This window comes from Homo sapiens, chromosome 11, assembly GCF_000001405.40.
Source record: "Homo sapiens chromosome 11, GRCh38.p14 Primary Assembly".
Lineage (NCBI taxonomy): Eukaryota > Metazoa > Chordata > Mammalia > Primates > Hominidae > Homo > Homo sapiens.
In genome coordinates this window covers 59,465,282-59,727,939 of record NC_000011.10, presented here as the reverse complement: position 1 = coordinate 59,727,939, position 262,658 = coordinate 59,465,282, and the positions used below count along the sequence as shown (strand labels likewise).

The 262,658-nt window shown below is 41.5% G+C and overlaps 6 protein-coding genes, 4 long non-coding RNA genes, 10 other non-coding genes and 4 pseudogenes across 29 annotated transcripts, besides 22 other annotated features; 11 read left to right on the top strand and 13 right to left on the bottom strand.

Moving 5' to 3' along the window:
- The first annotated feature begins 14,094 nt into the window (after positions 1-14,094).
- OR10V1 (olfactory receptor family 10 subfamily V member 1) lies at positions 14,095-15,024 on the top strand. The gene has a single exon (NM_001005324.1). The coding sequence runs from the start codon at positions 14,095-14,097 to the stop codon at positions 15,022-15,024; it is 930 nt and encodes a 309-aa protein (NP_001005324.1).
- RN7SKP192 (RN7SK pseudogene 192) lies at positions 21,557-21,883 on the top strand (annotated as a pseudogene).
- Positions 47,062-47,562: an enhancer, noted in NCBI's record as "H3K4me1 hESC enhancer chr11:59447851-59448351 (GRCh37/hg19 assembly coordinates)". NCBI's record gives its function as "activates a minimal SCP1, AML or CMV promoter by ChIP-STARR-seq in primed H9 embryonic stem cells {active_cell/tissue: H9 hESC(primed)}" and the evidence as "EXISTENCE:reporter gene assay evidence [ECO:0000049][PMID:30033119]".
- PATL1-DT (PATL1 divergent transcript) lies at positions 51,899-58,630 on the bottom strand. Of its 2 annotated transcripts, NR_187296.1 has the most exons (4): positions 58,398-58,630; positions 54,253-54,364; positions 52,967-53,013; positions 51,899-52,543 (listed from the first exon to the last, which is right to left on the bottom strand). It is a non-coding gene; the product is annotated as a PATL1 divergent transcript (long non-coding RNA). The 2 variants fall into 2 exon arrangements; NR_187295.1 differs by lacking the exons at positions 52,967-53,013; positions 54,253-54,364.
- Positions 58,354-58,643: an enhancer, noted in NCBI's record as "active region_4759". NCBI's record gives its function as "activates an Ori minimal core promoter by ATAC-STARR-seq in GM12878 lymphoblastoid cells {active_cell/tissue: GM12878}" and the evidence as "EXISTENCE:reporter gene assay evidence [ECO:0000049][PMID:35858748]".
- Positions 58,354-58,864: a biological region, named in NCBI's record as "Sharpr-MPRA regulatory region 11887".
- Positions 58,570-58,864: an enhancer, noted in NCBI's record as "tiled region #11887; HepG2 Activating non-DNase unmatched - State 1:Tss, and K562 Activating DNase matched - State 1:Tss". NCBI's record gives its function as "activates a minimal TATA promoter and a strong SV40 promoter by Sharpr-MPRA in HepG2 and K562 cells {active_cell/tissue: HepG2 | K562}" and the evidence as "EXISTENCE:reporter gene assay evidence [ECO:0000049][PMID:27701403]".
- Positions 58,824-59,173: a silencer, noted in NCBI's record as "silent region_3368". NCBI's record gives its function as "represses an Ori minimal core promoter by ATAC-STARR-seq in GM12878 lymphoblastoid cells {active_cell/tissue: GM12878}" and the evidence as "EXISTENCE:reporter gene assay evidence [ECO:0000049][PMID:35858748]".
- On the top strand, positions 58,903-91,224 carry PATL1 (PAT1 homolog 1, processing body mRNA decay factor). The gene is made up of 19 exons (NM_152716.3): positions 58,903-59,059; positions 60,976-61,087; positions 68,471-68,688; positions 68,994-69,074; positions 70,216-70,410; positions 71,340-71,441; positions 71,895-71,984; positions 72,200-72,417; positions 73,868-73,957; positions 74,922-75,102; positions 75,353-75,476; positions 76,299-76,396; positions 77,127-77,186; positions 78,330-78,478; positions 80,027-80,186; positions 84,905-85,060; positions 88,557-88,648; positions 88,743-88,892; positions 89,529-91,224. Exons 1-19 carry the CDS (start codon positions 59,045-59,047, stop codon positions 89,548-89,550), a joined length of 2,313 nt encoding a protein of 770 aa, NP_689929.2. The 5' UTR covers positions 58,903-59,044; the 3' UTR covers positions 89,551-91,224.
- Positions 91,225-92,403: 1,179 nt separating this feature from the next.
- On the bottom strand, positions 92,404-111,986 carry LOC101927226 (uncharacterized). 2 transcript variants are annotated; one of them, XR_001748236.2, is made up of 3 exons: positions 111,466-111,986; positions 107,468-107,525; positions 92,404-92,520 (listed from the first exon to the last, which is right to left on the bottom strand). It is a non-coding gene; the product is annotated as an uncharacterized LOC101927226 (long non-coding RNA). The 2 variants fall into 2 exon arrangements; XR_001748237.2 differs by having other exon boundaries at positions 111,765-111,986.
- Positions 111,704-111,793: an enhancer, noted in NCBI's record as "active region_4758". NCBI's record gives its function as "activates an Ori minimal core promoter by ATAC-STARR-seq in GM12878 lymphoblastoid cells {active_cell/tissue: GM12878}" and the evidence as "EXISTENCE:reporter gene assay evidence [ECO:0000049][PMID:35858748]".
- Positions 111,994-112,293: a silencer, noted in NCBI's record as "silent region_3367". NCBI's record gives its function as "represses an Ori minimal core promoter by ATAC-STARR-seq in GM12878 lymphoblastoid cells {active_cell/tissue: GM12878}" and the evidence as "EXISTENCE:reporter gene assay evidence [ECO:0000049][PMID:35858748]".
- Positions 112,166-153,542, top strand: OSBP (oxysterol binding protein). Its single transcript, NM_002556.3, has 14 exons — positions 112,166-112,637; positions 117,351-117,559; positions 119,206-119,456; positions 126,102-126,300; positions 126,555-126,657; positions 127,067-127,121; positions 127,313-127,444; positions 133,685-133,930; positions 134,216-134,336; positions 146,386-146,489; positions 147,671-147,766; positions 149,610-149,791; positions 150,915-151,135; positions 151,221-153,542. Exons 1-14 carry the CDS (start codon positions 112,276-112,278, stop codon positions 151,361-151,363), a joined length of 2,424 nt encoding a protein of 807 aa, NP_002547.1. The 5' UTR covers positions 112,166-112,275; the 3' UTR covers positions 151,364-153,542.
- Positions 112,314-112,533: a silencer, noted in NCBI's record as "silent region_3366". NCBI's record gives its function as "represses an Ori minimal core promoter by ATAC-STARR-seq in GM12878 lymphoblastoid cells {active_cell/tissue: GM12878}" and the evidence as "EXISTENCE:reporter gene assay evidence [ECO:0000049][PMID:35858748]".
- On the top strand, positions 132,782-132,863 carry MIR3162 (microRNA 3162). Its single transcript, NR_036120.1, has one exon. It is a non-coding gene; the product is annotated as a microRNA 3162 (primary transcript).
- Positions 150,691-151,890: an enhancer, noted in NCBI's record as "BRD4-independent group 4 enhancer chr11:59343523-59344722 (GRCh37/hg19 assembly coordinates)". NCBI's record gives its function as "activates an origin of replication core promoter dependent on BRD2, P300/CBP, MED14 and CDK7 cofactors, and independent of BRD4, by STARR-seq in HCT116 cells {active_cell/tissue: HCT116}" and the evidence as "EXISTENCE:reporter gene assay evidence [ECO:0000049][PMID:35650434]".
- TRF-GAA2-1 (tRNA-Phe (anticodon GAA) 2-1) lies at positions 161,488-161,560 on the top strand. The gene has a single exon. It is a non-coding gene; the product is annotated as a tRNA-Phe (tRNA).
- Positions 161,515-162,014: an enhancer, noted in NCBI's record as "H3K27ac hESC enhancer chr11:59333399-59333898 (GRCh37/hg19 assembly coordinates)". NCBI's record gives its function as "activates a minimal SCP1, AML or CMV promoter by ChIP-STARR-seq in naive and primed H9 embryonic stem cells {active_cell/tissue: H9 hESC(naive and primed)}" and the evidence as "EXISTENCE:reporter gene assay evidence [ECO:0000049][PMID:30033119]".
- LINC02739 (long intergenic non-protein coding RNA 2739) lies at positions 161,810-167,642 on the top strand. 4 transcript variants are annotated; one of them, NR_187290.1, is made up of 8 exons: positions 161,810-162,175; positions 162,372-162,487; positions 162,840-162,925; positions 164,034-164,126; positions 165,356-165,421; positions 166,697-166,804; positions 167,063-167,287; positions 167,374-167,642. It is a non-coding gene; the product is annotated as a long intergenic non-protein coding RNA 2739 (long non-coding RNA). The 4 variants fall into 4 exon arrangements; NR_187289.1 differs by lacking the exons at positions 162,372-162,487; positions 164,034-164,126 and having other exon boundaries at positions 167,035-167,287; NR_187291.1 differs by lacking the exons at positions 162,372-162,487; positions 164,034-164,126; positions 165,356-165,421.
- Positions 161,990-162,169: an enhancer, noted in NCBI's record as "active region_4757". NCBI's record gives its function as "activates an Ori minimal core promoter by ATAC-STARR-seq in GM12878 lymphoblastoid cells {active_cell/tissue: GM12878}" and the evidence as "EXISTENCE:reporter gene assay evidence [ECO:0000049][PMID:35858748]".
- Positions 161,990-162,516: a biological region, named in NCBI's record as "H3K27ac hESC enhancer GRCh37_chr11:59332897-59333398".
- Positions 162,015-162,516: an enhancer, noted in NCBI's record as "H3K27ac hESC enhancer chr11:59332897-59333398 (GRCh37/hg19 assembly coordinates)". NCBI's record gives its function as "activates a minimal SCP1, AML or CMV promoter by ChIP-STARR-seq in naive H9 embryonic stem cells {active_cell/tissue: H9 hESC(naive)}" and the evidence as "EXISTENCE:reporter gene assay evidence [ECO:0000049][PMID:30033119]".
- LOC102723575 (uncharacterized) lies at positions 167,194-190,538 on the bottom strand. Of its 5 annotated transcripts, none has more exons than XR_950136.2 (4): positions 190,369-190,523; positions 190,122-190,195; positions 181,965-182,143; positions 167,194-167,281 (listed from the first exon to the last, which is right to left on the bottom strand). It is a non-coding gene; the product is annotated as an uncharacterized LOC102723575 (long non-coding RNA). The 5 variants fall into 5 exon arrangements; XR_950137.4 differs by lacking the exon at positions 167,194-167,281 and adding an exon at positions 169,061-169,500 and having other exon boundaries at positions 190,369-190,538; XR_950135.4 differs by lacking the exon at positions 167,194-167,281 and adding an exon at positions 169,061-169,820.
- Positions 167,533-167,605, top strand: TRK-TTT3-4 (tRNA-Lys (anticodon TTT) 3-4). The gene has a single exon. It is a non-coding gene; the product is annotated as a tRNA-Lys (tRNA).
- RNU7-58P (RNA, U7 small nuclear 58 pseudogene) lies at positions 169,085-169,140 on the bottom strand (annotated as a pseudogene).
- TRF-GAA1-3 (tRNA-Phe (anticodon GAA) 1-3) lies at positions 170,371-170,443 on the top strand. The gene has a single exon. It is a non-coding gene; the product is annotated as a tRNA-Phe (tRNA).
- Positions 170,395-170,524: a silencer, noted in NCBI's record as "silent region_3365". NCBI's record gives its function as "represses an Ori minimal core promoter by ATAC-STARR-seq in GM12878 lymphoblastoid cells {active_cell/tissue: GM12878}" and the evidence as "EXISTENCE:reporter gene assay evidence [ECO:0000049][PMID:35858748]".
- Positions 171,361-171,551: a silencer, noted in NCBI's record as "fragment chr11:59323862-59324052 (GRCh37/hg19 assembly coordinates)". NCBI's record gives its function as "represses an EF-1alpha promoter that drives an FKBP-Casp9 reporter gene in an ReSE screen in K562 erythroleukemia cells {active_cell/tissue: K562}" and the evidence as "EXISTENCE:reporter gene assay evidence [ECO:0000049][PMID:32094911]".
- On the bottom strand, positions 171,439-171,511 carry TRK-TTT5-1 (tRNA-Lys (anticodon TTT) 5-1). The gene has a single exon. It is a non-coding gene; the product is annotated as a tRNA-Lys (tRNA).
- Positions 171,535-171,584: a silencer, noted in NCBI's record as "silent region_3364". NCBI's record gives its function as "represses an Ori minimal core promoter by ATAC-STARR-seq in GM12878 lymphoblastoid cells {active_cell/tissue: GM12878}" and the evidence as "EXISTENCE:reporter gene assay evidence [ECO:0000049][PMID:35858748]".
- Positions 176,103-176,185, bottom strand: TRL-TAA3-1 (tRNA-Leu (anticodon TAA) 3-1). Its single transcript has one exon. It is a non-coding gene; the product is annotated as a tRNA-Leu (tRNA).
- TRR-TCT3-2 (tRNA-Arg (anticodon TCT) 3-2) lies at positions 176,561-176,646 on the bottom strand. The gene is given in 2 exon segments: positions 176,561-176,596; positions 176,610-176,646. It is a non-coding gene; the product is annotated as a tRNA-Arg (tRNA).
- Positions 176,766-177,267: an enhancer, noted in NCBI's record as "H3K27ac hESC enhancer chr11:59318146-59318647 (GRCh37/hg19 assembly coordinates)". NCBI's record gives its function as "activates a minimal SCP1, AML or CMV promoter by ChIP-STARR-seq in naive H9 embryonic stem cells {active_cell/tissue: H9 hESC(naive)}" and the evidence as "EXISTENCE:reporter gene assay evidence [ECO:0000049][PMID:30033119]".
- Positions 176,881-176,953, top strand: TRV-TAC2-1 (tRNA-Val (anticodon TAC) 2-1). The gene has a single exon. It is a non-coding gene; the product is annotated as a tRNA-Val (tRNA).
- On the top strand, positions 177,239-177,311 carry TRV-TAC1-1 (tRNA-Val (anticodon TAC) 1-1). The gene has a single exon. It is a non-coding gene; the product is annotated as a tRNA-Val (tRNA).
- Positions 177,423-177,642: an enhancer, noted in NCBI's record as "active region_4756". NCBI's record gives its function as "activates an Ori minimal core promoter by ATAC-STARR-seq in GM12878 lymphoblastoid cells {active_cell/tissue: GM12878}" and the evidence as "EXISTENCE:reporter gene assay evidence [ECO:0000049][PMID:35858748]".
- Positions 181,703-182,902: an enhancer, noted in NCBI's record as "P300/CBP strongly-dependent group 1 enhancer chr11:59312511-59313710 (GRCh37/hg19 assembly coordinates)". NCBI's record gives its function as "activates an origin of replication core promoter dependent on BRD2, BRD4, P300/CBP, MED14 and CDK7 cofactors, with strong dependence on P300/CBP, by STARR-seq in HCT116 cells {active_cell/tissue: HCT116}" and the evidence as "EXISTENCE:reporter gene assay evidence [ECO:0000049][PMID:35650434]".
- Positions 189,982-190,041: an enhancer, noted in NCBI's record as "active region_4755". NCBI's record gives its function as "activates an Ori minimal core promoter by ATAC-STARR-seq in GM12878 lymphoblastoid cells {active_cell/tissue: GM12878}" and the evidence as "EXISTENCE:reporter gene assay evidence [ECO:0000049][PMID:35858748]".
- OR4D7P (olfactory receptor family 4 subfamily D member 7 pseudogene) lies at positions 195,229-196,242 on the bottom strand (annotated as a pseudogene).
- Positions 199,045-199,546: an enhancer, noted in NCBI's record as "OCT4-NANOG-H3K4me1 hESC enhancer chr11:59295867-59296368 (GRCh37/hg19 assembly coordinates)". NCBI's record gives its function as "activates a minimal SCP1, AML or CMV promoter by ChIP-STARR-seq in naive H9 embryonic stem cells {active_cell/tissue: H9 hESC(naive)}" and the evidence as "EXISTENCE:reporter gene assay evidence [ECO:0000049][PMID:30033119]".
- Positions 201,526-201,807: a silencer, noted in NCBI's record as "fragment chr11:59293606-59293887 (GRCh37/hg19 assembly coordinates)". NCBI's record gives its function as "represses an EF-1alpha promoter that drives an FKBP-Casp9 reporter gene in an ReSE screen in HepG2 liver carcinoma cells {active_cell/tissue: HepG2}" and the evidence as "EXISTENCE:reporter gene assay evidence [ECO:0000049][PMID:32094911]".
- On the bottom strand, positions 207,237-216,401 carry OR4D9 (olfactory receptor family 4 subfamily D member 9). Its single transcript, NM_001004711.2, has 3 exons — positions 216,194-216,401; positions 213,174-213,267; positions 207,237-213,057 (listed from the first exon to the last, which is right to left on the bottom strand). Exon 3 carries the CDS (start codon positions 213,025-213,027, stop codon positions 212,083-212,085), a length of 945 nt encoding a protein of 314 aa, NP_001004711.1. The 5' UTR covers positions 213,028-213,057; positions 213,174-213,267; positions 216,194-216,401; the 3' UTR covers positions 207,237-212,082.
- OR4D11 (olfactory receptor family 4 subfamily D member 11) lies at positions 223,429-224,364 on the bottom strand. Its single transcript, NM_001004706.1, has one exon. The coding sequence runs from the start codon at positions 224,362-224,364 to the stop codon at positions 223,429-223,431; it is 936 nt and encodes a 311-aa protein (NP_001004706.1).
- LOC124902818 (U6 spliceosomal RNA) lies at positions 228,874-228,984 on the bottom strand. Its single transcript, XR_007062997.1, has one exon. It is a non-coding gene; the product is annotated as a U6 spliceosomal RNA (small nuclear RNA).
- OR4D8P (olfactory receptor family 4 subfamily D member 8 pseudogene) lies at positions 235,329-236,287 on the bottom strand (annotated as a pseudogene).
- On the bottom strand, positions 248,579-254,625 carry OR4D10 (olfactory receptor family 4 subfamily D member 10). Its single transcript, NM_001004705.2, has 3 exons — positions 254,299-254,625; positions 254,147-254,201; positions 248,579-250,678 (listed from the first exon to the last, which is right to left on the bottom strand). Exon 3 carries the CDS (start codon positions 250,508-250,510, stop codon positions 249,575-249,577), a length of 936 nt encoding a protein of 311 aa, NP_001004705.1. The 5' UTR covers positions 250,511-250,678; positions 254,147-254,201; positions 254,299-254,625; the 3' UTR covers positions 248,579-249,574.
- Between the last annotated feature and the right edge of the window lie 8,033 nt (positions 254,626-262,658).

Sequence of the window (262,658 nt, the reverse complement as noted above, 5' to 3'; positions counted from 1 at the left end):
CCTAAAATACAAAAATACAAAAATTACTACTAAAATTACTACTAAATCTACTAAAAATACAAACATTAGCTGGGTGTGGTGGTGCATGCCTATAATCCTAGCTACTCTGGAAGCTGAGACAAGAAAATCTCTTGAACCCAAGAGGCGGAGGTTGCAGTGAGCCAAGACCACACCACTGCACTCCAGCCTGGGAGACAGAGCAAGACTCTGTCTCAAAAAAAAAAATTATAGATTTCTACAAACAGCAGATGATTCTCATATCAAGCCCAGAGGACAGAAAGCACAGATGTTTCCTCTATCCATTTTACAAATGTGGAAACCAGAAGCCCAGTGAAATTAAATAGCCCATACTGTTATCCTTCCTATTCTTCAAACCCAGAATTTTGGCACCATATTTTTTTTCCTTGAAACTTCAACAATCCTGTTTTGTTTTGTGCTGTGTACCAGATATTAACCCTACTCTTATTTCACTTTATATGTTGACCTTCATTTCTATGATGGTGTCTGGCCTAGATAGGCTTTTCATCCCCTCATGTGCAGCTCACCCTCTCAAAAACCCAACTTATCATACTCTTTTTTTTTTTTTAAAACGGAGTCTCACTCTGTCGCCCAGGCTGGAGTGCAGTGGCGTGATCTCAGCTCACTGCAAGCTCCGCCTCCCGGGTTCGAGCCATTATCCTGCCTCAGCCTCCCAAGTAGCTGGGACTACAGGCGCCCGCCACCATGCCCGGCTAATTTTTTCTGTATTTTTAGTAGAGACGGGTTTTCCCGTGTTAGCCAGGATGGTCTTGATCTCCTGACTTCGTGATCCACCTGCCTTAGCCTCCCAAAGTGCTCAGATTACAGGCGTGAGCCACCGTACCCGGCCCATACTCTTAGATTAATCTCTCTTAAACACTTTTTAATTTGTATTACTCCACTCTAACCATAAGTTTAAAAACTAAAGGAACTTCTTATTCTTACAGTATCATATTCGAATATTACAGGCTGATTCACAAAACATTTTTACAAATGAAAGTAGCACAACTTCCTGGGAGTATAATTTCAGGAAATAGCTCAGTAAACATGCTTCACTGCCCCATCTCACCCATCACACATTTGTTGATTTTTTTTTTTTTTTTTTTGAGACAAGGGTCTCACTCTGTCACTGCAACCTCCGCCTCCCAGGTTCAAGTGATTGTCCCACCTCAGCCTCCCGAGTAGCTGGGACTACACTAGCACGTGCCACCATGCCCAGCTAATTGTATTTTTTGGTGGAGATGGAGTTTCGCCATGTTGGCCAGGCTGATCTCAAACTCCTGACCTCAAGTGATACGCCTGCCTCAGCCTCCTAAAGTGCTGGGATTACAGGCATGAGCCACTGTCAATTTTTTTTAAATGTTACTGAGTTTTAATTTGCTGCAAGGTAGACCTTTCATGTGCATACAAGCATTTCTCTATGTTATGGTTGACCTTTCCAAGTTGGTTCAAATGGCCAAGGGTAGCAGCCTACAGAGTGATGTTTGCATTGATATTTTCAGGGGATACTCAGAGAGGCCACGCCATGCCAAAAAACACTATTCTGCTAAAATTGAAGGATGGGGTCAAAAAAATGCAAATTAAAACACTCAATCTGCATTTTGTTTGTTTGTTTCAGCGAGCCAAGTTTTAATATTGTGTTTTGTTTTGGTTTGTTTTTTAATAATGATCCTCAGTGCTGGTGAAGTAGTGGGGAAAGGAGTAGTTGCAAGGTCCCTGGTGAGGAGATGAAAGGTTGATTTTCTTCAAAAGTTGTCTAACAAAAATTTTCTGAAGTTTTTTTGCTTGTTTTTCTTTTTTTTTTTTTTTGGAGATGGAGTTTCACTCTTGTTGCCCAGGCTGGAGTGCAATGGCACGATCTTGGCTCACTGCAACCTCCACCTCCTGAGTTCAAGCGATTCTCTTGCCTCAGCCTCCTGAGTAGCTGGGATTACAGGCGCCCACTACCACGCCTGGCTAATTTTTTTTTTTTTGTATTTTTAGTAGAGACAGGGTTTTACCATGTTGGCCAGGCTGTGGCAAGGCTGCTTGCGAACTCCTGACCTCGAGTGATCCACCCACCTCAGCCTCCCAAAGTGCTGGGATTACAGGCATGAGCCACAGTGCCAGCCAAAGTTTTTGATATGGGGCACATAATCATATTTACAACTACCACTTAGAATCTTTCCTTTCCCCCAATTTAATTCCTCATAGTAAATGATCCAATGTAGTTTATATCTATCTGTCAAAAAATACGGGGCATGGATAGCTATGTTGAAAGTGAGGTTGAATTGCATCAGTAGCTCTCGACATCCTCTGCAACATAGGACTTGTGCAGTGTTTTTCCTATGATCCGCACTGTAGTAGTGATAGAACTAATAAACGGTTAGCTAATATGATACACGCTGCACATTCATATTTCATTCAATGCCCACAACTACTCTATGTAGGAAGAACAGTATTATTACCCCCATTTTACAGGTCAGGAAACCGAGGCTTTAAAGGGTTTATTTTCTTACTCAAACACACACATCCTGTGAGTGGCTCAGCCAAGGTGGAATCCATGTCTGTCTGAATACAGACCTGCTCTTTAAAAAAAAAAAAAAAAAGAAAGCTATTTTTTTTTACTTTTTTAAAAATTTCAAATACTTTTGGAGTACAGGTGGTTTTTGGTTACATGCATGAGTTCTTTAGCAGTGAATTCTGAGATTTTAGTGAAGCCACATCACTCAAGCAGTGTGCACTGTGCGAAATATGTGTGGTCTTTTATCCTTCACTTCCCCTCCCAACCTCCACCCCACCCCAGGTCTCCAAAGTCCATTATTCCACTCTGTATGTCTTTGAGTCCTCATAGCTCAGCTCCCACTTACAAGTGAAAACATATGGTATTTGATTTTCCATTCCTGGGTTACTTCGCTGATGATAATGGCCTCTAGTTCCATCCGAGTTGCTGCAAAAGACATTATTTCATTCCTTTTTATGGCTGAGTAGTATTCCATGGTGCATGTGTACCATATTTTATTCATCCACTGGCTGGTCGATGGGCACTTTGCTTGGTTCCATACCTTTGCAATTGCAAATTGGGCTGCTAAAAACATGCGTGTGCATGTGCCTTTTTCATATAATTACTTCTTTTCCTTTGGGTAGTTACCCAGTAGTGAGATTGCATTAATCAATGATAGATCTACTTTTAGTTTTACAAGGAATCGCCATACTGTTTCCCACAGTGGTTGTACTAATTTACATTCCCACCAGCAGTGTAAAAGTGTTCCCTTTTCACATCTATGCCAACATCTATTGGGATTTTGCTTTTTGGTTTTGGGGTTTTTGTTTGTTTGTTTTTGAGACAGTCTCCCTCTGTGGCACAATCTTGGCTCACTGACACCTCTGACTCTCGGGCTCAAACAATTCTCCCACCTCAGCCTCCCAAGTAGCTGGGACCACAGCTGCATGCCACCACACCTAGCTAATTTTTTATATTTTTGGTAGAGACAGAGACAGGTTTACCATGTTGCCCATGCTGGTCTCAAACTCCTGGGCTCAAGTGATTTGCCTGCCTTGGCCTCCCAAAGTCCTGGGATTACAAATGGGAGCCACTGCACCCCACCTACATCTATTGCTTTTTGCCTTTTAATTATGGCCATTCTTGCAGGAGTAAGGTGGTGTCTCATCATGGTTTTAATTTGCATTTTCCTGATGACTCGTGATGTTGAGCATTTTTTCATATGTTTTTTGGCTGATCGTACATCTTCTTTTGCGAAATGTCTATTCATGTCCTTTGCCCACTTTTTGATGGGCTTATTTGTTTTTTTCTTGCTGATTTGTTTGAGTTCCTTATAGATTCTGGGTACTAGTCCTTTGTCAGATGCATAGTTTGCAAATATTTTTACCCACTCTGTGGGTTGTCTGTTTACTCTGCTGATTATTTCTTTTGCTATGAAGAAGCTTTTTAGTTTAATTATAGAACTGCTCTTTTACTTATGTTTCTCTATTGCCTCAAACTCCATGTCTTGAAAATTAGCCTGCCTAATCATTTATTTTAAACAAACAAAATAAGTAAGTAATAATAATAAATAATGCATGTGTAGTATACCCTTATCTCAGGAAAATGTATGACTAATGTTAGGGCTTTTGAAATATTGAAATTACCTTGAAAAACCCTTAATAATCTTGAAGGCCCTTTGAGATTTGGGATTCCAAAGTGGCAACCACTAAATGACCTCTAAAATTCCTCCTAATTCTGTGATTTCATGAGTGACTTTGAAGAAGAAGATGATGAAGAAGCAGCTCTAGATGATCTCTCATTTCTCCAAGGAATTTTGGAAGAAAAACCATCTCCCCAGATCTTTTTTTTTTTCTCTTGAGACAGTCTCACTCTGTTGCCCAGGCTGGAGTGCAATGGTGTGATCTCGGCTCACTACAACCTCCCCCTGCCAGGTTCAAGCTATTCTTGTGTCTGAGCCTCCCAAGTAGCTGGGATTACAGGTGTGTACCACCACGCCCAGCTAATTTTTTTGTATTTTTTAGTAGAGATGGGGTTTTGCTGTTGGCCAGGCTGGTCTCAAACTTCTGTCCTCAAGTGATCTGCCCACATCGGACTCCCAAAGTGCTGGGATTACAGGTGTGAGCCACCATGCCCAACCCTCCCCAGATGTTTTACTTGAAGCATTAGTATTCACTAATTTTTAATAAATATTTATTGAGAGACTACTGTCGGGATCTGAATGATTCAATACATAATACCCAAGTGACTAATGGATTAAAAGTCCTATTTTAAATGTGTTAAATGTGAGACACTTAATTCGTGACCCAATAGAGATATCAGGTAGATAAGTGCCTGAATAAGTTTGGAGTTCAGGGGCAAGGTTACCCTGGCTTGAGATACACCATTTGAGAGTTATCAGCATACTTAAAGTCAAACAACTAAATACTAACACTACAAAAATATGTCAATAGAAAACAGGACCTAGAACCAAAACTCAGCTTGTGTGGAAGTTAGGGAAATAGAAGTTGGCAAAGCAATTAAGGACAGTCAGACAGGATTAAAATTAGGAGGACAATATGCTAATAATTCTGATCTGATCACTATATATTATATGTATTGAAGCATCACTATGTACCTTATGAATGGGTACAATTATTATTTGTCAATTAAAAAAGAAAAGAAAAATTTGAAGGAAATTGTTTCCCAGAAACAAAGACAGTAGAAAATATTGTGGAATAGGGCAAAAAAGAATAATGTGCATGTGGAAATCTTTTTAATGATTTCTAGATAAGTGAAGTGAAAACAGTAATTTTTCTTTCCCCCAACTGACCTCATCATTGAACTCATGAAGAAGTCATTAAAAGACCATCCCTAGGGAAGATGTACCCATAGAATAATCCTGATGCAATGTTAACTTTTAGACTACATTTAATCGTGTTGATTTTTGCTTTCCAAGCGACCTCAGTCATCTCAGGGGACGAGCAATGACTTGTTAGGCAGGTTAGTTATGAATGTCATTATTTGATGATAATTTCAAGTCTGAATACCAGTACAACTTTAAAGGTAAGTTCCAGGCTACAGAGATGTCATAAGTAAAGCCCAGATGTTATCTTGTACAAAGAGGAAAGAAGCAAGATGGAGTATAACCCAAGGGTTAATCTGAAAGGATTCCGGTCTGGTTTAAGAGGCATCTTAACATAGTGCCCTGAATCAGTGAGATATGTGATCTAGCAGTGGTCAGCATGCCAGCCCAGGGATCCTCTGAGGACAGGTAAGACCTTGAGGCAGGCCCTTGGGGTCCTCAGTGTTTAGCAAAGGATCCCAGTAAATCTGCAATGGGTTGTAGTCCACTTGAGCTCAGCAAATGCTCAGAATCCCCTCCCCCAGACTCCAGATTTTAGAATGTTAGAAAAATCGCTTGTCGGCCAGGCATGGTGGCTCACGCCTGTAATCCCAGCACTTTGGAAGGTCAAGGCGGGTGGATCATGAGGTCAGGAGTTCAAGACTAGCCTGGCCAACATGGTGAAACCCCGTCTCTACTAAAAATACAAAAACTAGCCAGGTGTGGTGGTGCACGCCTATAGTCCCAGCTACTCAGGAGGCTGGGGCAGGAGAATCACTTGAACCTGGGAGGCGGAGGTTGCAGTGAGCCAAGATCGTGCCATTGCACTCCAGCCTGGGTGAGAGAGCGAGACTCCACCTCAAAACAAAAAAAAAAAAGAAAAATTGCTTGTCAATTACTAAGCTAGGAACAAAAGCTAAGCGTGGAGCTTTACACAGAAAGAGTCAAAGTCTAGTTCCTACTGAGAACTGGTATTTTATACAGATGACTTATGGGAAATTCAAGAATACATACTGTGAAATCCATGCTCCTCAAACTGATGAAAGGCAAAGAGAAAGATCTGTTCACAATGATCAAGGGATCATACTCTAGACCAGATTAAATGAGCTCAACACTAACCATTCCTGAAATGCAGAGATGTATGTACGGTCAAGGAGTTTTCCACTTTTTAAAAAATATCCATCATTTCAATTTCAAATTTAAAGATGTTGAAAATGTAGAAAATACTTCTGTTATAAAAGGAATTACTAGTAGTTTCCTTCACATAGGAGGCCCCTTATGCATTAAAAAGTAATTGTAATTACATGCCATTCTTCAAATGGCATTATTGCAAAAAGAGAGATGTCTGTGTTCCCCTAGCATGTTGTCATTTTATGACAGCAGTTCCCTGAATTTGACTTGTATTATATTTGTATTATATATACACACACACGTACACACATGTATACGTATATCTTTTCTTTTCTTTTCTTTTCTTTTTTGAGAAGGAGTCTCACTCTGTCACTCAGGCTGAAGTGCAGTGGCACAGTCTCAGCTCACTGCAACCTCCAACTCCTAGGTTCAAGAATTCTGCCTCAGCCTCCCACGTAGCTAGGATTACAGGTGTGCACCACCATTCCTGGCTAATTTTTTTGTATTTTTAGTAGAGACGGGGTTTTACCATGTTGGCCAGACTGGTCTCCAACTCCTGACCTCAGGTGATCTGCCTGCCTCAGCCTCCCAAAGTGCTGGGATTACAGGTGTGAGTCACTGCGCCCAGCCCTATGTTTTGTTTTTTGGAGACAAGGTCTTGCTCTGTCATCCAGGCTGCAGTTCAGTGACACAAACACAGCTCACTGCAGATCTTCTGGGTTCAAGAGATCCTCCTGCCTCAACCTCCAGAGTAGTTGGGACCACAGGCACATGCCATCACACCTGGCTGATTTTTTTAATTTTATGTAGAGATGAGGTCTCACTATGTTGCCCAGGCAAGTCTCAAACTCCTGGCCTCATGTAATCTCAGCCTCCCAAAATGCTGAGATTACAGGTATGAGCCATCATACCTGGCCTGACTTGCGTTATTTTTATTACTATCTCTTTCATTCAATTTTGAGCATTAACATCTTCACTCATTTTATACACTTCTTTCTCTTTTCCCAGAAAACAGAGCTATGCCTTATATAGAGCAGGGCCTTAATAATGTTTGTAAAAGGGATTTCTTTAAAACAATATTGTTGATTAAATGAGTAGGTAGTGAAAGAGGAAGAAAATCAGGAGCAAAAAGGAAAGAAAGAGACTATAAATTAAAGTGCTGAGCACTGCCTCTGCAATGATCTGAGGAATGCCTGTGGCACATCACTTTACAGCAATAGAGTTTGTTGAAAATGGACAATTAGAATTAAATAATTTTGTCCCTCTAAGGCACCTATCATTCAGCCTTGCACATACTGCATTGCTCAGTGATGTACAGTTTGTTTTAATGATAGAAACAGACCTGCTTTCAGATCGACCTAGGAATTAAGTCCTACTCTGCCATTTACTAGCTGGGCAAGTTAATTAAACCCTTAAGCCTCAATTTCTGCATCTGAAAAAAAATGTAAACAATAAAGATACCTATTTCACAGGAATAGGTATCTTTTTTTGAGAACTTGTCTCAAAAAAAAAAGAGTGTCTTCTAAGGACAAAATATGTCTTTTGTTTGAGTACATCTGATGTTGGAACATTTTATTTGAATAGGTACCAATATATCTGAAGGTCCACTTTAAAGGAACTGATGCCTGTAAAATAATTAGCACAGTGCACAGATCCTGGAGTACTGAGCCTGCTTTCGCAGTGCACAGCACCCAATAAATGTTAGCCATTATTATTGCAGTAGGAGTACAATAGCCTTTGTTGAATGTCTGGATGTTTCATACAATATACTCCCAGTTCCCTTACAAAAGTATCACATTGGACCATGTAAAATTGCCTATATGCTGCCATTGGTGTTTTCTCTCTTTCTTTTCCCCCAAATCATATGCGACCATTGCTGACCTTCAAAAACAAATTTCATTTGATCCAACATATTAAACTATTTTGGCTCTCTTTCTTTCGAGATGCTGCTGCCAAAAAAATGCTTATATGAATTTCTTCCAGAAAGTACTCATGAGAATATCATCAGACATATAGAAAATGTTATTCAAGGATGTCTTCTGGCTGGGCACAGTGGCTCGCGCCTGTAATCCAAGTACTTTGGGAGGCCGAGACAGGAGGATTGCCTGAGTCCAGGAGTTTGAGACCAGCCTGGACCACATGGCAAGGCCCCTATCTCTAGAAAAATTTTAAAAATTAGCCAAGCATGGTGGCATGCACCTGTGGTCCCACGTACTTGGGAGGCTGAGGCAGGAGAACTGCTTAAGCCTAGGAGGTAGAGGCTGCAGTGAGCCATATTTGCACCACTGCATTCCAGCTTGAGTGACAGAGAGAGAACTTGTCTCAAAAAAAAAAAAAAAAAAAAAAAGAGTGTCTTCCAAGGACAAAATATGTCTTTTGTTTCAGTACATCTGATGTTGGAACATTTTATTTGAATAGGTACCAATATATCTTCCCTGACTCTGCTACAGCCATATAAGTATCTTTAGAAGCCACAAATACCTATGTTCCGAGCTGGGCTTTTGCCCTGTGAATTATGGTTATAACTTTGTTCTTCCTTCTCTGCTCATCCCACAATCAAAATCTCCAAGTTAAGATTTTATTTTCCTCTCAGTTGAGTCCAAATTTGTGCTAATAGCTATATCATGTAGGTCAATTCAGCCATAAAGATATACCTAAAGTCAATACATTTTTATAAACTATCTTTTCTTTCTTTCTTTCTTTCTTTGTCTTTCTTTCTTTCTTTTGTGTTTCCTTATTTATATAAAGTACCTTTTAACAATAACTAGTTTATAAGTAGATTAAAGGGTTGTCATTCTTCACCCTACTAAAAGAGAGATTCTGAAGAATAAGGTAACATAGGAGACTAGGAGTTGAGCGAGATGTAATATGAAATCTCTTCCAGAAAATATTAGATAGACCTGCCAGGTATTCTACCCACTCAACATTTTTTTTCAATCTTAGGATAGATAATGAATAAAGGAATCAAATAATCTGTATACTTCATTGAGCAGGTAATACATGCAGGCATTCTACTAGGTTCTTTCACGGACATCGTTTCATGGACGTGCACCTCACAACAACACTGTAAAGTAGTGAGGTGCTATTCTGAGCAAATGGGATCTTAGAGAGAGCAAGTGACCTAGCAAGATCACAAAACTAATAAGTGACAAAGCTGAAATTTGAATACACATCATTTAATTTCAACATAGCCTACTTTCCCGGAGACATCATTTCCCCCAAATTATATGCTTTTTAAAATATATTCATTCCCCTAAAATTTGGTTGTATGACCAGAGGCAATTATATAGACTTAATTAAACAGCCACTCAAACTGAAGTTCCCAGCAACCTACATTTTCTCCCTGTGATTAAATATCATCTGCACATCTAAATTGAGAGAAACTGACAAGGAGTGGCAGAGGCACAAAGGTGTTGCAAACCAAGCCAGAATAAGCAAAAATCTGGCTGACAGTCTTGACCCCTGACTCCATAAAGTAGATGGCATTTCATTTATCTTTGGGTCCCCTAGAGTACTTTGTACATTTAAATGATGAATTAAAAATTGACCCCCTTGTGCAATCTCGGACAAGTCAAGCAGTCTCTTTGGAAAAGATGGACCCAGGTGACCTGGCAGAGCTCTGACTCTGTGAGCATCTGTGACCTTCCAGGGCCACTAGTCAACTTGTATAGGGATTACATGAAGGACAAAGAACTTGTGGAGCCATGTTCTTAGCTGCATGATGGTAAGACGATAAGCTATTTTTCCGAAGACTAGCTGTCTTCTGAGAGTTTTTCTCTGGGCCTTACCTGTTTAGAAGAAGTTGGCTAGTACTTCAGTTGTTTTCTTTGCCGTAATAAGAGAGGAGCTATTCCAAGTCAAGATTTGAGACTTGGGGACTTTGGGAAATTGTATTTTCAATTGAGTAATAGCCAATCTATGGTCTAAATTAACATCTAAGGCTTTTTAACCTAAGTACTCTAATTAGCATGAGAGACAATTTACTTTTTTAAGAACTTTGTGATCAGCCACAGGAAAGAAATTTCTTCAAAATCTTATGTTTTTACTCCCCTAAATTCATGCAAATCTTCCCACTACCCTATATTATCTCCATGTTTGTTTTGATATGAAATCATTCTCCGAAATTTTTCAAGTTAAAATAGACCTTTTAAAAAAACTGCCATATTGATCCTGGAACTTCGCTTTCTCTCAAAACACAGCTTTGTACCCTCTAGATACTAGAATGTCCACAGTCTAGTTTAAAAAGCAAGCATGGATCCAAATAGCTGCTACCACCTGTCCAGATTTATGTAAAGAATGAAGTCAGCAAAGCATGCAGCTATTTGTTTCCATGATGCCCAACATTTAATTCAATATTTTAGCATCACATGGATGAATAGTGAGCATGCTGGGCCATCTTTTGAAAGTTGTGTCTAGTTGTCTTCTTTGCAATAAAAAAAAAATGCACTTCATATTATTCTAAGGTTGATATCACTTCTAAATAGAGCCTAACTTACATCTATACCTTCTCACAATGGCAACAGCAACAATAACAAGCATCTCTTGTTTTTCCAATAAATTTTACCATAGACCAAGAAAACAAGATGCTTTTTTTTTTTTTTTTTAATGGAGAGGAGGTTCTTAAAAACTACCTGGGGTAGGGTAGAAGGGAAGGCCATAATATGATGAGTAGAAAACTTTTTAATAAAGAAATTAAGGGCTGAGCGCAGTGGCTCACGCCTGTAATCCCAGCACTTTGGGAGGCCGAGGCGGGTGGATCACTTGAGGTCAGGAGTTCAAGACCAGCCTGGTCAACATGGTGAAACCCCATCTCTACTAAAAATACACAAATTAGCTGGGTGTGGTGGCGAACACCTGTAATCCCAGCTACTTGGGAGGCTGAGGCAGGAGAACCGCTTGAGCCTAGGAGGCAGAGGTTGCAGTGAGCAGAGATTGTGCCTCTGCAATCCAGCCTGGGTGACAGAGTGAGACTCCAAAAAAAAAAAAAGAAGGAAAGAAAGAAAGGAAAGGAAAGGGAATGAAAAAGAAAAAAAAAAAGAAAAAAGAAAAGAAAAGAAATGAAATTAAGAGATTGGCTAGACCAATATTATAATGGATATTTTAGTGCTTAAATTTCTTATACAGCATTCTGGATTTCACAGTATTTCTCCAGATTCGATTTTCCCTTCTCTTTTCTAAACCTCATGATACAATAATGCCAACGCAGACCCTGCGCTGCATTGAGACACAAGTGCTTTGAGGAGATTAGGTTGATTTATGCCCAGTAGATAGGATGGACTTCCTGAGTCTAAGGAGATTAAGAAGAACAAGAACAGAAGGCACCTCTGGAACTTTTTATTTCTAGTGTCCTAATGAATTGAGTAATTCATTTTGTTTTGACTGTATAGGTTTGGTTCAGCCCTACATAGGTACTGTCCTGGTCTGGGGACTAGACTCTTAGCCCCCAGAAGACAGTCGCTTAAAACTGCAGGCAGGCACCTATGAAAACTCTTAGGACAGCACACAGGACTTCAGATCATGGGTCACAGAGGATTCTACCCTCTCTTTGTCTCCATTCCCTCTCTTGTGAAGAAATGAATCAAACCACCCTCCCTCTATCTCCACCCAAAACATCACAGTTTTTAGCCAAATATTTTTCCTCTGCTCCTTAGAAGAGAAAAAAGGGAAGTTCTTTTTGCTGCATTGCCCGGAGCAGCATTTACTAGATAGCCATAGTAATCATGTATTGTAATTATTATTGTAATTATGTCTCTCAAGTGTGGAAATACTATAATCCAACATTTTCAGTCCTAGATCTTAGGTACTCTTTTTCCAATAGACCATCTAGAGTTCTGAATTGTAATCAATTAATAGCAAAGCTACTTAGGAGATAAAAAGTATGGAGGGAGAAAGTAGGGTATAAACTAAGGTTAAGCAAACAAGCTCTATAATCAAACAAACTGTTCAAACCGTGACTTTTCCATTTTCTAGCTATGTGAATTCAGAAAATGTTAAAATTTCTTTAAGCCTATGTGTCTTCATCTGTTAAAAAGGGATGATGATAGTACACCCCTACTAACATGGTTTTATAGATTAAGTGGGCAAATGCATAATAGAGCACTTTTCACCATGCCTTGCGCTTATTATGAAAGAAATGATAATTTTTCATAAGACAGAGGTCCAGCCCCCATCCTTGGGGAACATAAAATGTAATTGGGTCAGGACATATAGATACAGTAAAATACAGTTTGGTAGCACTAAACTCATAATACTGAGCAACGTAAAACGTCAGAGAAAGGAAAGAGAGTGACCTAGGGAGATTTCATAAAAGAACAACATATCCTAGAATTTGAAAATTGGGTATGATTTGGATTAAGCAAAAGAGAGGAGAAAGTATTTCTAGTTGGAAGGAGAATGGAAGTATATGAAGCAGCAGGGAGAATATGAATAAGAGGCCAATGAGTAGACCATGTGGTCTGTAACAGGGATATTTAAGCGCCATAGCAGGATTAGTCTAAAAAAGTCAGCTCCAAGAGAGACTGGAATAATTGGCAGAAGACTGTGAAGGTCAACATTTAAGCAATAGGAAGGCACTGAAAATTTCTAAGCATATAAGCAACATGATAATAGAGAGCAGGATGGATTACAGAGGGAGGAGAAGGGAGATGGGAGAATAGATAGCTATCACAGGAATCCTCATGGAAGATAACAATGGAGAAAGCTGATTAAGGAAATGGGAAAGGACCAAAGCAACAGATAGGAGAGACTCTTTGAAAGATGAACTATCAGTGTGTAGGGACATATAGGATAAAGGAAAAATGTAAATCAAAGTCTCTAGGTTTTGAGATATATTACAGAGTTTATGATTCAATTTCATAATATGCCAGCAACACAATTCTCTTTAAATTATGGCATACATCTGCCTATACAATCCTAAAATTTTTTATTTATTGTCTTATATAATTAATCAATACCCTATTTTACCCATTTTGTAACTTTGAACTTTAAATTTGCTTTATTCATTAATTTGTTCAGCAAATGCTTCTTGGCAACCCTATACAGTAGGCACTGTGCTAGGCACTGGAATTAAAATAAAGATCACCAGGCCAGGCGTGATGGCTTACACCTGTAATCCCAGCACTTTGGGAAGCAGAGGCTGGCGGATCACCTGAGGTCAGGAGTTCGAAACCAGCCTGGTCAACACAGTGAAACCCCATCTTTACTAAAAATTCAAAAATTAGCCAGGCATGGTGGCGGGCACCTGTAATCCCAGCTACTCAGGAGGCTGAGGCATGAGAATCACTTGAATCCAGGAGGCAGAGGTTGCAGTGATCCAAGATTGCACCACTGCACTCCAGCCTGTGTGACAGAGCGAGACTCCATCTCAAAAAATAAAATAAAATAAAAAAGATAAAGTCCCTGCCACTGAGGATTTTTCAGTCTTTGGTACTTGGGAGGTGGGAGAGGAAAGATGAGGAGGTGGCAAATGTATAAATTATAATGCTATATAATCTGCTATAAAATGAAAACATGCACATCATCCCTGAGGTTTCTCAGCAAGTGCCTGAATACTGAATGGAGAAGTTGGGAAAGCATCATATGAAACCAGAGATGCCTTGAGGCCCATGTCATCTTTCCTCTTAGGTCCAATACTCTACTCATGGAAGGAATAAATAAAACTGCAAAGATGCAGTTTTTCTTTCGTCCATTCTCACCTGACCCTGAGGTCCAGATGCTGATTTTTGTGGTCTTCCTGATGATGTATCTGACCAGCCTCGGTGGAAATGCTACAATTGCAGTCATTGTTCAGATCAATCATTCCCTCCACACCCCCATGTACTTTTTCCTGGCTAATCTGGCAGTTCTAGAAATCTTCTATACATCTTCCATCACCCCATTGGCCTTGGCAAACCTCCTTTCAATGGGCAAAACTCCTGTTTCCATCACGGGATGTGGCACCCAGATGTTTTTCTTTGTCTTCTTGGGTGGGGCTGATTGTGTCCTGCTGGTAGTCATGGCTTATGACCAGTTTATAGCGATCTGTCACCCTCTGCGATACAGGCTCATCATGAGCTGGTCCTTGTGTGTGGAGCTGCTGGTAGGCTCCTTGGTGCTGGGGTTCCTGTTGTCACTGCCACTCACCATTTTAATCTTCCATCTCCCATTCTGCCACAATGATGAGATCTACCACTTCTACTGTGACATGCCTGCAGTCATGCGCCTGGCTTGTGCAGACACACGCGTTCACAAGACTGCTCTGTATATCATCAGCTTCATCGTCCTTAGCATCCCCCTCTCATTGATCTCCATCTCCTATGTCTTCATCGTGGTAGCCATTTTACGGATCCGGTCAGCAGAAGGGCGCCAGCAAGCCTACTCTACCTGCTCTTCTCACATCTTAGTGGTCCTCCTGCAGTATGGCTGCACCAGCTTTATATACTTGTCCCCCAGTTCCAGCTACTCTCCTGAGATGGGCCGGGTGGTATCTGTGGCCTACACATTTATCACTCCCATTTTAAACCCCTTGATCTATAGTTTGAGGAACAAGGAACTGAAAGATGCCCTAAGGAAAGCATTGAGAAAATTCTAGGTAGGATGATCCTATGATTTACTTAAATTGGGACACTTCTGAGAGTGAAATGGGATGCTACTAATAATTTTGCTGAAAGGACATGCATAGGTGGGTGTGTGGCTCACGCCTATAATCCCAGCACTTTGGGAGGCCAAGGCAGGCAGATCACTTGAGGTTGGGAGTTTGAGACCAGCCTCACCAACATGGAGAAACCCATCTCTACTAAAAATACAAAGTTAGCTGGCTGTGGTGGTGCATGCCTGTAACCCCAGCTATTTGGGAAGCTGAGGCAGGAGAATCACTTGAACCAGGGAGGCAGAGGTTTCGGTGAGCTGAGATTGTGCCATTGCATCAGCCTGGGTAACAAGAGCAAAACTCTGTCTCACAAAAAAAAAAAAAAAAAAAAAAAAATTGCCAGAAAAAAAACTTTACATTTTTTGTTTTATTTACCAAAATGAAAACTCATGTCAGTGTTCATAACTTTGAAAGAGTACCCCAGTAATAAAAAGGATACTAATAATGGAGGAAAATATTATTTAACAAGTAAAACACAGGAGAAGAAGAAAATGAGCATCATTGCATCTTATGTTCTTTAAGAATCTCTTCTTCAGCATCTTGGAGAGTCATTGACCCTGCTTGAGCTTCCAAGGAGAGAGAGCATTAACTCATAAGATGCTTCATTCCTTACTGGACAACTGTAGTCATTAAGTACTATAACTTACCTTGAGCTAAGGTCTCTATCTACAAACAACTTTCTCCCCCTGGTCTTGTTTTTACTCTAGAGCTCTCTTATATTAATACATAACAGCTCCTCACATGTATTAGGACAGGTTTTGTATCTTCTGTAAATCTTCAGTGCTCTTTTCTCTAAAACAAGTACCCCAACTCTTCCTCCAGGAGGTTATATTTGAACCTTCTCATTATACCAGTCACCTTCTAGATTTTCTCCAGCTCCATATCATTGTGCAAATTTCACCCCCAAATAACCACATTACACTGGAAATATTTTGTTCTGAGGGACTGTTATTTTTCATGACCTGTAAGCTATATTTTCTTCTTCTTTTTTTTTTTTTTTTTTTTTTTGAGACGGAGTCTTGCTCTGTCGCCTAGGCTGGAGTGCAGTGGCTCAATCCTGGCTCACTGCAATCTCTGCCTCCCAGGCTCAAGCAATTCCCCCACTTCAGCCTCCTGAGTAACTGGGATTACAGGTGCACACCACCACGCCCAGCGAATTTTTGTATTTTTAGTAGAGAAGGGGTTTCACCATGTTGGCCAGGTGGGTCTCGAACTCCTCACCTCAAGTGATCTGCCTGCCTTGGCCTCCCAAAGTGCTGGGATTACAGGTGTGAACCACCACACCTGGACACTATGTTTTCATTAAATAATTTTGATCACTTTAGCCACAAAATTTGATATCACATAAAACCTTCATATAGCTTTAAAATAGTTTTCAATTCTGCCTGACCATAATTTATTTTAGTAGCATACATTTAGGACTTTTCATTTAACACGGATAATTTGTATTTTATTGGTTTTCACCAAGTGATGAAAACTGCCAAAATCATCTTCAGGCTTTATCTTATTCTTCATACTTTTGTGTCATGGGCAAAACTGCAAAAACTGCCAAAATGATCTTCAGGCTTTATTTTATTCACCATAGTTTTGTGTCATGGGCAAAACTGCAATCATATTTTATTGCTTTTGTCTAAATTATTGACAAAAATATCAAGCAGAACATGAAGAGGGCAGAGTCTGGTATCATCTTCAGGAATTGTTCAATTAGGTAGACATCTGCTCAGTTAAACTACCTGTTGGGTACTGTGCTAACTACTTGGGCAATGGGATCATTCGTACCCTAAACCTCAGCATCACACAATATACCCACGTAACAAACCTATACATGTACCCTCTGAACCTGAAAGTTGAAAATTTTTCTAAAAAAAGAAAGAAATCTGCTCAATGAATAACATCTGGGGTACATTGTTGCAATTATGGCCCCCCTTGAACTCCACCTGCCTATATCCATGCCTTTAGGCAGTCTCCCACCCCACCCCACCCCCACCCCCACTGCCATCACTCCCGGAGGGCTATGTGACTTGCTTTGGCCAATGAGACATTAGCAAATGCATTGCAAGCATAGGCTTACACTTATATTTTGGGGCCTGCCTTCTCTTGCTGTCCTAAGGCCTCCACATAGCCTGGGCTAGGATGACATCGTGTAGAACAAAGATAAGCTGTCCAAGTTGAAACTACCTAAGCCAATCAGCCCTAATCTACCAGCTGACTTTAGCCACATTAGTAACTCCGGTAAGACTAACAGAGTCCAGCCCAGATTGTTGACCCATAGAATCAGGGCAAATAAATGATTGATATTTTAAGTCATTATGTTTGGAACAGTTCATTTTGCAGCAAAATGTAACTGCTTTGCCAACAAATCTATAATTAGCCATCTCACAGAGGGATATGATGAGAAACCTCAAATCCTTTCATACAATCAAAATACACTGCAGCACTTGTATAAATCTAATCATTTAAAGCTCTTGTTTTTAAAATGAGGTGCATTTGGCATGATTTATCATGAATCACTTTATATGGGCTCATAGTAATCACCAGTCTTTTCAAAATTCTTACAACTTATCTGTTCGATCATTTCCAGAATTCTACTAGGGGTTGGCATTGAGATATCTATCTTACACATATTTTGTATCTGTAGCTTCAGCTAAATGGGAAAAAAATTCAAGAGTTCTGAGTGCCTTGGAAATGGAGAATGTAGCATTAATCTTTGGATACCCATAATAGTGGGTAATACTTATTAAACTCAGTTGATTCACTATCAAAAGACAGATAAAATTTTAGGATGGTGTACTAGTCTTGTCTCTCTTAAAAATTATATGGTCCTTATATAAAGCAACTGTGTCTTATTTATACTTCTTTATCTTTTTTCTATTTTTTAACTTTCTCTACTCCTTGAAAACTTTTTTCTATCATTTACATTCTTCATTGCCTTTTACAGTGAAGCTACTTCATAATTATTGGAATTAAGCAAGACTTTCTTTGGAGATAACTTCTTTCTGGTTCTCAGATTTTTAAAATGTCACTAATAAGGGTACATACTCATTTAAAATATTTTTGAAACCTTTATTGCTAATACTAATTTTTTATTGTTGTATTTGATTCTAGTATCTGTGACTTCAGTGTTCCCTAAGATTACAAATAGTGAAAAATACAAATGGGAAACTATAAAATATCCATTGGAAGGGAGCAGGTAGGTATCATTATTGCATATTAAAGGAAGATCATATACTTTACTGTCTTTTTTTGAGACAAGGTCTTGTTCTGTTGCCCAGGCTGGAGTGCAATGGCACAATCAGAGTTCACTGTAGCCTCAATCTCCCGGGCTCAAGCACCCAAGTAACTGGGACTAAAGTTGCACACCACCATGCCCAGAAAAAAAAAATTTTTTTTTTTTTTAGATGGAGTCTCACTCTGTCACCCAGGCTGGAGTGCAGTGGCACGATCTCGGCTCACTGCAACCTCTGCCTCCCAGGTTCAGGCAATTATCTTGCCTCTGCCTCCTGAGTAGCTGGGATTACAGGTGTGTACCACCATGCCCAGCTAGTTTTTGTATTTTTAGTAGAGATGGAGTTTCACCATGTTGGTCAGGCTGGTCTCAAACTCCTGACCTCATGATCTGCCCGCCTCAGCATCCCAGAATGCTGGGATTACAGGCGTGAGCCACTGCGCCCGGCCAGAAAAATTTATTATTTTTTTTTGTAAAGATGGGCGTCTCACCTTGTTGGCTAGGCTGGTCTCAAACCCTTAAGTTCAAACGATCTTCCCATCTTGGCCTCCCAAAGTGCTGAGATTACAGGCGTGAGCTGCTGCATCCAACCATACTTTACTATCTTTAACTCAATTTTAGCAAGGATTTTTAAAATTTCAGTTACAGAAAATTTTGAGAATTTGAAAATTTCACTTGCCTTATTGATGTTTTTCCACTTTTTTCCAGTGATTCTAGAGAGCTGGGTGCAAAAGCATATTCTGCAGTCATGCCCAGTAAAAAATTCCCAAACTCCCATTTCTCTCATCATCTATTTTGTAGCACTGTGGTATTCAGAAGAAAATGAAAGAGAAATTCTTCTAACCAGGGTAGAAAAGGAATAATGAGAAAGAGATGAGTCAGAAGATACTGGAAAGAACAAATTAGAAAGAGAGATGGAGATAGGGTCAACAGGGGAAAGCAGATATTTGAGGAATCTCTGGGATGTGACTGCTATGGCTTGAATGTGTGTCTCCTCCAAAATTCATGTTGAAACTTAATCCCCATTAGAGTGGCATTAAGAGGTATGGCCAGGTCGGGCACAGTGGCTCACACCTGTAATCCCAGCACTTTGGGAGGCTGAGACAGCCAGATCACTTGAGGCCAGGTGTTCAAGACCTGCCTGGCCAATATGGCAAAACCCCATCTCTACTAAAAATAAAAATAAAAAAATTATCTGGAGCATGGTGGTACAAGCCTGTAATCCCAGCTACTCAGGAGGCTGAGGCATAAGAATCATTTGAACCCAGCAGTTGGAGGTTGCAGTGAGCTGAGATTATACCACTGCATTCCAGCCTAAGCAACAGAGCCAGACCCTGTCTCAAAAAACAAACAAACAAACAAACAAAAAGAGGTAGGGCCTTTGCAGGGAGTGAGTAACTCAGGAGCGCTCCTCATGAATGGGTTAGTGCCTTATAAAAGGGCTGGAGGGAACTGGCTTAGGCCCTTTTTGCCCTTCGGTTCCTTCTTTCATGTGAGGAAATAGCTTTCAAGGCACCATCTTGGAAGCAGAGACCAAGCCGTCACCAGACACCAAATCTGCAGGTGTCTTGATCTTGGGCTTCCCAGCCTCCAGAACTAAGAGGAAATAAATTGTCATTCTTTATAAGTCATCCAGTCTCAGGTATTTATTATAGCAGTGCAAATGGATGAAGATGTAACGAAATTTAGAGAGTTATGAGTTATTGCAATAGGCATCAAGGAGTTGGCTGAGTATTGAAGCATCTTCCATTGCTTCTCTGGAAGGGACAATGGGACTGAGAGCCAGGAGAAATGGCTTCTAGGAGCTGTGTAATGTTGGAAAAGCTGCTTTCATTCTTGAAGACTGCTAATGCTTCTATAACAAAGTATAGCAAATGGGGCAGCAACATAAATTTATTTTCTCACAATTCTGGAGACTAGAAGCCTGAGATCAAGGTATTGGCAGGGTTGATTTATTCTGAGGCCTCTGTCCTTGACTTGCAGAGAGCCGTCTTCTCCCCCTGTCTTTATGTGGTCTTTCTCCTGTTTGTGTCTGTGTACTACTGCCCTGTTTTTATAAGACCAGTCATATTGTATTAGGGCTCACCCTAATGATTTCACTTACTCTTTATTACCTCTTTAAAGGCTTTATCTCCAAATACATTCTGAAGTATTGAGGGCTAGGGCCTCAACATATAAATTTGGGTTGGAGGGAAGACATAATGTAGCCCAAAACAAAGGCTCAATCTCAGTATCTAGAAAACTAGAGGATTATACTTGTTAATATTTAAGCTATGTTCAGGCACTGACTTGCCGTGGCCCCAATCCCTGTTGGACTGAACAAAGGAGGACAAACGCGGGAATAAAGATAAAGAAAAAAGAGTATATTTGGAAGAAGGGGTCAGAGGGCTCCTTGCTTCTAGTGAACAAGGGCCCTGAGTTTTACAGCCCTTTGTATTTATTGGGTAAAGGAGATTGGGAGAAGGGGGGTGGTTGTCGGTCAGCAGCTTGACTCAGTGCAGGCTTGCAAGGCTGCATTCTCTGAACAGTAGTCTCCAGATGTTCCAGTAGATAACCTCAAGGAGCACAGTGCCAGGGAGTGATTGCACTCAGCATATCTTCTGGCAGCAGGCACAGTCATGAGTTTGCCCACATCCTGCATTCATGATAAATAGTTTGCTGTTTGATCATATAGCCTCCAGTGGAATGCTGAGTTAGTCACGACCCACAGGACTTCGGCTCTCTTTTTTCTTTATCTTTATTCTTTTTTTCTTTATCTTTATTACCTATAAAAGAGTATCTTTATCTATCTATAAAAGAGTAAAAATACTCTTTTCTTTATCTTTATTCCCACATTTGTCCTCCTTTGTTCAGTCCAACAGGGATTGGGGCCGCAGCAAGTCAGTGCCTGAATATATCTTAAATATTAACAAGTACAATCCTCTTGTTTTCTAGATACTGAGATTGAGGCTTTGTTTTGGGCTACATTATGTCTTCCCTCCAAACCAAATTTATATGTTGAGGCCCTAGCCCTCAATGCTTCAGAATGTATTTGGAGATAAAGCGTTTAAAGAGGTAATGAATCAAATGACTTTGATTCAGTAATTTAACTCCCACTTTCTATTTACATCTGTCAATATGCTGGCCATTTCTCCTCACATTGGAGAGGCTTCTATGGTACTTTCTACCATACTCTGCTAATAATGGTTTCTTGTCTGCTTCTTAATCAGAAAGCAAAATAGAACAACTTGGGCATGAACAAATGGGGTAGGATGTGAGGGCAATCTGGCTGTGACATCTGTCATCCCATTGATCACCAGAGTTGATTCAGCTGATCTGCCTGGCTAGGTGGGTGTCCTCTTCCTCCTTCACTGCCCCATGTGCGACCCTCTCAAAGCTGCAAGCTTAGTCAAAATGGACGACCTTCCCAGATAGAGGAGGACCATTCTTTGGTCAAGGGTATACAAGTAGCTGCACTCCTCTGCTAGAACCTCTAAACAAGCTCTCCAATGTGGTGGTCATTACCCTTTGTATTTGTTTATTTTCATACTGCCATGTAGAGTTTGAGACCAGCCTGAGCAACATGGCAGAAACCTGTCCCTACCAAAAATACAAAAAATTAGCTGGGCGTGGTGGTACACGCCTGTAGTCCTAGCTACTTGGGAGGCTGAGGTGGGAGGATTGCTTGAACCTGGCAGGTGGAGGTTGCAGTGAGCCAAGATCGCAACCTGGGTGACAGAGTGAGACCCTGTCTCAAAAAAAAAAAAAAAGACTGACATAGAGCATATAAAATACTTTGACTGGGCGCAGTGGCTCACACCTGTAATCCCAGCACTTTGGGAGGCTGAGGCGGGCGGATCACAACGTCAGGAGTTCAAGACCAGCCTGGCCAATATGGTGAAACCCCATCTCTACCAGAAATACAAAAATTAGTTGGGCATTGTGGCGCGTGCCTGTAGTCCCGCTACTTGGGAGGCCTGAGACAGAAGAATCGCTTGAACCTGGGAGGCTGAGATTGCAGTGAGCCGAGATTGTGCCACTGCACTCCAGCCTGGGTGACAGAGAGAGACTCCGTCTCAAAAAAAAAAAAACAAAAAAACTTTCTTAGTTGTGAGTCACTGCTCTTCATTAAACATGTAGGAATATGTACTATGCACAGAGCCTAACATTCAACTATATTTTGTGTGCGTGACTGTCTTCAGGTTTCCAGCCTCTTTGTCACATTCTTGTTTTCAGTGATCCCCGATGGGGGTAGCTTTTAGCTCTACACAAATTCTTTCTTTATCCTTAGTAGCTAGGTGCTTCTGGATAAATGACTCTCAACAGGAAAAGCCTGAGTCTTCTATAGTGTATATCTGTGATAATATGTATTTCTTTCTGTTGACTTAACTAAGGAACTGAGAGAAGTGAGAAACTTCCTAACATGTGTAAGGAAATGTACAAATGTACATTGGCACCCTTATTTACACATCCTTCAAGAAGTAACTCTTAACAATAAAAAAATCAATAAATAAAAGAAGAAGTAAGTTCAGGCAACACCATGATATTCCTACTTTACAGGACGCTTGGAGATTTTACTCCTTTCACTGTGGAAAAAAAATGAAAGGAAAAGGAAGGAAAGAAGGAAGGAAGGAAGGAAGGAGAGAGAGACAAAGAGAGAAAGAGGGAAGAAAGAGAAATAAATGGAAACCCGATTAAAGGTATTTTCTCTCTAGAGAAAGCATGAAGTACATCCTATTTATAATAAAATATCATAAATTTGTTCTGCTCCAGTTGCAATGATCCTACAAGTCTTGGTTACAATCACCAGTCATTCCTTCATTCATTCATTTAACAATTCAGTGGTTATTATTGAGTATTTACTATGTGTGGAAACCTGGAATATAGTGGGAATGCAGCAATAAATGAAACAATTGTTTCCTGTTATCGCAGTGTTAAAAAAAAGAAGAAGAAAGAATAAAAAAGAAACAGAGAAGATCCTTGTCCTCATGAAGCTTACAATCTAATGGAAGAGACACATAATAAATTAAAAAATATAATTACGGACTTTGGTAATTGCAGTGAAGAAAACAAACATAGCAACTCAACAGAAAATAACTGAGTGAGGAACACCTACGTTAGACAAGATTGTATACGCAATGCTTTCAATTTCCTTTATTGTTAACACTCCCATTGTATGTCTGTCACAACTAATTGACCAATATTGACGTATTATTATTAACTAAACTTCACACTTTATTTGGAGTTCCTTATTTTTTACCTAATGTCCTTTTTCTGTTCCAAGAATTCATCTAGGACACCACATTACATTTAGTCATCATGTCTCTTTAGGTTCTTCTTGGCTGGAAGAGTTTATTAGACTTTCCTTGTTTTTGGTGACCTTGACAGTTTTGAGGAATCCTGGTCAGATATTTTGTAGAATGTTCTTCAGAACTGACCTTCTCTGATGCTTAGACAAGGGGTTGTGAGTTTTTGGAAGAAAGAACACAGAGGTAAAGTGACATTCTCATCACATCATATCAAGGGTACATAATGTAAACATAGCTTTTCACTACTGATGTTGACCTTGATCACCTGACAGAGGTAGTGTTTCTCAGATTTCTCCACTGTCAACAAACTCTTTTCCCACTTGTGCATTATACTCTTTGGAAGGAAGTCACTATATTCAGTCCACCTGTAAGGAACGGGTAGGTAGTTTTGCTGCCCCAAATTGAGAAGGGAGGAGTTACATAAATTATTTGGAATTCTACTGCATAGGAGATTTGTCTATTCTTCCTCATTTAAATTTTTATCCAAGCATTTTTTTCTTTTTTCTTTTGTATCAGTTAAAGAATCAATTATGTTTTTATACCAGCATGTGAATATTTATTTTATACTTTAGGTTATAAAGTGTATTGCTTTCTTTACATTGTGAATATATTTATTTATTTATTTATTTATTTATTTATTTATTTATTTATTTTGAGATGGAGTCTCACTCTTTCGTCCAGGCTGGAATGAAGTGGTACAATATCAGTTCACTGCAACCTCCACCTCCCAGGTTCAAGTGATTCTCCTGCCTCAGCCTCCTGAGTAGCTGGTATTACAGGTGCCTGCCACCATGCCTGGCTAATTTTTTTTTTGTTTTGTTTTGTTTTGTATTTTTAGTAGAGACGGGGTTTTGCCATGTTAGCCAGGCCGGTCTCGAACTCCTGACCTCAGGTGATACACCTGCCTCGGCCTCCCAAAGTGCTAGGATTACAGGCATGAGCCACCGTGCCTGGCGAATATTTTTATTTATTACAGATAAGAAGAGAGGGAAGATAAAAGAAATGGAGAAATGGAGCAGTGGAGGAAAGTGGGAAACAAGCAAACAAAAAAGAAAGAAATATAAGAAATCAAAGTTAGGCCTAGGATAAAAGGTTCCACTGAACAAAAGGACCCCTCTGACTCACTCCTCAGGGCTAAGCCTCTGTCTATTAGCCCTAGCTAATATTCAACAGAATTCTTATTCTTGACTCTTTTTTTCAGAAAAACATTTCTGTCTGAGAAGAGGAGCAGGTCAAAAACAATAAAATATTCAAGCACTGAATTTCTCCCAACTGTCTTCTAATTTCATCCTTTTTTAATTTTTATTTTTATTTTATTTTATTTATTTTTGAGACCGAGTCTCGCTCTATCACCCAGGCTGGAGTGCAGTGGCGCAATCTCAGCTCACTGCAGCAACCTCCACCTCCCAGGTTCAAGCAATCCTGCTGCCTCAGCCTCTCAAGTAGGTGGGACTACAGGCACATGCCACTACATCTGGCTAATTTTTTTTTTTTCTGTATTTTTAGTAGAGACAGGGTTTCACCATGTTGGCCAGGCTGGTCTTGAACGCCCGACCTCAAGTGATCCGTCCGCCTCGGCCTCCCAAAGTGCTAGGATTACAGGTGTGAGCCACCACGCCCAGCCAACAATTGGACTATTATTTGGAGTTATTAGAATTGCTTATTATTAGGAAAAAGCTACACACCAATCAGAATGGTGATTATTAAAAAGCCAAGAAACAACAGATGCTGGCAAGGCTGTGGAGAAGTAGGGACACTTTCACACTGTTGATGGGAGTGTAAATTAGTTCAACCATGGTGGAAGACATTGTGGCAATTCCTCAAGGATCTAGAACCAGAAATACCATCTGACCCAGCAATCCCATGACTAGGTATATACCCAAAGGAATATAAATCATTCTATTATAAAGATACATGCACATGTATGTTTATTGCAGAATTATTTACAATAGCAAAGACATGGAGCCAACCCAAATGCCCATCAATGATAGACTAGATAAAGAAAATGTGGTACATATACACCATGGAATGCTATGCAGCCATAAAAAGGAATGATATCATATCCTTTGCAGGGACATGGATGAAGCTGGAAGCCATCATCCTCAGCAAACTAACACAGGAACAGAAAACCAAACACCGCATGTTCTCACTCATAAGGGAGAGCTGAACAATGAGAACACATGTACACAGGGAGGGGAACAACACACACCAGGGCCTGTCCGAGGGGGAAGGGGAGGGACAGCATCTGGACAGATAGCTAAAGCATGCTGGGCTTAATACCTAGGTGACGGATTGATAGGTCTAGCAAACCACTATGGCAAACTTTTACCTATGTAACAAACCTACGCGTTCTGCACATGTATCCTGAAACTTAAAGTAAAATAAAGAAAATAAAGAAAAAAGGTATATTTATTTTTTCAAGGCATCAAGAATCAGAAGAATAAAATAACCAAGATACTATGGCTTTGTATAACATGAGAAAGAGGAAAAGATATATGAAATGATGCAGTCTTAAAATGAGTTGTGGCCGGGTGCGGTAGCTCACGCCTGTAATCCCAGCACTTTGGGAGGCTGAGGCAGTTGGATCATCTGAGGTCAGGAGTTCGAGACCAGTCTGGCCAACATGGTGAGACCCCCCATATCTACTAAAAATACAAAAATTAGCCAGGCGCAGTGGCTCGTGCCTGTAATCCCAGCTACTCAGGAGGTTAAGGCAGGAGAATTGCTTGAACCTGGGAGGCGGAGGTTGCAGTGAGCTGAGATGGCCCCACTCCATTCCAGCCTGGGCGACAGAGCAAGACTCTGTCTCAAAAAAAAAAATGAGCTGTGGAGCCAGGCGCAGTGGCTCACGTCTGTAATCTCAACATTTTGGGAGGCCGAGGTGGGCGGATCACTTGGGGTCAGCAGTTCAAGACCAGCCTGGCCAACCAACATGGTGAAACCCTGTCTCTACTAAAATACAAAACTTTGCCAGGCCTGGTGGCAGGTGCCTGTAATCCCACCACTTTGGGAGATCAGGAGTTCGAGACTAGCTTGTTCAACATGGCGAAACCCCGTCTCTACTAAAAATACAAAAATTAGCCAGGTGTGGTGGTGCATGGCTGTAGTCCCAGCTACTCAGGAGGCTGAGGCAGGAGAATCACTTGAACCCGGGAGATGGAGGCTGCAGTGAGCCAAGATCATGCCACTGCACTCCAGCCTGGGCAACAGAGCAAGACTTCATCTCAAAACAAAACAAAACAAAACAAAAAGATCCAACTATATATCATCTACAAGACACTTAATTTACATTTAAGAACACACGGCCATGTAAGACATGTCTACTTACCCTTCCGCCATGATTGAAAGTTTCCTGACGCCTCCCCAGCCATGCTTCCTGCACAGCCTGCAGAACCGTGAGTCAATTAAACCTCTTTTATTTATAAAAACAAAAAGAAAAGAACACACATAGACTGAAAGTGAAGGATGAAAAAAGATATTCCACGATGATAGTAACCAAAAGTAAGTAGGAGTAGATACACTTATATCAGATAAAATAGACTATAAGTCAAAAATTATCACCAGAGACAAAGACATTACATAATGGTAAGTGTCCATTCAGCAGAAAGATATAATAATTATAAATTTATATGCACCCAACATCAGAACACCTAAATATCTAAATAGATAAAGCAAATAGTAACAGAACTGAAGGGAGAAATAGCAATACAATAGCAGTCAGAGACATCAAGACCCCTCTTTCTTTTTTTTTTTTTTAGATTTATTTTATTTTATTTTATTTTTTTTATTTATTTATTTTTTTAATTGATTATTCTTGGGTGTTTCTCGCAGAGGGGGATTTGGCAGGGTCATAGGACAATAGTGGAGGGAAGGTCAGCAGATAAACAAGTGAACAAAGGTCTCTGGTTTTCCTAGGCAGAGTACCCTGCCGCCTTCCGCAGTGTTTGTGTCCCTGGGTACTTGAGATTAGGGAGTGGTGATGACTCTTAACGAGCATGCTGCCTTCAAGCATCTGTTTAACAAAGCACATCTTGCACCGCCCTTAATCCATTTAACCCTGAGTGGACACAGCACATGTTTCAGAGAGCACAGGGTTGGGGGTAAGGTCACAGATCAACAGGATCCCAAGGCAGAAGAATTTTTCTTAGTACAGAACAAAATGAAAAGTCTCCCCTGTCTACTTCTTTCTACACAGACAGGGCAACCATCCGATTTCTCAATCTTTTCCCCACCTTTCCCCCCTTTCTATTCCACAAAACCGCCATTGTCATCATGGCCAGTTCTCAATGAGCTGTTGGGTACACCTCCCAGACAGGGTGGTGGCCGAGCAGAGGGTCTCCTCACTTCCCAGTAGGGGTGGCCGGGCAGAGGCGCCCCTCACCTCCCGGATGGGGCGGCTGGCCGGGCGGGGGGCTGACCCCCCCACCTCCCTCCCGGACGGGGCGGCTGGCCTGGCGGGGGCTGACTCCCACCTCCCTCCCGGACGGGGTGGCTGCCGGGCGGAGACGCTCCTCACTTCCCAGACGGGGCGGCTGCCGGGCAGAGGGGCTCCTCACTTCTCAGACGGGCGGCTGGGCAGAGACGCTCCTCACCTCCCAGACGGGGTCGCGGCTGGGCAGAGGCGCTCCTCACATCCCAGACGGGGCGGCGGGGCAGAGGCGCTCCCCACATCTCAGACGATGGGCGGCAGGGCAGAGACGCTCCTCACTTCCTAGATGGGATGGCGGCCGGGAAGAGGCACTCCTCACTTCCTAGATGGGATGGCGGCCGGGCAGAGACGCTCCTCACTTTCCAGACTGGGCAGCCAGGCAGAGGGGCTCCTCACGTCCCAGACGATGGGCGGCCAGGCAGAGACGCTCCTCACTTCCCAGACGGGGTGGCGGCCGGGCAGAGGCTGCACTCTCGGCACTTTGGGAGGCCAAGGCAGGCGGCTGGGAGGTGGAGGTTGTAGGGAGCCGAGATCACGCCACTGCACTCCAGCCTGGGCACCACTGAGCACTGAGTGAACCAGACTCCGTCTGCAATCCCGGCACCTCGGGAGGCCGAGGCTGGCGGATCACTGGTGGTTAGGAGCTGGAGACCAGCCCGGCCAACACAGCGAAACCCCGTCTCCACCAAAAAAATACGAAAACCAGTCAGGCGTGGCGGCGCGCGCCTGCAATCGCAGGCACTGGGCAGGCTGAGGCAGGAGAATCAGGCAGGGAGGTTGCAGTGAGCAGAGATGGCAGCAGTACAGTCCAGCTTCAGCTCGGCATCAGAGGGAGACCGTGGAAAGAGAGGGAGAGGGAGACCGTGGGGAGAGGGAGGGGGAGGGGGAGGGGGAGAGAAGACCCCTCTTTCAATAAAGAATAAAACATCCAGACATAAAATTAATAAGGAAACAGGAAACCTGAACAACATTATATATGAATGGGCCTAACAGGCCTGTATAAAATATCCCATCCAACAGCAACAGAATACTCATTCTTCTCAAGTGCATATGAAACATTTTCCAGGATAAATTAACTTGTTAGGTGCTAAAACAAGTTTTAACAAATTCAGGAATACCAAAATCATACCAAGTATCTTTTCTGACCACAATGAAATCAAACTAGAAATCAGTAGCAGAAGGAAAACAGGAAAATTCACAAATATGTGGAAATTAAGCAACACACTTGAGCAATCAGTGGTTTAAAGAAGAAATCAAAAAGGAGATTATGAAGTACTCAGACAAATAAAATTAAAACACAATGTACCAAAACTTACAGAATGTCACAAATGCAGTACAAGAGGGAAATTTATAGCAATAAACACCTACATGAAGAAAGAAAAAGGATAACAAATAAACAAGCTACCTCTAAACCTCAAAGAACTGGAAAATGAGAAAAAACACAAAAGCCGAAGTTCGCCTAAGGAAAGAAATAATAAAGATTGGAGCAGAAATAAATGAGGCAGAGAATAGAAAAACAATAGGAAAAAATCAACAAAACTAAGACTTGGTTTTCTGAAAAGACAAACAAAATTGACAACTCTTTAGCTAGACTAAGAAAAAAAGAAAGAAAACTCAAATAAATAAAATCAGAAATGAAAGAGGAGACATTACAACTGATGCCACAGAGAATAAAAAGGAACAAAAGAGACTACTATCCACAATTATATGCCAATAATTTGGACAACCTCAAAGAATAGATAAATTCCCAAAAACATACAACCTGCCATGACTAAATCATGAAGTAATACACTGAACAGAACTAAAAACCAGTAGGGAGATTGAATCAATAACCAAAAACTTCCCAACAAAGAAGCCCAGGAATAGATAGCTTCACTGGCCAATTCTATCAAACATTAAAAAAAAATTATGCCATTTCTTCGCAATCTTTTCCAAATAATTTAAGATAATGGAACACTCCAAACTCATTTTATAAGGCCAGCATTACCTTCATACCAAAGCCAGAGAAAGACACCACCAAAAAAGAAAACTACAGGCCAGTATCTTGGGTGAATATAGATGCAAAAATCCTTAACAAAATACAAGCAAACCAAATTCAACAGCATATTAAAAGGGGCATATCTTATGACCAAGTGAGATTTATTCTTGTGATGCTATGATAGTTAAATATACAAAAGTTAATTAATATGATATACAGCATTAACAGAATGAAGAACAAAAACCATATTATCTTCTCAATAGATACAGTAAAAGCATTTGACAAAATTCAACGTGTCATGATTTTTAAAAACTCTCAACAAGCTAGAATAGAGGGAAATCATCTCAATATATTAAAGTTCAATGTAACAGAATAGAGAGCCCAGAAATAAACCCAAGCATATGCAGCCAACTAATTTTATTTTTCTTTTCTTTCTTCTTCTTCTTTTGAGACAGAGTCTGGCTCTGTCGCCTAGGCTGGAGTAAAGTGGCACAATCTCAGCTCACAGGAACCTCTGCCTCCCAGGGCTCAAGCTATCCTCCCACCTCAGCCTTCTGAGTAGGTGGGACTACAGGTGCACGCCACCACACCCAGCATATTTTTTGTATTTTTTCTTCAATACAGGGTTTCAGCATGTTGCCCAGGCTGGTCTTGAATTCCTGGGCTCAAGTGATCCTTCTGCCTAGGCCTCCCAAAGTACTGGAATTACAGGCAAGAGCCACCATGCCCAGCCTCAGTCAACTAATTGTCAACAAGATTATACAATGGGGAAAGGATAGTCTCTTCAACAAATGGTGCTGGGAAAACTGGATATCCACATGCAAAAGAATGGAATTAGATCCTTATTTTATACCACATACAAAAGTCAACTCAAAATGGCTTAAAGTTTTAAACATAAGACCCCAAACTGTAAAATACCTAAAAGAAAGCATAAAGGGAAAGCTTCATGGCATTGGTCTTGGCAATTATTTCAATAGTATAACACCAAAAGCACAGGCAACAAAGCAAAAATAAACAAGTTGGGCTGTGTCAAAATAAAAAGCTTCTGCACAGCAAAGGAAACTGTCAACAGTGAAGACACAAGCTATGGAATGGGAGAAAATGTTTGCAAACCATATATCAGATAAGGGGTTAATTTCCAAAATATACATGGAATTCATACAACTCTATAGCTGTAAAAACAAACAAAAAAAAAACTTGATTTTTTTTAACAGGCTAAGGATTTGAATAGACATCTCTCCGTAAAAGACATACAAATGGCCAACAGGTATATGAAAAGATGCTCAATGTCACTAATTATCAGGGAAATGCAAATTAAAACCACAATGATATATCTCCTCACACCTGTTAGGATGACTATTATCAAAAAAAAAAAAGACAAGTGTTTCGAGGATATGGAGAAGAGGGGACCCTTGTACACTGTAGGTAGGAATGCAAAATGGTAGAGCTATTATAGAAAAGAGTATGGAGGATTCTCAGAAAATTAAGAATAAAACTACCACATGATCCAGCAATCCTATTTCTGGGCATTTACCCAAAAGAATTGAAATCAGGATTTAGAAGAGATATCTGCCCTCCCATGTTCCTCGTAACAAGATTCATGATAGCCAAGGGGTAGAAACAATCCGAATGTCCAAAGACAGATGGTTGTATGAAGAAAATGTGGTATATGCATGCAATGGAATATTATTCAGCCTTTAAAAAGAAGAAAATCCTGCAATAAGCAACAACATGGATGAATCTTGAGGACATTTTGCTAAATGAAACTGCATGATTCCACTTATATGAGATACCAAAATAGTCAAACCCATAGAAGCAAAGAACAGACCCATGGATGCCAGGAGAGGGGAGAGAAGGAAATGGGGAGTTGCTAGTCAACAGGTATAAGGTTTCAATAATAAAAGATGAATACAATCCAGAGATCTTCTGTGCAACATTTTGCCTTAAGGAACACTACTGTATTTACACATACATATCTGTTAGCAGGGTAAATCTCATATTAGGTGTATTTACTACAACTAAATTAAATTTTAAAAAAAGATATAATTTGACCCAAAATTTTTAAAGAAATACAGAGTTGTGCCTATGAACAATTCACTACAATATCTAGAAACTGGCATCTTTTATTTAGATATGTTCAGAGTCTTGTTTTTAGCTATTACCTGAGTTATCCTTGTTAGAGTTAATTTAGTACAAATTCAACTTTATTCTTGAGTCTAATGATTATACCTTAAGGTCACAGAGTGTCATTTGAGAATTATTATATTATGACTTCATATCTATCCCTAAAGATCTAAACTTCATTTAATAAGGCCCAGGGTAGTGAATCTGGTGACTGGATAAATATTGAGCAGAAGCCTTGGTCTCCTGACACACCTCGTTCCAATATCAACATTCAAAACACCAGCTTCCATTTCTGGTTCTTGTCCAAGTTTTGAAAGTAATTATTTCTTTTGTTTCCTCTTTTCATAATATCCATGGACTTGGCCTTTGATTATTCCCTCTCCCAGCTCCATTCATTAAGACGCGTGGACCAGGCAATGCTGTAATTCCAGGTGACACACTCCTTTGAACGTGAAAGTAATGACAATTCACATGTGTACATTACTTTGCATATACAAAGCTCTTCCAAGAATACTATGATTTTTAATCCTTTTAACAGCGCCCCTGTGAAACTGACATTATAATACACATTTGATACAGACTGGAAAATGGGGCATCAAGATAGTAAAGGGATTTGCCCAAGGTCATCCAGCTAATAAAAGGAGGAAGTAGCACTTCAACTTAAATATTCTGATTAATTTCAGCTCACATTCAAAACAGCATACAAGTTCCCAAAGTGATCTTGTGTGTATTACATGGTTCTTGTGTGTATTTTTGTGTATTACATGGTTCTAAATATGAAACTCCACAATCTACTTTGCCATATGCCTTATGGCAACCAAATCCCACATTTCATTGGTTGATTTCCTCTCAGTAGATTTGAACACACAGAAAAACAGTAAACCAATCAACCTAATGACTGTAAGCAAATGCTGGGATTATGGCTTCCGTGAAAAATTCACTATTAGTTTCAAAGGTTTGGATCAGTCATTTTGCCCTTAATTGTTTGTCATAGATAGTGTACCCTTAAAGATCAGAAAAGTAGGAAAGACCTTATGTAACATTTCTCCACTATTTCTGGTTATTAAATTCATATACAATGTTAGGATGCTTTTTATATAGGAAAGCTAGGAAAGTTGTGGTGTGTGGATATCTTTCTAAGAATAAAATAGTGACTCTTATTCTTCATTTAATTTCATTCCTTTCTTTCTTTTTTTTTTTTTTTTTTTTTGAGATGGTCTTACTCTATTGCCCAGGCTGGAGTGCAGTGGCACAATCTCGGCTCACTGCAATCTCCACCTACCAGTTTCAAGCGACTCTCCTGCCTCAACCTCTCAAGTACCTGGGATTACAGGTGCATGAAACCACACCTGACTAATTTTTGTATTTTAGTAGAGATGGGGTTTCACCATGTTTGCCAGGCTGGTCTCGAACACCTGACCTCATGATCCACTCCCCTTGGCCTCCCAAAGTGCTGGGATTACAGGCATGAGCCACCATGCCCAGCCCTCTTTTGGGTTTTTACAAAGGCTTCATTATGTATGGCTGGCTGATCAAAATCACTGGTCATTGATGGTCATCAACTCAAGCTTCAGCCTTCTACTCTCCCCAAAGGGTATTACCTTCTATACCGATTTTGTTGAGATTTTTCTACCAAAGTCATCCATTTCAGTTTTCCTTATTATTTTGTATTCTCCTTTTTATCTCAGTCTAGCTAAGGGTTTGTCAGTTTAGAAAAATTTTTTTAATCAACACTTAGTTTTGTTGATATTTTTATACAGATTTTGTGTTCTCTATATGAGTTACTCCTACCCTGCCCTGATCTTTATTTTTTCCTTCCTTCTATTAACTTTGGGCTTAACTTGTTCTTCTCTTTCTCATTCCTCAGGGTAATGTTAGGCCATTCATTTGATATTTTTCTTTTTTCTTCATATAGATGTTTATCAGTATAAACTTCCCTCTTACTACTGCTTTTGCTGCATCCCATAAGTTTTGGTACATCTTGTTTTCATGTTGTCTCAGGATACTTTTTGCTAAGTTGTATTTTAATTTTCATTGGTCTCAATATATTATTTAATTCCCTTTTGATTTCCTATTTGACCCCGTATTTGTTCAAGAGTATGTTACTTAGTTTCCACATATTTGTGAATTTTCACATTTTATTGCTGTTACTGATTTCTAGTCTGATTCCATTGTTGTCACAAAAGATACTTAGTGTAATTTGTTACCTTCTTCAATATGTTAAGGCTTGTTTTGGGACCTAACATATAATCTATCCTGCAAAGGGTTCAATGTGTGCTTGAGAAGAATGTGTGTTACATCTTAATGAATATACATTCATACAAAAATACATACTTTTTTAGGTTTTTTGTCCTTTAACATTTATAGTAGAATTAAAAAAGATTTGCCATCATCATTATAGTGGTAAAATATACCGTTTTTTCCAATATTTACCTTTACCAATGAGTTTCATCCTTTTATTTCAACTTGAAAAATTCCCAATAGCATTTTTTGTAAGGCAGATATGGTGATAAACTCCCTCAGCTTTTGATTGTCTGAGGAAGTCTTTATCTCTCTTTCATTTTTGAGAGGCATGTTTGCCAGATATGGTATAGTTGGTTGGTGTTTTGGTTTTTTTCTTTCACACTGTGTATGTCATCCCATACTCTTCTGTCTTGCAAGGTTTTTGCTAAAAAAAATCTGCTAATAGTCTTATGGAATTCCTTTGTACATAACAAGCCACTGTTTTCTCAGTGCTTCAAGATTCTCTTTGTTTTTAACTTTTGGCAATTTGATTATAATATATCTCAATGTAAGCCTTTTTTAATTCATTATATTTGTTGTCCACTGGGCTTCCTGGATCTGAATGTCTATTTTATTCCCCAGGCTTAGGAAATTTTTAGCCATTATTACTTTGAATAAGCTTACTATTTGTTTCTCTCTCACTCATCCTTTAGGAACTTCCATAATGCATATATTGGATTGCTTGATGGTGTCCCATCAGTCCCTTAAGCTATCATCACTCTTTTTAATTCTTTTTTCTTTTTGCATGTCTGATTGGATGATTTCCAACTATCTGTCCTTGAATTTGGTAGTCTTTTCTTGCACATAACCTAGTCTTCCATTGAAACCCTCTACTAAAATTTTCAGTTCAGTTATTATAGTCTTCAGCTCTATGACTTCTGTTAGATATTTTTTGTATTTCCTATCACTTTGTTGAAGTTCTTACTTTGTTCATACATAGCTCTCCTGACCTTGATACCATCTTTATGACCATTATTTTGAATTATCTGTGAGGTACATCATATATCCTTTATTTCTGGAGACTTATTTTGGTCTTTTGTTTGGAACATATTTCCCTGTTTCTTCATTTTCCTTGACTCTCTGTGTTGGTTTCTGTGCATTAGATAAAACAGCCACCTCTCCCAGTCTTAACAGCCTGGGAAAGTCACAACTTATGGGTGCAGTCAAGACTTTTCCAGGGAGAAATTGTAAGCTGGGTGTTTTTGCCTGCTCACTCTGCACTGAGCCAGGAAGATTAGCTGCTGAAAGTACTCACACACTCTTTTAAAACCACCTCTTTTTCTCTGGCTATGAAGGATGCATAAATGCTAAGCCCCATTAGCTCCCGGAGTTAGGGGATATAAGAGCCAGTTCTTTGGGTGAGAGCTGTAAAAGCTGTGCTCAATGTGTAGAAGAACTCCTTCCAGGGATAGACTGGACACTTAATTTTAATCCTGCAGTGAGCTGAGGAAAGAAGACTTGAAAGTGCCCTTAGCCTGAACAACATGGTGAAACCCCATCTTCACAAAAAATACAAAAATTAGCCAGGTGTGGTGGCGTGCACCTGTAGCCCCAGCTACTCAGGATGGGGAGGCTGAGGTGGGAGGATTGCTTCAGCCCAGGAGGTCAAGGCTGCAGTGAGCCAAGATTGTGCCACTGTACTCCACCCTGGGCAACAGAGAGAGACCCTGTCTCAAAAAGAAAGAAAGAAAGAAAGAAAAGAAAAAAGAAAGTGCCCTTGTGACCTTTTGGGCTCCCAGAGGATAATTAATTACCTGCACTATTGGCTTTCAGGTGCATGCTAGTTAGAAACCCAACTCTCAGGCAGAAGCTAGGGAAGTGTACAGTCAAAACTCTTCCAGGAACCTGAGTAACATAGTGAGACTTCATCCCCACAAAAAAAGTAAATAAAAATTGCCTGGGCATGGTGACCCATGCCTATAGTCCCAGCTACTTGGGAGGCTGAGGCAGAAGGATCACTTGAGCCAGGAAGATTGAGGCTGCAGTGACCCTGGGCAACAGAGCAAGACCCTGTCTCAAAAATAAAAAAATAAAAAAATAAAGCCTCTTCCAGGGAGAAACTGGAGCTACACATTTTTGCCTACTTGTTCTGTGCTGCTATTACAGGAAGTGCTCACGTGCTCATTTATAACTATTTTTTCTGTTCTCTCTAGTCCTCAATGACTTGCAAATGTTGAGTTCCATCTGCTTCCAGAGCCAGATGATTTAATAGCCAATCCCTTGGATGGCAACCATAAAAGTTGAGATGAGGCCAGATGAAGCGACTCACACCCATAATCCCAGCACTTTGGGAGGCTGAGGTGGAAGGATCACTTGAGCCCAGGAGTTTGAGACTAGCCTGGGCAATTAGTGAGACCCTTTCTCTACAAAAAAAAAAAAAAAAAGTTTTTTTTTTTGTTTAATTAGCTGGGTATGGTAGCACACATCTGTGGTCCTAACTACTGAGGAGGCTGAGATGATAGGATTACTTGGGCCCAGGAAGTCAAGGCTGCAGTGAGCCATGATTGTGCTACTGCATTCTAGCTTGCGTGACAGAATGAGACTCTATCTCAGAAATTAAGGAAGGAGGGAAGGAGAGAAAGAGAGAGAGAAAAGGAGAAAGGGAGAAAGAGAAGGAAGGAAGGGGGGGAGAGAGAGAGAGAGAAAGAAGAAAGAAAGAAAGAAAGAAAGAAAGAAAGAAAGAAAGAAAGAAAGAAAGAAAGAAAGAAAGAAAGGAAGGAAGGAAGGAAGGAAGGAAGGAAGGAAGGAAGGAGGGAAGGAAGAAAGACAAGACAAGAAAAGAAGGAAAAGAAAGGAAAGAAAAGAAAGAGAGAGAAAGAAAGAGAGGAAGGGAGGAAGGGAAGGAAGGAAGGAAGGGAAAGGAAGGAAGGAAGGAAGGAAGGGAAAGGAAGGAAGGAAGGAAAGAAGGAAGGAAGGAAGGAAGGAAACGAGTTGAGATATTATATATCCTCCAGACCATTTATTCCTCAGAGAGAATCTAGGAGCTTAGGATTCATTCATAATTGCAAGGTATTGTGCCCAGGGTGAGGTTTGTGTCACAAGTGAGTTTCAACTTTTCCCACCCATTTTGATATTGCAGTTTCTCAGTGTGTAGGAGTCTCTCAACTACTTTTTTGATTTCTCTCAGAAGAAATTGATCTAGTATAGCTGTTTACTCAATGTGTCTGTGGAAAAAAGGGAAAGTCAGAAGCCCCTTATTCCACGATCTCATTGACATCATGCCTATGGATTTTGATTTTGAATAACATAAGAATGACACAGAGCAAAGAAATAACATGATTAGTAATTAATATTTTAATATAGGATGAATTAAAATATGGAGAGACTTTATGATTGTATAATTATTTTTGAGGAGCTACAATATAAATAGACATTGTGCTGGATGCATTAAGTGAACATTAGCATTTTTGTCCACCCAAAAGAGCTTAACTCATGTAGAAACAATTTGAGTACATCTGATATATGAGAATGGTACAAATTTGTGTGGAATACATAATAGATTAAAACAGAATATCCTCTATAATATTCTAGATCTTCTTCTTTTTTTTTTTTTTTTTTTTGAGACAGAGTCTCACTCTGTCCCTCTGGCTGGAGTGCCGTGGCTCGATCTTGGCTCATTGCAAACCCTGCTGCCTGGATTCAAGAGATTCTCATGCCTCAGAGTCCCAAGTAGCTGGGATTACAGGCATGCGCCACCACACCTGACTAATTTTTTATTTTTAGTAGAGACCAGTTTCACCACATTGGCCAGGCTGGTCTCGAACTCCTGGCCTCAAATAACCCACCCGCCTAGGCCTCCCAAAGTGTCAGGATTATAGGCATGAGCCACCGTGCCCAGCCTCTAGACCATTCAATAGTAAATGATGTAGTAAAATTCTCTTTTGATGATACTGAATTTTTATATCATTCAAGAGATATACAACTATTTTAAAATTTCAACAAACTCTTATAATATTGAAGACACATTTACCAAATGTAAATATCAAGATATCATCAAAAACTTGAGTGGCTGCCATGTCTCTAAAAACACAGTAGAGGCCATATGCAATGTTCTTCATGAAACTCCTGATGAGCTGAGTGATGTCAGCAAGAGGACAGAATAAAAAATACCAGACTTCGTCCCCCAACAAAAAACAATTTGAAGCTACCAATAAATTAAAATAGCCCTGGGAGGGCTTAAGAGCCCCATTAAGAACCAGACACAACACAGTGATGCTAGAAAAGAGAAAAAAAATGTTTCAGTTGGTAACTAGTCAGACATGAACAGGGCAGGAAAGGGCTGCCCCGCTCCCTACCAGGAATGTCAGGCGACCATCAGGTGATGGTCAGGTGGTTGTTAACTGTCTCTCTAAAATAATGATTGATGCAGCTGGCACCAGAAAAAGGCAGTCTTCCAGTAGATAGGAAAAACATGAAAATGATGATCAGTAGCTTCCCAGTGAGATCTCAGGAGTTGGGTAAGTGGGCTAACACATGCTCATAAGAGGCAAAATGGTGAAATTTAACTGCTCTATCACCTTCTAGGGACGTTCAGCTGGTAAGAGAAGAATGCTTCAAGTGAGCATGCATACAACTCCAGTAAACACACTGGGTGCTCCCCTCCCAAGTGCTAGCAGGCCACTGCACATGTGGACAGCCCACCCCAAGGGAAGAATCAGGGGAGAAGGAAGGCAAGACCCCAGAAGTAAGCCAACATATAAAACCCCAAGTCCAAAGGTCAAACCACACACTTGTCTTTCAAGTTGCCTGCTTGGCCCTCTTCCAAGTGTAATTTCCTTCCTTTTATTCCTGCTTTAAAGCTTTTTTTTTTTTTTTTTTTTGAGATGGAGTTTTGCTCCTGTTGCCCAGGCTGGAGTGCAATGGCGCAATCTCAGCTCACTGCAACTTCCACCTCCCGGGTTCAAGCAATTCTCCTGCCTCAGCCTCCCGAGTAGCTGGGATTACAGGTGCCCACCACCACGCCAAGCTAATTTTTTATATTTTTAATAGAAACGGAGTTTCACCATGTTGGCCAGGTTGGTCTTGAACTCCTGACCTCAGGTGATACACCTGCCTTGGCCTCGCAAAGTGCTGGGATTGCAGGCATGAGCCACCACGCCCGACCCTAAAGCTTTTTAATAAACTTTCACTCCTGCTCTAAAACTTGCCTCAATCTCTCCTTCTGCCTTGTACCCCTCAGTTGAATTCTTTCTTCTGAGGAAAGAATTGAGGTTGCTGCAGACCCATACAGATTCGCCACTGTTAACAAAGGCCCAGAAATGATTGCTGATGGTATTGGCTTAGCAGAGACATCTGGAGATGGCTAGAATCAAAAAGGAAGGGTAGGAGATATCTGTATCAGCCATGCAGTGGGTGCCATTGTGGTCCCCTGTGGCCTGCTCTCTGGGGGACCCAAGTACACTTTGCCATCTAGGAACTCAACAGTCTCTGTGACAGCCATAGACTATACACAACTTTCATAGTTGAGGACCCTGTAGCTATAGCCGTGTGTGTGTGTGTATGTATGTGTGTGTGTGTGTGTGTGTGTGTGTGTAGTTATTGCCACCACAGATTCCCTGCACCCCACACAGAAGGAGGTGCTGTTGTATCATTCCAGGAACAAGACTCCCACCTTCCCTCCAACCCCACGTATGTCCCAGACCTCAGAGCTACAGCTACTCTGTGTGCCCCATACTTCAGACCCCAGCTCCATGGCCACTCTACATATACTCATGTTCTAGACGCTGACTGCAGCTGTTTTATGCATACCCATGCTTCAGACCAAGCTCCATGGATTATATCTATTTCTCTTTATTGGCATTTAGATGGCTACCAATTTTTTGCTATTGTAAGTATCACTGTGATAAGCATGGTTATATATAATTCACTGTATGTAACTCATATTCTTCTTTAGGATTAAAATATTTTCAACCTGTAGATACACATTGGCAAATTGCATTTAAAAAACTTACTAATTTCTATTCCCGCAAGCTATTTACAGTGTTCACCTTATCATGGTCAACACTGAGCTGACTAGCTTGCTTTGTCTCTTTTTCTTTCCCTTTTCCTTTCTTCCTCTCTTCCCTCCCTCCTTCCTACTCTTTTTCTCCCTTCCTTCCTTCTTCCTTTCCTCCCTTCCTTCCCTCATTTCCTTCCCCTCTTTCCTTTCTTTCTTTCATTTGTCAATCTGATGGTTTACAATGTCAACTATCTTGTTTACATTTATTTATTAATTAAATTGATCTAATCACATACATTATAGCCATTCACAATTTTTGTATATTTTTCTAAAGTGCTTAAAGAATTTTGAGACTGATTTTGAAGTCTGTATTTTATGTTAACACTCTAAAGTGTGTGTAAAAATCATTTTGAAACTTTGTTATTTTTATGTATGTTTTATTATTATGGAATTCAGTAATCAAAATTTTGCTCTGTGACTTTTCCACTCATCATAAATTTTAAAATTTTATCCTGAAGTCATACAAATATCCATTCATATTTTGTCCCTGCTGCTTTATGATTTAAAATTTTACATGAAACCTATTTATTATTCTGGAATTATTTTGTTGTCTGCTATGCTACAAATCTTGAACTTTTCTACCAGTTATTTTAGCACAATTTTTTAAATTATGTTTCCTTTTTCCATTGAATTGAGGTATCATCTTTATCACATACTAAACACACATTTACCCTAAGGTTTGGTTATTGTTGGCTGCCTTTTGTGTTCCATAAATTAGTCTGCATATTCCTACAATTGTTCCTACAATTCCACATTGTTTGCATCACTGGTATTTTATAACATTTGTATCATAATGTCATAATCTACTTTTTAGTTTTATTGTATTTTCGATTGACACATTATAATTGTATGCATTTATGGAGTTCAATGTCATGTTTTGATACATGTATACAGAGTGTAATGAGCAAATCAAAGTAATTAACATATCTATTACCTTAAACAATTATTATTTGTGGTGGAAACCTTCAAAATCCTCTCTACTAGCTATTTTGAAATATACAATACATTATTGTTAACTATAGTCACCCTACTGTGCAAAAGAACACCAGAACTTATTCCTCCTATCTAACTGAAACCTTGCACCAATTGACCAATCTCTCCTCATCTTCCCCCACCCTCCCCAGCCTCTGATAATCACTATTCTACTCACTTTCTATGATATCAACTTTTTAAAATCACTATTCTACTCTATTTCTATGAGATCAACTTTTTTAGAGTCCATACATGAGTAAGATAACGTAGTATTTGTCTTTCTGTGCCTGGCTTATTTCCCTTAACATAATGTCCCCAGGTTCACATGTGTTGTCACAAATGACTGGATTTTGTTCTTTTTATGACTGAATAATATTCCATTTTGTATATATATCATATACTCTTTATCCATTCATCCACTGATGGATACTTAGATTGATTCCATATCTTGGCTTTTGTGAGTAGTGCTGTAATAATCACGAGAGTACAGGTACCTCCTCAACATACTGATTTCATTTCCTTTGGAAATATAGCCAGCAGTGAAACTGCTGGATCATATGACAGTTCTATTTTTAATTGTTTGAGGAACCTCTATTCTGTTTTCCATAATGGCTATAATAATTTATATTCCCATTATGAGTGTGTAAAGGTGCCTTTTTCTCCACATCTTTTGTTTTTTTTAATAATAGCCACTCTAACGAGTGAGGTGATACCTCATAGTAGTTCTGATTTGCATTTCCCTGATGACTAGCGATGTCGAGCATTTTTTTCATATATCTGTTGGCCATTTGTATGTCTTCTTTTGAGAAATGTCTATGCGTCTCTTTTGCCCATTTTTAAACTGGTTTTTTTTTCTGTTGAGTTATTTAAGTTCCTTATATATCAGATGTATACTTTGGAAACATATTCTCCCATTCTGTAGGTTGTCTCTTCACTCTTGATCATTTCATTTGCTGTTTAGATGATTTTTTCATTTGCTGTGATCCCATTTGTAAATATGTTTTGCCTTTGTTGCCTGTGCTTTTGAGGTTTTCTTTAAAAAAAATTATTGCCCAGACAAAGGTCATGAAGCTTTTCCCCCAGGCCTTCTTCTAATAATGTTATATTCTCAAGGCTGACGTGGAACTCTTTAATCCATCTTAAGTTGATTTTTTTATATGGTAAGAGATAAGGGTCTAATTTCATTCTTCTACATGTAGATACTGAATTTTCCCAGCACCATTTATTGAAGAGATTATCCTTTTCCCAAGTGTGTTCTTGGCACCTTTGTTGAAAATCAGTTGGCTGCAAATGTGTGGATTTATTTCTGGGTCTCATTCTGTTCCATTGGTCTATATTTCTGTTTATGCCAATACCATGCCATTTTGGTTACTACAGTTTTGTAATATATTTTAAAGTCAAGCAATATGATGCCTTCAAAACTTTGTCCTTTCTGCTCAGGGTTGCTTTGGGTATTTGGAGCCTTTTGTGGTTCCATAAAAATTTTAGAATTTTTTTTTTCTATTTCCATGAAGAATATCATTGGTATTTTGATAGGAATTGCACTGAATTGGTAGATTGCTTTGGGTAGTAGAAACATTTTAACAATATTAATTCTTCTAGTCCATAAAAAAATGGAATATCTTTCCATTCATTTGTGTATTCTTCAATTTCTTTCATCAGTGTTTCACAGTTTTCATTGTAGAGATATTTCACCTCTTTGGTTAAATTTATTCCTAAGCATTTTATTTTGTGCAGCTATTATAATAGGATTGTTTTCTAGATTTCTATTTCAGATAGTTTTCCATCACCATACAGAAATGCTACTAATTTTTATATGTTGATTTTGTATCCCACAACTTTACTGAGTTTGTTTATTAGTTCTAGTAGTTTTTTGGTGGAGCCTCTAGGATTTTGTATATACAAGATCACGTCATCTGTAAACACGTAAAATCTAACTTCTTTATTCCCACTTTGGATGACTTTTATTTCTTTCTCTTGCCAAACTCTTCTGGCTACAATTTCCAGTACTATGTTGAATAGAAGTGGTGAAAGTGGGCATCCTTGTCTTGTTCCACATCTTGAACGCTTTCAGCTTTTCCCCATTCAGTATGATGCTAGCTGTGGGTTTGTCAAATATGCCCTTTATTGTGTTGAGTTATATTTTTTCTATACCTAATTTGTTGAGAGTTTTTATCAGTAAGAGATGTTGGATTTTGTTGAATCTTTTCCTGCATCTGTTGAATTGGCCATATGGATTTTATTGTTCGTTTTGTTAATGTAATATTTTACATTTATTGATTTTATACACTGAACCATCCTTGCACTCCTGGGATGTATCCCATTTGATCATAATGAATATTTTTAATGTGCTAGTGAATTTGTTTACTAGTATTTTGTTGAGGATTTTTGTATCTATTTTCATCCAGGTTATTGGCCTGTAGTTTTTTATTGTTGTGTCCTTGTCTGTTTTTGTAATTAGAGTAATGTTGGCTTCATAGAACAAATTTGAAAGAATTCCCTCCTCTTCAATTTTTTGAAATGGTTTCAGAAGAATTTTATTAATTCTTCTTTAAATGTTGGGAATTCAGCAGTAAGGCCATCAGGTCATGGACTTGTCTTTGATAGGAGACTTTTTATGACTGATTGAGTCTCCTTATTCAATATTGTTCTATTCAGATTTTCTATTTTTTTAATAGTTTAATCTTGGTAAGCTATATGTGCCCAGGAATGTATCCATTTTTCTAGGTTATCTAATTTATTAGCATATAATTGTTGATAATATTCTCTTATGATTCTTTGTATTCTCTGGTATCAGTTATAATTTCTCCTTTTTCACTTTTGATTTCATTTATTTGAATCTTTTCTTTTTCTTAGTCTATATAAAGGTTTGTCAATTTGTTCATCTTTTCAAAAAACTTTTGTTGATCTTTTGTATTTTTTTAGTCTCTATTTCATTATTTCTGCTCTGATGTTTATTATATCCTTCCTTCTATTCATTTTTTTTCCTTCTACTCATTTTTGGTTTAGTTTGTTCTCTTCTAGTTCCTTGAGGTGCAACATTAGGGTTAGGCAGCATGTAGTTGGGTTTTAGATAGATAGATAGATAGATAGATAGATAGATAGATAGATAGATAGATATAGATATATAGATGTATATATAGATTCAGCCATTTTATGTGTTTTAATTGGAGAGTTTAATTCTTTTACATTCAGGTAATTATTGATAGGTAAGAACTTATTACTGTCATTTTGTTAATTGTTTTCTAGTTTGTATTGCATATCTTTTCTTTATTCCTCTCTTACTGTCTTCCTTTGTGGTTAAGTGTTTCTCCCTGGCAGTCTGTTTTGATTCCTTTTTATTTTTAGTATATTGATCATAGGTTTTTGTTTTGTGGTTACCATAAGGTTTACAAAAACATATTCATAACATGTTATACTAAACAGATAACAACTTTGATTACTGATGTCACAATTTACATAATTTTATATTGGAAATCCCTTAAAAAGTATTTTAGTTGTTATTATTTTGAGACAAGGTCTCACTCTGTTGCCCAGGCTAGAGTATAGTGGCATAATCTCGGCTCACTACAACCTCTGCCTCCCAGGCTCAAGTGATCCTGCCACCTCTGCCTCCTGAGTAGCTGGGACTACAGGCATGTGCCACCATGTCCAGCTAATTTTTACATTTATTATTTTTTAAAGTCTTATTTTTTACCCGTAATACTAAGGATATAAGTGGTCCCCCTGCCATTACAGTATCAGAATGTTCTGAATTTTACTATATACTTACTTTTACCAGTGAGTTTTGTACTTTTAGATGTTTTCATGTTACTCATTAGCATCCTTTCATTTCAGCTTGAAGAACTCTCTTTAACATTTTTTGTAAGGCAGGCCTAGTAGTGATGAACTTCCTCAACTTTTGTTTGTTTGGGTAAGTTTTTATTTTTCCTTCATTTCTGAAGGACAGCTTTGCTCGGTACACTATTGTCAGTTGACAGGGTGTTTTTTTCCTTTAGTACTTTGAATATATCATCCTACTCTCTCCTGGCCTACCAGGTTTCTGCTGAGAAGTCCGCTGCTAAGTGTATTGCAAAAGTCCCTTTTATGTTGTTACTTTCTCTTGCTGATTTCAGCATCCTGTCTTTGACATTTACCTTTGACAATTTTATCATAATATGTCTTAGGGTGGTCTTATTAGGATTAAATTTGATTGGTGGCCTATGACTTTCTCGTACCTGGATAATTGTATCTTTCTCTAGGTTTGGAAAGTTTTCTGCTATTATTTCTTTAAATAAGCTTTTTACTCCTTTATCTTTCTCTACTTCCCCTTGAATTCCAATGACCCATACATTAGCTCTTTTGATGTTATCCTATAAATCCCATAAGCTTTCTTCATTCCTTTTCATTATTTTTTCTTGTTTCTCCTATGACAGTATATTTTCTGAAGTGGTGGCCTGCCCCTCCACAACCTGTGGGTGTTTCTCCTCAAGTGGGACGAGAGACTGAGAAAAGAAATACGACACAGAGACAAAGTATAGAGAAAGAAAAGTGGGCCCAGGGGACCGGCGCTCAGCATACGGAGGACCTGCACCGGCACTGGTCTCTGAGTTCCCTCAGTATTTATTGATTACTATCTCTGCCATCTCAGAGATGGGGATATGGCAGGATATAGGGTAATGGTGGGGAGAGGGTCAGCAGGAAAACATGTGAGCAAAGATCTCTGTGTCATAAATAAGTTTAAGGAAAGGTGCTGTGCCTTGATGTTCACATAGGCCAGATTTCTGTTTGACTTTACACAAACATCTTGGTGCATTAAAGAGCAGTATTGCCGCCAGCATGTCTCACCTCCAGCCAGAAGACAGTTTTCTCCTATCTCAGTAAATCGGGTTTTACACCAAGATATTCCATTCCCAGGGAGGAGCAGGAGACAGATGCCTTCCTCTTATCTCAACTGCAAAGAGGCCTTCCTCTTTTACTAATCCTCCTCAGCACAGACCCTTTATGGGTGGCGGGCTGGGGGACATTCAGGTCTTTCCCTTCCCACGAGGCCATATCTCAGGCTATCACATGGGGAGAAACCCTGGACAATACCTGGCTTTCCTAGGCAGAGGTCCCTGCGGCCTTCCGCAGTGTATTGTGTCCCTGGGTACTCGAGATTAGAGAACGGTAATTACTTTTACCAAGCATACTGCCTTTAAGCACTTTTTTAACAAAGCATATCCTGCACAGCCCTAAATCCATTACACCTTGAGTCAACACAGCACAATTATCTGCAAGCACAGGGTTGGGGCTAGGGTTACAGATTAACAGCATCTCAAGGCAGAAGAATTTCTCCTAGTACAGAACAAAATAGAGTCTCTTAAGTTTACTTTTTTCTACATAGACACAGTAACAGTCTGATCTCTCTTTTCCCATTTTCAAATAACCTATCTTCAAGTTCACAGATTCTTTCCTCTGCTTAATTCTGCTATTGATGCTCTCTACTAATATTTTTTAATACTCATTGTATTTTTTAGCTCCTAGATTTCTGGGTTTTTTTTAATTGCAATATCTCTGTTAAATTTCTCTGGTAAATTTTTGAATTGTTTCTCTGTGTTTTCTTGAAGTTCCCTTTAGGGTCAGTCACTGGCATCTTATTTTGTTTGGTGAGGTCAAATTTCCCTGCTTATTCTGGATGCTTGCAGATGTGCGTCAATGTCTGTGTATTAGGTATTTATTCTAGTCTTTGCATTCTGGCTTTGTTTGTGCCTGTTTTACTTCAATAGGCCTGTCTAGAAGTTCTAAGCAGCCTGACTTGTGATTCCTAAGCCTGTGGCTGTTGCAGCCACTTCAGCACTAGAGGGGGCCCTAAGCCCAGGTTCATCACAAGTTTTGCAAGGGCTTTGAGGCTGACACAGCACCCAAGCCAGGATGGACCTGAGGAAGATTGAAGGAAGGTACCTAGGCTGTATAGATAAGCTAGCCAGGGACCCAAGCCCAGAAGACTGTCCCAGTGGCCTGGACAGACACCCCTCCCAGCAGTTCCCTGCACAGGCAGGACAATCCCCACATGTGGAAAGAGGGGCTGGAGCTGAGACTGGGCCCCCTCAAGGGCCCCCATGGAACAGAGGTCAGCAAACCCATCCCATTGGCTTAGGTGGGTGTGGGGCCAGACTTGAGACTGGGTCTCAGAATCTGCTGTTGGACAGAGACTGGAAAGCCCATTGCAGAGGCTCAGATGAATGGGTAACTCCTGTGAGATATGGGCAACTTTCCCTTTGGGAAGCAATTTCCCAGCAAGTAGTACTAAGCTGGGACCACAGCTGAGGAGGGGTGGAGACGAGCCACAAGGCAACTTTCAGGTCCAAGCTGCGAAGACCAACGTCAGCAGGCAGATGAGCCTTCCCTGCTGAGGCACTGGTGTGCATGATTCTTCCTGAACCCCCTGGCAGATGGTTTTGGTGGTAGCCTCAAGGCCAGTAGGGGCTGTTGCCAAGCCCCTTGGGGAATGAGGCCATTTCCCCAGGCTTGAATCTGGGAGCACAGTTGATGGGTCTGCCAACAGGGTATGGGTCTGCACTCTCAAAATCACCCTCCTAGGTCTTAGGCTCCATTGGGCTTCCACAACTTTCTACCTGAATCGTGAGGCTTCCACAAAGAGACTTTTTTGTCTGGATGGGTGAAGAATTCTTATTGTTGGGGGATAAAAGCAGGTGACCTCCTATACCACCATCTTGCTGACATCATTCCAACCCTAGAATCTATTTATCTGTCCAGAAAATTTGCCATGATTAAAAGGTCTGTTGTTCTTCTTCAAGTAGGCTGTGGTGGTTCTATAAAATATGTCCACAAATTCTTTGAAACTCCTCCCTTTACACAGTGGAGCCTAATTCCTCTCCCTTTGAATATGGGTTGTACCTAGTAACTTATTTCTAGTACATAGAATGTGGCAGAAGTGACAGTGTGTGACTTCTGAGGGTGGGTCATAAAAGATATTGTGGCTTTAGCTTCTACCTCAGATTACTCACTGTAAAAGAAGCTACCATGTCCTGAGGACAATCAAGAAGCCCTATGGAGATGCTAATGTAGTAAGGAACTGAGATCTCCTATGAACAGCCAGAGAGGAACTGACACCTCTTGCTAACAGCCATGTAAGTGAACCATCTTGAGGACAGATTCTCCACTGCTAGTCAAGACTTCAGGTGTCTGGAGCCCCAGCCAACATTCAGACTGCAATCTCCTGAAACACTCTGAGCCAGAACCACCTAGCTAAGCTGCTCCCAGTTCCTGACCCCCAAAATCTTTGTGAGATAATAACTTATTTTTGTTTTAAGTGCTTGTATTAGTCCATTTTCACACTCCTATAAAGAACTGCCCGGGACTGGGTAATTTACAAAGGAAAGAGGTTCAATTGACTCACAGTTCTGCATGGCTGGGGAGGCCTCAGGAAACTTACAATCATGGCGGAAGGTGAAGGGGAAGCAACGCACCTCCTTCACAAGGTGGTGGGACGCAGAATGAATGCAGGAGGAACTACCAAACACATAAAACCATCAGATCTTGTGAGAACTCACTTATTATGATGAGAACAGCATGAGGGAAACCACCCCCATTATTCAATTACCTCCAGCTGTTCTCTCCCTTGACATATGGGGATTATGGGGATTAAAATTCAAGATGAGATTTTGGGTGGGGATACAACCAAACCATATCACTGCTAAATTTTAGGGTAGTTTTGTATGCAGCAATATATAACTAACAGCATGTTAGTGAACATAGCCCCAGTTGTCTTGGGAGTTACTGAAATGAACACAGAAACCATTGACATAGTTCACCTAGTGACATCTTCATTATTCATCTCTAAGCAGCACATAAAACACAAACTTAAACCTTAAAATTTTTTCTCATTATACTACCAGAAATCATTTTTTATACCCCAATGACTCATACATACCACATACATACCATAGGCTAAAAAATGGCTCCCCAAATATTTCCATGTCCTAATTCCAAGAACCTGTGAATATATTATTTTACATGGTAAAAGGGATTTGGTAGATATGATTAAATTAAGAATCCTGAGATGGGGAGATTATCCTGTATTATCTGGGTGCACACAATGTTATCACAGGATCTTTATAACAAAGGAGCAGGAGAATTGAAGAGAAAAGTATGATAACAAAAGCAGAGAGAGAAAGAGTTTGGAAGATTTATGCTGCTGACTTTGAAAATGGAGGATAGGGCTACAAGCCAAGAAATGCAAGTAACCTCTGGAAGCTAAAAACAAACAACAAAAAACAAATTCTCCCCTAGTGGCCTCAAGGAAGAAATGTAGTTCTGTAACCCATTTTAAAATTCCGACCTATAGAAATATAATTTTGTTACAGAAACAACAACAACCTAACACCTCATTTTATTATACTTCACAGATAATTGTGTTTTTTACAAATCGAAAAATTTTGGCAACCTTACATTGAGCAGGTCTATCAGCACCATTTTCCCAACAGCATGTGTTCACTTCACGTCTCTGTCTCACATTTTGGTAATTCTCACAATATTTCAAACTTTTTATTACATCTATTATAGTGATATGTGTTCAGTCATCTTTAATGTTACTATTTTAATTGTTTTGGGGCACCAGGAACTGCACCCTTATAAGACGGTGAACTTACTAAGTGTTGTGTGTGTTCCACTGACTAGCTGTTCCCTCATCTTTCTCCCTCTCTTTGGGCCTCCCTATTCCCTGCGACACAACTATATTGAAATTAGGCCAATTAATAACCTCACAATCACCTTTAAGTGTTCAAGTGAAAGAAAGAGTCACACATCTCTCACTTTAAATCAAAAGCTAGAAATGATTAAGCTTAGTGAGGAAGGCATGTCAAAAGCAAGATGGGCCAAAAACTAGGCCTTTGGGCCAAGAAGCTAGCCAAGTTGTGAATGCAAAGGAAAAGCTCTTGAAAGGATTTAAAAATGCTACTCCAGTGAACATACAAATGGTAGGAAAGTAAAACAGCATTATTGCTGTTATGGAGAAACTTTCAGTGGTCTGGATAAAAGATCAAACTAGCCACAACATTCCCTTAAGCCAGATCCTAATCCAGACACCCTAACTCTCTCAATTCTATGAAGGTGGAGAGAGGTGAGGAAGCTGCAGAAGAAAAGTTTGGAGCTAGCAGAGCTTGGTTCATGAGGTTTAAGGAAAGAAGCCACCTCCATAACATAAAAGTACACAGTAAAGCAGCAAGTGCTTGATGTAGAAGCTCCAGCAAGTCATCCAGAAGATCTAGCTTCATCATTGATGAAGGTGGCTACATCAACAGATTTTCAATGCAGACAAAATGGCCTTATATTATTGGAAGAAGATACCATCTAGGACTTTCAATGCCTAGGTTCAAAGCTTCAAAGGGCAGGCTGACTCCCTTGTCAGGGGCTAGTGCAGCTGGTGACTTTAAGTTGAAGTCAATGCTTATTTGTCCTTCTAAAAAATCTTAGGTTCCTTAAGAATTATGCTAAATCTACCCGGCCTCTGCTCTGTAAATGAAACAATAAAGCCTGGATAGCAACAGCACATCCATTTACAGCGTGATTTACTGAATATTTAAAGCCCACTGCTGAAACCTACTACTCAAAAAAAAAAAAAAAAAAAAAAACTGGTTTATTTTAAAATACTACTGCTCATTGACAATGCAGCTGGTCACCCAAGAACTCTGATGGAGATGTACAAGATTAATCGTTTTCAGGCCTGCTAACACAACATCCATTCTGCAGCCCACACAGCAATTTCAACTTTCAAGTCTTATTATTTCAGAAATACATTTTGTAAGGCTATAGCTGTCATAGATAATGATTCCTTTGATGGATCTGGGCAAAAGAAATTGAAAACCTTCTGGATACTTCTGGATGACTAGATAAAGGAAAACAAAACAAAACAAAAAAACCTGGAAAGGATTTACCATCCTAAATGCCATTAAGAACATTTGTGAAGCCAGGTACAGGCAGCGTGGCGAAGCCCTGTCCCTACAAAAAATACAAAAATTAGCCGGGCATGATGGTGCCCGCCTATAGCCCCAGCTACTTGGGAGGCTGAGATGGGAGAATGGCTTGAGCCCAGGAGGTGGAGGTTGCAGTGAGTCGAGATCGTGCCACTGCACTTGTTTGCCCCCTGCCCGCAAAAAGAACATTTGTGAGTCATAGGAAGGGGTCAAAGTATCAACATTGTCATGGAAAAACTTAAACTGCATTTGTCCTCTGCTCTCACACCACAACAATCAACACAGAAGACTTCTGTGACCAAATATATGGGGGATTTTCCCCACCAACAAGCAGTGGAGACCAGCTGGGTATCCTCCAATTCGATTCTGACACTACCTGGAGATATGTCAGTTCCCACAGGTAAAGGGCTCAGTCCCCAAGATTACTCCCTCCTCCCCCCAGACACCAGTTGCAAGTCCAGGTCTCTGGAACTTCTGATCAATCAGCTTCAAGTTGAGGTTCCCATGACCCCCTCTTTGGGTTCAATAATTTGCTGGAGTGGCTCACAGAACTAAGGAAACACTTATATTTACCAGTTTATTATAAAGGATATCACGAAGGATCCAGATGAAGAGATGCACAGGGAGAGGTATGGAGGAAGGGACACGGAGCTCCCATGCCCTCCCCAGGTAGCCATTCCCCAGAAACCTCCACTTGTTCAGCTATCAGGAAGCTGTCCTCTTGGATTTTTATGGAAGCTTCATTATATCAGCATTCCTTCCCCCAGGCCATGGGTTGGGACCCTCTCTGAAATGAGTCTTATGATCCACAATTATAAAAGCAGAAGATTAGAGTCCTGCTTTGGGGTAGGTGAAAGGAAGGCAGGTAAAAGGAAGGCAAGAGAAGGTCAAAGAGATTCTGTTTCCTGTGTATGAAAACCTATATGTATATATATTTCATAACACTACAAACATTAACAGGACTTTGGAAGAAGTTGATTCCAACCCTCATGGATGACTTTGAGAGGTTCAAGACTTCGGTGGAGGAAGTCACTGCAGGTGCGGTGGAATACCAAGAGAACTAGAATTAGAAGTGGAGCCTGAAGATGTGACTGAATTCCTGCAATCTCATGATTAAACTTTTAACAGGTAAGGAGGTGCTTCTTATGCATGAGAAAAGAGTTTCCTTAAGATAGAATCTTCTCCCGGTGAAGATGCTGTGAACATTGCTGAAATGATAATAAAGGATTTAGAGTATTACACAAGCTTAGTTGATAAAGCAGTGTTTGAGAGAATTGCCTCCAATTTTGAAAGTTCTAATTCATGGGTAAAATGCCAAACAGCGCTGCATGCTACAGAGAAACTTTTCCGTCATGAAAGGAAAAGTCAATCGAGGTGGCTTACTTCCTTGTCTTATTTTAAGAAATTACCATAGCCACCCCAACCTTCAGCAACCACTGCCTTTATCAGTAAGCAGCTATCAACATCGAGGCAAGACCCTCCATCAGGAAAAAGATTAAAATTCGCTAAAGGCTTAGATGATCATTAGCATTTTTAGCAATAAAGCATTTTTTAATTAAGGTATGTACATTGCGTTTTTAAAGACATAATGCTATTGCACAGTAGGCTATAATATAGATATCACTTCTCACCATTTTACATAATAGATTCTCGATAAATACGTATTGAGTTGAATCCCCTGCAAAAAAAAAAGTTTAATAGTTTGCCAAAGTATAACTTTCAAAAAGCTAAATAAAAATTATTCTCTTTCAATTACATTATGAGCATGTGTCAAAATATTTATTTATCTTATTAATGAAAAGAAACAGCAAGGTGGTGAAGCTGATTCAAAGGAGGACACAAGAAACTATGAACTATATAGTGGGGGAAATGGCTGAATTAAGACTCAAAAGTTAAATATATTATTGGTTAATGTCCTGTGTGGCAATAAAACTGTCTCCTTTGAGATGATCTTTCCCACCAAAATGAAATTATCTCCACTGGACAAAAATAATTTGCAACTTGTTAATCTTCTATAAACTAATATCTAACTTTACTGAGTCTGGGATCTCATTAATTAATAATAAACACTAAGTCAAACAAGGTTACCTCTCTGTAGAACTTTAAATGACCTTTAGGCAGGCTTGTTAGATAATGTTCTTATTACAACATTGCAAGGCACACAACAATCCTTTTTCCTTATTTCCAAGTTTTGTATAATTTTTCTAAACGGACACATTCCCACTATCTATTAGTGAGCAATAAACTACTCTAAAACTTTGTGGTTGAAATGTACATATATATATATAGCCACATGTGGTGGCACGTGCCTGAAGGCTTGGCTACTGGGGAGGCTGAGGTGGGGGAATGGTTTAAGCCCAGGAGTTTGAGGTAGCAGTGGGCTATGATTGCACCATTGCACTGCAGCCCTCTCAAAAAACAACAAACAAACAAAACAAACAATACAATTTGTGGCTTAAAACTACAACCATTTTATTTTATATATATATATATAATATATATAATAAAGTATTTTATATTTTATATATATATATAAAATACTTCTATGGGCCAGGAATTTTGGAGCAGCTTTGCTGAGTGATTCTTCCGCTCTTTATGGCATGGAATGGAGTCACAGTGTTTGGCTGGTAGCTGAACAGGTGTGAAGAGTCCAAGACAGCTTCATTCACATACCTGGTGTCTTGACTGGGATGGTTAATAAGCTAAATAGAGCTGGACCCACCTTCCTCTTTATGTAATTTCAGGGTCCTTCCATGTGATCTCTTCAGCAAAGCAGCCGGGTATTTTACATGGACTTACACTGCCAATCTTCTTAAAGGTGACCCAGAACTGGCAGAGCATCTCCACTTCCATATTCCATTAGTCAAAGCAGTCATAGCTCAGTCCAGATTCAAGGAAAAGGGAACATAGATCTTACCTCCTAATGGGAGAAGTAGCAGGGTGTGCTGGTTTGCGCCTGTAATCCCAGCTATGCAGGAGGCTGAGGCCAGGAGTTTGAGACCAGCCTGGGCAACATAGTGAGACCCTGTCTTTATAAAAATAAAAAATAAATAAGCTGGGTATAGTGGTGTGTGCCTGTAGCCCCAGCTATTCAGAAGGATGAGGCAGGAAAATCACTCGAACCCAGGGGTTTGAGGCTGCTGTGAACTATAATCACACCATTGCACTACAGCCTGGGCAACAGAGTGAGACCCCATCTCTGAAAAGTAAATAATAAAAACTAATCAGTTAATTATTAAATGGGAGAACTGTCAAAGAATTTGTGGCCATGTTTAGTCCATCACAAATTTTGCCTTGTAACAGTTATTTTTATTATATGGGTAATTCTTTTCCCCTAAGATTTGTTGCACTAAGGGGTCCCATTACTTTCTGGGAGGTTTGTCATAACTTTTTTCACTACATGAGAAATGACCCTGGGTGCAGCACCCTACTCTTTTCTCCCTCTATAACCCTGCAAGTACTAATGGACAATGTGGGGTTTCAAAGTGTAGTCACAGAACTAGTAGCGTCGGAATAATCTGGCAACTTGTTACAAATGCAAATTCTCAGGCCTGACTTCCCTCCTACTGAATGTGAAACTCTGGGGATGGGGCCCAGTAGTCTATGTTTCAACAAGCCATCTTGGCAATTCTAAATGCATGTTAAAGTTTGGAATCAGTGTTTTAGAGATGTAAGTTACTTGATGAAAATATCTGAAACCAGTCTCACAAGAAAGTAAATTGTACGTCATGTTTTTTTACATTTAGAAAAGAAACAGGCCAGGTGTGGTGGCTCACGCCTGTAAGCCCAGCACTTTGGGAGGCTGAGACAAGAGGATCGCATGAGACCAGGAGGTCGAAGCTCAGTGAGCTGTGATCATGCAACCGCACTCTAGCCCAAGTAACTTGTCAGGTTTAAAAAAAAAAAAAAAAAAAAGTAAAAAAGAAACATGTATACTCTGTAAATACTATAATGGCTTACAGAGCCTCCAGAAAGCATAGATAATGCCAAAGAAAGCTGGTGTGGTGGCTTTCTCTAATTGATGGCCTTCCTCAGCTGTCAATAACCTTTCCCATGTACTTGGCATGCAGGAGACACCTCCCTTCTCCCACCCACTCAAGGGACAGTTCCCAGAAACATCATACTTTATGTCTAAAGAATCACTTGTGAAAAGAACTTGTACCTTTTCCATCTTAATAATGGGCCTATTAGCAGCTCAAAAAAAACTATATATATATATATATATATATATATATATACAAAAAAAACCATATATATATATATATATATATATATATATATATATATATATATAGTTTTTTTTGAGATGGAGTCTCCCTCTGTTGCCCAGGCTGGAGTGCAGTGGTGTGATCTCAGCTCACCACAACCTCCACCTCCCAGGTTCAAGCAATTCTCCTGCCTCAGCCTCCCGAGTAGCTGGGACTACAGGTGGGTGCCACCATGCCTGGCTAATTTTTGTACTTTTAGTAGAGACGGGGTTCCACCGTGTTAACCAGGATGGTCTCGATCTCCTGACCTCGTGATCCGCCCGCCTCGGCCTCCCAAAGTGCTAGGATTACAGGCGTGAACCACCAGCACCCGCCTAAAAATACATTATTCTTTTAAAGGGACTTTCAATCTCCCTCACAGACAGGTGTTGTATAAGAGGAAATGGGAAATTTTGTTGATCCTGTCTATGACACTTTGTTTTCTGCTCCTTTAATTCCTGCTCTACAGCATTTCTTTCCTTGTACTTTCTTTGGGTTTATTTTATAGCTAATTTATATTCAGGCTTCCCTATTTTCGTCCTCAGTCTCCCGAGTAGCTGCTGGGACTACAGGCACAGGTGCACACCACCACGACCAGAAATAATGCAGAGCAGCTAATAAAACAACTAACCCAGCTAATTTTTGTGCTTTTTGTAGAGTCGCGGTTTCGCCATGTTGCGTAGGCTGGTCTCCAACTCCTGAGCTCATGCAATCCACCCACCACATCAGTTGTAACTATTTTCTGCTTTCCATTATTTAGTCATTGAATTGGAGGGGTTTTTTGGTTTTTGTTGTTGTTGTTGTTGTTGTTGTTGTTGTTTTTTGAGACAGAGTCTCGCTCTGTCACCCAGGCTAGAGTGCAGTGGCGCGAACTCGGCTCACCTCAAGCTCTGCCTCCTGGGTTCACCCCATTCTCCTGCCTCAGCCTCCCGAGTAGCTGGGACTACAGGCGCCCGCCACCACGCCCGGCTAATTTTTTTGTATTTTTAGTATTTTTAGTAGAGACAGGGTTTCGCCATGTTAGCCAGGATGGTCTCCATCTCCTGACCTCGTGATCTGCCCGCCTCGGGCTCCCAAAGTGCTGGGATTACAGGCGTGAGGCACCGCGCCAGGACTTTTTTTTTTCTTTTTTAATTTCTGAAAACTTAAGACTTTTTTCCTAATCTGTTTTTACTATTGATATCTTACATAATGATCAGAAAACATGATCTGCAAGATCAGGGATCAGCAAACTCTGTAAAGCGCCAAATAGTAAATATGTTACACTTTACAGGCCACACTGTATCCATTGTAACCACTCAACTCTGACTTTATAACATTAAAGCAATCAAAGACAATATGTAAATAAATAAGGTTGGCTGTATTCCAATAAAGCTTGCTTTACAAAAACGGGTGGCTGGCCAGATTGGACTGTGGGCCATAGTCTGCTAACCCTTGATCTACATGGCACCAATTCTTTGGTAATTATTAAGATGTACTGCTACTTAGTTTTTTTTGTTTGTTTGTTTGTTTTTTGTGAGACGTAGTCTTTGCTCTGTCACCCAGGCTAGAGTGCAGTGGTGCGATCTCGGCTCACTGCAAGCTCCGCCTCCCGGGTTCACGCAATTCTCCTGCCTCAGCCCCTCGAGTAGCTGGGACTACAGGCGCCCGCCACCACGCCCGGCTAATTTTTTGTATTTTTAGTAGAGACGGGGTGTCACTCTGTTAGCCAGGATGGTCTAGATCTCCTTGACCTTGTGATCCGCCCACCTCGGCCTCCCAAAGTGCTGGGATTACAGGCGTGAGCCACCGCGCCTGGCCTGTTACTTAGTATTTGATGTTTTATAATGTTCCATGCATGCTTGAAAACCAATAAATCATCTTGTCCCGACGCTCCACTTCTTTAAAGTTCAGGCCTGGCCCATGTCAACATTTGCTTTTGTTATTCTGGCACAGTGATTAAGACACTCGGTTTTTAATAATCAGACAAATCTCAGCTGCTAGCTTTACCACTTGCCATTGGGTGGTTGGAGGCAAACAATGTCGCTAATCCTCAGGTTCCTCAACTGTAAACTGAGAAAATAACAGTACCTACCTCATGGGGGGCACATAAGGAAGGATTCAATGAGATAATCCATTTTATAAAGCGCCTAGCAGAGTCCCAGGCAGCCTTCAATCGTTAGTAGTGTTACCATCATGAGGCAGGTGTAATTATACCCATTTTACAAGAAACTAAGGCTCAGAGAGGTTTAGGTAAGTTGCCCAAAGTTTCCTAGCCAGTGGCAAAGCACAAGCTCCCACCCAGAACTTTTCTTCACAAATTCAGCGTTTCCGATACTCAAACTGATCCAGACACACTAACATTTAGGGGATTTACTGTATGCCATTCCGAGACGAGGCTGCATTTTAAGACGCCCAGGGAAGAAACGGATTGCGAAACCCAAAAGAATTCATTCTTTGTGCTGCAAGTTTTGTCTGAAAGGAAAGGGGCAAGAAGGGCATGGAGCGTGCTAGAGGTAACAAACCACCCAACAGAATTCTGGAACCAGGGGGCCGAAGCTTCTAAGCTGGACACATTCCTCTGTGGGTTCGATCCTCTAAGGAAGTGGAGTCACCCAGCGGCGCACCACGGCCCGAAGACCCTGCTGCTGCGTGGCCAGCGGCCCACGGCCGTGCGGCCCTTCGAGGCTCTGCAGCTCCTCGCGCCTAATGAGCCTGGCGCTTAAAAATACCACCCTAGTTAAACCTCCCGGAACCTGTCTTCAGCATTTCAAAAAAAAAAAAAAAAAAAACGGGCGCCGTCATCACTTTGAGCCACATAAATCACAGCCCTGACCTGCTGTGGATTCAGCAGGCGACGAGCCGCTGAAAGTGGCGACGAAGTCCGCCCCTTTCGAAGACCAGCAACTTTCCATTCTTTTTTCCCTGCGCAAGGCGCAGATTGCAACGGGGAGACCCCCGAGCAGCCTGAGGAGTGAGTCGGACGTTGGAAAAACTGCCCGGGAATCTCATCTTTCCCAGCCCAGGCTAAGCGCAGGATTCTTCAAAGCTATATCCTGTGACAATCACAAGGGTTTTCTCCGCCCCACGGGTGACGGAGAACTCGTGACCGGCCCCTGAGCTCCAAGCCGAGCGCCTAGAGGGCGCGGAGAAAGAGGGGGCGGAGCTACAAGCCCAGATCACCAGGCAGCCGAAGACGGGCAGCGCGTGCGCAGTCTCTCGCCACGGGACCTCCTTCCCGCCGCTGAGACTAGGAAGCGGGACGCCAAATCTGTCCCTGCGCAGCCGCCGCCGCCGGGCGCCGAGCGGGGTGGCCGCCCTGCCTGAGGCGCGCCTGCGCACGTCCCCACGCACGCTCCGGCGTACGGCGGCGGCCAGGGGTCGCGAGCCGGTGGAGGACCCGCGCGCGGAGGAGCCGGGGAGTCAGCGCTTCTTCCCTCCCTCCCCCTCTCCCCTCCCCGCTCCCTGCCCCCCTCCCCAAGAATGTTCCGCTACGAGGTGAGCTGTTGCGACCGGAAGTGACCCCTCCCTCCCTCCCGCGCCCCTCTCCCTCACTCTCTCTCCGCGCGCCGGTCCTGTGTTCCTGCGGGGCAGGGGGCGGGCTGGGGGAGTCGCAGGACTTAGCTGGACGCGACTGGTCTGGGGTCGCGGGTCTAATCCTAGGGCTGGGAGCTGGCTTCATGGGTCGAGACAGTCCCATTAGTTGCCGCTGGGGAAAGTTGGCCTCCGTTTTGGGGTGGGGAGGGCCCGTTAAGTGCTGTAACCAGACCACACCCCCGCCCCCACCCCTAGAGGAGCCACGGAGGGTAGAGCACTGCATCTCCCCGGGTGCTTTTCTTAAGTAGGTGTCACCCGGGAATTCCCAGAGCCGCGTTTCCCGCCCTGGACCCGGAACCACCCCCCACCCACCTCCACTCGAATTACACTGACACACATCCCATTCACACAGGCTACCTTCAGGTGAAGGGGGCCTGGGCTTGCCGTTGGATTAGGGCCCCAGCCCGTTTACTAAAGAGGGCTCCGAGTTGGGAGGGGGGCGTGTCCTGCAGAAGTTCCTTCTGGGCTAGTGCTGGGAGACGCGGGTTTGGAGAAGGTGCCGGGAATGTAGCAATAGCAGCAGACAGTACTGACCCTGTCACCAACTCACTGTGTGACCTTGAGTGACTCCTAATCTCTGGACGTAAACTTTCTGAATTTGTAGCATGAAAGAACTGATGTAAATGATCCTTAAGAATTTTTAATTTAAAAAAGCAGCGATTTGGTAAAGTAGATATTTGTGATTTGGAAGGGAGTACTGCTGGAAGTTGCCTCTGATAAGGAGGCAGTGGCATGCCTATTGGCATGAGTTTGGAAGGGCTCTGGGGTAAGAAGAACGCCCTTTGACCTAATCTTTCCATTGTAAACAGGGTAGCTAAGAGGTAGCCAGGCAAGGTGTATCACAAACGTACCTACTGATAGAATATGGAATTCTGATTCTGAATTTTTGAAAATTGAGGACAGGTATACTTGATAGGAATGATCTAAGACCAAACCAAAAGGAAAACTTGGAGAATAAATCAGTTGAGTAAGATTGAAGTAAAGGGGGAAAATAGAACACACCTAGGATGTGGTGGCCTCTAGCCTTTGTTCGATAATCTGTAATCTTTGCCCACTTTGATCATCACAACTCTCTGCCATAGTTGGTATTGTCCCTGCATTACAATGTAAGACATTGAGCCTTACAGCCTAGCACAGAACCTTAGACGCAATAGGTCCTTAAAAGGTATTTGATGAATTAATTAGAAATTTTCTGAGTTGCCCATGTTCACACTGATTGTAGGAATGGAGCCAGAACTTGAACTTGTCATACCACAGCTTTTCCAGAGTTCATTTTATTGTGGTTGAAGACCTAATTTTCTGTTTCATCACTAGAGTTTAGGCCTATAGGGAAGATAAGAAAGATGGAAAATGAAGACAAAGCTTTAAAACGGAATAATAGTTGAAAAGATGACATGAATATAATGAGAAAGATGAGAATTTTGCTGGAAAAGATACATAAAGATACAAGAAAATAAAGGGTTCATTATTAATTGTCATCAGTATTCCAACCAGTGATGTAAGGAAAGTTGTGGGCTTAATTTCTTGGTTGCATGAGGAACTGCTGTTCGTGGATTCTTGATAAAATAGAGAAATGGAATGCTGTGAGGTGGGGCAAGAATTAAATGAAATAAGGATTAGGAAATAGAAAGTGAAAGAAAGATGATGAAATCTTCCAGTGTCAGGGAAATTGGGAAGTAGAAAAAAAATGCCATCTTTACAAAAAGTCATAATGAAGCAATTATGTTCATTGAGAAGGTAAGATGAACATTTTTAGAACATTTTTAAAATGAGGGTGTGAATTTCATGAATAACTAATGTCTTTTCTTTTTTTTTAGTCTTTGGAGGATTGTCCTCTGGATGAAGATGAAGATGCATTTCAGGGACTGGGAGAAGAAGATGAAGAGATTGATCAATTCAATGATGATACATTTGGGTCAGGTGCAGTTGGTAAGTGACATCTTTCGCTTATAATATCATCTTAGCCTCCTGCTCTTTTCAAGTGCTGTCTTTTAGAAGTGCTTTATCTTATTAGGGGTAACCTTATTCACTAACTTGGCAAGATATTCTTCTATTCCTCATCTTAGAATAGTTCATTCTTCACTGGAAACAGCACCTATCCTGCTCCTCTGGGTCTCTTTTTGCCTTACCTATAAAATCAGGTATTCTGTAAGCCTTGCCCCTTCCAGCTATATGATCGATGACTACAGGTTGCCCCTATGAGGGATTCAAATGTTTAGAGAAGTAAACATTTAAGAGAGATTTAAATTAATCCTAGATGAGAGGAATTTTTATTTGTATAACATATAACTTATGGAAAACTAGTGTACTAGTAGAAAATTCAGATTCTAGGATGTGGGTATATGTGTTTCAAAATTTAGTCTATCACTAGTATATAACTTTGCAACTTATAGTATCTTCAAAATATAAAGCTTTTTATAGCAAGAATTTTGGGGGTCAAGAAAGGACTCATAAGTTAGAAAAGTATGCACAGATGAAATTTTGTCCATCCCTGGGTATAGATACATATTATTTATTTATTTATTTATTCTTTTTCGAGATGAAGTCTTGCTCTGTCACCCAGGCTGGAGTGCAGTGGCACGATCTTGGCTCACTGCAACCTCCGCCTCCTGAGTTCAAACAGTTCTCCTGCCTCAGGCTCCCGAGTAGCCGGGATTACAGGTGCCCGCCACCACACCGAGCTAACCAGGCTGGTCTCAAACTCCTGACCTCGTGATCCGCCCATCTCGGCCTCCCAAAGTGCTGGGATTACAGGCCTGAGCCACCGCGCCCAGCCTATAGATACATATTTTAAGAGTTGGAAAAAGTTTAAAAACTGAAGAGCCAAACTAAGGTTACAGGCCACGGGGTTATAAATGCCAAGATGGAAAATTTAGGAAGTAAGCTTATATGATAAAGTTTGAGAACACATGTTACTTAGAACAGGTGTAGAACAAGTGGAGTAATAAATTGAAATTTAAATTTTTAAACTGTATACATACACATATATTTGTTTTGAGACAGAGTCTTGCTCTGTCACCTAGACTGGAGTGCAGTAGCATGATCTCGGCTCACTGCAGCTTCTGCCTCCCCAGTTCAAGCAGTTCTCCTGTCTCAGCCTCCCAAGTAGCTGAGAACACAAGCGCCCGGCTAATTTTTGTATTTTTAGTAGAGACAGGGTTTCTCCATGTTGGCCAGGGTGGTCATGAACTCCTGACCTCAAGTGATCCCTCCTCAGCCTCCCAAAGTGCTGGGATTACAGGTGCAAGCCACCACGCCTGGCCAAAACTGTATATTTTTAAGCAAATGAATAGGTAAGAGTCAATGCAGATATGTTTGCTTAGACTTGGTGCTGGAAAGCAGCAATAACAGCGTTTATGTTCAAATGTATAAATGTGTGTGATTCTTTTGTAGTCGCAACACTTCTGTCTGTGCAACAAATACTCCAAGTTAAGTCATAAGGAAAAAGAGAAAATTTAGCAATAGTCAGTAATCCCAAGATGTTGAATATCAAAAACAAATAAGAGGCCTTAAAGTATTATAATGGTCACTGGTTTTGCAGTGACCTAATACATTTATTAAAGCTTAGACTGACTTGAATAAACTGGCAAAAATGAAGGTGTTTTAATATTGTCAGTCATTTGTAAAATTCATTAGAGAACTAAAACTTTGTTATGATTAGAAGCAGCAAGAAAAGTGTTGAAAGTAGAAGCTAGACTCATGATGGAAAGGAATCAAAGACCTTTTGGATTATAGGCATGGGTTAGGAGATGAGATTGTCCAGGAGGATAACATGATCCAAGATGCTATTATCTCTCTCCATGGAGATCACAGGCAAAGAGATGTAGAGTGGAATTACAAAAGCAGGAAACTGATGTGAATTGCAAATTATATTTGGAAGATAGTTTAGTGATAATCAGTAGGACACAATAAGCTATTTGTGGTGGTTCAAGCCCACAGCTCTCAGCACTTTGGGAGGTCAAGGCAGGAGGATCACTTGAGGCCAGGAGTTCAAGACCATCCTCGGCAACATAGTGAGACTCTTTCTCCACAAAATTTTTTTTGAAAAATAGCCAGGCATGATGGTATGTACCACTTAGGAGGTTGAGGCTGAGGCTGGAGGATCCCTTGAGCCCAGGAGTTCAGGGCTGCATCAGCTATGATGGTGCCACTGCATTCCAGCCTGGGTAACAGAGCGAGACCTTGTCTCTAAAAAGTTAATTAAATACTTTAAAAATAGAATACCATAGAAGCTACCAACATGTGCTTGTTTCTAGAACTCTTTTTCTATTAAAATACTGTACTGAATGTTAACCATTTTTTCAACAAATTCTTCAGTATTAAAATGAATTAGCTAGAATTGATTTATAGACATTAAAATGAGGCAGCATTGTACCATGTTCTCAGTTTTCAACCTGGACAGAAGAGGAAGAGTCATACCTTCTCATTGACTTCCAGAGTGCTATGGACAGTCTTTTTTTCCTGAGTTTCTATTTTTTCTCATAAGATGGGAATAATATTGCCTTAAAAGGATGTTAGAGTGTCCGGAACGGTATTTTATATGATGGGAAAGAAGAAAAGTGTACACGTGCTGAAAAAGCCATTAGGTTTACACAGTAAAAGAACAGGTAGTACAAAGTTAAGGCAATTAAATAGCATATGATTAGCCCACTTTGTACCTTAGGGCCAAAGGGTGATTAGAAAGGATTTTTTGGCCAAGAAAGTTTATAATAATATAGAGAAAAGATTTCCAAAGGTGAGCCCTTTCCCTTGAGAGTGTAATGTACTGGAATTGTAAAGTGAAGATCTTAATTCCTCATAACAGCTTGGTGTAAATACTATAAAAAGAAAATTGTTTTCCAAGTCAACCTGTGACTTCTTTGATACTCCTCTGCAGGTTGATATAAAGCTGGTATAGAGAGTTTAAATCAAGAGGTGAAATGTCAGACCTTTGACATTTGTTTTGATTTTATGATTTTTAATTCATATAGCGGGCATCTGGAATAATACCTGCTATTACAGTAGACATTTTAGGTCACTGGCTACAAATGGTCACCTTTCCTTAAGAAACTAGTCTTCTGCATGAAAAAATGTTTGCATCATCTTAGAGCAATAAATAGTGTTGCAGTAATCCCAACTCCTTCTCTAAAAATAAAAGCTTACACTTAACATGGTGCTTATTATGTGCTAGGCACCATTCTAAATATTTTACATATATTGTTAATCCTCATAGCAGCCTTGTGAGATAGGTACTATTATTATCCTCATTTTAACAAATGAGGAAGAGTGACGGGTTAAGTAACTATAGACACAATTACTGTAAACTACTAGTTATGTTTAATAGTTTTGGGGGAGTCTTTGGAAATCTCCTGCCTCCACTTGGAAGGAATCACCCTCCTTCCTACCTCCCTTTTATTGATAGCTACTATAGTCTTTAGAGATTGAGATTGCCTTAAAATTAAATCACTTCTTCCTTTTTATTTTGTTTTCATTCAAAACTCCCTGAGACAGGCTTCAGGGGTTATTACAAGTATAAGTTTATAGAAGCAGCCAGGAATTCAGTAACCCGTATCAGAGTATAGGTTAGTTCGTTATTACGGATAATCTCTTTCCCTTCATTTGTCTGTTATTCTTTTGCCTACCTTTTATCATTTTGACCAATAATGGACTCAGGTCAAGCACTGGCATATCTAAGTAACTATATTTTTAGGTCATTTGAAAAAGATACAGGGTGAAATATTGTTTTATAGTAAGGGCACAATATCTCTAAAATACTACTTCAGATAATTTTTTACAAGAGTAAGAAAAATCTAAAATGATGATGATGGTATTTTATGGCATAGATTCCTCTGGTTACATGTTTGAAAATGTAACAATCAATTCACCAGAGATCTATTCTCACAGAATATGGCGACTTAACCAATATTTTTAAAATATTATTATTAAGGGGAAATAGATTATCCATATTTGATAGGATTTGGTAAAGTTAGCAAGCATGAATACTGGAAGTAGTGATAGAAAAGCATGCAAATTAGAACTCTACTGCATTAGAACAAATCCACTAACAAATTAACTTCTTAAATTTGGGAAGTAAATGTTTTTACAAATCCCTCAATTCAGGATGATAGATTCCCACTCTTGTGGCATTGCTAAGTTAGTAAAGTTGCAAAAAACAATTTATCCTGTCCCAGCTTACTGTTCCTTACCAAGGATGACACAAATATGAATGTCACATTTGGTTTTTAATTACATTATTCTTTAAATATTTTCTTTCATATGACTAGTCATTTAAATTAACACTGTAATTTTCATTTAAAGTGGATTTTTCCATTTTTTGGAGCACATCAGGATAGGCTTATCAGAGACCATCATCATAAAATGGCTACCTTAAATTCTTTTCTGTAAGATGACAGTTTAGAGGAAGAGTGCCACCTGACTAGTCACTCAGGTAAGAGGAAACTATTGGGTGGGAAAGAAAATACCACATAATTATAAAGAAGACCCATGTCCCGGAGGCTTAAGTAAGGATATTTTTATAGCTTTTGCCCACAGTCTTTATCCCAGTGATGGCACAGTGATCCACAACTTAAGGAATCCCTTACCACAACTAATACATAAATCAACCAAACTAGGCAGTGGGTCCTATGATACCAAAATTATATATTTGAAAGTCCCACTTCCCTCACTCTTTGGATCACTAGTATTATGTGATACATCGTTGTATGATTAAAAATTACATATATATAGCAAATTTTAACTGTTAATGTAATCTGATTCTAAAAGGAAATTAGTTTATTTAAATAGTCACATAAAATGCTAAGATATGTATGATGTTATTACAGTATTAATTATTATATTGGAAAATTGTAAATAATCCAAATGTTTACCAGTAGGGGATAAATTACATTATAGTTTAGCAATAAAATGCAATCTTATGTAGGTATTAAAAAGAATGAGTTACTATCAGTAGTTATGCCTGTGTGCATGCATGAAAAGATGTCCAAGACATATTGCTTAAATAAAAAGAAACAAGTTAACTTTATAAACTTAACACAGCTTAAAACTGTTTAAAACTTAACACAGCTGTGGAATTGTGGGGAACTTTCACTTAAGTTACATGTGTTTATGGTGTTTGAATTTTTTAAACATGTATTTTCTCTGAAAGCAGAAAAAAGAAAGTCTCTGTTTCTGTGTTGGTTATAACCTGTTATCCCTGTCTGTTGAATTTTATAAAACATATAAAGGATGTAACTAAAAAAAGAATACCATATAACATATACAAAATAATACTTTTTGTGGGTTAGAAAGTAATGCATATAGAGATGAGGTAAAGGAAGAAATAAAATGAAAGGATTATTTAGGAGTAGCTCCATTGAGGAGGAGGAAGAAGTTTCACATTTGAATACCTGAAAAGAAAGGCCAGAGGCAGTGGCTCAAGCCTGTGATCCCAGCTCTTTGGAAGGCTGTTGCAGGTGGATTGCTTGAGCCCAGGAGCTTAAGACCAGTCTGGGCAACATGGGGAAACCCCGACTCTACAAAAAATATAAAAATTAGCCTGGTGTGGTGGTACAAACCTGTAGTTCCAGTTACTTGGGAGGCTGAGGTTGGGGGAATCACCTGAGCCCGGGAGGTTGAGACTGCAGTGAGCCAGATCACGCCATTGCACTCCAACCTGGACGACAGTGAGACCCTGTCTCAAAAAATAAAAATAAAAATACTGAATGGAGCAAAACTGTGAGTACAGCTTTCATGATGGAAGCAGAATGGAATAAGATTGGAGAGAACTGGAGTGAGATGCGTTGGAAGTAAGGTCTAGCTCCAGAGCAGCTGATAGAGGGTTCTGAAGATTGTAATCTGTGCTGTAATGGGATTCCAAAACAGAAAAAATGATGCCAACATACCAAATGCAGAAACAACCTTAATGTCAGTGCTACAGACTTTATAGTAGTGTGCAGTAATAGCAGACATAGTTAAGATAAAAGAGGAAATGCCCCTTCCTCTTCCCTAGCCTGTTTTCAGCACAGCAGCCAGAGTGATTCTTTTAAAAGTTAAGCCAAATGAAAATTTCCATTGGCTTCCCATTTCAATCATAGTGGCCCAGAATGAGCTCCCTCCTCATGACTTCTTGACCTCATTTTCTTCTACTCTCCCCACCCTGCTCATTCCATTCCAGACACAGTCCTCCTTGCCGTTTCTCAAAACCATCAATCTCTCACCTTAAGGCCTTTCTTTATACTGACTGTCCCTCTGCCTGGAACCCTCTTCTCCCAGATATCCAAATTGCTAACCCTCTTACTCTTTAGAATCTTTGCTCAAATGTCATCTTCTCAATGAGGCCTACCTCTGACCATCTATTTAAATTTTCAATCTGCCTTTCTTCCTTTATATTCCTACAGCAATTTCATCTTCTGGTATAGTATCTAATCATTATGCTTATTGTCTATCATCTCTCTCTTTCCTGCTTGCATGAAAGTGTTATGAAGGCAGAATCTCTGTGTCTTTTTGTACACCAATGTATCCCATGCGTCTAAAACAGGGCTTGTCACATAATAGATGCTTACCAAATATTAATTGAATGGAACGAATGGATTCAAAAGCATGTAAAGAATGTGGCACTTAAAATCTAAGAGGAAGTTGTATGCTAATGCTATGAGTTTTAACTTCCCTTTAAAGTTTTTGCTTGAAATGTCATAGAATCTCAAAACCAACTAGTAGTACTATACATATCTATCACCAATTTGGGAAACAGTTTCAGAATATAGTTTGGACATTATTGATAATGTTTTAAGCTATTAATTCACATGTTTGAATTTTATTCCTGGTATAATGTTATTTGCTTTTACTTATAAAAAGCATGCTTTACGTGTCCCTTAGTTTAAACCTTATTTCCTGTTTCTAAGTGTAAACTTAACTTTCTACCTATCTTCTGGAATTATTCATTTGCTTAGCAGAAGAATTGTGTAGGCCGGGCGTGGTGGCTCATGCTTGTAATCCCAGCACTTTGGGAGGCCGAGATGGGTGGATCATTTGAGGTCGGGAGTTTGAGACCAGCCTGGCCAGCATGGTGAAACCCCACCTCTACTAAAAATACAAAAATTAGCCAGGTGTGGTGGTGGGCGCCTGTAGTCCCAGCTACTCCAGCTACTTGGGAGGCTGACGCAGAGAATTGCTTGAACCCGGGAGGTGGAGGTTGCGGTGAGCCGAGATCACGCCACTGCACTGCAGCCTGGGCGACAGAGTGAGACTCTGTCTAAAAAAAAAAAAACAATAATTGTGTAAAACTTTTTTGTACCACTATGAACTATTTCTTACATGAACTGTGTCATCTTATAGATGATGATTGGCAGGAAGCACATGAGCGCCTGGCTGAATTGGAAGAAAAGCTACCAGTGGCAGTTAATGAACAAACAGGCAATGGAGAGAGAGATGAAATGGACTTGTTGGGTGACCATGAGGAGAATCTGGCAGAAAGGCTCAGTAAGATGGTGATTGAAAATGAACTAGAAGATCCAGCTATTATGAGGGCAGTGCAGACCAGGCCAGTTTTACAAGTAAGTAAGTTACTGTGATTTGAGAACTATAGCAGACTAAAAATTAAAGTGAAGTATTGAACTTTGCCATTTTATTTTATCTATTATAATGAGAGATTTACATATACCATAGAAAATTGATAATATATTTCCTGATGATAGAAGTTCTAGAGATAAACTTGGGGAATAATGTATATTCTGGAGCCCTATAATTTCGTATTCTAAAGCAGCTTGAGGCTCTTTTGGAACCTTGTTCCCCAGCAGCAGATAAGTCACCCAGAGAGTATACAACATTTCAGACTCTGTATGTTTTCCTTTTTTGTTAGCCCCAACCAGGAAGTCTGAATTCCAGTATCTGGGATGGATCTGAAGTTCTGAGGCGAATCCGAGGACCACTGCTTGCTCAGGTATTAAATATTTTCTCTTTACATAAAATTTATAATATCCAAAAATTTTAAGTTCCTGTCGTCATCCTTTCCTTACTGAAGGGGTTTATAGGTCTTTCATTTGCTAGAATTATGTCGACTACTGCATCCAGCACTTAGCTATGCCTTTCTTTAGCCTCCAGGGTAAAGGTTGCAAGGGAGCCATTGGAATTTAAATTTGTTAGTGTATGATTGTGATTTGAATCACTTAAAAAGTCATATCTGAGCCAGGCGTGGTGGCTCACGCGTGTAATCCCAGCACTTTGAGAGGCTGAGACAGGTGGATCACTTGAGGTGAGGAGTTCAAGACCAGCCTGGCCAACATGGTGAAACCCCATCCTTACTAAAAATACAAAAATTAACCAGGCGTGGTGGTGGGCACCTGTAATCCCAGCTACTCAGGAGGCTGAGGCAGGAGAATCACTTGAACCTGGGAGGCAGGGCGGAAGTTGTAGTAAGGCAAGATTGCGCCACTGCACTCCAGCCTGGGCAACAGAGTGAGACTCTGTCTCAAAAAAAAAAAAAACTCATTTCTATGCAAAACTATAGGGACAGAGAGGTCATCAGTGTTTACTAGTGGTTGGACATGGCAGGAGGCGTTAACTACAAAGGAACAATACAATGGAATTTCTGGGGAGTGATGCAACTGTTCTTGCTCTCTCTTTCTTTCTTTTTTTTTTTTTTGAGACCAGGTCTTGCTGTGTCAACCAGGCTAGAGTGCACTGGTACAGTCATAGCTCTCTGTAACCTTGAACTTCCGGGCTCAAGTGATCCTCCCACCTCGGCCTCTTGAGTAGCTGAGACTACAGGTGCATGCCACCATGCCTGGCTTAGTTTTTTTATTTTTGTATAGATGAAGTCTCGCTGTGTTGCCCAGGCTAGTCTCAAACTCCTGGCTTCAAGTGATCCTCCCACCTCACCCTCCCAAGGCGCTGGGATTTCAGGCATGAGCCGCTTACCAAACTCAGAGAACCATATACCAAAAAGTGAATTTTACTATATGTGAATTAAAAATAAATAAAAAGTTAAAAAAATTTCTTAAGGTATTTTTGGCATCTGTAGAGATTACTAAAACATACCAAGTTAGTTAATTTCTATTTTATTTTACCACTTCCTCAATTAGGAAATGCCTACAGTGTCTGTATTAGAATATGCTTTGCCTCAGAGGCCCCCCCAGGGTCCAGAAGATGATCGGGACCTTTCTGAACGAGCATTACCAAGGCGGTCAACTTCACCTATCATTGGCAGTCCTCCTGTTAGAGCTGTCCCCATAGGCACCCCACCTAAACAGATGGCTGTACCCAGCTTCACCCAACAGGTACCTCTCATTAACAAGCACACAGCCCAGGATATTGGGAATCTGGGCAAAATTATTTGGAAAATTGGTGATGTTGGGTGGAGGGTGGAAATTTTGGGTAGGCATTAGATTAGAAAGAAAAATAGCTAGTTAGAGGAGAAATTAGTACAAATAAGAGACACATTCCCTGATACCCTTTGCTGCTGCTATTGCTGCTGCCTTTTAATTGGGGGAGAAAAAAGGGTAGTTAGCCACATTTAGCACATATATCCTTTTTGAAGTGTTTTGCTGGCTGCCCAAAACATTGTCAGAGAGATAACTGAAAGCCGGGGGGAGTGGGAACACACAGCATTGTCCACATCCCTTTTTACCTTTAAGATATCCCTGCTTTCCCTAGAGCCTGTGCAGTCCTGTTCCATAGACTTTCCTCCACCTGAAACCAGCAGCTGAAAAGGAAGGCCAATTTGGAAGGTATGGGGGGAGGGTGGTGTTGGTATGGCCTAGTTAGGCTCAAATCCTATGAAATGGTGGAGTCACAATGTATCACAAAAGTGCTGAGCATGGCGGCCATATCACAGGGGCTTCAGAATAGGACTTAGTTAATCCTCCAGCTTTCTTATCATTCCTTCTCCCTCAGTGCTACCAAAATATATCCTCTTGGAGAGAATTTGCAAGTCAGAATATCTGCTGGTATCTCCCTCAGACAGCATGGAAGGGTGGGGATAACTGGAGAATTAGCTAAATCTTCCTCAGTTAATGCTGACACTTTACTTGATTTGTGAGAGAAAGTGGCCCAAGGTTCTGTATTTGAACCTGTAGCCATAGCAATTTGCTTAGAAGTAGGGCTTTGCATTGAGTTCGTGTCTCTACCAGTACTTGAGGGGAGGGAGTGTAGGTGGAAGAAAAACTGATTTCATTGAGTGTAGTTGTATATATGTTTGTCCTGATAGATTCTGTGTCCGAAGCCTGTCCATGTTCGGCCCCCAATGCCACCTCGTTATCCTGCTCCCTATGGTGAGAGGATGTCTCCAAACCAGCTCTGCAGTGTCCCGGTATGTCACTTTAAGCCTAACAAAAATGTGCAGTATGTATTTTCTGATCACTATTTGTAAGATCACTGCCAGTATTTAGATTTGCTGACATCTCCTAAATTATACCTATTTTTTATAATCTCCTTACTTAAATTGCTGGATCTAATTGTCCCCAGGTCAGAGGACAGTTGTTTCTTACATCAGCTCTTTTCTTACCTTTAAAAATCTAAACTCATTGTGATCATCTGGTTCCTACCATTTCAGTCCCATGTTCTACTGCTTCTTTTTCATGTCACATGGTCATGGTGTTTTTATAATTTCTAGCATTACTCTTTTTTTCTATTCCAGAGCTTGACTCTGTAATTTGAGAGTTTTTATATCCAAGTTTATACTGCATTTCTGCTGAGTTTCCTTATTATGATGTACCCCCTGTTTTATAGCATATTCTTTTTTTTTTTTTTTTTTTTACCTTAGAACTCTTCCCTCCTGGGTCACCCTTTTCCTCCTAGTGTTCCTCCTGTTCTCAGCCCCCTCCAGAGAGCACAGCTTCTTGGAGGAGCACAGGTAAGCCTGTGATTAGCCCTACCCATAAAGAACTCTCCTACTTTCCTAAAGTTCATTAGATAATAGCCCCTTTTTTTGCTGTTAATCACTACTTTTATTTTTGCCTTTACTTTTTCAAACAAAGTTATTGATGGAAAACCGTATTCACTTTTCTGTAGACAAAAGCAAGGGGACTTGCTGATTGTCTAAATCTAAGATCTTCTTCCTCTTTGTAGCTACAGCCTGGACGGATGTCTCCCAGCCAGTTTGCACGGGTCCCTGGATTTGTTGGTAGTCCACTTGCTGCCATGAATCCCAAGTTGCTACAAGGGCGAGTTGGGCAGATGCTTCCCCCAGCACCAGGCTTCCGTGCCTTCTTTAGTGCTCCACCCTCCGCTACACCACCTCCACAGCAGCACCCTCCTGGCCCAGGACCCCACCTGCAAAACCTAAGGTATACAAAATCAACGCCACTGTTTATCAGTTATCAGCCAAGTCTCTTGATTGTGGATGTGTAGTTTTATAAGTCTCTTGATATTTGCTAACTATAAATTTTAAGATGTTATTGGATCCTCAAGTTGGCAAACATGGAAATGTTTGACAATCTCCAGGCTTTCTTGTGAATCACATTTTTCTCACATTACCAGAGGGTATGGAATACAGTGACAGATGCCGAAAAGTCAGCTAATCGTCACACTAGCTAAGCTGTTTGCTTTTATCCTCTGGTTTTATGACAAAAGGGGTTCAAGTTCCTGTTTCAGTGAAGTTGTGTTTTATTACATATCATATTGTGGCAGTCAGGATTTTCAAGAGACACACGAGAACCAGTAGAGGAAAGAGAGCAAGAATGTTCATGTGAGCAGGTTTTATTTTAAGAAATTGGCTCGTGATTATAGAGGCTGACAAGTTCGAAATCTGTAAGACAGACCAGCAGGCAAGAAACAGGTAAAAGCTCAAGTTGCAGTCTTGAGTTTGAAATAAGTATAGCAGGTCAGCAGTCAAGACACTCAAGCAGGATTTCTGTGTTCCAGTTTTGAGGCAGAATTCCTTCTTCTGGGAAACTTTAGTTTTGTTCTTAAGGCCTTCAACTGGCTGGATGAGCTCCACCCACATTATTGAGGGTAATCTCTTTTGTAAGGTCAACTGATTATAAATGTTAATCACATCTTTACAAAATACCCTCACAGCAACATCTAAACAGTGTTTGACCAAATAACTGGGTACTAAGGCCTAGCCATATTAACTGTCACACATATATCTTTAATGACATTCCCACATAGTTGAAGCTGAGTACGTTAAACCTACTTAGAGACTTCTGTTAAACAGAAGCAAAAAGAAAAAGAATTATACTGCTTTACTCCTAATTCACTCAGATTTCATGATCACCCTTTTAGAACTTGGTCTTTGTAGAAGATATGTAAAAATATGACTATCTTTTGCTTCTAAAAGGTCTCCTTAGAATAGACTCTTTTTTTTTTTTTTTTTTTAATGTTTTTGAGACAGAGTCTCACTCTGTCTCGCAGGCTGGAGTGCAGTGACCCACACGATCTCGGCTCACTGCAACCTCTGCCTCCCAGGCTCAAGCGATTCCACTGCCTCAGCCTCCCAAGTAGCTGGGACTACAGGCGCCTGCTACCATGCCCAGCTAATTTTTGTATTTTTAGGAGAGACAGGGTTTCACCATGTTGGCCAGGCTGGTCTCGAACTCCTGACCTCAAGTGTTCCACCTGCCTTGGCCTCCCAAAGTGCTAGGATTACAGGCGTGAGTCACCGCACCCATCCCGAATAGACTTTTGTAGTCCCTTAAGTTAACCTGTATGAAGTTATCCTCTACTGACAACATTCTTTAAAATTTCAAGTCATCAGGATGACCAAACTGAGAACCTCTTTTCCGTTTTTCTTAGATCTCAGGCCCCAATGTTTAGACCGGACACAACTCACCTCCATCCACAGCACCGTCGACTCTTGCATCAGAGACAGCAACAGAATAGAAGGTAAGTACTCATCCGATTCCTTTATGGCTTCTTAATTCAGCTTTTAATTTTAACAGTGTAACAACATGCTATTTAGTTGTTTTGTTTTTTTTAGTAAGTTTACTTCATATCCATAAACCTGGATGTATTATCAACATGTAAATATGAAAAGCATAATATTGAGTAAAGAAGCAAGGAACAGAATTATATGTACCATTTATGTAAAACTAAAAGGCACACGGAATAATACTGTGTAATATTTAAAGACAGACACACAAGTAATAAACGTAGAAAAACATTTCAGGGAGGATACATCCATACCAAGGGCATAATAGTGGTTCCTCTATGAAGGAAGAGAAGCTGGAAACTGGGTCTAGAGGGGTACAACAGGGCCTCTGTCAGTGTAGCACTGTGTTATTTTAATATTACTTTAAAATATTTGAAGCAAATTCAACCAAATACATTTTTTTCTATTGGGTCTTGGTGATGGGTAAATGGATATTTATGATAGTATTTGCTGGGCTTTTTCTCTGCATTTGAAATATTTCGTGATTTTTAATGAGTTAAAACAATTTATGTAGACTTCAGAGCTAAATCGCCTGTGTTAAAATCCCTTAGTCCACCACTAGATGTATGGCTTTGGACAAATTACTTGATCTCTCTTGGCATCGATTTGTTGTCTTAAGTGGGGAAGAGAAAACTACCTACCTCACAGAGTTATTCTAGAGCTTATACAAAAGTCCATAGGTGAATATGCTTAGCATATGGTAAGGTACTCAGGTCTTAGTTTTATTTCTTCATTATTTATTACATAGCTCTTTCCTCTTAAATTCTATTAAGACTTAGTTCTTTTTCACTCCCCTTTTAAGAAAAGCAAACGGGAATCTTTAAAAAAAAAAAAAAAAACTGGCCTGGTTTATTCCTCTGTTGTTAAAAAGCGTAATTAATTTGCCCACATGGAATGAATGTGGTGTATGTTTTTCAGTCAGCATCGGAATCTCAATGGTGCGGGAGATAGAGGAAGTCACCGGAGCAGTCATCAAGATCATCTCCGAAAGGATCCATATGCCAATCTCATGTTGCAGCGGGAAAAGGATTGGGTCTCTAAAATCCAGATGATGCAACTGCAAAGCACTGATCCCTACCTGGATGATTTTTATTACCAGGTAAATACTCTGTGCTAGTTTTGAGGATAATAGTTTGGTCCCCTACACTGGTGAGGGTATTCATTTAAATATTGGTACAATTAAATATTTGTAAAATTTTCTTTTGAGGTACTTAGCATCTTGCACTATTCACTATCAGTATATTTCTAGAGCTGAACTTGTGTTACTGTCACTGGCATAAATTATTTGATGGTAAACAACAGTCGTGTTCTGTGCTTGTGTTACAACTGAAATCATCTTCTCGTGGTAGAATTACTTTGAAAAACTGGAGAAACTGTCAGCTGCTGAAGAAATACAAGGTGATGGCCCTAAGAAGGAGCGCACCAAGCTTATCACCCCTCAGGTGGCCAAACTGGAGCACGCCTATAAGCCAGGTAAGGTCCTCATAAGAAAAATGCCCATAATAAAAGAAATTTGAGAAGCTGCTGATGTGATTAAATATAGACAAGTGTATATGTGGAAGGATATGCAAAGATGTTTCAAAGTGATTTTAAAAGTACCATTGTTCTTAATAAATGCAAAAATCAGCCTTTATTCACGTCTGGACTGAACGCTTTGACATGTGCCTTTTTAGGTCCTTTTCTACTTGAGATTTCATGATTTTTTAAATGTGTTATAATTTTCAGTACCCCTAAAATAAATAAGGGGGAAATACTTCAGATTTTTATTGTGATAATTATTGTAACAGAGAGAAAGGATAGATTTTGATAAGGGGTTGCTTTAAATAATACATTGATTTTTTGTCTTTTTTTTTTTTTTTTTTTTTTTTTTTTGAGAAAGAGCCTTACTCTGTTGTCCAGGCTGGAGTGCATTGGTGCCATCTCAGCTCGCTGCAACCTCCACCTCCTGGGCTCAAGCGATTCTCATGTCTCACCCTCCTGAGTAGCTGGGATTACAGGCGTGTGCCACCACATCCAGCTAATTTTTGTATTTTTAGTAGAGACGGGGTTTCGCTATGTTGGCCAGGCTGGTCTCGGACTCCTGGCCTCAAGTGATCTACCCCCCTCGGCCTCCCAAAGTGCTGAGATAACAGGTGTGAGTTACCACACCCGGCCTAAATGATACATTGAGTTTTGCAGTAAGTTATTAGACTATGAGTAAGGGACAGAGGAAAGTAAAAATCTTCTTTGAACACTGCCTGCCTGCATTGCTGACTTTTTATTTTGTTGGAATTTTTTTTTTTTTTGTCTTTGCAGTGCAATTTGAGGGCTCTTTGGGAAAGCTTACCGTTTCTAGTGTGAATAATCCCCGAAAAATGATTGATGCTGTTGTGACATCTCGGAGTGAGGATGATGTAAGTGTCAACACAATTGTCTGTTTAAGAACGTCTGATTTGTGACCACTTCTTTTGGGGTCACCATGGAATGAGATCAGGCATGGTAGAGTTGTTTGTAGTCTAACCCGGGGCCTCCCACCTCGTCATGCATTCTAGTTTTCCACAGATGTGCTGCAGTATTAACACCTTCATTTCTAAGGCAGCCAGGCAGGGACTAGGGTGGCAGGAGTCTTTGGATTGGGTAGCTCTGGCTGCAAACAGCATGTATTTACTCCAGTTTGATGTTAAAAAAATTATCATTTTCTATGTGTTTTAAGATTTTCAGGAAGAGGATCAGAAAGAATAATTATGGGGCACTAGGCTTAGTACCTGGGTGATGAAAGAATTTGTACAACCCCCATGACATAAGTTTACCTATGTAACAAACACATGTACCCTATAACCTGCACGTGTACCATTGAACCTAAAATTAACGTTTAAGAAAAAAAAAAGATTTTCATATTTCATATGATTTCCTTATCCTCTACTAAGGTTGCCCTTTGCCTATCTGTGAATGGAATTTAATAGTTTGTGGATTGATTCAGTCAACTTTGACCTTTGTTCATACTAGGGTTGTTTTAGATTATTAACTTTCAGAGAATCAATTATCTTCTCAAAGTATTGTCACAAATGAACCTACAAATGCGCACTTGGTAAATTATTTTAACAGAGATAAAGAATTTGCATTGAATAGTCTTCTCTTTTTTAGGAGACAAAAGAAAAACAAGTTCGAGACAAGAGGAGAAAAACCCTTGTTATAATTGAGAAAGTAAGTTTAGAATTTGTTGCTGTAGTTAGTTTCAAATACGGAACTGTCAAATGTATGTATATACTAGAACTGAAACAGTGAGCAATCAGTCAATGTTCTTTGGTTTTAATTCATGAATATATTGCTGGTAAGTGACTATTGTGTACCACATAACTTTGGAAAGGATTATGGTATGTTTCACCTATTGGCATCATGGAAAGAACACTGCAGTTAAAGTTGGAAGTGTATTGGGTTTTTGTCCAAGCTTATTCAGTTAACAGCTGAGTGTCTGGGCAAGTCACCTTTCTAAGCCTGATAAAATGGGAATGAAAATTACATTGTCCTACCTGTGGATTAATTTAGTTCACAGATATTTACTGGGCACTATTCTGGGTGCTGAGGAAAATAATGGATATTAATAGTTGATTTGTAAAATGTAAATACCACATTGTAAGGCCATACACCATAGTGGTTGAAAGTATGGACTCTAGAACCAAGCTGCAAATCATGTCTTTTTCCATTTCTGAGTCTGTAACTTAAGGCAAGTTATTTAACCTTTCTATGCTGTCCTCAGTTTCTTTATCTGTAAAAATGGAGATGATAGTAGTAGTTTTCTCTTTGGATTGCTTTTTTTTTTTTTTTTTTTTCCTTTTGAGATGGAGTTTCACTCTTGTTCCCCAGGCTGGAGTGCAATGGCGAGATCTTGGCTCACTGCAACCTCCGCCTACCGGGTTCAAGTAATTCTCCTGCCTCAGCCACCTGCGTAGCTGGGATTATAGGCATGTGCCACTATGCCTGGCTAATTTTGTATTTTTAGTAGAGATGGGATTTCTCCATGTTGTTCAGGCTGGTCTTGGACTCCCAACCTCACGTGATCCGCCCATCTCAGCCTCCCAAAGTGCTGGGATTACAGGCGTGAGCCACCGCGTCTAGACTATTTTACTGTCTTTGCCTGCTAGAATAGAAGTCAGAGAGAGACAAAGAATGGTGGTTTGAGGAATTTTTTAAGTTATTTCATATGGTTTTCTACATTAAAAAAAAAAAAATCTCAGTCTTTCTATAATGAGTTTGTCTTTAGCTAGTAGTCCTAAACTGTGAAATTGTTTAACTAATACTGTGGTTCTGACCTAGCATGCTGTGGCCTGCTTTTGTCTCCCTTCTTAGACCTACAGCTTACTCCTTGATGTGGAGGACTATGAAAGACGTTATCTCCTAAGTCTGGAAGAAGAGCGACCTGCCCTAATGGATGACAGAAAGCACAAAATTTGTAGCATGTATGACAACTTAAGGGGGAAATTGCCTGGACAAGAGAGGTAAGCATCGTGCAGTTTGAGGAAAACATTAACTGGACTCCTTCCTCTGTCATAACTGGATTTCATACATTTTTGCCTTTTAGGTACACTTCCCTACCATCTCTGTAAGCTCAGAATCTATCCTTTTAGCCTAACTCAAATGCCACTTCATTTAAAATACGAATTATCTTTTCCAGTGAGGAAAGAAAAAAAAAGTCTTTATCCTGAATTTATTCATTCAACAAATACATAGTATCTGCTGGGGACAGTGCTAGGCACTAGAGATATAGTGGGTAACGTTATTGGGTTTTTGTGCTTACAGATTGCACCTGATTTATGATTACTAGCATGTTTAACCTTGTAATCTTTATATATTTCCTTTATTACTAAGATCAGATGTACAAACATTTATACTTCCTGGGATTTCCACAAAATATTTATATCCTATCGAAACCCTTCAGTCTTCCAATGGGGAATCCCTCACCTACCCCATTATCTGCAAAAGAATCTTGCTGATGTTAAATGTTCTGTAAATCCTGAATACTTATTCGATGTATTCAAGAGAACTACAACTTCTAACAACTCCCTTTCTTTTTACCCGTTCAAGAGAATTACTTATCCTTCTAAGCCAGGACATACACAAAACCAAACATAAGAATAAGCACTTTGTTTTCAACACACCGTGTCTGGAGTTAGGCTGACAGGGAACTGGTTAAATAAATGGTTTATCCATAGATTGGATGTTATGCAGCCATTAAAATGTATGTAGTTGAAATATATTTATTGACATGGAAATAAGTTGTTGAGTGAAAAAAGTCAAGGTACAAAACCATATGAATTATATGGGCCCATTTTTTTATGAAAGAAAAAATATATAATACAAAGCAAAATGTTGTTTAAAATGGTAACACTAATTAACTCTGAGTTGACGAATGTTTTTATTTTCTTTTTTCTTTTTTTTTTTTTTAAGCTGTTGCTGTTAACCATATGGTATTTGTGTGGTTACTTAAAAGTTAAGAGAGGAGGCCAAGCACTTTGGGAGGCTGAGGTGGGCAGATCACTTGAGGTCAAGAGTTCAGAGACCAACCTGGCCAACATGGTGAAACCCTGTCTCTAGAAAAATATAAAAATCAGCTGGTCATGGTGGCGGGCATCTATAATCCCGGCTGCTCAGGAGACTGAGGCAGGAGAATCACTTGAACCCAGGAGGTGGAGGCTGCAATGAACCAAGATAGCGCCACTGCACTCCAGCCTGGGTAACAAAGCGGGACTTCGTCTCAAAAAAAAAAAAAAAAAAGAAAAAAAGTTAAGGAAATTAGTGCATACAGTTGGCCAAGTTTTTTTTAACCATATAATTTGTGAAATGATTATTTTCTACATTTGTAAGACCTGAAAATTTACTTTTTATTTGGTTGAGATTTGGAGAAGTGATTCCTACTGTTTTATAGTACAGGTTATTAGAGAATGAAAATGAATGCAGTATATTCATTCAGTAACATCTAAGAGGAAAAAAATGAGGGTTTCTTAATTGTTCTTGCTGACCTAAGCTGGCATTTTTCTTCCTTGCAGGCCTAGTGATGACCACTTTGTACAGATCATGTGTATCCGAAAAGGGAAGAGAATGGTTGCCCGTATTCTTCCTTTCCTCTCCACAGAGCAAGCAGCTGACATTCTCATGACAACAGCCAGGAACCTCCCTTTCCTTATCAAGAAGGATGCACAAGATGAGGTGACTATGCAAGATGGGACATCTTTCTTTTGAGTCTTTATAAGTGATAAGATTTCTAGAATGCAAACTTATTTTCCTCTCCTCTTCCCTTTTGTATTTTTGTCTAATCTTTGGCTGTGTGATTTGATTATTTAAAACAAAACCTTTAGTATTTCAGGCCTATATTTTTAATCCCATATTTGATGGAACAGACTATGTTTCTAAACATGAGAAAAACAACAATTCCCTCTTACTTGACATAGTTGTAAAGATGTGGTCTGTATCAGAATTACTTGCGTAGATAATTCAACTCCACCCCAAACTGCTGAATCAGAATTTACAGAAGGATTAGGGTTTTTGTATCTTAGTCTCCAGCTGAATCTGATGTTCACTGAAGTTTGAAAACTTATAGTCTTGGTTATTTTGCTAGATATGAAGTATCATTCATTGTTCTGTTATCAGTAGCTTAACATTAGCCTGTAGACTTAGTTAAATGGTATCCCACAGCAACTGAGCTAGTCCCCTTTTGGTTTTTTTTTTTTTTTTTTTTTTGAGACAGAGTTTTGCTCTGTCACACAGGCAGTAGGGCAATGGTGTGATCTCGGCTCACTGCAGCCTCCACATCCCAGGCTCAGGTGATTCTGCCACCTCAGCCTCCTGAGTAGCTGGGACTACAGGCATGCGACACCATGCTCGGCTAATTTTTTTTTTACCTTTTGTAGAGACAGGGTTTTGCCACATTGCCCAGGCTGGTCTCAAACTCCTAGACTCGTGCAGTCCTCTTGCCTTGGCCTCCCAAAGTGCTGGGATTACAGGCTTGAGCTACTGTGTCCAGCCCGAGCCAGCCCTTTAAATAATTTTTATCATGATCTAGACTAGGCTGGAATTTTAACATGGTTATCACATGTACAAGTTAATTCTTGGTTAGAGTTTTTCTCTCCTTATCCTTGTCATAGCACACCTGAAAGATGAGCAAAATTTAGAATAGTCTTAAGAAGTTCAAAATAAGAAACTGATAAAAGTGGGACAAAGGATGAATATTAGTACAAGATTCAGAATAGTAGAATATATGGGAGTGAACCTGTTATAGACTACAAGTTGAGTAATAACGATCTAAGTAATGAGTCCCCAGAAAACACAGAATACCTTATAAATGGTATGCTATGAAAGGGAAATTATTCTTTCATAGATCCTTGAAATGTTAGCATCTGCAGAAGAAATGAATGAGAAGTTTAGGTCTCATTGAAAAAAGTGAAGTGGGTTGGGACAAGTATATATTTAAAAGATTTGGCTGGGCACAGTGGCTTACGCCTATAATCCCAACACTTTGGGAGGCTGAGGCAAGTGGATCGCTTGAGGCCAAGAGTTCAAGACCATCCTGGGCAACATGGTGAAAAACTGTCCCTACTAAAAATAGAGAAAAAAAAGAAAAAAATGAGCTGGACACAGTAGTATATGCCTGTGGTCCCAGCTACTCAAAAAAAAAAAAAAAAAAATTCCACAAATGAAAAATGAGTTAGGGAAAAGTTCCAGTATTTGAGGTTTATCCTAGAAAATAGAAGACCAGACTAAAAAAGTAACAGCTACCTTAGAGCATATAATTTGTAAGCAGTGTAATGGGCACTCATAATCCCACCAGAGCTCTTGTGTGGAAACAAGTTTGGGAGATAATTTGCTGAATACTTCTATGTGCCAGGCATTATTTTACCTCCTAGAAATACAACACCTAGTTCTAGGTGCTAAAAGATAAGAATGCAAAAATGCCTGCTTTCATGGAGCTTACCTGCTAGGAGGAAAGCTTGGCTAAATACCTAGGCTGATTTTTACCTGTATGTTTTAAGGAGTAATAAACCACATCTCTAAATACCATTTTCTTGAAGTAATAGCTGGTTCTAGGTCTGAATCATGAAATGTACAAGATATCCTGGAATATCTAGTGCCAGAAAGCAAGGAAGTTAATAGATTACTAGAGTCCTGTCTAAAGGATACACAAACCAACTTCAAGAGACTCATACTGGCCAAAAGTGGAATAATTTTCATCAGAAAGAACAGTTACAGCAGTAGATTGAAATATATCAAATATATTTAATGAGGTAATAGTGTTAAACATATATTGATCACCTTTGGAGACTACTAGGCCATCAACCCACTATTCAGAAAATTGGTAAATAAAGGAAAAGCATTTATCCTACCTTTCCATTACAACCAAATGTCATGGTAATCAGAGAGTTGATAATACAAAGTTCTTTGTAGAAGAATTTTAGCTAATAAATACAAAAGAAATGATAAAATTAGAAAATAACTGTTTTTGCAAGCCTCAACAGAGAAGCAGTCAATCTAGACAGCACTCATTACTGGCTGCTAAAAGCAGTAGGTAAAAAGTGGATGGGGGGGGAAGTGAGGGGCACCTCTGCCTGGCCGCCCCTACTGGGAAGTGAGGAGCCCCTCTGCCCTGCCACCACCCCGTCTGGGAGGTGTACCCAACAGCTCATTGAGAACGGGCCATGATGACAATGGCGGTTTTGTGGAATAGAAAGGGGGGAAAGGTGGGGAAAAGATTGAGAAATCGGATGGTTGCCGTGTCTGTGTAGAAAGAGGTAGACATGGGAGACTTTTCATTTTGTTCTGTACTAAGAAAAATTCTTCTGCCTTGGGATCCTGTTGATCTGTGACCTTACCCCCAACCCTGTGCTCTCTGAAACATGTGCTGTATCCACTCAGGGTTGAATGGATTAAAAAAAAAAAAAAAAGTGGATGGGGAACTTTACAGTGGTTGGAGCAGCCTGGCAACACCTGAACCCATTAATGAACTCTTAACACCTCTAAGAGTGGGACAACCAAGCACTGTGCTTTTTTTTTTTTTTTAAAAAAAAAAAAAAAAAAAGGAAACGAAGTCTCCCTATGTTGTCCAGGCTTGTCTCGAGCTCCTGGGCTCAAGCAGTTTTCCCATCTCTGCTTCCTAAAATGCAGGGATTACAGGCATGAGCCACCATACCTAGCTCTTCTTGGCATAATGCAATGGAAAATACACAGTTCTATCCATGACGTTTTCTCACATGTCCCTCCCACATCCTACTGAACCTGAATCAAATAAACCTGTTATTCTAACTATCTGTTTAGGAGGGAAACAGAGGATAGCAGAACCTGCTAAGTGACACTGCCAACATGCAGTTTGCCAAATTCAAACTATAGAACAAATGACCCAGTTTCTTTAACAGATAAATAACAAGAGAAAAGGGCCAGTGGCAGAAGACCTGTTAGAGAGATTTTAAAAACCTTACCAGGCAAATGCAATGTGTGGATCTTGTTTGAACCATAATTAGCACAATAATGGTTCTAATACAAAGTTCAGCTGCTAAAAGATATTTTTAAAGGCATTTGAGGGAATTTGAATTTGAAACAGATACTAGATGATATTTTAAAATTCTTTCCTGAGAAATGGTCTATGAAGAAAAATTATTGTTTATTTTGTTAGGTATGATATTGTGAGAGATTTTGTTAGAAATACAAACTGATGTATTTTGGGATGAAATGATATGATACAGAAGGAACATAGATTTAATAAGATTGGCAAAATGTTGATAATTTGGTTGATGTTGAAATTGGGTGGTGAGTACATGAATGTCATTATGCTGTTGTTTGTATTTTCATGTATGTTCTAAAATGACCATAATAAAAGCTTTTTTAATTTATAGTAGACCACAAAAAATATTTTATTCCCCATTTGCAGTTGCCATTTAAAGTAAAACCAGCCATCACTTTATACCATGTGCATTGATTGTCTGGAAGCACTCTTGATTTCCTTTGTTGTGTTATAACCTAGTTATTTATATTAATAGTTCTTTATTTTAACTTTCCAGTTGGCTACATGACAAAAAGAAATAAATGACTAGAAGGCTGGAATTCAACAGCCTTGGGTTCTGGCTCTAGCTGTGGCTATGTAACTCCAAACACTGAGTTTCTGATCACTTTATAGATTCTCTAAAAATCTATAAAAATTGGCTAATTATTTCTTTTCTTCCTCATTGAGCTTTTATAAAAATAAAAGAAAATACATTAAATCTGAAAACACTTCTTTTGAGACAGGGTGGGTCTCACCCTGTCACCCAAGCCGGAATGTGGTTGTGCAATCATAGTTCAATGTAACCTTGAACTCTTAGACTCAAGCAAACCTACCACCTCAGCCTATTGAGTAGCTGGGGACTACAGGTGAAACTTTTTTATTTGTTGTAGAGATGAGGTCTCACTACGTTGTCCAGACTAGTCTTGAACTCCTGGCCTGAAGTGATCTTCTGCTTGGCCTTTAACCTATCTTGGAGTGCTTCTCACAGTATATTGAAATGGCCAATTAACCCATATCTTCTCCGCTATACTTTAGATCCCTGAGGTTCTGTGTCCTTTTGCCATTTGTTTTTAGCCCATGGTGTAGTGTAAGCATTTAAATATTTATGGAATTAGTTAAAATATTGATGTTTTAGCATAACTCTTGGTATGTATTTGGGAGTGATTTTTTTTTACACCTTTGGTTCACACAAGTCATGGTGTTTCCAATGCAAATTGAGATGAAAAAGTTCTCAGTAGATAGCTTAGAATTCATTATTAAGACTCTAGTCATATCTGCCAGACTTGTGCCTTAAGTGGTTGAATATACAAATGAACATCCTTCCATCCATGCCCCTGGTGGGGGGTAACTGAAGTAACACGTGCCAGGATATAATGCTTTTATTTGTTTTTTGTAGGTGCTGCCATGCTTACTGAGTCCCTTCTCTCTCCTTCTCTATCATCTTCCATCAGTGAGTATCACCAGCCTTTTGCGACAGCTAATGAACCTACCTCAAAGTGCAGCTACACCAGCACTCTCCAATCCTCACCTCACTGCTGTGCTCCAGAACAAGGTGATCTTGCCCTTTTAACTCCTTGAACTTTGTGAAATGTCTTAATTTGCGTTATAGATTAAAATAATGGCTGCTGTATCTCTAGCAACTTGGGAAAAAGGCTTCTTTCAGTCAAGAGTTACATTAAGCTCCTAGTAACCGGCTAGAAATAACAGTGTTTTCAACAAAATGGGATTTTATGTGTCTAGTGTGAAATAAATTTGATTTAGTAGCTCGACAGAGTCATCAGGGATCCAGGCTTTTTCACTTTTTTTCCTCTGCCATTCTTACCAGTGGCTTCCATGTTCATTATTCCTCATGGTCCAAGATGGCTGTGGAATTCATGATTCAGCTTTACATCAAGAAGGACAGGTGGATGTGGAGGGCAAAAAGATGTGGACCAGCTGTCCATCTTCCTTATTGAGACCTTTTCCAGGAGTTCTAACCAGAAACTTCTACTTACTGTTAATAGCCAGGACATTGTCACATGGCCACACCTAAGTGCAGGGAAGGCTGGAAAATATCTTTTAGTTTATGCCATTGTCATGACACATAAGAGTTCTGATAATGGGTAGGAAGGCATATTAGGCAATTAGCAGTCTCTGTCATAACACTATGAATAGTAGAATCATCCATTTCATATTTTATTTGCATCAAGTTTAAAGATTCAGAGATTCCTAGGGGAAACATAATATGAAATAAAGAATATGAATTTTTAGTCCTTCCCTGCTACTGTCTAGCTTTGTGACCTTGGACAGATGATATCACATTGCTGAATCAGTTTCCTGGTCTATAAGATGGAGGTGATGATGTAGACTTCATAGAGTTGTCCTGGTACTTAAATGAGATAACAGTTGTAAGTGGTTCGATATAATGCCTGGTACATAGTAGTTACTCATTAAGGGCCATTCTATGTACAGTAGAGATGAAAAAGTGGTCTCAAGGCCTCTTGCTCCTTTGCACCAGAAAACCTACCAAAGCATGACTCTAAAGGTCAGTGTATCAGAGGAAGAAGAGGTGACAGTGCCTCTGGGGTTCTGGAGTGATCCGGAATGTGCCTTTCTGTTATTTGGTCTCTTAGTTTTAATTTTAGTAAAGGCAGTAGTATTTTTTTTCTGAGAATAACATGAAAAGGGATTTTTTTTTTTTAAATCAGGGTCTTCTCTGTCACCCAGGCCAGAGTGCAGTGGCAAGATCTCGGCTCACTGCAACCTCTGCCTCCTGGGCTCAAGCCATCCTCCCACCTCAGCCTCCCAAGTAGATGGGACTACAGGCACATGCCACCACGCACAACTAATTTGTGTATTTTTTGTAGAGGTGGGGTTTCGCCATGTTGTCCAGGCTGGTCTCAAACTCCTGAGCTCAAGCTATCAGCCTGCCTCGACCTCCCAAAGTGTTGGGATTACAGGTGTGAGCTACTGCAACCGGCCATGAAGGGAAATTTTGTGGAAAAGTGAGTGAGTCTAGAAAGTTGGAATGGAATCCCAAAGTACTGCCAGCCTTCCTTTTATGATCCATTTATAGGTATGAGTCATACATTTAACCTAAACCTTCTTGTCCCTATTTGTATTTTCTTTTTTGAGACAGGATCTCACTCTGTCACCCAGGCTTCAGTGCAGTGGCACAGTCACAGCTCATTGCAGCCTCAACTTTCTGTACTCAAAGCGATCCTCCCACCTCAGCCTCTTGAGTAGCATGTGCCACCATGCCTGATTGACTTTTTTTTTTTTGAGACAGAGCCTTGCTCTGTCACTCATGCTGCAGTGCAATGGCGATATCTTGTCTCACTGCAACCCCTGCCTCCCAGGTTCAAGCAGTTCTCCTGCGTCAGCCCCCAAGTAGCTGGGATTACAGGTGCCCGCCACCATACCAGGCTAATGTTTGTGTTTTTAGCAGAGACAGGGTTTTGCCATGTTGGCCAGGCTGGTCCGGGGCTCCTGACCTCACGTGATCCACCTGCCTCAGCCTCCCAAAGTGCTGGGATTACAGGTGTGAGCCACCACACCCAGCCTCCGATTGATTTTTATATTTTTTGCAGAAACAGGGTCTCACTATGTTGCTCTGGCTGGTCTCGAACTCCTGGACTCAAGCAGTACTGCCTCCACCTCCCAAAGTGCTGGAATTACAGGCATGAGCCACCATGCCCATCCCCAGCCCCCTGTTCATTTTTTTTTTTCTTTTGAGATAGAGTCTTGCTCTGTCACCCAGGCTGGAGTGCAGTGGCGCGATCGCAGCTCACTGCAAGCTCCGCCTCCTGGGTTCAAGCCATTCTCCTGCCTCAGCCTCCCGAGTAGCTGGGACTACAGGCACCCGCCACCACGCCTGGCTAATTTTTTGTATTTTTTAGTAGAGGCAGGGTTTCACCGTGTTAGCCAGGATGATCTCGATCTCCTGACCTCTTGATCCACCCGCCTTGGCCTCCCAAAGTGCTGGGATTACATGCATGAGCCACCACGCCCGTCCCATATTTTAATCCTATGCCCCAAAGACTACATTTCCTGATTTTACTGTCCACTAAATAAAACACATTTTTATATGTTACTTTTTTTTTTTTTTTTGGAGATGGAGTTTCACTCGTGTTGCCCAGGCTGGAGCGCAATGGTGCGATCTTGGCTCACTGCAACCTCCAGCTCCCGGGTTCCAACAATTCTCCTGCCTCAGCCTCCCAAGTAGCTGGGATTACAGGCATGTGCCACCGTGCCTGGCTAATTTTCTATTTTTAGTAGAGACGGAGTTTCACCATTTTGATCAGGCTGGTCTCAAACTCCTGACCTCAGGTCATCCACCCACCTTGGCCTCCCATAGTGCTGGGATTACAGGCATGAGCCACCACACCTGACCATTTTTATATATTGCATACTCTAAAGCATGTTGCTGAATTTTAATTATAGATACGGTGTATACATCTGTTTACCCTTTCTCTCTTTTTATTTTTTAGATTTTTATTAACATTCTGTCTAAGACTTTGTATTTCCAGATAGAGATGTGCTTTTTAATGGAAAGTTTCTCTTTATACCATGTTTATTTCAGTTGTGTTTATTTGTATATTTTCCTACAGTTTACACCTTGTTTCTTAATTCAAAATATCTTACTGTAATGCTTTTTTCTTATTTTTTCCTGATTTTTAATTTCTGTACCAAAATTGGTCTTCATTTACTTTCTTTTTTAGCCTATTTCTGTTCTCATAAATAGGAGAAAAGTCAAATTCTACATTATCCATGGCAAGGAAAAACCATCTTTTAACCTCAGCATGGGGAACAGAGAGGCGTGTTGGACACCATGACTTTCCGTTTCTGTTGGCTGCGCCTGGTCACTGCTATGGCAGAATAAAGCCTGGAGAGAGACATAGCCTTTCAACTCATGCTTGTCTGATCTTTACCTGGTTTTACAGAAAAGCACAGTAGTGAGGTTATTTTGATTTAGAGCTGTTCCCCATCTGATGCCAGGATCCCTTCAACAGTGGTGGAGGAGGTTTAGACACAGTGTTGAGTTTGATTCCCTCTGTCTTTTCTCGTAGTTTGGCCTGTCACTGCTCCTCATCCTCCTGAGCCGTGGTGAAGACCTACAGAGTTCAGACCCTGCTACAGAATCAACACAAAATAATCAGTGGTCAGTGTGGACTGTTTCTTCTCTTATTTTAAGTTCTTTGAGGTAATCTTTTAAATTTTTTTCTCCTGATATTATTATGGGTCTTCCCTGTCAGGACGGAGGTGATGTTCATGGCAACACGAGAACTTCTGCGGATTCCCCAAGCAGCCCTGGCCAAGCCAATCTCTATACCTACAAACCTAGTGTCCCTCTTTTCTCGCTATGTTGACCGGCAGAAACTGAACTTGCTGGAGACAAAACTGCAGTAAGTTTGAAACAGGAGAGTTTCACATCTCACTAAAGTTGGGACTTTAGAAGTTATGGTTGGGAGGCTGGGTACGGTGGCTCACACCTGTAATCCCAGCATTTTAGGACACCCAGGAGGGTGGATCACTTGAGGCCAGGAGTTCCAGACCAGCCTGACCAAAATGGTGAAACCCTGTCTCTACTAAAAAAATACGAAAATTAGCCAAGTGCGGTGGTGCATGCCTGTAATCCCAGCTATTCGGTAGGCTGAGGTATGAAAATCATTTAAACCCGGGAGACAGAGATTGCAGTGAGCTGAGATCACGCCACTGCACTCCAGCCTGGGTGACAGAGCAAGACCCTGTCTCAAAAAAAATAAATAAAAAGAAGTTATGATTGGGGTGGAGGGGGGAATAAAACTGAATTTGGTGGAAGAGATTGACTTTTTATTAACTATTTGTGTATCTGTTAGATATAAAACACTGAACTGGGTACAACAGGGCCTTCATAAAAGATGACCAAATGCTAAGGGTAGAGAAATAATCTCGGGTATTTTGTTATGAGAAGTCTTACAAAGATGTAACTGTAATATGAAAGATTGCCTTCTGTTTTAACTCATTTATACAATTTTCCTTTCTCTCCTTTGTACTCCTAGGCTAGTTCAGGGGATACGATAAAAGATCTCCAAATGTGTCCTGTACCTCCTTTTGGCTGCCACCTGCACTGCTGCCATCACCAATGGAGTGTTTTTAATGAGGGAAGGAAGGTAGCTTTTTCCCCAAAGCAAAGTCTTGTGGGATCGATTCCTGTTTACAGGGGTTGTCTCTCTAAATGTCAGATATTTCCCCACTGCTCTATGAAATTTGGCTGGGTGATACTTCTGCTGGTTTCTTTACCTTCTGTGTTACAGTTCTGCATGTCCTACTTTTACTCAGTTCTGTTTTGCATTTTCTTTGCCCTAGAGACACAAGTGTAATCTCTCCCTTTATCCCTCCACTACTCCACCTCAGAGTAGATTGTAGCCTGCCAAAGGATTCCTTCCCTCATCCTATTGAAGTTGTTTTTTCATTGCCCCATATTAATATGACTATAGAAGAGCCAATTAAGTAGAAATCAAGATATACACACACACATAGATACACACACACACACCCCATACATGTATTTATGTGGTCTTCAGAGGGTCCTTAAAGAATGAATTTTAGATTGAAAAATATTTAGTTGTCTCATTACCTCTTCTAAACACAAACCAGCTGATGTATTTTAATCTGTTTCTGTTCTATCTTGTAATTAATTTGGTGGGTTCTACTTGTTTTAACATAAATAAAGAGTATGCAGCACGTTTAATAAAATCAGAACTCTTAATTGGCTTATGCCCAGGTCTAGGCTGAGAAGTCCTTTTTCTTCTTCCCACCTTTATTTCCTTAGTTTCTGTCCACCTTAATCGAAACAACACATGGTTATGTCTTTTTCCTGCTACAACTACAGGGTACTTGAGCCTTTCCCCTCAAGTGCATTCGAAGTCACCCAGGATGATCCTCACTAGTAGCCTGCTTTGGCAGTGTGGCTTTTTGCACACTTGCCCTGTCTTCCTGAGACTACTTCAGTAAGCCATGCTTCCTTCTTCCCCACTTTTATTTGGTGTCATGAATAGAAACTTCCAAATGTAACCATGGAAGCTAAGTTTGGCCTGCTTTGCTTTTTAGTCTCCACACCATGGGCAGAACTGCTGTCTTTACTACTTCATCTCACCCAAGTCCCGTTCCCAGGCAGCCAGGGGCCTGGGTTTGAATAATTGCAGGGCCAGCCTGCCATGATCTTTCTCACTTACTCCTCTCCCATTCAGCAATCAACCAGACTAAGGAGTTTTGATCCCTAGTGATTACAGCCCTGAAGAAAATTAAATCTGAATTAATTTTACATGGCCTTCGTGATCTTTCTGCTGTTCTTACTTTTTCGAATGTAGTTGGGGGGTGGGAGGGACAGGTTATGGTATTTAAAGAGAATAAACATTTTGCACATACATGTATTGTACAACAGTAAGATCCTCTGTTAAAACCAGCTGTCCTGTTCTCCATCTCCATTTCTTCCCATGCTGTAACCCCAGGCTCCACCAGCTGTTCCCCAGTGATGTTACCTAGCTTCCCTCTACCGTTGTCTACTGACCATTTCCACTACATGCCTTTCCTACCTTCCCTTCACAACCAATCAAGTGAATACTTGATTATTATCTCTTCCTTACTGTGCTTTATCTTTTTTGTTTGGATTGGTTCTAATTAATGAAAATAAAAGTTTCTAAATTTACATTTTTATAGGGTATTGTAAATAAAAACAAATTGTATACTTAAAAATGAGTGCCTGCATTTCTACTTTGTTACCTCTGAATATGATTTTTATGTTTCTAGCATATTTAGATAGACTGTCAACTTCTTGATGTAGGGGATTAAAGATATTATTACCTATATTTTTACCTTTTTAATTTTGTTGCAAAGAAGACAAATATTTTTATATAATAACTTGTCTTTAAAAATCTAAGATGCTTTCAGTTTCTCCTCCCCCCATTTTAACTGTACGACAAAATTATAAATTGTAGTAGATAAACTGTAGTTTGTCTTCTCCATCCTGCCCATCTCTAGGCATTGAGGAATCTGTCCCCCTTTAAGAGACTCATGTAGCCCAATGAGGCATTCAGCTGCCTTCATGGATAGTATTTACTTAGTTCTGAGCATATTGTATTTCAAAACTCATCTCTTCAAAGGAGATGGGAAAAGGTTGGTCATTCTTTATAGTGAATTTATTTTTATTATTTCAGACTTGAGTATCATTTTTACTCTAAAATGCTCAAGATAAAAGATTCAGCAAACACATAGAAAGGGGCAAAAAAAAGTGGGGTTTTGTTTTCAAGACAGGGCCTGTGTCACTCAGGCTGGAGTGTAGTGGCACAGTAGCACAATCACCACTCACTGCAGCCTCGATCTCCCAGGCTCAAGTGATCCACCTCAGCCTCCCGAGTAACTGGGACTACAGGTGTGCACCACCACACCTGGGTAATTTTTATACTTTTTGTAGAGTCGGGATCTCCCTATGTTGCCCAGGCTGGTCTTGAACTCCCAGGCTCAAGTGATCTTCCCACCTTGGCCCCCCAAAATGCTGGGAGTACAGGTGTGAATCACTGCACTCAGCCTGAAGGTTTTCTTCTTTTTCTGAGATGAGTTTCTCTGTCACCCAGGTTACAGTGCAGTGACACAATCATGGCTCACTGCAGCCTCTACCTCCCAGGCTCAAGCAGTTCTCCCACCTCAGCCTCCCAAGTAGCTGGGAATACTACAGGCGGGTGCCATCATGCCCAGCTAAATTTTTTGATTTTTAGTAGAGATGAGGTCTCGCTACATTGCCCAGGCTGGGCTCAAACCCCTGGCTCAAGGGATTCTTCTGCCTTGGCCTCCCAAAGTGCTGGATTACAGGAGTGAGCCTCCAAAGTTTTAAATGATAAAGAGACAGGAGATAATTTAACATTATTAGGTGCCTACCTACATAAAGCTTATTTTTTTTCCTGATGAGGAGATGGGTTCCTTGAGGTTCAGTAGCTTGTGGAGGTGACGCAGGTAATGGGCAGCAGAGCAGGAGGCTCATACAGCATATTATCGCTGTAAGGAAATAAAATTATCTTCCAGTAAAAGATTTATTCACACCTCTTAACATGAAACACTACAGGTGTTATTAGATAGCCCTGCTTTGTTAGAGTGGACTGGCCCAAGGATGCCCCTACTTTTCACGGAAGACAAGATTCTAAATGTCAGACATGAAGAAATCCCTAGAGATCATGTAGTCCAGTCCTCACAATTTGAGGAAGCCAAATCTCTGAGAGTGCAGTGACTTGCCCGAGGTGCCACAGCTGGCTAGTAGTAAAGCCAAGAAAAAAACTCATATGTGAGGCCAGGTGCGGTGGCTCATGCCTGTAATCCCAGCACTTTGGGAGGCTGAGGCAGGCAGATCACCTGAAGTCAGGAGTTTGAGACCACCCTGGGCAACATGGTGAAAACCCATCTCTACTAAAAGTACAAAATTAGCCGGGCATAGTAGCACATGCCTGTAATCCTAGCTACTTGGGAGGCTGAGGCAGGAGAATCACTTGAACCCGGGAGGTAGAGGTTGCAATGAGCTGAGATTGCGCCACTGCACTCCAGCCTGGGGAACAAGAGCAAAACTCCGTCTCAGTCTCAAAAAAAAGAAAAGAAAAATTTGTACATGGGATTTTACTATGTTGCCCAGGCTGGTCTTGAACTACTACTGGGTTCAAGTGATTCTCCCGACTTGGCTTCCCAAAGTGTTGGGATTACAGGCATGAGCCACTGTGCCTGGTCACAAATGACTTAAAAGTCATCAGCCACTATACCTGGCCCTGGGCAACATAATAAAATCCCATGTACAATTTTTTTATTATTATTTCTTAAAAAGTAATTTGTAAACCTCAGAGTAACTAATGAGGACAATGTTAACTTCAAAAAAAATTAAGTGATGCACTAAAATAATTTACAAGAATATGGCACAGAGTTGAAAACTGATACTAATGCATGTAATGTCCTATGTAAGAAAAAGAAGAACCTGATAAATAATACATAGGTAATAAACTCTAATGGGTAATAGGTACAGCCTTGTGAATAAACGTTCACAAAATAAAGTGCAAGTGAATAATATTAAGAACCTCACCCCGACTGGTAATCAGAGAAGTAAAAAGTAAATGTTTTTATCCTACCAAATTAATAAAAACTTTAAAAATAATGTTAGTGAGAATTTGGGGCTGCCACTCACTGGTGGGGGTAAATGTCTACGTTTCTGGAAAGTGCTTTCACAGTGTGGAGCACTTCAAAGTATTCTTAGCCTTTGAACAATTACTTTGGCTTTAGAAATCTAAGAAAATATAACAAAGCAATGGTACTTACCACAGCTTTCCTTATTTTTATTTTTTGAAGACAAGATCTTGCTCTGTTGCCCAGGCTTTAGTGCAGTGGTGCAATCATAGCTCACTGCAGCCTTGAACTCCTGGCCTCAAGCAATCCTCCCACCTCAGCCTCACGAGTAGCTGGGACTACAGACACATGCCACCTTGCCCAGCTAATTATTTTATTTTTTGTAGAGATAGGGTCTTGCTCTGTTACCCAGGCTGGTCTCAAACTTGCCTTGGCCTCCCAAATGATTCATTAGAGGCATGAGCCATTTCACCCAGTCAGCTTTACTTAATAGAAAAATTAGAAATAATCTAAATGTTCAATATTACAATAATGGCTAAGTAAACAATGATCCATGTGTTGTGGATAATTAGGCAGAATATTGCGCTAGGTGCAGTTGCTCATGCTTGTAATCCCAGCACTTTGGGAGGGAAGACTTTGTAAGACTTTGTCTCTGCAAAAAAATTTAAAAATAAGCCAGGCATGGTGGCATGTGCCTGTACTCTCAGCTAACTCAGGAGGCTGAGGCAGGATTGCCTGAGCCTAGGAGTTCGAGGCTATAATGAGATTCAGCCTGGGAGACAGAGCAAGACCCTGTCTAGAAAAATTTAAAAAGGCAGAATATTTAATCATGGAAAATATTTTATATAGTATGGGGAAAAAACATACATGCTTTGAATCCAATTTTTAAGAAAATGCATGTATGAAGAAAATATTGGAAAGATATGTTTCTAAAGATTACTGGTATCTGTAGGTGATGGGATTATGGAGAACTTTCTTTTCCTTTTGGCTTTTCAATAATTTTCAAATTTTCTATAGAGAAAATGTATTGCTTATGTTCTTAGAAGAAAAAATATTTTTCAAGAAAAAGTTGTTTTTGAAGAATTTAGTTACATAGGAAAATGTAAGAATATAATGCTAAGTAAAAAATAGGTTCTGTATATGTACATGACAATCTGTGGAGTAAAAAATATATGGGAGGCTAGGCATGGTGGCTCACGCCTGCAATCCTAGCACTTTGGGAAGCCAAGGCAGGCAGATCACATGAGATCAGGAGTTCGAGACCAGCCTAGCCAATATGGCAAAACCTCGCCTCTACTAAAAATACAAAAATTAGCTGGGCGTGGTGGTGCGCACCTTTAATCTCAGCTACTAGGGAGGCTGAGGCTGGATAATTGCTTGAACCCAGGAGGTGGAGGTTGCAGTGAGCCAAGATTGTGCCACTGACCTCCAGCTTGGGCAACAGAGTGATACCCCGTCTCAAAATACATATATAGACAGATACAGATATAGATATTTTACATATATATGTCTAGATATATATATAGATATATATATAGATATATATAGATATATATATAGATATATATCTATATATATGATATATAGATATATATAGATATATATAGATATATATATATAGATATATATATAGATATATATAGATATATATATATAGATATATATAGATATATATAGATATATATATAGATATATATAGATATATATATAGATATATATATATAGATATATATGTAGGCAAGAAGAGTGAAATCAAAAATGACCAAATAGTGGTTGCCTTTAAGGGAAAGGGCTGTGGAGGATTTTGTGTTTAGGTGATTGTTCCTGCTTTTTCATATTTTCCCAATTTGTCTTCAATCAGCGTGTATTATAACCTTAAAAGGGGGATATTATCTTAAAGCTGCTAAACATAGTAGTTATTTCTAGTGAAAAAATAAGTCCTAACTTTTTAATGATCACCATTCTGACTGGCGTGAGATGGTATCTCATTGTAATTTTGATTCGCATTTATCTAATGACCAGTGATGAGCAGTTTTTGTTTTTTGTTTTTGTTTTTTTTAGACAGAGTTTCACTCTTGTTGCCTAGGCTGGAGTGCGATGCATAATCTCAGCTCACCACAACCTCCACCCCCTGGGTTCAAGCGATTCTCCTGCCCCAGCCTCCTGAGGCATGCGCCACCATGCCCAACTAATTTTGTATTTTTAGTATAGACGGGGTTTCGCCATGTTGGCCAGGATGTTCTCGATTTCCTGACCTTGTGATCTGCCCGCCTCAGCCTCCCAAAGTGCTGGGATTACAGGCCTGAGCCACCGCACCTGACCTCTGCTATGAACATTTAAGGTGATATACCAAGTGTGGGATCAAAGAACCACTTTAACAAATCCCAAATACAGCTTCCACATTTACACTAAATTGCATTTTTTCCAAACTGTGGCTGTTAAATTGCCCAAGTTGCCCTGCTAAACATTAGGAAGGACAAGACATGACTTTCTGAACTTTTTATTTTTTTTAAGACAGAATCTCACCCTGTCGCTCAAGCTGGAGTGCAGTGGCACGATCTTGGCTCACTGCAACCTCTGCCTCCTGGGCTCCAGCGATTCTCCTGCCTCAGCTTCTCGAGTAGCTGGGATTACAGCTACTGAGATTACGCCCAGCTAATTTTTGCATTTTTTTTTTTTTTTTTTTTTTTTTTTGAGACGGAGTCTCGCTCTGTCGCCCAGGCTGGACTGCGGACTGCAGTGGCGCAATCTCGGCTCACTGCAAGCTCTGCTTCCCGGGTTCAACGCCATTCTCCTGCCTCAGCCTCCCCAGTAGCTGGGACTACAGGCGCCCGCCACCGCGCCCGGCTAATTTTTTGTATTTTTAGTAGAGACGGGGTTTCACCTTGTTAGCCAGGATGGTCTCGATCTCCTGACCTCATGATCCACCCGCCTCGGCCTCCCAAAGTGCTGGGACTACAGGCGCCCGCCACCGCGCCCGGCTAATTTTTTGCATTTTTAATAGAGACAGGGTTTCACCATGTTGGACAGGCTGGCTTCGAACTCCTGACCTCAAGTGATCTGCCTGCCTTGGCCTCCCAAAATGCTGGGATTACAGGCATGAGCCACTGCGCCTGGCCAGCTTTCTGAATTTGACAGCCATCTACTTTTGGGGGGCTGTGAAGTTCATTGTGTGAGAAGCAGAACTGGGAAGACTGAAGGGGTCTTATATTTTTCCTCCCCTCCCAGCTGTGCTTAAATACATTTAATATTGTGGTCCCTGAGAACTTAGTATTTGGGTTTTTAGGAAATAAGTCTTAGTCTGGGAAATCAGTATCCTAAAATCACCTAATAGCATTTTTACCTTCTTCCTTCTTGCATCAGAAGCACAGTTGTGAATAGATTGCAGGTCTCATGACAGCCTCTGCTTTGCTTCTTATTTTGCAAATGTTGCATGTAAGGCTGTTCTGAGGAGCTTGTTTATTATTCAGCATGACTCTCCAAGCTCCCAGTTCAGCCAAGTTCGTTCCCCAAAGCAATATTAACCAAAATCAGACTTGAGATCTGTGAAATATCTAGCAGGGAGCTAGGTAATCAGTGACACGAGTACTTTGCCAGTTGTGAATATAAAATTTCTTAAATTGCTTAGATTGCACTAATCTAGCAAATGAGAAACAAATCTGCATATAACTAACAAAAGGAAGTTTTCTCAGATTTGAACCCCCAGAAAAAACACTGCTAACAGTTTAGTGTATTGTTCCCCAAGTGATGTCTGCATGCACATGCATACATAGATAGAATTATAGTTTTACTGTTTTCTCTCTTAATAGATCATGGGCATCTTTCTGTGTTGGTATATAGAGAGCTACCCTGTTCTTTTCTTTTTGATACAGGGTCTTGCTCCGTTGTCCAATCTGGAGTGCAGTGGTGTGATCATGTCTCACTAGACCCCCAACCTCCATCTCAGCCTCCTGAATAGCTGGGAAAAAAGGTGTGCACCACCATGCCTGACTAATTATTTTATTTTTTGCAGAGACAAGGTCTTGCTTGTTGCCCAGGCTGGTCTCAAACTCCTGGGCTCATTCAGTCCTCCCAACCTGGCCTCTCAAAGTGCTGGGATTACAGGCATGAGACATTGTACCTGGTCCCCTGTTCTTTTTCATAGTTGTATAGTATTCCACTGTGTGCCATTATGCCATCATTTATCTGATTGTTCTCCTGTTAATAGGATTCAATCTTCAAATACTTTTTTTCAGTTACTGTTGTTCATCTAACAGTAACAAAGGTAAACCCACAATGTCACATTTCCATAGTTATTTTATAGTGTACAAAGAACACATTCGTGTTCCAATTCAGTCTTCTCTATAACCTTTTGAAGTAGGATGGGCAACTATAATTGTACAGTACCAAAACTAGATCAGCAAGACCTTCCAGCTGGTAAGGTCTAAAACTGGGATTTAAACCTTAAGTTTTGAGCTCCATTTCTAGTGTCTTGGCTGCAAGAAGGCTCCTATTCCTGGACCCAAGCTTCAGAGGAGCAGCTGAAAAGCTGTGAGGCTTTAACATTGCATCTGCAAACTCTTCTGATTGGATTTTAATGCCTTCATTTGCAGTAAGCAGATTAGACAATTGCCTCTCAGTAATGTCAAAAAGGGAGCAATTCAGGTTGTAATTATCAGAACCAATTGCAATATATAAGGATCAGAGTCACAGCAATGCAACTGTCAGGCATCTCTATGGTCTTTTTTATTTAAACATCATCTAGGGAGGGAAAAAAAAGAGCTCCTTGCTTCCACTCTTCCTCATTCCCAGTATTTTGAAAGGTATTTTTTACATTAGATATATTGTCACAGCAATTGTTTTTTTCATAAATTCACTGCATTAATATGGGAGCTTCACAAATACAGAAATAGTCTGTCTTGTTCATGGCTGTACCACAAAGCCCAGCACAGAGTCAACACCTAGCAGACATCCAACAAATACCTGGTCATGAAATAGTTTTGTTATTGAGAAACAAAGCTGGCCAGGCACAGTGGCTCACACCAGTAATCCCAGCACCTGTAATCCCAACTTAAAATTCAAGGCTGGGCACAGTGTCTCATATGGGTAACCCAGCACTTTGGGAGACTGAGGTGGGCAGATCACTTGAGGTCAGGAGTTTGAGACCACCCTGGCCAATATGGTGAAACCCTATCTCTACTAAAAATACGAAAATCAGCCAGGTATGGTGGCTTGCGCCTGTAGTCCCAGCTACTTAAGAGACTGAGGTAGGAGAATCGCTTGAACCCGGGAGGCAGAGGTTGCAGTGAGCTGACATTGCGCCACTGCACTCCAGCCTGGGCAACAGAGCAAGACTCCATCTAAAAAAAAAAAAAAAGAAAGAAAAGAAAACGAAACAAAGCTTAGCTGGGTGCAGTGGCTTACCCTTGTAATCCCAGCACTTTGGGAGGTTGAGGCAGGAGGACCACTTGAGCCTAGGAGTTCAAGACCAGCCTGGGCAACATAGTGAGACCCCCATCTCTACAAAAAATTTTTAAAAATTAACCAGGCATGGTGGCACATGCCTATAGTCCCAGCTACTTGGGAGGCTGAGGTGGGAGGATCACTTGAGCCCAGGAAGTTGAGGCTGCAGTGAGCTGTGATTGCTCCACTGCACTCCAGCTGACAAATGAGACCCTATCTCACAAAAACGAAGGAAGGAAGGATGGAAGGAAGGAAGGAAGGAAGGAAGGAAGGAAGGAAGGAAGGAAGGAAGGAAGGAAGGCAGGCAGGCAGGCAGGCAGGCAGGCAGGCGGGTGGGCAGGAGGGAGGGAGGGAAGGAGGGGAGGGGAGGGGAGGGGAGAGGAGAAGGCTGGGCATGATGGCTCACACCTGTAATCCCAGCACTTTGGGAGGCCAAAGCGGGTGGATCATATGAGGTCAGGAGTTTGAGACCAGCCTGCCAACATGGTGAAAACCCGCCTCTACTAAAAAGATAAAAAATTAGCCGGGCATGGTGGTGGCACCTGTAATCCCAGCTACTTGGGAGGCTGAGGCAGGAGAATCGCTTGAGCCTGGAAGGTGGAGGTTGCAGTGAGCCGAGATCGCGCCACTGCACTCCAGCCTGGGTGACAGAGTGAGACCCTGTCTCAAAAAAAAAAAAAAAGAAAAGAAAAGAAAAGAAAAAGAAGCAAACAGAGCCTAAACAGATTATTCAGAGAATAGAGCTTGATGTAATAAATTAGTCTGTGTTTACAAGACTCATTTCAAAATACATTGTCACTCATTTTATCACAACAACCCCTAGGTCAGGAACAATTTGATAATATAAATCAGTTAAGGTCTTGTATGTCCCACATTACTCCAGATACAGTGGTGACAAAGACAAACTAAACCCGTATTCTGATGCAGTTTGCATTCTGAGGGGGATACTTACAATGATAAGTGCTAAGAAAAGAACAAAGTGATTTGAGTGGGGGAGATGTACTTGTACTGTAGACAGAGTAGCAAGGAAGTCCTTGATAAGCAGGTGACATTCAAGCAGACATCTGAATAATGAGAAGAGACAGATGTGCAAAGGTCTAGGAAGAGCATCCTAAGCAAAATAAAGAAGGTAGCCAAGCCCCTGAGATGAAAATGAGTTTGAGTTCAAGGAACCACAGAAAGTCAATGTTGTTAGAGTTAATGGAGTGGGGCAGAGAGTAACCACACATGGTCTTGAAGGGATTTATTCTTATTGCAATGGGAAATCTTTGCAGAGTTTTAAGTAAAAAACACAAAACGTCATATGACTTATACTTTTAAAAATCACTCTGCTGTATGGAGATGGAAATAAAAAAAGGGAGCACTTATCAGAGAGCCTCATATTATCACTGGTCTACAGGATGAATCTGGGCCTTTAAAAGGCAAATCGACTGAGGGAACAATTTTTTTAAACATAGATTTAGCAACAAGCAAAAAACAAATATTCCAATTTAAAAATGGGCAAAGGACATGAACAGATACTTCTCAAAACAAGACAGAAAAATGGCCAACAAACATGAAAAAATGCTCATCATCACTAATCATCAGAGAAATGCAAATCAAAACCACAATGAGGTACCATCTCACACCAGTCACAATAACTATTATTAAAAAGTGAAAAAAAATATCAGATGCTGGCGAGGCTGTGGAATGCTTGTACCCTGCTGGTGGGAATGCAAATTAGTTCAGCCACTGTGGAATGCAGTTTGGAGATTTCTCAAAGAACTTAAAACAGAACTACCATCTGACCCAGCAATTCCATTACTGGGTATATACCCAAAGGAATATAAATCATTCTACCAAAATGATACATGCAAAAAAGGGCTTCTGTCGTGAGTGGCACACGTAGGGCAACTCGACTGCTCTGCATGCGGAATCGACATCAAAATGATACATGCACACATATGTTCATCTCAGCACTATTCACAATAGCAAAGGCATAGAATCAACCTAGGTGCCCATCAACAATGGTAGACTGGATAAATAAAATGTGGTACATATACATCATAGAATACTACACAGCCATAAAAAAGAGCAATATGATATCCTTTGCAGGAACATGGATGCATCTAGAGGCCATTGTCCTAAGTGAGTTAATGCAGAAACAGAAAACCAAATACTGCATGTTCTCACTTATAAGTAGGAGCTAAACAATGAGTACACATGGGCATAAAATTGGAACAATAGACACTGGGGACTTCCAAAAGTTGGGGGAGGGGTGGACATGGGTTGAAAAACCATTGGATACTATGCTCACTACCTGGGTGACAGGATCATCTATACCTCAGACCTCAACATCACACAATACACTTGTAACAAACCTGCACATGTACCCTCTGAATCCAAAATGAAAGTTGGGAAAAAATACATTTAAGACGAGTTACTTTTGGAAGTGTTTAGGGGCATGGTATTGGGATAGGATGTAGAAAACTGGTCATTTTGTATTTCTTATGTTGAGTGGTGCCTTGAGCAGTATTGGTTTGACTATTGTGCTTTGTAACTTTCACATATCATATGTATCCTCTGTATGTTATGGGCTAAATTGTGTCCACCCCCAAAACTCTTATACTGAAGTCCTAACCCCTGTACCTCAGAATGTCACTCTATTTGAAAATAGGTTCTTTAAAGAGTTAATTCAGTTAAAATGTAATAGGTTTGTGTTTGAAGGAAGGAAGAAAATAAGAGAGAGAGAACATGTACATGTGTCCAAGATTGCAGTGAGTGAGCGGTAGACAAAGAAAGCCTGATTACAATCATTTTCCATCATTTCTCTATCCCACAGAGAATAAGTAGACATGTCGTGTGTGACTTCCAAAAATTCTCCCTAAGGGGAAGGCACTACACTTTTGTCCTCCTTACTTCCCTCTTCTTGCTGCTTCAAATGCAGATGTAATGACTGAAGCTCTAGCAGCCACCCTGGGGCAAAAGGTAATAACAGAAACAACATACAATGGAGAGAAAGAAGTCTGTGTCTGGCGGGGCAAGGTGGCTCAGGCCGATAGTCCCAGCACTTTGGGAGGCCAAAGCAGGTGGATCACTGGAGTCCAGGAGTTCAGGACAAGCCTGGGAAACATAGCAAGACCCCATCTCTACTAAAAATACCAAAAAAAAAAAAAAAGAATAGCCATGAGGCTGAGGTGGAGGATCCCTTGAGACTGGGAGGTCGAGGCTGCAGTGAGCCAAGATTGAACCACTGCACTCCAGCCTGAGCAACAGAGTGAGACCCTGGCTCAAAAAAAAAAAAAAAAAGTCTATGTCTCTGAAGACTTCATTGAGCCACCATTCCAACCTTGAGCTTCCTATCCTGGGATTTCTTTCCTGTGTGAGAATAAACTATTATGGGTTTAAACCAATGTAAATTGGGCCTCTGTTACTTCCAAATAAACCTAATCCCAATTATTATGAAGGACTTTTTCAATCATTTGGTACAGGTTGAGCATCTCTAATCTGAAAATCTGAAATCCAAAATACTCCAAAATCTGAAAATTTTTGAGTGCTGACATGATGCTCAAAAGAAATGCTCATTGGAGCATTTCAGGTTTAGAATTTTCAGATTAGGGATGCTGAACCAGTAAGCACTCTATATATAATGGAAATATTCCAAAATCCAAAAAATAAAAATCAGAAATCTGAAACTCTTCTGGTCCCAAGCATTTCGGATAAGGGCTATTCAACCTGTATTAGAGTTCATTAAGTGTAATTAGACAAATTTTTTTAAATTTAATTTAATTTTATTTTATTTTACTTTATTTTGAGACAGGATCTCACCCTGTCGCCCAGGCTGGAGTGCAGTAGCGCGATCTCAGCTCATTGCAACCTCCACTTCCCGGGTTCAAGCCATCCTCTCACCTCAACCTCCCAAGTAGCTGAGACGATAGGCACATGCCACCATGCCCGGCTAATTGTTTTTTTTTTTTTTTTTGAGATGGAGTCTCGCTCTGTTGCCCAGGCTGGAGTGCAATGGGGCGATCTCAGCTCACTGCAACCTCCGCCTCCCGGGTTCAAGCAATTCTCCTGCCTCAGCCTCCTGAGAAGCTGGGATTACAGGTGCCCGCCACTGCACCCAGCTAATTTTTGTATTTTTAGTAGAGACAGGGTTTCACCTTGTTGGCCAGACTGGTCTTGAACTCCTGACCTCAGGTGATCCGCCCTCCTCCATCTCCCAAAGTGATGGGATTACAGGCCTGAGCCACCGCGCCTGGCCTAAGTTTTGTATTTTTAGTAGAGACAGGGTTTCACCATGTTGGCCAGGCTGGTCTCGAACTCCCGACCTCAAGTGATCCACCCACCTCAGTCTCCCAAAGTGCTGGGATTACAAACATGAGACACTGTGCCCACCCTTGAATTTTAAGTTATTACAAATTCTAGGGAATTCTAGAAGCTCTAGCAGCCACCTTAGGGCAAAAGGTAATAACAGAAACAATATACAAAGGAGGAGAAAGAAGTCTGTGTCTGGCCAGGCATGGTGGCTCAGGCCTGTGGTCCCAGCACTTTGGGAGCCTGCATTTTCTCTGTGAAGTGCAAAGCATGATAATCAGTTGTGAAACAGAAGGGTTTGTGTGACATTTGGTTTAATTTTGATGACAGAAAATATAATACATCTCGACTCCTAACTTAACTATTTGAATTGTTTTGCTTGTTTTGAGACGAGGTCTCACTCTGTTGCCCAGGCTGGAGTGCAGTGGCATGAGCTCGGCTCACTGCTGCCTCCAGCTCCCAGGCTCAAGAGAGCCTCCCCCAGCCTCCTGAGTAGCTGGGACTACAGGCGTGAGCTACCACACCCGGCTAATGATTTGTATTTTTGGTATAGATGGGGTTTCACCATGTTGCCCAGGCTGAGCTTGAGTGATCTGCCCACCTCAGCCTCCCAAAATTCTGGGATTACAGGCGTGAGACATTGCACCCAGCACCTCGAATTGTTTGTTGTTGTTTTAAAAATGGCTCCAAGGCACAAGTAATATCGGACTATAGCCCTATTCATATCTGTGTTTGAGTGTTAGCTTCACCTTTGCAAGTTACTTTATTCATGAATCTCAGTTTCTCTACCTGTAAAAGGGGTGGTAGAACAAGTGGGATTATGACAAAAAATCAATATTTGTGAAAGTGCTTAACACTCAATAAAAGCTGGCATCCATTCATTATATTATTTTTACCTCATATAAAGTCCCAGTATTTCCAGGTTTTTCTACGGTACGTCTAATGCCCTCAAGAAAGACATGTCGGTCCTCTTAGGGTTAGTTATGTTGTGCTACAAAGATAGTCTTGCATAATTAGTAATTACAGTCAGCATTTATGATTTACCATATGCCAGACACATTTCATGTATTTTTATTTAATCCTTCCCCAAAACCTTGAGAAAAAGATGCTGTTAGTATGGTCATAAGGAAACTGGTGAGAGGTTAAGTAAACAGCACAAGATTGCATCACTTAGCCAAAACAGGATTTGAAGCGAGGTGGTCAAGATCTGTGGTACATCTGTATAAGGCAATACATAAAGGAAACTTAAATGCATACTACTAAGTGAAAGAAGCCAATTTTATTTTATTTTATTTTATTTTTTAAATGGAGTCTCTCTCTGTCGCCCAGGCTGGAGTGCAGTGGCACGATCTTGGCTCACTGCAACCTCCCCTTCCTGGGTTCAAGCGATTCTCCTGCCTCAGCCTTCTGAGTAGCTGGGACTACAGGCACGTGCCGCCACGCCCAGCTAATTTTTGTATTTTCAGTAGAGACGGGGTTTCACCACGTTGGCCAGGATGGTCTCAATCTCTTAACCTTGTGATCCACCCGCTTCAGCCTCCCAAAGTGCTGGGATTACAGGCATGAGCCACCACGCCCGGAAAGAAGCCAGTTTTTAAAAGGCTTCTTTTCAAACTACAGTCAGCCCTCCATATCTGTGGGTTCTGCATCCACGATTTCAACCAAGTATCAAAAATATTCTCCCAAAAAGAGATGCTTGTGCCTGTACTGAATATGTACAGACTTTTTTCCTGTCATTATTCCCTAAACAATATAGGATAACAACTATTTACATAGCATTTACATTGTATTGGGTATTAGAAATAATCTAGAGATAATTTAAAGTATAAGAGAAGATGTGTATAGGTTATATGCAAATACTATACCATTTTGTATAACAGACTTGACCATCTGTGGATTTTGGTATTTGCAGAGAATCTGGGAACCAATTCCCCATGGATACTGAAGGACAAATGTATGTGTGTGATTCAAACTATAAGACATTCTGGAAAAGGCGTAACTGTGAAGACAGTAGAAAGATCACTGGTTGCCAAGAGTTAAGGAAAAAGGAGGAATGAATAGGTGGAGCAGAGAGGTTTTTTCGGACAATAAAACTAATCTGTATGATATTTAATCCTGGATAAATGTCATTATACATTGTTAAAACCCATAGAATGTACAATGCCAAATAAACACTAATGTAAACTATGGGTTTTGGGTGGATAATGATGTGTCAGTGTAGATTCATCAATTTTAACAGTTACACCACTCTGGATGTTGATAGTAGGAGAGGCTGTGCATGGAACTCTCTGTAATTTCAGCTCAATTTTGCTGTGAATCTAAAACTGCTCTAAAAAAATATAGTTTATGTAAAAAAAAATCATGAAAGCAAAAATATCCAATATATTGGAGTCTGGCAGGTAAACCAGTATGGACTGAAAAGAGTTGTAAAAAGTGGGACAGGAAAGCAAGATTAGGACCTGGTAGGGTAGGGCCTTAGATGGCAAAGTGAGCTATCAGGACTTTATCCTGTAGACCAGAGGGGGGTCATTTGAGGATTACGGAGCAAGAAACTCAGGTAAGGAACAGACTATTTTAAGAAAATCCTGGCCGAGCATGGTGGCTCACGCCTGTAACGCCAGCACTTTGGGAGGCTGAGGCAGGCAGATCTCTTGAGCTCAGGAATTCAAGACCAGCCTGGGCAACATGGCAAAAACCTGTCTCTACAAAAAATACAAAAATTAGCAGAGCATGGTGGCATGCACTTGTGGTCCCAGCTACTTGGAAAGCTGAGGCACGAGAATCACTAGAACCAAGGAGGCAGAGGTTGCAGCGAGCCAAGATTGTGCCACTGCACTTCAGCCTGGGTGACAGAGAGAGACTCTGTCTCAAAAAAAAAAAAAAAAAAAAAGAAGATCCCTTTGGCAGTTGTGAGGAGAATTCTGGAAGATAGACTAGGGGCAAATAGACGAGTTTAAAAGTGAGAAGAAAGCACAAGAATCTAGGCCAGTAAAGAAAGGGGTGCATAAAAGATCATCAGTTTTTTGTTACTGACTGGATATTGGGATGAGGACAATGACTTCATGAGAAAAATAAAACACCAATTTTTTAAAGTTGTAATTATTTCACACATTAAACATTAACTGAATCATTATCATGTGCCCGGTCCTATCAGGTATATCTCCAAATATATGTGGAATGTATCCACTTCTCTCCATCCCTGTTTCCACCACATTCAACCAAGTCATCAATATTTCTCTTCTAAAAGATGGTAGAAGGCTGGGTGTGGTGGCTCACGTCTGTAATCTCAGCACTTTGGGAGGCTGAGGCGGGTGGATCACATGAGGTCAGGAGTTCCAGACCAGCCTGGCCAACATAGTGAAACCCCATCTCTACTAAAAATACAAAAAAATTAGCCTGGCGTGGTGGCAGGTGCCGGTAATCCCAGCTACTCTGGAGGCTCAGGCAGAAGAATCTCTTGAACCTGGTTGCAGTGAGCCGAGATGGCACCACTGCACTCCAGCCCAGGTGACAATTTGAGACTCCATCTCAAAAAAAAAAAAAAAAAAATGATGGTAGAAGTTTCCTAATTGCTGTCCCTCTCCACTCTTGTGACTCCACACATCAGCCAGTGATAATTTTAAACAAGAATTGAGGCCAGGCACGGTGGCTCCACTCCCAACATTTTGCGAGGCTGAGGCGGGAGGATAACTTGAGGCCAGGAGTTTGAGACCACAGCAAGACCCTGTCTCTACAAAAAATAAAAAGTATCTAGGCATAGTGGTGCATGCCTGTAGCCCTAGCTATTTGGGAGGCTGAGGCAGGAGGATTGCTTAAGCCCAGGAGTTCAAGGTTGCAGCGAACCATAATTAATTACATCATTGTACTCTAGCCTAGATGACAGAGCAAGGCCCTGTCAAGAAAAAAGACAGAGAGAAAGAAAGAAACATAGAAAGAAAAGAAAAGAAAGAGAGATACAGAAAGAAACAAAGAAAGAATGAATGAACTGGGGTCACTTGCTCTAATCCCTTTGATTGCTTCCTGTTGCAATGAGAATAAAACTTGGACTCCTTATGAGGTCTTACAGCCCTTTGGGGTCTTCACTCTCCATGCCTTATGTACCCACCTCAGTTACTTCCTCTCTTTTCCTCCTCATGCCTTCGCAGGAAGATGACTGATTTTAGCTATGGAGGAAAAAAAGAGAAAGGAAAAAGAATGACTGATTTATTTCCTTTGCTTACTCCTCCCCAGTCCCCAGGTGGCAACTTAAACAGTTTATCCCTCTTTGAAACAGGTTAGGGCCGGGCACAGTGGCTCAAGCCTGTAATCCCAGCACTTTGGGAGGCCGAGGCGGGTGGATCATGAGGTCAGGAGATCGAGCCCATCCTGGCTAACACGGTGAAACCCCATCTCTACTAAAAATACAAAAACAAAAAATTAGCCGGGCGTGGTGGCGGGCGCCTGTAGTCCCCGCTACTCGGGAGGCTGAGGCAGGAGAATGGCGTGAACCCGGGAGGTGGAGCTTGCAGTGAGCCGTGATCGTGCCACTGCACTCCAGCCTGGGCAACAGAACAAGACTCTGTCTCAAACAAACAAACAAACAAACAAACAAAAAATAAACAGGTTACACCTGTTGTCCTCCATATTACTGTGCATATGTGTATAATTACTCTACATATTTTTTCACTACGAATACTGTGTATATCCCTAAGATCCTTTACATTTCATGAGGAGCCAGAGCCTATTTGTACATTCACTACTTTGTCCCTAAGACTTGGCTCAGGCCTGAAGATATATAATAGATAATTGATAAATATTTATTAAATAGATGAATATGCTAGGTTGCGTGCTGTCATGGGGGAAACAAAGATGAAATAGATACAGGTTATACATTAGAGAAATTGACCCTCTAGTAGGGGAGATATGATTGAAACATAGATAATTATAAGGCAAGACAATTAACCTCACAGGAAACTCTGCAAGTCCTGAGGAAGGGGCATTACGTCTAGCCAGGAAAATTCGAGGAAATTCTGTGGAGGGAGTTCACTGGGCATTTAATGGAGGGAAAGCATACACAAAGGCATCAGTTTGAGAAAGTGTAGGGTGAATGTGGAAAAAAATGTGTGGATCAATTTAATTGGAACACAGAGTACACCAATACAAAAGAGAGAGGCCAGGTGTGAGCCTATATACTTACCACATAGATTTAACAATTAACATTTTGCCATATTTGCTTGATAGGTAGGTAGGGAGGGAGACAGACAGACAGATAGATGTGTGTGTATGCATTTCAAAGCCACCACTTGGTGGCTCACATCTGTCATCCCAGCACTTTGGGAGGCCAAGGCAGGCAGATCACCTGAGGTCAGGAGTTTGAGACCAGCCTGGCCAACATGGTGAAACCCTGTCTCTACTAAAAATATAAAAATTAGCTGGGTGTGGTGGTGCATGCCTGTAATCCCAGCTACTCCAGAGGCTGACACAGGACAATCACTTGAGATTGTGCCACTGTACTCCAGCCTAGGTGAGTGAGATTCTGTCTTAAAAAAAAAAAAGGACTGGAAAGGAGAGGTGACATCAGATTGTCATGGGTCTCATTTGCCAGGCCAAGAATTCTGTTCTGTATTCCGGAGGCAGTGTTAGGTAACAACAGTAGGTCAAACTAGCCTCTCAAAACCTTTTTTAAAATTATTATTCCAAATATACAATAAAAGTAGAAATAATAGTACAGTAAACACCTATATACTTACCACATAGATTTAACAATTAAGATTTTGCCATATTTGCTTGATAGGTAGGTAGGTAGGGAGGTAGACAGACAGACAGATGTGTATGTATGCATTTCAAAGTATTTATCTTTCCTTGGCTCTGTGTGTGTGTGTGTGTGTGTGTGTGTGTGTGTGTGTGTGTGAGAGAGAGATAGGGCCTCACTCTGTCAGGCTGGAGTGCAGTGGCACAATCACAGCTCACTGTAGCCTCGACCTCCTGGGCTCAATCAGTCCTCCCACCTCAGTCTCCCAAGTAGCTGGAACTACAGGCACAGGCCTCCATGCCCAGCTAATTTTTTTGTTTTGTTTTGTTTTGCTTTTGTTTTTAGTAGAGACAGGTTTATTTATGTTGCCCAGACTGGTCTCTTATCTTTCTTTTTTGCTGAACCATTTCAAAGAGAGTTACGGATATCATAACTCTTCACTCCTACGTTTCTCCAAGTTGTAAAGATGTTTTCCCCCATGTCCAGCATACCATTATTACAATGAACAAATGTAATAACTAACAACATCTGATACCAGTCCATTTTCAAATTTCCCCAATTGTCTCAAAAATGTCTAAAAGCCTGCTTTTTCAGAACCAGAATCCAATTAAGCATTTGATTGTATCTCTTTAAGTTTTTTTTCAAATTTAGAACAATCACCCCTGACCATTTTTATGACATTGATTTTCCTTGATCTTTATGTCTTATCTTCTATAAAATAGTTGTCTTATAGAATGCTTCACGTTCTTGATTTATCTGATTATCTCCTTGGGGTTATGGTTCAACTGGTTCCTCCAGCCCAGTAAACTGGAGTTTAGATCCAAAGCCTTGATTAGATTAACTTTCAGTATTTTGGCAAGAAAACACCATTAAGTGATGCTGTATACTTTATGCTGCAGCACACTGGGAACTTCATAAAAATGTTGGTTGTCCAAGGGTTACTGATACACATTGGATAACTGGGTTAAGGTGGGGACTGCCAGATCTCCCCATTGTAAAAGTATGTTTCTCCTTTGTGATGGCAAGTAACCTGTGAGATGTGTTTGGCAACACAACTCACATGTTTGTAGCTATCTACAGTTTATCAAACACATTCAAACGCACTTAATCACAACAGCATCCCTGTGAGGTTTTATTCCTGTTTAACATAAGTGAAAACTGAGACTTGGAGTGCTTAAATAATTTTCTCAAAGTAATAGACCCAGTAAGTAGCAAAAGCAGGACTCAAGCCTAAATGGATTAACTCTAGCTCAGTTAAAAAAAAAATTAATCCCAAATAGCCTACATCTAATAGCAGATTTTATTTTGCTCTACACATTCAGAGAAATTCACTAGTAATGAGCTATACAAATGATCCCTGATAGTAAAAATTGCAGATTTTTAAAGAGTATTCTCTCTCCAGAATTCAATAAATACTTCGCTTCTTTTGAAACGATTTTCTTAAAAAGGATACTTTAATTTATTGACACTGGGAAGCACATTGGCAAAGAAAGTCAATTTCTTTTACAGTATCTAATAGCTATTTCTATTGCCTGTTCAAACTAGCAAAATGTAACAGATGCTAGATTCCCTAAAGTACGGCGCTTTAGGTTACATTTGCAACAATAGCTTACATCTAAATGTTACATTAGTTACTGAATTTGTAATCTTCACAAATGTGTGAATAGTCAGTTGATCAAAAATAACGATTTCCTGCTACAAGAGAACGCATAGCAGAAAATGTTCCCAACACAAAGATAATGTTTGAGATGATGGATATCCCAATTACACTGATTTGATAATTATACATTGAATACATGTATCACAATATCAGATGTATCCCTGAAAATATGTACAACTATATCAGTTTAAAGATATAAAAAAAATTTTCTGTCCAAAGTTAAATATGTACAACTACGATATATCAGTTTAAAGATACAAAAAATAATAATTTTCTGTTCAAAGTTAAGCATATACATGGCACCTATGATGCTAAAACCAAGGGCCTTTAGGTCTGGAAGAGACACATAAAGTCAGGTCCTCGCGAATCTACTTCTGAAGGGGACAGAATCGGTATAGGCATATGACAGTCTAGAATCAAGACACAAGGGGTGTGGAGCGATAAAGAGCAAACAGGGAAGGGAACTAGGGGGACCATGGATCCAGGAAGGGGCTGGAAAAGCTACTTCTGGGCACCCCTGGAATCTGGGTATCCAGCTTCGAGTTAGAAGGGGGTCCTTCAAGAGAGCCTCAGGCGGGGGCTGACTGCCGAGAGTTACTCTGTCCTCCAGGTTCTTCCTAACAAGAAGCTACGAAGTTCTTATTCAGAAAAACGGAACACGACATCACACCCACGTGAAAAAAACGCTTTTAAGAGGCCAAGTCACTTTCACCTCCCACCAACTTGCCAAAGGCTGAAAGCAGGCGGACACGCCCCCAAGCGCTCTTCTCCGATTTCATTGGTTGCCCCGGCCTGCTCCTCATTAGGTCTCTCTCACTGGTCAGCAATGCCGCTTTCACAGCCAATTCTCAGAACCAATCATCTCCAACTATTGCCCCGCCTCTCCACCACGTGAGTGGCATAGGTGCCAACCAATAAAAAAAGAAAATAAGGATGTAAAGACGAGACTCCTTCCCTTTTTCCTCAACTCGTTCAGTAAATGGTAGAAAAGGTGGAGCAGCTGATACCAACCACCAATCCATGAGGGCGGAAAAGGATGATGAGAAGAGCGATGGGAGGGGGTGACGTGGCAGTGACAGGCGCATAAACTGAAATGAATGGCGGAAACAGCAGCCAATCGGCGATCAGATTGGCCGGGCATTCCGCATTCTCCCGTCCTCCCTGAGCGCTGGAAACTTCAGGAAAGCACCAATGAGCTTCCCCAAAAGTCTGATTGGCCTTTATCTGAACCAATCAAAGGTGGGTCTGGCGGACGCGTCCCACCCCAGGCTCTCACTGGGCGCTGTAGAATGACAGGCCCGAGAGAAATGCCAATATCCGCGGGGTCTTCCTCAAGTGACACTCAGCGGCACCAATCGACGTCCTTCTTCCCGGCGGCCGAGCCCTCCTCCCCGCGGCTGGCCGGGCGGGGCGGGGACGCTGCGCGGCGGTGGCTGATGCGGTAGCCGTGTGGGGCGCTCCGGGCGGCGACGGCGGCTCTCGTAGGCGGTTCCGGTCTTGTATCTCCAGGCGGCGGCGGCTCATGGCGGCGACGGAGCTGAGAGGAGTGGTGGGGCCAGGCCCGGCAGCCATTGCAGCACTTGGCGGCGGCGGCGCCGGTCCCCCAGTGGTGGGAGGAGGCGGCGGCCGCGGAGATGCGGGGCCAGGCTCCGGGGCCGCGTCAGGGACGGTGGTCGCGGCGGCGGCGGGAGGCCCGGGCCCGGGGGCCGGGGGAGTGGCGGCGGCTGGCCCGGCCCCTGCGCCGCCGACTGGGGGCTCGGGCGGCTCGGGCGCTGGGGGTTCGGGCTCGGCTCGAGAGGGCTGGCTCTTCAAATGGACCAATTATATCAAAGGCTACCAGCGGCGATGGTTCGTGCTGAGCAACGGGCTCCTGAGCTACTACAGGTAACTGCTTCCGGGGCGCTGTCGCTCACCTTGCCTCCCCCATATCTGCCAACAGTCCCAGCTCCGGCATTACCGCCAGCCGGCACCGCAGCCAGGGTTGCCCCAGGCCCCTTTTCGTCATCTGTGCGGATTGACAGCCCAGGGGTCGGAGCCCACTGTCACGAAAGTGAAAAGCCCCTGGACGTACACCTCCCCTCCCCTCGGGTTACCCACTCTTGGTGCCTTATCTTCCCTTCGCTCCCGGCCTTTCCAGTCATTAGTCGTTTGGAGAGCGTCTGTGCTTCCATTGTATTTCCACCAGCACATGGGTGCAATTATTAATTCTGCAAGCAAGGCACTGGTGTAGGTACTAAGGGAACACATGCAGCAGAACAAACCCGAGGCACTCCTCCCAAGGAACTTACAGTGGAAGTCCCAAGTTGTAGCTGTCAGTGCCCAGTCTCCAAAACTCAAGGTTATTCGTAGCTCTGGATGTACCCGTCCTTGCTCCCTTCACATTCAGACATAAGGGCATCACACACACAGGGTGGCTTCGGTATTCCGTCCCCTTTCTGCCTTATCTCTCCAAGACTTTGCATGTGCTTTGGCCTCTGGACAGCCCAGAATGGAGATGTGCACCCCAGTGCTGCTTTTATTTTTGCTTGCCCCACCTCCTCCCGTGGAAATGATTAAGTGTTTTATCTGGCATTTCTGTGATTTTTTGGTTAGTTAGGATTAACTTTTATTAAAAGAAGAATCCATGTCTTTGGTGTGATTACTTCTGTTCAACAAGGTTTATTTTGGACTGTTTAATATATATTTATGGTGACTCATAACCTGGCCATCACATGGCACGCTTTTGGGCTAAAAAGGATAGAGGAGTTAAGATAGGTGATTTGGGGACAGGGCGTAAACATTTCCTGAGGGCTGGACAATGTGTCTAGGTGTTTTATATACAGTATTTCATTATAGTATTTTGTTGACTCCCAACAACAACCCTAGGAGTTGGGAAATATTCCCATCTTACTGATGAGGAAAACAGACTTAGCATGGGCAACTTTCCCAAGGTTTTTGAGCAGCTGGGATTTGAAACTACTTCTGTTCACACTAATCTAACCTAAAACTCAGGTTAGTGTGAAATGAATCGGTCAGTTACAGAGATAATTGCTTATCAATAGCAAGTAATTTTATGGATCATGCTTACTATGTGTATTTTATGCAAAAAGTATAAAAGTCTCCTTTAAGGGATATTTTGCTTAATGACATTCCAATTGAAATATTTTTTTCCAGAGACCATCCTCTTTGAGACCCAAAACACTGATGTTGAAGAGCAGCTCACTCTATATTTCTTTTCCTTCACCAGGAATCATTCTGCTACCCAGAGAGTTAGGCTGAACAAGTCTCTTTTCCATCAACTCCACTGTATTGGCTCTTAGAGAATTTTGAGGAGAAATTGAAGGTGGGAGTTGGAGGTTGTTGGCAGGAACACATTTTTACCTGTCCTCTTACAGGGCAAAATGCCTTAGATAGCTCATCCTCACTGCTTAATCAACAGTTGTGAATAATTGTATATTTCATTTGCATTACTGTATTCAGAATTGATTTTAATTATGACCCTTTCGAACTACTTATCCAGGACCATCCATTTAAACTTAGATTACAAATCTAAAATTTTAATTTCCCCAGATTTTTCTCTCATTCAAGTTCATGTTTTCCTGTTATTATTGACCATCATTTTAATGTTTAATTGATTTATATCCTGACTTGTGTCGCAAGTCAATATTAATACTGTTTTTGCATTTTCAAAAATTGTATATCACCTCAGGGCCTTCGTATGTGGTCATTTCTCATCCAAGTTCTTACCGGATCCACTTTCCAGGCCAGTTGATTCTTTGATCAGTACTAGTGTTGATCAATAGTGATCTTAGACACTAATAACTTACATGTTGCTGTCTCTTTAAGTATTTGTTACCACTTTTAACTTCTCCCTTACAAGAGCTAGTGGTACCTGTCTGACTACATATAAAACTCCTTCCAAAACATACCAAACCACATATTGGGAAATATGCCATAGGCCTGCCCTAGTCAACTTAGGTGGTCCCACCCATAAACAAACCAGCGGGATCCAGAGTTATCAATCTGTGCACTACCCTCAAAATTGCACTGAAATACCTCCTATCAAGTATACTGGCAGTTTATTTTTTCCTGCAGGATTCTTCTGGTCCTCATCTTCCTCCAAGAATTATTTAGACAAGTTGTCATTCCTCCTGCTTTTCATACCTCCAAAACCTGCAGTTTCTTATATATGCTGTTTCCAAAATACTGTTTTCCTTTTAAGTGGGATTGTGTACTTCCTAGACCCATCCTCGGATGAGCTGTCCTAATAGGCCTTGGCAAACCACTTCCTTTACCTATCCTGGGCTTCCTTACGTACCCAGTTACTTAGATGTCCCATTACTTAAAACCTTATATGGAATCCCAACTCTCCCAGAAACATTGTGACAGGCCATAGTATTAGTTCTCCTGGCTAGCTTCTAGAGATTGAATTACTATTTCAGCTAGCCTTTTCAGGGAAGAACTTTCTGGCCAGAAAATACCACCTAATATTGTAGTGCCTGAAGAACCTATCTTGTACCCTGAGATTCATGTCTTTCCAGCTTCTGCACTAATCATTTATAATCATAAGTGTATCTGCCCAGACTCAAGAGCTCCGAGATCAAGTCTGCCTTACTCCCAGAGTTCCTTGGTATTTTTTAAACTGCTACAGACTTTTTGTAATTTGAGAAACTTCTTTAGTTTACAATGATGACCCAGGCAGAAGAGATTCCTACAATGATGACCCAGGCAGAAGAGATTCCTAAGAAGTGGTTTCCAAAAAGCTCCAATAAGGAGGAATGTGGAGGAAGGTCCAAGTAGTATACTTGGAGTAGAAAACATGAGCGAGCTGGCCTGTCAGCTGTGCATCTGTAATTCAGCCTGCATTATTCATAATGTAACTGAAGCTTGGGGGTGGGGAGGTAAGAATAGAAAAAACGGATTCATGTTACAGTGTGGCAGGTGCAGGAGATGGAAAATGGCCCAGTTCATTGAGACCCTTCTGGCCTTCCCATACTATTTGAGGAAGGAAGAGCAGTTCATGTGAAAAATTGAACAACAAACCTGTCTTCCAGACTTTCTCAAACATACCAAATCTTATGGGGTGTGTGCCATTTCTGGCATGCAGGAATTCTGGATATGCCAGGTGTGTTTGGCTGCTTGACTCCACTGAAAGGGAAATGGCTCTGCTTTGTACTGTGGCAGTTGGCAAAGGACTTTGACCTCTGTGTTCCAATTTGGACAGGGAAAAGTGCAGTCTCAACATGCAGGTTCCTGGGCATAACCAGCGGGTGGTAGGGAAATGACACAGTTTGTGTTAGACACTCGATTGTGCTAGAAGCTTGATATTTTATGTGAAGCTTGGTATTCTATGTGAAGTGTCTTATAGCTTGTTGTCACCAAGTAATGCTGTAAAGTTCAAAAGTTAGTCTATTAATAGAACTGTCAGTCACTAGAGATCGGGAAAATTTTTACACCCAGTTCTCTGAGAGCAGATCTGCTGAATCTTTCCTAGCTATTAATAGACGGCTTAGGAGTTCCCACCAGTAGAGTATGGTGGACCTTAGGAATGAACATATTCCAGAAAGATTAAAACACTTGGTGATTCCTTTTTACTTCCCCAGAAAGCTAGTTATTCTTATTTCATATCATTTGAACCATAGCCAATATTTAATACTCTAAACATTTAAGGGTGCTTTTTTTACACTTCTGCGATATAACTCTAAGCATGATGTAACATTGGGCTGAGTTCTCATTTGGGCTGAGTTACAGTCGGGAGCGAGATGGTTTGGTATATATAAAATAGAGCTATTCTTAGGAAATGAGATTGTTGCATGAGGTTATAGGGCAATTTATAATTACAACTTGCTAAGTAAAAGATAATTCCTGACTGCAAAAGGGCATGAAGGAACTTACTGAGATGATAGAAATGTTCTACATCTTGATTGTGGTGGTGGTTATGCACTTGTGTACATTTGTCAAAACTCATTCAGTTGTACCTTTAAAATTGCTAAATTAACATTGCATGTAGTTATACCTCAGTATAGCCTATTTCTTTCTTTCTTTCTTTCTTTCTTTTTTTTTTTTTTTTTTGAGACGGAGTTTCGCTCTTGTTGCCCAAGCTGGAGTGCAATAGTGGGATCTCAGCTCACTGCAAACTCCGCCTCTCAAGTTCAAGCGATTCTCCTGCCTCAGCCTCCTGAGTAGCTGGAATTACAGGCACACACCCGCACGCCTGGCTAATTTTTTTGATTTTTAGTAGAAACAGGGTTTCACCATGTTAGCCAGGCCGGTCTGGAACTCCTGACCTCAGGTGATCTGCCCACCTTGGCCTCCCAAAGTGCTGGGATTACGGGTGCCCGGCCTGTAAAGCCTATTTCTAAAAGGAAAATGGTAAGAGGGACAGCAAAGCAAAAAAAAAAAAAAAAAATCTGACTCAGAAACAACACTTATAGGCTCTGAAGGGAAATCCCCACTAATTGTTTCGTGAATTTTAGGGACCCGTTTGAGGGACTAGAACTTGCTGATTCCTAAGACTGTCATATTTTCAGGGAGCTCAGAGTTATGAAAAGAAATGGAATGTGATAAAGGATAAACCGTCAACTTTCTGTTTAAATTGTCTTTGTCTTGTTATTACAGATCAAAGGCAGAAATGAGACATACCTGCCGTGGTACCATCAACCTCGCCACAGCCAACATCACCGTGGAGGACTCCTGCAACTTCATCATTTCCAATGGGGGTGCTCAGACCTACCATCTGAAAGCTAGTTCAGAAGTTGAGCGGCAGCGCTGGGTGACGGCCCTGGAACTGGCCAAGGCCAAAGCTGTGAAGATGCTGGCAGAGTCAGGTCAGGAACAAAGAACACCTGCCTGGGGAACTTTCTTTTTGCCCCTTTTATGCACAGATTTTGTTTGTCATCATTATGCTGTGTCATTTGATTATCACCTATTTCCTAGAGGTCTCAAGCTTCTCGTCTTCATGCAGTATTTCTGCTGGAGTGATGGTTCTCAACCAGGGTTGATTCTCCTCCCCAGGGGACATTTGGCAATGTCTGGAGACATTTTTGGTTGTCACAGCTGAAGGGAGGGAGGTGCTATGGCATCTAGAGAGTAGAGGCCTGGGATGCTGCTGAACCTCCTATAATATACCAAACAGCCGCCAAAACAAAGAATTATCTGGCCAAGGTTGAAAAATTCTGTCCTAGAGGCGTAACAGTTGTTCTTTTGCCTTTTAATTGGCTACCTTAAAATTTTGAGAAATAATTATTTTATTGGTGGGCCAGTCTTGGGAATATTATTCCTCAGAATTTGGATCTATTCGTGCTTTTTCTCCTGATACCTTCTTACTTAACTCTTTGTTAGTTAAGTTGAAACAATTTTAGTAGACTGCCAAAAACTGTATATGTGATATTTTCTATGAAAAATCTTCATTTTGCTGCATTGGTTAACTAAAAGGAGCAATCAAGTTAAGTTTTGATTATTCTTCAAGGAAAATGGTACGATTTTCTCCTGATATATTGATAGTTTAATCATACTGAGCTTGTTTACCTAGAACTGACCAAGATGGTCATCTGCTGACTTTGTTATCTTATCCCCTGTCATTTCCCATACTGTATGTTCATTCATCAGTGAAAGGAGAATTCACTGGTTTGTAAATTGTTTGGTAGTAAGTTATATTTTGACTTTGGCCCCGTCTCTCTGTCTAGCAGAAAGGACAGGTCTTTTGTCTTTTTTTTTTTTTTTCTTGCTTTTAGTGCCGATGTTAGCTCCTCCAAAGGAAGTGACACTGCTAGAAAAGCACTTTGCAGTTACAAAGTGTTGAGTGTGAGAGGTACAACATAGCTTCTGTACTTGACTTATTATTGGAGAGCTATTTAAAGTGAGTTTTTGCATTCTTTTCATGGTGGCTTTAGTCATAAAGTTTCTGAGCTCTCTTTCAGAAGACAAATTAATGGCCTTTTTTGTAATGTGGACTTTGTCTACAAAGAGCTAGACTGTGATTCTCAACTCATTTAATACAGGTCCCATCAGTCACCTATCAGATGATAGTGGAGTTGCAAAAATAGTTAGCTTGGACTAGATAGGAATCATCAAGCTAGAGTTAAGGAGCTCAGTAATTAATTCCCAATTCCAAGAGCCTTTCAGCTTTTCCATTCTGTATTGTAGGTCAGTGGTTTTCAAACTTCAGTGTGTGTCAGTTACCTGGGCAGCTTATTAGAAAGGCAGATTCCTGGGCTTTGCCTCACACCAGCTAAATTGAAGTCTCTAGGGGTGGGCCTAGAGACTCTGCCCCTTTGAGAAGGACCTGGGGTGTTTGTGGTGCAGGTGATCTGTGGACCACACTATAGAGAAACCATCTGGTAATGGCAAGTTTTCAGTGAGTCAGAATGCACACAGCATGAGGAATGTTGGTTTGTTTCTGGACAGAGTAGGTAGGGTTCCAACTGTCACTCCTGGTTCTGGAATCATATAACCTTTCTTTTCATTCCTACAGATGAATCAGGAGATGAAGAGTCTGTCTCACAAACTGACAAGACTGAGCTGCAGAATACCCTTCGGACCCTCTCTAGCAAAGTAGAGGACTTGAGCACGTGCAATGACTTGATAGCTAAGCATGGCACAGCTCTGCAGCGTTCTCTCAGTGAGCTGGAGTCCCTGAAGTTGCCTGCTGAGAGCAATGAAAAGATCAAACAGGTCAACGAACGAGCCACACTCTTTAGGATAACATCCAATGCCATGATCAACGTGAGTGCAGATGGTGTCTGTGTTGCTTTTTGATTCATTCCCTCTTTGAAACATAATTCTCCCCAAATGCCTAAAAATTGTAATTGATAAAGCACAGAACATTAGGGCCTGCTTCACTGGTCAAGGGCTTTAAGTTACATTGTTTACTGCATGAAATAGAACAGGCTGTACAGATTGAATGACTTTCATGCTCTGCTTAAGTGATCAGGAGGTCTTTGCTGCAGCTGGGAATCAGGAGTCCAGGGTTCCTTCACTGACTGCTCTGCAACCACTAGGACATCTGATCAGTATTAGCTGAGTCCCTTAATTTCTCTAGGTCGTGATTTTATGTATGTATGTATGTATGTATGTATGTATTTATTTATTTTTGTCTCATTTCATCTGTTGGAACTAAAAGATCTCCCTGAGTCCCTTCCATTGTCATGTTCTTTGAGCTTTGAGTTGGAGTCATCTCCTTACTTTACTAACGCATTCAGGCATAAAGGGTGGTAAGTGGAGGCTAGATCAGGTACTAGTGAGAACCTTATAGTACTAGTTATTCCCATCTTTAGTCCTTGAATTCGAGGATAATTTCGATGATAAGACAAAATATTCAACTTTGGGCACTTTTCTTTAAAAAGAGTGGTAAAACTTCAGCCTCCTTATGACTCCTAACTTGGGTGGCTGTTGTTGGTTTGCAGAACATTTTAGCTGCTTGGGTGCAAGACTCTGAGTAAACAGAGCACCCATGGCATTACCGATGTATTGATACGTATGAAGTGAATACATGGTTTAAACAGTGCTGCTTTTCCTCTACTGATTCTTGCCTGGCAGGTTGTTTTAGTTACCTTCTGCATAAAAACATTCAAAGGCATTTCATAAGTGAGAAGAGTACTCTGTGAGAAATTATGTAGGGTAGATTTTTTTTTTCCTAATTAAATGGGATGAAATTACCTCTCTAGTGCCAGACTTTCCCATGACCATGGGAAAGTATCGTTTTTCTCATTTAACCCCTTTCTTACTTAATAGATAGTTGGATAACCTTTATTTTAACATCATTTTTCTGATATGTTTAACACTATCTTCAGTGCTGTGATTCACACAAAGTAAAAAGACAAATTACATTCTCCACTTAGGGACTGCAGGAAGATTATCTCCTAGGACTGACCAGTCAGCCAGTCAGGGTGCTTGTGTTTCTGATGTCTGGTCGTGTATTCCTGGAGACTGTGTGCCTGGTTTTCCAGTCCCCTTGTGATCAGGAAAACCTCATTAAGTCATACAGTCAATTAAATAGTAAATACGTATACTTTTTAAATAAAACAACTCGGCACAATGGTCTCCTGAGAGTGAATGCCACCTTTTATCCAAATCAGAGGAACACCCCAATCCATAATTTTTTTTTTACCTTGATGTAAAAATTTTGCTAAGTAAAGCATCCCTTTATAAACCTAAACCTTTAGTTTCAATTTTTCTCTTGAAAATGTACTCATCTTTGTTCCTTGGGGAAATTCTTCCCTAAGTTCTAAGTGTCCAGAGTTTGTGTTAAAGGGAATGATCTCTTGGAAGTCAGAGATGAGTTCTGTTTTCATTCTTTACTCTCTTGCTGCACTGCCTGTGCCCTTTTCCTAGCCAGTTATTGCTTAAAATACATTTTTTATCCCTGTGTTGTTTCCTTTGTACCTTTTAGTATGATACTAGCAAGGCCTTAAGTATAATACACGTGTTAAAAATTAACATGCTAGAGCATCACAGCTCTAAACGGGCAAAGTTATATCAAAGGAAGAATATGTTTCACTCAATTACTTCTTTAAAAATTAATTTAATTTTTGATTCAAGGGGCACGTGTGCAGGTTTGTTACATAGGTATATTGCGTGATGCTGAGGTTTGGGCTTCTAATTATCCCATTGCCCAAGTAGTGAACGTAGTACGCAACAGGTAGTTTTTCAACCTTTGGTTCTCTTCCTCCCCACTTTTGGAATCCCTAGTGTTTATTGTTTCTGTCTTTGTGTTGGTGTGTACCCAATGTTTAGCTCCCACTTATAAGTGAGAAGATGTGTTTTTTTTTTTTTTCTGTGTCTGCATTAATTCAGTTAGGATATTGGCCTCCAGTTGCATTCATGTTGCTGCAAAGGACATGATATTGTTTTTTTTTTATGGCCGTTTCAGTTTCTTGACTGCTTAGGATAGAGCTTTTCTAACTGTCAAAGTGAATCTGATCAGAGAATTAAATTTGACACTTTTAGTATATTCATCTGCCATCTATTGAGCATGAGCTGTGTTCCACGAACTGTGCTAGTGGATATTGCTGAGGGCAGATATGGTCCGTGTCCTCAGGAAGATCACTATTTAGTGAGGGATGGAGAATTAAAGGGATCATTATGGACTATGTTGAGTGACTTGATAGAAATGAGCACAGGCTGCTATGGTATAGCACTTTGGAAGTATTTGGCTCAGACTAGGAAATTTCTCTAATTTCCTCAACTAAATTCTGAAGGAGCAGTGAGAGTCTTCCTATGAAGAAAGGCAAGCTAGAGCTTGGGGCCTGGAGTCCAACTGCCTTCATGACCTATCTCTGTAACTTGAGGCAACCTGCATCCCGTCCAACTGCCTCTATGACCTATGTGTATAACTTGGGGCAACCTGCATCCTCTGTGACATCAATTCCTTATCTGTAAATGGTAATGATACTAGCAGATACTTCAAAGGCTTGTTGAAAGGCTTTTGTCAGATAATTGATGTGAAGTGCTCGGCAAAGTGCCTGACATATGATTGTCTCTGGCAAATTTTAATTACAGTCAGTATTACTAAAAGGGAATGAGGCCAGGCATGGTGCCTCACACCTGTAATCCCAGCACTTTGTGAGGCCGAGTCGAGTGGATCACCTGAGGTCAGGAGTTCGAGACCAGCCTGGCCAACATGGTGAAACCCCCATCTCTACTAAAAGAAATAAAAAAATTAGCCAGACATGGTGACTGAGGCATGAGAATCACTTGAACCCAGGAGGCGGAGGTTGCAGTGAGCTGAGATCGTAGCACTGCACTCTGTAGCCTGGGTGACAGAGCGAGACTCTGTCTCAAAAATAAATAAATAAATAAATGAAATAAAAGGGAATGAGGGAGAAGCTTTGATCCAGGTAGTGGTATGGGATATTCAGATCTATCCCTTTCCCCAAAGTCTGGGAACTGCTGGTAATTGACTGTTAGTCGAGCAAGGAAGCAGCTAGCATGAGGCTTGGGAGGAGTTAATTGTGGGGGAGAGAAAGGGCTGCAGATCATACCAACTAAGCTTGGTAGTAGTGGATTAGAAGATGAGACCAATTTGGATGCAGTCATAATTTTTTTCTTTTTTTTTGAGACAGAGTCTCGCTTTGTCACCCAGGCTGGAGTGCAATAGTGTGATCTCAGCTCACTGTAACCTCCGCCTCCCGGGTTCAAGCAGTTCTTCTGCCTCAGCCTCCCAAGTAGCTGGGACTACAGGCGCACACTACCACACCCGACTAATTTTTTGTGTTTTTAGTGGAGATGGGGTTTCACCATCTTGGCCAGGCTGGTCTTGAACTCCTGACCTTGTGATCCACCTGCCTAGGCCTCCCAAAGTGCTGGGATTACAGACATGAGCCACTGTGCTCGGCCTTTTTCTTTTTTTTTTAGAGACAGAGTATTGCTCTCTCACCCAGGCTGGAGTGCAGTGGCACCATCATAGCTCACTGCAGCCTTGAGCACCCAGGCTCAAGTGAGTCTCACTCCTCAGCCTTCTGAGTAGCTGGGACTACAGGCAGAGCTGCTACACTCAACTTTTTTTTTGAGACAGAGTCTTGCTTTGTCACCCAGGCTGGAGTGCAGTGCACAATCTTGGTTCACTGTAACCTCCGCCTCTTGGGTTCAAGCAATTCTTCTACCTCATCCTCCCAAGTAGCTGGGACTACAGGCGCACATCACCATGCCTGGCTAATTTTTGTATTTTTAGTAGAGATGGGGTTTCACTATGTTGGCCAGGCTGGTCTCGGACACCTAACCTCAGGTGATTTGCCTGCCTCGGCCTCCCAAAGTGCTGGGATTAAAGGTGTAAGCCACTATACCCAGCCTCTTTTTTAAATTTTTATATCTTTTTTTAATTTTTATATAGAGATGGGGTCTTGTATGTTGTCCAGGCTGATCTTAAACTCCTGGTCTCAGGTACTCCTTCTGTCTTGGCCTTCCAAAGTGTTTTACATACGTGAGCTACCATGCCCAGCTTATAATTATAATAACTAACACCTTATTGAATGTTTATTGTGAGCCTAATGTGGTTCTAAGTGCTTACATGTAAAACAACGACTCTTTGAGGTAGTTACTCTATTGTTACTATTTGTTTATGGAAAAGGAAGATGAGGCACAGAGAGGTTAAATAACTTACCCTTATTTGTACAGCTAGATAGTGGGATGGATCTGTGATTTGAGCCCTACCGGTCCAACTCCAGAGTATGCACTCTGTACTGTTTCTGAGTAAGGAGGATGGAAAGACATGTACAGATTTTTAAAATATTAAAGAAGAATCAATAGGACTTGATAACTGGCTGTGAGGAAGGAAGCAAAAGTAAGAGAAGGATGCCCCTTAATTTTCTGGCTTGGACAACTGGGAGGGCCCTGAAAGTTGGATTGGGGAACATCAAAGGGAAAAGCAGAGACAACATAGGAAACTGATGAGGCTGGGTGTGGTGCCTCACACCTGTAGTCCCAGGTGTGGATCACTTGAGCCTGGGAGTTGAAAGATTAGCCTGAGCAACATGGCAGAATCCCACCTCTATATTAACTACAAAAATTAGCTGGGCATTGTGGCTCATGCCTGTAGTCCCAGCTACTTGGGAGGCTCAGGTAGGAGGATCACTTGAACTTGTGAGGTTGAGGCTGCAGTGAGCCATGATTGTGCCACTGCACTCCAACCTGGGTGACAGAGCAAGAACATGTCTCAAAAAAAAAAAAAAAAAAAAAAAAACTGAAGGTGATGAGTTCACTTTGGGATGCATTAATTTTGAAGTTACTTTGAGCCGTTGAATAGGGAGTTGGATATTCTATTCTGAATCTCAGTAAGTGCTGGGCTAGAATTAGTGATTTAGTAGCCATTAGCCTATAGGCAGTGGTTGAAACCATGGGAGTAAATATCCTGTTTACCTTTTAGCTTCTCTGTAACAGGGAATAGATTTTTAAGCTTACGTTGCTTGCCTCCTTCCTTTATTTATTTATTAAGCAAACTTTATCAGATCCCTATTATGTACAGAGCAACTAAATTAGGAGCTGGAGATCTATATATGAATAAACTCAAAAATGTGTTTTTAAATTGCATGTGATCCATCTGGAGAGATAGAAAATCAGTCACGATACTGCTGTGCATGTGTAAAATAGAAGTTTGTGCAAAATGCAGTGGAAATGTAGAGAAGAGACTGGCTGCTTATGAGACTGGTGGGGAGATGTCACAAAGTAGCATTTGCCATAGATCTTAAAGAAAGATTTGCCCTTTCTTAGAAACAGGGGATAGGGATGGACATTCTAGGTAGAGTGAATAGCATATGCTGAGGTATGTAGGCCTGAAAGAAATCTGTGTCCACGACTGGGCACAGTGGCTCATGCCTGTAATCCCAACACTTTGGGAGGCTGAGATGGGTAGATCACTTGAGTCCGTGAGTTCGATACTAGTCTGGGTAACAAGGCAAAATTCCATCTCTACAAAATACAAAAATTAGTCGGCCATGGTGGTACATAACTGTAGTCCCAACTGCTCAGCGGGGCTAAGGTAGGAGGATCACCTGAGCCCGACGAGGTTGAGGCTGCAGTGAGCTGTGATCTGCACTCTACTCCAGACTGTGCCAGAAATCTGTGTGCAAGAAATGGTGAGCAGTTCAGTGTGGCTGCATTGTAGGGTGCAGTGCTAAGTACACATGCCTGGCGAGGAGAATACAAGGCAGGTGATGGCCGTATTATGAAGGTCTCTTTATGTTCATAACCAGTAGTTAGTATTTGATCCTCATGTTAGTGGGGAGCCAGTGGAGGGACTTGATATAATCATATTTGTGGGTTTTTTCTCTAAACCTCTTCTTTGATTTTTCAAGTAGGCTTCTAATATTTTTCTTTTTAAACCTTCTTCCTGCACACTGAAGGCTCCTAATTTTTAAGGTCAGTTGTTTCTCTTAGTGACCAAAATAAAAACCAAATGAGTTTCCCCATACTTGGTCTACCTCAGTGTGGATTCTCTGTTCTCAGTGTCTGAAGTCCTTAGCTTTCAGTTACTTGAGTTTAGTCAAGAATTTGTTGAAAGCAGTTATCCTGTGTGTGCTCTCATCCTTCTTTCAGTCAGCAGTTCTCTACTTTTGGTGCAGTTCACATACCTGCTCTTTTTGATGTTGTCACAAATACTTCGTCTGGGTTTACTGCTCACTTGGCATTTGTTTGGTTCTCGTGACCAGGAAAGTGTAAAAGAACCATGACAACCATATTTACTTTTTTTCTGGGTTTGACCTTGATTTCAGCGTGGAGCTAGCTGTCCCTGATACCTTGGCATAAAAGGGAAAGTCTTTCATTGTAATTTGCCAGTTAAAAGTTCCCAGAATAAGGTTACTCAATGGGCTTGCAGAAGCCTGAGGGGAAACTCTGACTAGTTGAGCTGACACAGTCAACGCTTTCTCCATACAGGCCTGCAGAGATTTCCTCATGTTAGCCCAGACCCATAGTAAAAAATGGCAAAAGTCACTACAGTATGAAAGAGACCAGCGTATCCGACTGGAAGAAACCCTCGAGCAGCTGGCGAAGCAGCATAATCACCTGGAGAGGGCCTTCCGAGGAGCCACGGTGCTGCCGGCAAACACTCCTGGCAATGTGGGTTCTGGTAAAGGTAAGACACTTAGCTCTCAGGTAGCCTGGTCTAAGGTGAGCCAGATGGTTTTCTGCAGTTGATAGGAGAACTCCAAACTCTTCACAGTCAATGAGTCATGTGAAATGGAATTGGAACCCATTGATTTATTCTGGATTTTCCACTGCTTTCTACCATTTTTTGCTGTGTTTGTGGTTAGTATTTAAAAGAACTTGCTATATCAGACATTTGGTAAAGATAACCAAAGTCAACAAATGGGGCTTTTCTTCTTGTAGATCAGTGCTGCTCTGGCAAAGGGGACATGAGCGATGAAGATGATGAGAATGAATTTTTTGATGCACCTGAGATCATCACCATGCCTGAAAATTTGGGCCACAAGTGAGTTATCCTTGATTGTTGAAGCAAATAAACATATCTTCACCATCAATATGGTGGTATTTTAGCATCATATTTTAACCATCAAAAGGTTAAAAACATTTCAGTGAGAGTATTATAATTGTCAATATTGAATCTGGGCCCTTTTCCCTTTTTTTTTTTTTTTTTTTGTCTCAAGATCTCTTTGTAGAATGGGCCCTTTTTCTTAAGTAAGTGAAAAAATGTCAGCTTTTTTACGTAAACAAATTCTCCAGAGATACTTAAATTCATTCCTACTCTAAATGTCGTCATTTGATCACCCATCAATAAGTTTATACAGTGTACTTGGCATTCTGCTTTGTAAAGAAATGTCCAGGACCACACTCTAGTTCTGGTCTTTGTTCTAATTCTCCTGTGTTTCCCATCTGTACAGACGTACTGGCAGCAATATCAGTGGAGCCAGCAGTGACATCAGCCTTGATGAACAGGTAATTCTTATATGGGAGATCTCAGAGGTGAGGGACGTGGGTTGTGATTCCCAAGGATTTTTTTTTTTTTTTTGTGAAGTGCTAAGAGAAACTGATTTTTTTTTCTTTTTTTAGCACGGGGGAAGGGAAGGTTATAAATACCAGGTTTTCTGTTCTTTGTGGGTGGTTGAATGGCTTTGTTTTGCTCTCAGTACAAGCATCAGCTGGAGGAGACCAAAAAGGAAAAGAGAACCAGAATACCATACAAGCCAAACTATAGCCTCAATTTATGGAGCATCATGAAGAACTGCATTGGAAAAGAACTCTCTAAGATCCCCATGCCGGTAAGGTTCTTGCACACTGGAGCTGCTGCCAGGAGTTCCTCTCAAGCCTCAGTGGGAAGAGTGCTGATATGACAGCCCCACCCACTTGTGCGGCAGTTTGTGGCATGGTCTTTTTTACCTTTATAATCATAAACTGTTCCATAAATTTAGCTGCTTTAATTTTGGCTCTGGATCTGATATGTTCCCAGATCACCTAGAATCAGATGTATATGCTCAGTAGCAGTTATTTTTGAGCAAATTCCTATGCTAGATGCACTGGGGACATGCAAAGATAAATACATCATAGTTTCTGTTTTCAAGAAGTGTGTAGTTTAAAAGAGACAGACATGAAAACAGGTAGAAAACATTATTTTCTGTGATAGTATTATGGAAAGTACGACACAGACAAAGGCTTAGGGAACACAGAAGCAAAAATCGCTCATTCAAACCAGACAGATGACCATCCCCATGGCAAAGATGGTGTTTGGGCTGACCTCTCTGCCCCGTCATGTCTTCCTCCAGTCTGTCTACACTGTTGTCAGAGTGATTTTTGAAAAATGTCAAATGTAGTCATGTCAGTCCTCAGCTGAAAATCCTTTACTGGATCTTCATTGCTTTCATCATAGTCCAGATACCTTAGGGGGCTTGGTAACTCCTCCCCATGGGCGAGGCTCTACCCCACGCATCCCAAGTTCTAGTCATTAGGATTTCCTTCAGGCATCCTGTCCTTTCCCTCAGGGCATTTGTACACACTGCTCTTTCTGCCTAGACTTTTGTCAGTTCCCTATTAACACTTGCCACTTTTTTTCTGCTGTGGCTAATACCCATTTCTTGAGGATGCAGCTATAGTGTGTCTTTTTCAGCAAACCTCCAGTGCATCCTGTCAGGATGAAATGTCTCTCCTTTGTGTTCCAACAAGTTCCACTGTTGATGGTGTAAACAGTGTGTATCACTGCTTGTTCATTTCACAAGCATTTTCTGGGTGCCTACTATTTGCCTGATGTTGCGCTAGTTTTCAGTTAGGTATAGAAGATATAGGTTCAATTTATTAAAGAAACAAATTCATGGGGCCAACTGTGGGGTTGGGGAGACAAAAAAAAAAATTCAAAATATATCAGTTTAAGCCAGGGGTCATCACACTAAGGCCCTCAGGCCAACTCTGGCTACCATCTAAGAAGCATAATAGTTTGTGATGTGAAAATTAGATGAATTCAGTTGTTAACATCCATGACATTTTATAGGAGCACAATGATACTCTTTCATTTACGTATCATCTGCAGCTGCTTTCATCCTATAACAGCAGTGTTAAGTGGTTGTGACAAAGACCATATGGCCCTCAAAGCCTAAATATTTGCTATCCAGCCCTTTGCAGAAAAAGTTGTCAACCTCTGCCTTAAACAAATGTTGGCTTAACTCATTATGTTCAAGCCCAGAAGTAGGTGGTCCAGGGCTAGTGCCATACTCTATGGTGTCAGAGCCAGGCTTCTTTCTGTCCTGGGGCTCTGCTGCCTTTGGCCTCAGTCCTCAGGCCCAAAGTGGCTGCTCCAGCTTGAGTCATCAGAGCCTTATTCCAGCTAGCCGGAAAATGGAAAAAGAGGAAAGGCTGTACCATTTAAGGGTGCATCCTGGCTGGGTGCGGTGGCTCATGCGTGTAATCCCAGCACTTTGGGAGGCCAAGGCACGTGCATCACTTGAGGTCAGGAGTTCAAGACCAGCCTGGGCAAAATGGTGAAACCCTGTCTCTACTAAAAATACAAAAGTTAAACGGGTGTGGTGGTGCACACCTCTAGTCCCAGATACTCGGGAGGGTGATGCAGGAGAATTGCTTGAACCCAGGAGGCAGAGGTTGCAGTGAGCTGAGATCGCACCACTATACTCCAGCCTGGGTGACAGAGCTAGACTCTGTCTCAAAAAACCAAGAAGATACTTCCTGGAAGTTGCATAAATCACTATCACTTAAATCTGTGTGGCTAAAACTTAGCTATATGGCCACAGTTAGCTGGAGAGAAGGCTAGAAATGAAGACTTCTGTTCTGGATGGCATGGCCTTGTGAAAAATTAAGGGTTCTACCAGTTGTAGAAGAATGGAAGAATGGATGGTGGGGATGGGCGAGTGGCTACAGGTTTTGTCCACAGCCAGCTACTAAGCCTACAAAAATACAGAAGGCATTCTCCCTACCCTCTTGAAGCTATGGACCAATGTGTGGTTTCTGCCTCTTCATAGACTGCGTTCCTTGTGATCAGGGGCTACGTCTTGATGGTGTTTATAACCTTGATGCTTAGCCCTGTGCCTGGCATGTATAAATCATTTAGCAAATGTCGAAGTAATTAACTGGGTCTTGGAAAACAAATAGGTTTATGTACAAATATGTAGAATTTTTGTTAGAGAAGTGTTGGGCTGGGTGCAACGCAACACTTGGGAGACTGAGGCAGGAGGACTGCTTGAGTCCAAGACTTCAAGACCAGTCTGGGCAACGTGGGGAGACCCTGTCTCTAAAATAATAAAAAATTCGGCTGGGCACAGTGGCTCATGCCTGTAATCCTAGCGCTTTGGGAGACCAAGATGGGTGGATTGTCTGAGCTCAGGAGTTCGAGACCAGCCTAGGCAACATGGTGAAACCCTGTCTCTACTAAAATAGAAAAAATTAGTGGGGCATGGTGGCACGAGCCTGTAGCCCCAGCTACTCAGGATGCTGAGGCATGAGAATGGCTTGAACCCTGGAGGCAGAGGTTGTAGTGAGTCGAGATGGTGCCACTACATTCCAGCCTTGACAACAAGCGAGACTGTCTCTCAAAACAAAATAGTAATAAGTTAGCCAGCATGGTTATGTGTGCCTGTAGTCCCAACTACTTGGGAGGCTAAGGTGGGAGGATCACTTGAGACCGGGAGGTTGAGGCTGCAGTGAGCCATGATCTCACCACTGCACTCCAGCCTGGGTGAGAGCAAGACCCTGTCTCAAAAGAAAAAAAGGTTGACCTTCAGATAAGAAAAGGCCATGAGTAGCCTTAGGATAAACCTAAAATAATAATTAGTTTATTGGGGGCTTGAAAAGAAACCCCACTTGTCTGGAGTATTAGGTGCCTTGAAGGGAGTAGTGGGAAAGTGGACTGGAAAGGCATGTCATTGCAGTCTCAGGAATGTAGTTCCTGCTTAGAAACAGCTTCTGGTGCCATGCGCGGTGGCCCACACCTGTAAAAAAATCCCAGCACTTTGGGAGGCTGAGGCAGGCGGATCACTTGAGGTCAGGAGTTCGAGACCAGCCTGGCCAACATCTCTCTAAAAATATAAAAATTAGCCGGGCATGTTGGCGCGCGTCTGTAATCCTAGCTGCTTGGGAGGCTGAGGCAGGAGAATTGCTTGAATCTGGGAGGCGGAGATTGCAGTGAGCCAAGATTGTGCCACTGCACTCCAGCCTGGGCAACAGAGTGAGACTCCATCTCAAAAAAAAGAAAGAAATAGCTTCTGGGTCTAGGTGACTTCTCTGTCCTCCTTTACCATTAGTTCCTTATTGATCTTGCCTTTAAGAATGTACAGTCCTGTACCTGTTTGCCCGCAGATCAAGTCCTCACCCTTCCCCTACTCTAGGCTGTAACACAGGAAAACTAATCCCTCTAGGAAGTGTTTTTTCAGGCTTCCGTGGCTACTGGAGTCTGGCTGGGCTTCACTAATGCAAGATACCAGTAGGAGGTTATAGCCGTGGGAAGTCTCTCCCTCTATGCCCTCTTGAGTGGTGCTCTGGCGCACCTACGTGGCTCTAGTTTTCACTGGAGAGGCCTCCCCTGCCTTGATGTTTTACATTCTCCTGATCCTCCTCTCTTGGACCCCCACCTCTAGGCTGTAGTAATACTGCTGCTTCTCCCCATCTCTCCACCCTACCAATGGTTATGGCTTCCTGTTGCTGCTAATCTCTGGGTTGTCTTTTTTTTTTTTGGGTGCCTAATTTTTCATCAGCTGTATAGCTCCCTGCTTCCTTCTACTTTAAATACTCAGACTCATTTCTTTCCCTGTTTGGCTTTTGAGTAATAAAATGACCATTATAAGAAGCTTGGCACTTTTGGAGAAACTGGTTGTTGATGGGCAAGGCTGTGTGTGTGTGAAAAGCAGTGATAGCAATGTGCTGATTCTAGTCCCATGCACTGCTGGTATGTCTAGTACCACCAGTGGAGTACACTGCCTGTCCCCAGTTTTCCTCAAAATGTATGGAAATGTTACTTCGTATTGTCTAAATTCTGCCACGGACAGATTTTATTGGGTGTAGTTAATAAGTGCCCTCTTTAAAAAGAATCGAGGATTATGGCTTTTGCAGCGCGCCACCCCTCAGTGTGCATTTGTGTCATCATACTGCTTGTCTTTCAGTGTAGGGAAGAGGGCTCTGGGGTATGGCACACTGTTTTGGTGGGTCCTATTTCTCAAAGGATGAGTGTTGTTGGCTCTGTGGCTCTGTGTTCACTGGAAAATGTTCACAGAGAAACATTTGGGATATTTCTCAGAGAAAAAGCAGGCTCTAGTTTATGAATTTTATTTATTTATTTATTTATTTATTTATTTATTTATTTATTTATTTATTTATTTTTAGACAGAGTCTCGCTCTGTTGCCCAGGCTGGAGTGCAGTGGCATGATCTTGGCTCACTGCAACTTCTGCTTCCTGGGCTCAAGCCATCATCCCACCTCAGCCTCCCAAGTAACTGAGACTACAGGTGCACGCCACCACACCGTGCTAATTTTTGTGTTTTTTTTTTATAGAGATGGTGTTTTGCCATGTTTCCCAGGCTGGTCTCAAACTGCTGAGCACAAGCAATCCGCTTGCCTCAGCCTCTCAAAGTGCTAGGATTGTAAGCATGAGCCACCACACGTGGCCAAGTTTATTACTTTTAAAAATGTATGAATGTATAGAAACAAACTGAAAATGTTAATAGTGGTGATCTCATTTCAAGAAAATTTTTTCCTTGATACTTTGTTTTCAAAGTTTTTTACAGTTAAAAATTATACGATATTAATTTCATGATTGAGCGGGCGGTGGGGGGATAGCAAATATTAGGGTAATATGTAGCTCAGAGATTGGTGGGTAGAAGGGTGAACAAAAATGCCAAAAGAGATGGAACATCAGAAAGAAAAGTGTTGTGTTTTTTTTGTTTGTTTAAGTAAAGCGTTGCTTAAGGCCAGAACCATTCACTAAAAGGGAATTTTTTCTTTCTTCTTTTGTTCTCTGGACTTAGAACTCAGGCTAATAATATTTAGACTTGTTCATCTATATTGTTAATTAAATAAGCTTTATGGACTAACTTGGGAACCTGACTTGTTTTATAGTGAATTTTTACATAGTAAAATCATTTAAAATTTCAAAGTTAATTTTGAAGCTGACTTTTTTAGGGAGTAGAAGGGTGGGGAGCATGAACAATGTTTCTCACTCCCTACCCCTCCACTCCCCAAAAAAGTCAGCTTCTCTTGTTAACTTCTCTCTATCCAGTGGGTAGCATAGGGTCTGGCACACATGGGTACTCAATAAATATTTGTGGAATGAGTAAGTGAATAAATGAATGAATGAACATCTCCCCCAACAGAAGCCCCCAATTCCTGGCACACACACATAAACACACACATGCTTGCTTTATCCAGTACTTGGTCGCCTTAAGCTGGCTTCAGAATTAGAAAGGTAAGAGCATGCACAGCCCCCTCTCAACCCCCATCATGAGCACTTCACTCCCAGAAACACAATTATCCAGCCTCAGAGGAGAAATCAGAATCCTGGCCTGATGCAGAACTGAACTGAGATTTAGCAATTGTTTTGTCCAGGGTGGAAACTAACTTTTATAACTAGTCAGGATATAGCTGTACTTATAATTTACTACTGTTTCTTTCATTCTCCAAGAATTTTAAATACCTGATTTCCTCTCTGGGTATACTTGTGCTAAAATACATTGCATTTCTTTTTTAAAAAACTTATTCATCCAACACCTATTTGATGATAGTCTTCTGTGGGCCAGTCACTGATGGATCTTGGGTATGTAGCACTCAACAGAAGAGGCATGGTTCCCATCTCAAAGAGCTTACAGTTAGTGAAATGAAAACAGTGATTTCTGCCACTCACAGACATGAACAGTTGACAAGGAGAATGGGTTGTTTGCGGGTTAAATATTAGAGCCGCTCTACTGAGCAAAGCCCTCTTTTCCCAGTGATTTATTTCCTAAACTGCAAAAAAAATTAAACTGTCTCTTATAGATGAGTGAGCATAGTTTTTATATCTGTTCTTCTCCTTACAGGTAAACTTTAATGAGCCCTTGTCCATGCTTCAGCGCCTTACTGAAGATCTGGAATACCATGAGCTGTTAGACCGAGCTGCAAAATGTGAGAATTCTCTAGAACAGCTCTGTTATGTTGCAGCTTTCACCGTGTCCTCCTACTCCACTACTGTCTTCCGCACCAGTAAGCCATTCAACCCACTGCTTGGGGAGACCTTTGAGCTGGACCGATTAGAGGAGAATGGGTACCGATCCCTCTGTGAACAGGTAAAGGAACCTCAGAACCATAACGCATTTCCTTTCTGAAGAAAGAGATGATTTTTTGGTTAATCCCCTGGGTCTTATGTTTGCAGAAATTCTAGTCCCTGTCATCCCAGCTTTTATTCTTTTTCTTCAGAACGTCAGCGTTGGAGACCCTGGAGGTTCTGGGATTCACCTACTGTTGTGGGTGTAAAAACGTCAAGTGTGAATTTTGGTGTTTCTCACCAATTTATAGGCAGTATCTTTTTCTTCTCCTTTCTGCCGTCTTAATTTGAACCTGATTTCTTCAAGGTGAGTCATCATCCCCCTGCTGCTGCGCACCATGCTGAGTCCAAAAATGGCTGGACATTGCGTCAGGAAATCAAAATCACCAGCAAGTTTCGAGGCAAATACCTCTCCATTATGCCCCTCGGTAAGGTTACCATCTTTGTCAGAATTAATGCTCCTGGAATGAAAGGTTTTCTGGCACGATGGAGGAGGTCACTGGCTAAAGAGTCAGGAGACAGGAGGTCTGATTCGAGCACTGACCCTCACTAACTGGCTTTGGGCAGGTATTTAACTTTTCAGCTATCAAATGAGTGTGGAGGCTAGAAACTCTTTAAGGACCCATCTAGTCCTAAATTCTTTATCCTCTTAGCTATATTTAACGCATCTCTAAGCACTATTTAGAACACAAGTTCTAGCATGCATTAAAAAAAAAAATTCTGTCTCTTAACTGGTGGTGTTTTCTTCCTTACTTTGGCAGTCAGGTTCTCTCTGTAAATCAGAACTCATGATTGCAAGGTTAGGTTTCTTAGCTAATCCTTCCGCTTTCTCCTCTCCTTCCTCCCTTTTCCTCCACCTGATGGGTTAGGTATCATTTATGTAATGGCTGAATTCTAGGTCACTGAAACTTTATTTTAAAAAGATCTTACTTGGGGCTGGGCACAGTGCCTCACCCCTGTAATCCTAGCACTTTGGGAGGCCAGGGCAGGCAGATTGTCTGAGCTCTGGAGTTCAAGACCAGCCTGGGCAACATGGTGAAACCCTGTCTTTACTAAGAATACAAAAAAATTAGCTGGGTGTGGTGGTGCACACCTGTAGTCTCAGCTACTCGGGAGGCTGAGGCACAAGAATTGCTTGAACCCGGGAGGCGGAGGTTTCAGTGAGCTGAGATTGCACTATTGCACTCCAGCCTGGACTGTAGAGTGAAACTCTATCTCAAAAAAAAAAAAAAGGAAAAACCCAAAAAACAAAAACTCTTATTGGATTACAAGTTAATTTTGTGTCAGGATCAGTCCTGGGAATGGAATCCTAGTATACAATGTTAGAGATCCTATACCTTAGAAGAAATCCAGTTATTCAAAAAGTATGGTAGAGCTTCTCAATGCTTTCTTGAACTAGAGCAACCATGTTTGGCCAAGTGTGTGCTGAAGAGTAAAAGCTGCTCTACAAAAAGAGATCAAAGCACAAAGCAGTTAGAGAAAACAAGTAGCTCCCAAGAGACAGAGCTTACCATAACTCCCTGAGCTCCTGGTGGCTTTCCATTTCCAGGTTCTAGTCTTTCACGAGGTATAGCTACAGTTCTTAAATATTGCAATATAGACTGCTTCTTTAATGAATTCACCTTTGCTCAGAAACACAAATGCAGCAAACATAGTGCAAACTAGAAATTAGCCAGAAAAAAAGTTCATAAATGTTTTCTAACATATGTAAAGGGAGAAAAGAAATTGCAGTGTTACCTCTAATTTCATGGTTAATATGCAGAAGGTCCCTAAACGAAAAGGAGACTAAGTGATACATCAGTCTTGATCTTTACCAAGGACCTTTAAAAAGCTTCTACATGCTTAATTGTCTTTGCAGCTAACAATTTCAGAAGTATTAGCTTAAGAGTAGTAAATGCCTGAGATGTTAACATCTTATTTGCAGAATTTGGGTGTCAGTGGCCGTATTGCAATGTGATGTTTCACCATAGAGAAGAGTTTCAGAGGCCCCTTGAGGATCTCTAAAGGGAAGAATTATATTTCATTCCATGGGTGGTTAGGTACAGTCAGCCATCCATACCTGGGTATTCTGCATTCATGGATTCAACCAACCTTGGACTGAGAGTACTGGGGGCCAGGTGTGGTGGCTCATGCCTGTAATCCCAGCACTTTGGGAGGCCGAGGCAGGCGGATCACCTGAGGTCAGGAGTTTGAGACCAGCCTGGCCAACATGGTGAAACCCCGTCTCTACTAAAAATACAAAAATTAGCCAGGCGTGGTGGTGGGTGCCTGTAATCCCAGCTACTCAGGAGGCTGAGGCAGGAGAATTGCTTGAACCCAGGAGGCGGAGGTTGCAGTAAGCTGAGATCACGCCATTTCACTCCAGCCTGGGCGACAAGAGCAGAACTCCTCAAAAAAAAAAAAAGGAAAAGAAAATACTGAGGGGGAAAATAATAAAAAATAATGATACAAAAAAAGACCAAAAAATATATAATACCTATTTATATAGCATTTATATTGTATTATGTATTATAAGTAATCTAGAGATGATTTAAAGTATACAAGGGAGAGGAATGTGTAGGTTAGATGCAGATACTTTGCACCATTTTATATCAGTGACTTGACCAAATTGTGGTATCTGCAGGGTGTTCTGGAACCAATCTCTCACAAATACCAAAGGAAGAGTATTCATCTAAAAGATAACAATAAACTTAACTAATAAAATATTGTACATTTTCTCTATAATTTGACTAATCTAGGTTTCTTTGAGGAATGAATATATGAACATGGTATAGATGGTGGATCTAATTTTTTTTCTAATTTTTAGTAATTTGTTAAAGATCTAATTTTTTAAAGTTAAAACATTTATCCTAGGGAGACTTCATTTTAAAAATAAATTAAATAACAGGAAAACAAAATTAATTAAAAAGAAAACAATTTGATAGTATTTGCATTCCTATGCTTATTTAAGAATTTGGATCACCGGGATCCTGTTAAGTTCCTCCACATATCACCTGCTTAACTGAGTATCTGCCACATGGCGGGCATCGTTCTCAGTGTTTGGGAAATGTAAGTGAACAAAACAAAAATCCCCATCTTCATGGGGAGATTGAAGAAAGAATTGACTTTGTGATAGGAAGCTGAATATAGAAATCTAAAGAATGGAATTTCTAGGTATTTGCCCTGGAGATGGCTGTATTTAACACTTTTTGGCTCAGTGGCTTGGAAGGCGAATCATGTAGTGAAATTTTTACATTTGCCATGGCACTCAATTCTCAGAGAGAAAATTATTGTTAAGCCAGTAGATATAGCTGAAGAAAAATATATGGACAGGGTTGTGAGTAAGTGAGCAGATAGATGACTGGCAGTTTAATACACTGCTCCAGTGTATTCAGCATAAAGTAAGGCATCTAGGGAAAAGTCGTTCAAACTTTTATGTTGATAATTGAAGTAGCATTTGTTGAGTGCTCATTATGGGTCAGCCATTGATATAAGTGCTTTTCATGTATTAACTCATTCAGGCCCAACAATAATTCTATGAGATAGACACCTTTATTGCCATTTTTTAAACAAAGAAAACTAAGCATAGATAGGTTGGGTTGTCAGGGTCAACTTAACCAGCTAGTATGTGATCTGAGTTGAGGCAATCTGGCTTCAGGGACCCCTGTCATTATCGCTAGGCTGTACTGAAAAGGAGAGACTACAAGCCATCAGTTACAATTACAGTGCAAAAAGGACACTGAAGACATCAGCCTAATAGTCTCACTGAGGTCTGACAAGATAAGGCAGTTTTAAGGTTATTTGGTAGCAGGACAACTTTGTACAAAATTGTGGTTCTGTTAACTCCACTTTGAAAAAGTCATAGCCATGACTGAAGAAAATCTAATACCAATGAAAGTGCCTAAAGATATTTGGAGGCAGTGACAATGAGTGAGTCTCCCTATAAAATAGGCTAAAAAGATTAGAACCCTTGACATTTGGAAAGAAGAATGCTTCTAGAAAATATAACTGAAGTTTCCAAATAATGAAGGCTATTTTAAGGAGCAAATATGAATTTCTTTTTTTTTTTTGAGACTGAGTCTTGCTCTGTCACCCAGGCTAGAGTGCAGTGGCGCAATCTCGGCTCACTGCAACCTCCTCCTCCTGGGTTCAAGCGATTCTCCTGCTTCAGCTTCCGGAGTAGCTGGGATTACAGGTGCCCGCCACCGCACCCAGCTAATTTTTGTATTTTTGGTAGAGACAGGGTTTCACCATGTCGACCAGGCTGGTCTCAAACTCCTGACCTCATGATCCGCCCACCTTGGCCTCCCAAAGTGCTGGGATTACAGGCGTGAGCCACCATGCCCAGTGCAAATAAGAATTTCTTCATCGAGTTCTAGGATATAGAAACTAGCTGATATGCTTGAAGTTTAAAAAGGTGCATTTATTTTTATTTATTTATTTATTTTTTTTGAGACAAAGTCTTGCTGTGTTGCCCAGGCTGGAGGGCAGTGGTGCAATCTCTGCTTATTGCAACCTCCGCCTCCCAGGCTCATGCAATTCTCCTGCCTCAGCCTTCCAAGTAGGTGGGATTACAGGTGCCCGCCACCACACCCAGCTAATTTTTATATTTTTAGTAGAGACTGGGTTCCACCATGTTGGCCAGGCTGGTCTCGAACTTCTGATCTCAAGTGATCCACCTGCCTTGGCCTCCCAAAGTGCTGGGATTACTGGCGTGAGGCACCACCACGCCTGGCCAAAAAGATACATTTAATTAAGACTATTGGCACAGATGCAGTGGCTCATGCCTGTAATCCCAACACTTTGGGAGGCCAAGGCAGGAGGATCACTTGGGCCCAAGAGTCTGATACCAGCCTAGGCAACATAGGGAGACCCCCATCTCTACAAAAAAAAAAAAAAAAGAATGATTGCTTTGGCAGTCTTTTGCTTTCAGCATTTTGCATATATTATCCCACTGCCTTCTGGCCTCTATGACTTATTTTTCTTTTTGTCCTTTTTCCAATTTTTGTTTCTTATTTTTTTATTTTTATTACTTATTTTATTTTTTTCAGACGGAGTCTCGCTCTGTCACCCAGGCTGGAGTGCAGTGGTGTGATCTTGGTTCACTGCAACCTCCCGCTCCTGGGTTCAACTGATTCTCCTGCCTCAGCTTCCTGAGTAGCTGGGACTACAGGCGTGCACCACCACACCTGGCTAACTTTTGTATTTTAGTAGACACGGGGTTTCTCCATGTTGGCCAGGCTGGTCTTGAACTACTCACTTCAAGTGATCCACCTGCTTCGGCCTCCCAGAGTGCTGGAATTACAGGCATGAGCCACTGCGCCCAGCCTCCAATTTTTTAATTGTAAAATACACATAACATAAAATTTAGCACCTTACCCATTCTTAAGTGTACTGGTCAGTGGTATTAAATACATAATGTTGTGCAACCATCACCACCCTCCATCTCCAAAACTCTTGATCTTGTAAAACGGGAACTCTATATACATTAAAAAATAATTTTTTTTTTTTTTTTTTGAGACCGAGTCTCACTCTCTCACCTAGGCTGGAGTGCAGTGGCATGATCTCAGCTCACTGCAACCTCCACCTCCCAGGTTCAAGCGATTCTTGTGACTCAGCCTCCCGAGTAGCTGGGATCACAGGTACCCGCCTCCACACCCGGCTAATTTTTGTGTTGTTTTAGTAGAGATGGGGTTTCACCATGTTGGCCTGGCTGTTCTTGAACTCCTGACCTCAAGTGATCCATCTGCCTTGGCCTCCCAAAGTGCTGGGATTACAGGCATGAGCCACCACACCCAGCCAAAAAATAATTTTCTATTCTCCCTCCCCAAACCCTGGAACCCACTATTCTACTTTCTGTCTCTATTTTAACTACTTTAATTATCTCCTATAAGTGGAATCATATAGTTTTTGTCTGTTTGTGACTGGCTTGTTTCACCTAACGTAATGTCATCAAGGTTCATCCGTGTTGTAGCAAATGTCAGAATTTCCTTTCATTTTAAGGCTGAATAATATTTATCCTATTGTGTGTATGTACACATTTTGCTTATCCATTCATCTGTTGATGGACTCTTGGATTGCTTCCATGTTTTAGCTATTGTGAGTAACACTGCTGTGAACATGGATGTACAAATACCCTTTCATCTCTTTGCCTAAAGTCTTAAGAAAAAAAAATGTTTAAAAAACAACAAATATCTCTTTAAGACCCTGCTTTCAGTTCTTTGCAGTATATACCAGAAATGGAATTGCTGGATCACATGGCAATTATATTCTTAGTTTTTTGAGCAAACTACCATACTGTCTTCGACAATGGTTATACATTCCCACCAACAGTGCACAAAGGTTCCGGTTACTCCATATCCTTGCCAACACTTTTTAAAAATGTATCATAGCTATCCTAATGGATGTGAGGTAGTATCTCATTGTGGTTTGACATGCATTTATCTAATAATTAGTGTTGTTGAGCACTTTTTTATGTACTTACTTATCATTTGTATATCTTTGGAGGAATACCTATTCAAGTCCTTTGCCCTTTTTCTTTTTTTTTTTTTGACATGGAGTCTCGCACTGTCATCCAGTCTGGAGTGCAGTGGCGCAGTCTTGGCTCACTGCAACCTCCACCTCTTGGGTTCAGGTGATTCTCCTGCCTAAGCCTCCAGAATAGCTGGGATTACAGGCCCCCTGCAACACACCCGGCTAATTTTTTGTATTTTTAGTAGAGACTTAGTTTCACCATGTTGGTCAGGCTGGTCTTGAACTCCTGACCTCAAGTGATCTGCCTGCCTCGGCTTCCCAAAGTGCTGGGATTACAGGCGTGAGCTGCCGTACCCAGCCTCCTTTCCCCACTTTTGACTTGAGTTCTTTAGCTTTTTTTTGTTGTTGAATTTTAGGAGTTCTCCGTATATTCTAGATATTAATCCCTTATCAGATATATGATTTGCAAATATTTTCTCCAATTTCTAGAGGCTACATTTTTACTCTGTTGCTATTGTCATTTATTGCACAAATTTTTTTTAATGTTCAGGAGGTTTGCTTTGTATTTTTGTTGTTTTTGCATCTGCTTTTGGTGTCATAGCCAAGAAATTATTGCCAAACCCAATGTTGTGAAGCTTTTGCCCTATGTTTTCTTCTAAGAGTTTTATAGTTTTAGGTCTTACATTTAGGTCTTTCATCTATTTTGAGTTAATTTTTGTACATGGTACTAGATAAAGGTCTAACTTCATTCTTTTGCATGTGGGTCCATTTGTTCAAAAGACTGTCCTGTCCCCATTGAGTGGTCTTGGCACCCTTGCCAAAAATCATTTGACCATATATGAAGGGTTTATTTCTGGGCTCTTTGTTCTATTCCACTGGCCTATATGTCTGTCTTTATTCTAGTACCACACATTTTAGATTACTGTAACTTTGTATTAAGTATCAAAATCAGGAAGTTTGAGTCCTCTAGCTTTGTTCTTTGGCTATTTTGTGGTCCCTTGAGATTCCATATGAATTTTAGGATAGGTTTTTCTATTTCTGCAGAAAACATCTTGGGATTTGGATAGAGATTTCATTGAATCTGTAGATTGCTTTGGGTGGCATTGACAACCTTAACAATGTTGAGTCTTCCAATCTATGAACATAGGATGTGTTTCCATTTATTTATCTTAACTTTAATTTCTTTCAGCAATGTTTTACAGTTTTCACCTCCTTGATTAAGTTCATTCCTAAGTGTTCTTTTTGATACTATTATAAGTGGAATTGTTCTTAATATCCTTTCCAGATTATTCATTGTTAATGTATAATAGAAATGCACCTAATTTTTGTGTGTTGACTTTATACCCTGTTACTTTGTTGAATTCATTTATGAATTCTTTTTTTTTTCTTTTTTTTTTTTTCTTTATTTATTTTTTATTGATCATTCTTGGGTGTTTCTCGCAGAGGGGGATTTGGCAGGGTCATAGGACAATAGTGGAGGGAAGGTCAGCAGATAAACAAGTGAACAAAGGTCTCTGGTTTTCCTAGGCAGAGGACCCCGCGGCCTTCCACAGTGTTTGTGTCCCTGGGTACTTGAGATTAGGGAGTGGTGACGACTCTTAACCAGCATGCTGCCTTCAAGCATCTGTTTAACAAAGCACATCTTGCACCGCCCTTAATCCATTTAACCCTGAGTGGACACAGCACATGTTCAGAGAGCACAGGGTTGGGGGTAAGGTCACAGATCAACAGGATCCCAAGGCAGAAGAATTTTTCTTAGAACAGAACAAAATGAAAAGTCTCCCATGTATACTTCTTTCTACACAGACACGGCAACCATCTGATTTCTCAGTCTTTTCCCCACCTTTCCCCGCTTTCCATTCCACAAAACCGCCATTGTCATCATGGCCAGTTCTCAATGAGCTGTTGGGTACACCTCCCAGACGGGGTGGTGGCCTGGCAGAGGGGCTCCTCACTTCCCAGTAGGGGCGGCTGGGCAGAGGCGCCCCTCACCTCCCGGACGGGGCGGCTGGCCGGGCGGGGGGCTGACCCCCCCAACCTCCCTCCCGGACGGGGTGGCTGCTGGGCGGAGAGGCTCCTCACTTCCCAGACGGGGTGGCTGCCGGGCGGAGGGGCTCCTCACTTCTCAGACGGGGCGGCTGCCGGGCGGAGGGGCTCCTCACTTCTCAGACGGGGTGGTTGCCGGGCGAGGTCTCCTCACTTCTCAGACGGGGCGGCCGGGCAGAGACGCTCCTCACCTCCCAGACGGGGTCGCGGCCGGGCAGAGGCGCTCCTCTCATCCCAGCCGGGGCGGCAGGGCAGAGGCGGTCCCCACATCTCAGACGATGGGCGGCTGGGCAGAGACGCTCCTCACTTCCTAGATGTGATGGCGGCCGGGAAGAGGCGCTCCTCACTTCCTAGATGGGATGGCGGCCGGGCAGAGACGCTCCTCACTTTCCAGACTGGGCAGCCAGGCAGAGGGGCTCCTCACATCCCAGACGATGGGCAGCCAGGCAGAGACGCTCCTCACTTCCCAGACGGGGTGGCGGCCGGGCAGAGGCTGTAATCTCGGCATTTTGGGAGGCCAAGGCAGGCGGCTGGGAGGTGGAGGTTGTAGCGAGCCGAGATCACGCCACTGCACTCCAGCCTGGGCACCATTGAGCCTCATTTATGAATTCTATCAGGATTTCTTTTTTTGGTGGAATTCTTAGCATGTTCACATATGAGATCATATCTGCAAACACAGATAATTTTATCTCTTTCTTTCCATCTTGGATGCCTTTTATTTCTTTTTCTTGCCTGATTGCCCTGGCTAAAACTTCCAGTACTATGTTGAATAGAAGCAGTGAAAGTGGGCATCCTTGCCATGTTCTTGATCTTAGAAGAAAGTCTTTAAGTGTTTCACCATTGAGTATGATATTTGCTGTGGGGTTTTCATATGTGGCTTTTATTATGGTGAGGTATTTTCCTTGTATTTCTAGCTCGTTGAGTGTTTTCATTCTGAAAGGATGTTGAATTCTGTCAGATGCTTTTTCTGCATCAATTGAGATGATCATGTGTTTTTTCGCCCTTCATTCTGTTCATGTGGTGTATTGCATTTACCAGTTTTTATGTGTTCAACCATCCTTGCATTCCAGGAATAAATCCCACCTGGTCATGGTGTATAATCCTTTTAATATGCTGCTGAATTCAATTTCCTAGTTTTTTATTGAGGATTGTTACATCACTGTTCATAAGGGATATGATATTGGTCTGTAGCTTTGGGTTTTTATAGTGTCTTTGGCTTTAGTGTCAGGGAGTGCTGGCCTCATAGAATGAGATGGTAGTGGAGGAGGTATTGGTTAAGAGATTTAGGCTGGGTGCAGTGGCTTGTGCCTGTAATCCTAGTACTTTGGGAGGCTGAGGTGGGAGGATCGCCTGAGCCCAGGAGTTCAAGACCAGTTTAGGCAACATAGTGGAACCCTGTGTCTACAAAAAATAAAAAAATTTAGCTGGGCATTTTGGCATATGCCTATAGTCCCAGCTACTTGGGAGGCTGAGGAGGGAGGATCACTTGAGCCCAGGAGGTCAAGTTTGCAGTGAACTACGATTGCACCATTGCATTCCAGTCTGGGCGACAAAGTGAGATCCTGTCTCAAAAAAAAAAAAAAAAAAAAAAACACCATCAGGTGTGGTGGCTCATGCCTGTAATCCCAGCTCTTTGGGAGACGGAGGTGGGCAGATCACGAGGTCAGTAGTTTGAGACCAGCCTGGCCAACATGGCGAAACCCTGTCTCTACTAAAAATACAAAAATTAGCCAGGTGTGGTGGTGGGCACCTTAACCCCAGCTACTCGGGAGGCTGAGGCAGGATTGTTTGAACCCGGGAGGCAGAGGCTGCAGTGAGCCGAGACCGTGCCACTGCACTCCAGCCTGGGTGACAGAGCAAGACTCCATCTCGAAAAAAAAAAAAAAAAAAAAAAAAAACAGAGATTTAGAATATGTTTAGGTGGAGCAAATATTTCGAAGGTGTTTGTGAATATTAAATGAAATAATGCATGAGGAGACCATAGCACGGCACCTGGTACACAGCAAGTGTTCTCAGCAGAGTGGCTGTTATTATCATTGATGTCATAGCCTTCATTGTTGTGATCCTTATCTGCCAATTATTAGGGCTACTTTAATTTTTTGTATAAGAAACATGTCTAAACCACAATTGGTGAGTTATTTTTTATTAGTGGTTACAGAGAGAACTTAGGGTTATACTTTTACTGAAATCGACTTTATTTTTATTTTTATTTTTTATTTTTGAGACAGCGACTTGCTCTGTCGTCCAGGCTGGAGTGCAGTGATGTGATCTTGGCTCACTGCAACCTCCGCCTCCTGGGTTCAAGTGATTTTCCTACCTCAGCCTCCCGAGTAGCTGGGATTACAGGCGCACACCACCACACCCAGCTAATTTTTTGTATTTTTAGTAGAGATGGGGTTTCATCATGTTGGCCAGGCTGGTCTTGAACACCTGACCTCAAGTGATCTGCCTGCTTTGGCCTTCCAAAGAGCTGGGATTATAGGGGTGAGCCACCCCACCTGGCCTGGAATTGAGTATTATTAACTATATATCTTTTAAAATGTTTGATTATTTTGAATCCTCAATTATCTCTGCTGTGAAACCACTGATTTTGGTATTCATTGGAGATTGACTTATAAGAACAGGAGTCAGCTATATGTTTCAAGCATTTTATTAGGCAAATAAACAGACATTTACTGCACAACAGGACGTGTTATCCCAAGTTTATAGATGATAAAATCAAGGCCTTTGAAACATTCATAGTGCAATACTGTAATGCAATTCTGACACTACCCACCCAGAGTTCCCGCAGACTCCCTAAGTTAAGGGCATAGTACCCAACAAAATTGCCCTTGCTTCAGATGCCAGCAACAAGTTGGAGGCCCTAGGCCACCTGCACTTCTGATAACTGGCTATAAGTTCAGGAGTCCCCACAACTACCTCAGGTTTGATAATTCATTAAAATGACTCAACTCAGGAAAGTGCTCTACTTATCATTACCGTTTTATTATTCAGGGTACAAATCAGGGCCAGCCAAATGAAGGGACCCGTAGGGTGAGGTCTGGGAGGGTCCTGAACACAGAGCATTGTGCCCTGTCTCCATGGGATCAGGGCACATCACCCTCCTGGCACACTGATCTATTCACCAACCAGGAAACTCCACTGAGCTTTGGTATCCAGAGATTTTAGCAGGGCTTCATTATTTAGGTTTGATTGCAGGATTGAATTCAATATCCAGATCCTCTTTCATCCCCAGAGGTCAGGAAGTTGACCCAATATCAGGTGACTCAAAACCCTGTCTCTAATCACATGGTGGAGCCTGGCATCCTAAGTTATTAGCATTAGCTATCTGAGGCCCACCATGAGTCACCTCATTAGTATAAATTGTCAAGGTCCACCGTAAATAACAGAGATATTCCTGTCACTTGGGAAATTACAAGGGTTTTATTCTTCATTATACAACAGAGGGTCATACATCTAATGAGGACTAGAGTCAGGATTTAATCCAGTTCTGTCTGAATTCAAAGCCCCAGCTCTATCCACTATTCCATTTTTACAATTAAGGGCCTTAGATAAGTGGTTTGTTTAAGGTCACACAGCTAGTAACTTAACAATAGAGCCTGGTCCCGGTACAGACTACCAATGTGTGCTCCTTCCATAATGCAGTTACTTCCATGATGCATGTTGGGGTGCATTTGACTTGTTTCTGTAAATTTTGCAATTGTATTATAGAACACAGCGTCCTAGCTAAGGTATATCAGTTGCCAGGGTTTGTCATCATTTAGTTATGTTTTATTCATAGATTTTTGAAAGTCAAGTGAGAAAAATTCAGTCAATACTTCCAACATTTAAGAAAGTGTAAGTCCTTTTTGATTTATTGTTTTATTTCTAAAAGTAATAAATATCAATAGAAGGAAATTAATCCATTACTGTTTTGAGGCTGCATGGTGCTATTTTTCTGACATTTGGCTTAATTTGGATACCTCTTTCTGCTTCCAGGTACCATTCATTGTATTTTCCATGCAACTGGGCACCACTACACTTGGAAGAAAGTTACCACAACTGTACACAACATTATTGTGGGCAAGTTGTGGATAGATCAGGTGAGGAAAGGTACCCAAAGTGTGTGTGAAGTTTAAAAGAATACTTCTTTAGGTATATTTCTGCAGTATTTAGGACATGTGAACTGGTCTCAGAATGTTGCTACTGATTCATCAGTTTCTCCTAAGGAATTTCTCTCAGGCAGTAGCCCTACCTCTAACTCTCTAAGTTTTCTGTACCACAAATTATTGTTTATAAATGACCAAATTATAACATTCATCAATGACTATTCTGCTAGGACTGTGTTGGGTGCTACGACAGGTAGAAAAAACAAACGTGGCCCCAACTCTTAATCCTTTCATTATTCATCAAATATTTATTGCCAGGCAGTATGCTAGGTCCTGGGGATACAAAGTCTGATGAGATGTCCCTCAATAATTTATTATATCATTGGAGATACATGACCAATGTGTAGGTTGGAAAATGTGCAGCAACATACACTAATATAAAAGATGCCCTATGATAGTATCTAATTAATTGTCAGTTTTCTCTTAAGACAATGGTTGCAGCAAATTTAGAAAAGAGGGTATACTGTCTTCTGAGCAGTCAGGAAAGGCCTCACAGTAGATGTGGGAGTTAAGCTGAATCTTAAAGTGTGGTTTGGGATTTAGAAGATAGAAAGGAAGGGAAAATGGGCTGGGCATGTTGGCTCATGCCTATAATCCCAACACCTTGGGAGGCCAAGGCGGGAGGATCACTTGAGCACAGGAGTTTGAGACTAGCCTGGGCAATATAGTGAGACCTTGTCTCTACAAAAAATTTAAAAAAAAAAGAAAGGAGGGAAAATGAAATGAATCAAGTATAGAAAGGCCGACCATATGTAATTTGCAATTGTGAGTAGAGTATTTTGATTTAAGCAGAAGAGTTCATGAAGGGTACTAGTGAGGGATTGGTTTGGAAAGGTAAATTATCATGTGTACTTCAGTATATGTGCTGAAGGTCAAATCATGCCATCTAACATGTGAGATACAATTCAAAACAAGTGGACACTTGGTCTTGATCTCAACCTGGAAAACCAAGGTTACATAGGGATTCTATAGCATTCCCAAGGCTAGCTAAGATCTGAATCTTAAACAAGGGATTACTAGAATGTAAGATTGAAAAGTAAAGAATTATGAACCATGGGTTTGGCAGACATTGAATTTATCCAGTCTTAATAAAACTGAATTTTTTCATTTTACAGTCTGGCGAAATTGATATTGTGAATCACAAGACAGGAGACAAGTGTAATCTTAAATTTGTTCCTTATAGCTACTTCTCTCGGGATGTAGCAAGAAAGGTAAGGGAAGTTGAAATTTAAATTGTTTCACGTAGCATGTATCTCTTAGAAAGCATACTCCTTTAGGACTGGAATGTATATACATGTGGGGTGGTATGGGGGTGTGTACATTTTATATAGTGTATGTGTACATATAGTGATTCAAAAAAAGTAGAGGTGAAAGGCTGGGCGCGGTGGCTCACAGCTGTAATCCCAGCACTTTGGGAGGCTGAGGCAGATGGATCGCCTGAGGTCAGGAGTTCGAGCCCAGCCTGGCCAACATGATGAAACCCTGTCTCTACTAAAAATGCAAAAATTAGCTGGGTGTGGTGGCGCGTGCCTGTAATCCCAGCTACTCGGGTGAGGCAGGAGAATCGCTTGAACCTGGGAGGCAGAGGCTGCAGTGAGTCTCGCACCATTGCACCCCAGCCTGGGCAACAGAGCGAGACTCCGTCTCAAAAAAAAAAAAGTAGAGGTGAAGGAGAAAGTCATCAAGAAAGACTATATTGTATTACTACTAAGCCAATTCCTTCTCTTTTCTGGGAATGACAATAAGTGAGGAAGTGAAAGTGTCGAGAGCAATGAGAGATTGACAATGGGAAACACGGTGGAGGCGGGCGGATCACCTGAGGTCGGGAGTTCGAGACCAGCCTGACCAACATGGAGAAACCCTGTCTCCACGAAAAATACAAAATTAGCCGGGCATGGTGGCATATGCCTGAAATCCCAGCTACTCGGGAGGCTGAGGCAGGAGAATTGCTTGAACCAGGGAGGCAGAGTTTGCAGTGAGCCGAGATCACGCCATTGCACTCCAGCCTGGGCAGCAAGAGAGAAACGCCGTCTCAAAAAAAAAAAAAAAGAAAGAAAGAAAGTAAATGGGAAAACACAGAGGAAGGACTAATAAAAGATTTCAGGAAAAAGGGGTTTGATCACTGAGAAGTTTGAGGGGGAGTTGTGTGATACCACCATAATGATTTGTGTCATGAGTTTCTGTGGGAGACTGAAGAATAGCTGGGGATTTAAATCTGTTTATAGGTCCCTGTGAATTTCTTGAGAGAAGAAAATATAATTCTGAGTACCAGTCAGATGCTTTTGCTACGTGTATCTTTGATACAAAAATCCCTGGGAAGGGTAGTGAGGGGAGGGGACAGAGAGCAAGAAGTGGGGATAAAGAATAAAGTCTAGTATTTGCTGGCACAACAGGGTGACTACAGTCAAAAATAATTTAATTGTACATTTTAAAATAACTAAAAGAGTATAATTGAATTGTTTGCAACACAAAGGATAAATGCAAATTATATACACCTACTATGAACTCACAAAAATAAAAACTAAAAATAAAGTTTACCAAAAATCCCCATATAACAAAAAATGATAATGAAATCCCCAAGTCATGGCTCAGTTATTTCAAGTAGCAGAAAAAAATACAACAAAATAATTTGAGGCCAGGCATGGTGGCTCATGCCTATAATCCTAACACTTTGGGAGGTGGAGATAAGAGGATTGCTTGAGCCAAGGAGTTCAAGACCTGCCTGGGCAACATAGCAAGACCCCTTCTCTACAAAAAAAATTAAAGACTTAGCCAGATATGGTGGCACATGCCTGTAGTTCTAGCTACTCAAGTAGCTGAGGTGAGACATCACTTGAGCCCTAGAGTTGGAGGCCACAGTGAGCTACGATTGCATCAGTGTACTCCAGCCTGGGCAACAGAGCAAGATCCCATCTCTAATAATAATTTGGATGACTCTCTGGTGTTTGTTATAACAGGACCTAACCATTATTTATCCTAGGACTTCCAGTATAGTCAGGTAAGCTAATTCACAGTGAATTCTATATAGCCAAGCCCTGTTCTCCACCCTTGCAGGTGACGGGGGAAGTGACAGATCCATCAGGAAAAGTCCACTTTGCTCTTCTGGGGACGTGGGATGAGAAAATGGAATGTTTCAAAGTACAGCCAGTCATTGGGGAAAATGGGGGTGATGCTCGACAGAGAGGCCATGAAGCAGAGGAAAGCAGGGTCATGCTGTGGAAAAGGAATCCTTTACCGTGAGTATCAGCATGCATGCTGCCCAGATACCACTTTGACCTTGACTGTGGAGCAATATTGAAGGCATTTCTGCCTGCCCTCTCACTTAATTATGTGGGGAATTGAGCAAGGGAAATTGAGACTTTTGGAGAGATTAACAGAAGGTTGTCATTGTATGATTTGACTTGTAGCATGCTTATTTCAAGGAAGTTCAAACCAAACTACATCTGACAAAAAATACTTTGTGCTTTCTAAAGGTCCTTTGGATTGTGATTCAGAAGGGTATTTTTCTACTATTTAGAGCAAAACTGTTCAAAAGTGGCTAGAGGAGGAAGGTGCCTACCACCTGTTAACAATTTAGCCTAAAGGCCCATCAGCAGCCAGGTGCGGTGGCTCACGCCTGCAATCCCAGCACTTTGGGAGGCCAGGGCAGGTGGATCACTTGTGATTAGGAGTTCAAGACCAGCCTGGCCAACATGGCGAAACCGTCTCTACTAAAAATACAAAAATTAGCCACATATGGTGGTGTGCACCCATAATCCCAGCTACTTGGGAGGCTGAGGCATGAGGATGACTTGAGCCCAGAAGTTTGAGGTTGCAGTGAGCTGAGGTCATGCCACTGCACTCCAGCCTAGGCGACAGAGTGAGACTGTCTAAATAAATAAATAAATAAGAAAAAGAAAAAAAAGCCCAGCAGAAAAGAAAGATCCCTGAGACAATGTACAGGACTTTGGAAACAAGATGGAGGTCACTTATTTCCTGTCGTCATCTAATACAGTCAGTTTGTAGTGATAGCCAAGATTATCCCAGAGAGAGTTAAAAAGAAAACTAAGGAAACAGGAGTGAGGAATTTTCATTCAGTAGAATGTTTCCTTCTTTCTAATGAACGTAGATAATTTCAGCTGGGCACCACACAACACCAGAAGACTATGGAACTGAGTGATGCCAGGGAGCGGATGGGGAGGGATCCAATTTGTCTCCTTTAGTTAGGGCAATGTGACATGGTCCTAGATCCTTTTCACAGATCCTGTTTTTGTAGAACAGCCTTGGTGATGTGGCCTTGGCAGTGTACTTAGTTGTTGCTCTTTAAATAGGGTCTGGGCTCTGGGATTACCATTTCTTTTTCTTGTCTTCTACTTTTAGGAAGAATGCAGAAAACATGTACTACTTCTCAGAGCTTGCTCTGACTCTCAATGCTTGGGAAAGTGGCACTGCCCCCACAGACAGCCGGTTACGACCTGACCAGAGACTGATGGAAAATGGACGCTGGGATGAAGCAAATGCGGAGAAGCAGCGCCTGGAGGAAAAACAAAGACTTTCCAGAAAGAAGAGAGAAGCGGAAGCTATGAAAGCCACAGAGGATGGTAATGAACTTCCCTTCTACTCTTCTTTCTTGATGCATGGAGAATGCCAGCACTAATTTTTTTCTTTCCTCTCTTTTCCTTTTAGGCACACCATATGATCCCTATAAGGCACTGTGGTTTGAGCGGAAGAAGGACCCTGTTACCAAGGAGTTAACCCATATTTATAGGGGAGAATACTGGGAGTGTAAAGAAAAACAGGACTGGAGCTCATGCCCGGACATTTTCTGAAACGGCAGTAACAAAAAAGAGGAGCATATAATGGAGAAGAGGACAGAGGATGTGTGGGAAAGCTGGAAGTTGTGACTCTCTTACCAAGTGCTTTCCTCAAGTTTGTCTCTCTTGACCAATCATTTTTTCCAAATCAATCACCAGAAGGAGACACCAGTGGTGGTGATTGGCTGGTTGCCTTAGCTGATTGAAACTGAAATCGACATAGGAGATACTATGTCTGTAAGGGAGAGGTTTAGTGGCCGAAGGTTAGTGTTATTCCACATCCACGAAGTCAAGTATTCTTGGCTCTTCTTTCTCCCTCTGCCCCCATTTAAGACAATGTCACTCACCCTCCCCTTGTAGTATCCTGCTCAGCCAAGATCTGCCTAAGATTATGATTCAGGGGCATTTTGGTGCTGTTAAAAGCAAGAGCCGAATTTAGAAGTTCCCTTAAAAAGAAACACATAAGACTTACCAATGGAGGCATTGTGAATGGTTGCAGTGGAGCTTAGGTATAACATCATCAAGTGTGTTCACACGCGGGGTCGGTTTAATGGAGTGTCCACGCGGAGATAACTGCGATATTGGAACACCTGTGAGAGAGATTGTTCTATAGGGCTGGAATATTCAGAGTTACATTCTTGGAAGTTTCTGTTTTTACTTGCATCAAACACCCCTCTGTTGTTCTCCATCATCTTTAATAGCAACTGGAGACCACTTTGGTCATTGGTAAGGGGGTGCATTCTCCTCACAAAGGGGTTTTATGGACTTCCTCAGGCGGAGAGCTTCTGAGAACACAGGCAGGATGGAAAAAGACTACTAGCCACTTTTGCTTTCCCAACCCCCCTTAATGCCATCCTTCATTGTCTTTCTGGCTTCTCTTCTTCTGGCACAGTACCATTTTGGGTCTGTGCCCCAGTGTGGAGCAAAACATTGCCTGTCCCATTCTGATATACTTCAGAATTTGAGAGCAGAAGTTAATGTGGAACAAAAGTTTTCACCATCTCTCAAGCCCCAAGGACTGGAGCCACCTCTGGAATAATGTGTTAAATATCTGTATATTATATATATGTAGAGAAAAATCTAATTTTTTGGTTTGATTTCCTTCCCATTAAGAATCTTGTTTTTTGATACCCTTGTCTCCCTGAGACTCTTTCTTGGACACGTGTTGATGTGGATGGCACTCCTGCTCTCCATCTTTTATGGGCAGAGAGATTTCAAAACCTGAGCAGGATCATGTCTGGCAGTTACTAAACAGGGACTTTGTCCATGGTTTGTATCATGGGGTGCCTACTGCTGTCTAAACTCTGCTCTCCTAATTAGCTGACTCTTGAAAATGAAATCCTAACCTCTTTCCTGCCTCTTTTCTTTCTCTTTTCAGGAAGAGTGTGGGTAGAAAGTCCGGAGGGCAACTTCCAATTTAATTCTGCTCTGTCCGGCGCATAGGCTGAATTCCAAAAGAACTTTCTTCCTAGGATGTGGGGCTTAAAGCACCGTCATGTGGGGTGGATCAGATAATTGCTCCTGTGGGGCCCTGGCTTCCTTCTCTGTTTGTGCAGTATTTGTTTTTGTTGTCTTGTTGAGAAATATCCCCTGTGCAACCCACCCTTGGTTGAGGATCACAAATTGAGGTGCCTTCCTTGTATGCTTTTTGTTAGTATTTTTTGTTTTTGTTCCTTAACTGCTGAGCCTCAGCCAGCGTGGGTCCTGGGGGAAATACCATTCCAAAGGAAGCCATCCCTATGGGGAAATTGGTTTTACTGGGTAAATTAATACTTTTATTTCTTCCCCTATCCCTTCCTTCCTAGTTGTGATAAACATGGGAGAGGAGTGACTTTGACTGCTGGGGAATTTCCTCCTAAGAACCTTATTCCCAAAATAAGCCAGGGATTATGTCAAGGCTTCTTTCAAGGAGGCTCATAAAAGCAGTGACCTCATCCGGGGCTTTGGATAGAGTGAGAATTCCCCAACTAAATTGGACTTCTCTGCTTTATCCCCTTCTCTTCCTTCACCATCTGCACTACATTTCTGGCTGATCCCAATCAGATTCCCGCTAATGGAAGAAGTTTAGAATCTTTCAGGTGGAATAAAGTCACATGAAAACAAAACACAACTATATATATTTTCAGTTTTTTTGCCTTATTGATTTTTTTCCAAAAAAAAAAAACTACTAAATTAAATAATTTTTTAAAAGTCATATTGTTTGTCTGATTCACTTCTGCTGCTAGGCAGTAAGTGGTGTTGGGGAGGTGAAGGAGAACTGGTCCAATGGTAATTTGTTCTGCTCAAGAATCTGAGCGCCCAGAAGCCCTGGTCTTCATGAGAAATGGAAAGTAAAGCTGTTCACCACCACTCCGGAGGGCCATGAGCAGAGGAGTAGTTTTAACAGCCCCTGCTGCTTAAATTAACAGTCATCAACATCCCACCTTAGTACAGGGGAATCGTTTTTAGTGTTTTTGGTACTGGGCCTGCTTCACTTCAAAAATTTTCCCTGTAAATTTAATTTATCTTGTCCATTTAGATTCTCAGATTGTTGGCTGTTTATGTAGGAATTCAAATTCTGTTTTTTGTTTGAGACAGGGTCTCACTCTGTCACCCAGGCTGGAGGGCAGTGGCATGACAGCTCACCGTAACATCCACCTCCTAGGCTCAAGCGATTCTTGCCACCTCAGCTCCCCAAGTAGCTGGGACCACAGGTGCATGCCACCAGAACCAGCTAATTTTTGAATTTTTAGTAGAGACAGGGTTTTGCCATGTTGCCCAGGCTGGTCTTGAATTCCTGGGTTCAAGCAATCCACCAGCCTCTGCCCCCCAAAGTGCTGGGATTACAGACAGGTGTGAGCCACTGCACTTGGCCTCAAGTTCTGTTTTTGAAACAAGCAATTGAGTTTTGATTTGAAGACCTTTGAGAAAACTAATGACAGTGAACATGTTTGTACAAGTTTTCACTGGAAAGTTCAGGTTCAGGGAGGGGATAGGCAAAGTAACCTATGGTCCTGGCGGGGGCTCAGATCAGAGCAAGCACAATTCCTGCCCGTGGGAGGGACCTCACATTTGCTGAGCATCTGCCTCCATGGAATAGGATCTGCCTCCATGCTGAAATAGGAACTCTGACCATTCTCTGGCTTGCACATAAACGATTTTAAGAAGAAAATGTTGCAATCATTTTGAAGATGAAGGAAACCTAATTTAAATAAATTCACTCATGGTCATGTAGCTGGTCAGTTAGTCACAGTGTTGGAATTCAAAGCTGGGTTGAGTTTGTGACCTCTACAGTCCTGTGCTCTGGAAGAAACTCTGGGTTGGAAGGCAGCTGATAATTAAGTACTTTCCTCCTAGATTATATCACATCATGCATAAATGCACATTTTCATTTCCGGAAGCTAATATCGATAGCACCATTTCTTTTTTTTCTTTTTTTTTTTTTGAGATGGAGTCTCTCTCTGTCACCCAGGCTGGAGTGCAGTGTCGCGATCTCAGCTCACTGCAACCTCCGCCTCCCGGGTTCAAGCAGTTCTCCTGCCTCAGCCTCCCAAGTAGCTGGGATTACAGGCACGTGCCACCACGCCCAGCTAATTTTTTGTATTTTTAGTAGAGATGGCGTTTCACCTGTTGGCCAGGCTGGTCTCGAACTCCTGACCTTGTGATTCACCCACTTCAGCCTCCCAAAGTGCTGGGATTGCAGGCGTGAGCCACTGCACCTGGCAGCACCATTTCTTTTAAGGCTGTACGTGAGAAAGGAGCATCCCCTGAAATTCAGCCTACAGGTTCCTTGATTGATCAAGGCCCTCATGTCTACAAAGTTGGCTCTGATGTCAGGGATGATTTTCTAGCCTGGTTCTTAGGAAGGCCACCTAAGTGTTCAAGTCATTTGCCTGACTCCCATTGGCTGGATTTGATATTAAGTTTCAGCAAAGGTTTTTTTCCGGCAAGCTAAGGAACCACTGCAGTAGACCCCTGACATTTGTGAGAGCTGTATCCTGCAATCTTGAATACTACCATGGCACACAATGTCCTGCATTAGGGACAATCAAGTGTAGCTGAAACATTTAACGATCCCTCATTGAATCCTTTATTATTTTTATTTTTATTTTTTAAGATGGAGGTCTCACTATATTGCCCAGGCTGTTCTTGAACTCCTGGGCTCAAGCGATCCTCCCACCTCGGCCTCTTGAAGTGCTGGGGTTACAGGTGTGAGCCTCTGTGTCCGACCCCTCATTGCGTCCTTTAATGTGACATGATGGGCTAGGATGTGGATCTTGAGGGGTCTACCATGCTCAGTCATGATTCAAAATTATGACTCAGCAAAATGATAAATTATTAAATTTGTCGGGGACCTCTGAATTTGCACAAAAATGTTAAACCTATACATTTAAGGGTCTGCTGTACTTTCAGCAAGATAATTGAGAACCACCCTACAGTATTGTCCTAAAAGGAGGTATGGAAAATCTTTGCAATTCATTCACTATAGTTGTATATTTTGTGCAACTCTAAGATTGTTACCAAAATTTATAACTTGCTTCTAAAAGTTTATAAAACTTATGGCCAGGCAGGGTGGCTCATAATCCCAGCATTTTGGGAGGTCGAGGTGGGAGGATCACTTGAGATCAGGAATTCCAGACCAGCCTGGACAACATGGTGAAACCCCATCTCTACTAAAAATACAAAAATTAGCTGGGCATGGTGGCAGGTGCCTGTAATCCCAGCTACTTGGGAGGCTGAGGTGGGAGAATCACTTGAACCTGTGAGGTGGAGGTTGCAGTGAGCCGAGATTGCGCCATTGCACTCCAGCCTGGGCAACAGAGTGAAAAAAAAAAAAACTTTTGCCAAGTACTCTACAGTACCCAGTGGGAAGCATCCCAAGCCTTTCATGGCGCTCCCTTCCAAAGCTCATAATTTGTGGTTAAACTCTCCTCATAATTTTTGGCTAAACTCTCCTGCTCACATTGATCCCTCAGGGGAAGGAGACAGGGTAGACAGATGAGGCTTCTTTAAAGGCAAAAAGCTGAAGGTCTCGGATCTTCTACAAAGAGTATTGCAGAGGTCACATCTTCTAAGTTTGACCAGGTGACATTAGAGGTTGCTAAAGAAAGAGTTGGTCCTGAGATACGGCTAGATATTTTTAAATTAATTATTAATTCCACATTTACTCTAGCCTGTTACGTGACATACATTGGGGATGCAAATAGCAAGAAAGAGCGTAAACAGGCAATTGCAATCCAGTTTTATAAGTGGTGTAAAAGCACAGCAGGGACAACTATTCTGTAGTGAATTAGGAGGGAGGGGATAGAGACATGTCTGAGAAGACTTCTAGGAGAATGCATGTGAGCTGAGAGTTGCAGGTTACATAGGGGTTAGGAGAAGGGCAATGTCAAAAATGCTGCATGGAGGAAGATGAAATGCAGGGCCAAAGCATTCTGAGTTCAGATGACTGCATGAATAGCTTGTGTTTAGTGTCAAAGAGAGAGCCCTGAGATATGCTGCTGGAGAAAGTTTAGCCCCAAGTTATGGAAGGCTTTTTACATACCCTATGGAGAAGCCATGTAGCTCCTGCCTGCAATTCTAACATTTTGAGAGGCCAAGGCAGGAGGATCCCTTGAGCCCAGGAGTTTGAGATCAGCCTGGGTAACATAGTGAGACCCTGGTCTCTGTTTATATTTAAAGGGGAAGAAAAGCCTGGGTTTTTTTTCTTTGCTTTTTTTTTTTTTTTTTTGAGATGGAGTCTGGCTCTGTCACCCAGGCTTCCAGGCTGGAGTGCAGTGGCGTGATCTAGGCTTGCTGCAACCTGCCCCTTCCAGGTTCAAGCAATTCTCCTGCCTCAGTCTCCCAAGTAGCTGGGATTACAGGCACGTGCCACCATGCCTGGCTAATTTTTTGTATTTTTAGTAAAAACAGGGTTTCACCATGTTAGCCAGGCTGGTCTCGAACTCCTGACCTCAGGTGATCTGCCTGCCTCAGCCTCCTGAAGTGCTGGGAATATAGGCCTGAGCCACCCCATTCGGCCCAAGAGCCTGGATTTTTGTTTTTAACTAGAGAGCTAGTGAAACATTCTTAAGCAGGGTGGAAAATGATTGGAGAGGGGCCGGGTGCGGTGGCTCACGCCTGTAATCCCAGCACTTTGGAAGGCCAAGGCGGGCAGATCACCTGAAGTCAGGAGTTCCAGACCAGCCTGGCCAACGTGGCAAAACCCCATCTCTACTAAAAATACAAAAAAATTAGCCAGGCATGGTGGCGGGTGCCTGTATTCCCAGATACTCGGGAGGCTGGGGCAAGAGAATTGCCTGAACCCGGGAGGCAGATGTTGCAGTGAGCCGAGATCGTGCCACTGCACTCCAGCCTGGGCTACAGAGCTCCCTCTCAAAAAAAAGAAAAAAAAGAAAAAAAAAAAAAAAAGGAGGTTGGAGAGGATACGAAGATGAGAAATGGAGGGCTTCCAGAAAGGATGAAGTAGAATGAAAGCATTTCATGGCTTTCCCATAAAATGGAGGGCAGAGGGAAGAAGGAATTCTTATTTTTCTGACTTAGGAAACCTAGATGGAAGATGGTAGTAAGATAAGCAAGTTTAGAAGGAAAGTTAGGTTCATTTTTAATTTTTTTAGAGATAGGGTCTCACTGGGTTGCCTAGGTTGAAGTGTAGTGGCATGATCATAGCTCACTGCAGCCTCCAACTCCTGGGCTTAAGCAGTCCTCCTGCCTCAGCCTCTCTAGTAGCTGGAACTACAGGTGTGCGCCACTACGCCCAGCTTATTTTTTTATTTTTTGTAGAAACGGGGTCTCACCATGTTGCCCAGGACGGTCTCAAGCTCCTGGCCTCATGCAATTCTCCCACCTCGGCCTTCCAAAGTGCTGGGATTACAGGTGTGAGCCACTGCACCCAACAGGTTCATTTTTAGACATGCTTTGTAAGATGTGCCTGTTCAGAAGTCGAGTAAGCAATTTTAGAAAATGGGTCTTAACATATCATAGTGGCATTTTTGTGAGAACCGAGGAATGAGAGACTGAGAGAGCCTGCACATAAAATCAGCTGGCCAACTTAAAACACATATAATACCTTGACCCCATCTGCAGAGATTCTATTCAATTAGGGGCTAGGGCAATTTTAGACACACACACACACACACACACACACACACACACACACACACACACACATAATTGCCTTAGCCCTAATTGAATCAGAATCTCTGCAGATGGGGTCCAGGTATTTTACATATATATGTGTGTACGTATGTGTGTGTGTGTGTATATTTTTTTATACATATACACATATGTATATATAAATTATATATATGTATGTATGTGTGCATGTGTGTATCACACTGGAACCAGGTGCAGGGGCTCATGCCTGTAATCCCAGCACTTTGGGAGGCCAAGGAGGGTGGATCACCTGAGGTCAGGAGTTTGAGACCAGCCTGGCCAGTGTGGCAAAACCCCATCTCTACTCAAAATACAAAAATTAGCCAGGGCCAGGGGCGGTGGCTCATGCCTGTAATCCTAGCACATTGGGAGGCCGAGGCGGGTGGATCACGAGGTCAGGAGTTCGAAACCAGCCTGGCCAATATGGTGAAATCCCGTCTCTACTAAAAATACAAAAATTAGCTGGGCGTGGTAGCACACACCTATAGTCCCAGCTGCTCGGGAGGCTGAGACAGAAGAATCGCTTGAACCCAGGAGGCAGAGGTTGCAGTGAGCTGAGATCCTGCCACTTCACTCCAGCCTGGGTGGCAGAGCGAGACTCCGTCTCAATAAATAAATAAATAAATAAATAAATAAATAAATAAATAAATAAATAAATGAATAAGCAAGCCGGGCGTGGTGGTGGGCGCCTGTAGTCCCAGCTACTCGGGAGTCTGAGGCAGGAGAATCGCTTGAATCCGGGAGGCAGAGGTTGCAGTGAGCCGAGATCGTGCCACTGCACTCCAGCCTGGGCAGCAAAGCAAGACTCTGTCTCAAAAAGAAAAAAGAAAAAAGAAAAAAGAAAAGAAACCGACTTAAGCATAGACAAGTAAATGACTCAAGAACATAGGCAAGTAAGTGACCGGAAAAGGACTTAAATCCACTCTTTGTCATTAATATACCTAGCCTATGGTAAGTCTATACTACGGTATTAATTTTCCATAGCTGCATAACTAATTACTATAAACAGTAGCTTAAAACAACACCTGTTCTATCCATTCACGGTTTATCCGTTCATCTGTAGATGAGAAGTCCCACATGATGTGACTGGGTTCTCTACTCAGGGTGTCACAAGACTGAAATCAAGGAGTTGACCAGCTTGAGTTCTCATCTGGAGGCACTGAGGGGAAAGCTGCTTCCAAACTCATTCTTGTTCTTGGCCAACTTAGGTTTCCTGCAGTTGCAGAACTGAAGACCAATTTCCTTGCTGGCTGTCAGCTGAGAACCACCCTCAACTTCTAGAGACTGCCCGTATATTTTTGCCACATGGTCCCCTCCATCTTCAAGTCTTGTGTTTTGAGTCTCTGACTCCTTTCTGCAACCAGCTAGAAAAAACCCTCTGCTTTTAAAGGGCTCAAGTGATTGGTCAGGCTCACCCAGATAATCACATATTTTAGAGTAACCTGTACTATATAATATCACCTAATAACAGGTTATAAATTAATATGATGAATTTCATAGTCCCAGGGATTATGCAGGGTTTTGTGGGGCTGGGAGGGTGTTTTGTGGGTCATTTTAGAATTTTTCGTACTTCAACTACCAAGGGAAACCAAAAGGGTGAAATTTAAGCTAAACAAATGATAGGCTCTTGAGTCTGAAAAAACTGTAAAGTCACCTAGTTTAGGCGTGACAGCCACAAACATCTCATTTCAGATGTACTCTTAATCTTTCTTGAGAATGACAGTCTATACTCATCCTCCATTTTAAGCCTATTGTTTATAAATTCTAAACTAAGGTCATGGCGCTTTTATTTCAAATTGTAATGAGTCCATGCTGGCTCCTTATTTATGAAGCAAGTGAATACAAAGCATTGAATTATTCTAACAGCCTTATGGAGTTTATATAAAACTTTTTTTTTTTTGAGACGGAGTTTTGCTGTTGTTGCTCAGGCTGGAGTGCAATGGCGCAATCTCGGCCCACTGCAACCTCCACCTCCCTGGTTCAAGGGAGTCTCCTGCTTCAGCCTCCCGAGCAGCTGGAATTACAGGCGTGCACCACCACGCCCGGCTAATTTTGTATTTTTAGTAGAGACGGGGTTTCTCCATGTTGGTCAGGCTGGTCTTGAACTCCCGACCTCAGGTGATCCGCCTGCCTTGGCCTCCCAGAGACACCGCATCTGGCTAAAACATTTTTCAGTGAATAAATGCAAGAGATGAAAATTATGAAATGGGAGGTGGAGGAGGAATAAAATCAGCATATTAGAGATATTATTAAACCACAACTTGCTTCTTAGAGTTTGAGGGAAGCCTGACTTAATTCTTTTTTTTGACTATATATATTTAAAAATGAAAAATGCCAAGATGGTATTCCAAAAATTGAGGTATATTTTTAATGCTAGGTTTAGCAAATCAATGCTTTTAACAAATACTGTACAGTGACTCTATGTTTACCTCATGTGGAGGTAGCATTGAAAGTCTACATTTGAAGCCTTTACAAATGGCCTTCCTTACCTCTTCTATATATCCTGGATTTCAATCTGAAGATATCTGTAAAAATCACAATGTTTATATATATCTACCTTGCAAAATCTGCCTTTGCACAAGAAAAACAAGTATATTTTAAAAATTTATGGCAGTATTGTTTTTAATAATGAGATATAGAAAAAGGTAAAAAAGCTGATAGTTGTCAGTTTGATTACATAGATTATGTTATAACCATACAATCCAATACTGGCGAACGTGGATTAAAAAGTATGATAGGTCTACATAACTGCCATGAAAAAAGTCCATAATATGTTTTTAAATGAAAAAAGCAAATTGCAGGGAACTTAAAACAACAACAACAACAAAAAACCCTGAGAAAAGTGATTTATCACTTCAGTTTGTAAACAAGGGCCTTGCCTTATCACCTTTGTAACATTTGTAAAATGCCTACCTCTAGCTGAATCCATATGATCTTTGTTACCACGGAACAAATACTATTTTATTATAATTATGTAGAAAAAAAGAAAAACGTCTTCCACGGCAGCCGAAATAGCTCAGTTGGGAGAGCGTTAGACTGAAGATCTAAAGGTCCCTGGTTCAATCCCGGGTTTCGGCAGCGCTTCCGTTTTAGGCGTTAGTCATCACTACATGTGATTTCTGCAGTTAACAGGGTCTTTCTGCAGTTAACAGGGTCAACACCCTGTGGGTTCTCACGCGGGCTGGGGCAGTTAAGGGAAACCTTATCGTCATTTTCCCCTGGGAGGGAGGATACTGGGGACATATGTCTTACCTTTTAAACTGCCCAGTACGAAGTTACGCCTCTGCCCTCACTTGGGACCTGGTTTGAGACAAGCTCTTCCGGAGCACTGCGCATAGCTCACTTTCTTGAGCAACCCTGTGTCCCCGCACCCCGCTCCTCTTCTTTCGGGTTCTAGGCAGCCGTGGGCGCTGCGACCCTTCTCTCACTGTCAGAGGGGCGGGAGCTCTCGGCCTGCGCCGCCTCCGCTGCCTGCTTGGTCGCGGGCTTGCCGGGAATGGTGACAGCCCGGGCCCCCTCTTGGCCAAAGAAGTCCTCGAAAGCGTTCGGCGCACGGGCTTTGTCCAGCTTTTTAAACCGTAACAAGGACCGGGGCCGGGCGCGGTGGCTCACGCCTGTAATCCCAGCATTTTGGGAAGTCGAGGCGGACGGATTACTTGAGGTCATGAGTTCGAGACCAGCCTGGCCAACACGGTGAAACTCTGTCTTTAAAAAAGAAAACAAAAACAATAACAAGGACCCTAGAACAGCTCTTAGGTGGGGCGGGAGACAGAGATCGGAAGCCCTTTCTAGTTTAAATCTACACTAGGGTTAGAAGACCAAATACAGGACGTCCAATTAATTTCCTTTTTTTTCTTTTTCCTTTTCTTTTCTTTTTTCTTTTTTTAAGATGGAGTCTTGCTCCCATGCTGGAGTGCAGTGGCGTGATCTCGGCTGACTGTAACCTCCGCCTCCCGGGTTCAAGTGATTCTCCTGCCTCAGCCTCCGGAGTAGCTGGGATTACAGGTGCCCGGCTAATTTTTGTATTTTTAGTAGAGACAGGGTTTCACCATGTTGGCCAGGCTGGTCCCGAACTCCTGACCTCAGGTCATCCTCCTGCCTCAGCCTCCCAAAGTGTTGGGATTACAGGCACGAGCCACTGAACCCGGCCAAAATTTGAATTTCAGAGAAACAACAAATACTTTTTAGTATAAACATGTCCCAAATATTGCATGGAATATACAAAGTACATATTTGTTGTTTCTGTGAAATTGGATTTAACTGGACACCCTGTATTTTTATTTTCCAAATTGCAAGTCACTTGTACATCATATCCTTGCACCCCTCTGAACCCTATGCACCACCTTCCCCACCCCAGCAAAGATATCCAGACGCTGTATGCAGGAAGAACTGAATTTCAGAGGACACCGTTTGATCTTCAACACCTGGCAGTTTACAAAACAGGTTTGTATCCATTGGCTAATTTGTTATCAGCACCAACAGAGAAGCTCCTGGCAGAGATCACTAGGAAACACCCCGGGAATCGGCCATCCACCAGTTTCTAGGCTTCCAGAGTTGTCCATGCTTGTCTGGCATGGGGGCGGAGGTCAGTGGAACTCGGAGGATATGGATTGAATTTCAGTAGAAAGCCTCATTAAGATGATGAACCACAGCCGGGCATAGTGGCTCACGCCTGTAATCCCAGCACTTTGGGAGGCTGAGGCGGGCGGATCACCTGAGGTTGGGAGTTCAAGACCAGCCTGACCAAAATGGAGAAATCCCGTCTCTACTAAAAATACAAAATTAACCGTGCGTGGTGGCGCACGCCTGTCATCCCAGCTACTCGGGAGGCTGAGGCAGGAGAATCGCTTGAACCCAGGAGGCAGAGGTTGCCGTGAGCGGAGATTACACCATTGCACTGCAGCCAGGACAACAAGAGCGAAATTCCGTCTCAAAAAAAAAAAAAAAAAAAAAAAAAAAAAAAGATGAGCCACTCCACTCAAGGCAAGGCAATGGAAAAACACACTTAGGGAGTGCCTTCTTTTTAGTCAGGCTGGACCATGGAGGGAGAGGAAGGAGATCCATGTGTCACATTCTAAGAACTCGCAGTGTGGTAAAAGGCAAAATGAAGCCAGCCATATGGTTTTTAGGCCTATTTATACCCCTCTCCTCTTTCTGTTAATGTTTGCCAATATGCTAGCTGATATGGGGCTTCAGCCCCAAAATCGTTGAGTTCTTGGGTGGAAAGATGTATTTTGATGAGGGGCTCTTGAAAGTCCAATGGTGATCAATAAGAAGAAACCCCAACTGATCATCTAATAGACTAGAGAATTAAACTTTTCATGAGGTTTGGTCGAACGCCATTCTAGATGTTACTAGGAAGGTGTTTTTGGTTTGTTTCTTTTGAGACAGGGTCTTGTTCTGTTGCCCAGGGGTGGGGTGCAGTGGCACCATCACAGTTCACTGCAGCCTCAACCTCCTGGGCCTCAAGTCATTCTTTGGCCTCAGCCTCCCTAGTAGCTGGGACCACAGGTACGCAGCATCACGTCCGGTTAATTTTTTGTATTTATAGAGACGGGGTGTCGCCATGTTGCCCAGGCTGGTCTCGAACTCTGGAGCTCAAGCGATCTGCCTGCCTCGGCCTTTCAAAGTGCTGAGACTACAGGTATGAGTCACAGCCCCTGGCAATGAAGGTATTTTTTACATGTGATTAACGTTTAAATCAGTAGACTCCAGGTAAAGAAGATCACCCTTTATAATGTGCCTCATTAAATCAGCTGAAGCCTTTAAGAGCAAAGACTGGAGTTTCTGAAGAAGAAGGAATTCTCCTAAAAACTTTGCTATAGGCCAGGCGCGGTGGCTTACGCCTGTAATCCCAGCATTTTGGGAGGCCGAGACGGGCAGATCACCTGAGGTCAGGAGTTGCAGACCAGCCTGGCCAACATGGTGAAACCCCATCTCTGTTAAAAATACAAAAATTAGCCAGGCATGGTGGCGCATGCCTGTAATCCTAGCTACTTGGGAGGCTGAGACAGGAGAATTGCTTGAACCTGGGAGGCGGAGGTTGCAGTGAGCCAAGATTGAGCCACTCCACTCCAGCCTGGACAACAGAGCAAGACTCCATCTCAAACAAAAACAAACAAACAAAAAAAACTTTGGTATAGAAAACCTGCCTTCCTGAGTCTCCAGCTTACTGCCCTGCTGAATTTATTTATTTATTTATTTATTTATTTATTTATTTATTTAATTTTTTGAGAGGGAGTCCTGGTCTGTCACCCAGACTGGAGTGCAGTGGCGCCATCTGGGCTCACTGCAACCTCTGCCTCCTGGGTTCCAGAGATTCTCCTGCCTCAGCCTCCCAAGTAGCTTGACTACAGGTGTGCACCACCACGCCTGGCTAATTTTTGTATTTTTAGTAGAGACGGGGTTTTACCGTGTTGGCCAGGCTGGTCTGGAACTCCTGACCTCAGGTCATCCACCCGCCTCAGTCTCCCAAAGTGTTGGGATTACAGGCATGAACCACAGCACCTGGCCTGCCCTGCTGAATTTAAACTCAAGATGGCAACCTTAACTCTTATCTGAATTTTCAAACCGTTAGTCTGCCCTACAGGTTTTGGGTTTGCTGACCCCCACAATGTGTGAACCGAGCTCTTAAAATAATCTTTCTCTACCTCTGTTTCTATCTGTCTCTGTCCTACTGGTTCTGTTTCTTTGGAGAACCTGACAGCATGCTTTAAAGTGTTACTTATACACACAGGTAAGAGTGAAGAATGAGATTGTTACTATTGTTCTGAGCAAAAGCCAACCACCTTGGGACCAAAAGTGGGAGGCATATTCCTAGGAAATGTTGGGCCTAGCCTTTGCCCTAAAAAGGCAAGCCCTGTCTGTTTTCAGCCTGAAGAGGAGAGGGGGAATCCTGGTGAGAAGCATTTGGAATTCAAGCTCAGAGAAGAAGACACGGTATTTCTGGCTGAATCACATTTCCTGCATGCCTGCACACTCCTACTCACCTTTCAAGGCACAGTTCTAATGCCTTACCCCCTGCCAGGTGCTACTCTGCCTTCCTTCTAGTGATTTCTCTGGGTTACCAAAGGTCTTGCATATTTCTCTATTAAAGCATTGATTAAAAGCCATCTCGGCTCACTGCAACCTCTGTTTCCTGGGTTCCAGCGATTCTCCTGCCTCAGCCTCCCGAGTAGCTGGGACTACGGGTGTGCGCCACCGCACTTGGCTATTTTTGTATTTTTTGGTAGAGACCAGGTTTCACCATGTTGGCCAGGCTAGTCTCAAACTCCTGACCTCAAGTGATTGGCCCGCCTCGGCCTCCAAAGCGCTGGAATTACAGGCGTGAACTACTGCTTTGGCCAAGCTGCATTCTCAAAGGTGTAAAGGGTAGAAGTATATACCACCCGAAAATATGCCACTCCGGCCTAAGGATTATTTTGCGCTAAAGGCAATTGGGAAGAAGCTGATTAAAATAAAGCTCCATAGCCTCCCCCTATCTGCCTAAAAGCAGGATATACATTTACAAAGTCGTTCCTCCTCCTTTCTCTACCAGGAAGGACAAAGGTTGATAACCTAAGACAACTTTAGGTCCTTAACAGCTTGGAGACGTGAACAGAGGGGACCACAGAAGTACATTTAACAAGCTTTAGGAACCTGCCTTTATCTAACATTAATTTCCCATATATTTGCTTTCCCACAATTTGCTGTCCCTGGAGACCCGAGGTCCTTTCTTTTTGCTTTCTTTTTTTTTGTTTTTTTTGGGACAGAGTCTCGCTCTGTCGCGCAGGCTGGAGTGCAGTGGCGCGATCTCGGCTCACTGCAACCTCTGCCTCCGAGTTCAAGCGATTCTCCTGCCTCAGCCTCCTGAGTAGCTGGGATTACAGGCGCGCGCCACCACGCCCGGCTAATTTTTGTATTTTTAGTAGAGACGAGGTTTCACCACATGTTGGTCAGGCTGGTCTCGAACTCCTGACCTCAGGTGATCCGCCCACCTCGGCCTCGCAAAGTACTGGGATTACAGGCGTGAGCCACCGCGCCCAGCCTTTAAGGTCCTTTTCCTTTGTGTTGTCACTTCTCCAAAAACGTATTGTTCTTTGTTGACGATGCTGTATAAAATGGAGTTCTCAGCCACACCTTTAGAATTACTCATTCCCTGGGTATGTCCCATGTATATATGAAATGCACATGTTAATACACTTGTTTTTCTCTTCATTCTGTCTGTTGTTACAGGAGTCCCAGCTGAGAACTCAAACTGGTAGAAGGAAGATTATTTTTCCTTCTCTATAGGTGCTTGGAGGTAACGAGGGGAAAGGAGTTGAAAGGAAGGTGACATTTCAGGTATTGATGGGACAGCACGTGCGAGGCCTAGAGGACTGAAAGTTCTTGATGGGATCTGTCAGAAGAAAACAGCTGCGTGTACAGGGGAGAAGTGGGAGGGGCGGGTCGGCTAGCGAGCTGAGACGGAGCTGCGCGTGCGTCGAAGTCGGGGCTGTGGGGGCGGGGTGGGTCCGGGGCGCGCTCACCGGATCGCCGGCGAGCTACGGCTACCACCCGTCATCTCTTTTCAGCTAATCTGCTTCGCGCTACTTTTTTGAGGTGGGCACCTGGGATGGAGGCAAGGAATCACGAAGTGGCGTCTCCTCGGAAGGGGCAGCCTGATGTCTTTAACCACTGAACTGTGGTTTCCAACTGGATGCGCTTTGGGTTCAGGGCTAAGACACGCGTAGGCGGTGCAGACAGTTCAATTCGTGGGCGGCTTTTTCTCTCCCCTGCGCGGTTTTGCAGAACTGAGGATTCACGTTTGCCACGCAGTCTCTAAATGTAAGGAGAACTTGCTTTATTTAACGAATGTGTATTCAGCTGCCAAAGAACAAGCTAATCACCCTTCCTCCCCACGCCCGACTTAGCCTCCTCCCAGCCCTCGCCGGATTTCTGCATCGGAATTGGATTGGATCACACACAAAAGAAGAGCCCAGGAACTCGTTCACCACCTTGCACCTTGCCTGTTAGTTCACGGCATAATGGTAACAGAGTCTTCATTAATGGAAGCAACGTTACTACCGTGAGCCCGGATAGCTCAGTCGGTAGAGCATCAGACTTTTAATCTGAGGGTCCAGGGTTCAAGTCCCTGTTCGGGCGGTATCTTTTTTTTCCTCATTAAAAGAGTAAGAACCAATTTTAGGATCTTTTGTTTGTTAACACACTGCAAAAGAAGGGAATAAAGTCCTGGATTGTGTAAACTGCGACCCCAAACACTTCTCGGAGGGTAAGCCCTCTATGGGGATAGGCCTTTGTGCAGAGGTATACGGGAAACTTCTAATCCATCACTTTGGGGGCTGTAATAGGCAGATTATTCTGTAGCCACCAGCCGGGCTGCTGTATCCCAACAGCGGATATATCAAAGGACCAGGCCGCCACAGTGACAGCCTCTCTTCGCTCCCCTGTGATGGCTCCTGCTGACCCTCCCTCTTGGGTTCTCTCCGATTGGGTGCCTGAGGAATATGGCTGGGATCCTGTACCTTCCCAGCCCTCCTTACTACCTTAGGAAAGAGTTTTCTGCACTATAAAAAGGAAGTGATGATCATCTAGAAACTGAAGCCCCAAACTGAGCCGTTCCCCTCATTAAACCAGGTCAAATCCACCCCTGACTCCCCTCTCAAAAGTGTGATCTGAACAAAGGAAGAAGTTGAGGTGGAGACAGCAGCTTCTGTTGGTGGGAGGAAGAGGGTGTGTATTAAGAGAGAGCGTATTCAAGGGACTGAAATGGGAAAAATGAAATGTTAGTGCTCCCCTACTACAAATTAAAAAGGTAAACAGGCGATCTTAGCGCTTTGGGAGACCGAGGCGGGCGAATCACAAGGTCAGAAGTTCGAGACCAGCCTGGCCAACATGGTGAAGCGCCATCTGTAGTAAAAATACAAAAACAATTAGCTGGGCGTGGTGGCCGGCGCCTGTAATCCCAGCTACTCGGGAGGCTGAGGAAGGAGAATAGCTTGAACCCGGAAGGCGGAGGTTGCAGTGAGCCGAGATCGCGCCACTGCACTCCAGCGCGGGCGACAGTGCGAGACTCTGTCTCAAAGAAAAAAAAAGGCGGGGTGTGGGGAAACATCGGCTTCTGCAGCGGTTTTTAGAATGTAAGGTCATCAAGGTGAGCTAATTTCCCTGTGAAGTGAAGGGACCGGTTGCATCCCTTGCTTGGCTAATGATGGAGCCTTCCTGGCTTCAGCCAGGCAACAGAAGAAAGTCGGTCTTGATCTCCTCATTGACAGGATGGGGATGTGGGCTGAACGTGTAAGAGGCTGCCCTCTTAGCTGGTGGACTGTGGTGCCCAGTGAGTCCTGATTAGTGGGGAAAGGCCAGGATGGCGACAGCACCCAATCGTGAGGCAGGGCCTTCACCCTGCCCACAGGAATGCTCTACCGTGGTCCACACAGATCCCAGCATTACCTCCCGCTCTCTAAAGCTCAGTTTCCCCAGGAGAAAGGGAATAATAATAGCTTCCATCTCATAAGCTTGTGATAATTAAATGGGATACCAATGCATGTACTGTGCTTAATAGCCTAAAAGCAAGCATTCAAAACACGGTAGCCATTATTATAATTATTGTTTTTATTTTATTTTCCTGTGAAAACCAGAAAACCTGCTAAACAAATTCTGAAAGAGCTGTAACACTGTTACCATAATTCTTAAAGAGCTTTCAATCTAACGATGAAACAACAGATACATATTGTAATAGGAGAGGAACCATTACAAAGAAATATGTGCCCAATATGCCCATATTCAGATGACTCGAGTTGACTAGTATGTGCTGGAGGGACAGCGATCCTCGCTGCTCCTAGGAAGAGTGGGCTGGGTGGGCGAGGCGAGCTTCTTTATTGAGGAAAGTAAATCTCAGGGTTCAGAAGGCATTCCAGGGAGAGAAACAGGTAAGTTTCTCGAATTTTTCTCCTTCTTCCTGAAGGAGTCCCTTCGAAAGCGATCAGTTCCACTTTTGGCGATCTTGAAAAGGGGAATCTTTTTACTCCAACCAGTTTCTGAATGAGCAAGAACAGACCAGGCTGGAGCGAGAGGACAAGGGTGGAGAGCTCTGGGTCCCCCCAGTCTTTCCTCCTTTCCCTCCTCCAGTTCATTCCCTCTCCAGCCATGGTGTTTAGTTTAGCCTTTGATGCTTTGGAGCCTCCCTAATAGTTCTAGGTGATTGGTGGCACATTTGTTATTCATTAAAAAATTTGTATATTATCATATCAATTAAAGGCAGGCGTGGGGGAGGACGGAATTGAATGCAATGCTGTAGATCCCTGCTGGACACACAGTAGGTTCTTAGAAAGCGGCGGTTCTTACTCTTATTAGGGCCCTGGGAAGAGAGAAAGCATGAGGAAGACAACACAATGTGGCCTGGGAAAAGGCAGAACGGGAAAGTTTCCTCACATGAAAGGAATTAATTTTCTTACTGATTGCTCTTAAAACCTCAGGGCTAAAAATAATACAGTTTGGAAGGTGAAATGAAGAACTAAAAGCCTGGAAGTGGGAGGAAACAGGATTATTATTATTGTTATTATTATTATTTGAGACGGAGTTTCGCTCTTGTCGCCCAGGCTGGAGTGCAATGGCGCCATCTCGGCTCACTGCAACCTCCGCCTCCCAGGTTCAAGCGATGCTCCCGCCTCAGCCTCCTAAGTAGCTGGGATTACAGGGGCTCGCTACCACGCCCGGCTAATTTTTTTTGTATTTTTAGTAGAGACGGGGTTTCACCATATTGGCCAGGCTGGTCTCGAACTCCCGAGTTCAGGTAATCCACCCGCCTCGGGCTCCCAAAGCGCTGGCATTACAGACATGAGCCACCACGCCCGGTTTTTTTTTTTCTTTTAAATTTCCTTGACAGGGCGGGACTGTCTCATGTCTTCGCCGAAATAGCTCAGTTGGGAGAGCGTTAGACTGAAGATCTAAAGGTCCCTGGTTCGATCCCGGGTTTCGGCAGACCTTTTGTTGGCTCAACCCCTTTGAACAGACAGGGCTACGGTCCACTTCTTAGCCTCTCTGGAGGCTCGCCTCTCTCCCCAGTACCCTTGCACGTTTGCACCTACGCCATACACACCCAGAGACGGCTGTTCTCCTTGTCTCTTAGGCGGGCAGAAACTAATGAGACGAAGTATTTAGTAAGGTATTATAAGGATGCAAAGAATAAGCTCGAGAAATCAGAAGTCAAAGTCATTATGAGGATGCATGATGAACTTAAGCCTCTCAAAGGAATCAGAAGTCGTAGAATGATTTCTTCCCAGTTCCGTAATCACCCTATTTATACTACTGGATGTTAAATGGCAATACGTGGCACAAGATTTGTTATTGAGGTGGCCAACACGCCTGTTCCACAGGCGGAAGGTCTTGGGTTTGATCACCAGTATAGTCAGCTCTCTGGGGCTGCACGTTTTTTCATCGACGACAGACATGAGGACAGTGTTCAAAAGCATTAGTCTTTACCGCAAGAGACACAAGTCAGGGGCCCACCAGAGCATTAAGAATCTGGTGAAGGACTGCGTCCAGTTGGAGATGTAGGAATCTTGCGTCTTTACGTGTCTTCATCTGAAATATTTCTTGAGTCTCAGTTTCCTCATCGCACTTTTAATAAAAAGTGCCTGAAAACATTCCTCGGTGCCAAAAGCTGCACAATTCTTGCCAAGAATATTACTAATTGTGACTCTGACGATGTGTTTATTGATCTGTTTTGAATATAAAATACAATTTAAAAGAAAAAATATCCTAAGACAAAGCAACGTATAAAGGTTGGAAAAGAAAAGCCTGCTATTGGAAGATAAAGTTTCTTGGCATTTTCCACACGTTTCACTTCTTCCGGTAAGAACCCACTAGCAAGTTCTGGTTTCCCTCAAGGAGGAGGCACCCCAAGCGGGTTTCACATAACGTTCCTTTCTCTCAGCCTCGCCCAAATCCATTTTATTGGAAACTAAAACAGCATCCGCCCGAACAGGGACTTGAACCCCGGACCCTCAGATTAAAAGTCTGATGCTCTACCGACTGAGCTATCCGGGCCCCTGAAGAAAAGCGTTTGCTTAGTCTATCCACAGGAAAATAGGCCACGTGGCCGCATTCTTTCCCTTCGCGATTACAATTCTGAGTCTTTTTGCTGATTTCTTGAGAGATGAACCGGCAAAATTGACAATGAGCAGGCGTTCAGCAAAATCGAGTCTTCATTTCTCCTTTTCTCCCATCATAGACGATAAAGACCCAAAAAGTAACCTCCTTCCTGACCTGCTCCGCGCCCTTACTGGAATTTCCCAGGAGGAATCCTCCCAGATTTAAGACATTTGACCGGGCCTCCGGGTAAACAGCGGGATTGCTAATTCCAGTTTTGGTCTTTGAGGAGTCAGTCCTAGAGCTTCTTGTGGGAGAAGCAGTGATGAAAAATTAGGTTTCCAATAATCGATTGGACTCAGTAAGTGGCTACTTACTGAGTGCAAACCGCACTCTCGGAACTAAGCAAGTACTGGGGCCGCAAAGACAAAGTCTCGGCCCTCAGTGGAACTGGAAGACGCGCAAAACAGAAGACCCTAGTCACGCGCGTTGGTGGTGGGATGCCAGCCTTTGCGGACCCCGGAGGACTTGGTCGGCACCCGAATTAAGAGCCAAGTTTTCCAGGGAGTGATGATGCCTGAACCGAGCTGTGGATAGCGACTGGGCACCTGAAGACTTGGAAAGAGGTTTCTAGCCGAGGGAAGAGCAAATGGAAAATGATGATATTTACTAACCTTGGGCATCTGACCATTTAGCTAAAGCATCCATTGAAAGATTTTGATCAGGCAAGCTACAGGCTGGATTTTATCTTTTTAGGGAGTCTGTTACCTTGGTAGCTGTGTCCCAGACGTACCTAATTAGTCAATTCTATAATTCGACCTGTTTCTTCATAACTTCTTTGCCATCTCATTTCTTAAAGCATTGGATCCCTTGAAAGAGAATTAAGCTGGGCATTGTGGCTCACGCCTGTAATCCCAGCACTTTGGGAGGCCGAGGCGGGAGGATCATTAGGTCAGGAGATCAAGACTGTCTTGGCTAACACAGTGAAACCCCGTCTCTACTAAAAAATACAAAAAAAAAAAAAAAAAAAAAATTAGCCAGGCGTGGTGGCGGGTGCCTGTAGTCCCACCTACTCGGGAGGCTGAGGCAGGAGAATGGTGTGAACCCAGGAGGCGGAGCTTGCAGTGAGCAGAGATCGAGCCACTGCACTCCAGCCTGGGCGACAGAGAGAGACTCCGTCTCAAAAAAAAAAAAAAAAAAAAAAAAAAAAAAGAAAGAAATTAAAGCATTTCTGTATATGAGCATATATAAACATATATCCTTTAATAATACATATAATTATATATAAATCTTGTTTGCGTATACATGGAAGGTCTATAAAGATAGAAAATAACCTGATAAAAAGGCTACATTTTGAGGAATGGCAATGAAGCCTGTGAGAGGACGTTTTCACTATTTTCTTTTTCTTTTCTTTTCTTTCTTCTTTCTTTCTTTTCTTTCTTTTTTTCTTTCTTTCTTTCTTTCTTTCTTTCTTTCTTTCTTTCTTTCTTTCTTTCTTTTTCTTTCTCCTTCCTTCCTTTCTTTCTTTCTTTCTTTTTTCTTTTTTTTCTTTTTTTGTCGCCCAGGCTGGAGTGCAATGGCGCGACCTCGGCTCACTGCAACCTCCTCCTCTCGGGTTCAAGCGATTCTCCTGCCTCAGCCTCCTGAGTAGCTGGGACTACAGGCGCCCGCCACCATGCCCGGCTAATTTTTGTATTTTTAGTAGACACGGGGTTTCACCATGTTGGTCAGGCTGGTCTGGAACTCTTGACTTCACGTGATCCGCCTGCCTCAGCCTCCCAAAGTGCTGGGAAAAATATGATTTGTTATTAACAAAATATTCCATGCTTCTGGGATGGCAGAAGTGGCACCTTAGATCAAAGCTTCCTTTGAAGTTTTTCTATAAAGAGCCAGAAGAAAAGGGTTAAATCACACACTTCCTCCTCTGCGGGACTCCCTCCTTGCCTCATTGTTTTGGATGGGAGTTGTTGGTATTGAAAAATCACAAATTTGACAGGTGCAGTTTTCACAAATGAAGATGTGGATCCCTAGGCATCAGATGGCAAGCCTCGGCTCAAGGAAGAAAACTAAAACCAGACCCCTTGGAAAGGAGGTGCCTGTGTCTCGTGAGGTCAGTCCCACGGGGTTATGAGCCTTTGGTCTGTTTCTTTCCAAACCTCTGAACCTCCACTTCTTTTTTTTCTTCTTCTTTTTTTTTTTTTTGAGACGGAGTCTCGCTCTGTCGCCCAGGCTGGAGTGCAGTGGCGCAATCTCAGCTCACTGCAACCTCCGCCTCCTGAGGTCAAGCTATTCTCCTTCCTCGGCCTCCTTAGTAGCCAGGATTAAAGGCGCACGCCACCATGCCCGGCTAATTTTTGTATTTTTAGTAGAGACGGGGTTTCACCATGCTGGCCAGGCTGGTCGCGAACTCCTGACCTCGCGATCCACCCGCCTCGGTGTCCCAAAGTGCTGGGATTATAGGCGTGAGCCACCACGCCCGGTGAACCTCCACTTCTTACAAAAGTGCCAGGTACACTGAGTTACTGAGTACAGTAACTGAGTAACACTGGTCACTGAGTACAGCTTTGAATGAATAAGAGCATGAAGATGCGTTTCCTGTTCTGGGACTGACCAGCTTGATAGGCACCAAACACAGACCAAAAGTCTCAAACTCTTAACTGTATCAAGTGTTAACTGTGTGGTAGTGGACTGCTTAACACTGGGAAGTAGGCCGGATGCGGTGGCTCACACCTGTAATCCCAACATTTTGAGACGCTGAGGCGGGCGAATCGCTTGAGGCCACGAGTTCGAGAGAAGGCTAACCAACATGGCGAAATCCCACCTCTACAAAAAAATACAAAAATTAGCCGAGCGTGGTGGCACGCGCCGGTAATCCTAGCAACTCGGGAGGCTGGGACAAGAGAATCGCTTGAATCCGGGAGGCGGAGGTTGCGGTGAGCTGAAGGGTGCAATGAGTAGAGATGGCGCCACTGCACTTCAGCCTGAGCGGCAGAGCAAGACTCTGTGTCAAAACAAACAAACAAACAACAACATAGGGAACTGTTAGTATTTCAATTAGCATTCCACAGTGGTTTTGTTTTTGTTTTTTTGTTTTTTGTTTTTTTGTGGAAGGTTCTGGCTGATCTTTACAGACAGGGTTCAGGAGTTGCCCCAGAGATCCCTGCTTGATCCTTTCCAGACAGGGTTAGGAACTGGGCTCTGAGCCTGTCTCTGTTGCTGTGCCCACTGCAACCTACCTTAAACACCTGTTTAACGAATCTGTTTTCCTCCTAGAATGTTTCTGCTGTGAGGACAGGAACTCTCTGTATATCTGCAATCCCTGAGTCAGTGCCTCACTGAAAGCTCTCAAAAACTGTCCTTGAATGAAAGAATGGAGAGTTGAATGAGGGTGATTGGTCAGGAAAGGCTTTTAGTGGAGGAGGAGGGTCAGAATTAGTCCTTGGAAGTTTTTGTTTGGTAGAGAGAGGGGAAGAACATTTCTGTCAAGGACGATGATTTTCATAATCAAATGGAATAAGTTTGTCCTGAGAAAAGCCATTCTGTTGGGCTGCCTTGTTTTATTTTCTGTATAGTACCTATCGCTATCTCTCAAATTCTCCAATTTGTCCAGTTGTTTTTATTTATTTTTAATTAAAAAAATTTTTTTTAAAAATAGACAGTGTCTCACGTTCTTGCCCAAGCTGGTCGCAAACCCCTAGCCTCAAGCAATCCTCCTGCCTTGGCCTCCCAAAGCGCTGGGATTGCAGGCGTGAGCCCCACCGCACCAAACCTGTCTGCTTTTTTTTTTTTTTTTTTTTTTTTTTGAGACGAAGTCTCTCTCTGTTGCCCAGGCTGGAGTGCAGTGGCACCACCTCGGCTCACTGCAACCTCCGCCTCCCAGGTTCAAGCGATCCTCCTGCCTCAGCCCTCCTAGTAGCTGGGATTACAGACACGCGCCACCATGCCCGGCTAATTTTTGTATTTTTAGTAGAGACGGAGAGTTTCGCCATGTTGGCCAGGCTTGTCTCAAACTCCTGACCTCAGGTGATCCACCCGCCTCGTCCTCCCGAAGTGCTGGGATTACAGGCGTCAGCCACCGTGCCCGGCTGTCTGCTTGTTTTTAAACCATATTTTTCTTCTGTCACTTTGTCATGTAAGTGACATTGGGCAGTGGTCTTGATGGTAAGGCTCTTGTATTTTTTGTTGTTTTGCTTTAAAAGAAAAAAAACCAAACCTACATCACCACAACCCCAGTGTTTAGAACAGTACTTGGCACGTAATAGGATCTCAAGAAATAACTGTCGACTCGGAGTGAACGTTTTTGCAGCACAATGTGCCTCTCGCTCTGTGCTCCCTCACTCCCATATAGCTGGACCCAGACGTTTTCTTTCTTTTTTTCAGACGTTTTCTTTCTACTTTTCAAACCATAAACTGTGAAGCTGTCGCTATATGTAAGGTATCTGGCAAAATGATATTAACTATAGTTATTGTTATCTGGACGCTTAAGATTGCAAAATGGATTGTCAAGGATTAGGAAAAAAGGTTTTTGCCAGGAAAAACAACTCCTCTTTACCAGAAGTGGGGTTCGAACCCACGCGGATATGAATCCATTGGATCTTAAGTCCAACGCCTTAACCACTCGGCCATTCTGGTAACTGATAAAACAATGTTTTATTTTAAAGCAACTCGGGTAACACTAGGCGACTAAAGTTTCGGAACAATTTAAAATTACTTTTTTTCCTGATATAAAAGAATAATATGGGGAAAAAACTTGGTAACTTTGATTATATTTCCCTAATTTCTTTATCTCGCCACTAGAAACTGGGGCCAGGTAAAAGTGAAGGAGAAAAGGCTCGATAGAGGAACGGGATTCTTTACGCCTTCAAGTGAAGGGACATAACCAGGAACTGCAATTAGCTGCAATTCACATCATTCCGGAAATTTTAAATGGTAGACAGTTCTCGTTTCATCTATTTTATATCCATTCCCTCCGCCTAACTTTCCGTTTGCTCTTCTTCAAACAAAAAGCGACTCTGGTGGGACTCGAACCCACAACCTTTGAATTTCTCTAACTATCTAGAAGTCCAATGCGCTATCCATTGCGCCACAGAGCCAGACACGTGCGACCTCTCCGCGATGAACACATCAGGGGAGGCACTTTCTTTCCACAAGTAAGTGTGGAACCTTTGTCTCTAAAGAGAGCGTGGGTAGGAATTACACTGGAAAGTCTGTAATCCTGGTGAAAGTTTCTCTTTTCGTGATCGCTGAGCAGTAAATCCCTTTCAGTCCACGTTGTTAACATGTCTTTATGCAGAATTGCTAAATCCAGAGACAGCCATTCCGCACGCGGTTCCATAGTGTAGCGGTTATCACGTCTGCTTTACACGCAGAAGGTCCTGGGTTCGAGCCCCAGTGGAACCACGGCGTGATTCATACCTTTTTCTTTTCTTTCCTTTCTTTATAATGTTTAGTATTAACATTTTGCGAGCCCAATCGTGGGTTTTGGTTCAGGAAGCTGGAGACGCAGACATTTTGACAATGTTTCTGTGCGGTCGTGCTCCTCTGAATACTGGAAAATGAGGAATCCTTTTGAAAGTTTTTCTCTGTGCACAATCGCCGGATGTCAAGTCTACATGACCATTTCCCAGTGCCAAAATGTCTTTTTGAACAATTATCAAATCCTGGAGGAACGTTTTAGTCGTGTGGGGTTCCATAGTGTAGTGGTTATCACGTCTGCTTTACACGCAGAAGGTCCTGGGTTCGAGCCCCAGTGGAACCATGAGATGTTACCTAGCGTTTTGTGAGCCAGGTGTTGGGTTTTGCACCAGGAAGCTGGCGACGAACCCGTGTCTCAAGAATTTCTACGGCTTGTTTCCCGCCTGCTGCATCAGCCCGGTTTCTCTTAGCGCTCGGCGCTGAGTCGGCCTCCGCGGCGGCCCCCGTATGGCGCCTCTCTGGAGGTGCAGGCGGCTCCGCTCCACCGAGGCTTCGCTCGCCCCTGCGCCTGCGCCTTTCCACTACCTGGCCAGCCGGCTTCTGGGTTCCTGGGTGTTGCCCCTTGGCTCACCTACCTTCTCCTAAGCCTTGCTTGGGCCATCTCTAAAAATTGCCACCACTAAGTCGAAGGACATCACGAAGGCCGCCCTCATACTTTATTTATTTAAATTAAAAATGCTTTTTGAGGCCAGGCGCGGTGGATCATGCCTGTAATCCCAGCACTTTGGGAGGCTGAGGCGGGCGGATCACGAGGTCAGGAGATCGTGTCCATCCTGGCTAACACGGTGAAACCCCGTTTCTACTAAAAATACCAAAAAAATTAGCCAGGCGTGGTGGCGGGTGCCTGTAGTCCCAGCTACTCTACTCGGGAGGTTGAGGCAGGAGAATGGCGTGAACCCGGCAGGCGGAGCTTGCAGTGAGCCGAGATCGCGCCACTGCACTCCAGCCTGGGAGAGAGCCGTCTCAAAAAAAAAAAAAAAAAAAAAAAGCTTTTTGAAAAATTAATTTCATGCACAGAATTCAGAATCCCTCCACGTATTTCACAACTGATGTTTCCATCCCATCTTTCAATGGTTAGCTGTTTCTTTTGTGACCCTTCAGAAATTGTCTATGCATTCACCAGTATACACGTACATTTACTTTAAAACCCACTTCACGCTTTTTGTACGAAGGTAGCACACATAGGTACCGCTCCCATTTCCTCAACAATATTCTGAAAATCTTCCTATTTCGTTCATACATCTTCGCTTATCCTTTTACTTCCTGTGTTTGGATATATCACAATTCTTTATGCCTTTTGATGAACACTTAAATTGTATCTAGTCTTAGGAACAATGCTGAGCAGATTTCCTTGTTCCTTGGTTTCAGGCAGGGCAATATGTAAAATAATCCTAGCAAAACCTTGAACAGGCACTTACATGGGTAGCTAACTTAATGTTCACAATGTCTCTATTATTATTTATCCCGTTTTACAGACGAGGGAGAGGAAGCATAATGAGATTAAGAAATGGCCCAGGGTTACACCCCTGGTCAGGGACAGAACACAGTACCAACCCAAGCAAGAAGAGTGTTGCCTTTATGTCTCAGAAGAAATTTAATTGATGGCTGGGCGCACTGGCTCACACCTGTAATCCCAGCACTTTGGGAGGCCGAGGTGGAAGCATGGCTTGAACCCAGGAGTTTGAAACCAGCTTGGGCAAAAAAGTGAGACGCCCTCTGCAAACCCGTCCCACCAACCTCCCTGCTCGTCCCCACCAACCCTGCCACAGCTCCTTTCAAAACAGCTTGTATCAAATTACACTCACACCAATATGAAAGCCCTTGTTCTTCCTGTCTCTCTCAAATGAAAATAACTGAATTTTGAGTCAGCTGGAAATGGTTTATTTTGTGTTTTTTTATTGTGAGTTAGGTTGAACGTTTTTCATGTACTTAAAAGCTTCCTTTCTTCCTACTATCTGTTCACCTCTTTTGTTCAATTTTCTTATGTATATATTCTGTTAATTTATGTTTAAATTGGTTTTTAGGCCGGGCGCAGTGGCTCACGCCTGTAATCTGAGCACTTTGGGAGGCCGAGGAGGGCGGATCATGAGGTCAAGAGATCGAGACCATCCTGGCCAACATGGTGAAACCCTGTCTTTACTAAAAATACAAAAATTAGCTGGGTGTGGTGGCATGCACCTGTAATCCCAGCTACTCAGGAGGCTGAGGCAGGAGAATCGCTTGAACCTGGGAGGCGGAGGTTGCGGTGAGCCGAGATCGTGCCACTGTACTCTAGCCTGGTGACAGAGCGAGACTCCGTCTCTAAATAAATAAATAAATAAATAGGTTTTTAGGTGCTCTTTGTAAATTCAGATTTAGGATATATTTTGCAAATGTATCCAGAGTTGCCATTTGTCTTTTGATTATATTTTTGATATTCCGTGCGATGTAGAAATTAAACATTTTTTTGAAGTCAATTTCATCATCTTTTTGGGGGGGGTGCAGGAGAGGGGCTTTTAACATTTCCTGCCTAGAAAATACTTACTCACTTTGAGATTATATTTCAAAAATTATTCTATATTTTCTCCTGATTGTTGTATAGTTAAACATTTTCTAATGTTTCAACCTTCTGTCAGAGGCCTTGGAACCAGAGCAACTGCATCTTGAATAGGGGCTGGGTAAAATAGGGCTGAGACCTACTGGGCTGCATTCCCAGGAGATTAAGGCATTCTAAGTCACAGGATGAGATAGGAGGTCGGCACAAGATACAGGTCATAAAGACCTTTCTGATAAAACAGGCTGTGGTAAAGAAGCTGGCCAAAACCCACAAAACCAGGATGGCAAAGAGAGTGACCTCTGGTGCCCTCACTGCTCATTATATGCTAATTATACTGCATTAACATGTTAAAAGACACTCCCACCAGCACCATGACAGTTTACAGATGCCATGACAATGTCAGGAAGTTACCCTATATGGTCTAAAAAGATGAGGAACTCTCAGTTCTGGGAATTGTCCCCCACTTTCCCAGAAAACTCATGAATAATCCACCCCTTGTTTAGCATATAATCAGGAAATGACCATAAAGGTGGACAGCCAGCAGCCCTAGTGGGCTGCTCTGCCTAAGGAGTAGTGATTCTTTATTCCTTTGCTTTTTTTTCTTTTTCTTTTTCTTTTTCTTTTTTTTGGTGATGGAGTCTTGCTTTGTCGCCCAGGCTGGAGTGCAGTGGTGCAATCTCGACTCACTGTAACCTCCACCTCCTGAGTTCAAGTGATTCTCCTGCCTCAGCCTCCTCAGTAGCTGAGACTACAGGCACGAGCCACCACGCCGGGCTAATTTTTGTATTTTTAGTAGAGATGGGGTTTCACCATGTTGGCCAGGCTGGTCTTGAACTCCTTGACCTCAGGTGATTTACTCTCCTTGGCCTCCCAAAGTGCTGGGATTACAGGCATGAGCTACCGCGCCTGTCCTATTCCTTTACTTTCTTAATACACTTGCTTTCACTTTACTTTATGGACTTGCCCTGAATTCTTTCTTGTGCAAGATCCATGAACCCTCTCTTGGGGTCTGGATTGGGACCCCTTTCCGGTACCACTTTGATCCATATGAAATTTCTATAACTGGCATGAGATAGGAAAGATGGACTTCTTTAAAGGGATTTTATATAGCACTCTGGATAATCTAGGTGTGTATGCATAAATCGGTCACCCTGGTAAAATCCCAACAATTCCAGAAATGAAGCTGGTCCTGCCTGTAACATGTTGCTTAATGTCCTTTCCTTAGAACTTTCCAGAAGTTCTGCTGACCTAGACTTTCCTGCACATCCTCCTTGAGTTCATCAAACTCCCTTCTGCTTTCCTGCGTTCCTTAGGTTGGGTTAGTTCCCTTCTCATAAACAGCATAGTTTTGGGCAGTGTGGTGTAGACTCCAGAGATTCAACACAGGCAACCCCAGAGCCAAATCGAGGTTCAGTGTTATCTCCTCTTGGTTGTGTGAACTTACCACAGTATATACCAGTCTATGTGACCTTGGGCTAGTTGCTTAACTGCTATGGGCTAGCTTCCTCCTCTAAAATGGGGACAATAGCTCACATGATTCTGGAGAAGATTTATTTATTATTAATTAATTTATTATTATTATTATTTTTTGAGACAGTCTCGCTCTGTTGGCCAGGCCAGGCTGAAGTGCATTGGCACAATCTCAGCTCACTGCAACCTCCACCTCCTGGGCTCAAGCTATTACCCTGCCTCAGCCTCCCGAGTAGCTGGGATTACAGGCACCTGCCACCACGCCCAGCTAATTTTTGTATTTTTAGTAGAGACCGGGTTTCACCATGTTGGCCAGGCTGGTCTTGAACTCCCAGCCTCAGGTAATCCGCCTACCTTAGCCTTCCAAAGTGCTAGGATTAAATGATCTGTGTATAGTAAGCACAGAGTAAATGTCATCTACTGTTATTGTATTGCCAGGTAAGTCTGGTTCAATTTGCGTAGAACAATAAGGCTTTTCCTTGGGGACATTTCTAGAAAATGCTAATTGCTAAGCATATCAAATCTGTTTGCTCCTTGGCTTGTAAATCATTGTCCTCTGTCTCTATCGCTTCACACCGTCTTCCCTTTATGGGCATCTTGGTCTCCAAATTTCCCCTTTTTGTAAGGGACACCAATTATATAGTATCAGGGCCTACCCTAATAACCACATTTTAACGTTACCTTTATCTTAACTTTACTTTAACTTTACCTCTGTAAAGATCCTGTCTCCAAATAAAGTTATGTTCTAAGGTACTGGGGGTTGGGACTTAAACATATGAATTTCAAGGGGACAGAATTCAACCCATAGCCTAAGTTGTTAAAACAGAACATATAATTTTCCCCCCAAACATGGGCTCCTTCTGTTATTTCCCTTCTTGGTGAATGATATCACCATCTACCCAGGACTCCAGCCAGACACTGAGCGATTACCTTGTGTTTTCTCCCGCCATGCAGACAGTCACTGGAGCCTGCGGATCCTTTTGTCTGCAACTGAAACCGCCTTTGCAAAATTATGACTGAGACAGTGAAAGAGGTCCAACTTAAACGACTCCATCTTGCCTCTAACCTCCAAGCTGTCCTTGTTCATTTCTGGGCGCAGGCTGAAAAAACTTTGGGAGGAACTTAGTTTATAGTTTTAAAAAATGACAATAACAGCCCTTTCCCAGAACAAACTCCCTTCTTGCCTGGAGACTAGACTACTAAAGTTAGCCACAGTATTAGAAATTACGGTTTAGGAGTCAAGTAGTTGGAGGCCACAAGATTCTGACCTTCCCTAAACTGCTCCCAAGATCAGTGCCTGAGATGTTTTGCAGACTCTACTCTTGATGGATCAACTGGCACCACCCATATCGAGAAACCGGCCCATCTGATCTTGTGACTCACACCCAGGAACTGACTCAGCGCAGGAAGACAGGGACGCGCCGTAATTTCACCTCCGACCCAACCAATCAGCACTCTCCAACTCACTGCTCCTGCACTCCCACCACATTCTCTTTAAAAACTTTGATCCCCAAATGTTCGGGGAGACTGATTTGAGTAAAAATAAAACTCCGGTCTCCCGCTCAGCCGGCTTTGCGTGAATGGCTATTTCTTTATTGCGATTCCCCTGTCTTGAGGAATCGGCTCTGTTTAGGCAGTGGGTAAGGTGAGCCCATTGGGCGGTTTCACAACGACTTCTCCTCCATTTTGCTACTTAGTTCAGGTTTCTGTCGTCTCTGTCCTGGAATACCAAGTGTGTCCCTGTCTCCAGTTTTGCACACTCCAATCAATGCTTCACACAGCAAACAGAGTGACTTCTCTAAAGTGTAAATGTCACGTTCCATCTCCTCACCCACAAGAGCCCTCTGAGATTTCATCTCCCTCTCCAGCCTATCTTTTGCTTCATTTCCTCCCTTCCCTGGTGCCCCAGCCCTTGTCGTCTTTCTGGTATCTTCTCCCCTACCCTCATTATTATCTTTAAAACGAACTTGGCTACAGTAACCAAAACAGCATGGTACTGGTACCAAAACAGATATAGACCCATGAAGCAGAACAGAGCCCTCAGAAATAATACCACACATCTACAACCATCTGATCTTTGACAAACCTGACAAAAACAAGAAGTGGGGAAAGGATTCCCTCTTTAATAAATGGTGCTGGGAAAACTGGCTAGCCATATGTAGAAAGCTGAAACTGGATCCCTTCCTTACATCTTATACAAAAATTAATTCAAGATGGATTAAAGACTTAAATGTTAGACCTAAAGCCATAAAAACCCTAGAAGAAAACCTAGGCAATACCATTCAGGACATAGGCATGGGCAAGGACTTCATGACTAAAACCCCAAAAGGAATGGCAACAAAAGCCAAAATAGACAAATGGGATCTCATTAAGCTAAAGAGCTTCTGCACAGCAAAATAAACTACCATCAAGTGTACAGGCAACCTAAAGAATGGGAGAAAATTTGTACAATTTACCCATCTGACAAAGGGCTAATATCCAGAATCTATAAAGAACTTAAACAAATGTATAAGAAAAAATCAAACAACCCCATCAAAAAGTGGGCAAAGGATATAAACGGACACTTCTCAAAATAAGACATTTATGCAGCCAACAGACACATGAAAAAGTGCTCATCATCACTGGCCATCAGAGAAACGCAAATCAAAACTACAATGAGATACCATCTCACACCAGTTAGAATGGTGATCATTAAAAAGTCAGGAAACAACAGGTGCTGGAGAGGATGTGGAGAAATAGGAACACTTTTACACTGTTGGTGGGACTGTAAACTAGTTCAACCATTGTGGAAGACAGTGTGGCGACTCCTCAAGGATCTAGAACTGGAAATACCATTTGACCCAGCCATCCCATTCCTGGGTATATACCCAAAGGACTATAAATCATGTTGCTATAAAGACACATGCACATGTATGTTTATTGTGGCACTATTCACAATAGCAAAGACTTGGAACCAATCCAAATGTCCATCAATGATAGACTGGATTAAGAAAATGTGGCATATATACACCATGGAATACTATGCAGCCATAAAAAACGATGAGTTCATGTCCTTTGTAGAGACACGGATGAAGCTGGAAACCATCATTCTCAGCAAACTATTGCAAGGACAAAAAACCAAACACTGCATGTTCTCACTTATAGGTGGGAATTGAACAATGAGAACACTTGGACACAGGAAGGGGAACATCACACACCAGGGCCTGTTTTGGGGTGGGGGGAAGGGGGAGGGATAGCATTAGGAGATATACCTAATGTTAAATGATGAGTTAATGGGTGCAGCCCACCAACATGGCACATGTATACATATGTAACAAACCTGCACTTTGTGCACATGTACCCTAGAACATAAAGTATAATAAAATAAAATAAAATAAAATAAAATAAAACCAACTACTCCCTGTTCTTGACAGTTTGGATACAATTTTTTTCTGCAATGCTTTCTTGACTTCAGCTGCAGCCTCAGTGGCACTGGTCAACCCTTCCAGGCCCATTCAGTTTTGTGGTGTGAAGGTGAAGGAGGTCAGGGCATCTTGCTACTTATTATTTATATTATTTTAGAGACAGGGTCTTGCTCTGTCACCCAGGCTGGAGTACAGTGATGCAATCACAGCCCACTGCAGCCTCCAACTCCTGGGCTCAAGCCATCCTCCTGCCTTAGCCTCCCAAGCAGCTGGGACTATAGGGGCACATTCTCCACACCCGGCTTTTTTTTTTTTTTTTTTCTGGAGACCGACTCTTGCTTTGTGGCACAGACTGGAGTGCAATGGCAAGATTTCGGCTCACTGCAACCTCCGCCTCCTGAGTTCAAGCGATTTTCTTGCCTCAGCCTCCCCAGTAGCTGGGATTACAGGCACGTGCCACTACGCCCGGCTAATTTTTTGTATTTTTAGTAGAGACTGGGTTTCACCATGCTGGTCAGGCTGGTCTCGAACTCCTGACCTCGTGATCTACCCACCTCGGCCTCCCAAAGTGCTGGGATTACAAGTGTGAGCCACCATGCCCGGCCAATGCCCGGCTAATTTTTAAAAATTTTTAGACAGACAGGGTCTTGTTATGTTGCCCACCGTGGTCTCAACTTCTGGGCTCAGGCAATCCTCCTGCCTCAGCTTCTCAGAGTACTGGGATTAAAGCCATAAGCCACCACACTTGGTTTGTTATTTATTTTTATATATTTCTCTCTCCTACTCCCAGGAGGTATTCTTAAAGAAAAGATTATTGCAAGAGAAGAGACAGATTGGGCTTAACTCCAAATGTGGTAGAGACAGCTGGGAATTTACAGCAAAGGAGCAGAATTGGGGTGGGGTGGGGTCAGTGGATGGAAAATTAGTAACAGGAGACATCAGGGGTAAGGGGATTCTCGGTATTATCAGGATTCTTGCTGAATTAACAGGATTCTTGCTGAGGGTGGACAAGGGTGATCAGATATCAAGGGTCAGAGGGATTTCTGATACATTGAGTTAGAAGGATACTTAAAAAAACTGGACTATCTGCAAGCTGAGGATGGGACTGAGGCCAAGGTCTAGGCCTAGTCGAGAAGAGGGCTCAGAGAAGTCTGACTGAAGTCTGGTCAAGGACAGCATTTGTCAGTACCCCAGCTGGTTCCCAATCTGTAATTGGCATGTGGTTCATGCATATCCAATCAAATGTGTTTTTGAGAAAAAGACCTTTTTAATATTTAAAAATTTGGTCTTCTCATGAAGTAAATTTAATTCAACTTCTTTTGTAATTGATTTTTTTGTTTTTTTTTGACGGAGTTCTTGCTCTGTCACTCAGGCTGGAGTGCAGTGGCGCAATCTTGGCTCACTGCAACCTCTGCCTCCCGGGTTCAAGCAATTCTCTGCCTCAGCCTCCCGAGTAGCTGGGATTACAGGCACCCGCCACCACGCCTGGCTAATTTTTTTATATTTTTAGTAGAGACGGGATTTCACCATGTTGGTCAGGCTGATCTCGAACTCCTGACCTCAGGTGATCCGCCTGCCTCGGCCTCCCAAAGTGCTGCGATTACAGACGTGAGCCACGGTGCCCGGCCTGTAATTGATTTTTATCCGTCAAAGAAAAACTGATCAGCCTTTCCTGAAGTTTGTCTTTGAAGATTTTCAAACACAGCACACAGTTTGCAGGGGAATGTCTTGTTAGAGATCACTATCTTTTAAGCTTCAAAAAGGCAGGGTTTATCATACAGCAAAATGTAAAACTTGAAATTATTAGGTATTTCTTCCAGAGGAACATATAGGAGAAAAGTTTGTAATCAATGGTTGGGCAAAATTTCTTAAGCGAGACACAGTAAGTATGATCCAGAAACTAAAAAACAATTGATAAATCTGACCTCATCAAAATGACAACTTTTGCTCCTCTAAAGACATTGCTAAAGGAAAAGACAAGTCACAGATTGGAAGAAAAAAAATTGCAAAAGACTTGTCTGGTAAAAGTCTATTATTCAGACTTAAAAAAAAAACAACAAACCCTCTTACAATTAGGGAAGAAAAACAACCTAATAAAAAATGGGCATAAATATGGACATTTCACCAAAGAAAATATACAGATGGGAAATAAGAACATAAAAAGATAATTAGCACTATTAGTTATTAGGAAAATGCACATGAAAATCATAATAAAATACCACTACACATTTGTTAGAATAATTAAAACACAAAAACAGAAACAGAAAACTGCCTGCAGCGTTCAAGCAATTCTTCTGCCTCAGCCTCCCGAGTAGCTGGGACTACAGGAGCCCACCAGTAGTGATGATCCAGCCATATCCTGGATCCTGAAGATCAGTGGGCCTCTCTGGATAAACCAGGATATTCCAGCAAGTATGCAAGTCTAAGAATATAGAAGGTGAAGCTCCCAAGGACCAAGTGGTTTCAGGCATTCACTGTCATCAGCATCTTATGTTGAAGCAACCCCATAGGCCTGAGGAATCACATCATAAAGCCACCATGCCTGGCCTGATGCTATACACTTTTAAACAACCAGATCTTGGGAGAACCCTATCATGAGAACAGCACTAGGGAGATGGTGCTAAACCATTAGAACTAATGATCCAATCACCTCCCTCCAGGCCCCACCTCTAGCATTGGGGATTACATTTCAACATGAGATTTAGGGTGGGGGACACCCAAACCATATCAAACACATACTAAGAAATATATTTTATACTGGGCACGGTGGCTCATGCCTGTAGTCCCAGCATTTTGGGAGGCTGAGGTGGGCGGATCATGTGAAGTCAGGAGTTTGAGACCAGCCTGGCTAACACAGTAAAACCCCATCTCTACTAAAAGTACAAAATTAGCTGGGCGTGGTGGCACATGACTGTAATCCTAGCTACTTGAGAGGTTAAGGTAAGAGAATTGCTTGAACCCAGGAGAAGGAGGTTGCAGTCAGCCGAGATCGTGCCACTGCACTCCAGCCTGGGCAACAAAAAAGAAATATATTTTATGCACATTAAGGTGATTATATTTACATATATATCTGCAATAAAGGTTTCAGGAAATGATTCTTTAGAAAAGTAATTAATTCTTAATCGTCAAAAGCTGTATATTGCCTGGTTTGGCTCTGTGTCCCCACCCAAATCTCATGTTGAATTGTAATCCCCAGGGTTGGAGGAGGGACCTGGTGGGAGGTGACTGGCTCATGGGAGCGGATTTTCCCCTTGCTGTTCTCTTGATAGTGAGTTCTCATGCAATCTGGTTGTTTAAAAGTGTGTAGCACTTCTCTCTTCCTCCTGCTCCAGCCATATAAAATGTGCCAGTTTTCCCTTTGCCTTCTGCCATGATTGTAAGTTTCCTGAGGCCTCCCCAGCTGTGCTTCCTGTACAGCCTGTGAATCAATTAAATTTTTTTCTTCATAAATTACCCACTCTCAGGTAGTTCTTTATAGCAATATGAGAACGGACTAATACATATAGGTGTATGTTATATAACACGATGCTTTGATATATGTATTTATTGTGCAATACCCAGATAAAAGCTAATTAACATATGAATTACTTTGTAGTGAGAACGCTTAAAATCTACTCATATATATATATATATATATATGTATATATATATATATTTATTTATTTATTTATTTTTTTTTTGAGATGGAGTCGCACTCTGCCATCCAGGCTGGAGTGTAGTGGCATGATCTCGGCTCACTGCAACCTCCACCTCCTGGATTCAAGCAATTCTCCTGCCTCAGCCTCCTGAGTAGCTGGGATTACAGGCTCATGCCACCACGCCCAGCTAATTTTTGTATTTTTAGTAGAGATGGGGTTTCACCATGTTAGCCAGGCTGGTCTGGAACTCCTGACCTCAAGCGATCCACCCGCCTCAGCCTCCCAAAGTGCTGGGATTACAGGCATGAGCCACTGCACCTGGCCAGAATTTTCAAGTATACAATATATTGTTACTAATTATAGTCACGGTGATATATGATAGATCTCTTGAAGTTATTCCTCCTGTCTAGCTAAAAGTTTATATCCTTTGACCAATATCTCCTCAGTCCCCCCACTTCCCAGCCTCTGGTAGCCACCATTCTACTCTCTGCTTCTGTAAGTTCAACATTTTTTTCCAGATTCTACATATATATGAGAGCACACAGTATTTGTCTTTCTGAGCCTGGCTTATTTCACTTAATAAAATGTCTTCCAATTTCATTCTGCTGTTGCAGATGACCAGATTTCCTTCATTTTATGGATGAAGGAAATCATCCTTCATCATATATATCATATATATATCATATATATGATCCATTCAATCATTCTCTCTCTCTCTCTCTATATGGATATATATATATATCCATTCATTCATTGATGGACATTTAGGTTGATGGTTGATTACATATCTTGGCTACTATGAATAATGCTGCAGTGAACATGGAAGTGCAGATACCTCTTTGACATACTGGTCTTATTTCCTTTGGATATATACCCAGTGGTGGGAATACTGGATTGTATGGTAGTTCTATTTTTAATTTTTGAGGAATCTCCATACTGTTTTCCATAATAGCTATACTAATTTACATTCTCACCAACAGTATTCAAGGGTTCCCTTTTCTCCACATCCTTGCCAACGCTTGTTGTCTTTCATCATTTTGATACTAGGCATACTAACATGCATAAGGTGGTACAACATTGTGGTTCTGATTTATATTTCTCTGATGATTAGTGATGTAGAGCATTTTTTTATATATCTATTGGCCATCTGTATGTCTTCTTTTGAGAAATGTCTATTCAGATCCTTTGACCATTTTCAATGGGGTTATTTTTGGTTTGTTTTTGCTATTGAATTGTTTGAGTCCCTTATATATTTTGGATAGTAACCTCTTTTCAGACACATCTGAACCATACATGGTTCACAAATATTTTCTCCCATTCCATAGGTTGTCTCTTGATACCATATATATATATTCAATGAATTGTATACTTTTTCTTTTTTTTTTTGAGACTGAGTCTCGCTGTGTTGCCCAGGCTGGAGTGCAGTGGTGCTATCTGAGCTCACTGCAACCTCCACCTCCTGGGTTCAACCGATTCTCCTGCCTCAGCCTCCTGAGTAGCTGGGATGACAGGCATGCGCCACCATGTCCAGCTAACTTTTTGCATGTTTAGTAGAGGCGGAGTTTCGTCATGTTGCCAGGCTGGTCTGGAACTCCTGACCTCAAGTGATCTGCCTGCCTTGGCCTCCCAAAGTGCTGGGATTACAGGCGTGAGCCACCGCACCGGGCAAATTGTATAATTTTTTATGCTACCCTAGACTATCCTATTTCATTAAAACAAAGCATGTCCAGACCTACTAAAATGAAATCACACTCCTTGGAATGTCAGGATCTGCAGTTTGAAAAACATTGACTTTGGAACGGTTTCTCAAAGTGTGATAACACAGGTCGCCAGCCTCAGAATCATGGATGAGACAGGGAAAGGAAGGGTGAGCTGGCTAAAAATGTAGATTCCTAGTATCTAGGACAGAACTATTTAATCTTCTGCAGATGGTGCCTAGGATTTTGCATTGTCATTAAACCGCTAGGTGATGTGGCGGATTCAATGCCATAGCAGAAGTTTCCAACTCTGATCTGTGGGGCCCTAGAGGACTGCACCAGACGTACCTCAGGGAAATATTTACAGAGCTGCTCCTCTTGATCTGTGTAAGAGTTCACGTGTCCACTTCTAAGAAACAGATCTGAGGGTTTAGAGGGAGAAAACAAATGTGATATATGGGTTCTGACATTTTGTCTCCGGAAATAAAAATTTCTCCCCCTTCCCCCTTCCCCCTTCCCTCCTCCTTTTTTTTTTTTGAGACGTAATCTCCCTCTTTCGCCCAGGCTGGAGTGCAGTGGCGCAATCTCGGCTTACTGTAACCTCCGCCTCCCGGGGTTCAAGCGATTCTTCTGCCTCAGCCTCCCGAGTAGCTGGGACTACAGGAGCCCTCAACCACCTCCGGCTAATTTTTTTTTTTGTATTCTTAGTAGAGACAGGGTTTCACCGGTTCCTGAACTTCCGCCAAAGGGAAAAACAGGGAAAAGAAATAGCTCCCTCTCGTGGTGAAGAAACATTACAAAAACATTTTACTTGGTAGACGCTGCTTCTGTTTACATCCAGAGGAGAAGATTGTCTAGAAGTTCATTTTCCTTTCAGTGTGGGAAATGTGGAACAATTTAGCAAAAATTTAAATGACCCTGTATTAGAATATGCAAATTAAAAAAGTTTTATCAAGCAACAATTGCTTAATAACAATCGCAATTTTATCAATTCTCATTACCTTGAAGAAGGAATACATTTTTTATGGGGAGTAGATTTTTATGTATACTACTCATTTCCAAAGTAGCATAGTCTGAGGCCGGGAGCGGTGGCTCCCGCCGGTAATCCCAGAGCTTTGGGAGGCCGAGGCGGGCGGATCAACTGAGGTCAGGAGTTTGAGACCGGCCTGGCCAACATGGCGAAACCCTATCGCTACTAAAAATACAAAAATTAGCTGGGCGTGGTGGCAAGTGCCTGTAATCCCAGCTACTCAGGAGGCTGAGGCGGGAGAGAATCGCTTCAACCCGGGAGACGGAGGTTGCAGTGAGCCGAGATCGCGCCATTGCACTCCAGCCTGGGCAACAGAGCGAGACTCTGTCTCAAAGAAAAAAAAAAAAAGCACCATAGTCTTAGGAAACACAGAGTGTGTGTGTATATCCTGGAATAGTGCCAAAGTAAAAAGTGTACATACGTGTGCATGTATTTTAGAATTAAATATATGTTATATATTTTTCTCATATTAAGTAGTATGCATGTAAACATACACATGAATATACACAGGACACACATAGTATATATATATAAAACATATTAAATATATATATATAATATGCGTATGAAACTGAATAGTCATTTGTGAATTCTCAATTCATTATTTGCCTCTAAAAAGTAAAGCCTAAATGTTAGGATAAACTCAGGAAGAGAAGTTTAATTTTTTTTTTTTGAGACGGTGTCTTGCTTTGTCGCCCAGGTTGGAGTGCAGTGGCACAATCTCCACTCACTGCAACCTCCGCCTCCCGGGTTCAAGTGATTCTCCTGCCTCAGCCTCCCGAGTGGCCGGGACTATAGGTGCCTGCCACAACGCCTGGATAATTTTTTGGGTTTTTAGCAGAGAGGGGGTTTCACCCTGTTAGCCAGGATGATCTCCATCTCCTGACCTCGTGATCTGCCGGCCTCGGCCTCCCAAAGTACTGGGATTACAGGTGTGAGCCACCGCGCCGGGCCGGGAGTTTAATTTTTATGAAAAGCATGATTATTTTTCTGAGATGAGGTCTCACTGTATTGCCCAGGCTGGTCTCAAACTCCTGGGTGATTTCCCCACCTCGGCTTCCCAAAGTGCTGGGATTACAGGCATCAGCCACCGCCCCCAGCCTGAAAGGCATGACTTTTTAACAATAAAAATCATTCACAAGAAAGAAAATATTTGCTACTGTTGATAACATAAGGATTGATAAAATTGCGATTGTTATTAAGCAATTGTTGCTTGATAACATTTTTTTAATTTGCATACTCTTGATAACATAATGGATATGGCTGAACATGTTTCTGAACTCTGGTTCAAAGGGAAGTTTGAATGGTACCTGAAGTTTGTTCAGTGGGTAATTAGATAGAAAATTCAAGAATGAAGTCACATGTGAATGAATGGTTTAATTTTAGGCAGAAATAAAGCACTCAAAAGAAGCAAATGCATATTTTTTTCTTCTTTTTTTTCCTTTTTATTTTTTGTGAGATGGAGTCTCACTCTGTCACACAGGCTGGAGTGCAGTGAGGCCATCTTGGCTCACTGCAACCTCTGCCTCCTGGGCTCAAGTGATTCTTGTGCCTCAGCCTCCTGAGTAGTTGAGACTACAGGTGCCTGCCATGATGCCCAGTTAATTTATGTATTTTTGGTAGAGATGGGGTTTCACCATGTTGGCCAGGCTGGTATTGAACTCCTGACCTCAAGTGATCCACTCTCCTGGGCCTACAGGCTGAGATTACAGGCGTGAGCCACTGCGCCCAGCCTTAGAAATACAGATTCTTAAAAAGATATTCTTTGGCCAGGTGTGGTGGCTCATGCCTGTAATCCCAGCACTTTGGGAGGTGGATCGCTTGAGACCAGCCTGGGCAACATGGTGAAACACCATTTCTACAGAAAAATATAAAAATTAGCTGTGGTGCTAGGGTGCCTGTATTCCCAGCTACTCGGGAGATTGAGGTGGGAGGATGGCTTGAGTCCAGGAGGTGGAGATTGTAGCAAGCTGTAATTGTGCCACTGTACTCCAGCTTGGGTGACAGAGCAAGACCCTGCCTCAAATTAATAATATAATATTAATAATAAAATAAAAAATAAAGACATACTCTAACTTTAATAAGGCACCCATGTGTCCAGGATCATACATAAGCAAGTGTGAATTTTGTCAACAGTGTCTGCCTTGCTTTGACTAGGCCACTGTGCTGAAGCATTCCATCCTCTGTAATTGGGCCCCTCAGGCTACCTTTGACACTCTGGGCTTGGATTTGTTCCCCTCAGGTCCACCCACTGAAGCTTTTCTGTTCTACATCTCCTTTACCCTGGATGACCCCTGGGGCCTTTCAGAAGTCACCTAGACCATGTGAAGTTAATCCCTTGAGAGGCATTACTGAGAACAGACTTAGGCATGCTCCTGCCCCTCCAACCCCTCCATCGCAGCTACCATGTTTTTCAGGTTGCTTTGACTGGAACTATATGATTTGTGGAGCTGTGGCATTGTATGTAACATGGCCTCTGTGAACCGTGTGTAATTTATCAAATATCTCAAGAGCAGGAATTTCAGGCCAGCACTACCAGAGACACAGTGGGCAGTGTTACGCCTGGTTGGGATGGGCCATGCTTTAAGGCAAGTTTTCCTTGCTTGTGTTTCCTCCTCAATCACACTGAGCAAATGGTTCTTTACTTCTCTTACATGGTTCCAGCCACAGGTACGTCAGGATTGCCTGGGAGGGAAGACTGGAATTTTACAGGTCAGTCAGCATTTCCAGTCTAAGTTTTAGTTTGTTATCAATTTCAACTATTTGCTTCACAAAGAACTAGATTTCCAGGAGACCAGTTGGAATTTAGTCTTGTTTTCTATTCCCTTAGGTTAAGGAGGAGGTGCTAAAGAATAGGATAGAAAGAGGAATGAGGAGGAATTTGAAAGGGGCTGCTTTGTGATCCTCTAGCTAATCAGTCCCTGGATGATGAAAAGAGTTTTCTTAAGCCTTTGCATCTTGTGGACATGTGAACTAGGCATATTCTTTTTTTTGGAGACAGAGTCTCGCTGTGTTGCCCAGGCTGGAGTGCAGTGGCATGATCTTGGCTCACTGCAACCTCTGCCTCTCGGGTTCAAGCAATTCTCCTGCCTCAGCCTCCCAAGTAGCTGGGATTACAGGCACCTGCCACCATGCCTGGCTAATTTTTATATATTAGTAGAGATGGGATTTCACCATGTTGGCCAGGTTGGTCTCGAACTCCTGACCTCAGGTGATCTGCCCGCCTCGGCCTCCCAAAGTGCTGGGATTACAGGCATGAGCCACCGTGCCCAGCTGAATTAGGCATGTTCTAGAGATGCAGGCAGGATAGGGTTTCTTCCTCCCTCGAGGTCTGGCCAGGAATGAATGGCCGTAAAATGACATTGAAATTCTTAGAGGGATCTGAAGCCCTGCAATACGTACTATTTGGTCAGGTGAAAAGGACAACCAAGTGCCTTTCATGACACTACAATAGAGGAGGCATTTTTATAAATGAGCTTGTTTCAGACTGCATCAAACCCTGCATGAAGCAGCAGCAGTAGTTAAACATGCACTTAAATGAAGGTCAGATATGACAGATCTAGCTGTGCCTCTGCCGTTAATTAGCTAAAAGTTTTTTTTTTTTTTTTTTTTTTTGAGATGGGGTCTTGCTCTGTCACCCAGGCAAGAGTGGTGCAGTGGCACGATCTTGGCTCACTGCAGCCTTCACCTCCCAGGCTCAAGCTATTCTCCCACCTCAGCCTCTCAAGTAGCTGGGACTACAGGTACAACCACCATGCCTGGCTCATTTGACACTTTTTTTTTTTTTGTAGAGATGACCTCTCACTATGTTGCCCAAGCAGGTCTCAAACTCCTGGACTCAAGTGATCCTCCTGCCTTGGCCTCCCAAAGTGCTGGGATTATAGGCATGAACCACTGTGCTGGGCGATCTTTGGTAAAATATGAAACTTCTTAACTTTGGCAACGGGAATTCAGAGGCTTCCTTAGAAAAACGGAACTTGAATCATCTAAGGTTAGCAATGGAAAACCAATATTTTTCATAGGGAGAGGTTACTGGATTTTATAGCCTTGACTCCTGGTCCCTGGAAGTGATTTTACTAATGATTGCCTGGGCAACACATGGTACAGCCATAGCTCAAGAATTGAGAGATAATTTCCTCTCAGGCTCCATTTCCTCACCTGTAAAATGAGGTGTTTGGGTGATAGAAGCTTTAAAGTTCCTTTAGGAGCTGACAGTTTAGAGATCTGAAACTCTAAGCTGCCAACAACCTCACTGTGAGAAAACCCTAAAGTGATGATGGACTCAGGAAAGCCTTATCAGAGGACTCTGCTCTAGGACAAAGATAAAACTTTGGCCTCTAGATGGCCTATTGATTGAAGCCTTCTATTGTGTTATGAAGAAATACTTTTCAGTTCTGATTTTCCAATCTGGACTTCGTAGCATCTATCCCTTTCCAGAAGGTCTTTTCTTCCGCCTCCTCAAGGCTGACTTCATCTCCTGGTTCCTCAGGGTGTAGATCATGGGGTTCAGGACAGGAATAATGACTGTAAAGGTGATGGAGACAGCTCTGTCCGTGGGGAGGGCAGTGAAGGCTGGGCATGCACATAGATGCAGGGCACGAAATGCAGGGTCACCACAGTGATGTGGGAGGTGCAGGTGGCGATGGCTTTCCTCCTGCCTTCCTCAGTGTGAGACCTCAGCATCATCAAGATGACCGTGTAAGATATGAGGAGAAAGATGAACCACAGCATAGAGATCAAGCCATTATTGGAAATCATTAAGACCTCAAGAGCAAAGGTGTGGGTGCAGGCAAGTTTGAGGACCTGGGGGACATCACAGTAGAAACCATCAATCATATGATGTCCACAGAAGGGAGTGGGAGCAACAGAAATACCTGCACAATGGAGTGGACAAACCCCCCACCCAGGAAGCCATGATGAGGCCTGCGCCTCACTCACGCCCCCTACTCACGATGTAGGGGAGCACTGTCCCCTACTCACGATGGTCACACAGTGCAGGGGCTTGAAGATGGCCATGTATTGGTCAAACGCCATCACAAAGAGAGAAAAAACGTCTGTCCCACCGAGGAGGTGGAAGAAAAACATCTGTGTCATGCAACCATTGAAGGAGATGGTCTTTCTGCTTGAAAGGTCTATTAGCACCTTCCGAGCAGTGATGGAGGAGAAGCAGATAACCAACACAGAGAGATTGCAGAGCAGGAAGTACGTGGGGGTGTGAAGGCGAGACTCACAGGTCACCACGACCATGATGAGGAGGTTACCCAGCACAGTTGCTGAGTACACAAAAAATAAGAAAAGAAATAAGACCAAGCTCAGCTCTTGGGACTGGGTCAGTCCTTGAAAAAAGAGATTCCTTCACCCTGGTGTAATTTCCCTGCTCAATGGGATCATGTTTCTTCTTGTTCTTCAACCACCTGGGGAGAGATTTTGTTATAGAAGGCCTATCATTCAAAACAAAAGAAATGTGAGTTGTATGCTTTGGGGTATTTTTTTTATTTTTGAGACGGAGTCTTCCTCTGTTGCCCAGGCTGGAGTGCAGTGGCGCGATCTCGGCTCACTGGAAGCTCCGCCTCCCGGGTTCACGCCATTCTCCTGCCTCAGCCTCCCGAGTAGCTGGGACTACAGGTGCCTGCCACCACGCCCAGCTAATTTTTTGTATTTTTAGTAGAGACGGGGTTTCACCGTGTTAGCCAGGATGGTCTCAATCTCCTGACCTCGTGATCTGCCCGCCTCGGCCTCCCAAAGTGCTGGGATTACAGGCGTGAGCCACCAAGCCTCGCCACTTTGGGGTTATTTTAAGGGTTTATTTCCCTTTTAAACATAGATGCCTACACTTCAGGGCACTGTCTCCGGTGGACGGTGTTTCTTGAGTTTTCTCAGAGCACATCGAAGAGTGGGCTTCCCAGAGTATAATTAATTGAAGCATATATGTATCAGTGTATTCATATAATTCTATTAAAACTTTCATTTTGCAAAATGTTATATATTCTCTGTTCCTCTTGAAAATTTACTGAATTCTGGCTGGTGCAGAGGCTGACGCCTATAATCCCAGCACTTTGGGAGGCCAAGGCAAGTGGATCGCTTGAGGCCAGGAGTTTGAGACCACCCTGACCAACATGGTGAAACCCTGACTCTACTAAAAATTAGCTGGGTGTAGTGGTGCGCGTCTGTAGTCCCAGCTACGTGGGAAGGACCAAGTGAGCCCCTGGAGGTTGAGGTTGCAGTTAGCTGAGATTGCACCACTGCACTCCACCCTGGGTGACAGAGAGAGACCCTGTCTCAAAAAACAAAACAAAACAAAACAAACAAAAAAACTAAAACGCCTGGCGCGGTGGCTCACGCCTGTTATCCCAGCACTTTGGGAGCCCGAGGTGGGCGGATCACGAGGTCAGGAAATCGAGACCATCCTGGCTAACACGGTGAAGTCCTGTCTCTACTAAAAATACAAAAAAAAAAAAAAAAAAATAGCTAGATGTGGTGGCAGGCGCCTGTAGTCCCAGCTACTCGGTAGGCTGAGGCAGGAGAATGGTGTGAACCCGGGAGGTGGAGCTTGCAGTGAGCCGAGATCGCACCACTGCACTCCAGCCTGGGCGACAGTGCGAGACTCCATCTCAAAAAAAAAAAAAAAAAAGAAGAAAAAAAAAGTATCAATATGGATTCAACTGTTAACAAATGAGGGATAACTGTGGTGTTGGAGGGGTGAGGAGGTATATGGGAACCCTATAATTTCAGTTTAATTTTTCTGTGAATCTAAAGCTGCTTTAAGAAATAAAAGCCAGCCGGGCATGGTGGCTCACGCTTGTAGCCCCAGCAGCACTTTGGGAGGCCGAGGCAGGCGGATCACGAGGTCAGGAGATCGAGACCATTCTGGCTAACACGGTGAAACCCCGTCTGTACTAAAAATACAAAAAATTAGCCAGGCGTGGTGGCGGGCGCCTGTAGTCCCAGCTACTCGGGAGGCTGAGGCAGGAGAATGGCGTGAACCCGGGAGGCAGAGCTTGCAGTGAGCCGAGATTGTCCCACTGCACTCTAGCCTGGGCAACAGAGCGAGACTCCGTCTCAAAAAAAAAAAAAAAAAAAAAAAAGAAATAAAAGCTGTGCGTGGTGGCTCCTGCCTGTAATCCCAGCACTTTGGGAGGCCAAGGCGGGTAGATTTTCTGAGTTCAGGAGTTCCAGACCAGCCTGGGCAACATGATGAAAACTAGTCTGTATTAAAATACAAAAAATTACCTGGGCGTGGTGGTGGGCACCTGTAGTTCCAGCTACTTGGGAGGCTGAAGCACAAGAATTGCTTGCATCCGGGAGGCGGAGGTTGCACTGAGCCGAGATTGTGCCGCTGCCCTCGAGCCTGGGCGACAGAGTGAGACCATTGTTTCAAAAAAAAAAAAAAAAAAAGATATTAACTTTTAAAAAGTAGATAAGTCAAAGGATAAAACAATTAGAGTACAAAGTAAAGAAACACTCTTTTTAACTTTTATTGCCAAACATCACTTCTTGTAAATCCTAATTTAACTCCTCCTGCTTTCCACTCTGTTTTAAAAAGAACATTTAAAATAAATACCAGTTTGGGTGCTGACAGGCTTCTGGATGTCTTTTGTGTTTTGCAAACTGCTTAAAATGAAATTGCCCCTTGCTTTGCTAAAGTATAACTTATATATTATAAGCTGCACATATTTAAAGGGTACAACTTGATGAGTTTTCACACACACACACACACTTACACACACACACACCTGTGAAACTGACACTACAATTAGGATAATGAGTATCTCCATTATCCCCCAAACCTCATGCTCCTGAGAACTGCAGAACTCTCCGCATATAGCTCCGTCGAAACCCCTGAACTAGACCAAACTCTCACATGGCTTCTAGCAGCATAAGGCTGTTTCCTTAGAATGACCGCAGCCCCCCATTAAATGCCTGCTTGAGTAAGCTCAATACTGCCAGGAGAATTTACGGTTTGTTTTACCCGAACCCTGATGATAGGCCTCTGACCTCCCTTACTTAGAGCATTTACAAAAAAGGGCTTATGATTGTGAACATGCATCTCTTAGAACTCAGAAATGTCTTTCTTAAGGACCTGGGAGCCATTCCTTTGAAATGTAATTATCAAAAAGGATGAAGCCTCTGTCTTCCAGTCTCTGTGGGAGGGTGGAATCCTTTGATGATTGCCAGCTAGCAGACACAGCTGGCCTCATCGCATTGACACTGACGAACCGTTTGCAATTTTTCACTTCTCTGACTCTATTGAGACCTCACACTCGCCCATTCTTCATTCATTCTCCCTGTAAAATGCTCGAACCACCTCTGCACGAATCACAATGGAGCCCAGCTCATTCCCCTACTGTCAGTAGTTACTGAATAAAATCTGTTTTTGCCGCTTTAACTAATGTCCCACTGTGTGTATGTTTGATGTGCCTTTGTACACTTTCCCTCCATGTTCTGCCCATACTGAGGCCAATGTCTGGTCCTGCTGCTAACCGCTGAGCTCTCTGGATTTCACAGTACTTTACCTCTCATTGTTTCATCAGAGCACAACTTCTACTCAGCTAATTTACCTCCTATGATCTTCCCTTTGAAGTTCAAGCAACACAAAGCCAATTTTCTAGGCTGACTCCCAATTAATTATTAATCCATCAATAACTCAGCGAATGTCATCATTTTCAAACATTTTTCGTTTTTAAAAGGCCAGGTATTTTCTTCAGAGTAAATATTTAAAAGTATTAAGAAAAATCAGAACACAAGATAATGCATACAAGTTTTTTTTTTTTGTTTTGTTTTTTTGCTTTTGTGTTGAACTATAATCAGAAGTAATAGGGTATAGAGAAAAGACACCATCTTGGAAGTCATGAGATTTGGATGCCAACCTTGCTACATTCATAGAGCAATGGTAGAATATTTATTTTTTCGAACTCCTGCCTCAGCCTTCCAAAGCGGTGGGATTACAGGCATAAGCCACTGTGCCCTATCTTGAGAAAGATTTTTAACAAAGTGTGGAAAGAAGGGAGGTCTTTGTTAGCCTGGAGTTAGCTATAACATTCAAAGAATTAGAAATTCCCAAATGTAAAGAAGGAGCAAGCAGATTGAAATAGTCAGTTTTTTGCACCTTAAATCACAGCGGAGGGCTCCTATCCCCAGGGACGTCTGTTAGAAGGAAGCAACCTGTTAGTGCCCCTGAGGCACAAGGGCCTCTTCTTGCCATTCCAGGATCGAGTGGAAAACTGCATCTCACCCCTGCAGATGCCATTTTGAATGTAAATGTGATTTGTTTGTTAAAGAGATTACCTGGCACCAATATATTCACAGGTCAGGTTTGTCTAGAAATAAAATCTTAGTTTTGAATGTGGTTTATGCAGCACTTCACTGGTACCTGTATTATGAAATTCTAAAAAGATGAAATCTATGACAGACCTATGTTAGTACATTTGACTCAGTCCCAGGGGTTCCAGTTCTGAGGAGGCCTTGGTCTGGCTAGAGGATTAAAATTGGATTTCTCATGAGGCTAATGGAGCTTAAGCCTTGTAGCCCCTTATTTGAGGAGCCCAAGGCCCTGGGAAGTGCCCTAGCAATATGCTCACAGGGTCACATGTTTTTGTAGAGCTTGCAATAGTAAAATATTATAACCACAATCAGCTGGGGCTCCTGTTTCTTCTCTGAACTCCCTTCCATCACAATTCTTAGTTTGGTGGCTTTAGAGAGGTCACAGGCATTTTGGGGATCTAGTTAAGGTGAGGTTGAGTTAGGATACACTTATTTTGGATCTAGCAGCATGCATTTATGTGATTTGCAGTCACTTCCGTGTATTAATGTCAAGATTTTCATGGGTCAGTAAATGATAGAAGTAGGATTAAAACTGAGCTTGACATTCATATGCTTAACGATTAATCAGTAAGCCTTGGGTACCTTTGCTTAAAGGTATGCTAATGTCTTCCGAGTCAACTTCTAGCATTTGACCCCAGTTCCTACCTTCTTACCTGGCTCCAACACTTTCCTTTCCTTTCTTGGTTTTTCTTTCTTCTTTTTTGGTTACTGCCCTGCCCATACAGTGCTGTTCCTCCAAATTGAAGTTTGCTGGACCATATCTGTGCTCATGCTCTTCCTCGGCCCCAAATGCCCTCAACTAATTATATTTATGCTGGTCCTTATTCCATTTTTATTACTTTAAATTGAGATACTAGCAAAAGGCCAGGTGCAGTGGCTCAGACCTGTAACCCTAGCACTTTGGGAGGCCGAGGTGGGCGAATCACTTGAGTCAGGAGTTTGAGACCAGCCTGGCCAACATGGTGAAACCTCGTCTGTACTAAAAATCTAAAAATACAAAAATTAGCCGGGTATGGTGGCAGGCGCCTGTAATCCCAGCTTCTCGGGAGCCTGAGGCAAGAGAATTGCTTGATCCTGGGAGGCAGAGGTTACAGAGAGCCGAGATCATGCCACTGCACTCCAGCCTGGGTGACAGAGTGAAACTCTGTTTAAAACAACAACAAGGCCGGGCGCGGTGGCTCATGCCTGTAATCCTAGCACTGTGGGAGCCCGAGGTGGGTGGATCACGAAGTCAGGAGATCGAGACCACCCTGGCTAGCATGGCGAAACCCTGTCTCTACTAAAAAATACAAAAAGTAGCCAGGCATCCTGGCGCATGCCTGTAGTCCCAGCTGAGGCAGGAGAATCGCTTGAACCCGGGAGGCGGAGGTTGCAGTGAGCTGAGATTACGCCACTGCACTCCATCCTGGGCAACAGAGCGAGACTCCATCTCAAAACAAACAAACAAAACAACAACAAAATGCAATACCAGCATCAATGAAGGTAAAATAAAACTGAAAACAAGAAAGATATTGATGATTAAGGGGTTGATGAGTATCATCAATTCATGGAGTGTTTAAGATTATTCAATGCTCTGGCTGGGCTCGGTGGCTCACGCCTGTAATCCCAGCACTTTGGGAGGCCACAGCAGGCAGATTGCTTGTGGCCAGGAGTTTGAGACTAGCCTGCCCAAAATGAAAAACCCTTTCTCTACTAAAAAAGCACAAAAATTAGCCAGGCGTGGTGGCACACGCCTGTAATCCCAGCTACTCAGGAGGCTGAGGCAGGAGAGTTGTTTGAACCTGGGAGGCAGAGGTTTCAGTGAGCTGAGATCGTGTCACTGCATTCCAGCTTGGGCAACAGAGTGAGACTGTCTGAAAAAAAAAAAGCCTTAAAGTAAGTGATCAAAGGTGTTAACAGATCTCTTAGAAATAAATTAATGTTGGAGATTTCCATATTGTTTATACACATATATGTGATATATCCCATTGTTTGAATATATAACAATCTCTATATTATTCCATATTATTTGAGTATATAGGTATATTAATATACATATATATTCAATCACATCAATAACCATGTGTAATCAGAAAAAAATAGTGAAAATACTTAACAAACGGATTTCTTTTTCTTTGTCTCTTCAACTGAGGGTTGGCAGTTAAGGGCTATCTAGTCTACATCTGACTCTAGAATATATTCATTCTGCAGTATCCAAACTGCTACAGATATATACAAAAATCTAGATTATTTGCACGACTCCAACTGTGTTTCTCATACCTCACATAGGCAGGTTTATAAGCTGTTATTGAAAAGACCAATACACATGATAAAAAAAGAAACAATTCAAGGATCAGGGTTAAACTCAGATCCAGAGCATATTTAAGAACCAAGGGGTGTGTGAGTTATCATACTTAGGGCCATCCAAATGCAGGTGGGGAGGGGCAGACAGCAAATCTGAACTGAGCTATTTTTTCTGGGTTCTTTGCTTGCTGCAGCTCATTTAGCTCTGACAGCAATACTTTGAGGTAAATCCTTTGTTTTACAGATAAGGAAACTGAGGCTAGGAAAAGATAAGTTATTTGGCCAAGGGTATACAGCTAGTAAGTGGTGGACCCATGTGGATTGGGATGATTCAGAATTCCGTGTGGGTTTGATTGGAGATCTGCAGAAGAGCTGAACAGAGGCTCCTAGATTTCCTGCAACCTCTGCCTGTGTTAGGTGCTTGGGACAGTCCAAGGGCACTGAATTGGGTCGGGAAAAATTGAAAATGAGAAGTGTTTGATGTTCCTTGGGCTCCACACATGGAAAATTAAGAAATTGGGAAGCAGATAAAACTTGCATGGTGGGGCCGGGCGCAGTGGCTCACACCTGTAATCCCAGCACTTTGGGGGACCGAGGTCGACAGATCACTGGAGGTCAGGAGCTCAAGACCAGCCTGGCCAACATAGGGAAACCTTGTCTCTACTAGAAACACAAAAATTAGCCGCATGCGGAGGCGCACGCCTGTAATCCCAGCTACTTGGCAGGCGGAGGCAGGAGAATCTCTTGAGCCCGGAAGGTGGAGGTTGCAGTGAGCCAAGATCATAGCACTGTATGCCAGTATGGGCGACAGGGCGAGATTCTGTCTCAAAAAACAAAATAAAACAAAACAAAACCCAACCAAACAACAACAACAACAACGACAAACACTTGCATGGTGGGATGTGTGTGGTTCAGTAACTTCAGGTGAAAGAAAAATATGAGGTGGATCTAAAAATATTCTATCATTGCTTTCTGTCTTAAAAATGGGACTAATGGAGTCCATTCATTATGTGAGATTCTGTAAAGAAGTGAAAGTGATCAAATCACCAATTCAACTGAAAAATGCCAAAATGGTGCTCTTCCATGCATAACATTTATGCACAATTAAAGATAAAAGATAGAGAGTGGAAGGATCAGTGGGAAGCCCTGTGAATGCATGTGTCTGTTTGCAACAGGAAAGAAGAAAACAGAGAAGTATAGTTTATGAGTTTTCTCCTGTTTTTGTTTTTGGCAAGAACAAACTGAGGACCCCCCAGTTTGTTTCTTAGAAATATGCCTACGTAAATCCATTCTACTAAAACAGGCTTACTGAATTTTACAGCATCTCCAACCTGGAGAACCCCTCGACTCTATTGTCCACAAAGCATATATTGCTCTCTTTCTCTTAACGAGTTGACCTTTCTATGCACTTCAAGTCACCTTGCTAATATTGAACAACTAATTATTCTGCTCTGCACCCCTACAATTTTTAGCTTTAATGTATGTCATTCTACACCTAGTAAAAGCATCATTAGCATTCAATACATTTCTAAGTAATCTACAATAATACTTCAAAATTGTCTGTGCATGGGTGCACCTGCATAGATAAACATTTAGACATACAAGCACACACCACAAAGCTCTAACTTAACACAATGTTCTCATTTGAAGTCCCCACCTCTAATACCTACCCAAGAAGCAGAACTGGCCATTTGTTCTGACCTTAGGAGTCATTACTTGTCAAGGGCTATTCTCCTTTAAGGCAGATCTGCATCTGAGGGTTGGTTGGTTCAGTGTCTTCTCCCCTGCAGGCTCCAAGAATCGCCTCTGCATGGCTCCAACACACTGCCCCACAGTGGGCCTGCCATGAATACCAGTCCATTTGTATCAGAGCCAGGGAAATGATCACCAAAGGGAATATATTTTTGGATGTGGTTTTTGAAGTTGAGCAGCCAGAATTTCCTATTGAGAAGAAGTTCCACTGGGAGTTAGTAAGAAGTCAGACATCACTGGTAGGTGTGTGCAACACACATATTTTGCTTTTGCAATTCTCCCAATGTAGGGGATGAGATGAATCCTTACAGACTTTGTGCTTAGAGCCCCAAGCTTTCCCTAAAGAGGTCATAGGGGACTAAACTGGAGTCTATCTTCTTAAGAGGTAGGAACTTAGGGAAAAGGAATAGAACTCCTAGTATTGTGTGTTTTATCCCATCCTCTTTTTTTTCTGGGCAGATGATTTTCTTGTTGTCCTTTTTTTTTTTTTTTTTTTTTTAATTTGGAGATAGAGTCTCACTCTGTCACCCAGGCTAGAGTGCAGTGGTACGAACTCGGCTCACTGCAACCTGCGCCTCCCAGGTTCAAGCAATTCTCCTGCCTCAGCCTCCTGAGTAGCTGGGATCACAGGCATGCGCCACCATGCTGGGCTACTTTTTGTATTTTAGTAGAGATGGGGTTTCATCATGTTGGTCAGGCTGGTCTCGAACTCCTGATCTCAGGTGATCTGCCCACCTCGGCCTCCCAAAGTGCTGGGATTACAAGTGTGAGCCACCACACTGGCCTGCTTGTTGTCCTTTTAATGTAGATAATCAGAGGATCATAAAGTCTAGGAAACACATTTTCTTCCTTGTTTTCCACCAAACTTCTCATGTGAAGAGAGGAAATATACAGACATATGATGCGTTGGTACCACTCATTCACCAGATATTTAATTGTGATCTATTTTTTGAATACCCATCATCTTCCAGTCCTGAGGATTCTGAGGTCCTAAAAGCAAATAATTTCATTTTTTTCCCCTCAAAAACTCTTGATCTCAGCTCACCCCCAATGTAATTTTTGAAAACTCATCTCTGAAAACTGAGAATAGCCTCCAGCAACAGCCACTAAGGAACTGAAGCCCTCAGTTCAACAACTCATAATTCTGCCCCACAATTGTATGTGTGAGTTTGGAAATGGATCCTTCTCTAGTTGAATCTTGAGATGAGACTGTGGCTCCCAGCTGACACCTTGATGGTAGCCTGTGAGAGACCCTGAAGCCCACAACTTAGCTAAGTTGTGTCAAATTCATGATCCACAGAAACTGTGACATAAAAAGTATGTTGGTTTTTTGGTTTGTTTTAAACCACAAACTTTTGGGGTAATATGTTATGCAGCCATAGATTCCTAATATAACACTGAATGAATAATCTGTTTTATTGAGCAGGAACTATGTTGAAAACATTTTCTTTCAGACTTGAAAAACAAGCAATGCAACAACAACAACAAAACTCTGTAGACTTCTCCAGAGTAGCACTTTGTGATGGAATTTTGTGGATGCTTACCCATGGGTTCTGTGGTTCTGACTATAGTAGCATCTTAGAAACTAAGCCAAAGCAATCTGAATCTTCTTTCAATTTCTTAAAGAAGACCCAAATGTCAGCATCATTCCTAAACCAGGATAACTCCTATGTCAGTTTGAATATATAGATGCATTTATTTGCTTATGAAAAAATACTGCAGAAATTTAAAAGAAGCCTTCCTTGCATAGAAAAAACAAAATATGCTAGGACCATTTACATGATCTATGTAGGTGAAGCTAGAATCAGTTTAATATTTAATAGTTTCCTAAGACAAGCCTTTATCTGAAGCAAAATATAGATTAATCCAAGTAATTATTTGATGTTATATTAAAAGAGAAGTATTTTTACCAGAAGTATATAGCATCAAATAACTACTTGGATTAATCTGTATTTTGTTTCAGATAGAGGCATCTTGATGATGCTGAGATCACCAGAGTAACTTAACTTGGTGTTCTTTTGCTTTCCTTTCCTTTCCCTTCCCTTCCTTTCCCTTCCCTTCCCTTCTCCTTCCCCTTCCCCTTCCCTTTCCCTTTCTCTTCCTTTCCCTTTTTTTGGAGTCTCGCTCTGTGGCCCAGGAGTGCAGTGGCATGATCTCAGCTCACTGCAACCTCCACCTCCTGGGTTCAAGTGATTATCCTGCCTCAGCCTCCCAAGTAGCCGGGACTACAGGCACCTGTCACAACACCGAGCTAATTTTTGTATTTTTAGTAGAGGCGGGGTTTCACCATGTTGGCCAGGCTGGTCTTGAACTCCTGACCTCATGTGATCCATCCACCTTGGCCTCTCAAAGTGCTGGGATTATAGGCGTGAGCCACTGCGCCTGGCCCAATTGCTTTTCTTCACTCTATCAGATTGTTTTGCATGTATTTTTGATACCTTGTCTCTCACCATAGATTTATTTCACTTGCGTATGGTGCACACCTCTAATTTCAAATGTCTAAAACTGATCTGATCATTATTATCCAGAGCTGAACCCTTCCTTTCCTGTAGCTGGCTCTGTCACTCTCCTTGTCCAAAGGATTCAGTATCTCTGAATTACTCTGATACTCTCTCCACTTCTCCAATTAGTCCAAAGCAGCTGCACGGGCAGCTTTTGCCGGGTTGCTATCATTTGTGAGATCCTACAATCAGGAACACAAACTAAGATTGTGCGGATTTTTGGTCACTTAAAATTCTTCCCAGTCACAAAGTTCTTGTTTTCGGTAAAACCAACAGGGAAGTAGGAAAAAAGATATCATTGCAAAAAGTACTAGATGATGAGGGGAACAATTATACTGGAACAAGGATGGAGCCAGGCAGGAAGTGGTGATTCGATAGCTGCAGCTGGATCCAGCTGAAAACTAATTTGTGTCTATATTAGCATTTTCATACTTGGGGAAAGATATCCAATATTGGAAAATAATTCAGAACATTTTTTTTTTTTAGTTTTAACCATATTTTTTTTATTTCCAGATTCTATTACAACTCCACTTCAATGTGGTCTCTATTTTTCCAATATAAAATTGCCTTGTCCAAAGCACATTGTAACAATCATTGCAAGGAAAAGAAAAAATAAAACCCTATTATCTCCTCAATTGACTTCATTTATCTTTTCTTTTTTTTGTTATTATTATACTTTAAGTTTTAGGGTACATGTGCACAATGTGCAGGTTAGTTACATACATATACATGTGCCATGCTGGTGTGCTGTGCCCATTAACTCGTCATTTAGCATTAGGTATATCTCCTAATGCTATCCCTCCCCCCTCCCCCCACCCCACAACAGTCCCTAGAGTGTGATGTTCCCCTTCCTGTGTCCATGTGTTCTCATTGTTCAATTCCCATCTATGAGTGAGAAATTCAGAACATTTTTGAGTGGTAGAAATAGAACACAGGAAATGTCAATCAGCAAAGAAGATAACATTGATTTCATTTTTGTTTAACTTTTATTTTAGGTTCAACGGGTGCATGTGTAGGCTTGTTACATGAGTAAATTGTGTGTTGCTGGGGTTTGGTGTACAAATGATTTTGTCACCCAGGTAGTGACTAGAAGGGCAGGGTTCCATGAGATAGAACATTAGGGTAGAGTGCCCAAAGAAGATTGGCCAAGAAGACAATCTTGGTAGTGAGCATAGTACCTAATAGGTAGTTTTCTGACCTCACACTCTTCCCACCCTCCTCCCCTCAAGTAGGCCTCAGTGTCTTTTGTTCCCATCTTTGTGTCCATGTGTAAATCGATGGTTAGCTCTCACCCATAAGTGAGAACATGTGGTATTCGATTTTTTGTTCCTGCATTAATTTGCTTAGGATCACGGCCTCCAGCTGCATCCATGTTACTGTAAAGCACATGAATTCATTTTTAAAAATGTCTGCATAGTACCCCATGGTGTATAATGTATCACATTTTCTTCATCTAGTCCACCATTGATGGGCACCTAGGCTGATTCCTTGTCTTTGCTACTGTGAACATACAGGTGCATGTGTCTTTTTGGTAGAATAATTTATTTTCTTTTGGGTATATACCCAGCAATGGGATTGCTGCGTCAAATGGTAGTTTTGGAGAACATTCATTGCTAAAGGAGCTTCTGCATTAATCGAACTTGTTTACAACAAGCCCATGAAAAGTTTGGGAATAAGTGAGAGTTGCTTTCTATGAGGATTGTCTTCTTGGCCTATCTTCTTGGGGCACTCTACCCTAATGTTCTATCTCATGGAACCCTGCCCTTCTAGTCTACTGTCATCCTAATCCCAGGGTTTACCTTGATCATTTCCCTCTTCCTTTAAGTTAAGAAAAATTTTCCCCCATCTCCTTCATTTCGGTTTGGCTCTCTGTGTGTTCTAAGGGTCTAGTTGCCTTTCCAGCAAACTTTTTCTTTTTTTTTTTTTGAGACAGGGTCTCACTCTTTTGCCCAGGTGGGAGTACGGTGGGGCATTCATGGCTCGCTGCACCCTTGACTTCCCCAGGCTCAAGTGATCCTCCCAGCTCAGTCTCCTGAGTAGCTAGGACTACAGGCGTGTGCCACCATGCTCTGCTAATTTTTATATTTTTTGTAGAGATGGGGTTTTGCCATGTTGCCCAGGCTGTTCTGAAACTCCTGAGCTCAAGCAATCCACCCTCCCTGGCCTCCCAAGGTGCTGAGATTACAGGCATGAGCCACCGCAGCCAGCCCTGTAGCAAACATTTTTATGTATTAAGAGAATCCTTTTATAGACAAAGTCTTAATCTTTGTAATGTAACCCAACTGTGATTTCTTAGCAGTGAATCTTACATGTGGAAGAGATCACTAGAGTTCATTCTTCATATTTTCTTCTTTCTGAGAGCAGAGTTTGATTTCATTCTCCAGGCTCCCTTGCTGTCAGGTGAGGCTATGTGACCAAGGGCTGGCCAATGAAAGTGGTCATAAGTAGTTCACACCACTTCCAGGACTGTCCCATAAAGACACACCCCTCCCTTCCCCATAATTCTTAATTTCTCTCCCTTTCTCTATCTGCTGGATGCATGAACAGGATTATGAGGATCTAGAGACTGTGGAGCATAAGACAGCATGAGCATGTTCAGGTGAGGTGTCTCATGCCTGTAATTCTAGCATTTTGGGAGGCTGAAGTGGAGGGATCATTTGAGTCCAAGAATTTCAACCAGCCTGGGCAACTTAGTGAGACCTCATCTCTATGAAAATAAAAATATACAAAATTAGCCAGATATAGTGGTGCATGTCTGTAGTCCCAGCTACTCAAGAGGCTGAGGCAGGAGAATCACTTATTCTTAATTCTCTCTCCCTTTCTCCATCTGCTGGATCATGGACAGGATTCTGAGGATCTAGAGAATGTGGAGCCCAAGACGGGAGAAGCCTGCATTTCTGAATGACAGTGTGGCACTGTGCCCTCTTTCTGCAGACCAGCATTGGCCTGTGACATGAGCAAGAAGTAAACTTTTGTTGTGGCTAACTACTTAGACCGTGGACATTTTTGTTGCAGTGGTTGGCCTACTCTGATTGATAAATGTGTGCCAGCTGCTATGGCTTGAGCTTTATCATAGTGGGGAACACAGTATGGTGAAGTCAATAGATCTTAGCAGAGTATCAGCTGGATTGTCAGATAAATCTTCTCCTAGCACTATCCCTGTCTCTTTCACAACAGAGACTGGCAAATTCTCAGGTTCACTAATTAAACTATCATGCTTTTTATACCCTTTCTTTACCTTCTAATAGATTGAGTGGCACAGGTAAAGGAGTGGTGAGATCACTGTGTATAGAAACAACAGGAAATTTGGATCTGGCTAATCCTGCTATATAAGGGGGAGTCAGTTGCTTCCCATTTGAGAGCTTGGCATCTGCCTTTGCTCATTTTTTTCTCAAAATCAAAGGAGCTGTCCACAGCCTCAACAGTGATTCTTCTCCTTTTTTTTTTTTGAGTTGGAGTCTCGCTCTGTCGCCCAGGCTGGAGTGCAGTGGCACAATCTTGGCTCACTGCAACCTCCGCCTCCCAGGTTCAAGCAATTCTCCTGCCTTAGCCTCCTGAGTAGCTGGGATTACAGGCGCTTACCACCACACCCGGCTTAATTTTTGTATTTTTAGTAGAAATGGGGTTTCACCATGTTGGTCAAGCTGGCCTCGATCTCCTAACCTCGTGATCCACCCGCCTCAGCCTCCCAAAGTGCTGGGATTACAGGCGTGAGCCACTGCGCCCGGCAACAGTGATTCTTCTTTATGAACACTCTCACTAACAGCATTATTTCCTTCTCCTAGGAGGAAATTATGTCCTTGAAGTGAATTGGGGATCCTCTCTCCTCAACAGAAATCATGGGCTTGCATTGTTCAGGTGGTCATAAATGGAGTTATTCTTCCCAACTTTTCTTTTAAAGGTCCAGTACCAGTATTCACCCCAAGAGTGTATTACGCCATGGCTGCACTGAGTTCACTGTTACACAAATGTGGCACAATCTCACCTCATTTTCTTTCTTTGCGCATGCTGGTTTCTTTTTGTCTTTTCTTTTCTTTTTTTTTTTTGACAAGTGTCTTGATCTGTTGCTCAGGCTGGAGTGCAGTGAAGTGAACATGGCTCACTGCAGCCTCAACCTCTCCTGCCTCAGTCTCTCAAGTAGCTGGGACTACAGGTGTGCATCATCATGTCTGGTTAATTTTTATTTATTTATTAATTATTATTATTATTTTTGGACAGAGTCTTGCTCTGTTGCCCAGGCTGGAGTACAGTGGTGTGATCTCGGCTCACTGCAAGCTCTGCTTCCCGGGTTCATGCCATTCTCCCGCCTCAGCCTCCCCAGTAGCTGGGACTACAGGCACCCACCACCAAGCCTGGCTAATTTTGTTTTTGTATTTTTAGTAGAGATGGGCTTTCACCATGTTAGCCGGGATGGTCTCGATCTCCTGACCTTGTGATCCACCCGCCTTGGCCTCCCAAAGTGCTGGGATTACAGGCATAAGCCACCGCGCCCGGCCTATTATCATGATTTTTTGTAGAGATGAGGTTTCACTAAGTTGCCCAGGCTGGTCTTGAACTCTTGGGCTCAAGTGATCCCTCCACCTCAGCCTCCCAAAGTGCTAAGATTACAGGCATAAGACACCTCATGTGGACAAGTACATGTTGTTTTCCTTGCTTGGATTGTTCTTTTCTGATCTTTTTCCCCTTGAAAATGTCTACTGGCTGTTAAATGTCTTTGGAAACTCTCAAGTAATATTGTGGCTACAGTTCCCCTAGCACTTTGTTTATTTATTTTTTATTTTTTTTATTTTTTTGAGATGGAGTTTCGCTCTTGTTGCCCAGGCTGGAGTGTGATGGTGTGATCTCAGCTTACTGCAACCTCTGCCTCCCGGGTTCAAGTGATTCTCCTGCCTCAGCCTTCCGAGTAGCTGGGATTACAGGCATGCGCCACCATGCCTGGCCTATTTTTCTTTGTATTTTTAGTAGAGACTGAGTTTCTCCATGTTGGTCAGGCTGGTCTTGAACTCCCGACCTCAGGTCATCTGCCTGCCTTGGCCTCCCAAAGTGCTGGGATTACAGGTGTGAGCCACCACGCCTGGCCTGTTTATATTTTTTAATAAGTATTTTGGGTTATGCCTCCAGGAAGGTGACTACATTTAATCTTTTTGCAGCAATCTGAATCCCAGTACTTTCAGACATATAGTGTATGCTCTATAAAAATTTGTGGAATGAATAATTGAAAGTGAGTAGGGAAAGACTTGAGTGGATTTTGTCTTAGAGCAGTATCATCCACGTGGTCCCCAACATATATGATGGAATAACTTCTTTTAGGACTCGATGGTGGCCATAGGTATCTCTTTGTTTTGGGCATGAACAAGCTCCTTTCCCATTTTGAGAAAGTGAAATTTAATGTCTATCTTTAAATATGGGTACTATCTTACCCTTATTGAATTAAAATCCTTTCTGATTGTCCTAGCCGTCTCTTCAGTTTCCTCATGGCCAACTTCATTTCCTGATTCCTCAGCGTGTAAATTATAGGATTGAGCAAAGGGGAGATGACAGTGAAGGTGACAGAGATGGCAGTGTCTGTGGGGAGGGCAGTGAAGGGCCGGGCATAGACATAGATGCAGGGCACGAAATGCAGGGTCACCACGGTGATGTGGGAGGTGCAGGTGGAGATGGCTTTCCTCCTGCCTTCCCCAGTGTGAGACCTCAGCATCATCAAGATGACCGTGTAAGATATGAGGAGAAAGAAGAATACAAACCAACTGACTAACCCATTATTTGAAATCATCAGGAGCTCCAGAGTGAAGGTGTCAGTGCAGGCAAGTTTGAGGACCTGGGGGACATCGCAGTAGAAAGTGTCAAGAACATTGGGTCCACAGAAAGGGAGTGGGAGCAATAGAGAAATCTGCGCTATGGAGTGGACAAAGCCCCCCACCCAGGAAGCCACGATGAGGCCTGTGCATCGCCCCCTACTCATGATGGTCATATAGTGCAGGGGCTTGGAGATGGCTATATAGCGGTCAAACGCCATCACAGAGAGAGAAAAAACGTCTGCTCCCCCCAGAAGGTGGAAGAAGAACATTTGAGTGACACAGCCACTGAAGGAGATGGTTTTTGTCTCTGATAGAAGATCTATCAGGACCTTAGGAGCTGTGATGGAGGAAAAGCAGATGTCAAGAATAGACAGGTTGCGGAGCAGGAAGTACATGGGCGTATGAAGGTGAGATTCACAGGTAACTGTAACCATGATGAGGAAGTTTCCCATTAGAGTTGTCATGTACACCAAAAACAGGAAGGTAAATAAGACCTGGCTCAGTTCTCGGGACTGAGTAATTCCCAGGAAGGTAAATTCTTTCACTCTGGTGTAATTTCTCTGATCCATTGAATCACAGATCCTTTATCAGGTTCATCTCTGGAAGAAATAATAGTGCAGTTAAATAATATTGATAGGTCCTAAAATCTAGTGTTGTCTTTTCACTTAAGATTTGGCTCAGAATTAGGAGGAAGCTCTTTTCCCTATGCACTCACTGTGTCTGCAAGTCAGTATGCCACCACTGGATGAAAGATTACCCAGGTTTTTGATTCAGTCATCCCAGGAGACAAAGTTCTCTCACTGCTGCTGCTGAAACAGAGGTTGCAAGTCCGTGAATCTATTCAATTGTACTTTCACTATAAAATCTGACACTTAAAATAATAAATAATAAGAAGAAATCTGAATATATTAGGATTTCTGTTCATAAAAGCATCATTATGAGAATTCAAAGATAACCTGCAAATGGAGCAAGATATTTACAATACATTTATCTGAGAAATGACTCATGTTCAGAATATATAAAGAGCCTCTACAAATCAGTAAAAAAGCTGGATGACCCAACCTCAAAATGGCGAAAGATTGAAACCAATACTTCACAAAAGGCATATCCAAATGCCAATTCAACTTCATTAGTTATAGCAATAAGCCACAATATACATGCCAGATTGGCTAAATTGAAAAAGATAGAAACTGAAAAGATGAAAAAGTGGTGGTGAAGATGTGGAACAGTTGGAACTCTAATACACTGCTAGTGGGTGTGTAAAATTGGTATAACCACTTTGCTATTTGATTATCTCTGCTAAGACAGTATATAAATATAGTTTTATACATAGGAGGATATGTATATATCTACATGTATGATGATATATCTCTTTTAAAGGATCTATCTGTATATCATTACCTATATATCTCTTAAGGACATATTTCTACTTCTAGGAAATATGTACATATGTTCATCAAAAGACATGTCCTAGAATATTCATAGCAGCACTGTTATTTTTTATATTTTTTGAGACAGGGTCTCACTCTGTCGCCCAGGCTGGAGTGCAGTGGTGAGCTTATAGCTCACTGTAGCCTCAAACTCCTGAGCTCAAGCGATCCTCCCACTTCAGCCTCCCTAGTTGTTGGGACTTACAGGTGCCTGTCACCACACCTGAATAATTTTTTTCTTTTTATTTATTTTTTTATGCTGGAATAATTTTTAATTTTTTTATAGAGTTGGGGTCTCCCTATGTTACCCAGGCTGGTCTCAAACTCCTGGCCTCGGGTGATCTTCCTACTTTGGCCTCTTAAGTTTGATTACAAGCATGAGCCACCACACCTCACCAGTAGCACTGATTATAATTTCTTCAAACTGGAAAATGACTCAGAAATCCATCAACAGTAGAAAAGATAAATAAACTGTGTTACGTTCACACAATACTATACAGCAATGAGAATGATTTACACTATACGTAATAATATAAGAGAATCCCACAAACATAATGTTGTGCTGAATAATCCAGGGACCAAAGAGTATGCACTCTTCCATTTTATTCATATGTACAAAACTGAAGGGAGCCTAAGGGAGGCTTCTGGGTGCTGGTTTACACCAGTAGGCATATTCTGCTGGTGTAAAAACATTCATTGAGTTGGCCGGGCATGGTGACTCCCGCCTGTAATCCCAGCACTTTGGGAGGCTGAGGTGAGTGGAGGCCTGGCCAACATGTTAAAACCCCGTCTCTACTAAAAATACAAAAATTAGCTGGGCGTGGTGGCACACGCCTGTAGTCCCAGCTACTTGGGAGGCTGAGGCAGGAGAATCACTTGAACACAGGAGACGGAGGTTGTCATGAGCTGAGATCATGCCACTGCACTCCAGCCTGGTGACAGAGCGAGACTCCATCTCAAAAAAAAAAAATTCATTGAGCTGTACATGTATGTGCGTTTTTCTGTATGTTAGCATATCATACTTCAGTATAAAGTTTTAACTAACAAACATAACATTTATCATTTATAACACTTTAATCTCATGTTTAAAGAATGAATTACATTTAAAGCAAAATTTAATGGACCACTCACTTTTATAAGTTACTTTTATAGTTACGTGGTTATAGTCATCACCAGCTATCATCTGAGAGTAAACATTTTGTTGTGTTGTTGTTTTTTTGAGACAGGATCTCACTCCCATTGCCTAGGCTGGAGTGCAGTGGTGCAGTCGTGGCTCACTGCAACCTCCGCTTCCTGGGCTCAATTGATCCTCCCACCTCAGCCTCCCCAGTAGCTGGGACTACAGGTTGTACCATCATGCCTGGCTGTTTTTTTTTTTTTTGTATTTTTACAAAAAGACTGAGTTTCACCATGTTGCTCAGGCTGGTCTCAAACTCCTGGGCTCAAGTGAACCACCTGCCTGGACCTCCCAAAGTGCTGAGATTACAGGCATGGGCCACTGTGACCAACTCAAGAGTTACCGTTTTATTTTTTACTCACGTATGGATTTGAGATGTTCTTTTTTTTTTTTTTTTTGAGATGGAGTCTCGCTGTGTCGCCCAGGCTGGAGTGCAGTGGCACAATCTCGGCTCACTGCAAGCTCCGCCTCCCAAGTTCACGCCATTCTCCTGCCTCAGCCTCTCGAGTAGCTGGGACTACAGGCTCCAGCCTGGGTGACAAAGTGAGACTCTGTCTCAAAAAAAAAAAAAAAAGAAAAAAGAAAAAAAATCATCCCAAAGGGGACCCTTCTTTGGAAACAAGCTTATCAAGTATCTTGGACAGAGCCTGCAAACTGAGGATTCCCCCCCATACCCCAGCATCCCATTGAGCAAATTCTTCCTCATTCTCTACATTAAGTTGACTTTCTAGGATGCCACACATATCACGGTTTTCTATTTTCCAATTTTGAAAATCCCTTATTCTTGATTGAATCCCTAAAACTTTTACTAGAAGCATTATTCTTATTCAGTGGTACATGAAGGCACAGATAATCTTGTCATTAAAACATCTTACTCAAATCTTCCAAAATTTCATTCCCAGCCAAGAGGCAAAACTGCATCTACTAAACTCAGGAATTACTGCCTTTAAAAGCTGTTTTTCCAAGGCAGTCATCCTCCTGAGAGCTGGTGACGTCAGCACCTTCTCAACTACCTTTAATAAATTTTGAACCTCAATATCCCAACAAGTAAAACACAGCCAAGCCAACTGACCATCTTCCTATATTTTGCAAGCCACACTTTCCCTCTTTCTAATAGTGAAAAACTACCTCTTTTCTTTGCTTCTTAAGAGTCTTGACTTCCATAGGAACATTCTACACATTTGCAGCATTTCTCAAAATTCAGCACAAACAGCTTTTCAGTTTCAGAAGTTCATAGGCACTAATACTAACTGCTGGTTTAATCTTTAAGTGGGAAATTGATCCTCTTATGATGCCTCAGCTGCATTTTAGAAGAAGTAGGTACTGGGGAAATTCTCTGTTTAATGTAAAGCCTACCTCAAAGTGAGTGATTTTATTATCTTCTTTCCTCAGATGGGAAAAAGCAACCTCAGGTAATTACAGTATTCTGACTCTTTTCTACTTTACTACATTTTGGCCACCTGTATTAGTCTCCAGCCACAGCCCAATATAGGAATTAGCAAAGGGAATATTGTTAGGTATGAATGTGGAAGCTGAGTGGCCAATATAATACGCTACAATACAACTCAGGAGTTCCTTTGGGAGTCATTAAAATGTCACCAAGTACTCTCTGTCTTGTACTCTCTCTTTTGTTCTCTCTCCCTCTTTCTCATTTTTTCTCTGTTCTCTCTCATACATACATGCAGAGGCACCCGTGCACTCAGGACATACCCTTTCCTCTAGAGGAAACACATGAGACAGTGTATTTTCCTCTTTGGCTCAGGAAGAGAGTGTTTTGTTAAACCACACCAATGACTGTGCAGTCTTCCTCTTGACTAAAGTCACTTTGCCTGCAATCAGCTAGGAAATGAAACTTAAATAAATAAAAGAGTAACAGTGAAAAATTCAAAGCTCTGTGGCTACTGTCAGAGCAGCTCTCAGAGACTGTATGGATTTATACGTGCATTTTCTATTTTATTCATTTATTTATTTTTTGAGATGAAGTTTTGCTCTTGTTGCCCAGGCTGGAGTTCAATGGTGCGATCTTGGCTCACTGCAACCGCTGCCTCCCGGGTTCAAGCCATTCCCCTGCCTCAGCCTCCCAAGTGGCTGGGATTACAGGAGCCTGCCACCATGCCTGGCCAATTTTGTATTTTTAATAGAAGTGGGGCTTCACTATGTTGGTCAGGCTGTTCTCAAACTCCTGACCTCAGGTGATGCAACTGCCTTTGCCTCCCAAAGTGCTGGGATTACAAGCATGAGCCACGGCGCCTGGCCACATTTTCTGTTTAAAGCAACATGTACATTGTCCCAGGACATTTTTTTTTCTTTAAACAGTGTCTTGCTCTGTTGTCCGGGCTGGAGTGGTACTGTGGCATGATCCCAACTCACTGCAACCTCTGCCTCCCGGCTTCAAGTGATCCTCCTGTCTCACCCTCCCAAGTAGCTGGGATTACAGGCATGAGCCACTGTGCCTGGTTAATTTTTGTATTTTTAGTACAGATGAGATTTCACTATGTTGGCCAGGCTGGTCTTGAACTCCTGGCCTCAAGTGATCCGCCTGCTTCGGCTTCCCAAAGTGCTGAGATTATAGGCATGAGCCACTGCGCCCCGTCAGCCCCCACAGTTATTTTAACCTACATCTCTGAAATGTATAGCTCACTTTACATCTAGGTACAGCTCTTGATATTCATCAACTCAGTTACTGCATAATTATTTTATGTTATTTTTTCATGCGTACCCAGAGATATTCACTATGAAAACATTTAATTTGGGGAGCACATATATAAAAGAGCAGTTTGAAATCCACGTGTGTGCCCAGAGTCAGTTGACTTTTCTACAGTTCTTAGCAGCAGAGCTTAAAAAATAATGAAAGCATACAACAATCATTTCACAATGTATATGTATAATAAAACATCACATTGTACTGTTCACTGTAAATATATACAATTTTTATTTATTGATGACAGCTGCTTGGGAGGCTGAGGCAGGAGAATTACTGGAACCTGGGAGGCAGAGGTTGCAGTGAGCCAAGATCGCGCCACAGCACTCCAGCCTGGGTGACAGAGCAAGACTCCATCTCAAAAAAAAAAAAAAAAAAAGTAAAAACTAGGCTGGGCACGGTGGCTCACGCCTGTAATCCTAACATTTTGGGAGGCTGAGGTGGGCAGATCACCTGAGGTCAGGAGTTTGATGCCAGCCTGGCCAACATGGTGAAACCCCATCTCTACTAAAAATACAAAAATTAGCTGGTATGGTGGTGTGTGCCTGTAATCCCAGCTACCTAGGAGGCTGAGACAGGAGAATCGTTGGAAACCGGGAGGCGAAGCCTGCAGTGAGCTGAGATCATGCCACTGCACTCCAGCCTAGGTGACAAAACGAGACTCCATCTCAAAAAACAAACAACAAAACAAAACAAACAAAAACTAGTCAAAACTAATGTAAGTGGGAAAAATGCTGCTCAACTTGTGATTTTATGTCACTGCCAATAAGTGTTTGTGTGATCAGATGCAATTGCTTTTTCTGTCCTGAGTTATTGAATCAGGTTATGTTGCATGTTTAGACACGGTCATGAGGAAGTCAACAGGGACAATGATATGCCAAGAGTTCCTGGGTTCTTGATCTCTTGGGATTGTGTTTCTTAATCAGGCCCTATAGATCTGTGGAGTCATCTGATTCTGATATAGAGATAAAAACTTGATCTGAGTGAGTCACAAGAGTTAGGAAAGAAAGAAAAGGGCAAAGGACGGATTTGCGTGAAATGGGCTATTAAGTGGCTTGTAGTGTGTATTTTTCATAAGCAATTTCATAAAGAAAAGCCTAGGGACTCTTGAGACCAAAGCTACTTGGGCAAAGGTAGCAGGACCCTATGAATAGTGATCTGGCAAGTGTGACTTTTTATTAGAATCTGTTTGCTTGCAGAAGTAAGTTAATATTGTAAGAAGTTAGGTTTTGTTGATCAGGTGACAGGAAGTGGCAAACATTTGAGCCAGTTAGTTCATGAATGCTTACAGGGCCAGGCCAGATCCAATGAGGGACTTAAGTAAAGTTTGTCTTCAACATTCACTATCCTTCAACATTCATTATCCTTTGGCTAATTTACTCTCCTTGGGCTCTCTGTTCCATCCCATGGGGCCTGTCCTCTTGGCTACTCTATAAGCCAGGGTTTATTTTTGACCCATTATCTTCTTTTGATATTAAATTCTCCTGTGCTGTTTCTCTCATCAGCTTCAGGGTGACTTTTTTTTTTTTTTTTTCGTGAGACAGAGTCTCGCTCTGTCGCCTAGGCTGGAGTGCAATGGCACAATCTTGCCTCACTGCAACCTCTGCCTCCCAGGTTCAAATGATTCTCCTGCCTCAGCCTCCTGAGTAGCTGGGATTACAGGTGCCCACCACGATGCCCGGCTACTTTTTGTGTCTGTGTTTTTAGTAGAGATGGGGTTTCACTATGTTGGGCAGGCTGGTCTTGAACTCCTGACCTCAGGTGATCTGCCCTCCTCGGCCTCCCAAAGTGCTGGGATTACTGACATGAGCCACTGTGCCTGCCCAGGGCGACTCTTTAAGCCTTATGAATAACAAGCAAACCTATTGTCATGTTTTGATAATAGAAAGCATTCCCTATTTAATAAAAGGTGCTGGGAAAACTGGCTAGCCATATGTAGAAAGCTGAAACTGGATCCCTTCCTTACACCTTATACAAAAATCAATTCAAGATGGATTAAAGACTTAAACGTTAGACCTAAAACCATAAAAACCCTAGAAGAAAACCTAGGCATTACCATTCAGGACATAGGCATGGGCAAGGACTTCATGTCTAGAACACCAAAAGCAATGGCAACAAAAGCCAAAATTGACAAATGGGATCTAATTAAACTAAAGAGCTTCTGCACAGCAAAAGAAACTACCATCAGAGTGAACAGGCAACCTACAAAATGGGAGAAAATTTTCGCAACCTACTCATCTGACAAAGGGCTAATATCCAGAATCTGCAGTGAACTCAAACAAATTTACAAGAAAAAAACAAACAACCCCATCAAAAAGTGGGCAAAGGAAATGAACAGACACTTCTCAAAAGAAGACATTTATGCAGCCAAAAAACACATGAAAAAATGCTCATCATCACTGGCCATCAGAGAAATGCAAATCAAAACCACAATGAGATACCATCTCACACCAGTTAGAATGGCGATCATTAAAAAGTCAGGAAACAACAGGTGCTGGAGAGGAAGTGGAGAAATAGGAACACTTTTACACTGTTGGTGGGACTGTAAACTAGTTCAACCATTGTGGAAGTCAGTGTGGCGATTCCTCAGGGATCTAGAACTAGAAATACCATTTGACCCAGCCATCCCATTACTGGGTATAAACCCAAAGGACTATAAATCATGCTGTTATAAAGACACATGCACACGTATGTTTATTGCGGCATTATTCACAATAGCAAAGACTTGGAACCAACCCAAATGTCCAACAATGATAGACTGGATTAAGAAAATGTGGCACATATACACCATGGAATACTATGCAGCCATAAAAAATGATGAGTTCATGTCCTTTGTAGGGACATGAATGAAATTGGAAATCATCATTCTCAGTAAACTATCGCAAGAACAAAAAACGAAACACCGCATATTCTCACTCATAGGTGGGAATTGAACAATGAGATCACATGGACACAGGAAGGGGAATATCACACTCTGGGGACTGTTGTGGGGTGGGGGGGGCAGGGATAGCGTCGGGAGATATACCTAATGCTAGATGACGAGTTAGTGGGTGCAGCGCACCAGCATGGCACATGTATACATACGTAACTAACCTGCACAATGTGTACATGTACCCTAAAACTTAAAGTATATATAAAAAAGAAACCTTTCTTTCTAGTTATAAGCATTCTACATAAAATGTAAATAAAAATAAAAGATTAAATTGTAAAAAAAAAAAAGTTTACAAAAAAGCTTTCCTGGGACTTCGGTAAGAATTGCATTAAACTTATACATTTTGGGAGAATTGGGATCTTTACTATGTTGAATCATCCAGTCCATGAACACAGTATGCTTCTCCACTTGTTTAGGTCTTGATTGATTTCTTTCATCAACATTTTGTAATTTCCAGCATACACAGTCTATACATTTTTTTGTTGTTTATAACTAAGTATTTCATTTTTAGTGACTATTAATGGTGTTGTTTTTAATTTTGGTTTGCACATGTTTATTGTCGGTATACAGAAATATGATTGATCTCTGTACATTGGTCTTGTATCCTAAGACCTTGCAGAAGTCATTTATTAGTCCTAAGAGTATTTTTCTATATTTTCTTGACAATGTGGACAATTGTGTTATCTGTATGATTTCTTCCTTTTTAAACTTTTCTTTTGTTAAAAAAAAAAGAAAGCTAGACATTTTAACATGATGGATGTTTTGAACTCAATATACATTTTCATGTTTTCTACTCAACCAGTTTTTATCTAAAAATAAGGAGTATGGGTCATATAGGAAAAGGGTGTTACAGGCCAATGGGAAACAGAAGGCGTGTTAGGTAAAGCAATAAAGGTGATATTAATAATGACATTTATCTTTGGTTGCACATTTATTCTCTGCCAGGTATCATATATTTCATGTATACCATCTCATTTTGTCCTTTACAACAACCTCATGAGATGGATATTATAACGAGAATCTTTGCGTAGGTGAACTATGACCTTTGGAGAGAGAGGTGAAATAACTTGCTCAAGATCGCACAGCTGGTGGATGGCAGAGATAGGATTCATACCTGGGTCTGTATGACTCTGAAATTAGAGCTTTCATCCACCATGCTTTACTGCTCTCCCAGATAATAACACTAGCCTATACTGCCTCTTCACAAACACTAGAAGTTTGAAAAAATAGACCGGGTAGAGTTTTTTCTTCTTAAACTCTCCCATTCTCTCTTTCCAGTGAAAAGAAATGTGAATTCTCAATGGTGAGGCCAAGGCAAAACTGACCCTTGTAAGGCTGCAACTGGAAAATCGGTCCTTTGATGGTAGAGATAAATTGCTTCATGTGTGTGGTTTCTGAAGTTTTGCCTTTATCCAAACTCATCATGAGAATGTGTGGCATGTCTAGTTCTGCATTAAGATATATACCTTTAGGCCATGATGAGAAATCTTCCCAAGCCTCATCAATCTTGATAGGAATCCAGGAGGATAACCATTATGTTCCTATGAAGTTCTCAGTAGCTCATGAGCCCACTTTAGTTTAATTCAGCAGAGGCCAATTTCTCAATCTGCAATAGGCTATGCATACCCACATATATGTACTCCAGAGGCATTGATCATGAGATCCTTCTGGAACAGGATTATAGTTTGGTATAGACAGGTCCAACAATGTAATAAATTACATTCATGTGGTGGAAGAACAATGGGTTGAGCATCTGAAGATGTCTCTGTAATTAACTTAATATAAGACCTTGAACACATCACTTTATCTCTCTGGGCTTTTATTTCCTTATCTTCTGAAAAAAATGTTGGACTTAATCATCTTATCTGCCTGCCATATAGCTGTCTTGATTGACATAAGGTTACTTGGTCTTTGGAAAAGTAACAGTCAGTTCACTCCTATAACACTAGTTAGTTCATGCTGCACAGAAGCTTAGGTTATCAGTTATCTACTAACTGAAATAGGAAGACAAATTGTTCATAGTCAGTATAGTTGGTTTACTGACAATGTATCTGAGTATGTAAATGTGAATTCATGGGAAAAATAATATAAGGTGTCCTTGGTGATGAAGAGCTGAATTTGTTTTCTTTTCTTTTTTTTTTTTTTTGAGACAGAGTCTCACTGTGTTACCAGGTTGGAATGCAGTGGCGCGATCTCGGCTCACTGCAACCTCTGCCTCTTGGGTTCAAGTAATTCTCCTGCCTCAGCCTCCCGAGTAGCTGGGACCACAGGCGCCTGCCACCACGCCCAGCTAATTTTTTGTATTTTTAGTAGAGACGAGGTTTCACCGTGTTAACCAGGATGGTCTCGATCTCCTGACCTCGTGATCTGCCCGCCTCGGCCTCCCAAAAAAATTACAGGCATGAGCCACCGCGCCCGGCCTCTTTTTTTTTTTTTTTTTGAGATGGAGTCTTGCTGTGTTGCCAGGCTGGAATGCAGTGACGCAATCTTGGCTCACTGCAACCTCTGCCTCCTGGGTTCAAGTAATTCTCCTGCCTCAGCCTCCTGGTAGCTGGGACTACAGGTGCGCACCATCATGCCCAGCTAATTTTTGTATTTTTAGTAGAGACAGGGTTTCACCATGTTGGCCAGGATGGTCTCGATCTCTTGACCTCATGATCCACCCGCCTTGGCCTCCCAAAGTGCTGGGGTTACAGCTGTGAGCCACCGCGCCTGGCCTGGATTTGTTTTCTATTCCCTTTCAGAAGGCACGAGTCTTCTCTTCAGTCTTCTCATGGCTGACTTCATTTCCTGGTTCCTCAGAGTGTAGATCAAAGGGTTCAGCAGAGGGGAGATGACAGTGAAGGTGACAGAGATGGCCTTTTCTGTGGGGAGGGCAGTGAAGGGCCGGGCATAGACATAGATGCAGGGCACAAAATGCAGGGTCACCACAGTGATGTGGGAGGTGCAAGTGGAGATGGCTTTCCTCCTGCCCCCTCCTGCCTGAGACCTCAGCGTCATTAGGATGACTGTGTAGGACACAAGCAGGAAGATAAACCACAGGGTAGTGACCAGGCCATTGTTGGAAATCATCAAGAACTCAAGAGCAAAAGTGTCAGTGCAAGTGAGTTTGAGGACCTGGGGGACATCGCAGTAGAAAGTGTCAAGAACATTGGGTCCACAGAAAGGGAGAGGCAGCAACAGGGAGATCTGCACGATGGAGTGGACAAAGCCCCCCATCCAAGAGGCAGAGATGAGGGCAGTGCATTGCCCTCTACTCATGATGGTCACATAGTGCAGGGGCTTGGAGATGGCCATGTAGCAGTCAAACGCCATCACAGAGAGAGAAAAAATGTCTGCCCCACCAAGGAGGTGGAAGAGAAATATCTGTGTCATGCAGCTTGTATAGGATATGGTCTTTTTCTTTGACAGAAGGTCCAGCAAGACTTTAGGAGCAGTTGTGGAGGAGAAGCAGATGTCAAGGATGGCTAGATTGCGGAGCAGGAAGTACATGGGGGTGTGAAGGCGAGACTCACAGGTCACGGTGACCATGATGAGGAGGTTTCCCAGCAGAGTCGTCATGTACACAAGACATAAAAAAAGAAACAAGACCAAACTCTGGTCTTGGGATTGAGTAAGTCCCAGAAATATAAATTCTTTTACTCTGGTGACATTTCCCAACTCCATTGAATCATGTTTTCTCTTTCCTGAATATCTTGGAAAAAATAATGTTATTTCAGAAAGTGTTTACTCTCTCTTAACAGATTCAAGTATTAGGTCTGAAAACTTGTGAGATATTACAATTTCAAGTTTATTGCCAATGCATGTAAAATGACATCTTATTATACAATCATGCATACACTTATATAAATTACAATTTTAAAAAATGTATAAAAATAATGTTGCAGTTATTCAAGATACTTAGGACATTATTCAAGATAAACAGAGGGGGATATTAATTATTTAGAAAGAGACTATTGTGGCATGGGAAATATAAAAATGGGATTAGTTTGTTGTGAGAATAAGGCAGTGCTTACTTTGTGTGACTAGAACACCTTGAGTTTCACAGGGCTGAGGATTTTGTTGTTTTTTCCCAGACTGGATGCTCCATTTAAATGGTTCTAAGAACCCCTGTCTGCAAAGAGGCCCCCCACTGGATTGAATTGTATGGAAGCAGCACCCCTCTCTTCTTAAATCACAAACTTATTTCCATGAAAAATTAGAAAATGTTTAAGCCATAAAATTTGTTTCTATTGCTCTATTCTTCTTTAAGGGGACTGCTTTGTTTCTTTCTTTACTTTAATCTACTTTAGGTACTGAAACCCCGGGGTGGTGAATAGCTCCTTAGCAATGGAAATAAAAATATTACTCAGAGCTTCTCTTCTGTTGTTTCAATTTCTTTCTTAAAAAATAATTTTTGTTGAGCTATCATTGACATACCATAGACTGCACATATTTGAATTCACACTTCGATAATGTTTTTTTTTTTTTTTGAGACAGAGTCTTACTCTGTCGCCCAGGCTGGAGTGCAGTGGCGTGATCTCGGCTCACTGCAACCTCTGCCTCCCAGGTTCAAGTGATTCTCCCACCTCAGCCTCCTGAGTGGCTGGGATTAAAGGCGTGTGCCGCCACGCCTGGCTAATTTTTGTATTTTCAGTAAAGACAGGGTTTCACCATATTGGCCCAGCTGGTCTCGAAATCCTGACCTTGTGATCCACCCACCTCGGCCTCCCAAAGTGCTGGGATTACAGGCATGAGCCACTGCTCCCGGCTGATAAGTTTTGACATATATACCTGTGACACCATCTCTATAGTTAAGAGAGTGAATATATCTATCACCCAGAAAATGTCCTTGTGCCCCTTTGTAGCCTGTCCCCTTTACCCTTCCTTCTTCAGGCAACAACTGATCTGCTTTCTGTCATTATACATTAGTTTGTATTTTCTATAATATTCTATAAGTGAAATTCTACTATTTGTATTTTCTTCTTGTCTGCCTTCTTTCAACCATGAAATTCATCCGTTGTTTTGTGTGTACTGCTATTTTGTTCCTTTCTATTGTATGAATATACCACAGTTTGCTTATCCACTCACTTGTAGGTGAACATTTGGGTTATTTGTGGCTTCTGAATATTACTCATAAAGCTGCTATGAACATTCACATTTGGGTCTTTGTGTGGACATATGTTTTCAGTTCTCTTGGGTAAGTAGCTAGGAGTGGAATGGCTGTAACTCTTAACATTCAATAGTATGAGAACAAACAACCAATTAAGCAACAAGGACAAATTATTTTAACAAAATGAAGTCACTAAAAGAAGTTAAAAAAAAAGAAGAGAAAAAAGGACAAATTATTTGAACAGACACTTCAGCAAGAAGACACAGAGAGAGCAAATAAGCACATGAAAAGGCTCAACATCATTTATCACTGAGAAAATATAAATTGAAACCACGTTGTAATTTAAAAATAGTATACATTAGAGTCACTGGAATGAAAAAGATTGATATATCAAGAGTGGACAAAGATGTAGACCAATGGAACTCCAGTAGGAATGTAAAATGGTACAATCAATTTGAAAATATTTTGGCAGTTTTTTTTTTTTTTAGATGGAGTCTTGCTCTGTCACCCAGGCTGGAGTGCAGTGGCACAATCTTGGCTCACAGCAACCTCTGCCTCCCAGGTTCAAGCGATTCTCCCACCTCAGCCTCCTGAGTAGCTGGGATTACAGGCTCCCACCACCATGCCCAGCTAATTTTTGTATTTTTAATAGAGGCAGGGTTTCACCATGTTGGCCAGGCTGGTCTTGAAATCCTGACCTCAGGTAATCCATCCGCCTTGACCTCCCAAAGTGCTGGGATTACAGGCATGAGCCACCGCGCCTGGCTGGCAATTTTTTAAAAAACTGTTACACATACACTTACCTTATAACTGTGTTGCTTTTGAATTCCTTTCTTTCTTTCTTTCTTTTTTTTTTTGGTAAATCTTTGTAATGGGCCTTATTTTCTTTCTTCCTAGTTTATCTCCTTTTTCTTTCCATAATTAGAAACAAATGAAGGGCAAAAGTCCCTTTTTTCCCGTTCTTTGGGTGTGTTCTCCAATTTAAATGAAGATATTTCTTCTCACTTAGCTCGCTTTGTCTTCAAGTTTTCTTTCCTCTCTAGGCAATTTTGTCCAAAATCTATTTAATGGGTAAATCCGAAAACAAGCTGCCAAGAAGTATTCTACCTTCGAGGTAGATGCCTACTAGACTCTGGCACCACGCAGCCTGTTCAAATCCCAGCTGAGTACTTACTGGTTGTGCTAACATGAGCAAATTGCTTCATCCCTTGACCTCATTCTCTATATCAGTAATTTGGAGACAATAGCATCTCCTTCATTAGACTTTTGTGAGGGTTAAATAAGTTAATCTATGTAGAGCATCAGTACTTAGAGCGTTGCCTAATCTGTAATAAGTGTAATTATATGTGTGCTACCTTAAAGACAACTCCAGGTTAATAATTCCCACACACAGCTTCTTCAATAAATATATCTCCAATATATTTATGGACATTCTTTTAGAGGAGCTGCATGTTTCCCACACGTGTGTCCTCAACCACTTCATCAGAACATTTGCTGTTTTGAAGGAATTAGGAGATATTTGCCTTCCAGTGACCCAGAGAGTCGTGACAGTGTATGACAGTAAAAAGAGCACTTGCTTGGTTTGGCTTCTTCTCTGACATCTTATTAGCAGACCAGAGAAATTGTTCAGTGCAAGGGCTCTGGGATCAAGACTCATCTGGGTTCAAGTCCTGGCTTTGCCACTGTGTGATTTGGGCAAGTGCATAACCTCATTGAGCCTCTATTTTTTCATCTGTAGGATGGGGATAATAATAATACTCACCTCACAGGGAAGTTAAGAGGGTTGGAGAATTAACTTGTGTACTCTTCTCAGCATATGGGCTGGTTATCTGTCGTGATTAGTGCTATGCTGGGTAACCCTAACAGTGAAGCCTCATCAGTAAATGGAGTGTATTGAACTAAATGGTAGTTATCAATCCTGATTAGCTTAAAGAGAGAGGAAATGGTCACTAGGAACACCAACTCAGTATGGTTACTAGAGATGTGAAGAAAACCAATTTAGTTATTAAGCTCTTCAAAGGGACCCCCATGTAAACAGCACATTGTTTACACACACATGGGTGGAAGGTAAACCATATCCCAGACCCCAGGCCAGGACTATTGGTCTGAAAGAAATAGGTCTCATGTTCACAAACTGCCTTTGGTAATTTAAAGACAACATCCCCTAGCTTCTGCTCCACCCTTCTGCTACTTTTAATCTATCCAATTATTTAGCAAATATTGATGGAGTATGGGAAGAGTTCTAGGTTATTTGAGAGAAAGGAATATAATCTAAATACAGTGGGAAAAGCATTGAAATCTAATAGTTACATGGGAGTGATGGGGACAATTTAAGGACAGATGAAGAGCTGAGTGTGAAAAGAGGATGATTTCCAAATAAGAGGCTCAGTGAAGCTGTATGGAGGAAGTGGTGTTTACATTTGGGACATATAGGAACGGGGAGAAAGGACATTCTGGCCTTACAGGACTATTTAAATATATGAAAGTTGCTAATGAGTGGGAAGTTTGACTGGAAAGAAAGGGTGCAAACATGACAGCATGGAAAGACAGAGAAAAGAAAATCATTGCTATCATAAGGTTTCAGAAAACAATACCCTATAATGAAGGCCTCAGAAGTAGCCTCAGAAGTAAAAGTTTTTCTCTGACCTCCTCCTGCCTTCCTGTGTCAGGTGGCTGGTACTTCATTCTTCCCCAAGGTTAGCTGTAGAAACTACAATATCTCTTCCCTAAGGCGGGTCATGGAAACCAGAACCCCTTTTCTCCAAAGCCAGCTATAAAACCTAAACATATTTTTCTAACTTCCCTGTGACTCCACCTTTCTGTGTAAGAGTGGGTCATAAATAAATTCTCAGGTCTACTTTGTTTGACTGTAGGTCATAAGAACCCCATTCCAGAGAGACAGAGAGAGAGAAAGAGAGAGAGAGAGAGAGAGAGAGAGAGAGAGAGCGAGCACTGCCTCATACCCAGGAGCAAGGAATTGCTGCACAGAGAGGCCAAATAAGATCTAAACAGACAGGACTTGCTGGGTTTCACTATTGTCCATTAGCATTAGATGATACCATTTTTTTAAATTTAAAATTTTTATTTTTATGTAGCGCTTCACTAAATTGCGTGCCATCCTGGTAAAGGGGCCATGCTAATCTCCTCTACATTGTTGCATTGTTCCAATTTTAGTATGTGCTGCCAAAGCAAGCTATCATACCTTTTTTGTCCAATCCTATTTCTACATGGCTGTCCACACCTTGTTGAACCTAAGCATAAAAATGAACATTTTCCTTGTATCTTTGGGTCTTCATTCTGAGGGCTCCCATGTCATGTAAAACTATGATCAAATAAATTTGTATTCCTTTTCTCCTAATTGTCTGCCTTTGTCAGCTGATTTTCAGTGAACTTTCAGAGGATGAAGGGGAAGTTTTCCCCTGTCCCCTACACTATAAACTTCTTATTTTTGTGTTAGATCTAAAGAAGGGTAGACAGGTGTTTATTGTCTGAGTCTCTCAACTTTTGTGAGCGTTTGTTACTGCAGGTTTAAGTTCAGGGTAAGAATCACCTCTGTTGATTTCAGCCTGAGAAGATCCGTCTAGAGAAAAGAAGACTGAGAAAAATCTCTTCTCTGTACTATTCAAGAGGTCGCAGAAAGCAAAAGCTGCCTTTTCCCCAATTCCAAATTGACCTCAACTCTTTCTCTCATTCCACAACGTACTCTTTGTTACTATTTCTAGCTTATGCTGTCTGTTACTAAAGGAAGGTTCTCCCAGAATGCAGCATCTTGTATACATATTACATTATTTGTAGTCATAGTGTATTTGTGAATCTTAATGATTACATCTAGATTTCAATTTTTTTTCTTATTTCTCACTCTATGCATAAACACCCAGACACCCCAGGCACACACACACATGCAGACTTTTATTTTTTTACCTAAAATCTGCAATCTTCTTCCAAGAATTCCAGCATCTTAAATAATGTTCACATGAATCTCAGGAATCATCCAACTTCAGAAAATTCTGCTCAACACCCCTCTGAAGGCCGGTTATTTCAATGGCATCTCTTCTATCTTAATGTGGAAAGGACTTAGGGAATGATATTTTCTTGGCTCTTCCACACTGATTCACAGTGTCCCATCATATTTACCAGTTCCTTAATCCCAGAACTAGTGTGAGAATTATCAGAGGGATTACAGTTGGATGCAGTTGTGGAAAAATTCTGCTGATGGTGAGGTTGTTTCAGTGGGAGTAATTAAGAAGTCACTCAGACACATATGCTTAGGAACACACATTTTGTCTGGAGCCTAAAATTTTTCAGAGGCAACTGAAAGAATTAATCCCCTTATCTTCTGGCTTCAAAAGGAAGAAAGGTTGTGTGGAAACAAGTCAAGCTGTATTCCTGAGAAAGTCCAAAAAGTGCTGTTCTTGGCGATCAGAGGGCACCCTTCCACGAGTGCCCATGGTGCAGAGAAACTTGGAGGTGACGAGGGCACTGGACTCACTGCCCGGTCTTCCATCCTATTCTATTTCCAAGTCTAACAACTTGCACAAAGAGAACTGGAAATGGAACCTTTAGTAACAAACAGTACATGGGCATGCAAGCTTTGGGGAAGGCTCATCCCTTCTCCAGATCTCAACACTTACTTTACTGACTAGGAATCCCCAGTCTGGGAAGAGGTTGAAGCAGGCACAGGACAGAGTAGTGTGGTTGGCTGTCTATACTAAGAAAAATAAAGTCAAATGAAACGAGACACCAAGATGGCCACACAGTGAGAAATGTGATTCTACTCAATAGCTAGCTTCATTGTTTGACCATCTTTAAGATCTACAGCTTTAAGCTTCTAAAAATGGAATATTGGCCATAATTGCTTCCATTGTTTCCCTTGTTTTTGATGACCTTGACAGTACTGAGAGTCATTGTCAAGTATTGTATAGAACAGGGGTCCCCAACCACCAGGCCATGAACTGTTACCAGCTTTTGGCCTGTTAGAAACCAGGCCACACAGCAGGAGGTGAGTAGGGGGTAAGCAAGTGACAGAAGCTTCATCTGTATTTACAGCTGCTCCTCACTGCTGGCATTACTGCCTGAGCTCCACCTCCTGTCAGATCAGTGGGGACATTAGATTCTTATAGGAGTGGGAACAATACTGTGAACTCTGCATGCAAGGGATCTAGGTTGGTTGCTCCTTATAAGACTCTAACGCCTGATGATCTGTCACTGTCTCCCATCATTCCCAGATGGGACCATCTTGTTGCAGAAAAACAAGCCCTGGGCTACCACTGATTCTACATTATGGCAAGTTGTATAATTATTTCATCGTATATTACATGTAATAATAATAAAGTGCAGGATATATGTAACGCACATGAATCATCCCAAAACCTTCCCCACCACCTTCATTTGTGGAAAAATTATCCTCTGTGAAACCAGCCCATGATGCCAAAAAGGTTGGGGACTGCTGTTATATGATGTTCTTCAGTTTGGCTGGTCCTGATGATTTTCTCATGGTTAGACAGGGGTTGCAGATGTCTGGGAGAAAGAACACAGAGGCCAAATGCCACTCTCATCACATCATATCAAATGGTATGTATTAGTGTGTTTTTGCACTGCTGATGAAGACATACCAGAGACCGGGTACTTATAAAGGAAGGAGGTTTAATTGACTCACAGTTCCACATGGCTGGGGAAACCTCACAGTCATGGCGGAAGGCAAGGAGGAGCAAGTCATGTCTTACATGGTGGCAGGGAAGAGAGAATGAGAACCAAGAAAAAGGAGAAACCCCTTATAAAACCATCAGATCTCGTGAGACTTATTCACTACCATGAGAACAGTATGGAGGAAACCACCCCCATGATTCAATTATCTCCCACCAAATCCCTCCCACAACACATGGGAATTATGGGAACTACAATTCAAGATGAGATTTGGGTGAGGACATAGTCAAACCATATTAGGGTACATGCCACTAACATGATTGATCACTGATGATGTTAACTTTGAACACCCGGCTGAGGTAGTCTTTGTCAGGTTTCCCCAGGATTTTAAAAAACTGTACTCTTTGGAGAGAGGAGATAACTATTTATAACTCACACTTAGAGAGTTGGGGCTGGGTGTGGTGGCCTGTGCCTGCAATTCCAGCAATTTGGGAGGCCAAGGCAGGAGTATTGTTTGAGCTCAGGAGTTTGAAACCAGTCTGGGAAACAGGGTGAAACCCTGTCTCTACTAAAAATACAACAATTAGCCAGGCATGGTGGCACCTGCCTATAGTCCCAGCTACTTGTGAGGCTGAGGTGGGAGGATCGCCTGAGCCTAGGAGGTTGAGGCTGCAATAAGCCAAGATGCACCACTGCCCTCCAGCCTGGGCAACAGAGTGAGATCATGTCTCAATTAAAAAAAAAATCGGGAGTCATGCTCCACGTCCTTGAGGGTGGACAATCTACATACATTATTTGGAATTCTCCTGCATGCAAGACTTGTCTATTATCCTCCATTTATTGATTTATTTAATCGTTTATTTATGACTGGGCTCATGGATATTTATTTTATACTTTGGGTTATAATCCTTGACTACATTATGTATTTTGTCGTTCCAACTTTGGCCATGGGAAATTCTTTCAGTTGGCTCCTGTGCCCCTTTGACATACCTCCACTGTTTTGCTTTTTAAACATTTCCTTGTTTTTTGGTGCTAAAAGGTGCTCCAGGCTTATATTGTATATTCCCTGCCCCAGTCCTAAAATCAGTCATTTCTCCAAGAAAAACTGGTGCCTATGTTAAAAAAAATTTATTAAGTGATTTGAAAATATAAATAAATGACACAATAAATGGTACCAACCAAAGAAAACAAAACAAAAACCTGACTTTTTATATTATTATTTCCAGGTACAGCATTTATTCATGAATATAAAAAGTTAATTTTATTTTAATTTATTTATTTTCCTAGCTTGGATTACCTGGATGCTTTCTGGAGAGCGTGAGTCCTGAAGAAGATTCCACAGCTATACTGACTCCTACAATATGACTAGAAGAGGTTAACCTCTGGCTTCTGCTGGGAAATAAGTTTCTATTCTTGCAGTCCCATGCATGCAAGATGAGTCTGAAGTGTGACACATAAGTACTGGAAGGAGATATTGGATCTGAAGGGATCGTGTAGGTGAGAATGAAGGAACTTTCAATGGCCTGATGACAAAATTGGATGATGGAGTTCTCACGGGATGCATAGTAGTCAGGAAACCTATGTTGGGTTCATCTGCAAATCATGCCAACTTGACCTTCAACGTTTTTCAAACTTCTCACCATGACCACCATTACCATTCTAAGTCATGTCTTCATTCTTTCTCTCATGGGGCTATTATAGTAGGCTCTGAATTGCTGCCTGGTTTTTGTCCTTACACCTCTTCTGCTCCTTGAAGGCCTCCAAATGTGCCACATCTTACTCAGTGTGAAAGCTAAAAGCTGTGCAGTGGTCCACAAAGTTGCGATGAACTGGCCCCATGACCCTACCATCTCTCTGAACTCAACTACAGGCACTTCCTCTCTCTTACTTGCTTCTTCTCACTTAGTCCCAAGGGCCTCCTTGCTGTTTCTTTGACCTTGTGGACACATCCCCATCTCAGGGCCTTTGCATATCTGATTTGTGAATTGAGATTTGTATACCGACATACACATTTTGCTAGTTTCAACAATTTTAAGATATCTAGGATCTACCTCCAGAAATGGGCAAAACAAAAAACAAAAGAATAACTCCCAGCAGCTGTAATAGCACATTAAGTAAACAAATAAAAACCAACTTGATATATCGAATAATATTTTCCATTTTATTCCAGCTTTTTGAATAAGTATGCACAGTCCGAAGCAGCTTCAAAGATTTCAGTCATTTTTAGGAAGTCATGTCTTCAGAGAGTAAAAAATGAATTATTTTCTTTTTTTTTAATGCTTTTTTTTAATTATTATACTTTAAGTTTTAGGGTACATGTGCACAATATGCAGGTTAGTTACATATGTATACATGTGCCATGCTGGTGTGCTGCACCCATCAACTCGTCATTTAGCATTAGGTATATCTCCTAATGCCATCCCTCCCCACTTCCCCCACCCCACAACAGTCCCCAGAGTGTGATGTTCCCCTTCCTGTGTCCATGTGTTCTCATTGTTCAATTCCCACCTTTGAGTGAGAACATGCAGTGTTTGGTTTTTTGTCCTTGTGATAGTTTACTGAGAATGATGATTTCCAATTTCATCCATGTCCCTGCAAAGGATATGAACTCATCATTTTTTATGGCTGCATAGTATTCCATGGTGTATATGTGCCCCATTTTCTTAATCCAGTCTATCGTTGTTGGACATTTGGGTTGGTTCCAAGTCTTTGCTATTGTGAATAGTGCCACAATAAACATACGTGTACATGTGTCTTTATAGCACCATGATTTATAGTCCTTTGGGTATATACCCAGTAATGGGATGGCTGGGTCAAATGGTATTTCTAGTTCTAGATCCCTGAGGAATCGCCACACTGACTTCCACAATGGTTGAACTAGTTTACAGTCCCACCAACAGTGTAAAAGTGTTCCTATTTCTCCACATCCTCTCCAGCACCTGTTGTTTCCTGACTTTTTAATGATTGCCATTCTAACTGGTGTGAGATGATATCTCATTGTGGTTTTGATTTGCATTTCTCTGATGGCCAATGATGGTGAGCATTTTTAATTATTTTCTTAACAATACTTTCCAATGATTTGAGTAGCAGAAATGAGTGAGAGGCAGTAGTCTTTCACTGAATGTTTTAATTCAGTAATTTTCAGTAGCGTTTATTATATTATACTTGTGCCAGGTGTTGGGGATATGACAATAAATAAAGCATAATCCTACTGGGGGAGATTGGGAGAAAGAGAACACGGAATTGAAACAGGGTCCCAAGGGTTGTGCTACAGCCAAGCACAGGCTACTGACGGAATGTCCTGGAGCGGGGGCCAGCAGACCTGGGGTTCAGAGGAAGATCAGGTTAGAACTATGTTCAAGGTCATAGAGGTCACAATAGGTGAGGTCATGTTCTAACTCAAGCTATGCTGATCCAAGCACCTGCTCTCAGCTATCGGTAGGTGGGCTTTAGATTAAAAAATCTAACAGTGATATTTATTTGGTTCATTTACAGGATTGGAGGAGGAACTTAACTTGGATGTGGTTTCTTTAATTAGGATATGATGACTCTGTGAAAGGTCTTATGGAATCCTAATGCCCAAGCTGCATCATATTTCTAATATGTGTCTCAGCTCCCTTCCTGGCAGCAGTAAAGGATTGTAGTGGAAATGTCTGAGTGTATTTTGATTTCATTTCTTTTAGGTTTTCCAAGACTGAATTACAAAAACAATATACACCTCTCCTGCTAACAATTTTATCTCTGTACTTTCTCCTGTGACACAGAACCCATCTTTTTTACATTATTATGACCTGCTAATCAGAATGTTTGAAAGTCATGTGCTTCTTATTAGTAGACTAAAAAATAATTAGAAATCAATTAGTGAGTAGAAAGTATTTGCTGGGCAAGCATTTTCAAAAGTGGTGAGAAGGAGGGAAGCACTGGTCTATTTCCTATCAGAAGGTCAGAGTCTTCAGTCTCTTCATGGTTGACTTCATCTCATGGTTTCTCAGAGTGTAGATCAAGGGTTGAGCAGAGGGGAGATGACAGTGAAGGTGACAGAGATGGCCTTATCCGTGGGGAGGGCAGTGAAAGGCCGGGCATAGACATAGATGCAGGGCACAAAATGCAGGGTCACCACAGTGATGTGGGAGGTGCAGGTGGAGATGACTTTCCTCCTGCCCTATCCTGCCTGAGACTTGAGTAATGATAATATGACCATGTAGGACACCAGGAGCAGGAAAAACCACAGTGTGGTGAGCAGTCCATTGTTGGAAATCATCAACAGCTCAAGTATGAAAATGTCTGTATGGGCGAGTTTGAGAACCTGGGGAACATCACAGTAGAAAGTGTCAAGAACATTTGGTCCACAGAAAGGGAGTGGGAGCAACAGGGTAATCTGCACAATGGAGTGGACAAAGCCCCCCAACCAGGCAGCCACTGTGAGCCCAATGCAACGGTCTCTACTCATGATGGTCGCATAGTGCAGGGACTTGGAAATGGCCACATATTGATCCAATGCCATCACTGATAGAGAAAATGCATCCACCCCTCCAATAAGGTGGAAGAGAAACATCTGAGTGAAGCAACCATTGAAGGAGATGGTCTTTCTCTCAGACAGAAGGTCCACCAGAACCTTGGGCTCTGTGATGGAGTAGAAGCAGATATCGGCAATAGATAAATTATGGAGCAAAAAATACATGGGCATGTGAAGGCAAGATTCACAGGTGACAGTGACCATGATGAGGAGGTTTCCCAGCAGAGTCGTCATGTACACCAAGAGTAGGAAAAGAAATAGGACCAATCTTGTGTCCCCATTCTGGGTTAGGCCAAGGAAAATAAATTCTTTTACCCTGGTACAGTTTTTCATCTCCATTGAATCATCCTCTTTATTCTCTTTTGTTTCAAGCTATGTCATACAACAGCACAGGGATGTTTATTTTATTGTCCTCCCAAGCACACTAGAATGCAATTCAGAAACTTCCTTCGTGATTGCAGTGTTCGCTATTTGCTGCATTGTCCACATTTTTAAGATAGCAATCAGTTTGGTGATCAAATTATCACATGCAAAGTCATTCAATAATTATTTTCCTATGAAACTATTTTGGGAAAGAATAATCGTATCATGTTTAATAGTGACATTTACATATTATATTTAATATAATTGATTATTTTTATTATATTTATTATTTATTTTTATATCCATGCAAACTTATTGGTTGCCAGGAACTGTGAAGTGTTAAATACAAAGATAAGTTAGACATAGTTCCAGCCATTAGGAAACTTATAGTCTACACACTTAATAGTCATAGTAGCTAATATTCTGTTGACTTCAAGAGAGTCTTATCTTGCTGTTCTATTTCTTATTGCAATGTTGCTGTGTCACGGATCAATTTCCTAGCTCTTGGTTGTATTCTGTCAGATTTCTTAAAATTGCAGCCTATGATTTCATTTAGTCAACTTGTCCTTGTCACTACTTTACACTAATCAGATTTTTTGCTTAATATTTATTTGAAAGCATGTTAAATTTGCTATTAGGAAACAGATTTGAAACAACATGTAAAAACAAATCTCAAAGAATACAATTAATGTTTTTGATTGTGGTAAAAACAGTTAACACGACATCTATTCTTTTAACAAATTTTTAAGTGTACCAGTAGAGGACTGTTTACTATAGGTACAATGTTGTACAGAAATTCCCTAGGACTTACACATCTTGTATATGTATAACTGAAACTTTGTGCACATTGACCAACAACTCCCCTCTTCCCTCTCCCATCAGCCCCTGGCAATTACCATTCTACTTTCAGTTTCAATGAATTTGACTATTTTAGAAGTGGAATCGTGCAGTATTTGTCCTTTTGAGAGTGAATAGCACTAAAATATGTTATTGTAATAATTTTGTTTTCTGTTTATTTTAAGAAAATATTTTCATCTCATCTTGTTACTTAATGCTGCTGTGGAGGTCAAAAGGTTCTGATTTTTCTAGATGTAAGAAGTGAAAGGACCATCAGCCGGTTCTTATTTTTGTTTTAGCTGCTGCTGTATTATTAATACTGTTATTATTATCAGTTAGTTTTCTACCCTGTGCAGGAACGCATTTTGATAAGAACCTTCAGTGATTTTGGAAATCTGAAAGGTGATTAGTTTTTTCCCAAAAGGAAGAATTTTCCTGCTGAGAGAGACAGTGAGATGTAGTGAAGAGAGCTCTGGATTTGGGAGATTGGAGCATTGGTTCCATCTAGTTCTTATTCTGCCATCAACTAGCTGAATGACTGGGGCTCTGACTCCTCATCTCTGGACTGTATCAAATGGATTCAGTGTGGACATTATCAGTTTGAACCAGCAGGGAGGAGGAGGGATCCGAGCTAAGGAGGAGATTCATTTAAGAGGTTACAAGACTGACCCTGGGGTCTTATTGTTGATCCCCAATTTCCGGCTCTGTCAAAAGGTGGGAACCAACTGGTAATCTACTTTTTTCTCCTGTCCCGTTCTTCCTCCTTTCCTGTCTCCACCATCAGTAGGTCCATTTGTAGGTGGTTGGGAGAAAACCAGTTGGAGAGTCATGATCCTCCTCTAGTATTCATACCCCAAGAGTTAAAATGTCCTGTGAACGGTTGTCTTATTTATTCCTATGAAGAAGAGTTTTTTATTTCTTCCCTACAATAAAGAAATGATGCTCAGAAAGGTGAGTTCATTTGCCCAAACTCACAACAGTGGTAAGTGATGGAACTGAACTTCCAATGTGATTCTTTTAGCTCCAAAGCCAACATTCCATCTGCTACAACATACAATCTTTGTTTAAGCATTCAGTTGACCAGAATTATGTCTTTGCATTAGGGTAAAGGTGGCAGAAAAACTGTCCCAGATGAGATATTTATAAAAAAATAATAAAATTCCAAGATAAGTTTGAGGTTAGCATGAGTTTAACCCAACCAATCTCCCACCCCTTCTGTAACAATCTCAGTAAGTTTGTGCAGCAAGAATTGATGCCATTAAAATGGAACCTGACTCTCTAAAGTTGGACTCGATTACATTCCTGAGACTGCATTTATCAGGGCAAGTGAGAAGGCATTTATTTAGCCAATGAGCCCTTTAACCCTTCAACACACATTTTGTGATCTTCGTGGGGTGGTTGGAATTCTGCATATACACATGACCACAGCAAGGTTCTTACTCAGGAGCATTTTTCACTCTAATGGAAAATACAAAAATATAAGTTTATAATCACACATGAGAGATGATGCTGGTACCAATATAGTGCTGTGGGAGCACAGCAGAGCTCTAGCTGGGAATAGCGCAGGAAGGTTTTCTAGAGGAGGTGAGTTTTTCCCCTCAGTCATGATCAATTTCCAAGAAATGGAAGCAGGATACATCATGCAAAGGAAACAGCCTGTAAAAAGTCAGTCAGTAGTGAAGATGACATACTTATACAGAAGAATATTGGAAAATGCAGTGTGGTTGGCACAGAGTGGGAGAGTGTGGAATGAAAGGAGGTTTTTATTAGTACCAAAAATTTCTTACTCTACTAATAAAGAGCTTATTATTATTATTATTATTTGAGATGGAGTCTTGCTGTCTGGCCCAGGCTGGAGTGCAGTGGCATGATCTTGGCTCACTGCAACCTCTGCCTCCTGGGTTCAAGCTATTCTCCTGCTTCAGCCTCCCCAGTAGCTGGGATTACAGATGTGTGCCACCACGCCTGGCTAATTTTTGTATTTTTAGTAGTGACGGGGTTTCACCATGTTGGCCAGGCTGATCTCGAATTCCTGACCTCATGACCCGTGGCAGCCTCCCAAAGTGCTGGGGTAATAGGCGTGAGCCACTGCGCCCCGCCAAGAGCTTATCATTACATTCAGTGTTTGTTAGGTACTGGTTGGTTAGTGCATGATTGAACTGTCTACTGACCTCCTTGTTCTCATATTCAGGATAGTAAAGCCTAAAATGTTCCTCCATGGTGGGTGGGGGCAATGTCCTTCGACTTCTTTACTCTCAACTTTGATCCATGAATTTCTAGTATCATGTGGAGGAGGGTGTTCTGGAAAGTGGTGATGGAAGGCTGTGGTTCTCGCTCCAGTGTGGAGGAGAGAAAAAGACAGTGACCCCTTCTGAGAGGCAGCCTACACTGTCTCATTAGACTTTCTTCTGCTCTTTCCCTTTTTGGATCAAAGTAAGAGGGTGTTGGGACCATGCAGCAGTGAGAGACATTGTCATCTTTAGAATAATGCCAATGTTTATAAGCTGTCATTGATCATTTGAAGGAAACATTTTAAATTATTATTACTTGCTCCACCTAGTGAATATTTATTGCAATCTTCAAATGCATATGGATAAATTGGACCACATTGTCAGTGTTTAACAAGATAGATTTGGGTGAGATTGGAAGCATGATAGAAGATATGATGATTTCCAGTAAAAACAAAAGCTTTTACTTTTCTGAGTGATTCCTATGTGTGAAGCAGCATAAAATTTGATTAATTTAATTCTTACCACCATCTATTGGGTAAGCATTGATGCTATTCCTGTACTTCACATGAAATATTTCCAGAATCTATGTTTGGCTGAAGGAACAGATGTATAAAATACAAAAGATGGAAATAGGATAAAAGAAATAGTGCCTTTTCCCCAGTATTCTACATGGGCTCTAAATTTTTCTAGAAAGATTGTTTGAAAAAAGTTGTGAAGATAAACATTTGACAGAAAGAGACCTTACCAATAAGCAACTCAAAGGGTCACAGCAAATGCATGATGCTTTCTCTCACACCGAATAAACTACATTTCTGTATCTCTCTCTTTTTTTTGAGACGGAGTCTCGTTCTGTCATCCAGGCTGGAGTGCAGTGGTGCGATCTCAGCTCACTGCAACATCCACTTCCAGGGTTCAGGTGATTCTCCTGCCTCAGCCTCCTGAGTAGCTGGGATTACAGGCACCGGCCATCATGCCCAGCTAATTTCTGTATTTTGGTAGAGACAGGGTTTCACCACGTTGGCCAGGCTAGTGAACTCCTGACCTCAGGTAATCTGCCTGCTTCAGCATCCCGAAGGGCTGGGATTACAGGCGTGAGCCACCGCACCTGGCCTCTGTATCGCTCTTAACATGAGTCTCCCCAATATTTAACACCCACCTTTCTTGTTTCTGTCAGTGAGATGATCACCTTGACTCTGAAGCATTTAATATACCTGAAAAGATAATATACCTGAAAAAAGTCAAATTATTTATATGTAATTAGTAACAACATTTCAATTTCAGTATACATAACCTTAACCTTAGCTAGCAGGTTGATGGCTTTAGTTTCTTCCTCTGATCCTGAAACTCCAAAAAAAAAAATTGGATGCTATTAGATACAGTGCATGACAGAAGATTGTTGACATTAATTCTTGAAGATTTTGTCTAAAGGTAGAGCCCTTTGGAATACCAGATATCTTGGTGTCTGCTCCACTTTCAGGAGAGAAAGGGCCGACTCAAGGTATCACATCTTTAAAATTCTTCCATTGTGTCCCTGTCTTATGCCCAAATCCCTGAGGCTCATGCTTAATTTAAGAATCGCAAAGAGAATGTTATTGGACAAGAGAGTGGAAATTAAGTGGCTGATTTTGCCGTTGGTAATGGAGTTTTAATGGGAGTTATTAAAATGTTACCAAAGCATGCACATGTACACACAGACACATACAGGCACATTTTGGTTGGTGTCCAAGTTCTTTAGAGGCAATAGAAGAAATCTATCCCCTTGACCACAGTTCACTAAAAGCTTTGTTAAAACGTTCCGAGTGCTATGCCAGCAAGACTTTGAGTCCAATTTTCACAGCTTGCAATGCTCAGAGGACACCATCTACCTGGGTTTCAACTAGATTGCCAAAAACCTAGGAGAACTGGACCTCAAATAATTTGCTACCAGTCCAGTTTCTAATTATACACAGAATGGTCGTAGCTCCATGACATTTCTATAAGCATCCACATAAATAGAATCACAATTTAGACAATGTTTGGTGGATGCATATTTTCTCATATGGGATATTTCAATTTGGAGATAGCTAGATCAGTATAACTTAGTAAAACTATCCAACAATTAACAGTGTTAATTTAGAATAACTTGTTTATTGAATGGTTTGATATATAGAACTCACATTCACTATTTCCACAATGATGATGAGTTTGGATTTTCCTGCTTTTCAACTTTTTTTTTTTGAAAGCAAGTTTATCTACAAAGATAAGAACATGAAACAGGTCATGTATGTTGAAATGGGTAATTTTTGGCCAGGAGTGATGGCTCTGGCCTGTAATCCCCTTACTTTGTGACGCCGAAGTGGGTGGATCACTTGGGGCCAGGAGATCGAGACCAGCCTGGGCAGCATCGTGAAACTCTGTCTCTACTAAAAATACAAAAATTAGCCATGCGTGGTGGCGTGTGCCTGTGGTCCCAGATGCTTAGACAGGAGAATTGTTCGAACCCAGGAGGCAGAGGTTGCCGTGAGCCAAGATCGTGCCACTGTACTCCAGTCTGGGTGACACAGCAAGCCTTCGTCTCAAGAAAAAAAAAAAAAAAGAGGTAATTTTTGTTGTTTCATGTTCAGGAGCCAGGTAATTTGGTCCCAGAGAACCACACTGAATGGAACTTTGCCTCCATCCTCTTCTGTCTGAGTAATCAAATTTTAAGTTTAATTGGAAACAAGAATTGATATGTGAATAGGATGCAGTAATCACTTTCATGTGAGACAGGGACTTAGTGATTATATAAGTTGTCTGGCATCTGTGATTTATATCAAATACACAGAAAAGTGTAAAAACCTGTTCAGTTATTACTCGAGTCTATTTTATACCCAAGACATTGAAAGTACAGCAGTGAATAAAACAGACCCAAATCCTGTCCTCATAGAGTGTTCTAGTTGGATGACCCAGATAATAAATAACGTAAATAAAATGTATGTAGTACGTTGGTGATAAACAGAACAAAAACCGTTAGGCAGGGCAGTGAGATAGGCAGCAATGGATAAAACTGCAAATTATAAAAGGGTATTAAGGTGAGGGGGGTATGTTTTTGGAACATCAACAAGGCCGGTGTTTAACAGATGACGTGAAAAGGTAATGGGTGGGTAATGTTTTGGTGAACTATTAGGCCATTGTGAGAATTTGATTTCTATTCTGAGTGAAATTGGAGGTTTTAAGAGGAAAACTCTTGCATCTGTAATTTTTCATACTTAAGAGCAGAAATGGAGGCTGGGTGCGGTGGCTCACGCCTGTAATCCCAGCACTTTCAGAGGCCAAGGTGGGCAGATTTCTTGAGTCCTGGAATTCAAGACCAGCCTGGGTAACATGGCAAAATCCTGTCTTTCCCCAAGGTACAAAAATTAGCCAGGTATGGTGGTGCATACCTGTACTCCCAGCTACTTGGGAGGCTGAGGCAGGAGGATCGTTTGATCCTGGGAGTTGAAGGTTGCAGTGAGCCAAGGTTGTGCCACTGCACTCCAGCCTGGGCGACAGACAAGACCCTCTCCGGAAAAAAAAAAAAAAAAGAGAAAACCTATATATCCACAGCCAAGTATATAAATATGTTAATATTTTGGCAAGCAAATTTCAGTTTCACTAAAAAATTAACTTTCTGGAGTTATAATATGGAGGGACTCTTTTGTGTTTGACTTTTTTCTTATGCTTTTGAGATTTATCCATTTTGTTGCAAGTTATCAGTTGTGTCATGTTTAACTTTTTAAGTAATTGCCAGACTATTTTATAAAGCAATTGCACTATTTGACAGCCCCACCAGCAGTGTTCCAGTGGCTCCCATACTCTTCCTGACTCTTGATATTGTTAGCAGCATGGATTTTAATGATCCTCATGGGCATGTGGTGGTATCTTATTATGGTGTTAATATGCATTTCCCTGATGACCAGTGATGTTGATCATCTTTTCAAGTACTGATTGACTAATCATATAATTTATTTTGTGGTGTGCCTATTCAAATTTGTAACTATTAAATTTTTTTTTCTGAATTTGAGTTTTAGGGATTTTAAATATATTTTGGATACCAGTTAATTATAAGAAATATGTATTGCAAAGAGTTTAACCTAGTCTACAGCTTGTTCTTAATTTTCTTAATAATGCTTTGGAAGAATAGAAATTTAAAAATTTGAAGTTCTATTATGTTTTTCTATTTTTTTAATCATGTCTAAGAAATATTTACTTACCTCAACATTGCAAACATCTTGTCCAATTTTCTTCAGAGGTTTTGTAGTTTGAACATTTATGTTTATATCTTTGATGTATTCCAAGTTAATTTTTTGCATAATGTGACTTTCAGGTGAAGGTTTTTTGTTTTCCACATGGATAGCCAGTTGTTTTCGCTCAATATATTAAAAAGATGAGTATTCTCTGCTCCTCTCTTGATTTACTCTGGCAGATTTATTTAAATTTAATTGATCATATACGTATGCCTGTATTTACAGACTTCTTTTCAAATGATCCATGTCTAGCTTCATGCCCATTTTATGTGGTATTGATGGTTGTAGCTGTCTAATAAATCTTGAATTCAGATAGTATAAGTTCTCTAACTTTGTTTTCTTTTACAAAGTTGTTTTATGTATTCTAGGTTCTTTGCATTTCCATAGAAAATTTACAATCAGGCATGGAGTCCTGGTTCATGCCTGCAATCCCAGCACTTTGGGAGGCTAAGGCAGGTGGATCACTTGAGCCCAGGAGTTTGAGACCAGCTTGGCAAATATGGTGAAACCCTGTCTCTACAATATTTATATATATATATATATAAAAGCTGGGCATGATGTCATGCGCCTGTATATAGTCCCAGCTAATTGGGAGGCCTAAGCTGGAGGACCACTTGAGCCTGGGAGGTTGAGGCTTCAGTGAGCTGAGATTGCACCACAGCACTCCAGCCTGGGTGACAGAGAGAGACCCTGTGAAAAAAAAAATTACAATCAGTTTAACAACCAAGAAGTCCTGCTAAAATTTGGATTTGGGTTACATTGATTGTATAGATTAATTTGGGCAGAATTGAAATCTTAACAATACTGAGGCTTTCAATTCGTGAATATAATCTACGTATGTCTTAATTTATGACATTTATTTTCTGTATTTCTGACTTTATTTTCTGTTAATTTTTTGTTCTTGTTTTTATTTTTTGGCATTTGTCTCTGTTCATGAGGTATTTTGGTCTATAGGTACTTTCATTTTTCTTTTTTTTTTTGTGACAGAGTCTCTCTGTTGCCCAGGCTGGCATGGTCTCAGCTCACTGCAACCTCTGCCTCCTGGGTTCAAGAGATTCTCATGCCTCAGCCTCCCAAGTAGTTGAGATTACAGGTATCCACCATGATGCCCGGCTAATTTTTGTATTTTTAGTAGAGATGGGGTTTCACCATGTCCAGGCTTCACCAGCCTGGACAAGGCTGGTCTCAAACTCCTGACCTCAGAAGATCCGCCCACCTCGGCCTCCCAAACTGCTGGGATTATAGGCATGAGCCACCGTGCCCAGCCAAGAAACCAGTTTTTAATATCAAGAAAAACAACTAAGAATTGGTTTTTTTAAAAAGATAAAATTGACAAAACTTTAGATTAAGAAAAAAAGATAGAATACTTTATTAAATAAAATTAGAAACCAAAGAGGAGACATTATAACTGATGCCACAAAAATACAAAGGACTATAAGAGAATACCATAAACTTTTTATATGCTAAAAATTTGGATAACCTAGAAGAAATGGACAAATTCCTAGAAACACACAAACTGTCAAGACTGAATCATGAATAAATAGAAAATATGAAATGGCTAATAACAGATTAAATCAGTAATCAAAAACCTTCCAGCAAGGAAGAGTCCAGGACCTGATGACTTCCCCAGTAAATTTTACCCAACATTTTCTATTTTACTAATTTTTAAAAATTAAGAAAATCTTATTGCTATATAATTGTTATACATATTTTGGGGGTACATGAGATATTTTGATACCTGCATACAATGTGTAATAATCAAAATTAGGGTAGTTGGGATATCCCTCTCTTCAAACATTTGTCTTTTCTTTGTGCTGGGAATATTACACATCTTCTCTTCTAGCTATTGTGAAATATAAAATAAATTATTTGTAACTATAATATTTATATTATAAATATACTTTCCTATTGAATACTGGAACTCATTTCCTCTACAGAACGGTGTTTTTGCACCGCTTCACCAAGTTAGTTCTCTCACCCGCATTCCCCTTCCAGACTCTGGTAACCACCGTTCTACTCTCTACCTCCATAAAATGCACTTTGTAAAACAAGTTTTTCTTATTTATTTATTTTATTTCAATAGGATTTGAGGGGAACAGGTGGCGTTTGGTTACATGGATACATTTTTTTTTTTTTAATTTTTTTGAGACAGGGTCTTCCTCTGTCGCACAGGCTGTAGTACAGTGGCACGATCTTGGCTCACTGCAAACTCCTCCTCCTGGATTCAAGTGATTCTCGTGCTTCAGCCTCCCAGTAGCTGGAATTACAGGCGGGTGCCACCACACCCGGCTCATTTCTGTATGTTTGGTAGAGATGGGGTTTCACAAGGTTGGCCAGGGTAGTCTGGAACTCCTGACCTCAGGTGATCCACCTGCCTCGGCCTCCCAAAGTGCTGGGATTACAAGTGTGAACAACAGTGCCTGGGCCACATGAGACTTTGGTGCAGTCATCACTTGAGCAGTGTACACTGTACCCAATGTGTAGCCTTTTACTCCTCACTCCCCTTCCACCCTCCCCAGTAACATGTTGTCCAGGCTGGTCTTGAACTCCTGGGCCCAAGCAGTCTTTCTATCTTGGCCTCCCAAAGTGCTGGGATTACAGGTGTGAGCCACCACACTTGGCCACTAAACATGCTTTCATACTGATGTCTCCAACACTAATCCATTATCACGTGCTTCATATTTACCTTCCCACCTTGGTTGCTTGTAAGCTCCTATTCCGACATTGAGAAATCTTTAATGTAGTTTTGAATACAGTTGTGCTTACAGCTACCATTTTGATTTTTTTTCTTTTTTCTTTTTTTTTTTTGAGATGGAGTCTCACTTTTTCACTCAGGCTGGAGTGCAGTGGTACAATCTCAGCTCACTGCTACCTCTGCCTCCCAGGTTCAAGCGATTCTCCTGCCTCAGCCTCCAAAGTAGCTGGGATTACAGGTACACGCCACCATGCCCAGCTACATTTTGTATTTTCGGTAGAGACTGGGTTTTATTATGTTGGCCAGGGGTGGTCTCAAACTCCGGAGCTTCAGTGATCCACTCGCCTCAGCCTCTCAAAGTGTTGGGATTACAGGAGTGAGCCACTGTGCGTGGCTCATTTTGCTTTTATTTAAAATTTTTTTCCCATTTATTTTTTGCTTCCTTTTATTATTTTTCTGCCTTCTTTGGGATAATTCAGTGTTTTTAGTTTTTTATTTTATTTCATTTATTGTCTTATTATCTGTATCTTGCAGTTTTATTCTATAGTGATTACTCTAGGGCCTACAATATGCATCTTTAACTCACATCAGATGGCCTTCATATGATATCACTTCATGATGAATATAAACCTTACAACAGTATATTTATTTTCCCACTCTTTTTTTGCCATACATTTTACTTTTATATTTAAATTTTTTTTTGTGATAAAAAATCTTTGGATAAATAACTGATGTGGCTTCTGTTGTCTTGACTTGACCCTGATTGGTAAAGTATTTGGTAACAGAAGTGATAGCAAAAAGCAGACTCTCAAAGGTGAGATTCTGAGATTACTTGAAACGTCCTTGGTCATGAACATCATGCTGAATTCCTTATCCACGGTAAATCAGATTCTGGCAATCCATGGCATACAAAGGCATTATAACTAACCAAATTGTCACATGTTATTGACCGTGACAATTTTCTTAGTGAAGCAAGTGCTTGAATCATGAGGTGACTCCTGTAATTGACTTTGTCAGTACTACAGGGACTGTGGAGGAGGGGTGGCTACTCCTAACTACATTGAATAAATTACACTAAAGAAATGACAAGCAGTTTATATGCTCAGCTCAAGGTGAAGTCTGGGAACCAGAGAGCTTTTTCTTTTTTTCTTTTTAAGAGTCTCACTTTGTCACCCAGGCTGGAGTCTAGTGGCACGATCTCAGCTCACTGCAGCTTCTGCTTCCCAGGCTGAAGTGATTCTTGTGCCTCAGCCTCCTGAGTAGCTGGGATTACAGGCATGTGCCACCACGTCCTGGCAAATTTTTGTATTTTTAGTAGAGACAAGGTTTCCCCATGTTGTCAAGGCTGGTCTCAAACTCTTGACCTCAAATGATCCACCTGCCTTGGCCTCCCAAAATGCTGTGATTATAGGTGTGAGCCACCATGCCTGGCCCCAGAGAGCTTTTATGCAAGTCTTCAGCTACTTATGTATTTCTTATTGCCATAGGGCTGACCTCATAGAAGTCAGATACATAATTTAATTGTGCAATGTCCTGAATTACATCAGGAATTGAGTTCAAAGGTTTTCTGTGTCTCTGTTGTGAAAAGTAGAGTGTTGATTGGAGTGGGAATATAAGGTAGCACTTAAATGGATTGCTTCCATTTTACCATAACATATAATTTGTGTTATAATATTTATATTGACTTTTTATTAGGTTAAGAAAGAATGCTTCTTTTCTTTATTTATTTATGAGTTTTGGCCATAAATTGGTGTTGAATATTATCAAGTGCTTTTCTATATTTACTGAGGTAATCACATTTTTCTTTAATCTGTAAGAAATATGTTAGCAGATTCTTTTTGCTTGTGAACATGAAAGGCAGAGACAATTGTACTTAGTTCATGAACACTGCCACTATTGGTTCAGGAAAGAATTTACCTTTATATAATGATGTATCACCTTTTATCCCTAGTTCCCACTCTCTTTCCCTGGAACTCAGAAACCATTAAGGGAACTTCGTAATGAAAGATTAAATTTCCAGCCACCACAACTGAATGGAAGCTTGAAATAGAAATCAAGTTATATAAAATTTTAAAACGTTACATTTCTTGCATGTCTAGGTTGTGGGACAATATTAGTATCAGATACAGAAAGAATTCCAGTTTCAATAAGAACTCCAGATCCCTATAAAAAATATTAAGTGAACAGCTAAAAACATAATTGCAGCAATGTGTAAAATAATCATTTTTCACTTTTTTCCAAGCTTTATATATGTATATGCATAGCTTAAAGTAGCTTAATGTGTTTTTGTCATTTGTAGAAACTCACAGGCCACAGAGTATATCAAGTAAGTGAAAACATTCAATCATTGAGCTATTTATTCAGCAACATATTGTTGAAGTCTTAGTATGTTTTAGCTGCTGTGACAGTAAATAAAACATAATCCCTGCTCCTGGGGAAGTCACTGCCCAGTAAGAGAAAGAGACAAGAAAATAGGAAATTTCAAAATAGAGTCCTGAGTGCAATGCTAACCCTAAGCACAGAGTGCCAAGGAAATGCGGTAGGGTGGCCAGTGAGCTTGGGGTTCAAGAAAGGGCAAGGTAATGACCTTGCCCATCATAAGGATCATGTAGGATACGTTTACCTTATGAAAATTATACAGAAAGTCAATCCCCAAACTCCATTGTGTTTCAGATACACCCCACACCTTCATTTACTGTAATAGGAGCAGAAAGGTAATGATAATGTCTGCGTGCATTTGGCTTAATTTTTCTTTAAAATTGGACTGCAAAATCATATACACATTTGCTAACAATTTTCCCTCTCTTTTCTGAATCACAAAGGCTCTGTTTAAATTATTAATATTTATGTCAACTAAATGCAGATAAGAAGATTTACTATATATAATATGCATTTGCTAGGTATATATATAATTTTATGTATTACTTATGAAAATAAAACAAATACTTAGCAATCACTAAATAAATATATTCAATTCAGCAGGCAACACTTTCAGAACTTGGAGTCCATGGAAGAAAAATCATGAAACAAAATCTTGGTGGTAAAGAGGAGGGAGCTCTGGTTTATTTTCAATTAGAAGGTGTGAATCTCTCCCTGACCAGAAGCTTATCAGTTACTTACTAACATAAATAGAAAAATTAATTATTACTAAGTGTAGTTGGTTTGACAATATATTTGAATATATGAATATGACTTCATGGGAAAAATAATAAATATAAGATATCTTTGGTGATGAAGAGCTGAGGATTTTTTTTTCTATTTTCTATCAGAAGGCACAAGTCTTCTCTTCAGTCTCCTCATGGCTGACTTCATCTCATGGTTCCTCAGAGTGTAGATCAAGGGGTTGAGCAGAGGGGAGATGACAGTGAAGGTGACAGAGATGGCCTTATCCATGGGGAGGGCAGTGAAGGGCCGGGCATAGACATAGATGCAGGGCACGAAATGCAGGGTCACCACAGTGATGTGGGAGGTGCAGGTGGAGATGGCTTTCCTCCTGCCCTCTCCTGCCTGAGACTTGGGTAATGATAATATGACTATGTAGGACACCAGGAGCAGGAAAAACCACAGTGTGGTGAGCAGTCCATTGTTGGAAATCATTAGTAGTTCAAGTATGAAAATGTCTGTATGGGCCAGTTTGAGGACCCGGTGGACATCACAGTAGAAAGTGTCAAGAACATTGGGTCCGCAGAAAGGGAGTGGGAGCAACAGGGAAATCTGCACGATGGAGTGGACAAAGCCCCCCAACCAGGCAGCCACTGTGAGCCCAATGCAATGGTCTCTACTCATGATAGTCGCATAGTGCAGGGGCTTGGAGATGGCCACATATCGATCCAATGCCATCACCGAAAGAGAAAATACATCCACCCCTCCAATAAGGTGGAATAGAAACATCTGAGTGAAGCAATGATTGAAGGAGATGGTCTTTCTTTCAGACAGAAGGTCCACCAGAACCTTGGGCACTGTGATGGAAGAGAAGCAGATATCGGCAATAGATAAATTATGGAGCAAAAAATACATGGGCGTGTGAAGGCGAGATTCACAGGTAACAGTGACCATGATGAGGAGGTTTCCCAGCAAAGTTGTCACATACACCAAGAGTAGGAAAAGAAATAAGACTAAGCTCACTTCCCGATTCTGGGTCAGGCCAAGGAAAATAAATTCTTTTACCCTGGTGCAGTTTTCCATCTCCATTCAATCATCCTCTTTATTCTCTTTGGTTTTAAACCATGTCATGTGAAAGCACTGGGATATTTATTTTGTTGTCTTCCTAAACACCTAGAATGCAGTGCAGAAACTTCCCATGCGGTTGTAGTTTTTGCAGTTTGTTGCATTGTTCACGTTTTTCAGATTTCAGTTAGTCTGGTGATAAAATCAAATTATCATATGTAAAGTCATTCAATAATTCTTCTCCTATAGAACTACTTTGGGAAAGAAAATATGTTAAGTAGTGACATAGTGTATTTTAAAAAATCAATTACCCATATTTAATTTGATGTTTTTGGTACAAAACTCCCAATGTAATAAATCTTTCCTCCCTTTATTCTGCTTTAAGGAAATCTTTTCATCTTTTCTTGTCACTTATACTGCTTTGGAGGTCAAAAGTTCTGGCTTTCTCAAAAGACAGAAGTGAAAGTACCAGGTTTTTTTTTTAATGTTGTGGCTGCTCCTGGTTTATGGTCACTATTATTATTATCAGTTTTTTTTTGCCCTGTACAGGAATACATTTTGATAGGAACCAACAGAAGTTTTGAAAATCTGAAAGGTGATTTTTTTTTCCCCCAAAGGAAGAATTTCGCTGCTGAGAGAGGCAGGGGGATGTAGTGAAGAGAGCTCTGGATTGGGGAGCTTGGAGCATTGGTTCCATCGGTCCTTATTCTGCCATCAACTAGCTGAATGACTGGGGCTCTGACTCCTCCACTCTGCCCTGTGTCAGATGGATTCTGTGTGGGTAATAACAGTTGGAGTCAGCAGAGATGAGTAGGAATCTGCGTCAAGGGAAAGATTCACCTGAGAGAATACAAGATTGAGTGAGGCAACATAGGGAGACCCTATGACTACAAAAAATAAAAAAAATTAGCCATGCGTGGTGGCATACACCTGTGGTCCCAGCTACTTAGGAAGCTGAAGTGGGAGGATCACTTGAGCCCCGGAAGTCCAGGCTGCAGTGAGGCATGATTGCACCCTGCACTCCAGCCTGGGTGACAGAGTGAGACCCTGTCTCAGAAAAGAGAAAAGTAGACTGAGTGAGGGTATAGACCCTGGGGTTTGAATGTTGATGCTCAATTTCAGGCTTTGTTGAAAGGTCTAACCTCCTGTCCTGTTTTTCCTTCACCTTTCCTGTCTTCACCAACAGTAGAACCTATCTTCACCTACTGCATGTGTCTGGGAGAAAATCAGCTGGAGAGCGTTGACGTCCCTGCAATCTCCATACCCCAAGAGTAAATGTGTCTTGTGAATTATTCTCTTATGTATTCCTATAAAGAAGATTTCTTAAAAAAATTTCTCCCCACAGATAAAGAAACGATCTTCAGAAAGGTAGGCTCATTTTCTCAAACTCACAGCAGTAGTAAGTGCTGGAACTGAACTTAGGATGTGATTCTGTTTACCTCCAAAGCTTACAACATTACATGTGTTACAACATATGATCATTGTTTAAGCATTCAGTTGATCAGTTGTTTCTTCCCATTTACTTTAGGGTAAAGGTGGCAGAAAAACAGTCTCAGATGAACTGTTTAAAAAATTATAAAATTTTCAGGTAAGTTTCGATCAGCATAGGTTCAGCCCAATATTCCACACCTCTGCAGCACCTCCGATAAGACTGTGCTGCAGAAATTGATGTCATTAAAATGGAACATGCCTCCTTAATGTTGGATTTGATTACATTCCTGACCCTCTATTTATTAGGCCAGTGAGAAGGCTTTTGTTTAGCCAATGAATCCTTCAGTCCTTCGGCACACATTTTGTAATCCCTATAGTGTGGCTGGGATTCTGCTAGTAATAGCAATATTCACATGACCACAGCAAAGTTCTTACTCTGGAGCAATTTTCGCTCTGATGGAAAATATAAACATGTAAGTGCATAATCACACATGGGAGATGATGCTGGTACCAATATAGCGCTGTGGAAGCACAGCAGCGCTCTAGCTGAGACTAGTGCGGGAAGCCTTCCTAGAGGAGGGGAAGTTTTCCCTCAATTTAGATGAATTTCCAGGAAACAGAAACAGGATGTATCATGCAAAGGAAACAGCCCGTAAAACGTCAGTCGGTGGTGAAGATGACATGCTTATACAGAGAACATTGGAAAATGCAGCGTGGTTAGTACAGAGGGAGGAAGTGTGGAATGGAAGGAGGTTTTTATTAGTAACAGAAACCTCATTAATAAAAGATTTATTATTACATTCAATGGTGCCTAGGTATCGTTTGGTTGGTGAATGAATGGTTTAAGCCTGCTGAGCTTCTTGTTCTCCTAATCAGGATAGGAAAGCCTGAAATGTTCATCCATGGTAGGTGGGACAATGTCCTTTGATTTCTTTTTTCTTTTTCCTTTTTTTTTTTTTTTTGAGACAGAGTCTCACTCTGTCACCCAGGCTGGAGTGCAGTGACGCTATCTCAGCTCACTGCAAGCTCCGCCTCCCGGGTTCACGCCATTCTCCTGCCTCAGCCTCCCTAGTACCTGGGACTACTGGTGAACGCCACCACGCCCGGCTAATTTTTTTTTTTGTATTTTTAGTAGAGACGGGGTTTCACTGTGTTAGCCAGGATGGTCTCGATCTCCTGACCTCGTGATCCGCCCGCCTCGGCCTCCCAAAGTGCTGAGATTACAGGCCTGAGCCTCTGCGCCCGGTCCCTTGGACTTCTTTACTCTCAACTCTGATCCATGAACTTCTAGTATTACATGGAGTGGGGTGTTCTGGAAAGTGGTGATGAAAGGTTATGGATCTTGCTTGAGTGTTGGGGTGAGAAAAAGACAGTGACCCCTTTCTGGGAGGCAGCGGATACTGTATCATCACACTTTCTTCTGCTCTATCCCTCTTTGGATCAAAGCTTAGAGGGTGGAGGGATCACACAGCAATGAGAGATATTGTCATCTTTCGAATAATGCCTATGTTTATAAGCTGTCATTGGTCATTTGGAATAAATTTTATAATTATTATTCACGCCACCTTATACATAGCCGGTGGACATATATCGCAATCTTCAAATGTATACAAATAAGTTGGGCCACATTTCTAAAGTGTTTACAGACCAACAGAAATGGAAGATTTGTGCAAATAAGTGAAGATGATACACGATAAAAAGTGAGACGTGTTGTAAGAGAAGATTTGGTTGGCACATCACCTGTGGTAAGAGATATGATCATTTCTGTCAGTAACAAAATCCAGTATTTGAGTCCTTTGTATATATGAAGTGGTATAAAAACTTGATTTATTTGTCACCACCACCCATTAGGTAAGTCTGCACTAGTGTAAATCTTGTCTTTCATATGGAATATAGCATGAATCTTTGTTGGGTGAAGAAAGAACGTATGAAATGGAAGGTATGGAAACAGTATGGAAGACACAATATTTCATTTTTTCCCCAAGTTCAGTCACTACAGGTTGAAACTTTGTATCAGAAAAGCATTTGAAAAAGTCTTTCCGAAGGTAAGCATTTGGCAGAAAGCCGCTCTGGAAACCCTTTTGCATTGACCTTAGGCTGAGGTGGCCTCACACATAAGCAACTCAAAGGGTCACAGTGAATGCATGATGCCTCCTCTCACACCAAATGGATCACATTTCCAGCATCTCCCTTAACACAATATCATTTTTTCCAATGTTTAACACCCACCTTTGTTGTTTCTGTCATTGAGATGATTATTTTAACTCTGAAGCATTTGATATACCTGAAAAATATTCAAAGTTAAATTAGTCATACATAATCAATAAAAACATCTGTTTCACTATGCATAACCTTAACCTTAGCTAGAAGTTTGTCTTTACCTAGTTCCTTTGATCCCAAAACTCCAACTACAAATTTGATGCTATTAGATATAGTGCATAACAGAAGACTACTGGCATTAATTCTTGAAAATCTTGTTTAAAAGTTAAGCCCTTTGCTATGCTAAATATCGCAGTGTCTTTGCTCTGCTTTTGGAGAGAAAAGTCAGATTCAAAGAATCATATCTTTTAAAGTTTTTCCATTGTGTCCTTGACTTATGTTCAAACCTCTGAGGCTCATGCTTAATTTATGAATTGGAAAGAGAATGTTATTGGACAACAGAGAAGTCAAGTGGCTGATTTTGCTGTTGGTAAGGGAGTTTCAATGGGAGTTATTAAAATGTTACCAAAGCATACCATGTATACACAGACACATATGGGTACATTTTGGTTGGTGGCCAAATTCTCTAGAGGCAATAGAGGAAACCTATCTCCTTAACCACAGTTCAATAAGAAATTTGTTAATACATGTCAAGTGCTATGCCAGAGAGACTTTGAGCCCAATTTTCACAGCTTGCAAGGCTCAGAGGACATCATCTACCTGTAGGTTCCAATTAGGTTGCCAAAAACCTAGGAGAACTGGACCTAAAGTAATTTGCTTCCAGTCCAGTTTCTAATTAAACACAGAGTGAATATAGCCCCACGATGCATTTTTTTGTTTTACACACACACACACACACACACACTTACTTACTGTCCATCTCATTTGAGTATGACCATGATGTTTTAATAAATGTCCATATAAACAGAAACAACTTAAGTGATATTTGGGGAATATATATTTTCCTCTTTCCAACACTACTTATGTGGACTCTTTCAGTTGGGAGACAGATGGGTCAGTGTAAGATAATAAAACTGTTCACATAAATGCAATACTTATTTTAGCCTAACTCAATTTATTGAAAGCTTTGATTTTCTATAGAATCCACCTCCACTCTTTCCAGAATGACAATGAGTTTGAACTTATTTGTGTTTTATTACATTAAACTAGTCTACAAAGAACAGCAGGAGACTGAACATGCATGTTGAGATGGATAATGCTTGGTGGTTTTTTTTTTTTTGCCTTTTTCTGGGTCTCACTAACCTGGTTCTGGAGTAGCAGACTGAATGGACCTTTGTCTCCATCCTCTTCTGTCTCAGTCATTAACGTCTGACTTGAGTGAGAAGCAGCAGATACAAGGAAAGGAAGATAATCAATTAATAAAAAGAACAAGAATGTACTTTACCTACAAGCTTTATGGTGAATTGTGTTACATGTGTGGAGACTCCTGATTCAGATGTATTAAATAGGCAATGAGTCTGAGGGGAGTTGATGTCTTTCAGTGAAGGTGAGAAGGATGAATTGGATCCAGACAAATCGGAATCTGTTTTGGAATTTTAGTACTGGGGAATAGAGCTTTAAATTTAATTGGAAACAAGAATTAATATGTGAATAGGATGGAGTAATGGCATTCATGTGACACAGGGACTTAGTGATTATATAAGCTCTCTGGCATCTGTGATTTATATCAAATACACAGAAAAGTGTAAAAACCTGTTTACACCACAATTACTTCTCGAGAGTCTATTTTATACCCAAGGAACTGAAAGTACAGCAGTGAATAAAACAGACCCAAATCCTGTCCTCATGGAGCTACTATTCTAGTGGGATAGCTCAGGTAATAAATAAAGTAAATCAGTAAAATGTATAGAGTATGTTGGTGGAAACAGAACAAAAACCACTAGGTAGGCAGTGAGATAGGTGGCAATGGATAGGAACTGCGTTTTACACAAGGGTATTAAGGTGAGAGGCAGCATGTTTTTGGAACATCAAAAAGACCAGTGCTTAACAGTTGATGTCAAGATTATAAAGAATGAGTAGTCCATTATGAAAATTTTATTTTTATTCTGAGTGAAATTGCAGGGTTTAAACAGAGCACTGACATAATCATACAGGATCATTCTTGCAGCTGTATAAAAGACTGAAATTGGGAGTTCAAGACCAGCCTGCTTAACATGGAGAAACCTTGTCTCTACTAAAAATACAAATTAGCTGGGCATGGTGGTATATGCCTGTAATTCCCGCTACTCGGGAGGCTGAGGCAGGAGAATCGCTTGAACCCAGGAAGTCGAGGTTGCAGTGAGCCGAGATCACGCCATTGCACTCCAGTCTGGGCAACAAGAGTGAAATTCCATCTCAAAAAAAAAAAAAAAAGACTGAAGAGAAGCGTTGGAAACATATACACCTCCCACCAAGATATATATATGTGTATATATGTGTGTATATATATGTGTATATATATGTGTATATATATATAGAGAGAGAGAGAACAGAATATATAACAAGTATATGTAAGAACAGAAATAATTTTTTAGATGTATAATAGTCAAGAAAAATATATATATTCAAGAAAATTTCATTTCTGTTCTAAAAAATCAATTTTATAGAATTATAGAGGAACTCTTTTGTATTTGGCTTTTTAAAAAAATGTTTTTGAGATTCATCTGTTTTCTTGAGTGTATTAGTTACCCCTAATTATTGTGAATGGTATTCCATTGAATAGATTTATCACAGTTCGTTTGTCCAATTAACTGTTGATGGGCATTTGAGTTGTTTCTAGTTTCTGGCTATTATGAATAAATCTACCCTAAACATACTTGTTCAAGTCTTGTGAACATAGGTTTTCATTTCTCTTGGGTAAATACCTGGAGGTGTTAGGGCATTATATGGTAATGCATGTTTAACTTTATAAGAAACTGCCCAACTGTTTTAAAAAGTGATTGCAGCAATTGACAGATCTACCAGCAGTGTTGCATTTGCTTCATGTTTTTCCCAACATTTGATATTGTTAGCATCACGAATTTTCATTATTCTCATGGGTATGTGGTAGTATCTCATTATGGTGTTTTTCTTTTTTTCTGACAGGGTCTCACTTTGTCGCTCAGGCTGGAGTGCAGTGGCGTGATCTTGGCTCACAGCAACCTCCAACTTCCTGTCTCAAGTGATCCTCCCAACACAGCTTCCCAAGCAGCTGGGACTACAGGCACATGCCACTATGCCCGGCTAATTTTTTTATTTTTTGTAGACACAGGGTTTTGCCATATTGCCTAGGCTGGTCTCGAACTCCTGGACTCAAGTGATCTGCCCGCCTAGAACTCCCAAAGTGTTGGGATTACAGGTGTGAACCACTGCACCTGGCCATGGTGTTAATTTTTATTTTCCTGACCATCAGAGATGTTGCACATTTTTTATGTACTTATCATATAGTTTATTTTGATTTTGTGTCTATTCAAATTTGTTGCTATATTAATTTTTCTTAATTTGAGTTTTAGGATATATTTGGATACAAGTCCTTTATTAGAAATATGTATTGCAAATAAATCTGCCTAGTCTACAGCTTGTTTTAATTTTCTTGATATATTTTGAAGTACACAAATTTTACTTATTGTTTTTCTGTCATTAAAACTCATATTTCTTTCTTTCTTTCTTTTTTTTTTTTTTTGAGACGGAGTTTCACTCTTGTCACCCAGGCTGGAGTGCAGTGGGTCTATCTTGGCTCACTGCAACCTCCGCCTCCCGGATTCAAGTGACTCTCCTGCCTCAGCTTCCCAAGTGGCAGGGATTACAGGCACACGCCACCATGACTGGCTAATTTTTTTTTTTTTTTTGTATTTGTAGTAGAGACAGGGTTTCACCATGCTGGCCAGGCTGGTCTCGAACTCCTGACCTCAGGTGATCCACCTGCCTCGGTGTCCTAAAGTGCTGGGATTACAGGCTTGGGCCACCACTCTTGGCCCCCCAAAAAAGGAGTTTAAACTTTATGTTTTAGGCAATAATTTTGCATGCCTCTTCAAGGTTTAGTAGCAGAAATTTAAATTTGGAAGTTTAATATTTTCTATTTTTTTAATATTCTCTAAAAAACTTTTGTCTACCCCCAAATTGCAAACTTTTTGTTTTTCCTCTTAGAAGTCTAATAGTTTGAACTTTTATATTTAACTCTTTGATGTATTTCAAGGTATTTTTTCTGCAGTGAGAGGTAAGTGTGAAGGTTTATTTTTTCTCATATGGATATCAGTTGTTTCCACATAATTTGTTGAAAAGATGATTATTCCTCCCCTTCCGCATTGATTTACCTAGATAGTTGTACTTAAATTCAATTAACCATATATGTACGTGTGTGTTTCTGGACTCTCTTCCTTTCCAATGACCTAGGTTTATTCAAGTTCATTCATATGTTATTGATGATTGTAGTTTTCCAATAGGTGTCCAATAAGTCTTGAGTTCAGGTAGTTTATGTCCTCCAACTTTGTTTTCTTTCACAAAATTGTTTTGGGTATTTAAAATCCTTCCCATGTCCATAGAAACTTACAATCAGCGTAATGAATGAGAAGTCTTGGTGGAGTTTTGACTTGGATTGTGTTTATCTATAGGTTAATATGGGAGAGAATTGAAATCTTAAAAATATGGAGTCTTTCAATCTGTGAATATGATATATTTCTCTATTTAGGACTTCTTTAATTTTTTGTAGTAATGTCTTTTGTTGTTGTTACATTTCAGAGTACCTCTACATTCATGAGGGATTTTGGTCAGTACTTTTATATTTTTATAATGTCATTGTCTGGTTTTGGTATTATTGCCATGCTATCCTCAAAAACCATACTAAATTGGGAAGTGTTCTCTTCTCTATTTTTTGAAAGAGTTTTGTAATATTGGTATTATTTCTTCCTTAAATGTTTGTTAGAATTCACCTGTGAAGCCATCTGGGCTTAGAGATTTCTTGTGTGAAGGTTTTAACTAAAATCCAATTCTTAGGCCAGGCACAATGGCTCACACCTGTAATCCCAGCATTTTGGGAGGCCAAGGAGGGTGGATCGCTTCAGCCCCAGAGTTTGAGACCAGTCTGGGCAACTTAGGGAAACTCTATCTGTTAAAAAAATTTATCTATCTATCTATCTATCTATCTATCTATCTATCTATCTATCTATCTATCTATCATCTCCAGCACAGTGGCATGTGCCTATAGTCCCAGCTACTTGGGAAGCTGAGGTGAGATTATGGCTTGAGCCTGGGAGATCAATGTGGCAGGCAGTGAGCCAAGATTGTTCCTTCACACTCCAGCCTGGGGAAGAGTAACAGACCTTGTCTCAGCAAACAAGGCCGGGCGCGGTGGCTCACGCCTGTAATCCCAGCACTTGGGGAGGCCGAGGCGGGCGGATCACGATGTCAGGAGATCGATACCATCCTGGCTAACACGGTGAAGCCCCATCTCTACTAAAAATACAAAAAATTATCCGGGCGTGGTGGCGGCCGCCTGTAGTCCCAGCTACTCGTGAGGCTGAGGCAGGAGAATGGCATGAACCCGGGAGGCGGAGCTTGCCGTGAGCCGAGATTGCGCCACTGCACTCCAGCCTGGGCGACAGAGCCAGACTCCGTCTCAAAAACAAACAAACAAAATTCAATTCTTTGTTGGGAGAAAATATTTGCAAACTATCTATTGACAAGGGATTCAGAATCAGAATATAAATGGTGCTCAAACACCTCAATAGCCAAAAATCAAATAATACAACTAAAAAAATGAACAAAACATCTGAATAAATATTTCTGAAAAGAAGACATACAAATGGCCAACAGGTATATGAAAGCATGTTCAATATCATTAATCATCAGAGAAATTCAAATCAAGACTACAATGAGATATAATCTCATCCCATTTAGAATGGTTTTAATAAAAAGACAGGGAATAATGGATGCTGGAGAGAATGAGGAGAAAGGGCAGCACTATTAGTGGGAATGTAAATTAGTTGAGCCATTGTAGAAAACTGTATGAAGTTTTTCCAAAAACTAAAAATAGAACAACCTTATGACCCAGCAATTCCACAATTGGGTATATAACCAAAAGAGAGGAAATCAATATATTGAAGAGATAACTGTAGTCTCATGTTTATTGCAGCACTATTCATAATAGTCAAAATATGGAATTAACGTAATTGTCTATTATTGGATGAATGGATAAAGAAAATATGGTAAATATACACAATGAAATATTATTTAGTCGTAGAAAGAATAAAATCCTGTAATTTGCAGCAACATAGAAAGAACTGGACATCATTATGTTATATGAAATAAGACAAGCACAGAAATAAATATCACATATTCTCACTCACATGTGGAAGCTAAAAATGTGTATGTCATGAAGATAGAGAGTAGATTAATGGTTATCAGAGGCAGGGAAGGATGGGGGAAGAAAGTTTGATTAATGAGGACAGATATGCAGTTTGACAGAAGAAATAAGACCTAGTATTAGATCAGTAGAGTGACTATACTTTACAGTAATCCATTGTAGATTTCAAAATAGCTGAAAGAGAAAAATGCAAATGGTTCCAGCAAAAAGACAAATATTTAAGATGATGGATATTCCAAGTATACTGATTTGATCTTTATAAATTATATCAATGTATTAAATTATCACATATACCCTGAAACTATGTTCATATATTATATATAAATTAAAAATTAAGATAAAAATCAATTTTTTGAACAGATAAAGAGCTGTTTAGACAAAATAATCTTCTTATGTCAGTTTTGGTAATTTGTGTCTTATGAAGAATTTGTCCAATTTATCTATATTTTTCTTTATTTTATTTTTCCATAAGTTATTGGGGTACAGGTGGTATTTGGTTACATGAGTAAGCTCTTTAGTGGTGATTTGTGAGATTTTGGTGCACCCATCACTCGAGCAGTATACACTACACCATATTTGTAGTCTTTTATACCTCGCCCCTCCCACTCTTCCCCCCAAGTCCCCAAAGTCCATTGTGTCATTCTTATGCCTTTGTGTCCTCATAGCTTAGCTCCCATGTATCAGTGAGAACATACGATGTTTGGTTTTTCATTCCTGAGTTACTTCACTTAGAGCAATATTCCCCAATCTCATCCAGGTCACTGCAAATGCTGTTAATTCATTCCTTTTTATGGCTGCATAGTATTCCATTGTATATGTGGTGGACTATACACACACACACACACAAATATATATATTTATATATAATATATAAAATATTTTATATAAATATATATATTTTATATATTATATTATATATATTATATTATATATAATATATAAATATATATATTATATAAATAGTATATTATATATAATATATAAATACTATATATTATATATTATATATTATACATAAATACTATATATAATACATATTATATATAAATACTATATATTATATATAATATATAAAATATTTTATATATTATATATATATATATATATATATATATATATCACAGTTTCTTTATTCACTCGTTGATTGATGGGCATTTGGGTTGGTTCCATGATTTTGCAATTGTGAATTGAGCTGCTATAAACATGCGTGTGCCCATGTCTTTTTTGAATAATGACTTATTTTCCTTTAGGTAGATATCCAGTAGTGGGATTGCTGGATCAAATGGTAGTTCTACTTTTAGTTCTTTAAGGAATATCCACACTGTTTTCCATAGCGGCTGTGAAAGTTTACATTCCCACCAGCAGTGTAGAAGTGTTCCCTATTCACCGCATCTATGCCAACAACTACGGTTTTTTTATTTTTTGATATGGCCATTCGTGCAGGAGTAATGTGGTATCGAATTGTGGTTTTGATTTGCATTTCCCTGATCGTTAGTGATGTTGAGCATTTTTTCATATGGCTATTGGCCATTTGTATATCTTCTTTTGAGAATTGTCTATTAATGTCCTTAGCCCACTTTTTGATGGGATTGTTTTTTTTTTTCTTACTGATCTGTTTGAGTTTGTTACAGATTCTGGATATTAGGCCTTTGTCAGATGTATAGATTGTGAAGATTTTCTCCCATTCTGTGGGTTGTCTGTTTACTCTGCCAGCTGTTCCTTTGGCCGTGCAAAAGCTCTTTAGTTTAATTAGGTCCCAGTTATTTATCTTTGTTTTTATTGCATTTGTTTTCTGGTTCTTGGTGATGAAATCCTTGCCTAAGCCGATGTCTAGAAGGGTTTTTCTGACGTTATCTCCTAGAATTTTTATAGCTTCAGGTCTTAGGTTTAAGTCTTTAATCCATCTTGAGCTGACTTTTGTATAAAGTGAGAGATGAGGATCCAGTTTCATCCTCCTACATGTGACTAGCCAATTATCCCAGCACCATTTGTTGAAAAGGGTGTCCTTTCCCCACTTGATGTTTTTGTTTGCTTTGTCAAAGATCAGTTGGCTGTGTTTGGGTTTATTTCTGGGTTCTCTACTCTGTTCCACTGGTCTATGTGCTTATTTTTATACCAGTACCATGCTGTTTTGGGGACTATGGCCTTATAGTATAGTTTGAAATCAGGTAGTGTGATGCCTCCAGATTTTGTTCTTTTTGC

Excerpts from the sequence above, each read along its gene's own strand:
- OR10V1 (NM_001005324.1), top strand. The coding sequence starts at position 14,095 with ATGGAAGGAATAAATAAAACTGCAAAGATGCAGTTTTTCTTTCGTCCA.
- PATL1 (NM_152716.3), top strand. Across the intron at positions 75,477-76,298 it reads GGAGCACGCCTATAAGCCAG|TGCAATTTGAGGGCTCTTTG; the intron begins GTAAGGTCCTCA and ends TTGTCTTTGCAG. Across the intron at positions 88,649-88,742 it reads TCAACACAAAATAATCAGTG|GACGGAGGTGATGTTCATGG; the intron begins GTCAGTGTGGAC and ends CTTCCCTGTCAG.
- OR4D11 (NM_001004706.1), bottom strand. The coding sequence starts at position 224,364 with ATGGAGTTGGGAAATGTCACCAGAGTAAAAGAATTTATATTTCTGGGA.
- OR4D9 (NM_001004711.2), bottom strand. The coding sequence starts at position 213,027 with ATGGATCAGAGAAATTACACCAGAGTGAAAGAATTTACCTTCCTGGGA.
- OR4D10 (NM_001004705.2), bottom strand. The coding sequence starts at position 250,510 with ATGGAGATGGAAAACTGCACCAGGGTAAAAGAATTTATTTTCCTTGGC.
- OSBP (NM_002556.3), top strand. The coding sequence starts at position 112,276 with ATGGCGGCGACGGAGCTGAGAGGAGTGGTGGGGCCAGGCCCGGCAGCC. Across the intron at positions 126,658-127,066 it reads CCTGAAAATTTGGGCCACAA|ACGTACTGGCAGCAATATCA; the intron begins GTGAGTTATCCT and ends CCATCTGTACAG. Across the intron at positions 149,792-150,914 it reads TGGAAAAGGAATCCTTTACC|GAAGAATGCAGAAAACATGT; the intron begins GTGAGTATCAGC and ends TTCTACTTTTAG.